Source organism: Cetorhinus maximus, chromosome 15, assembly GCF_964194155.1.
Source record: "Cetorhinus maximus chromosome 15, sCetMax3.hap1.1, whole genome shotgun sequence".
Lineage (NCBI taxonomy): Eukaryota > Metazoa > Chordata > Chondrichthyes > Lamniformes > Cetorhinidae > Cetorhinus > Cetorhinus maximus.
Window position 1 is genome coordinate 71,965,272 of NC_135893.1, and position 288,358 is coordinate 72,253,629.

At 44.2% G+C, this 288,358-nt stretch overlaps 1 protein-coding gene and 2 long non-coding RNA genes across 10 annotated transcripts; 2 read left to right on the top strand and 1 right to left on the bottom strand.

Moving 5' to 3' along the window:
• Positions 1 to 19,169: 19,169 nt before the first annotated feature.
• tnrc18 (trinucleotide repeat containing 18) lies at positions 19,170 to 178,091 on the bottom strand. 8 transcript variants are annotated; one of them, XM_078558626.1, is made up of 29 exons: positions 177,822 to 177,954; positions 175,976 to 176,306; positions 122,750 to 122,926; positions 106,498 to 106,623; positions 100,271 to 102,094; positions 90,409 to 90,499; positions 84,470 to 84,675; positions 83,591 to 83,737; positions 81,350 to 81,528; positions 78,725 to 79,139; positions 76,629 to 77,588; positions 73,457 to 73,653; positions 72,283 to 72,419; positions 71,700 to 71,828; positions 71,086 to 71,260; positions 66,550 to 66,925; positions 64,063 to 64,368; positions 59,667 to 59,870; positions 55,772 to 56,178; positions 50,493 to 50,642; positions 46,933 to 47,074; positions 44,995 to 45,112; positions 41,990 to 42,065; positions 40,269 to 40,377; positions 33,253 to 33,369; positions 32,324 to 32,488; positions 30,432 to 31,633; positions 25,110 to 25,346; positions 19,170 to 22,309 (listed from the first exon to the last, which is right to left on the bottom strand). In XM_078558626.1, the coding sequence occupies exons 2-29, from the start codon at positions 176,175 to 176,177 to the stop codon at positions 22,103 to 22,105; spliced, it is 8,781 nt and encodes a 2,926-aa protein (XP_078414752.1). In that variant the 5' UTR covers positions 176,178 to 176,306; positions 177,822 to 177,954; the 3' UTR covers positions 19,170 to 22,102. The 8 variants fall into 8 exon arrangements, with proteins under 8 accessions (XP_078414752.1, XP_078414749.1, XP_078414751.1 ...); XM_078558623.1 differs by having other exon boundaries at positions 32,324 to 32,521; XM_078558625.1 differs by having other exon boundaries at positions 46,933 to 47,077.
• A 15,003-nt stretch (positions 178,092 to 193,094) lies between these two features.
• On the top strand, positions 193,095 to 198,026 carry LOC144690804 (uncharacterized). The gene is made up of 3 exons (XR_013578969.1): positions 193,095 to 193,478; positions 194,723 to 194,937; positions 197,174 to 198,026. It is a non-coding gene; the product is annotated as an uncharacterized LOC144690804 (long non-coding RNA).
• A 326-nt stretch (positions 198,027 to 198,352) lies between these two features.
• On the top strand, positions 198,353 to 224,373 carry LOC144690805 (uncharacterized). The gene is made up of 3 exons (XR_013578970.1): positions 198,353 to 198,706; positions 210,770 to 210,849; positions 223,668 to 224,373. It is a non-coding gene; the product is annotated as an uncharacterized LOC144690805 (long non-coding RNA).
• The last annotated feature ends 63,985 nt before the right edge of the window (positions 224,374 to 288,358 follow it).

The window sequence follows — 288,358 nt, forward strand, 5'->3', positions numbered from 1 at the left end:
AATTACTTTGAAATACTATTGCTATTTTTGCACAGTAAGGTGCCACAGCTAGCAATGAGATAATCAATCATGTGAACTGCTTTTGTTGTTGTTTGAAGGACACTGGGGAACTCCCCTCCTTTTCTTGAAGAGGTACAAGGGGGATTTTTTATATGCATGTAGCAGTCAGACAAGCCCTTTGGTTTAATATCTCATCCTGAAAGCTCCTTTAATATTGCGGAGCTGCCTCTGTATGGAAATGAAGTGTCAGTGTGCTTTCATGTCCTCAAGTCCTGGACTGGGACTCAAACCAACAATTTTCATGAGTCAGCAGTAGGAGACCCAACTCTGAACCAAGGCTGATATTTTAAAGTGTAAGTTGTCCTTTCTAGAAGGGTTTAGGGATAAGCCGCTGCCCGAAAAGAAAATATTCTTGACATTTTGCTTTCTGTGTTTTCGAATTTACTGCAGCTTCTCTCTGAATCTGTGAAGGATCACACAGACACACATCCACTCCACTCCTCTCAGTCGCTTTCCAGCTGGGCTTCAATTTTGATTGAGTGAGTGTGGGAACCACATGACCTGGCTGTGTGTGTACTTGAAAAGCCAACTGGGTTTTCAATGTAATCCGAATGTAGGAACCGGAGACCATTCAGCCCCTCAAGCATGTTCTGCCATTCAATGAGATTGTAGCTGATCTGCACCTCAGTTCTATTTAACCACCATGGCTCCATATTACTTACTACCCTCACCCAACAAAAAGCTATCAATCTTAGTTTTGAATTTTCCCACTGATCCCACCCCCCCGCCAATCCGCCTCATCAGTTTTTGAGGGGAGGGAGTTACAGATTTCCAGTACCCTTTTGTGAAGAAGTGCTTCCTGACATCACCCCTGAACAGCCAAGCTCTAATTTTAAGGTTATGACCCCTTGTTTGGTTCTTCCCTACCAGATGAAATAGTTTCTTTCTATCTACCCTAGCGACCCCATTCATCACCTCAACCACCTCAATTAAATCATCCTTAATCTCCTCTGCTCAAGGGATTACAAACATTGACTATGCAACCTGTCCTCATAATTTAACACTTTTAGCCCTATGGAAACAGGCACTGGATCCAAATGCCGACTTTTTGCTAGAAATGTGGAAAGGTTACACATGTGGTGCTGAGTCCAGCACACAGGAGCTAATTACCCTGATGGTAGATGCACTTGGGCACCATCATTAAAACAGCAACCAGCTGATATAAGTGGTCATTACAATCAGCACTTGCTGTAATTTGCTCAAGATACAAATGATAGAAAGACCAAGCCTTTGTTCCCCTTCAATAGAGCCTTGAGGTGTCAGCTGTGGCTCAGTTCATAGCACCCTTGCCTTTGAATCAGAGGGTTGTGGGTTCATGTCCCACTCCTGGAAAACCAAGAACTGTGACTGTACTTGAAAGAGTTGCAATCTGTGACTGTTGATAACTCGAAAGAGTTTCAATAGAGCCTTGGAGACTTTAATTTACCCAATGGCTGCACTAGCAAAACAAAGTTTATGTGAATACTTTTGATTTTGATTTAAAATTGCATATTGAAAATCTCACAGTACAGGAGGTGGCCATTCAGTCCATGTCTGTACCGGCTCTTGGCTTGGAACAATATCACCATTCCTTCATTGTCATTGGGTCAAAGTCCTGGAACTCCCTGCCTAACAGCACTGTGGGTGTATCTACATCAAGGGACTGCAGCGGTTCAAGAAGGCAGCTCATCACCACCTTCTCAAGGGCAACTGGGGAGGGGCAATAAATGCTGGCCTAGCCAATGACCCTCGACATCCTATGAAAGAATTTTAAAACTTGTCCAATTCCTCTCTGCTCTTTCCGAACAGTGCTGCAAATTTTTGCTTTTCAAGTGTATCACCGATTTCTTTTTACAAATTACTATCGAATCTGTTTCTGCCGCCTTTTCAGGTAGTGTATTCCAGATCATAACAGCTCTCCATAAAAAAAACTCCTCATTTCCCCCCAGGAATTTTTGCCAATTATTTTAAAGACAATTGTGTGGGTGCTTTTTTTAGTGCGCTAGGGAGCGATGGAGGGACTTACATGAGGTGGATGGCAGAACCCGGTGTTGTGGCGAGACTTCCATCTCTGGAACTACACTTCAATTTTTGTGCAGAAATTCTTGCATTTCTTTTTCCAGACTCTAATGGCAGAAGATTTAAGCAGCCACAGTAACCAAAGTGATAATTGACATCACTCTACAAACCAATGAGTTGGAGATAGACTGGGGTTTAAGGTACGACTTATGGAAGAATTCACAGTAAACAGTTTATTTTACAGCAAGCAAAGTCTAGTTACTGAGTAGATCTTCCGACTAGGCACTTTACAGCCTTCCGGACTGAATATTGAGTTCAACAATTTTAGATCATGAACTCTCTCCTCCATCCCCACCCCCTTTCCAATCCCCCTTTTTTCCAAATATTTATATAGAATTTTCTTTTCCCACCTATTTCCATTATTTTTAAATGTATTTCCATCCATTGTTTTATCTCTGCCTTTTAGCCTATTTCAATCCCTTCCCCCCACCCCACCCCCACTAGGGCTATCTGTACCTTGCTTGTCCTGCTTTCTACCCTTAATGTCACCTATTAGCACATTTCTTAGCTAATATCACCACCGTCAACACCTCTTTGTCCTTTTGTCTATGACATCTTTTGGTTATCTCCACCTATCACTGGCTCTCCATCCAGCTCTACCTGTCCCACTCCCCCTTAAACCTCTTTTCTATTTTTCCTTAGTTCTGTTGAAGAGTCATACGGACTCGAAACGTTAACTGTGTTCCTCTCCACAGATGCTGTCAGACCTGCTGAGTTTTTACAGGTATTTTTGTTTTTGTTTTGGATTTCCAGCATCCGCAGTTTTTTACTTTTATCCTAGTTACTGAGCAGTCTGTTTAAGCAGTGCATTACATCAAACAGTCTACAGAATCATTTAACCAGAGTCTCTATGAACTGCAGCAAACAGAACACATGTCCAAGACTACAGCAACATCTTCTAATAAAAGCAAAATGATTTCTCCAGCAAAATGACTGAGTGGAGCAGAGTTCCAAAAAGGATAACAACAACTTATATTTATATATCACCAAGAACCTGCTTCACAGGAGCATCTTGAAACCAAATATGACCCTGAACCACTTAAGGAGATATTAAGTCAGATGACCAAACTCTTTTAAGGGGTTTCTTAAAGGAGAAAAGCCTGGTAGAGAGGTGGAGAGGTGCAGGGCAGGTATTCCAGAGCTTGGGACCTAGGCAAACGAAGGCCAATGAACTCAACCAATGGTGGAGTTATTAAAATTAGGGATGCTCAAGAGGCCAGAATTAGAGTTGCACAGAGATATCACAAGGAGGAGGAGGGGGTGCAAGACCAATAAGGGATTTTTAAAAATTCATTCATGGGATGTGGATGTCACTGGCCATCCCTAATTGTCCTTGTTCAGAGAGCATATAAGAGCCAATCACATTGCTATGAGTCCAGAACCACATGTAAGCCAGACCAGGTAAGGACAGCAGGTTTCGTGAACCAGATGGGTTTTTACAACAATTGACGATGGTTTCATGGTCATCATTAGACTTTTAATTCCAGATTTGCCATCTGCCACGGTGGGATTCAAACCCTGGTCCCCAGAGGATTACCCTGGGTCTCTGGATTACTAGTCCAGCAACAATACCATTATGCCATCACCTCCCATGAATGAGGATTTTAAAATCAAGGCATTGCTTGACTAAGAGCCAATGTAAATCAGTGAGCACAGAGACAATAGGGAATGGGACTTGGTGTGAGTTAAGATACATACAGCAGAGTTTTGAATGATGTCATGCTGGGGCCAGTAGAATGTGAGAGACCAGCCAGGAGTGCATTGGAATAGTCAAGTCTAGAGGTAACAAAGGCATGAATGAGGATTTCAGCTGCAGATGAGCTGAGACGGGGTGAAGTCGGGCAACGTTACAGAGGTAGAAATAGTGATGACTTGAATATGAGGTCAGTAGCTCATCTCAGGATCACAGGTGACACCAAGGTTACAAACAGACTGGCTTAATCTCGGACTGTTGTCAGGGAGAGGGATGGAGTCAGTAGTTGGGAATGGAGTTACATATAATACATGTGCAGAGAATCAATTCCAATAACTTCCAGCAGAGTGGGCTCCAGACATGTTTGCCAGCAAGTTACACAATCATTCATGCACTATATGCAGCTTACAGTAAACACACCTTAACAAAGTGCGAGCAGCTGGTCGAACAGCTGAGTTTGTCCAAAATAACTGGAATGTTTATATGGTGCAAGTCTTAAGCCTTTGCCATTGTGTTTCTTTGGGGTTTTTCTCCCCCTCCCTCCCTGCATTTTTTGATTCTATGCCTGTTCATCTCTCATTGTTCAGCTCTGAAGGTGGGTGTACCCAATATATTAACTATTCATTTTCTCTACAGGTGCTGACTGGTTTAATGTATGTTTCCAGCTTTGTCCATTTTTGGTGAGAGCAATATAGGCCCACCTCGGCAATGATACCCCATTCCAAACAAAAAGTATTGTATTGTGTAGAATTCCACAGAATTTGCTATTGCACAGGCAATTTTCTCCAACAGATATAGCTGATGTTTATGTTCCCCATGAGTCTCCACTCACCTTACTTCATTTCACCCAATCAGCATATTCTTCCAATCCTTTCGCCACATGTCCCTCTGCAGCTTCACTCTCCATGTAATTTGCCTCAACCACTCCATGTGGTAGCAACTTCCTTGAATATAACGGATGATTTGTGAAGTTTTAACGTGATTTTGGAATTTTTATGCGGCTGAGCTTGTATGGAGTCTTTTCACAGAATCAATTCCCATTGGGAAGTGCACGTTGGTTAATGTTGGTCAATCATTAAAGGCTAGACAGAGAGTTGGTGAGGAGGTGCTAAGATAAGGAGAGGTTGGAAGCTCGGTTTACAAAGCTCATCATGAAATTCTGTTCCTGTAAACTTGATGGTTAATAGAACATTTCTTTTGTTTTCTGGCCTTGTCTGTGGGAATTCTTAAGGTTTATATGTAGATTTGTGGTTGGAGGGAATATCTTGCAGTGGCGCCTGGTTTGAGGATATAGCCCAGGAGAGGAAACAGCTGGAGGTGGTTTAATGTTGATGACGAGCTGCATGAGGTGCTTGGTCTCACGCTGTTGACCATACTCATCTGCCAGATGCCTGTGTAGAAAAACACCATCAGGTGTCGAGCCCTGATTACTGTTTTGTCTGCAACCATTTCTGAAACCAATTTAAATTGGAGATTTGAGTCAACAGAGGAGAATTTTGGAGCCCTGAGACTTTTCTGGGATCCATAACTTTCAGAAAATGAGTTGGGGAGAAGAAAATCTCCCAGATGCCCAGTAGCTCATCCATAAATGGATAAGTACATGTTTCTCCCGGCCTCATTTTCCTGTCCTCACTGTGCCCAGGAAATTCAGGACACCTAGCAACAACGCGCCAAGTAAACCCCTCCCCCTGCCCCCTCGTCCCTCTTCTGTATTTTACATCATAAGCTTTCAAGCGCAGGTTCCTGGAGCCCAGATTGTCCATGAGGAGATCTTATGGCAGCAGAAGATCAAGAAATTTGGCACAAGATTCCTCACTTGGTATTTTGTCTAATTCATTAGAATCATAGATTCTGACAGCATAGAAGGCACCCATTAGGCCTATCATATCTGTGCTAGCTCTTTGAAGGAGCTATCCAATTAGTCGCATCCCACTGTTTCTACCTGTTCAGTGTAAGGAGGAAGGTGGTAACCATGGATGCGATCTTTCAGCAGCTAATTGCACAAATGCTGGGTGAATTGATGCCAACCTAGATTAATCAACTGGGTTCTTGGAGAACTCATGTCGCTTTGCTTTGCCATTGTTATTTCAAGAATCTCAACAGCATTGCTGAGGATGTTTACAATTGCAATCAATTTAAACTTCTTCATAATTCAATCTGGACTCATTTCCCACTGTGTCAGACCAGCTTTCAACATCCCACTTTGGCAGTCAGTCAGATCAGACCTTTTGTAAACAATGGAACCTGAGACATGGACCTGAAGGTTGTCACTAGTGTGCCGATCCCAACGTCAGGCAATTTCCAGGTTGGGAACCCAGATGTGTGCGTGGTGGGACTGCATGCATGATCTTCCCAGGCCAATTAACAATCTGACTGTGGGAGGGTTGTCCAGTTAGGAGGTGGGAGAGCCAATCAGAGTGCCCAAAGTGAATGGTGGACAAGCCCCATTATGCTGCTGCTGAGGTGAATGGAGGAGAGAGTGGCACAAGATGGAGCCATTACATTAATGCTGGAACCAGCAGCCAACCACAAAAAGCTTAGCAGTATCTGGTGTATCTGTCTGCAGGAGAATCACTTCCAATTGAAATAATTTTTCTGTGGAGAAGATTACCAATGTGCTCCTTTAAAGATTAACTCTGCCAATGCAACTCATGGCTCTCTGATCTCCCGCTGTGCTCTCACCTCCACTGAGGAGACAAATTGCAGACACAATTAGGTGGGGTGGGGGTGGTGTTCTCTTGCACCTCCAACAAACAGCCATTGTGCTGGAAGAATATTGATTAATTGCCGCTAATGACTCTAATTTATTTCCTGCTGCTGATGGGCACAGGCTGCATTATGTATTCTTGACTGAGAGCTCAGACATTCATTAGAGTACTGAAACACCTGAGTACCAGGGAAAACATTGCTTGATTGACAGCTCTGGCTCTCTGATCTATGCTGTCAATTGCACAATGCTTATTTAAACAAGGTAACAAGGTTTCAAGTGCTTGCAGTTTCTGCTATTGATACTTTAAAGGGTCTGTATGATTGACACTTTTATTGGCTGTAGTAAAAAGTTTTTTTTTTAAGAAATTGGAAAGTTATAAATGAATGTGTTTTTTAAGCTTGTTTTACACATCCTACTGTCACTTTAGGGTTCCTTGGTTCTATACGGTATAAGGTGGGTAAATGGGCATGGAAGCACCATAGCTTGGCATGAGGGGCATGGGGGGTACAATGGGTATTGTTTGGGGACATACCTTGGCACGTGGGGGGAGTGAGGGTGGCATGAGGAGGACATTTTGAACTTACTTCGCAAAACGTTCCCTTATGCAGACTATGGTTCATGACATCTCTGAGGTGCCATGAAGCATGACTCTTTGAAAAGCTGTACCAACTCCATGAAAATTGTGGAGGACTAGGACATGCCTATCCCTGCATTGGAGCAGGCCAGGTTGGGAATGTAGGGTACAGGCTTGTGACCCAAACCAGCCCACATCCTTAAAATGCGCTCCTGAAAATTGTTAGCCCCGGGAATGGGGTCGGGAATCCTGGAATTGGATCCTGGCCACCATTTTCAATCCTCCATGGAGTCTCCCCAACTCCATGAAAATCCAGCACTATATGTTGTGTAAGAAGGAATGACTCAACAAGGCATTTAGATAATGTCCTCAAATCACACAAACTGGTTATTGGTCTGTCTAAATCTTTGGAACATATGACTGTCACTTAGGTGTTAACTGTGTCTCAGTGGGTAGCACTGTCAGCTAATTCAAGAAAATTGTGGGTTCAAATTTCACTATAGGACTTGAACACAAAATCTAGGCTGGCACTTGCAGTGGAATGCTGCACTGTTGGAGACACAGTTTTTTGGATGATGTATTAAACAGAAACCCTGTCTATCCTCTGAGATGTGAAAGATCCCATGACTCTATTCAAAGATAAAGAGAAGATTATTCTTAATGACGGGTCTAAACTTGTATCCATTGGACCTGCTGCTAAGCATGACCACACAGCCCTGCTCGAAAGCAAGTTACAGGAATGCTTGTTAGACTTGTGTAAGAGTGATGAGCTGCCTTGTGGTGTATATGACAGGATTTGTACTCGCGGCTCATTTCGGCACAGACCAGAAGGGCCGAATGGCCTGTTTTTCTGTGCTGTAGTGTTCTATGGTTCTATGGTTCTATGGGTCCACATGTGTATGGGCTGCCCAACATGCACAAAAGTGATGTTCCTTTACGCCCTATCTTACCTATGACTGGTTTGGCACAACATGAAATGGTCAATTGTGTCACACACCCCTATTTTCTGAATGTGTATTCATTGAACTTATGAACTTAGCAACTCACGCAGTTGAGTTCAGTTTTAACAATGCTATGAAAGCCTTAAAAGATGGTGTTGCCATGAGATTCCCTCTAGGCCCAGGTCTCACTAACATCTTCATTGGTTTGCTTGAGAAACACACCTTCAATGGAATGATCCCTAACCTCCTACCCCTTGCATATTTCCATATTGCATATAGATAATATGTTAGTTATATTTGAATCTGCAACTGCATGTATGAATTTCCTTGCACATGTTAATGGGCTCCATCCTGCGCTCAAATTTACCTTTGAAATGGAACAGTCAAATGAACTCCCTTTCCTTGATGTGCTCATTGAGAAATCTGCCAGTGGGTTCCCCACCATGGTCTACTGCTAGCCTACCTTCACTGGTCAATATATGTGGTGGAATTCCTGCAGCTCCACACGCTATAAGATTGGCCTTATCGGTAATCTCATAAATAGGCCTGAACCATTTACTCACCGTGCAAGCTAATTGCTGAAATAGAGCACATCATAAGAACATGCATCAAAGCCATCCTGTGAGATAATGGTGACTCTGATCAGATCATTGCTTGCTGTATATCGTGCAAACTCATGAATGGGCCTAAGGCCACCACTTGTGGCCCTGAAAAGTGCCCAGTCTACCTCAGATTACCCTGGAAGGGCAAGATGTCTCAAAAATTTGAGCAACAGGTGAAGCTAGCTGTTTCACGCTGCTGCTATGCAGTAGCAACATGAGTGGTATTCGTCACTAACAGGATGCTGCCGTCAAGACAAACAGACATTCTTCCTACCACACAAATGAGTAATGTGGTATATGAGTTTCAGTGCTAGTGTGATGCCAGGTATGTAGGTCATACATCCCAATGACTGGTGGATCATGTCAAATAGCACGTCCCTTTGGCTGTTCACAACAGGCAGAGTACTGACTGTACCCGACTAGCCTGTGCTTGCAGAATTCAGAATATGGTGTCCAACATTAGATGCGATTCCACGATTGGACAACACTTGCTAAACAATTCCAATTGTGCTAAGAATTATATTAACAACCAATTCAAGTTTATCAGTCAGGCTTGCAGTGTTGCTCACTTAAGCATGCTAGAAGCTACAAATAATCACACACATGGCTCTGTCCATTGCAAACAGAAAGAAAATGCCCACGCATTGTGCCTTTTTCAACTAAACAAAAATTAGGGGAACAGCCATTCCATGGTTCATTCCCCATGGTAATGCCTTAACCAATTAGAGTCAACTTGCCTGGTTTAAATTTAAACTGAAGCTTAGCAGTTAACGGTTCCCTGGTGCATTCTGTGTGGCGACGCCTCTACCATTCAGAGTCCACTCGCCAACCAATCAACACCCTCTTCTCATGTAGTATAAATTGGTGATCCCTTTGAGACTTGGTATTCGTGCAAATCTGTCCTGATGAGTGCAAATGAAAAGCTTAGACAGCATGTCTCTTTTTTCAGGAATACTCAAGTTCTGTACTACCAAGCGATTATAAACACAAGAGTTATCCCAGGTGTCCTGGCCAATATTTATCCCTCACTCAACAGATCATCAGATCATTATCACATTGCCGTATGTGGGAGCTTGCTGTGTACAAATTGGCTGCTGCATTTCTTATATTACAACAGTGACTACACTTCAGAAATACTTAATTTGATGAAAAGTGCTTTGGGGCATTCTGAAGTAATGAAAGGTGCTCTGTAAACCCAAGTTCTTTCTTTTTGTTACAGCTATTTAGTCATTATTTTGCTGCTTTAATCTCAATTTGTTAATTTGTTTATGTAGACATCTGTTTCATGTCAAATGAAATTAAGTTCTTCAAGATAAGTGATATACAAGATTCACACTGCAGGGTCAGCTTTTATTTTATGCCATGTTAAAGAAATGTGGCATATTTTGAACACAATATTAAACTAAAACAATCAAGATGTCCACACAATGATGTAACGTGAAGTTTGATAGATTTATGAACAACACCTGTGCCTCGGGTTTATTGTAGAATGTTCATAGCTTGCGGGTAGAGATTATTATATATAACAAAAGTTATTAAGGAGAAAGTATCATGCAGTTTTAATAAAATGTTGATTCACTAGCTCTCCCAATTACTCAAGTTGTAATACGGTTAGGAATTAAGGCCCCGATATTTAAGGGAAGAGAATGCAGTAATGGATGTGGGGAAAGCCTGGAAATCCTGGGCCATTGAAGTCCTGCCAAATTTGACCGCAGAATCTCAAATCATTCTCTGTTTCCAATTCCCACCCAACAGCTGCCACATTGATAGCAGGAAAGCCAGTGACAGGAGCCATAGCCAGGGATTGTGGGAGACAGTCCCCAGCAACTGGGAGGGATTGAATCTTGGAGAGGGGCGGGGAGGGATGGAAAGATCGAGGTTCATGTGCAGTGATTGGTGGGGGTGTGGGGAAGGTTGGAGATTGGGGCTTGGAGGGATGGGGTGTATTGTCGGGACAGCGAGGTCAGGCTGCAACCGGCAGGCTGGAGTCCGATATCTTGCCTGAGGGGTCAGTATTGTGTTGGTGTTGTGGGAAGAGACAGGGAGGGTGGCTAGTGGACACGCCTGTTCCTCCTGGCTCATAAGGGGTGCTATATAAAAAAAACAGTTTATTGGAGCTGGCTGCCCTGCCTCCATTTCACTGCCAAGTTTCCTGAACCCTGGGAAATCTGGTAGCATCTGTCAACTTTAAATCAACTGATTTAAATATGCTAATGAAGTCCCTCTGGAAGGCTGTCACATGCATGCCTCACAACCCAGTACCCAAAAAAATAGCAGCTGTCCCGTATGCAATGGGTCAGATATACATTCCCTGACATTTTAATATTTACCCCCCCTGCTCATCTCCCACCCGTTATTGGACATTAATATTGACTCTAAACACTCCCAAGTCCAGGGTGCATTTCCTGGTCCATTCTGTTACTTCCTGTTGTCCAGCTTGGCAGTAAAATGGACACAATTGGCTTTGCCTTCCCCATTATTACCCAACACTCTTTGTTCAATTCTAAATGTGCCAATACCGGTGAGAGTGGGGGCTCAACTGTGATAGAGAAACCCTGCTGACATTCAGTCTCCCACCACAGTTCAGTGGGAACTGGGCAGGGGCAGGGGAGGAGACAGTTAAAACGAGAGGTACCACTTACCCCCTCATGCTGGTCACGCTGTCTTCCCGATGGTTTTGAATATAAGCTGTTCGTCCAAGCAGGAAGGCAGTGGGATTGGGATTGGAGGGACTCCGTATGTAATTTTAATTGGAGGCCTGAGTGGGAAGAGTGGGGACGGCAGCAAGGATTTCCTGAGACTGTAGGTCAGCTTTAATTCCCCCTCGCCCGGCAGAAACCAGGCCCTGGAAAGTGGTGGACAGTGAAGGGCCCCTCTAATGGAGCACGAGCAGGGGCTGGGCAGTGAGTTGAGGGACCCCTCTAATGGAGCAGGAGTGGAGAGGGAGTGGGAGGGGGTTGGGGTGGGGGGGTGGTGTTGACCACCTTGACCTGACCGACTGCCATCTTAAATTACAGGTGCCAAGGGCACTGTCCTCTAACTCTTTGGGTGTGTATCTGACGTCACCGGTCACATCGGCCATTTTAACCTGAGGCCTTCCCCTAAATCTGGTGATGGAGAAGGCCCTTGGTGTCACATGTTGAGGGGGGAATCCTTTGTGAAAATGCACCAGGGGGTATCAAACCTGGATAAAATACTGAAAGCAAGACAGGGACTTGGTTCTGATCCATTTGATTATATGAACATTGCACAAGGTTTGCTCAAAGTACCCAGTCACCTGAAAGACATTCAACAGAAACACAAGGAAACACTCTGGAATTTAAAGCTGAAAGTAAATTCAAAGTGCGGGTATACTTTCCCAGTGGCTAAGTCATAAACAATCTTTTGTGCCTTATTGTTTTCCCAGTTTGATCCTTGTCGAGCCATCTCCCAGGATCAGTCAGCACCCTCAGGACAGAAAGGAGAAAATAAACAATCGTTGTTTAGATACATCATATCTCGGGGATGGGCTGGGGAATAGGATAATACAATGCAGAAGGTGGGCATTCAGCACATCATGTCTGAGCTGGCCCATTGGTAGAGCTATGCCAATTCGCCCCACTCCCCTGCTTGTTCTCCATAGCCCTTCATATTATTCCCCTTCAAGTATTTATCCAATTCCCTTTTTAAAGTCGTCATTGAATCTGCCTCCACCACCCTTTCAGGCAGTGTAATCCAGATAACTGTTGTGAGGTGATGTGCATGTACCTTTAAGGGTGCGTATCTTAAACTGCTGTCCATCACTGTCCACCAGGGGACAGGATGTGATGTATAATCCCATGATTCTGTAGATAGGATGAAGTAGCAGTTCTATAGGTCAGCCATGTCCACATAGCCTCCCAGTCACCATTATCTGTATACAGTCTTATTGTCAAATAAAGAATCTATGCTATGGTGTTACCAAACCTCATTGTGTGATTGGTACGTTTGCGATAAACAGAAGAACGCAACTGTAACAACTCAGTGCATAAAAATAATTCTCAGCTTGCCGCTGGTTCTTTTGCCAATTGTCTTAAATTGGCGTGCTCTGGTTACTGACCCTCTTGCCGCTAGAGACACTTTCTCCTCTTCACTCTATCAAAACCCCTTACGACTTTGAACACATCTGTTAAATGATACTTGAGCCACCCCTCTTCCCCACAAACCTTGAGGGAATATGTAGTGCCGAGACAGCGAGGGAATGCCTTTGATTGCAGTACACTGAAAGCTGACCAGGAGCCACCAGCATGTACGAAATAAGAAGGCCTTTGAATGCTGGAAATAAATAGAAAATGCCGGGAATGCTTAGCCTGGCAAAGAAGTTCTCTGAAGAGACATCTGTGAGCTGAGTGCTCCCAATGCTGACTCAGTGTACAATTGCAGCAACTGACACCACTTAGTATCTGGCAAGACGATGGCCTTCAAGGCCCAGAGGCTGAAGTTTTGGAGCTGGTGTTGCCTGACATTCTGACGGCTCCTGGTGCATGTTTCATCAGCTCTGAGGCTGATAACCTTGAGGTGATGAGACTTTCCGCCTTGGACAGCTGCCGTTATCTATCACACCCTGAATCTTAATCAGTGCAGCTCATGGAGCAAGGGCAACAGCTGTCAGGAGAAATCTGTCAGTCAGCAGGCCTTCCCAAGAGGGAGGGTGAGTCCAACAGGCGCACATAGGGTTGCTAACCTTCCAGGATTGTCCTGGAGTCTCTAGGAATTAAAGTTCCGGCTGCCAGCGATCTAGGAGAAAAAAAACCAGTGGGAAATCAAAACAAATGTGTGCATTTTTAAAAAATTCTCTTTGAATATTTGCATTTATTGCTTATTGGAAATGAAAAAAAGTTTGCTTGACTAGACGGGGTGGTTAGAGGTGAGAATTCATGTGATGAAAACTCCAGGAGTATGTCCAACCAGAGTTGGCAACTTTAGATGCCCATGACTGAAAAACTTTGTCAGAATTCTATGATCTCCATTTTATTGTCCAATTATTTCTTCCAACAGAGCCCTCTTAAAATGCCACTCCTGGCTGAAAAACATTTGGTCTCAAATCCCCGCTAAGTCCCTGTTCCCCACACTGTTCAGTTTGTAATTTTTGTACTTTATGGCCCTGTTAGTTGGAAAAAGCCTCCATCTTATTGGTGTGAAAGTCTTAATTTTTGACTGATGGATCCTAAAGTGGTAGTAGAGAGCAGAAAGAAAACAAAAAGATGAACAGGTGGCAGGCAGAAGTCAATTGTAAAGTGTGCAAGGATTAATTACAGCAACCTAATTCAGTGGTAAGTGTGCAACATGTTGTCAAGCAATAAAGTATATTTCATTATCTCAGCTCCAGGGCATCACTGCAGGGGTTCCTCAGGATAGTGTCCTTGGCCCAACCATCTTCAGTTGCTTCATTAATGACCTTCCTTCCATCATAAGTTTGGAAGTGGGGATGTTCGCTGATGATTTCACAATGTTCAGCACCATTTGTGACTCCTCAGTTACTGAAGCAGTCCTTGTCCATATACAGCAAGGCCCAGACAACATTCAGGCTTGGGCTGACAAATGGTAAGTAACATTCGCAACACACAAGTGCCAGGCAATGACCATCTCCAACAAGAGAGAATCCAACCATCGCCCCTTGACATTCAATGGCATTACCATCGCTGAATCCCCCACTATCAACATCCTGAGGGTTACCATTGACTAGAAACTGAACTGAATCAGCCATATAAATACTGTGGTTACAAGAGCAGGCCAGAGGCCTAGGAATCCTGTGACATGTAACTCACCCCCTGACTCCCTAAAGCCTGTCCACCATTTTCAAGGCACAAATCAGGAGTGTGATGGAATACTCTCCACATGCCTGGATGATTGCAACAACACTCAAGAAGCTCGACACCATCCAGAACAAAGCAGCCCACTTGATTGGCACCCCATCCGCCACCTTAAACATTCAATTACTCCACCACCAATGAACAGTGGCAGCAGTGTGTACTGTCTACAAGATGCACTGCAGCAACTCGCCAAGGCTCCTTCGACAGCACCTTCCAAAGCCGCGATCTCTACCACCTAGAAGGTCAAGGGCAGCAGACACATGGGAACACCACCATCTGGAAGTTCCCCTCCCAGCCATTCGCCATCCTGACTTGGAAATATATCGCCATTCCTTCCCCGTCGCTGGGTCAAAATCCTGGAACTCCCTTCTTAACAGCACTGTGGGTGTACCTACACCACAGGGACTGCAGCGGTTCAAGAAGGCAGCCGACCACCACCTTCTCAAGGGCAATTAGGGATGGGCAATAAATACTGGCCTAGCCAGCGACGCCCACATCCCATTAGAGAATAAAACAAAATGCTACCACTGTTTCGTTTCCTTCCCTGAACCATTTGTAAAAGGAATATTTATTTCATTTGTATTACAACAACAATGTGCATTTACATATTATTTTGAATGTAGTAAAACCTCCCAAGGCATATCACAGGAACAGTGTCAAACAAAATTAGACACTGGGATATTAAATCAGATGGCAAACGCTAAGCAGCATCTTAAAGGAGGAAAGCAAGGTAGAGAAGTTTAGGGAGAGAATCCCAGAGCTTAAGACTATAGAAGCTGAAGGTATGGCCACCAATAGTGGAACAATGAAAACCAGGGATGCTCAAGAGGCAAGAATTAGAGGATCACAGTTGGGCCTGAGGAGGTTACAGAAGTAGGGAAGGGCAAGACTCTGGAAGGATTTGAAAACAAGGGTGAAAACTTTAAAATATACGCGTTGCTCAACTGGGAGCCAATGTAGATGAGCGAGCACAGGGGCGATGGGTGACTGTTTAACAGTGAGAATGAGGACACAGACATCGGAGCTTTGGATGTGCCACAGTTTATGGAGGATGGAAGCTGTGAGGTTGACCAGAAGCCCATTAGAATACTAAAGTCTGGTCACTATATCTTGCCCAATAATTATGGAAGGTCTGTACAGGCCAGAGTGTGTAAAAATGCCTTCTGAGGCAGCCTACCACTAGCCAAAAAAAGGTTCTGAGGGTACTGGTCTTTGTAGCAATGCCGTAGCAAATTATCTTTCTGGGCAGATCTTCAGTCTCATTAATTTTGGAGCCTTCAAGTCCAAGGTCAAACAGATTTTTGTCAGGTGAGGATATCAAGAGGACTGAAGCAAATGGCTTTTGAGGTGCAGCTCAGCCTTTCAGGGTTGTCGAGGCATCTCCAGGAACTGAGTACTGATGTCCAGGACACTGCTGTGAGCCACCCAGCAGAAAAAAACATTGGGGCATCCAAACTTGGTTTTGAAAAATTTTCTTTGCACACATTTTCACTCTTTTTAACAATATTGGACATGGTGAAAGAAGGCTGTTTTGACTGACCAGTCACGGGACATCCAACTGGGTAACGAAGCGTTACCCAATTGCTTTCCAGTTGGCCGGGGTAGAGGCTGCACCATGGTGACAGATGACGAACGCTGAGGGCAAGGGGATGGGGCAGGGTGGTTGGTGGTCATGTGGTGACACCTCCAGGAATATGTCCAACCAGACTTGGAAATCCTAAGAGGCCATTAAAAAAAAGTCCGAGGTCACTTCTTCCCAGCTATCCTAGAAGAAACCACTTGCAGAGGTGGATTTTCAACGCCTCACTTACTTTCCAAGATGGAGGTTGATAAGATTTTTGGCCTGGGAAGGGTATTGAGGGAAATGAAGCATGGATTAAAAATTTGAGTTGAGCCATGATACCATTGGTGGATGGAGCAGGCTTGAGGGCTGAATGGCCTATCCCTTTATCTACTTTACCTTGCTTGCTGCCTGCCCTGCTACTGAAAATAGTTGGAATTCTAGCATAATAAAGAGCTTAAGGTTCCAGAATAGAGGAGCAGCTCAATTTCCCCTGGTTAGTGCATTCACCTGACATTGCTCCATTTTTAAAACACCTGCTAACCTTGTAAAGTTAACACGGTCAATGGCTGCGTGACAATACCTCACTTCACGGCATTTTATATCATTGCACCAAGAGGAATCACCTGAATCGCAGGGGGACAAATTCCCCTCAGACTTCACCGCATAAACAAAGCACTTCAAAATTCAAACACACACAACCACATCAAATGCGTTTTTTTTTTCATATTCAGTTTATTGATGAATAAAGTATAAAAATCTGAGTTACTAAAATGCTTCAAAAGGAACACTTTGTAAAACTCTGAAGTATCAATAAAAAGTTCCACATAAGTGAGTTTTATACACTATCAGTGTTTCCTCTTAAACACGCAAGATTAAATGTTTATACAAACAGAATCAAAACATGACACCCCCCCCTCGACAGCTCATTTACAAAATGTTTTGATGCTTTTTTTTTTAAATTTCCAAAATAATTTTTTTTAAACCCTTTTTAACTATTGTATTTTTTAAAACTGTTTTACACATAACAGGAACACACTGACTGTTAAAGGAAGTTCACAGAGCAAGGACTCAGGGTGGACCAGCCTCCTGCCTGCTCTTGTTTTTCTATTTTTATGGTAATCAAAATTACAAAAAATCTTTTATCTTCCACTAGCAGCTACTTTAGAGAATCCAGTCAGTCAACAGTATTGCACTTTTACAACTGAGGAGTTTTTTTTTAGGGGGTATGGGGGGGGGGGGGGGTTATTGATTTTTTTTTTGTAAATCATATTGTTACAATGCTCATTTTTAAACAAAACGTTAGTGGCTCTTTACAAGTTGAGTACAATCCTCTGCTTTCTAGCAGGAGCTGGTTGGTTATAGGAGGGATTTAAAGTGTCATCGTTTAGAATTATTTTCCGGCTGAAGCACACATCCTAATACAATGCAGAAATCACTGGTAGTGAAGAGGCTGTAGTTGGATTCCGATAACTCGTTACATTTTACCTCGTAAAAAACGGGTGCCGACATCACAAGCTTTGCATTCAGCTAAGGTCGTTATCTCCCCTTAATGCCCTGCAGGTACCTCTCAGGTTGAATAAGGACTGGGGCCAGATCCAGTGGGGAGGTACCTCCTTATTTTACCCATCCTACAGCATCAGTCTGACATCTCCAACTCCTATACAAAATCTTAGAGACAGAGCGAAAAAAAACTTGGGCCTTCCACCCACCTCAGGGCAGCCCAAAGCGCTTGACGGCCAGTACTTTAGAAAGTGTAGACACTTATCTCAGGAAAAATGCCAATTAACCCAAACTGCAGTTACAAAATTACCGCATAAACCCAGTTTTAAAAGCGTGGAGATTCAGCATTTTCTGTCCAACCTTAGCAGAATGACCTTTGAACTTGTGATGCCATTGTACGAATAGCGGCAGAACAAAACACACATTTTATTCTTAGTATTTCTTTTAAATAGTGTTGATTTTTTTTTTAAACAAGGTGGTGAATTATAAGTTGAGCATTTTTTGGCAATGTGTAGTCAATTTTCCACACGTCAATCTGCACAGTGTTCTTACTGCAGTAAGAATTATTTACCTATGGAATATACACCTTGTGACTCAAATGCTTGCTCATGAAGCAACTTTTGAAATAATGGTGGCTTGAATCGAGATGATCCATTTGATAAGTGTGGGTAGTGTTTAGAATTAAGCTGTGTTCAATGTTAACAGGTGTGACTGCTAGTAACAGTTGCCCCCTCCTGTTTAGCAGCTGGCTACAGCTGTTAAGGTGCTAGCTTCCTGATTGTTCCTTGACACACAAATCTGCCACTCACAAAGGGTGAAGAGTGTTGTCAGTTTTTGGCCTGGTGCCTAAGTGGGATGGGTCTCAGCCTGTGCTGATGTGAGTGAGCAGCCTCGGTATCAGCATCATGGGGTAAACGCTGACATGCTCTCCCTCTTAGTTAAAGGAAACAGCATTTGGACAGGTGCCCAGAAGGAAGGATGCGGAGAGGAGGAAAAGGTAAGGAGAAAGAGCGCAAATGAACAGTCAAAAAAAAGTTATTCGCTAAATTTTTATTCATTAAAGCCTCACTGGTTGCGTGATCTTTTAAAAAATCTTTATTTAGAAAAAAAAAACTTATAAGAGCTTCAAAATCAATGAACTGTTCGTACTGCCTCGATTGTATCCACAGGTTGTGGATCCCTGACTCGGGTGTGAACTTTATTCTGAACTTCCACTCATATCCAACAGGAGTTGTACAAAAAATGTATGCAAGGTTTTTGTGAAAATGGACCCTGGTGATATGTAACTGTTACAATAGACTTAAGAGAGGCAATGCAGGAGTGAAGTGATATCATCACAGCGGCCAATTCTGGAGCTTTCCATTATTTGTAGACTCACTGGAATTTGACACAGTGACAACTTTATAAGTTTAAGTCCATCGTAAGAGTGAGGTGTTGGTTATCAAAAAAACAATGTAATTGGGTGTAAGATGTGTGAAGCAGCTAATGGAAAAGTAGAAAATTAAATCAGCAAATGTTAGAAGTTCAGTCAGCAACTAATGAAGGAATGCATCCTCAAATATGACCTGTGGTTTTGTTCAGACATTGACTCACTGGCTGTGTAACTTCAGCATTTTTCTGGTTTTATTTCAGATTTCTGATATTTGCAGTTCCTTGCACCTCTGCCGAACGTGCACGAATATTTGGTGTAATTCAACCTAACTCGCCAAGTGAGAATCCAGCAGGATTGAGTGCAACACTAGTTTTACACGTCATCCAATATCACTCACTAATGGCTTCAGAGAGTATAAATTGGGGAGGGTATGAACCAGTGTTCCACCTGATCTAGTCAGCTTCCCCTCAGGTGGGATAGGTTAAAATTGACACCCTTGGTGTTTGTAAATGCCAGGGAATAAGATTAGCACTGCTCCCATGTACATGACTAATAGTGTGGGGAGGGGGCACTAGCCCAGTGTCACACAACACTTCTTAGGTAACATATAAAGTAACCTGACGCCAGAGCATAGCAGGAGTTGTCCTCTAAAGTTTAAACAAGGTCATCCCAAAAGGGACTAATGCCTCACTTTCAGAACATTTAATACTTCAAAAGATTTTTGTTAGCTTAGAAAATGTATTATTTTCAGGGTGTTTCTGTCTTGCAACAGGATTTAACTTCGGGACCGAGGAACTCAATGTTAAACCTGGTACTAGTCTATTAAATGAAGCAGATTACAAGCATGGATAACAAATGCATTCTGAACCCCTTCAGTGACCAATATTAACAAGACGCTGGCGTAGCAATTTGACTTGGACGGCAGAACAAAACAGACAGTATCACATCGGTTGCCCAGTTCCATATTAGGTGCCATCGGCTTCGTACCTCTGGCCAAAATGTACTTCTACCCGTCACTTCTTGTCCCACTTTGCAATTATGTCTGAAAATATTTTTGTTCATTATTTCACCAATTTAAAAATAAAACTCCCTTGAAAGTGTGTGTTTGATTTCTACTATTTGACGTGCTTTTCAATTATAAACCCCCGCTTGAGATGCAAAACACTGATAAATTCAAATTAAAAAGAACTGCAGTGAAATACCAATCTAACACCGGCCTCATAAAACTAGTCCGTCCTTCACCATTGTTAATTAAAATTGTATTTGCAACTTCTTGGGAATCTAGAGGTTAATTAAAAGGTGGTGAAACAAGACGATAGTTGTGCTAAAAGAGCCGGTTGCTACGGTTACAAGTGCACACTACATTCTGAGGAAGCTGTTTGCCTGTGACTGAAAACTCCTCTTGTTCTGATAGCTCTGATGCAGTCTGATCTCTTGTAAGAGGTGGAAAGTGCAGAGTCTCAAATAAGTTTTGCCCTTTTACAGACCCATAGTCAGGATTCACTGCTGTTTTGAATACTTTGTGTATATATGAAAAAGGGTTTAACATTAAGCTTTTGGGATAAGATAATAACACGAGAAAAAAATTCAATTTAAAAAGGAATACAGTTTGGGATGAATTATTTCAGAGAATTTAACAGAGAGAGTGAAAAGAATGGTGAAATAGTTTGGTTTGTTTTGAAAAGTAAGGGCTGGTCTGAAGTGGCTGGTGTCAGAAAGACTTCCCACATAGTGTTATTTACTAAAGTGATCTTAGTTGTGGATCCCACTAAAAATCATGGCAATGCCTGGACTTTTTTTAATGGCAAAAGATTAAGTGACTTTTATGAATGATGTTAGGCACCAGTGAATGTTTTATGATGAAATTTGAATGGTTTTTAAAAGCCCAACTTGTTCAACGGGGACACTTTTGGTGCATTATATTTTTGTTGATATTATTCAACGTCAGCTCCTGCAATATTTAGCTTTAGACACATTCTAAATATTAATCGGTTCTGAGCCAAAGACAATCCTCTTGGTGGGGGATTTGATGTAATTTGAATGATTCTGGGCACAAATGTCAACTGTGTCTACTGAGCAGGCTCAGTGTGGGGTGCATCGTGGGAATGTGTCTAGTGAGATGGTCAAGGAAGACACATTCCCACAGTGCACTAGGCTCCAAGACATGAAGAGCGTATACTGTAGTTCCACTGACGTGGATTCAAGTGCAAGTGGTTCGCATTTTCCCTGCAAAAGAGGCCTTATATGAATCTCTGCAGTTAATACCAATATGGAGTGAACTGCGAGTGGCATTCAAAGGTTAGTTGTAATTGTCTGTACAACACATATAAGTATCTATGTACACAAATACAATGTGAAACTCTCTCTCCTCACTCTCGATTGTCGGTGATCACCTCTCCTCGGAAGGCATTCGGCAGTGAAATAAGTGCTCTCCATCAACACTATTGTTTTCTTACTTAGTCGCCACCTAGGCAAAAATACTGTTCGAGTTCACTGTGAATTTGCATCTGTCCATCCCTGGAAGAGTCCATTGATCTCACAAGCTATAAATAGAGCTTAACCCTCTCATATCTCTGATAGGTCATATTTCCCAGTCATTAGAGAAGACTCCATTCAGATATTTGATACAGGACATTAGTAGACCATTCTGACAACTGTACATAAAAGTGCTTCCCCTGCCCCAGCTTGAACCAAGTGAGGCCGAGAAGGAAGTAATCTGTGCTGTAGAAAAATACAATAATATAGTATCTCTTCGAAAACTTATGTTTCTCTTTTATCAACATGCTCCAAACTCAGACGATGCTGTTCAGCCTGAATTGAAACTGAGGCCTTCGACCTTCTCATGTTCAAACATGACGTCAAACAACCACCACCACAGGATCCTAATCAAAGTGACCCAAAAATGTCTGGACTAGACGGTGAAATTACGTCATCCTATTCACTCAAATTAAGTGCATAAACCATTCTTTGTCTGTGCCTGCGGGGAGTCTTGCTAGTTGGGAACACAGGTCAGCTAACTTTCCCCAGACTCGTAGGCACTGCTGAAGATCTGGTTCTGGCAAAAAAAAAGCTATGGACCGGAGGAGGGAAGGCCATCTTTGCCACTTCTTGGGAAGTTCCAACGCTTTGTTCCCTCTTTATTTAGTTTTCCCTGAAAGGCCTCGGATTCTTGATGACACTCCACCTTTGTTTATACCTTAGCAAATGATGGGCACACCATCTGTGTTGAAGATCATGCCTGTGGTTGGCTCGTAGGTACCAGCCAAGTGGTACAAGTCCTCACTGTCTTGGTACTTCTTGGTCTTGGCCATCAGCTCGTACTGGTCAAGGTTGACCACCTGGCACTTGTGGGAGATGGTCTGGACATCATTTTCGTCTATGTGCGAAGACTGGTACAAAGCACGCTGAGGGGGAAAAAGGAGAAACAATATCATGGAATCTTACAGCACAGAAGGTGGCCATTTGGCCCATCGCATGCATGCTGGTTTTGAATACAAAATTCCACAAATGTAGATAACCTATCAGTACTTTGCTTTTAGATAGAAGTATGCGATGACTATAACACTCTAGCTAATCTTTTTTCTACTCTTTCATTCATGGGATGTGGATGTAGCTGCCCAGGCTCATCCCTAGTTGCCCTTGAGAAGGTGGTGGTGAGCTGCCTTCTTGAACTGCTGCGGTGCATGTGGTGTAGGTACATCCACAGTGCTGTTAAGAAGGGAGTTCCAGGATTTTGACCCAGCGACAGTGAAGGAATGGAAATATATTTCCAAGTCAGGATGGTGAGTGGCTTGGAGGGGAACTTCCAAGTGGTGGTGTTCCCATGTGTCTGCTGCCCTTGTCCTTCTAGATGGTAGTGGTTATAGGTTTGGAAGGTGCTGTCGAAGGAGCTTTGATGAATTCCTGCAGTGCACCTTGTAGATGGTACACACTGCTGCTACTGTGTGTCGGTGGTGCAGAGAGTGAATGTTTGTGGATGGGGTGCCAATCAAGTGGGCTGCTTTGTCCTGGATGGTGTCAAGCTTCTTGAGTGTTATAGGAGCTGCACTCATCCAGGCAAGTGCAGAGTATTACATTACATTTCTGACTTGTGCTTTGTAGATGGTGGGGTGGGGAGTCAGGAGGTGAGTTACTCGCTGCAGGATTCCTAGCCTCTGACCTGATCTTGTAGCCACAGTATTTACATGGCTAGTCCAGTTCAGTTTCTGGTTAATGGTAATCCCCAGATGTTGATAGTGGGGGGGTTCAGTGATAGTAATGCCACTGAATGTTGAGAGGCGATGGTTAAATTCTTTCTTGTTGGAGGTGGTCATTGCCTGGCACTTGTGTGGCGTGAATGTTATTTGCCACTTGTCAGCCCAAACCTGGATATTGTCCAGGTCTTATTGCATTTGGACATGGGCTGTTTCAGTACCCGAGAAGTTGCGAATAGTGCTGAATATTGTGCAAATCATCAGCGAACATCCCCACTTCTGACCTTATGAAGGAAGGAGGGTCATTGCTGAAGCAGCTGAAGATGGTTGGGCCAAGGACACTACCCTGAGGAACTCCTGCAGTGATGTCCTGAAACCGAGATGATTGACCTCCAACAACCACAACAATCTCCCTTTGTGCTAGGTGCGGCTCTAACCAGTGGAGAGTTTTCCCCCTGATTCCCATTGACTCCAGTTTTGCTAGAGCTCCTTGATGCCACACTTGGTCAAATGCTGTCTTGATATCAAGGGCAGTCACTCTCACCTCACCTTAGGAGTTTAGCTCATTTGTCCATGTTTGAACCAAGGCTGCAATGAGGTCAGGAGCTGAGTGGCCCTGGCTCTTGCACACATTAAGCACAGTGAACCAGCTGAAAGGAAAACAAATCTTGTCCCATTCACTCATTTTTATCCATCTTCTGACACCATTTAAAACCAGTTGTGCCTCCATTTTTAAAGAAGGTGAAGGATGTGCGCCCTGAATGGAGGCGCTATAATAATTAATCAAATCGGATCTTTCCACTTTCTGAAAAGGGTGTCAAAAATGATTAACATCAAATAGCCCAGAAATTCTGGAATGCTAGTTCAGGGGAGGGGGCAAATGGTAAATGTCTTGTGCTAGAAAGGTAAGGTCAGAAACTCCCAGGCTATCGGGCCTCAGAGCTCATTGTCATAGAGCAGGTGCAGCGGCTCACTGATAAAAAACACACAATGTCTGAGGATAGAATAAGCAAACAGATTGAGCTGCTTCTAGCAATGCATGACAAACCAGTTTTGGTGAAGGGGACCCTCAAACAGTCATTAGGCCCCTTATTAGCACATCTTGTCTCTTCAGGCATTTTGGTGTCCTAGTAGTTACCTGGTTAGTGTCTGAAAAATGAGCACTGTGCATCTTGATTTCTAGGCCCTTAAGTTTCCATGATTTTCTGCTTAGTCAGTCGAATGCAGTAGACATGTGACTTTCCCAGTGGCCTGGGGAGTTAACTCAGTGAGCGACTGAATCATACAAACTAGGATAATCCTTGTGTGAAACCCTGCTGGCGCTCACCCTGGTGGCAGTAAAGATGCAACAATTGGCATCAGCACCGTCAGGTTAGAAAGGGGAAAAATTGCCATCCAGTGCCCCATGCTGGAGATAGATGTCTGGATGTAGGAGGAAGACCTGATAAGGCTTGTCTGTTATGCCTTCCAATGTTGAAAGGGAATACCAACACTCATTGTCATAGCTAATTGATGAATAACTATTAGTGGCCACTTATGCAAGGTGCTGGAAGCCAACTGGGAACTAATTGCACACGTGGAACCATACACTGGCAAAGCGTCCTTGCTTTCAGGAGAGGGAGCAGGCAGAACACTGTAAAGAACGAATCAGTAGCCTATTGTTATTATACTCAGGATTTTATAACTGGTTAAATAGTCTGTATGGTCATCTGATTAAACACTGCAATCAGGAATGCAGCTTGACAGGCCAAACCTAAAGATGAGTGAAAACGGTACTTGTAACAAGTCAGATACCAATCCACGTGCTGCTAATCTGAACTATGGAGTCGTAATATAATCAGTGAAAGAAAATAGATCCCCCATAATTGCATTGTTCATTCAAACTTTGAAGTCTATTCATTATCAGGAAACTACATGGCCAGGAAATACCTGAGCTGAGCTGTGCTCAGGGATGTTAATGGGTTAAAGGTCCAAGTCCAAAATAGGCCAAAGATTTCTTTCCAAAACTCACCTTGCCATCGTTGAGTTTTTTGCCCAGGTTGGTCTCTTCTGGGTGGTAGAACCATTTCACTCGCACCACCATGTTGTTGCCCCAGGACTCCCACATGCTTTGAATCCTACCGATGTATGGCAAGTTGGGGCGTCCAGCAGAGAGGAAGACGGCACAGTCTCCAAGGCGAATGATTTCTTTGCCTCTGACAATAGCTTTGTAGAACAGCTTCTTCGCTTTTCCCTTCATTCCTCTCCTCTGCACAAAGATGAGGCGCGTTAATCATTGCCAACAGATAATTGTTAGTATAGCAATAAACGTGGCATATTGGTGTTCCATTTGTAGATTGATGATGCACAGGTATGAAATGTAAGGATTACTTAAGCAGGACAGCTTCTTGTGTCCATTAAGGTGAGGGTGGGGCCACTAATGACTATATGTGTTACAGCAAGTAGATTTTCAAACACTGCAGTTAAATGCTGCAAATGCAAATATTACAAAGCCTTTCTATCGCCCTCCCTTTCAGACTCTGTTTTTTGACAGAAACTGATGCTTGACACAAACTGGCGCTGTGAATACTGAACTAGGTGAAAAGATTAATAAGTAACTCCATGTACCTACACTACAAGACAAAAACAGGAATTCTATAAAGAGCAGGCTTCTCGATGGAGCCCAGAGCTTTTAGCTGCTGCCACTCCAGTTCAAGTTAAATAAAAAACAATGCAATACTTCTTTTAAAAAATCAATTTGTTCTGCATTGTCGGCTATTTCTTCTCCCCAAAGGGAGGTAAACTTAGTGCTCAGAGGAACTTTAAAGGTCAAATCTCTGTCAATCTATCATCAGATTTCTGTATTTTTCAGTATTGACTGAATCACTGCCATCTGAATTTTGCTGCTATAAATATATTCTAATAAAAAAATGTTCTCTGCCGTATTAGATAGAATTGAAAATTAGAAAAGTGATACTAAACTTGCAGTGAGCCTTGGTTAGGCCACACTTAGGTGTTCAGTTCTAGTTGCCATGTTATAAAAAGAACATAGAGGCACTGGAGAGGGTGCAGAGAACATTTACAAGGATGACTCCAGAAATGTGTAAGTTTACACATCAGGAAAGAATTGACACACTGGGGCTCTTTTCTCTTGAAAAAAGAAGCCTGAGGGTTGACCTAATAAGAGGTCTTCAAAATAATGTAGATGTTTGATAGGCTAGATGTAGAGAAGACATTCCCACTTGTGGGGAAGAGCAAAACTAGAGGCCATTAATGAAAGATGATCATCCAAAAGGTGATACTTCTGACAGTGCAGTACCCCTTCAGTACTGCACTGGAGTGCCAGTCTAGATTTTTGTGCAAGGCTCTGGTGTGGAACCCACAAGCTCCTAATTCAGAGATGAGAGTGCTACCCACTGAACCAGGGCTCACACTAACAGGAGACATGCCTTAACACCACCACAGGTGCCAGTGTTAGTCGGAGGAGGGAAGGACAAAAGTCCCATGATCATTAAGATTTGGTTCAATTTAACAGGAATTTGGTTCTCTCATGAGTCGGCTGCGGCCCCATCATGGGGGAGTTGATGTCACAGTTGATCAGGAGGGGTCACTCGAGAGCAGCCAGAAGTGTGAACCCTGGCAGATATTTCTGTTTGCCTAGCCACACGGTGCTGGGGTTAATTGTTAACCTGGGTGGGAACAGCCTATTTAGCCCAGAGTAAGGGTTGAACCTGGGATTTTCCAAGTATGTGAGAGTCCGTCTGGAATCTGTCAGCTTGGTTACCCAACTGAGCTGTTGCAGCAATTTATACAATAGCTCTCTGAGAAGTATGGGGATGGTGCGCCTGCCAGACAGTGATCCTATTGCAAAAGCATGCATTGTATCCCAATGATCAATATAGTGACACACCAATAGAGCTCTCTGAAGCCTCGCAGGCTCTGGGCTGCTGAAACCTCACACAGGTGATATTATGGAATCTTAAAGTACAGAATGAGGCCATTCAGTCCATCTTGACTGTGTCGACTCTTTGAAAGAGCTATCCAGTGCCCTGTTCAAACCTCATAGCCCTACAAATTGTACCCTTCAAATATTTATCAGATTCCTTTTTGAATGTTACGATGAATTTGCTTCACTATGGGAAAAAAAATTGTCGTCATCTCTGCTCCAGTTCTTTTGCCAATTATCTTAAATCAGTTTTAAAATTTAACTTGCCTCTCAATCAATTACAATTTCTGTGATAAATTGTGCAGATTATATCCAATTTGAACCCAAGGCTGTAAGACTATTCCGCAGGAAACCTGGACTTGTCTCTACAGAGCAGATTTCCTGGGTTTGTGCCCAGGCATACTGCATCCTGGACACTGCAAATGCACCATCATTGGACTGCGTGCTTCTCAACTGCACACACATGCCTGATCTTGTGGCAGCTGCTGTACCCAGGTGATCTGCCTGTAGACAGAGATTCAAGGAAAATTCTCCCTTTGAAGACTTGCCTTCTGCACCTGTCAACATGTAAAGCGTCCATCACACAGGAGAATTCTGCCAGGTTTGAGCACAATGCTGCTACTGAGGCATGGGTCTTCTGGGGCCAGGGTGAAAGCCATGTGATTCCCTTCACATTCTATGTTACATCTGAGTTCCCAACTCCATCAAATCCCCACTGGTCCAAAACCTCTTCTCCTTTATATGTGCACTCCACTCCTATAGCAGCCCCTCCCAAGTCTCCCTTAGTCCACCCAGATCCTCCCATACCCTAACCCAGGGGTCTATAACCAATAGTTGTGGACCCACATAATGTTCTTTAACATCTCATTTGTGGTTCCCAATCTTTTCCATGAAAGGAAGCCTAAAAAAATTAAGTGAGGAAAAATGAGAGCTGTATTTTTATTGTGGGGGTAAAAGGTTAATAATTATGCTGCACTTTACAGTTTCAAATGATTATTCTAACACAAAACATCATTGTGTTCTCAGTAAATCTATTGAGTGGTATAGCTACACCATGGTTATTGATAATGCCTTTGATTCAAGGAGCAGGTTTTATGGTTGTGACTATTAATGTTTCTAATGTAGCTGAGATGGTAAATTATTTTGAATGTGTTATTAGAAGTTACATTTTTAATCGCAAGAACCAATACCTGAAAGAATTGTCTTAATTCTATATACCTTAAGTTAAAGTTTGCTCTGAAGGTGATTTTACTGATAAAATTATAGTTTAAAAAAGTCAAAAAAATGGGGCAGAATTTGAGATCGTTGGGCGGGCTCGGTGGGCGGGGCGGGTAGCAGCCGGGAAATGGCCCGTCGCCTCCGATCGGCCCTCGACCGCGAATTCACACTGGCTGGCCGACTGCATCAAGCGCCATTTTACATTCGGGCATGTCAGGCGTGCGCCCACACACCGAGCAAAAAATCCTGCCCATGATTTTTAAAGGATGTGGACTTTGCTGGCTGGGCCAGCATTTATTGCCCATCCCTAGTTGCCCTTGAGAAGGTGGTGGTGAGCTGCCTTCTTGAACCGCTGCAGTCCATGTGGTGTAGGTACACCCACAGTGCTGTTAGGGAGGGAGTTCCAGGATTTGGAACCAGCAACAGTGAAGAAACGGCGATATATTTCCAAATCAGGATAGTGAGTGACTTGGAGGAGAACTTCCAGCTGGTGGTGTTCCCATGTGTCTGCTGCCCTTGTCCTTCTAGATGGTAGTGGGCGTGGGTTTGGGAGTGCTGTGAAGAAGCCTTGGTGAGTTCCTGCAGTACACCTTGTAGATGGTACACACTGCTGCTACTGTGCGTCTGTGGTGGAGGGAGTGAATGTTTGTGGATGTGGTACCAATCAAGTGGGCTGCTTTGTCCTGGACATTGTCAAGCTTCTTGAGTGTTGAGAGAGCTGCACTCATCCAGGCAAGTGGGGAGTATTCCAACACATTCCTGACTTGTACCTTGCAGATGGTGGACAGGCTTTGGGGAGTCAGGAAGTGAGTTACTAAGCACAGGATTCCTAGCCTCTGACCTGCTCTTGTAGACACGGTATTTATATGGCTAGTCCAGTTCAATTTCTGGTCAATGGTAACCCCCAGGATGTTGATAGTGGGGGATCCAGTGGTGGTAATGCCATTGAACGTCAAGGTGTGATGATTGGATTCTCTCTTGTTGGAGATGGCCATTGCCTGGTGAATTTTACTTGCCATTTGTCAGCCCAAGCCTGGATATTTCCCAGGTCTTGCTGCTTTTGGACATGGACTGTTGCAGTATCTGAGGAGTCGTGAATGGTGCTGGACACTGTGCAATCATCAGCGAACATCCACGCTTCTGACCTTATGATGGAAGGCAGGTCATTGGTGAACCAGATGAAGATGGTTGGGCCTAGGACACTCCTGCAGTGATGCCCTGGAGCTGAGATGACTGACCTCCAACAACCTCAACCATCTTTCTTTGTGCTAGGTATGACTCCAACCAGTGGAGAGTTTTCCCCCTGGTTCCTAATGACTCAAGTTTTGCTCAGGTTCCTTGATGCCACACTCGGTCGAATATGGCCTTGATGTCGAGGGCAGTCACTCTCAACTCACTTCGGGAGTTCAGCTCTTTTGTCCATGTTTGAACCAAGGCTGTAATGAGGTCAGGAGCTGAGTGGCCCTGGCAGAACCCAAACTGGGCGCCAGTGAGCAGGTTATTGCTGAGTAAGTGCCGCTTGGTAGCACTGTTGGTGACCCCTTCCATTACTTTACTGATGATGGAGAGTAGACTGATGGGGCAGTAATTGGCCTGGTTGGATTTGTCCTCATTTTTGTGTACAGGACATACCTGGGCAATTTTCCACATTGCCGGGTAGATGCCAGTGTTGCAGCTGTACTGGAACAGTTAGGGATGCAGCAAGTTCTGGAGCACAAGTCTTCAGTACTATTGCCAGAATATTGTGAGGGCCTGTAGTTAACTCTATTTTGATTTTTTCTATTGATACATAAGTTAAATACATACATTTTATAATGTTATATATGCAAATTATCCATTTGGTTCAGAAATGCCTAATTTTTGTCTTACAGCACCCAATAGTTTTTATTTTAGGTAAATTTGTATTAGAACGTTCTTCCAGTAAATCAGGTTGCCGAGCTCTGCCCTAACCCCTCTCATTACCAAAGCCACCCTCGCCTTCAATGCTCTCTGAGCAACATGGAGCTTCAACCTGGTTCTTGATAAAGAATAAATATAACCTCTTATAAAAACTCGAGTACTGAAAATATTCCCCTTTTTTAATCGCCACAGTTCACTTCCCAGCTTTAAGCTGGAGGTCCATTGATTAAATAGGTTATGGCATTTCAACTGTACTCATCTTTAATATATGCAGTTATGGGTGATATTTACCTGAGTTGGCTTCCCAAACCATTTCCAAAGTTGTCTGGCGGGAAGAAAAGCAGCAATCTTCGGCCGGTTCTCCACCGATGGCAGCCGTTGCCGTTTGGCTAGCTCCTTGGTCGTTGGCAGATGGACGCCTTCTCGTTTCTTAGGCTTACTTTTGCTCTTACTCTGCTGCTGCTTCTGCTTTTGCCTTTGGGCTTGCTGCTGGGGCTGTGGCTCAGTGGGCAGACGGGCCTGTTGCCCTGACGATGTGGTGGGTGCTGGGGTGGACTGATAGCTGGACTCCTCGTCAGAACTGCAAGACGAGTCTTCGTCAGTAGTCGAGGACGAAGAGGACGAGCTGGACGAGGAAGAGGAAGAGGACGAGGAACTAGAGGATGAAGACTGGGACGATGATGACACCGGTGACGAGGCTCTTGAGCTTGTTGTACTGCTGTTTCTCTGCACTTCTCCTGCATTGTTCTGTTGATCATCTTCACCATCAGACTCTGGACTGCTGCTGCTGCTCGCACTACTTTCTCCATCTTCCTTCTCTTTGTTCTTTATTTTGGTTTTAGTGTCAGAGTTGCTGCCAAATGTCCCACCAGAATAAGCAGTTCCCACATTGGGTTCCTTCTTGGCACCCTTACTTTTCGAGGGTTTTTGCTTGACTTCACTGCTCCCAGTTGCTGCTGGATAGGGCAGGTTGAGCATGGCTTTGTTATCCATCTTGCCCGTTAGGTTTTGATCTTCCATCATCATTGCTTTGGTCTTCTTCGTTTTGGGTGACATCACCCCTTCATGGTCTAACTTAATGAGAATCTCTGCCTCCAGTTGTTTCCTTAGTCCTTTACCGACTGTCCCAAATTCTTGAGGTTCTTCTTCCACTTTCTTCCCCTTCTTTGCTTTCACGTTCATTCCAGTCTTCTCGGAGGTGAGGAACGTGTCCAACTGCCCTGGCAGCTCGCCATATGTTTCTGCGCCAAGAACGTTCCCAAAGACAGGAGATGGGAAAGCAGGCGGCTGCTGTGCGTTTTGTTTCGGGACAAGCTTCACTTTAGCCACTTTCTTTTTCTTCTCGTTGGTGACTCTGGGTGGAGCTCCATCGCCGTTCCTTTTTTGGAGGCACTTTCTTGTTGTTTTCACAACGTGTTTGCTTTGGCCATCTGTAACGGCCTGTTCCTCCGCCAGTCCAGGAGCCTGTGTCTGATCTGAGGCTGAGTCAGTTCCTAAACGAATGTAAGAGAGAAGCAAAATAACTCAATTATTTAACAGTTTCTTCCATTATTTTCCTCACCCAAAGCTCTCCCTGCTTTCTCTGATAGTCAGAAAAGTTCTCATGGTTCTAGTCAGAGAAGTTCAGGAAGTTCCCAGTGACATGGCCAATACTTATCCCTCAACCATATAACTATGAAACAGATTATTTGCTATTTATGGGGTCTTGCTATGTATAAATTGGCTGTGATGGTTGCTACATTACAGTGGCTACACTTTGAGCCTGTTCCCTACTAGCGCTCAGAATTTAGTATCACAACATGCAACTCACTACAAGGCTGCCTGGAAACTGCAATAAATATTAAGAAAGGTTAGGTACATAGGAACAGGAGTAGGCCATTTCAGCCCCTCTCACCTACTCCTACATTCAATTAGATCATCGTGGATCTGTATCTCACCTCCCCTTTCATGCCTTGGTTCTGTATACCTTAACAACCTTACCTAACAGAAACCTATCAAACTCAGTTTCGAAATGTTCAATTGACCCTTAGCCTCTACAGCTTTTTGAGGAGAGAGTTGCAGACTTCCACTACCCTGTGTGAGAGGAAGTGCTTCCTGACATCACTTCCTTCACAACGATTTACCTCTACTATCACAGTCAATCTGCACTGTAGGAGAGGTCTAATTAATAATGATCCACTTACCAGCTTTCCCTTTGGTGGATGTTTTTCTCCCACGGCCTTTATTTTTCACTGTACTGTTATCGGCGCCCTGAGCACTCGCCTCCTTGCTCTCCATGGTATCTTTGCTGGATTTTCTGCTCTGCCGTTTAGTGTTAGGCACCAGCAGAGCAGGTGATGGCTCTGCACCTGTGAAGAGGAAGCCAGTCTCTGAATCAGACACTGACAGACATAGCCACTTTTAACTTTTGTGCTACTTGTACCAGCAAAAGATTCAACGAATGGAGGAAATTTTAAAAAAAAACACAAGGGGAGAAGGCGGGGTTCGTGCCTGGAGGTGACATCACTGCACGCTCCACCAGACTATGGTCACAGACTAGGGTCACTGCTTTTGAGTCTCAGGGATGCCTGTTACTCGAATCTAATAGACATGGTTGCAAACTGTTAGCCCAGTTGTCAAAGCCAAGGTTTATCCTATTCCAGAGAGAGCAAAGTGCTTGCAACAGAGGGGAAAAAAATTCACTAATTGGACTCTTCTGCCTCTCAAAGCGTCTTAGTGACCACAGGGCTACATGAGGATTGTAGGAAAGGGAGGAGAAGGGAGATTGGAAAAGTTAAGTGTAGAAAAAAAAGATCTACCAACAAAGTTATATATTATGTTTATTGTCACAGTAGAGAGATCCCCTTCTACTGTTCATTTTGATGCTCTCTATTCAAATCGAGCCAACCTACTTTTGGTTGGTAGAAACAGCCTTTATATCACCACTGACTACAGTTCTCATTTATAATTTAACACAAATCCCCTGCTGATTTATCCCTTTGAGAAAAAGTTAGTGCAAAACCAGTGCAAAATCCCTTTCAAGCCATTTTAAAAGGTTCCTGTCAAATGTCACAAGGTCATCCTTCTAACATGAACAGATGCAGTTTGATGTGAGGCCATCGGTTTTACGTACATTGAATCTTATAATCTGGAGGTAGGAGGCGTATGTGAGAAAGAGGAATGCGTCCAGTGTCACCATCGTCAAATTCCACCGTTATCAGATCTTCATCTTCACCAGGGTCCGGACTCCCTAAAGAAAGGGGAGAAGCAGAAGGGGAAAGAGGGTTAGGAGCAAAGCTAAGGGAAGGACTGGAGTTCTGGGTTGTGGCTGGAAGGGAATACATAGGCAGTTGGATACAGTACAGTTAATGTTAGATAGGATGTCACTGTTGAAAATAAATCAGAAAACATACTATATCAATTGGGAGATGATTCACCCTAAAGTAAAACTAGGACTGCATGAAGAATGCTATCAAATCCTCATAGTGACATATCTGACAAACAGGGACTTGAACACATAATTTAGGATGCCGCTCTGGTGCAGTACTTAGGGACTGCTGCACTGTCGGTGGTACTGTCTTTTTGAACAAGACATCAAATTTAGACCCCCACCTGCTCCCTTAAGTAAATGTATAAGACCCTATAGCTTCAAAGAAGGGGAAGGGAGTTCTGCTTGAAGCCCTGGCCAATATTTATTCCTCATCCAACACCAGAAAATATATTGTCTGGTCATCATCGCATTGTTGTTTGTGGGATCTTGCTGTCCAAAAATTGGCTGCCGTGTGTCCTATGTTATAACAATGGCTACACTTTTAAAGCACTTCATTGCCCACAAAGCTCTTGGGGGCGTCTTGAGGTTATGAAAGGCGTTATATAAATGCAAGGGTTTCTTTCTGGGTCACTAGCTTATTGATGAATAGTTGCTCAATCAGTTTAGTGCAGTGGTTAAGAAAGATGAAAACACACTCATTTTCATTTATTGATTTTTTTCCCCTCCCATTTACTGATTGTTTATTTTAAGAGTGCTCCTGAACTGGCAACTTGTTACTGAGACTCTTTGCTGTGCCCACATATCCACAATTTCCCTGTGTCCATTCCCAGCAGTTTGGCTGGTGCTCCAAGTAGGTCCGCCCAGTAGGTTCAATAAGGAAATGAGTATTTGTGGATCCGTCCTTAACCATAAGCGCCTGGCAATGCATCAATCCAACAGGGCCTGAGTTAGTCTGTCTGTAGGGGGGAGTTTGGAAGCTAGCAGGAGCTGCTCTTATTTGGTAAAATCTGTCAATTGGTGGCATTTACTGTGCTTTAAGAATCTTCCCCACCCTAGCCTTGCAAGGCGGGTATCACTGAAAAAGAACGGACAATGTACACAGTGATAACAACTTGCATTTATATTAGTGAAACAGTCCAAGGCACTTCGCAGGAGCTTTATGAAGTTAATCTGATACTGAACCATGTAAGGAGATATTAGGACAGGAGACCAAAAGCTTGGTCAAAAACATTAAGGGCAGAAATTTCCCCCCGTTGGGGGGGTTGTGCAGGGGCGGGCGCGAACCCAATTGGCGCCCCCGATTGGGGCTGCGCCGTTATTTTACCCAGGAGTGCTGTGCGCTCCCTGTGTGGGCGGGGGGGAGGGAGATTCCCTGAGTCAGGGCCTGCGCATGTGAGCGAAAGAGTGCAGAAATCCCCGGAGCTGCCTCAGGGAGATTAAGTTTGGAATGAAAGTATTTATTAAAGTTCAGAAAAAAATTATTTAGACATGTCCCCTCATGTGACAGCGTCGCATGAGCTGGGACATGTTCATCAAATGTTTGAAAATTCTTTACTTAATTAATAAATCCTTCATGAAACCTCTTCCCGCCCGTGGATGAGGTTTCATGAAAAATGTGAAGGCCGCCTGGGCTCTTCGCCTGTCCCCCAACCTTAAGGTTGGACGGGCAGCTCAGGCTATTGTTTTAATTGATATTTAAATGGCCTTAATAGGCCTTTGACACTTCGGCGGGCGCACAGCCGACTTGGCTGCGTGCCCGCTGAACTGAAAATCTAAATGGCGCGTGGTGACGTCGGGACGCACGCCCGATGTCACTGCTGTCATTTTACGTGCCGGCGAGCAGGCCCCACCCCCGCTCGCCAACCCGAAAATTCTTCCCTAAGTTTTAAAGAGAGAAGGGCCTACGTGGGATAAAGAAAAGAAAGAAAGGAAAAAAAGAGGCCATGGAAGTGATGATCTCAGATCTGGAGCACCAGCCAAACTGCTGGGAATGGACACAGGGAAATTGTGGATATGTGGGCACAGCAAAGAGTCTCAGTAACAAGTTGCCAGTTCAGGGGCAATCTTAAAAATAAACAACCAGTAAATGGGGGGAGAGAAAAAAATCATTAAATGAAAATTTAGAAGTTGATAAACAGAAAGTACTCAACATGATGTGGTGTTCTCTGGCTGTGGGAAGTTGAATCACCTCATTGAAAAGGGGAATTAGAGTGTTATTCGAAAAGGAAGAATGTGTGGGGTTATGGGGAGAAGAAGGGAGAATGGCACTAAGCGAATTACTCATGCGGAGAGCAGGAGCAGACACGATGGGCTGAATGGCCTCCTTCTGTGCTGTAAAGATTCTGTGACTCTGTGATGTGGAGTTAGGCTGGACCTTTAGTGACTACCTTGTTCAAGCCTGGAGTTATAATGAATGCTGAAAACAACTTCAAAATAAGAACCATGTGGACTCAAGATCAGCTGCTGTGAGCAAATAGGAATTTCTAACATAATACAAAACTCAAACCTTCTCTCAGGTAAATCAGGAAAAGGCCTATCAACAAACAATAATTTGAGCACAAAATAAAGTACACGAAAAAAATATTCTTTTGTCAACTTTTTGCTGTCAAGTTCCAAAATTAAATCATTGCTCTCAAAGAATGAAAGATGCATTTTCTGATTCTATGTTTTGACTCTGTTATAATCATACACATGTGACATTTCACGCCAGTGAAAATGAAAATGGATATTATACCTCGAGTGAAAGCATTGCCTGTAGTCTGCTTTCTGGAACCACTTAGAACTGCAGCTTAACACCCAGTGTGTTACGAAGCTGCATAGAACATAAAGGCCCAGGTTCAATCCCAGCTGTGGTGAGCTAGTTGATCTCGGTAGGGGTGTGGGGAAGGGGCAGACGTAGTGGCCACAGTACAACTGGGATTCAGTATCCCCTGCCAGAGAAGGGAACAGTCAGCTGGGGTTCCTGCTCCTGATTGCTAACCATTATCTTCAGTTGGCACTGTACAGGAGGATGGAAAGTAGAGGATGTGACCAGACTCATCTGTGATGCCTCCTGAGGTCAAATAACCTGTCGGCACTCACTGCCTAGGCTTACAGCGAAGAACAGTCCCTTAGAAGAATAGGGCCTAAGCTCCTGAATTACCCCACTAAACCTCTCTGCCTCTCTATCTCCCACTCCTTCTTTGAGATGCTCCTCAAAGCCCACCTCTTTAGCCAAGCTTTTGGCCACCTGTCCTAATATTTTTTTCATGCTTGGTAATGTTCCCATGAGGAGCCTTGGGTGTTTAATGACTCTGAAGGTGCTATATAAATGCAGGTTATTGGATGGCAGCTGGAAACCAGCACTACCCCTGCACTAGGGGGCAGACAGTAAGTTGAGTAGCTGACATAGTACTGCAACCCAACTTTACTGCTTGTGAGGAAAGAAAAGGTCCCAGTCACCCAAACATAAATGTTGGAAATGTCTGCGTTCTGTTCAGGGAAGACCATCATCCTGGGTGAAATATCTCACTGGGATTGGTGATTTTTCTGCAAGATCTCACTCTAGTCCAGGAATTCTATCGTGACTTTGTGCTGCAGAAATTTGGAAACGTTGCAAGGGTTATGAAGGAGTTCTGCAGGTGGAGAGTAAAGTGAGTTTTATACCATATCCCTTATGCATATTGAGGCAGGTGTGGGGGCACAGTAATTCTGTTCAGAAATCAAAGCTTGATTAGAGTTTTATTCTTTATGCCTTTCTAATGGAGATGATTACAACTGTGGCTGGGGCTGAAACGCTCAATGTGTTGTGTTGCCTTGGATGCCTCTCGCTTCTCTCCAGATGTGATTAGCCACCATCTTGAGAATCCCCCAAGCAGGAATGTAGAATGAGATCTGAGGGGTTTTTTTTTTTTGCAGCTCTGAAGCCTACTTTAATCACATTCCTAATCCATTCTGAGAGATTTTTTTTTAAACATAGGAAGATTGCAGTACAGGGGAAAAAAGAGCAGTAGTTTTTCTGGTTCCCTTCTAGGTAGCCAGCTGCAAACGTTGGTGTTCCCACTATAAAGGGAGCTGAGTATAGCAGATTTATGGCAATAATTAGAGGATAGCAGTTATTACAATGTCAGCCCACCATGATAAATTCCTGTACCACATGCAAGAGCGAAGTGATAAATCTGCCCTGAAAGCAAATGGCCCAAACACTTTTTTAAAAAGTTACAAGCTTCGAAGACCTTCCTGTCAGTTTTAAGGATCACTTAACCATATTGGTTATTCCTCTTAAGTGCAAGTTCCTTAATGCTGATTTATTCTAATCAATAGATGGGATCAAAGGGTTATGCAGCAACCAGAAAAAAGTAAAAGGGAAAACTCCTTAAAAGACGACCTTTTCTAATGTGGGATTTATCATAATGCATATAAATGATCTGACAGGTTCAGTAAGTGCTGAACCCAGTGGGATTAAAGTGAATGTTAATTTTTGCATTTTACAGAAATCTCAGTGGATTTTATTTTGTTCTTTCATGGGATGTGGGCATCGCTGACAAGGCCAGCACTTTTTGCCCACCCCTAATCGTACATGAGAAGTCCATGTGGTGTAGGTACACCCACAGTGCTGTTAGGGAGGGAGTTCCAGGATTTTGACCCAGTGACAGTGAAGGAACGGCGATCTATTTCCAGGTCAGGATGATGAGTGACTTGGAGGGGAACTTGCAGGTATCTACTGCCCTTGTCCTTCTAGGTGGTAGTGGTCATGGGTTTGGAAGATGCTGTTGAAGGAGCCTTGGTGAAGTCCTGCAGTGCATCTTGTAGATGGTGCACACTGCTGCTACTGTGCCTGCTTTGTCCTGGATGGTGTCTAACTTCTTGAATGTTGTGGGAGCTTTATCCAGGCAAGGGGAGAGTATTCCTTGAAGATGGTGGGCAGGCTTTGGGGAGTCAGGAGGTGAGTTACATACCACAGGATTCCTAGCATCTGACCTGCTCTTGTAGCCACAGTATTTAAATGGCTAGTCCAGTTGAGTTTCTGGTCTATGGTAATTTCCAGGACGTTGATAGCGGGGATTTTAGTGATGGTAATGCTACTGAATGTCATGGGAAGGTGGTTAAATTCTCTCTTGTTGGAGATGGTCATTGCCTGGCACTTGTGTGGCATGAATATTACTTGCCACTTATCAGTCTAAGGCAGGTTTGTTGCATGCAGGCACAGATTGCTTCATCGAACCAGGTTGATTCAGTATCTCACCCAAGTGACCATTTTTGGAATGAGGGCCTAGGCCAGTGCTTCCCAAACTTCTTCCCAATCTGTCCCCATTTTAATGCTTCAGATTTGGTGTGGCCCCAGAGTGAAAACTTGGTACAAGAGTTGTTGAGTGAGGAGGAGTGGTGCCAGATTAAAACAAAATAGCCAGACAGAAAAAAATTCAGGCGTGCTCGAGGCAGACACTGAGGTGCGAAACTTGCTCACTCCCCTCCCCTTCCAAAGAACTGTGAGCCAGCAAAATAAAATTCAGCTGCTCATATCATGGAGCCAGTGCCAGGACCTCCCTGAAAGTCTCCGCTTGACAACTGCCATTATGACCTTGTCTCCGCCATTACAACTGCCATTATGACCTTGTCTCTGCCATTACAACTGCCATTATGACCTTGTCTCCACCATTACGACCTTATCTCCACCATTACAATCGCCAATACAACCTTGGAGCTTGCAATACCAAAATCTCATCCCATGACCTCCCACTGGGGGCCCTGACCCATGGTTTGGGAACCCCTGGCCAAGAGAGTTAGTGTTGGCTATTCAGACAACATCTGCTCCGTTTTTTGGATGAGATAGTACGGCTGGTTTGCCCTCTCAGGTGGACATACATGCCACTTTCAGAAAGCATGGGAGTTCTCCTTGGTGTCTTGCCCAATATTTATCCCACAAACATTATTACTAAAAAAACTACTTAGTCAGTCAATATTTCATTGCTCTTGTGGGATCTTGCTGTGTGCAAACTGACGGTCACATTCCGATAACAACTACACTTCAGTATTACCTAATTAGCTGTGATCTGCTTTGGGATGTCCTGAGGTCATGGAAGACGTTATTATATAAATGCTAGTTTTCTCTTTGGTCAGATTGTCACAGATTCAGACTTCTCATTGGCTTCTTGTGAGCTGGGTCAGGCTGATAATTTCCCACCCTCCCTGAGTGGTCCAAGAATGCTGGGCCTGATTGCATTGCCCCAGTGGATATCAGTAAACAAAGTGCAGGGAGGGAATGTATCTAGAGCCCAACCTCTATCTGTATGGGTCAAATACTCACTGGATAAACAGCTGACCAAGCCCAGAGCAATTTACTGGATTGACCCAACTGGATGACATTTCCCCATTCTCCAAGTTTTTTTTATGTTCCACAGCAGACCTCCCCTCCCCTCCACTCTCCTTCCCTCATCTCTCCTCCACCTCCTGCCCCCTCCCCTTCACTCTTCTCTCACCCTCTCCTCCTCTAACTCCCCTCCCTTGTATCTCCCCCCTCTCCTCCCTATCCCCCCTCCCCTCTAACTCCCCTCTCCTGCTGCTGAGAAGATCTCATTTCAAACTCTTTCTAAAACCTTTTGGGAGATGAATACATTCTGCTAATTATAAACGCAGAGAGTAACGAGAGTTGTTTTTTTTTGTGCTCAGTGGAGAAATCAGTATGCATGAAAAACTGAGCAGATCCTGCGATCAATGCACTTCAAGGCGAACCCATTAGAGCCGCCATAGCTGAATCAGCATTAAGCTTTCATTCTCATACTTCCCACATGGGAAGTCTGATGTCACTAAGTGGGGCGTTTTTCATTAATGACAGCTTGACAAGAAGGGCCCTCTGTTTGGACATTTATTCTGGGTTACAAATAAACAGCGACAGATACCTCTGACAACGGTTCCTGGGTACAGGCAGCGATACTGTTGGCTCCAGTAGGCAGCAATTCGGGTGCCCTCAGGCAACAGTCTCACAGAGGAGGGCTTAACATCAATGATCTGCTTCAAAAGGATATTGGGAGAAAAACAAGATCTAAAATTAAAGCCGCATTTGAATTTCGGATCAATTCAATTCTGACAAGCTAAGTGCTGATCTCAACAGGAAGGTGGTATCCTTAGGCCGTCCCTGACTGACTGGCAAGTTGAAAAAGTTGTGCTTTCAAAGAACAGCAAATCAATTCATCCAGTAACAGGGGACAGGATTTGCCCAGCCCCCGGGAGGCAGGGAAGGAGGGGTGTGCAGGAGGCTGGGAAAATCACAGGGAAATGGGTTGGATTGACTCCCCAGCTATATCCTGCCGTTGGCGAATTTTACCAAAGGCGGGACTGGGATTGGACAGGCCACCCTTCCCAATGAGGCAAGTAGTCAATTTAAATATATAAAGCGTCCTATCAAAGGGCATTTTACCAGGCCGCCAGCAGTGGATCGACCCCCATCCCCTCCCCCCTGTCACGTGAGGAGGCTGCCAGCTAAATAAAAGCGGCCTCCCGGCAACAGCCCGGTGAGCAGAGGAAAGGTTTTTTTTAAAGCAAAAAGGGGGTCTGAAGGCAAGGCAGGCAGCTCCCGCGGCCTCAACAATGTCACTGGAGGGGTTTCCCCTCCAGCACTCAGCCCTGTATTTTTTTTCCCTCAGCGGTGGCCACCGCTCCTGGTGGCGCTGCTGAGGCTGGTGAGCTGCAGGCCCTCCAATTGGTCCAGCTCCTCTCGGGGATGGGCCAATAAATTTCCACTGGCTGCCCGTGCGTGCTGACGATGCGCTTTTCCTGCCGGTGTTGGGCCGTCTGCCCAATCTGCAAAACGGAGGCCACAGGTTCTACACCAGGTAGTTCCACAAAAGCACTGGGGCGTTCGTGCAGTGAGGTACATCTCGCTTACACTGCCGGCAAATTTCCAAACTTCAATCGAGGAGCAGCTGAGCGTGTGCAGTTTGGCACATGTGTGCATCCGTACAAGGCAGCAATGCTGTTTCTGTGGTGAGGAATATGGTACACAGCGTCGCCATCGCTGACTATTTACATTTCTGCTCTCCACAAGATACCTCAGAAAACTGCCTGGTGAGGAGTTCCTGGTGCCCCTGACAACAGGAGCTTGGCCCCACGATGTTATAATGCTTCAAGCAGTAAACTGGGGGCGTAATTTAAACAGAGCTACAGTGGTGTGGTACACCCCACACAAGACAAATCTCATGGATTTGTGTCAAAACAATAGGCAATAGGGAAAATCCATAAACAAATAATTTAATTGGAAACATGCTTCCAATGGAAAATCACATCAACTCCTGACATTAGTATACTGGGCTGCTATCATAAGCAGCATTCTGCAAAGAGAGGTTCTTGCTATTGTTCTCAGACATTTACAGCACAGAGGAGAATAATTCTTCATTTAAAGTTGGGGCGAAGGTATCAGACACATTGAGGAGTTTTTAACCATTTTAATCTAGCTGGATGTTCCCTGTCTGGGTTCCACAATGAGTGTTTTCACTTTGCTATCTGTACATCCAGGACTGAGGGAAAGTTGACACGAGATTGTAACTAAGTCAGGCAGCGTGTCCAAAACCCAAACCTTTGAGGAGCTTTATCACTAATCAAAAAAGGTTAATGAGCCTCTCACCGCTTCCTGTAGGAGCTGTTCCAAGGAATAGATGTGAGGACGGTTTCCCCTCTCTCCTTCTACAACCACACGATATCTACAACAGAAATTTAAATGTTTTAGGAGGGACAGGGTGTTTACACAATGCAGTCTTCTGCACTTTTCTATATTTTCACTAGGTTTCTTAAAGTCAAACCCTTATGGTATATGCAGAGTTGTAGCAGGAATTTAAACACTTCTTTAAAAAACCAATCACTGTCCATGCAACAACTGGTTGAAGAGGATTTGAAATAAAGGAGACTGGATTCAAATCAAGCCCAGGAGTTTGTCATTTTAATCTCAATGGGATGTCACTTGTTACTCACTGCAAAATAAATGCAATTTTCTGTTTTCCTTTTTTAATCCAATGAAGTCCTGCCTTCTGTGTACAGATAATATGAAGGACATTTTGTAGATCACTACTGATTGTCATCATCTGACTTTAGTGACCCAGTCAAGTGTTCCTTTGGTAAATGCCAGAACAGTGGCATCCATACACAAACACAAATTTCAACTTTGTTGCACGTGACATTGCCCCACTGAATTTTCATCTGCATGTACAAGCAAAAAAAAACCCACACACACAGATAAAGACAAAACTAGGCCCACACATGCTCATCATGTTTGTCTCTCCCCGCCCTCTGTTCCAGAAAGTGTTGACTCAAGTTGCGGTAGTATTGTTGCATGTGGGGACAGAGGGGCCTTGCAGATTTAGTTACATGAAATAAAAAGGCATTTTGACATTCACTCAGTACATCGAAAGTATTCCAAGGCAGCTCTGGCTGGAATGAAATGGTCAGAGCTTTTTTACTGAAGGAACACTCAACAGGTATTTCACTCTTTGGGTCGCTTCAGTTTTACACAAAAAGAAAATGTATCAAAAGGTATATATATCTTTACACATAGTACCTTTAACGTTTTAAGAAAGACTCTCTTTTACATAGCGCCCTTCATAACCTCAGGGCGTCCCAAAGTGCTTTACAGCCTATGGAATACTTATTGAAGTATTACCCTGTTTATTGTAGCAAACTCAACAGCCAATTTGTGTTCAGCCAAGTCCCAGAAACAGCAATGCTTTAATGGTTAGACCACTTGTTTTAGTGATGTTGGTTGAGAGATAAGTATTGGCCAGGACACCAGGCACAACGCCTCTGCTCTTCTACAAATAGCGCCATGGGATCACTAATGCCCATCCAAGATTGCAGACAGGCTTTGTTTCAACATCTCATCTGAAAGCGGACACCTCCGACAGTACAGCACTTCCTTGGTACTGCACTGGAGCATCAGCCTATATTGTGTGCTCAGCACCAACCTTTTGACTCAGAGCTGAGGGTTGCTACCTCCAGAGCCACTGCTGGCACCTTAATCCAGATGTAATGCTGCTATTCTGGCACAGCCTACCTCTGCTCTGATCAGGCCTGTGTTCCTCATGTACACTAAACTTATTTCTGTTTCAAACCCTCTTTGTTCAACTTATCCCTTGAAGTTGGAAGTTAATCATTTGAATTGAAGAGGAAGATGAAATATATTAATTTGTTTTGGAGCTATTACAGGACAGGCATTGTTTCTGCTGAGTTCAGTTCTAGTGCATATCAGGCACATGATTACAGCATGGCTTCATAGTTACTTCAGTATAATGCAGCTATTGAAATCAGACAGATACCACACACAACAAATATGCTCTCCCAACCTTATTAGGTACGTGACTGATTCTTCAATTTTTTGCACTGCTCAGACTTGGATGTCCAATAGTTGAAAACGCGAATGGCTTCCCTCAGCAAAAACAAAAAAAAGGTGTTTATTTGTCAGTCCCAGGCACCAAGAACAGACATGGGCCACGGATTACATCCACAGTCCTGGAGTACAGGACAGTTCAGTCGTGTTGTCAGCCTTGGCTTAGTCAGTCGCACTCTTGAGGCAAAAGGTTGTGGGACCAAGCCCTGCTCTGAGACCTGAACACATAACCTACACTGCTGATGGAGCGCTGCACTGTCACAAGTGCCGTCCTTCGGATGAGATGTTAAAATGAGGCCCCGGGCTGAATTTTCGAGGCAGGAGCCATTGTTTTTGGGTCACCAACCCACCTCCGAGGCTGGGTGGGGGGGAGCTGATTAAAGTTTCAGATTTTCACATGAGCCCTTAACTGGCACAGAGATGGGCTTCCTGTCCAAATAAGGGTGGTGGGCAGACTCTTGAAGCTGGCCAATCAGAGGCCTTCCAACTTCAGAGGAGCACCCTGTTGTAACACAAGGGAACTAACTGTGGGGGCACTTCAACAATAAGGTGCACTCCCAGCCACCTTTTAAAAAACACAATAAGCAACCAGGCCACCACTGTGTGGGCTGGGGGTAGGGGCGAATCCCTCTATGTTGACTATACCGCCACCCAGGCAGGCAGGGAGTGCCTGTAGGCCTGCCTTAAGCGCTGGCCCCTTGGCCTGCCGCTGGGTACCCGCCTCCAAGCAATTGATCTGTCCCGTCACGTTGGAAAACTGGGAAATCCCAGTCAGCCCCTTAAGCTTACCTTTAACAAGGTCTAACTTCCAATGATCCCTGAGCCTCCTGCTTCAGGAAGGTGCTCTCTTCCCCTTGGCAGCACCAAGTCTGTGCTTGAAATGAATGGATTCCGACCCCTAAAATGGTCACAACTTCAGGGATGAGCAACTTTTCTGATTGGAAGCCGGCAGCGTAAACTGTGCACATGTGGGTCATGGAATCACTGGGCTACAGGTTCGTTTAGGACAGGTTTTTGTCGTAGAATTGAAAGCCTGCCAGAAGCACGAGAATTAGACAGATTTGCCTCAGGCAGGCCTTGTGTAATGAAGGGGTGGCCAGGTGCCCTGAGCATTGCTGCCACATCGCTCACCCAACTCCAATTTCCAATTGTCAGCCATCTGGCTTTCAGGCAAGGGCAGCTGAAACATTGCCCTCTTTTAAACAATGCCCATTTCAATCCTTTCCTTTTGCTGACACAGCTCCCAAACTTACATATCAGGAGAGTGGACAGTTTTCACGTATCCGGCATAAAGCAGCTTGTCATCCATTGGAATCAGCACCCGAAGGCCATCCTTCAACTCATCCTTGTCAATCACACACGAGCGAGGAGCTGTGGAAAAAGAAAGAAATCTCTTGGTAATGCCTAAGTGATGAATCTCTGCATTCACCCCCAGTTGAATATAATCCCATCAACAACCATAAAAACAACTTGCAGTTATAGAATACCTTCAATGTATCCAAACATCCCAAAGTAATTCACAGGAGCATTATCCAACAAAACTTGATACCCAGCCATGCAAGGAAATATTAGGAAAGATGACCAAAATCTTGGTCAGAAAAAGAACTTTCAAGGAACATTTTAAAGGGGAGAGGGTTTGCAGAGAGGTGGGGAAGTCCAGAGAAGGAATTCCAAAGCTTAGTGTCTAGACTGCTGAAGGCACAATGGTGAGAGGTAGCACATGAGGCCAGAATTGGAGAAGCACAGAGATTTCAGAGGGATTTAGGGCTGGAGGATGCTACAGAGCTGGGGAGGGCGGAGGCTTTCAGCATGGTTTAGATATCTGCATAAATCCTAAAGGAACCCGACATTTAAGGTGCCTTTTCCTGGGAACAATCAGATTGTGTGGAAAGCGGTGACAGGGTGTCAACTGCTAAGGATTTCATGGACTCAGGCCAGGCTGCAGGCAAAATCCCTGCTGTCTCCAGGCAGTGAGTCAGAGTAAAGCAATTCTTAGATGCAATTAAGAGGAAGCTGGAAAAATAGAGAAGGAAGAAAGGAATAGAAGGATAGGATAAGATGAAGTAAGATGGAAGGAGGAACATAAACATCAGATCAGACCAGTTAATCCAAATGACCAGTTTGGTGCTGTAATATTCTATGTACACTGATTGAAGAAAACATATACTTTTTTTTAAGAACAGTTGTTCCAAGCATTGAGAATTTTAAAGTTAGTCATTTTCCTCTGAGGCCATTTGTAAGTAAAAAAATGAGGCTTCTAATGGATTGGCAATAATTCATCTTGTCAGGTAAAAGAAAAAGGAAAAAAAGATCAGAGGTAACATTTAATATTCTGAGAACGACCAGTCCATTATGTGAAGTAATCATCTCTTGCAAAGGACTTGTTCACAACTGTGACTTTGCCACCTGTCAAAACGCAAGCATCTAGAAAGGACTAAGGAAGGATAACTAACACAGGATAGAATGAAGGATGTACAAAGGGCATAGAGGGGGGTCACTCAGCAGAGGAAAAATCATTCATTTCAATAGCTGAGCCAAGTCATAGGAGTGAACAAAGTCGTTTGTAAAGAAAAGGTAATAATATGTAAAACAACCCAGCTTCATAATTAGTTTTGGCAGAAAAGTTCTGCAATGGTTATTGTACTACCACATGAAGTTATGATATAGGACAGTGGTTTACTTCCATTTTCTCCATTCACTGAATTTGAAGGTTTGTATTATAAGCCTCACTTTCAATTTAAAATGACAGCTACATATAAGCAGTCATCCTGCTATTAGGACTTGTTTATTTCAACAGGGACATCTGTTGAACGGCTAATTTGATAGACATTCATCCATGTTTAAGTATTGGGGGCACTGAAGAGAGTTGTTTTTGCTAGGGTGTGTTTTTAGGATTGTCATCTTTTGTCAAGTCCAAAATCAGACTTGCAGCACAATAGGCAGAGGGTGGAATAATTCGGGTTTTGTTTTGCTGATGACAGAAATTCATCTTTAAGACCTTAATCTTTCTCATAAAGTAAGGAACTGATTGGGAAGAGGGAAAATCATACTGTACAGCCCAATACAACATGACCATCCGTTCCAAAAGCAGCTGCTGGCAATTCCAGCGACTGTCACTCATCTGCTGGTGCCTCGTATAGATGCCTGAATGGAGTTTCAGCAGGGTCCACAACCCACGGGTACCAACTAACCTGGTGTTGAGGGCCTCTCAATGAGCATGCTCAGTGGTAGGTTCTCATCTTCAGAGAAGCTGCTGTCTTGGTTCTGCTCGAAATCTTCATCAGCCGCCATACTTTCCATGAGTTTACTGACAGCACCGCCCTTGGATCGTGCCTGCTGAAGAGACAAAGCAAGCGATTGGCAGTAGAAAAAAACTGCTATAAAAATGCAAGTCTTTCTTTAAGCGTCATTTTTTGGTATTGTAATTTTTTAAACAAATCTCACTGAACTTTTCCCTCCATCCTAAAGACTTCTAACTCAGTGTTCCACATGTTCTGGTTGCAGAATGATACCTAACCCAAGGAACCAGTGCGTATCTGTGTGTCCCACAAGCAAGTTCTAACAAACAGCAATGAAATTAAAAACCAGATTATCAAATTTAGTAATATGGGATAAATATTGGCCAGGAAAACAGGGCTATTGGATATTTTACAACCAAATAAGAGGGCAATGGGATCTGTATTCAACGTCTCATCCAAAAGAAAGCGCCTCCAATAGTGCAGCACCCCCTCAATACTGAACTGAAATGTCAGTATAGATTATGTGCTCAAGTCTCTCAAGTGGAATTTGAACCCACAACCTCTTGGCTCTGAGGTGACAGTTCTTTCCATTAAGCCACAGCTAACACTTTAAATGTAGGTGAATGCACAAATGTTTGGTGGTAAGGAACCAAAGTATAGAAGACAAAGGAGGCCCTGTTGGCCCTCTTGGGTGGATAGTTGTTAGAATTTGCCTGAGTCCTATGGTTAGTGTGATTATCAAAATTTGAATTTATGTTAACATCAGTTATTGCCAGAACAATGGGAGTAGAAACAACAGCAGACATGTTGGCTACATCCCACATCAGGTGTGAGTATCGGCTATTGGTCAGAACATTGGAAATACACAAGCAGTATCACTGAACTATGTGAGATAAGAACATAAGAAATCAGAGCAGGAGTAGACCACATGGTCCATCGAGCTTGCTCTGCCATTCAATGCAATCATGGCTGATCTTGGATTCAACTCTATTTTCCTGCCCGCTCCCCATATCCCGTGATTCCGAGACACCAAAAATCTGTCTACCCCAGCCTTAAATGTCTTCAATAACGGAGCATCCACAACCCTCTGGGGTAGAAAATTCCAACGATTCACAACCCTTTGAGTGAAGAAATTTCTCCTCACCCCAGTCCTAAATGATCAGCCCCTTAGCCGGAAACTGTGCCCCCATGTTTTAGATTCCCCGACCAATGGAAATAATCTCTCAGTGTCCACCCTATCAAGCCCCTTCAGAATTTTGTAAGTTTCAATGAGATTGCCTCTCGTTCTTCTAAACTGCAGAGAATGTCTAGGTCACCCTGCTCCTTTTGTAATATTAACTGCTTCACAGCTAAACCAACAACACGGCCATTAGGTCAAGTTGGGAGATTGGACGAGAAGGAGCTCGCTTCAAAATACATTTTGCGTATCGGGATATTAGTCACAAAAAAAAGGTACACAAGATATCAGGGAACAGCTCCTCTAAGGTCAGAACTCATGGGACAGTTGGCCATCCAACATCTACAGAGGCCAATTTTGATCACCTTGGGTCTGCAAGCGAACCAGGCTGCAGGAATCTATTCTATACCGCTAATAGTCATAATACTTTGGGTGTCTGGGTAATAAACTAACATGTGGACAACACACTTAAGCCTGAATCACGAGGAATTATTTAACAATGTTTAAAAGATTTCCTAACAACAATAAAGACTCTACAGCATTATCCGTAGACAGCAGTTGGGTTTTCCCCAGTGCCCTGGCCAATATTTATCCCTCAGTCAACATCAGCAAGGCAGATTCTCTGGTCATTACGACACTGCTGTTTGTAGGATTTTGCTGTGTGCCATTTAGCTGCCGGATTCCCTACATTCCAACAGCAAACTATACTTCAAAAAACACTTTGTTGGCTGTAAAGGTCTTTGGGATATTCTGAGGTTGTGAAAGAGGCGATGGAAATGCAGGTCTCTCTTTCTTACACAATGAACAGAACATTTATTAAGCATTCGGATCGGGGTTGGGATTTGCGAGGCTAATGTGGAAAAAGAATTGTGTGTATCAGCTTGGTATATGCCTCAGTAAAAGACAGAAACAAGATACTGCTTTGTGTTAGAGGGAAAGGACACCTGTCAAAATAGACTCCAAAAATGTCCTACGCTTAAAAGAAGAGAATAGATTGAGATGCAAGGCATCAGCTGAGCACTTAGTTTGGATGCTGCTTTAAAACTGCAAGAAAATCTGTAAACGTACAGTTATTATCTGGAGGAGGTCCACTATATAAAGCAAGCAGGAAAGCTGCAGTGAAACGGGGTTAGGTGGAAATGTAGGGTTGAGGTTACAATCAGATCAGCAATGATCTTATTGAATGGTGGAGCAGGCTCGAGGGGCTGAGTGGCCTACTCCTGCTCCTAGTTTGTATGAAATTCTTTGTTAGAATGGGGTGTACATTGATTTTCTTCCCATCATCCCTCACACTAAGATGTCAGCCCATGGCTCCGTTGGTAGCACTCTCCCCTCTAGGGTCAGAAGGTTGTGAAGTCAAGTTCCACTCCAGGACTTGAGCACAGAAATCAAGGATGATGCTCCAGTTCATTACCGAGTGCTGTGCTGTTGGAGGTGCCATCTTATGAATGAGACCTTAAAACAAGGTCCTATCTGCCCTTTCAGGGAGCCATAAAAGATCCCATGATACTATTTCAAGGGCACTTATTATCCCCTTTGTTCTGGCCAATATTTATCCCTCAACCAACATCACATAAACAGATTATCTGGTCATTATCATATTACTGTTTGTGGGAGCTTGCTGTGCGTAATTGGTTACCATGTTTCCCATATTGCAGTAGCTGCACCTCAAAACTGTAAATTTGCTGTAAAGTGATTTGGGGCATGCAGTGGTGCTGAAAGGTGCTTTATAAATGCAAGTCTTTTTTAAAAAATACACTTTAACATGCTGAATGTATGCTATAACATGATTGGAACCAGGCAACTGTGTCGATTCTCTGATAGGTAAAGCTCAGGTGACAATTCCTAAACCCCTTGTATCATATTCTTCCCTCCACTAGCTTGATTTTCAGTGGGCTGGGACCTGCCTAAGCATAGAAAATAAGGAGATGCATTTAAGGAGAAGCTAGATAAATACATGAGGGAGCAGGAATAGAAGAATAGAAGATCAAGTGAGGACGGCTGGGAAGGGGGGGGGGGGGTGGTTGTGTGTACAGAATGGACCAGATGGGCTGAAGGCTTTACTTTCAATGTAATGTTCTATGGTGTACGACAGCATTAAGTGTTTCTACATGAAGTTTCACCATCGGAAAATTCACCCAGATATTTTCTTGCTGCCAGAACTTTTAAATGAACTAAAAATTGTAAACTTGCTGATTATTTTTGGGGTAAAAGTGCGATTGCAGTTCTTAAAGGATTCAAGACCGACAGTATATACACAAAAGATGCACAAATCTGTATTAATGTAATAAAATTCCACAATACAATCCACTGTACATTAGTACAAGAGTATTACCTCTTTTTTTCCATCCTTTGCTTTCACTTTGACTTTGTTCTTTTTGCAGGGGCTGGTGCTGCGTAGGAGACTGACCCTGGGTTCAGATGGGTTACTCGCCATCTGGGCTGAGGGCAAGCCAGGGGACAATGGCTCCTTTCCTTTCTTTCTCTGAAAGTGGAAAACACAGCAGCAAATCAGTAAGTTAGCCCCCATCACCAGAGACACTTCAAAATCGCAGCATGTACATACTTCCCAGGTCAGTTTCGCAGTGTAGCTCCACAAAGTGGAATATGTATTCAGGATGCCTGAGTCGGGATGACTCGGGAGTCCTTTAAAAATGGTGGCCAGAACCCGATTCCAGGATTTTCGGCCCCACTCCCGGGTTTCCGATTTTTGGGAGTGCCTTTTAAGGGTGTGGGCTGGTTTGGTCGTGAGCCCACACACCCTGCACTCCCAGCCTGGTCTGCACCATGGCGGGGATAGGCATGTCCTAGTCATCTGCAATTTTCATGGAGTCAGGCCAGGTTTTCAATGAGTGATGGTTCACGGCCCCTCAGAGATGTTGCAAATCATAGTCTGTATGACATGACCTTTTAAAAGGTAAGTTCAAAAGGCCCTCCTCATGTCCCCGATGCCAAGGTATGTCCCCCCAAACAACCCCTTTTCCCTGCTTGCCCCCCATGACAAGGAATGGCTCCCACTCACCCACTCATGCCCCCTCCATGCCGAGCCATGGCACGTACATGGCCATTCACCTAATATACACTGTATAAACCAATAAACCCTATAGTGACATCTCCAAAAAAGTCATTTATTAATAATTTTCCACTTTGTTAAAAAAAAAACTCCTTTCATCCAGACACTTTAATGTTTCAATAGTTGAAGCTGTAGGTGCTTAAAACCTCTTTATCTTGTGTAAATAAGCTTTGTGAAATTGACAGCATAGAGCAGGGAGCCAGAGCGGTCAATTAGGCAATATTTTCCTGAGGCACAGGTGTTTTTGTACTCTAATGGTATTCTGGGCTTTCGGCCAAGCATACATAATGAGGTTTGGCTGACAGCCCAGGAATCCATTAGCTTGTTGAAGCACCTGAGCCTCAGGGAAATCATTGCTTGATTGACAGCTCTGGCTCTGATCTATGCTGTCAATTTCACAATGTTCATTTACACAAGATAAAGAGGTTTTAAGTGCTTGCAGTTTCAGCTATTGAAACTTTAAAGGATTAACACTTCTTATGTAAAAAGGATTTTTTTTTAAGAAAGTGGAAAGTTATCAATGAATGATAAAGTTTTTTAAAAGCTTTTTTTTACAAATCCTATTGTCACTATAGGGTTCATTGGTTTTATACAATGTATAGTGGGTGAATAGGCATGGAAGTGTCATAGCTTGGTATGAGGGGACATAGGAAGCGGGTGGGGGGGCATACTTTTGCATGGGGGCATGAGGGGCCATAGGGAACGTTTGGGGGCACAGTTTGGCAAAAATCTTCAGCCAGAAGTGCCGAGTGTGTGATCCATCTCGGCTCCTCCAGAGGTCTTAAGCATCTTAGATATCAGTCTTCAGCCAATTTGATTCACTCCATATGATATCAAGAAACAGCTGAAGGCATTGGATACTGCAATGGATATGGGGCCTGACAATATTCTGGCAATAATACTAAAGGCTTGTGCCCCAGAACTTGCCATGTCCTTAGCCAAGCTGTTCCAGTACAACTACAATACAGGCATCTATCCAGCAATGTGGAAAATTGCCCAGATGTATCCTGTGCACAAAAAGCAGGACAAATCCAACCCGGCCAATTACAGCCCCATCAGTCTACTCTCCATCATCAGTAAAGTAACGGAAGGGGTCAACAACAATGCTATCAAGCGGCACTTGCTCAGCAATAACCTACTCACTGACGCTCAGTTTGGGTTCCGCCAGGGCCACTCAGCTCCTCACCTCATTACAGCCTTGGTTCAAACATGGACAAAAGAGCTGAACTCCAGAGGTGAGGTGAAAGTGACTGCCCTTGACATCAAGGCAGCATTTGACAGAGTGTGGCATCAAGGAGCCCTAACAAAACTGGAGTCAATGGGAATCAGGGGGAAAACTCTCCACTGGTTGGAGTCATACCTAGCACAAAGGAAGATGGTTGTGGTTGTTGTTGGTCAGTCATCTCAGCTCCAGGACATCACTGCAGGAGTTCCTCAAGGTACTGCCCTCGGCCCAACTATCTTCAGCTGCTTCAACAATGACCATCCTTCCATCATAAGGTCAGAATTGGGGATGTTCGCTGATGATTGCACAATGTTCAGCACCATTCGTGACTCCTCAGAGACTGAAGCAGTCCACATCCAAATGCAGCAAGATCCGGACAATATCCAGCCTTGGGCTGACAAGTGGCAAGTAACATTCGTGCTGCACGTGCCAGGCAATGACCATCTCCAACAAGAGAGAATCTAACCATCGTCCTTGACATTCAATGGCATTAACATTGCTGAATCCCCCACTATCAACCTCCTGGGGGTTACCATTGAACAGAAAGAGCTGGTCTAGCCATATAAATACTATGGCTCCAAGGTCAGGTCAGAGGCTAGGAATTCTGCAGTGAGTAACTCATCTCCTGGCTCCCCAAAGCCTGTCCACCATCTACAAGGCACAAGACAGGAGTGTGATGTAATACCCCCCACGTGGCTGGATGAGTGCAGCTCCAACAACACTCCAGAAGCCTGACACCATCCAGCACAAAGCAGCCTGCTTGATTGGCACCCCATCCACAAAAAATGACTCCCTCCACCATCTGCGCACAGTAGCAGCAGTGTGTACCATCTACAAGATGCACTGCAGAAACTCACCAAGGCTCCTTGGACAGCACCTTTCAAACCCACAACCACTATCATCTAGAAGGACAAGAACAGCAGTTGGATGGGAACACCACCACCTGCAAGTTCCCCTCCAAGCCACTCATCATCCCGACTTGGAAATATGTCACCGTTCCTTCACTGTCGTTGGGTTAAAATCCTGGAACCCCTTCCCTAACAGCACTGTGGGTGTACCTATACCATATGACTGCAGCGGTTCAAGAAGGCAGCTCACCACCACCTTCTCAAGGGCAACTAGGGATGGGCAATAAATGCTGGCCCAGCCAGCGAAGTCCACATCCCATGGATGAATAAAAAGAAAGTAGGATAATGCCCCTTAAATCCTGGGTGGGGAGGAATGTTGAACGTTCCAAAGAGGATGGGCCAATCATTGGCTCCTGCTCCTCCGAGCTGAATAGGAAGGATTTTAAAATATGTTTTTTTTTAAAGTTACTTACCTTTTGCTGGGTGGCAATGAAGAATCATGGAATCTTAACGCCACAGATAGCGGCTATTTGGCCCATCGTGTCTGCACCATTTCTCCAAATGAGCATTATGGCCTAGTGCCACTTTCCTGCCTTTTCCCCGCACCCCTGCACATTGTTTCTATTCAAATAATCATCTAATGCCCTCTTGAATGCCTCGATTGAACCTGCCTCCACCACACTTCCAGGCAGTGCATTCCAGACCCGAACCACTTATTGTGTGAAAAGGTTTGCTTCTTTTGCAAATCACTTTAAATCTGTGCCCTCTCGTTCTTGATCCTTTTACGGGTGGGAACAGCCTAGAAAAGACCCCACAACTTTACCAATATGATCAACATGTACGCAGATCAGGCCATCCCATTGCTTAACTGATATGGTTTGTATCCATTGTACATCCCAGAAACAAGAGTTAAGCACCAAATTTCCACCTCAGAATCTTTGTGAAAATGCTGTGTTATTAATTTGGCTTTTGGGGCTGAATCTTCACCCCAGCTGGGACTGGGCAAGTGGGGCAGGCGGGTGCCAATTCCCTGGCTCCATTTCACCCCCAGGCCATTTCTTTGAAGTTGGGATGGGGTGTTGGGAGAGTGATGGGGTGGGTGGAGGAAGGGTGAAGGCTGCATGCCTGCTTGCAACTGATCAGCCAATTGTTCCAATTAAAAGCCTATTAAGGCTTCTTTCCGGAAGATGCCTGGGATTTTCCAGTCAATCTGTCCCCAGGTTTCTGGAGATGGTGAGGGAAGTTTAGCCTCCTGGGTGGGGACACCTCCCAGCAGCGGGCAAGGGGGCCAGCTCTCCAGGCAGGCTTACAGGGACTCCCCCGCCCAACTGTCTGGATGCAGCAGCAGCTACAGGTTGCCCTGTGGAGGTTCTGACCACTCCCCACCTCCTCCAAACTGCCCTCCCAGAGTGGTGGGCCAAGCTACAAAGGCCAATTTTAACATGCCAACTTTTGCAAAGTGTGAGAAGATACCAACATTTTGGGGCAGCCTCTCTCTCTCTCACTTACCTGCTATGGGCATCGAACTGCTGCTTTCAAGCTGAAGAGCTTCCTATTGGCCCTCCAGCTCAAGTGCCCATCCACCCTCTTGAACTGGACGGCGAGCTGCCCTCTGGTCATTAATTGGCCGCTGAGAGAGACCATTTCCCATCCAGTGTGGGTTCCTGACCCCCATTTCAGCCTGATAGTGGGATTCAGAAGCCCACAGAAAAGACCCTGCCCTTGGAGTTTGACAATCACAGAATTTTAACGGCACAGAAGGAAGCCATTTGGCCCATTGTGTCTGCACCGGCTCTCCAAATGAGCATTATGATCTAGTGCCATTGCCCTGCCTTTTCCCCGTACCCCTGCACATTGTTTCTATTCAAATAGTCATCTAATGCCCACTTGAAAGCCTTGAGTAAACCTGGCTCCACCACACTTCCGGGCAGTGCATTCCAGACTCGTACCACTTGCTGTGTGAAAAAGTTATTTCTCACGTCACATTTGCTTCTTTTGCAAATCACTTTAAATCTGTGCCCTCTCAATCTCGACTCTTTAACCATCAGGAACAGCTTCTCCCTTTCTACTCTGTCCAGCCCCCTCATGATTTTGAACATCTCTATCAAATCTCCTCTTAGCCTTTTTCTCTCCCAGGAGATAAGTCCCAATCTCTCCAATCCATCCTCATAGCTGAAGTTTCTCATCCCTGGAACCAATCTCGTAAACTGTAAAACTTGAGAAAACTGTAGACTAACTGCACCCAGTGATGCTTCATGCTTTTCTTTCTAAAGCTCACAAGAGTTTACCTAGAGAGGGAATGCAGGGTTCTGAATTGCCACTGTTTCTTACCACACGCCAAACCACACCACCATTTTGCACACTGCTTTTTTCACACTTACCAACTTTGATCAAGTGGCATCTGGGAGAGGGACAGTGCTGGAAGGAAAAGTAAGAATTGAAACGTTCTTTAGGAGGGGTCTCACTACCTTGTCCTTTGCTTTGTTCGTCTCTTTCTTCGGGCTGACCGCTGAGTTCTTAATGCATCGACTGGCTTTAATGGTGGGTGCTGCGCTTGGAGGGGCTGCTGGCGACAGCACGGCAGAAGCACTTGCATCATTGAGGAAAATCCTCTCGCTCCTTCGCCGGTTCCACAAGTCGTCATCACTGGCCTCTGGGCCAAAGTCAAAGGTGAACTCCCGGGGAGATTTCTCCTTGGGCTTCTTTCCCTTTTTCCCTTTGTCGACTCCCCTTAGCTTCTCCTGGCTTTGCAGTTCGCTCGCGATACTTACAGTGCTGCCTTGCTCCTGCAGTGATTTTTTTGCTCGTGGCAAAGCAGTTGGTTTCTGTTTGATTTTGATGTCACTCTCCGAGTCTGTGTATTCAAATTCCGTGCCTGAGTATATAGAAGAGAGATGCTAGGATAAAACAGTTTATAGATTTTATGTAGAATATAAACAGGAAATGCTGGAAATACTCAGCAAGTCTGGCAGCATCTGTGATATAGATTTTATACTTTAAAAAAAATCAATATATCAAAAAGTTAAAAAAAAGTTAGGATTATTGAAATCTCATTTAATGTTCACACAACCTTTCACTTTTAAAAGCTTCATTGTTTTATGATACCTCTACTGGGCCTCATTAGAATTTATAAGCTGGGATGATGAAAATAGTCTTCCATTGTAAAAAAAAAAGGCAATTCGTTGATGCCCTTCCTTCTATGAAAGATGATGGACATGCAGCAAACTCATCCATTTCAGATGGGGTATCTTCATATGGTGCACCTTTGCCAATGGCTGAAGAGGCCAATCCTTGTGAGGGAGGTTTTGCCACAAGTGCACGCATGAAGCTACCAGGTGTCATTGTGGGTTGTTGTTTTCAGCATTGGCACCTATTGCCAATCCACTGGTCATCGTGATGGTGCAAGGCAGCCCATAGGAGGTGTCGTCATTTCCCTCTCTCATCAGCCAGTGACTCCCGGGTGCAATAATTGATGTCTAGGGCCCTTCATGGCACGTTGGCGTCCGTCCATAACAAAGGCAAGAGAGGAGATTGCAACAAATACAGGAGCATCTCACTCTTTAGTGTCAAGGGGAAGGCCTTTGCTAGGGTCATACTTAAAAGGCTCCAGCTACTTGCAGGCTGAGTGTACCTGGAAGCACAGTGCAGTTTCTGTGCCGGCAGATCTACTGTGGATGTGATCTTCTCTGTACGTCCAAAATGGGGAATGCAGCATGACTAAAGTACAGGCTCCGGATAAAGGAATATCTGATGTAGTACCGTCTCACTACACTAAATAATTCCTCATTCCGTTCCATTATATTTCATTTACTATCCAGGTATAACACAACATATAATTCTGATCCAAACACATAAAATTTGTCAATAATTCACTGAGCGCTTTCAGACCATTTCCTCATTTTACGTGAAGACTGCAACATGTGTTAAGTCTAATCTTTTGTGCCTTCTTTCATTTCAGCTATTTTCACCGCAGTCAGATGCTTGGTATTATGAAATGCAGTTACACAATGCTAACTTGGGCTAAGATCATGATCTTCCTCACGTGTACTCCACCAAACGGCTGATCCAAGCAGAATTGGTATTACGACAGCTCTGCTGAATTGGTTTGTTTAGCATTCAGTGTACTGCTTCTTTGATTCAAATCAATTTGAATTCCTGGCAGTAAATTACGTACATACCTATATTGAAAGGAGTAATGTCATTACATTAAAGACATGACTAAATATGTCTTTTTGTATGAGGTCATTGAACAGTAAAGGGTCATCATCAAGTGAACTTCCGGATGCATCAGGGTTTGATGTTTACATTTTAAACTAAACTGAGGGCTTTTTAAAAAAAAAGTGCAAACTGTTTAGGAAAAGGCTTGAGTGAGAATTAGACTGCCCCTGGTGTTTGGATGGCGGCTGATGTGGGTCACCTTGTTAATTAAGCTCAGTCTTCAGCCTTAATCTCACTTTAACAATGTGCGTTAATATTTAAACCCAGATTTCAATCTCATTCCAGGAGAATCAGGGCAGCCTCAGATTAGGTGCCTGCTTTACACCTTGTCGGATTTTATGCTCCACTGAAGTGGCTGTTAGACCCAAACCTGTCCTGATCTCATGGGGTGGGTTAGGTTTTTTTTGTTATTCGTTTACACGACGTGGGCGTCGCTGGCTAGGCCGGTATTCATTGCCCATCCCTAAATCAGGACTTTTTTTTATATAGTGTGTTTGGTTTCAACAGACTTCTACTTGGTATACCAATCATAGACATCACACCGGTTAATGAATACACACCATTTGTCCATTGGCTTTGTAGTGATTATTATTCCAGTGAATATGCAATCTGTTTTCCATGGGGTAGATCACTTGCTTAACTAGGTCACAAATGCACGGTAGACCAATTTTGCAAAGACATCCTCAAATAATCTTGTTCGTATATATAAAAAGTCTAATTCCTGTTAGATTGGAAGCACGCCCCAGACATGGCTAGGAACATTTAATCCAATGGAAGATTCCAACAATTAAAAACAGATGGTTTCAGACAGAGTCATGTCCAATGTTCCCTCTATTTTATCTTTGTTGTGTACTGCCTGTTTATTGCACTACATGGTATATTCTGGATCGCTGCACAGCTGTGCACTCATTGCAGCTTAGAGTTCTGACAAAGGGTCTGTCTCTTTCCACAGATGCTGCCTGGCTGGCTGAGTATTTCCAGCATTTCCCGTTTTTGATTTCAGCTTAGAGGGAGCGTTGGTCTTGACAGGAGCCTGTCAGATAAATAGTAGCACTGAAACCACTCCACTTTCTGGCAGGTCTATCAGCATCATGTTTTTGTGGCACTCTATTCCCCATGATGCCAATGGCTTTTCTGAGCAGTTCTTTGGATAATGAAACTCTGCTGTGCCACTTATTGCCAATCTAGCAACAGTAGTTGGTAGGAAATCATTTTCTGCAGAGGACCTTTTGAGAAGTTTATTGTACAGGTCCTGTGGAACATGCCATGACCCATCTGGTCACCAATTTCTGTATGGAGGGGATTTTTGATTATACATCATAATGCAGAACTGAAAAGCGGTCACTTTAGGTTGTCCCTATAACCTAGGTTGAAATTACCTTTGTCATTGGCTGCATTTACCTTCATTAGATTAGTCAGTTGGCTTAGAGAAGCTTGACTTGTGAATGGAGGAAGGCTGAATATAGCTGCCACCTACTGTTAACTCAAGGTGGTGGACATTAACTGGGGATTCACTTGTGCTCCTATATATAGGAGTAACTGAAACTCTAGTTGATGGGTTTGGAGGTACGTGTTTGTAAACTGTAAATAAAAGTTTACAGTTGTGCAAAGATCAGGCTCCAATTCTATCCTTCACAAGTTATTGTGAGTAGAACACCTACAAGCCATTCAGGACATTCACAAATAAGGGTCAAAGTCTGTTAATTAATCAACCACATGGCACAGATGGCAGCAAGATTAGCATGCTGCACTGTTATGCCACCCTACAGTTGTCCCACATGGAATTTCCATGGATAACTGAATATGTTCTGTTAACCCTTCCTTCTCAGAGTTGTTTCAATAAGTCTTGCTAAAACTATACAAAACAAAGCAAGTCCTGCTTAGTTGGGTTTCTGAAAATAGAATCATGTTCCTTGCAAGAGGCTTGGCAAAACAAACCAAGACTTTGCTTTGGATCAGATCGAGCTCTGCCACACTGATTAAAGAACAAACTGGACTTATAACCTGAATCTAAATTGCTTACACCAAATATAGAAAGTAAATTTAACTAGTTGGTCTATGTTAAAACACATCAAAGCTACATTCAACTCTTATGCTCAAGTAACTAGAAGGTTGGTCACTTTGCAATGAATGAGATCTACTTACCCATCAAGTTTTGCCTTTCCTCTTTCTTCTTGGCTTTTTGCTTTGCCTCAAGCTGTACAACTGACAATGGTGGAGTCATGACCGGACTTGGCAGGGCACTGGCTGCAAATCTGGCTAGTAGGCCAAGACCACTCTCATCCAGGACTGGCAAGGAAAGAGCATCACTGCAATCATTCCTATAATCCTCTTCTTCAGAGGTGTAATCTACATCGAAAAAAGTAGCAAGTTACTGACAATAACAACAATCTGTGCCATAGAGTCTGGGTTGAAAGCACTGGAGAATGACACCTGTTCGTGCTCTGATTCCCTTTTTCTTTTATAATTGGTTAGAAATCCTTTAAAGACTGGAGTAGAAACTATTTGGACTAAAACTTTAAGAAATGGATAATAAGATTGAAGCTCTTCAGATTATTTTAGAGCAAAGAATTCTTATTTCCTATCCATTTTGCCCATTAATAGTCTATAACTCATTTGCATTTAAAAATAAATGGGATACTGAAGTTAGATAAAGCTATTAACAAGGATGGTGCGTGTGTGAAAAGATTAACCACTCCTCAGTCACAAGTGATGGAAACTGGTACTCAGAGTGTATGGTAACCTCCTTTCAACCTCAGCACTTCCCATCAATGCAGAAACCATAACCAAATCCATTACTAGCCAACATTCTCCACTCCTCCAACCCATTTTTCTGACAAACACGTTGCACAGTTCATAACTATAAACAAATAAGAGCTCTAAAATAACTGTGTGTGAAGAAGTCTCCATCCTGGGAGTCTTATTTAATCCTTTGACTGTTAGTAGCCAGAAGATGGGCACCTTATAGTCGAAGGGTTAAATTTACAGATGTTTTACATTCAAATGTACCATCAAGCAGATGCACCAACATTAAATTTATTTTCTTCGACTTATGTTTTTAAGCATAGGTTAAAATAATTGTATCAGCTTCGATTAGAATTTACTTAATTGTTAACAGTAATTTTTTTTTGGTGGTTTTGCTTTGAAATGTTACAAAAGGTGTGCACCTCTACTGAACAGTGCAAGATTGGTTAGGGAAAAATAAAGTAAGAAAGCTGATTGTTAGCAGCACCTTTGTTATTTAAGGAGATATTGAGCAGCGTAAGTATGTTAAGCAAAGAAAGATTTCATCTGAGCAATTAGCACTCAGAAGGACAAATCACAGCTTATTGGTAAAAGCAAGCAAGCCTACTGCGCACAAAGCAGGCTGTGTGTAGGCAGACTTTGAACAGTTTTGGGTCCTTTGTTGTCATGGTAACAATTTTACCTATTTTATCACATAACAATATCTTTAATTGCAACAGCATAATGGGATGTTTTTTCTTCTTCAAAACATCTAAATTTAACTATGCTTGGTAAAGGTACAATTTATGAAAACAAGAAAAATGGCAAGGACAGTGGTCAGAGTTCATAGGTTACATGAAGAAAAGTGGTGTTCCTACCTACATAACAATGTGCAAGGTTCTGCTGCCATGGAAAGTGACCCCACTGCGTGGTGTCTGCCCTACTCCCAGCCAATCACTTTGCTTCTTAGTGCAGCATGAGAGCAATGCAAGATACCGATAGACATTCAAGCATCATGGATAGGGGTCAAAGGTGAAGGGGTGTCAAGCAGCTGCAAGGAGAAAGCGAGCATTCTAGAAAAGCCAGGTTATTGTTTTAGTACTGGACATTAGGGGACAGCCATAAAGAACCCTATTACCCAAATATCCCTTAAGGTAATTAGTAACAGATCTTGCCCTTTATCAACAATACCAGGGCAACCCTTTTCTGGCCTTTTATAGGCAACATACCAAAAATTCCAAGAAAAGCAACTTCACTTTCAATGTACCATTGCCAATTATGAAAATCCAGTGGCCCTACTCCTCCATTTCTTGTGCCCTTGGGTTAATGAACACCCTGTCTTATTTGAACAGAGCATGTCCACCAGGCCTCAATGGCCTTGATCTTACAGCCCTGAACATATCCGCATGCTCGTAAAGTGAGCTGTTCTCCTAAGACAGAACCACCAGAAATGATCAGTTCTTTGCCACAGCAAGGACACTGTCTAGCACAGAGTCAATTGATTTTGTTGGCAGTTGCAAAATGTGTTAATACAACCCCCAGGCATTAATGGATTTCGATGCACTGTAGACTGTGAAACAGGATCAGGAATGAAGGCAAGACCACTGGACTATTTACAACTGGCACTGTTTCCCCCATGAAGATCCATGAATAGTTTATATCCCAAAATATATTGTCAAAAAGATAATAAAAAGATTCAGGCTCTGTGAACCTCAGCCATTCTCATAGAACTGGATGAGCAAAAGGTTAGAATTGGCCCTTTAAGGAGCATACTTTCTGTAGCCTTCTTTCATTTCCTGCTAACTTACAATTGAAAATAGTCCCGCCTTTACCTCAGAGTGCTACTCCCAGTATCTTTACGATTATTACTTTGATTACCTAAAGATAACCTGCCATTTTTTCGCTACCGTAAAGAAGCACGGTAAATCTCAACCTTTTGCTCAGCCTTGTTCAAATGTCTAGCCAATACCGTTGACCGTTGCCATTTAAAAATAACAAAACAAAATGGCTTTTGGCAATGAATGCCACCCTTCTGCAGGTTTCATGTGGTTGCTTGCTGTTATGTCTCCACCTAGTCCTAATGCAAGTCCAACTCTGTAAATTTGGGTATTTTCAGCAACTGTGTCGATACCAAAGATGCTAAACCAAATAACTTCCTGTTCCCAATAAACTGGATTTGCCTTGTTACACAGAAGGGATTTGCCTCTTAAAGCAAAAAACGATTCAACAAACTCCCTGGTGTATAAAACAGTTGGAAGGTCTGCACTTTGGAACAGACAAGCGAACAATGCGTCGACACATGTGGGCAATGATTAATTTACACCTAACATTGATTAGAAATGGGAATTCTGCCCCCCAATTTTTATGGTATAATATTATTTAAATAAAAACCATGACAGAGCTTTAAGATGTTAATACAGTTTACATATGTTCATTTCTTTAAATTATGTACAATTTTTTTTGTTTTGACAAAAACAGTAGATAAACTTTCAACCTGCCTGATCGCATCATGGGATAAGGTGACTATCAAGATTTCAAACAGTGACATAGTTTTACAATTAGTGAGATAGTTGCATCATCGCCCCAAGAAAAGGATTTGGACAGTCAAATTTAAAAAATTTGGAAATCCCGAATTACTTTTAAAAGTTACACTGTTTGCAGTTAAGTAATTAGGATTTAATATGATTATGGAACAGGTGTACTGGAATACTGGAAGACCAGTTTGCTATATCAGTAGTTTGAAAATATCTGGGAAACCAGCTCTTGAAAACTTTAGTGTCTCCAGAGACTTAATTAGAATGGATGGTGACAATTTAATGCAGAGACTACAGGGATGTCATATGATTCTTCCAACAACTGGTAAAATTGTACTACACTCAGGCTGTTCAATCCACAAACCAATATCGCTATTGTCTTAAAAATTTTCTATATGTTTCATATTGGCTAAATACATCTTGATGCTAATTTGACATTTTCATAGGATTTCAACCAATGCCAAGCCAATTAATGATCCAGTATATGATTCCTTGCTCACTGTCACTTACGACTCTGCTTTTCATTTGGGAAATTTGCTGAGTGCTTCAGTTAAGTGCAGACGTTGCTTTTTATCAGCCCAAATAGAAAATGCCAATCAACTCCCGAGGACAATGTTCAAGCTGTGATGTTTCCACACACATCTTTTCTTTTGTGACTTTGGAAACATTTTGAACCAATAATACAGAAAATATAGAAGCAAAAAAAAAATAGGATGTTGAAATTATTGGATATTCAAGGACGTATTAGAAACTAGAGGAGGCAATACCAGCAAGCTTCTGAGAAATAAAGACAGAGATAACCAACATTGCTGCACTTCTATAAACATTCTGACATGAAAGGGATATCTGAATAATAGAGTGTTCTATTGCAAGTGGAAATGAAGTGAAATGCCCTTTCATCTATTAGAAGAAGGCTACATATTTAAAAAAAAATTAAAAGCAGATGCAAAGCAAGAGAAACAAAGCACGCTCATTTAGTTAAAAAAGAAATTAACATGTTTAATTAAGCTTCAGCACCACAATGCAGTACAAACATTGGGAAAACACACACACACACACAAAGTATTCAATTTACAATTCCAGTGGTTCATTGCAGCCTCTCAAGAGGCCAATCCCAAGGGAAAAAAAGGACTTAGGAATTAGCCAATTAGACATAGGCTCCAAAAGAGCCAATATTTAATCCATCACAGTTAGAAAAGGGCAGCCTACACCTGCCAAATTCCAGATGGCCACTACTTTGCACCATCATTTTCTCTCAACACCTGAGGTTTACTTCTATTAACCTTGATTGAATGAGTCCTCCGAACTGTCACTGAAGGAAGATCCAGGCTCAGCTTCCTCCAGCAGCAAGGCAAAGTGCTTCAGATTTTTCTTATCTGTCGCCCGTTGTGATCTCATTGTCCCAGTGGCAGACGCTAGTCTTTTGGCCTGCTTTGTGCCCAGTGAAGCCTTGCTTTTCTTTGATATTATGCCATAGAGAGCAGGTGCCTTCTGTTTGGAGCCTGATCGCTCGGACATACTTGAGGTGGACTGCAGTGGCCATTCATCCTTTACCAGCTCCTCCTCATCCTCATCCTCTGTGTCAGTATCTGCAGTGGTAAAGGTAGCACTCAGTGTCACCACTCAAAGCTTCAGCATACCACAGTATTGTGAAAAGAAACATAAAAGTCAAATGACCAGGCTTCCTCAAGATGCCAAATGCCTGAAAATGGAGTTGTAGGTAGTTGAGACGCCAACGTTCTCCAGCTAATGTAACATTATTGGTTATAATTTGTTGGCTCCATTTAAAATTCTCATCTGTTTTCAAATCCCTCTATGGCCTTGCCACTCCCTATCTCTGTAATCTCCTCCATAACCTTGAGATACCTGCGCTCCTCTAATTCTGGTCTCTCGCATGTCACTGATTTTCATCATTCAATCATTGACAGTCGGGCCTTTGGCTGCCTAAGCTCTAAGTTTTGGAGCTCCCTCTGAACGCATACCCGTTCCTCTAACTCTCTCCTCCATTAAGCAATGCCTTGAAACCTACTTCACTGACCAAGTTTTTGACCATTTGTCTTAATATCTCCGTATGCAGATGGGCGTCAACATTTCTGTGAAGCACCTTGGCATCTTTTACTACATTAAAGATGCTATATAAATGCAAGTTATTGTTGTATGATGGGCAGAAGATAGCTTAGTAATTGAATCTGATATTATAGTCATTTTTATATACGTGCAAGGTACATATTATAGCACTCAGTCTGCTTATCTCTGTTAACTTGCTTAAGAAATAGAAATAAGAATGACATATCTACAACCTCTAAAACTGTTTACTACTAGCTAAACCTACCAATTAACTTTGACTAATAAAAAGCATCAGAACTGGTAATTCACATTCTTTTCTCCTGCTTTTACTTTGCTCCTTTCCCAGTGGGGGCAGGGTAAGGTTCCATTAGTGTCAGTTGCCCTCTGACACCTAACCCCAAAAAACATCATCCTTCCTCCGAGGGCCTGGAACAGAGAACCTCACCGGAATATTCCACTGTGAGTTCATTCCCAGCCACTCTCGCTGCTCGCCAGAACATCCACACATGCACTATTCTCCACAGGCATCACTAGAGAACCATCAGAAGTGGTTGATTCTCCAGCACTGGGAAACTAAAGCCAGAAGTTAGCCACTTTTCTACTACCCCACTGAGATCAACACAAGCCAAAGAGTAGGGAATCAAAGCTGCCAGCCTCCCTGGCTCAATCCCACACTGGGCAATGCATTCACTCACTAAAGGCATCAAGTCAATCAAACTGTGCTAACCTGGATAGTGATAATTCACTTTAACTAGTATTGCTAAGCTAAGTTACCATACTTTTCAAGTAATATAGACAATACAATAAGACATGACATAACATTCAAGACATATTAAAGTGCAGAAGCTATACCTTTTTCATAACGTCCACAAGATTTCAGTAAATTATTTGGCAATCTAAATTTTAACATCAGATCATTGAAAGTAAACCTCAAACAAATACTGCAAAACAGCAGAACAAAGAGGCAGCTCACACCAGTGGCACATTCTAAGTATAACACTTAGACAGAGGAATGATACAAAGAGCAGCTGAGATGCTCTCCTGAGGGTTGAGGTGGATTTTTAACCCGTTGATCAGCCATGAAGGAAACCACCTGATTTTCCAATCCCACGGGTTTTCGAGGAAATGAAAGTCAGGTGGTCCCTTTAAGAGCTGGCTGATCCACAACAGCAGCTTCACTGCTGGGGCCACGAGCTGTAAATTGACCACATTGTTAAGTCAGAGTAGGGGTGAGAGGGAACTTTTGTCTGTATCTGACCACAGTTATACCAAACCTTGGAGTGCTGCCATTGGCTGCCAGAAGTGGAAAGTATTTCATTTCCCAACGTTCATCCATCAACTTGACAAATCAAACACAAACAAAAAAACTTTTACCAACAATATAATTATTTAAAGAATTGTCTAAAAGCAGCGGCAGTTGACAGGATACATTTTACACCACAAGCTCCCACCATCTAACCTCATCTGAGAGTCAGTAAACACGGGCTGGTAGGAAGTCAGATTGAGGACGTCAATTAAACATGCAGGCTACTTTACTTTGGATTAGTGAGGCTTTGAATTTTTTGACTTTGTTTCCACATCCAGTAATCAAATCCATTTCAGATAATAACAGACTTAATTTTGAATTGTTTTGATTCAGGGGTAATGCTGGGTACAAAAATGCAAGAAATATACTTCACTTAGCTTGAAAAAGTGGAACTTACTGTAGGAGTAACTGCTGACCTCTGATCTTGCTGGAGAATTGGATGTCTTCAGCCTACCCTTCAACTTTGAACTTGAGTCCAGCTTCCTGCCTTTGGCTGCCATTTTGTTTTTACTTTCTTTGGAAGAGAGCATACCCGGTGAGCTACTGATGCCTTTATGTAGTGCCTTCCTTCCATCCTTCCCCAGAAAGTCTTTATGAGAGCCCAGGTGCCTGCAGTTGTCCGTAATGCTGCATTTCTGTTTCCCTGTCGAGCCATCTGCAAACTTAAAGGGTGACTTTAATTTAGTTAGCGAGAGGGTTTGGTGCAGCTTGGTCGCCAGCTGATCCTGTTCACTGACTTTCCTCTTCTTCTTGAACTTAATCTGGCCGTGGCTCTGTTGGGTTTAAAGTAACAGAAGTTCAGAATTTAGAGTCATTTCAACGCAAACGGCATCCTCAGCAACAGTGGGTGGAGATGTACTTGTGGAAGAAACAGAACATCAGTGAATGGATTCCTAGCCTCCTATGCACATTCAACTGGTCGCTCAGGACTTTGGAGCACCCATGACTGATCTCATGGGGAGGTGGGATATGAGTTTTGTGTTCATGATCCTTAATACAACTGAGTATCAAATTCCAAATGTTCCACTGTGGGGAGACTAGAGAAGCTGGGATTGTTCTCCTTAAAGCAAAGAAGGTTAAGGCGAGATTTAATAGAGGCGTTCAAAAATTATGAAGAGGTTTTGATTGAGTAAGTGAAGAGAAACTTTTGGCATTTGATTTCTTCAAAATGTAAAGGGACACATGAAGAGATTCAAAGCTTACTATGTTTATTGTTTGATGTGAGAGGGGCACGTGTGTGTGCGCTTATGGATGGATTTGCATTACAATGTCGTCCCCTTGCTTTTAGCAGAGGTTTGGGATGATTAATCATCTACACATTGTGCAGCTGCTAAAAGCTTTGCTTTTGATACAATTAAGTTTCAACTAAGATACAGCCAATATTATGCGTCAGCAGATAGCACACTCTAGCCCAAGGCCGTAGGGTGTGGATTCAAATCCTACTCCAGAGACGTAAGCATGTTATTTAGGGAGTGCTGCACTGTTGGAGGTGCAGTCTTTTGGATGAGGTGTCGAGTTGAAGTCTTGTTTGCATTCTCACGTGGACACAAAAGACCCGAATTACTATTTCAGGAAGATCGAGGTAGCTTTCCAAGTGCCCTGGTCAACACTTAAGCCTCAACCAACATCAATAAAACAGATAGCTGGTTATTTATTTTACCATTATATGTGGGAGCTTGCTGTGCACAAACTGACTGCTGAATTTCCTACTTTCGAACAGTGACTACAGATCAAAAGCATTCCATTGGCTGTAAAACACTTTGGAATGTTCTGAAGTCATGAAAGGCACATGCTTCATTTCATCATGTTAGGAAAAACTGCAGAATATGAAAGTTGTTCCCTTTCCTTCGCCATAAGAGCACAAGGTACAGGAGCAGGAGTAGACCACACGGCCCACCGTGCTTGCTCCGCCATTCAATATGATCATGGCTGATCTTGGGCTTCAACTCCATTTTCCTGCCCATTCCCCATATGGCTTAATTTCCTGCGAGACCAAAAATCTGTCTATCCCAGCCTTAAATGTACTTAATGATGGAGCATCCACAACCTTCTGGGGTAGAGAATTCCAAAGGTTCACAACCCTTTGAGTGAAGAAATTAGTCATCACATTCCTAAATGATCATCCCTTTATCCTGAGACTGTGTGCTCTTGGTCTAGATTCCCCAGCCAAGAGAAACAACTTCTCAGTATCCACCCTGTCAAAACCCCTTCATAATCTTGAATGTTTTAATGAGATCACCTCTCATTCTTCTAAACTCCAGAGAGTATAGACCCAATTTACTCAGCCTCTCATCATAGGACATCCCCCTCATCCCAGGGACCAAACTAGCAAACCTTTTTTTAATTCATTCACAGGATATGGGCCAGGATGTAGGCCCATCCCTAGTTTCCATTGAGAAGCTGGTGGTGAGTAGTTTTGTTGTACTGCGGAAGTATATTCTTCCGTAAAAATGGAGACCAAAACTGCACACAGTATTCCAGGTGTGGTCTCACAAATGCCCTGTAAAATTGTAGCAAGACTTTTTTTATTGTTGTACTCCAATCCCCTTACAATAACGGCCATCATGCCATTTGCTTTCCTAATTGCTTGCTATACCTGCAAATTAACTTTTTGTTCCTTGTACAAATATACCCAAGTCTCTTTGAACATCAACCTTTACAAGTTTCACACCTTGTAAAAAATATTCTTCTTTTTTATTCTTATGAGTAACCTCACATTTGTCCACATTATACTCCATCTGCCATCTTGTTGCTCACTCACTTAACCTGTTTATATATCTTTCCAGGCTTTTTGCGTCCTCCTCACAGCTTACCTTTCCATTTAGTTTTGTATTGCCAGCAAATTTAGATATATTACTCTCTCTCTCTTCATCTAAGTCATTAATATAGATTGTAAATAGGTGAGGCCCCAGAATGCCCTTGTGGCACTATTCACTGCCTGACAACTTGAAAATGCTCCATGTATCCCTACTCTCTGCTTCCTGCCTGTTAACCAATCCACTATCCATGCTAATATATCACCCCTAGCTCCGTGAACCCTTATCTTGTATCTTAATCTGTTGTGTGGCACCTTATCGAATATCTTGGAAACCCAGGTATACGACATCTGGTGGTTCCCCTTTCTCTAACCTACTAGTTACATCGTTAAAAACTCTTAATAAATTTGTCAAACAGGATTTCCATTTCATAAAAACGAGTTGACTTGTTCTTGCTTTACAAAGTGCATTGTTAAGATTTCCTTAATACTAGATTCCAGCACTTTCCTGATGACTGATGTAAGGCTAACTGGCTTGTGGTTCATGTTTTCTCTCTCTCTCCTTTCCTGGATAGTGGTATTACATTTGCTAACTTCCAATCTGCTGGAACTGCTCCAGAAACTAGGAAAGTTTGGAAAATCATAGCTAACGCATTTGCAGTTTCTGCAGCTATCTCACTTAGAATCCTAGGGTGTAAGCCATCAGGTCCTGGGGATTTGTTGGATTTTAGTCCCTTAAGTTTCTCCAATACTTTTTGTCTGCTGATATTAATTACTTTAATTTCATCACTCTCAATAGCCCCTAGGTTACCCTCTATTTCTGATTTTAACATATGCGTTTCTTCCTTGGCATTTTGGATTAGCTGCCACAATGGGTTAATGTCCACTTTTACTTGTAAATATGTCCAATCAGAACAATGGAAAATGATCTATGCTGTTTTTTCACCTGCCCATTGACTGTCTATAATTACATAGACTCTCAGACAACCACTACTCTTAAACCTTTTCACATTCCCTGGAAGGAACTGTTGACATGAACGGTTGATTTAGAAAAAAGCATCAACTGACTAACACAAGGCCAGAACATTTCTTTAGTTTGTTATTGCTAACAAAATCATAAATGCATTCTTTATACTCACATTCACCATTTTACTACAAATACCAGAAGGACAAACAGCAATCATTGGAAACACATCACAAGGTACTTTCATACATTGAAGGAACGTCATTCTAAATAACACAGCAAATAGCAACAGAAAACTGGAAGTTTCATTAACTGACATTCTACGGATTCAAGTAATCTCACTTGTGTGACCTCATTGACTGGTACAGGCCTTCTAATCTGAGAAAATCATGTAGGGGAGTGAGGGGCGACAGGAAACAGAAATCACTACTAATCACCTATAATCCCAAATATGATAGAAGAAGTTATCTGAGCAGTTATTTTGGTTGCTTCTTGTTGCTCTTGATGTTAATTTGTTGAAGCTGATGGAGGCAATCTGAGGGCAGACATTTTGAAGATCGTTTTACCATTGGCTGATGGTGCAATGGCCAACATTGAATTAGCTGCCTGTTATACATTGACTTCAAAAGAAAGGAAAATCATGAGGTGAATGGCCAATTTGATTGTGTCTGTTTACATTATCACCACAAGTTAAAATGACCCCCTTTGAGTAGAAATGTATCCTTTGACCTGATGATGTTCAGATTACTAAAATAATGAATAGAAATGATGAATTATTGTGAGATTAATGATGTCAATGGGGACAGCTTAATGCAACAACATCATTTTGAGGAGAGGTTCATGTGTGGATGGACCCCTGATCTGATGTTCTTAAAAAAATATATTTCGGAAAATATATGATTGACAGGAGTCTTCCATTTTCTGTCTGGATCTGCATTCAAAGGGGTCCCACCAAAAACACACACTCCCAACCAGTTCTAATCAGTTGAACCTGAAGGGCGTACAGATAATTTAGTAATTTTAATAACCTTATGAATCCAGCGGCACTGTCAGCCAAGCGACCCACGTTATAAGAATGAGATTTAATGAATTATTGTTGTAATACTTGGCTTGCAAGACTCGGAAAGAGTTCAGTAACAGTTAATCAGACTTAAGGGGAGGTCATCAGGACGACCGAGGGCATTTCTGAAGAAGCCTCGTATCCATTAACTCACCTCATGTGAAAAGCTAGAAGATGCATCTTGCTCGTCCCACATTCGACTTCTCCCTTTCACTTTCAGGCTCATGCTTTCCATCTCATCATCTTCATCCTGGTTCAGTGTCCTCACTTTCTTTCTCGCCCCCTCGCCCATCTCCATCTCGTCTGACAGCAAGAAACCTTTCCCGTGCCTGGTGATCGAAAGGCAGGAGTCAAAAGCCGACTTGAGTGCATGCCATAAAATTGTGGAAAAGAAAGAACCTTCTGGAGCTGGCACGCCATTTAACAGAAGATATAAACAAAACAAACCTGAGTGGAGAGATTTTGAAGACTGGTCCTGAGTTCCCTAAGACTCAAACAGTTAGTTGAGTGTTGGCTTCCAGCTCACTTCCCTACCTTGCTTGGCCCCTCCCCCTATATCAAACTGATAATTCTTTACAGAAAGTGGTTTGATTACTAGAAGTGATCAGTTGCTATGAAAAGGTGTTGGGTGTTGATGTATATGTGGGGGAGGGGGCGATCGGCTGTATCCCTCCCGGTCTACATAGGCTGCCTGGTGCTCACTCAGATAACACTGGCCAAGTTGCAGCTAATCAATAATGAACCATTTCTCTCCACGCATTAACTTACTTCCCACTCTTGCTGTCACTTCGCCCTCTATCAACATGCGGTGACGGAGCGCTTGAGCCATGCTTTCTCTTTCGCGGCCTTCCAGGTCCTCTCCGCGACAAACTCCTACTTTTCTCATCCCGTTTTTCTCTACGGAGATACAATATGGATTATTTTAAATGTGATTTAGCAACTAAACTTGTGAGTAGTAGAGAACTTTTGATAGGCCTAGCCTTAATTAAGTGCATCAATGTGATCCCTATCCCCATTTACATAAAGTACGGTAACTGTCCTAACGGGGCTCTTGGTGGATCCTTGCCCAGAGCAGATTGACTGAGCTAACATGATTTTGACAGTGTTAATTTGCACGTTAATTATTGTTTCAGGAAGGATGGTTTAAGGTTGGGGTATGATCTATATTGCTAAACGTTTGTCAATATGCAGCTGTCTTTATTATGACTGAATTGCAGTAGATAATGGTGGTAAGAGCTCTCAGGGTTCGAGATTTATCTTTTAGCTGTGAGGATTGAACAGAATGGCTGTACCAGCTTGCCTCTGATTTGCAGGCCGTTCAATGGGCTGCCTTTGAAGCTAAGTCACTTACTCTGAGTCTCTCCTCTTCTGGAGCTTGGCCAGTTCCCTTTGTTTCTCCTTGTATCTCCTCTGTAGTTCTGCCAACTTCATCCTGTAATCCAACTCCATGGCATCCATCCCCTCAATGGCAGATTTAATGGAGAACATCTAAGTTTGAAAGCACATTGCTTCAGAGAAAGTCTTGAAAGAAACCAGCAGGACATAACTGTTTGAAGTGGAATTCATTCTCACTGTCTTCATAGATTAAAAATGATATGGCCCCGAAAGATATTTTTAAACTTCTCTCCCCAATCAAAAACTTTATAATGTAATTAGGTCAAAGATTCTTATCCATGTTGACAGTGCATACCTTGTAGTTCAAGAATGCAACAGCCAGTGGTTTAAATTACAGGTGGGCTCCTCAGCCCGTCTCCACCAAATAATGTTAACTTCCAGTAAATATTACAAAGACTAGTAATATAAAATCTGATCTTTTTATGAAAACAGAAGTAAGTTCTGTAGCATACATGCGCATTTTGCTGTTCTATGTGATTTAGACAAATATAAATCCAAAAAGCATCTTCTATTTACCAGTAGAAACTGACTGCCCCTCTTACATTATTAAAGTGCAGTATTTAAATTAAACATTTTAAGTAATGTAAGCCCTGTGCCTTTGCCTGTGGCAAGAGGTGGCAGCCGTGCCTTAGTGCCAAAGACTCTTGTCTTTGAGTTAGAAGTCAACAGGTTCAAGTCCCACTCCAGGCACTTAATCATGAATCCAGATTGATTCTTGGGTGCAGTATTGAGTGAGTGCTGCGCTGTCAGAAATGCCGGCTTTCAAGTGAAATGTTAAATAAAGATCCTATCTGCTTTCTCAGGCTAAGGATCCCACATCACTTATTTCAAAGAGGATTTGTCCTGGCAAATACTGATCCCTCAACCAACAAACAAAATAGATTATTTGGTCATGATCATATTGCTGTTTGTGGGAGCTTGCTGTGTGCAAACTGGCAAATGTGTCCCCGATGTTGTAATGATTTCTACGTTATAACAATTTTGCAGTCTATACTGGCTGTGTCATGAGTTGTGAAACATGCTGTGTAAATGCAACTTTTTTTTCTTTCTATAATCTTGGAAGGACAATTGTATTTTTTTTAATGAACAATAACAATGCAGCTCTTGTCTTTAATTTTAAATCCACTCACAGGCTCATCCTTCTTTTGCATCCAGCTGTATCTCTTGTTTGGATTTAGCTCACGGGGAAGCCTGATGGTCACTGCCTCGCTCTTTGTATCTTCAAGAGCTTCAGTGCTAATCGAAGGCATGGAATCCATCATCAGTGCTTGGGTGCTGGCAACAAGGAGGCTTTCTAAATCCAGGTGGGCCCCTCCTCCTTCCAGCCCTTCAAAAAAAATGGAGTTTTTTTTTAAAGGTTTCTTCTTCCCGAATTACAGTCTCATTATAAATTTAAAAAGAATACACATTTATCTTTTACAATCAGTATGGTGTGTAATGGCTATGTTACTGAACATGTAGTCCAGAGGTCTGGGCTAATAGTCCAGAGATTGTGAGTTGAAATCCTACCATGGCAGTTTGTGAATTTGGCTTCGGTTTAAAAATAATCTTTAAATTAAAAGCTGATACAGTATCAGTATAAAGATACCATGGAGCTGTTGGATCATCGTTAAAAAAAACTACTGGTTCATTGATTAGCCTTAGGGAAGCAATGTGCTGTCCTTACCTGATTGGACTCAAATGACTCTAGACCCACAGCAATGAGGTTGACTCTTAACTGCCCTCTTACGAGGGGACTGTGGCATTGTGGTAATGTCACTGGACTAGTATTCCAGAGGCCCAGGGGACATGGGTTCAAATCCCACCATGGCAGCTGGTGGAATCGGGAAATTGAAAGCTAGTCTCAGTAACTATCAATCGATTGTTGTAAAAACCCACCTGGTTCACTAGTGCCCTTTAGGGAAGGAAATCTGCTGTCCTTACCCAGTCTGGCCCACATGTGATTCCAGACCCATGGCAATGTGGTTGTCCTAGCAAGCCATTCAGTTCAAGGGCAATTAGGGATGGGTAACAAATGCTGGTCTTGCCAGCAATGCCCACATCATGTGAAAGAATAAATTAAGTGGACTAGCAAGCCACTCAGTTGTATCAAACTCATGGCAACCATAAACAGGTTATGGGCAATAAATGTCAACCAAAGCCAGTGATGCTTACAACCCAAAAATAAATTAGATAAACCCTCAGTCAAGTGGAAATGTTAACATCATTAATTTATGGTGGGGATCTAAAATAGCACACGGTTGGTACTGAGTTTATAACTCCGAATGCTGTTCAGTGATATAGGATTTTCTTTCTGGCCTCATTGCTCAAACCAGACCCTCCTCTCATGAACCAGTCACACAAGTGGGCCTTCGGGCCACCCGAAATCCGATAAAGCTAAATTCTATCAAGTGATGGTCATGCCCGAATGCTCATTCTTCCAGTGGCATTTGAGTGTTTCGCAACCTGACACAATTGGTATGCATCCAGCTTTTCAATCTCTCCCTGTCTATTCTAAAGAAACATTAACTGTACACTTGACAACAGTAAACAGGTCCATGACGCCGCAAATACCATTTTATGAGCGTGTGACCATACATCAACTATCAGAGATTTATTTGAAAGAGCTCCTTTGACACTCCAATTTATTCAAAATTCTCCTGGCATCTCATGAGGAATCAAATCAGTGTAAAAGGACACTTAGGTAGAAGACAAAATGTTCATTTGGAATAAGAATTTTTAAGCTTACTAATCATCTGCGAATGATGGTGTTTAGAAAGGGGACAGCGGGAGGAAAAGCAATGGGAAATTTGAAAGAACAAAAGTAATTATCCCTTTCTCACAACCGTTGTGTGATTTTTTTTAGGAGTGGCCCCTCACTTTGGGCAAGGCTCTTTAATCCTGGAATATTAACCCTAGCAATAAGCCTGATGACAATGGCGGAGTCTGTGGGTCCTGCTCCTGTACACCAGTAATACTGTTCTGGATACTGATGAGTTTCCAAAGTGCAATTCACACAATGAGAGGGCATTGCATCAATGAGCCTTAATGAAACAATACAGAAACCTGCTGTGAATACCTGGCAATAAGTATCCATTCATAGGGAGCCACACAGGCCTGCAATCATTTATTTCCTCCGTAAAACTGTCACAAAAATTTCCACAAAGGAACCTGTAGTAAAATGTTTAGTTCTGAAGATCCGCAGAAAGTTCATAATGGGCTTCAAACCTTTGCAACAACAACCTGATGGCCAAACTGTTGTGGTATTGGATGCGTGGATGGAAAAAAAAAAGTTTCTATTTATATTTCTTTTGGCACTTTTTTATGTTAATTAATGCTGGCAATGGATTCTCTTTCCAACTTTTGGCACTCTGTGTCAGAGTCAAGGAGTCCTGGATCAGGTACAGCATTAGCCAGACGCAAAGAACAACTCCCTTATTGGGAATAGTGTGCTTTCATCTCCAACCCAATGGCGCCTCTCCTCAGTGTAACTGCTCTACTTCCTACCATGGCCAACCTTGTGGTTTCTCTCAAACTGCCAATTAAAGCTGAGGATAGAGGACCAAACACAGGACGATTTTAGTTGAGACTGGCCTTTCACATTTGCTTAAGAGGCTTATAGTCAACACAAAGGGAGAAGCTGTTCAACCTAGGATTCAATCTTTCAACTTAGATTTTAACTTACTATTGCTGAGTGCTATTGAAATTAGGTCAAAGGTAAACATTTCTATCACAATTGATTAGATTTTGCTTTGTAGGATGGAAATGGCTCTTGTGTGTAGAATATTTTTGATTGCAAGTGGCTTTTGATCGTACAAAGGTTGACCTTAAATGGGGTCCTTTGTATTCTTGTTGCAAGATTCTGTTTTGTATCATTTTCAGTTGGAATCCTGATTCAAAGCTTTTAACATTTTGACTCTAGAACCTGGCTTCTAGTTCAGCTTACACAGAGGTGACAAAGTCTCCCAAGTTTATTGGCTGGGAGAGGTTGTACGAAATGTGAGTTTATGCAGTTTCCAGTGTGGCATTAGATTGTCTATTGTACTGTAAAAAAAGTACAGTATGGCCAGTGCAAGAAATGGCAATGATCACATTACCACAACGGTGGGAGCGGAGAGAGGTATCTGCTGAGATCAGGGCTAAGGCAATGTTGTTGAGGCAAAGTAGAGGGATGCTTAAACAGCAGTTAGTTGTTCTATGCCTGACCTGAGAGTGCTAATCATGTTCTGTTACCCAACGCTGACATCCCCAGGTACCTGGATGAGTGGAAATTCCCCGTGGACAGGGATGGAAGACGTAAAAAAAAAAGCAAAGCTTACTTACGTTTATTGATCTCACTTGATCTACGCCGTTCCAGTTCAAGTTCAGCGATCTCACTCAGCAACGCAATGCCAATAAGGGAAGAACTGTCAGCCGCAATGAAGTCAGCAGGCATTGTGAGAACACTAGACATGGTTGTCTCAATTGGTAAGGAACATGCTTGGGGAAGCTCAACAGCAGCCACCAGAGCATTCATTCCAGCCATTGGATCATCAAGTTTTATTTCTGGTGCATGATTATCAGGAATCTGAAAACACAACAATTCCCTTTTCAGCTCAAACTGCTCCACAATAGGCTCTGTCGTATTTGAAGGTGCGGTGTGTACTGTATCTTCGACGGTGCTCTCAATGTCCGCTTTCTCGGTTTTAAAATAATGATCATTATGTTCTGGCGATTCCTCCGCTTTTGAACTATCCACTTCCGAATGTGTCAGAGTGCTTTGATAGTCACCAAGAGGAGAGCTGGCCGGCATTTGTTGCAGCTCAGTTTTGGCCTCCACCTCAGGAGTGCAAGCTATTGTCTGGTAAGGTGATTGGCAGCTTTGGTGGTCTTCTTGGCTCTCTAAGTTAGGTGATGCTTTGTGTTCTGTGGTCAGGTCAGTTGGCTCATTGTTCATTTCTCCAACAAATGGTATGGGTTTGCTTTGAACCTCGAGGTGTCGATCACATAGGGTCTTGTTGTCCTCAAGATCAATCAGGTCTTCACATTGAACTTTGATCTCAATTGACTCTGTGCCTAGGCTGGGGCGCAAGTCCTCTTGCACTGCTGGGGGATGCAAGTGTATTGGCTTGACATCAGGTGAGGACGGAGCAATGGAACAGGGCATGGGCTCGGAGGACTCTGGCAGTGGTACATCTGGTGCCAAACCATCAGCATCAGATGCAGCAGTGGGCTGCAGGAGGTAGGGGTAATGGCTGCCAAAAGAGGTCGGGAGGGACCGATAAGAATATCCTTGAGTAATCTCTATAAAATACAGAAAAAAATAAGAGTTATCTTACAAGCGAAACAAATTGCCAAGTGAGATAAATGCTGGTTTCTCTGGTAGAAGTGCCAAAGACGCAGGTGGGCTACATCCCAAACAAAAAGCATATTTTATATATGCAAACATATAAGTGCGCTATATATCCTAAAGCTGATTACAACACATTAATGATCTTATATAGAAAGCTGTGCACTAAAATTCTACAAACACAACTGAATAACCCTATAAGAAAAGGTTGATCTTAAAACACTTTCCCCTATTTTTATTTTAGAACATTTATCATGTCAGACAGGACCAGATGCTAATTGCAATCACATCTGGTTTCCATGATGACCAATTACAAAGCCTAATGCAGCAAAAAGAATTTAGATCCTTAGCAAATTGGAAAGGCAACAACCTTTTTGACCTATGCATTCTAATGGAGGCTCAGAAGTGAAGAACAAGGTCTAAGACATGTATTGGGCAATGTCAACTGAACCAAAGACAATTTAATGCAATATTCGCATTAGCTTCACAAGGAGCTGCTGGCTGCTGTCCAGGCTAGTTGGGCGCCATCTTCTGATGCCAACCTATCCAGACAAAGACATGAGTATCTGTAGGAGGAGGCGGTAGCATAGTGGTATTATCACTGGACTAGAGTCACTGGACTAGTATCCCAGCGAACCAGGGTAATGCTCCGGAGATCCGGAATCAAATCCCACCATGGCAGATGGTGAAATTTGAAAAAGTCTGATGATGACTGTTGCTGATTGTTATAAAGACCCACTAATGCCCTTTAGGGAAGGAAATACATGTTGGCTCTTAAATGCCCTCTGAACAAGGGCAATTAGGGATGGGCAATAAATGCCAGCCTAGCCAGCAATGCCCACATCCCATGGGAATGGGAAGAACATTAGTGAGGAGGAGGTCTCAAGCAGAAGCAAGGTTAGGTATTGTGTGGATGCCAACATGTCCCTGGCCAGAAGTTTAGAAACTTGTAGAGACTACGCAGCTGTAGAGGGTCGGACTGATATCCAAGCTTTGGAGTGGCCTGGTTCATATGGAGATTTCGTCATCTCCATATTTCACTGGTACTGTACATGACGGCAAATCTCAACAATGAAGTGCAACTCCTTACCGGGAAACAAGGCTTGAAAAGGAGCAGAGGCATCTTTCTCCAAGTCTTTCTTCTCAGGCTCTTCGGATACTTCCACTTTCTGGGGCAGAGCTGGGGCCGGAGGTGGTGAACCATGTGGAGGGCTGGGCGGATGGGATGCTGGAGACGGTGAATGATAAGGTCGTGGGGGCAATGGATCCCCCATCTCGGCTCTCACATCAGACTTCAGTTTTAATCTGGGAGATGAGGTATGCGATGAAGGAGGTGGGGTACCTGTCTTGTGATAGGATGTGGATGGCACTGGGGAATGCGATGAGTGCCTCTTTTGTAACATTCCTGAAGATGAGGCCACAAGCCCATGTTTGCTTCCCTCAGAGCTTCTCTTGCACACTTTATCTTCCATCTCATTTCTCTGTTCATTTGCTTTCAGTCTTTCCTGGTGTAAAAATGAAATGGCGGCATGTACAGTGAACACTTTTCCCTTTTGCATACAACTGTTCTTACTGCTAAATAAAGAGCTATTTTTAAAAGGGTGTTAGCTATTTTGGACCAGGGCTGGTAAACGGGTAAAGGTTTACCACACAAAATTCTACAATAACCTCATTTACAAGAGGGCAGCAACATTTAGACCCCATGCTGCAAACGCTATAGGGGAGACTTTCCTGGGCTGGTGCCCAGGGCTGCCTGTGTACAGGAAAAATAGGACAATGGACAGGTCAGAGTTTATGCCTGTAAAGTAACCCTCCTGGTTATATGGCATTTGCCATGTCCAGAAAGTCCAGTGTGCCTGGTTTGGAAGATCCAGGCAAACCTCTCCTAGTAAGGGATGTTTGCCAATTGGCAGTGTATTGGTACCAACACTCAACAAATTCCAATCTGCACTATATTAATGCAACTGCTGAAATGACACAGGGAACGTGGTGTGGATCAAGGATATTATAACAAAAACAGCACCAAATGTAAATTATATCCTAAAGAACTGTTGGCATTGTTGATTTTGCAGCTAAAATTATGGAGGACCCACTAAAACAAGTTTCAAGAGGGTTACACAAAGGTGTGCCTGCACCTATATGTGTCAGCTTTAGCTCAGTGGATAGCACCTTCAATTCAGCACCAGGAAGTTAGAGGTTAAAGTTCTACTCCAGTGACTTGAGCACAAAATTGAGGCTGACAATCCAGTGCAGTACTGAGGGAGTGCTGGGCTGTCAGAGGCACTATCCATCAGATGAGAGGTTAAAACAGGCCTACCTGCCTTCTCAGGTGAATGTAAAAAGATGCCACAGCACTAGCAAAGAAGAATAGAGAAGTGCTCACTGGTGTCATGGTCTATGTTTATCACTTAAACAGATTACGTGGTTATTATCACATTATTGTATGTAGGCCTTTGTTGCGCACACATTGTCTGCTACCTTTCCAACACCACAACAGTGACTACGCTTTAAAAATTGGCTATAATGCATTTGGGACAATCTGAGGTTGTGAAAGGTACTATGCATACATATAAATATTAATAAATACAACACCATTTGTGCCAATGCTGCAATTCTGATGCTGTTTTCATCCTCTTTAGCACACTGCCAGCATTTGGAATGCTGTGTGAAACTATTCCAAACTCACTCAGTGCATGAATTTCACAGGTATCTGAGTGCTGTTGATCAGGGGAGAACCAGTTTTCACAGGAGCCCTTCTCAGAGGCTGCGCTCTTGATCTTCCACAGGCCTTGATGGGTTACTTCAATAAAGTAATGACCAATGAGGTTCTACCATCATGCTTCTGGTGACCTGTTTGCTCTACTGCTCTCCGAATCTTATTAAATGATAGGGAACCTTTGGAAAGAACATTGGATCTGCCAACTTCATCTTCCCTTCTGCTCCAATCCTTCACCCACTTTGTTGTGGACCATCGGCAACGTGACCCTTCTGCTCTTCCGATTGTGCATATGGGGAGTGATGTTGTGTATAGGACCGGGCCAGCAGTGACAAATGCTTTGCTTTCCTGCTAGGACATTTGTGAGACCACGCCTCGAATACTGTGTACAGTTTTGGTCTCCTTATTTAAGGAAGGATGTAAATGCATTGGAGGCGGTTCAAAGGAGGTTTACTAGGTTGATACCTGGAATGAGTGGGTTGTTTTATGAGGAAAGGTTGGACAGGCTGAGCTTGTTTCCACTGGAGTTTAGAAGAGTGAGGGGTGACTTGGTTGAAGTATACAAGATCCTGAATGGCCTTGACAAGGTGAATGCCGAAAGGATGTTTCCTCTTGTGGGTGAGTCCAGAACTAGGGGCCACTGTTTTAAAATTAGGGGTCATCCTTTTAGGGCAGAGATGAGGAGAATTTTTTTCTCTCAGGGGGTTGTGCGACTTTGGAACTCTCTGTCTCAGAAGGTGGTGGAGGCGGGGCCATTAAATATTTTTAAGGTGGAGGTAGATAGATTCTTGTGAGGCAAGGGAATCAAAGGTTACCAGGGTTAGATGGGAATATGGAAATCGAAACACAAGAAGATCAGCCATGATCTTATTGAATGGTGGGGCAGGCTGGAGGGGCCGAATGGTCCACTCCTGCTCCTATTTCTAATGTTCTTATAAACAATCTGTCAGCCCAGCTAATCTGATGGTGAAGGAGCGAGAGGTTACTGAGTGAACTTACCACGAGCTGCGCATTGCGTTGGATTTCCATGGCGTGGGCTGCCTGTTGCTGCAGCATGTATAACTCATGCTGCCGGAGGAGCTGCTGGTGAGACAGTAACTGGAGCTGGTGGGCATGCTGCAGGGAGCTTCCTGTCGGTGGGTACATTGAAGGCCACAGAGGCCGTTCCATTAACTCTGCTGCAAAAAATGCACACAGTAATGTCATGACAATGAAGGAAAAAACACCGAATTGCGATTGGAAATACTGGACTTTAAAAATAAAACCTGAGTTTTTTAAAAAAATGCACACGAGCCACTGGTGACTCCCTAAAAGGTAATGGAACCCCACCCTGTTGCCAGACAAGGTACTTCTAAAGACATCCAGAAACTAGTTGCTCCCTCCAGTAGAGACAATGGGACATAATGGGAGATGAGTATCATCTCGTCAAGAAATCCTGTGAGCAATGCCCAGACAGATTTGTGAATTCACTTCCTACTTGGCATATACAAAGGAGGGGTTAAAAGTGAGCTGAAAAGCTGCCCTGGTGTCTGTCTGTTGGTTGGTGTTCTGAGAGCAAATGCTGGAAGTTTGACTCAGAAGTAACAGCCACACACATACTACCCCTGCAAATCGCCATTTTGCAGGTATCCCGATCTGTCTCCCTCTCTACCGAAGTACACACTGCTAGAACCTCAAAACCGCCTGACTATTCATCTACTGGAGTCAACTCTACTGGAACCTCGAAATCGACTATTCGTCTATTGAAGTCAAGAAAGTCTGATCAAATTGGCTCCTTCAAAACCAGAACGATTGGGTCTGGGAAAAAGGTATCCTCGAAAGGGATCCTTTTTAGGTTAAATCTTGTTGTGACCAACAGGGTTGGGGGGAGGGCTGAATAAACACAGGGAGCCAGTTCATCCCTCCTCACCCGGGACATAACAATATGGGGGCTTCCCAGACAGACGATGACAAATTGAAGGGTCTCGCCTGGATCGACAACATTGGGGAACCTGACCTGGGGTTGGGTCGTAACAATGGTCACCATCAGGATAAGAAACAAAAAGCTGCACAAATTGTATATATTTAAGACTTTCAGGTTCTTGAACTATAAGGGAGTCAAGTCATGGGGAGCAGGCAGGAAAGTGGAATTGAAGCCATGATCAGGTCAGCCATGATCTTACTGAATGGCAGAGCAGGCTCGAGGGGCAGTATGGTCTACTGCTGCTCCTCATTCTTATGTTCTTGACAGCTGCACAAATGACAGCAAAGTGAGAAGCTATTAAATGCTTAAACAGTTCATATATCAGTAGAGTGCATGCTTACCCCAAAAATCTGCTCTCAGGATCAGAACTAGAATATAAACTGAATACATTGCTGGCAAGCTGCCTGTTAATTTTCCAGCTCAGCCCACACTACCCATTTGAGTTTTGCTCAGCTGGGTTACATAGAGTGAGCGGGAGAAGACACATTGAACTCTTCAGGTCTCACTGATGAGTCAAGCCATCAGCAACAGCGCTCTTGAGTTAGAATGGATCTGGTCAGCTGTGCGACTCATCACGCTTTGCACAGAGAGTTGACTTGGTTTTGAACCTCCATCACCAAGCATGCCAACTGAGAGCCACTGCAATCCCAAAGATACCACACCTACCTGCAGTGCCCACTCCCCTGTCCCTCCCAAGTTGGATAGTCCATAGTCGGTCATTAGATAAGTGACAGATGGACACAGCCCGCACAACTAGGCACGCTTCATAAGCATGGGGATCACCAGGTGTGTAAATGCCTCACCACCATCCTCCTGTCCACACCCCAGACTCCACTGAATGGCCCTCACACAAGATGGAGGTGCTAAGCTGCAGCAGCAGATGCTTGTCTCTCTCCAACCTGATCATGGTGAGCACCGAGCCAACAGCTATATTAGTGCATGTTCTTAGCCCTGGCCTTCAAATAGCACATGCCAACAGCTGCATTCCAAGACTCAGAGCTTCCTCACCAACTGTACGAAGGACACCTGCTTTCTGCTTGAGAGTGGGACAGAAGTAGGAGCTGGTGTTGTACTTTAACATTTTAGATATTCAAGTCTAATGCTGCATTACCCACCTTAGGCCTGCAGCAACTTGACATAATCTGTATTGGCCAATATCAACTGTTATTGTGACAATCAGCTGCCATTTTAAGGATGTTTTTGAATATAGAACCTCACCCATCAATATGGAATATATGCGTACATAGGTAGGTATGACCCTTTCTCTTTTGACATACCAAAGTGCGGTAAATGTTCTGTCGGGATTACGACCAGCTGGCCAGACTGTGGGTCTCTTGCAAACTGGTATGTTGATGGGATTGAGCTGGGTATGCTGGGATGAAAGCCTGGTGGTATTCCCTGGTGTAAAGATGGATGAGTCAGACCTGCAGGAAGCAACAGAACAAATTGGATGTGAAGACAGTCTGAAATAATCCTGCTTCATTACATTTCCTAAATATAAATAATAATGAAGTAACACTTATTAAACGTGCAATTAAATGGAATAATTAATAAACATGAAAAAATATTCTGATTCATTCGGAGTTCAATACAGGCTCAGCAGAAATGTGGCCAGTATCCAGGAAGCGTAAACATGATGAAGGTCTGCCTGGTTTCTGTGTCTTGCATTAGCAATTGAATTAACGATAATGACCAGTTAAGCTGGGACTCTTCAATAGAAAATAGAAGGCTGAGGGGTGACCTAGAGTGGAAGCCTTTAAAATTATGAAGAACTTCAATTCTGCTTGTGGGGAGATGAAAACTAGGGGTCATAAATATATGACGGTCACTAATAAATCCAATAAAAAATTGAGGAGAAACTTTTTTACTCAGCAGAGAGTGATGAGAATGTGGAACTTTCTGCCGCATGGACTAGCTGAGGCAACTGGCATAAGATGCGTTAAAGGGAAGCTCAGTAAACGTGTGATGTAGGAAGAATTAGAAAATAATGCTGATGATAAACAAGGGTGGAAGGTCACCCTTGTGGAGCAGAAGCGCTGACACATGCCAGTTGGGCCGAATGGCCTTCTCCTGTGCTGTACATTCTTGGTACGACTGACCCATATGTCAACTTGCAAAAATTAATAAAACAAATCAATTTCCAGAGCTGTACTGACCATACGGGTGTCCTGTCAGCCACATGGAGGGACTCCCGGTCCGAGGAAGCCAAGGGTGAGATGCTAAGTGTGATGTAGGATCGGTAGGCCAGCGGGCAGTTCCAGCCAGAGCTGGGCCTCCCATCACCATCAGGTTAGAGTTCAGACTACTGGTGCTGCAGCCTGGAGGGTGTAACCGGGCAAAATCTGCCAACTCCTTACTCTCTCTGTGGTTGGATGAGAAAATAGCCAATTAGATTTAAACAAAGGTTAATGCAGAAAAGGTTGTTGCATTTAGAAAGTCCAAGTACATTGAAAATTTCCCGCAAAACAATGTGTACAGGTCATAAAATGACAATGATTGTATTATGATTTTAATTACTGAGACAGGCTGATTGAATAATTTACATTTGACAAGACTATGAATGAGTTAGGATCAAAAATCCCAGAGGAAATAAAAAAAATCCAGCCACACCAACTATCATGACGTATGCTGCTTATAACCCTTGCACTTTCATTTGGAAAGTATGTATAAATTTTACCGCTGAGGCGGTTTTATGTAGCCAGAAGAAAGAAAGTAGAGGGAGCTGCTTACCGACATTAATATCATCCAGGAGATCTGTTAACCTCTCACAACTATTGCAAAGCTGACTACAGGGCACATCAGATATTAGTCCAACAATGGCTTGTCCTTTGGTACATATTAGAGGGATTTGAATACCTTTCATTCAAGCACAACCAGACAAAAGCTATAACTGAGCTGTTATCTCAAGGAGAATATTTTCTCAGTGGTCTGAGGAGAGGAGGGGAGATAGGCAAAGAATCTGAAGGACTATATACTGGAACACGCAGGCTGGAATGAATAGGTAGGCCGTCTGATTTTCTTTATCACAGTGCAAAATGTGTCTTAACCTCTTTAAAGAAAACTGATGACAGCCGGCTGGAGGAGTGAGGTAGCTTGTTTAACTGCTGTATGTCCACTTGCATGGACTGCCCCATTTAAAATGAAATGAAGGGTAAAAGTGCTAAAGTGAAGACTAAATCCTGAGATACCGAGAGATAGGCCAATTCCCACAACCAAACACTCATGAGTGTTTTTTACTGTTCAGTTTGAGGAACAGCAGGAAAGTAAAGAGGATGGATGCTAAGGGACAGATTTCTAAAATGTCCTGACCTTTGCAGAAACTCGCAAACTTCTTTGGTCTAAAATGCAAATGGTTGGATTTGCAGGCCTTGCCAAGTTATCTTTTATGTACATGTATCCAAGTTTTTCTAAGTATTGTGAGGGAGCTAGGAAAGTAAAATTCGAAAGCACTTTGTAGAACAAACATCTTTAGCTTTCATCTTCAACTTATCTGTGGAGGCAGAAAGGCAGGAAAGCATAAATCACTTAACAGTATAACAGCTCTGCACCTCAGTGGAAAGCAGTGAATAGGCCCTCTCTCCCTGTACACACAAACACACCAAGCTACACTAACAAAAGACAAACAAACAACTTTAGAGGAAATCAGCCAATACCAGGGTCTCCAGTCAGTTGTTTCAGAAACCTTTCATCCCAGACAAAAAGAGGGCCATAAAAAGATTTTTTTTAAATAAAAAAAAGATTCTTTCCTCTCCAAAGGCAAATCCCCCAACACACATACTTTCATTGTTCTGTGTTTCTAAGTGAAGGCTAAAAGCATTTTTTTCACTTCGCGTAAGATGGAGCAGGCACAGCAGAGAGCGGGTTTTTTAGACTGGAACTGAAGGATTCGGATTCCATCAGCTACAAGGTCAAGTTTGGAACAGCACCAATCAGCCGACAGAATGAGCATGCCCAGTTGCCACATCTGGCACCCTCCCCACTCTCTTGATGCGAAAGCTGGTGCAAGGCACAGTTATGCATGGTGGGGAGAGGCGAGCTAATAGAAGGTAAATATTGGAAGCAAAGACGTACATTGAAGATACCTCTTGTGCCCTCCCAATGTGCAAAAAAAAAAACTCTTTTAAAATGCACAGGAACACTAGAGGTGTAACCATGCACTTGACAAGGCAACAGGTCCCCCTCCCTCACCCCGAAACAGTCATCTTTCCAAGTCCCCCAGCAGTGTGCCTGGCTTGGTCATCACACATGGGAATGAGTTTTGTCAGAACTTGGCTGCCCTGACAGGTGGGGTGTCCCACTGCAGGCACACACACAAACAAACAAACACACACACACACAATTGGTGAGCTGAAGCTGCCCCCCATTGCAAGAAACTTCTGTTTTCATGTGAGCCACATCGGGTACTGGCACTGACAACAGATCAAAGCAAAATACTGCGGATGCTGGAAATCTGAAATATTGAATATCTGAAATGTTGACGTTTCGAGCTGAAAAAGTCATACAGACTCGAAACGTTAACTCTGTTTCTCTCTCCACTGATGCTGTCAGACCTGCTGAGTTTTTCCAGCATTTTCTGTTTTTATTATGGATAAACTCCCTCATGTTACGAGGGAGGTTTGACTGATATCATAAAGCAGTTTCCCACAATTGGTGAATTTAAAAAACTTACACGGAAAATTACCAAAATATAGAAGCAATTTTCCCTTGTGTACTAGCTAAACTTAAAAGCTCTTCCTAAACATTTGTCAGAAAATTTCCAAATGAACAATTACAATTGTGCACAAAATGGGAAGTTGCTAACTGATTAATGAATCATTGTGAAATGAATTCAATGTTAAAAAGTTTTGCTGAACTGCCCTCTATTGTTAAATGACATAGAGGGCGATATCTGTATCATATCAACATTACTCAGGCACCCTATTTTATACTCTCCACCTGCTGGATGGAGCAGATAACTTTATATAACATTCCTCTTCTTGCAAGGTGCCCACAATACACAATCCCCAGCTGTGATGTCCCTGACGTGAAACATGACTTCACAGCAGGAGATCGCCATAAAATGTCCGCTCCCAGGTTAGTTCCAACCAACAATACCACGATCCAAAACTGGGTGACAGGCAGTGACTCAGTCAAAACCACTAAAGGCACAGATTTCCCCTTTAAGTTGTCAGCTGCGGCTCAGTAGGTATCACACTTGCCTCTCAGTCAGACGGTTGTGGGTTCAAGTCCCACTCCAGAGTCTTGTGCATAAAATCTAGAGTGACACTCCAGTGCAGTATGAGAGAGTGCTACCCTGTCTCTCTTTAAGATGAGGCATTAAACTGAGGCCCCATCTGCCCTCTCAGGCAAATGTAACAAACCCCATGGCTCCATTTCAAGGTACAGCAGTTTGTCCTGGCTTATATTTATCCCTTTATTAATATCGCAAAAAACAGATTATCTAGTCACTATCATACTAATGTTTGTGGGAGCTTGCTGTGCACAAATTGGCTGCCGTGTTTCCTACATTACAACAGTGACTACAGTTCAAATTATCTCATTGGCTCGAAAGCACTTATGGATGCCCTGAGGCTGTGAAAGGTGCTATATAAATGCAAGTCCTTTCTTCCTATTTTAATCTTTAAGATTTTGGGACAATTGATGTAACAATACTTCCATTTCCCCAGGCAAAATGCAGCAATGGATGTGAAGTATTCACCATTCATCACACACCCGCTACATTTAGAAAGAACTCCTTTTATATTCCCGTGCAGAATATTTATGAAAATATTGGAGCATTCTGCCACTTTTTTTAACCACATCACAAGCTGTTTTTATTAGAAGGAACTTAAAAGACGAGGTTAATGTAAGAGGATATCTAAAAACATAAGTCCCAAACAGTAATTCAACTGACAGACAGGGGAAAAAATAACAACTGCTGTAATTCAGGATTAAATAACAGAAATCTGATAAAGGGGCTCTTTGTGCTCCTCCAACAGCTCTGCCATCTTGGATCTGTGCCAGCTTCAGATAACACAGCTGTACCCTTACCATCCTCCTCAACCCTTTATCATTGACTGTAGTTGGTGCAGGGTGAGACGTTGTGTCTCGTCGCTGTCTCTCGAGGCATAATGGGAGCAGACATAGAGAGGGTAGACTACAGTCAAAAAAAATTCCCTCCAGGGAACCAGTAGTAAATATAATAAGAATAATTCCTCTAGTGTACATAGTGCAGCTTTTTTTAAAACTGTTTGTCTTGGATCGCTTAAACATAATAACACTTGTAGAACTTGGGGTATTGGAATTAATGAGGCTACTTTTCATTTGAAACAACGTTTTTCCAAGGCAGTGAATGGGCCTGATTGTTACTTCAAAGGAAAAGCCTTCGTTACACTTGTACTTTAGGCTGAGGTCATTGTTGTGCTGGTCACTCTACTATCCCTACAAGACATTACATCAACCCAACCAATTCATGGCATTTTCCTCTTAAAAGTTACTTTCCTGTTTTTTAAATGTTATGAGCTGATATCCTATGGCATTGCTCAAAGTGAATGACAGCTAGACCTGACACTTATATAGCATCAATCAGGGCCTCGGGATGTCCCAAATCACTTCACAGCCAATGAAGTACTTCTGATACATACTCAATTTTCTGGACATTAAGATTCCATGAACAGAAAGGATCCGCCACTTTGCTCACCACCCCCTCACTGCCTCGCTTGCCCCTTGGCTCAACATCCCCGCTCACCGCCCCCCTCGCTGCTATGTTCACCGTCACCCTCGATGCCCCAATTGCCTCCCCCTTGCTGCCCTGTTCACTGCCACCCCCCCAACTGTTCCCATCGCTACCCCACTCACCACCCCACCTCGATGCTGTGCTTGCCGCTTCCCTCACTGCCCCACTCACCACCACACCTCGATGCCATGCTTGCCACTTCCCTCACTGCCCCACTCACCACCCCACCTCGATGCCATGCTTGCCACTTCCCTCACTGCCCCGCTCACTGCTTTGCTCATCCCGCTCGCCACTGTGCCCAAGATCGGAACACTCCAATGAGCAAAATTTGTACTTTAAATGTATATCTAAGCTTCAAACAAACTGCGCTTTCTGCATTACATTTAGTTCCATTTCAGTGTTCTTTGATGCAGGCAGCTAACCTGCGGTGTCACAGGCAGCGATGTCACTGGCACCGTGGCTGCATGTGTGGTCAGAGTGCCCCCTGCATATTTGCAGTGGCGGCAAATGCAGCCATTAATGACTCGGACATCTGCTCTTTGGTGGGATTGGTTGAGAATAAATACTTGGCCCGGGAACCTAATGCTTTTCCCTTGTACAAAAATTCCACCTGTGCAGACATAACGGGACCTGGATTGAACATTTCATTTGAAAGTCAGCATCACCAACAGCGCAAGTATTCCTGGAAATTTCATCACATGGCCTGCCCCAATGCTCCAGCCATTATTCGATCAACACATCCATCCTTGTGACGCACGGCCTTCCTACACCAACTGGAAAGGAGACTTATTACCCAATTTGACTGTCAGCCAAACAGTCTTTTTTTACCCCCATTTCCAATATTTTTATATCTGGTGAAGAGTAATGTTCAAAGAAAATGACACAAGTGTGTCCTGGAGATTGATCTTCAAATTCCTGGAGACTCTGGGCCAATCCTGGAGGGTTGGCAACCCTAATTGTCAGCCAAGATAGTGTGCTCAAGTCCTGAAGAAAGGGGTGATATCACAGAACCAAGCTGAGTTAGGGGCTGTGGAGTTTTATTATCATAGGGGTATTGTCAACAGAATGAGATGGGGAAGTATATGGTGAGGTGTCACATTTACAGGAACTACATGCTATATGATAGACTTTTCATATATTATTGTCAGGGTAAAAGACAGAAAACCTACAGGGCAACATTTGTTGCCCATACTTAGGCACCCTTGAGAAGGTTGTGGTGGGCCTTCTTTTAGAATTTGCCAATGGCCTGGCCTGACCCAGTTATGCCTGTGCTGTGCCAATATGGCTGGTCCAAATGTGCAAAGCCCTATTCTGAGGGAAGGCATTGAGATAGCAAATCGTGGTGCTGGGAGTATGCCTGCCAGGTTCTGGCCCATTTACCTCAAGAGCTTCTCCTGCTCTCGGGCAATGAGGCGTTCCTCACGATGGCGATGCCGATCGTCGCTTCGCTCTTCATCCGTGCGCCCGGGCCCTGGAAGGAAGAAAGAATATCGTACCTCAAAAGAACGCCATAATCTCAGTGACATGCTGCAGACATTTTCAAACATCATCCATACAAGTTTGAAAGGAACTTTAAAAAGTGCTGCCAAAGCTGATTGAGATGTAATTCTTCCAATTAGATTGATGACATGAAAATTTCATGTGCAACTTGTGGTGTTTTTAAAGGGTCAAGAAATGTGGACAACCATACTATCACAAAATATCATTAACTCTACCATTTCCCCATGAAGACATAACCTCTTTTGCTTGATAGGCATACTATAATCTCACAACACACCTAATAGGTCTAAAAGGTTCAGTTAAAATCCCAGATACCATAGGGTCAGCATAACCTTTATGTACAACTCTCATCAAGGGTCAGTGTCTGACAAACAGGTCACTCCTGTGCTGTGCCTCCAGTCCACAATGTGCAAAAGATGGTGGACAAAGTAAACAGATTCCACTCCGAGCTCCCATTGTCACCCGGTTAACCAACTAATTGACGCAGTCTTACTCGTAAGTCCCAGTAACTCAGCAGAACACCATCAAAAGCAGGCCCATCCAAGAATCATTGAGGTCTTCTCATTAAATCAATTTTAATTACATAAACATGCACTGAAGCAGGGTCATTTGTACATTGTCTTAAATGTAGCAAACGAACAATATGGAATCACTGAACGTTTCAGCAATGCAGCTCATTATGAGCCACCTACTCTGTACTAGTCTCTGCCTCACTCCCCAAAGCCCTTCAATATTCCTTTTTTAAATAACAATCTGATCCATTTTTATCACAGAATCATAGAATGGTTACAGAAGGAGACCATTCGGCCCATCATCTCCATGCCAGCTGTCTGCGAGAGCAAATCAGCCATTCCCCCTGCCTTTTCCCCATAGCCCTGCAAATTAATTCTTTTCAGATAATTGTACAATTTGAGCTGAGATAGGCATTCAAAACAATGAGGGGGTCTGACAAGAGTAGCTAAAGAAAAACAGTTCCCATTGGTGGAAGGATCGAGAACCAGAGGGTACAGATGTAAGGTAATTGGCAAAAGAAGCAATGGGGACATGAGGAAAACCTTTTTCATGCAGCAAATAATTGGGATCTGGGATGCACTGCCTGAGAGTGTGATGGAGGCAGGTTCAACTGAGGCATTCAAGAGACAATTGGATTAGTATCTGAAAAGAAAGAAAGTGCAGGGCTATGGGGAGAAGGCGCTAGGTGGCACTAGGTGATTTGCCAGCACAGACATGATGGGCTGAATGGCCTTCTTCTCTGTTGCAACCATTCTGTGAATCTATTAATTCCCTTTTGAAAGCCACAAATAAATCTAACTCCATCACACTCTCAGGCAGCGCATTCCAGATCCTAACCACTCACTGCATAAAAAAGTTCCTCCTGACTTTTCAAATACGTTTAAAAAGTATTTATAGACTCTGCTTCAACAATGGTTTGGACAGGGAATTCCACATTTCTAACACCCGCTGTGTAAAGAGGGTTTCTCTAAGTTCCCCAATGTCCTGGCCTGCAGGCGCGCACCTGATACGTCATCGCGCATTCGCACGATATTTCAGTTGGTGAGCGCCATGAGAGTTGGCAGCGCACCCACCGACAATTAAAAGGCCGATTAAGGCCCTTAAAGTCACAACTGACGGCGGTTTGTCGCTACCCGCCCAATGGGCGAATCGGCCAGGCGTGTCCTTCGCCTTTTTGAGGAAGCCTCATCCAAGGGAGGTTTCCGAGATTAATTTTTAAAAAAAAAACATTAAAATGTTCGGACAGAATTTTCAGCATCCGTATCTTGAGGTGACTCATTCTGAGATGTGGACATGTTTTCAGAATTTTAAATTCTGCTTTTATTGATTTTAAATTTGTCAGCTTCCTGAGGCAGCTCTCTGCCTTCAGGGAGCTTTCATTCCGCGCTCCTCCGCGCCCGCGCTGACTTCAGCACTCACACTCCTCCCCCTCCCCACCCCGGCAGCGCTGAGCCTTTTTGGGCTGGCCGTTAATTGGCCAGCCAGCGTGAAATCGCGGTCGGCGGTCCGTACCCCGGCCGCTCCCGGGCCCGCCAATCCGAAAATTCTACCCCTGGTGTCACAGGCCTGCTGACAATCTGTTGCTATTTACTTTCTGTGATACTATATTATATTTATGGAGACATTCTCTTGTATTTCAGCCCTTTAGCATTCGCGACTAACTACACAAGAGGAGCCTCTGGGTTTCAATGCCTATTGGTGTCTGCCCTTTGAAACACATCCCTCTTCCACTGCTTTTATATTCTCATTCACAATCTACCTACTTTCTAACAAAACCAAAGGGAAGATTTCTCCCCAACTTCTTTATTGCCACAGTTCAATTTAATCTGAATTTGAATCATTAAAATCCATTGTTCATGCCTACACATAATAGAGCAAGTCACAATGTTGGAATGCCAGGCCCTGTGAAGAACATTCAGCCTCAGAGAGAAGTACCCAGGGTGCATTTTGAAGGCTGCATATTCACAGTGTTTCTGTTACAGCGAGTACTTATTCTGGCTCCTTCCTGCCAGTCATGAGGGGGTCAATATCAAAAAGCCTCAATGTCTAAGGCATAAAAAATGTTAAACAGTCACTAATGTGAATTTATTTCTAGTGCCAGCCCCCCACCACCCCTCTCACCCTTCTTTTTAGGATGCATTAATCAGATTTGCGCATGGGTCTCGCTCTGCTACCTTGCCCAGCATGTGTTGGCCTAGACAAGGTGACAAATCAGGGCATTTTTGGACGTGTGTGGTGGAGTGCAATTGTAAAGCTAAACCTGACCCTATCCTCAGCCTGCGCCTGCCTGTGCGTATTGCTGACAGGGGTCAACCAATAACAGCCAGGTTCAGAACTCTGACCATCCCCCCATCTCACCCACAGCTACACTGCAGCTCGAGTGTCGCTCCCATGCTGCTACCAAGTCTCCAATCAACTAACCCATCAAAATTATAGATTGAACCTGACACAATTCCACTCTGAATGGCTCAGTGCTACATTATGCATTTGTCCACTGACCCTTTGGGGAAGGACCAAGATGCTGCCACAAATTAAACCACTTCTCAAATGGTTTTCCTTTGATCTAGTGGCCAGAAGCAAACTCTCCGCATACTTTTGGATTGGTTTTTGGTTCTCCATCTAACTGACACTGTGTCTGCTCCCACCAGATGACCCTCAGTAGATCCACCGAGTAGAAGGAATGCACATTACAGCAACAGAGAAAGACCATCACAGCAGCAACTAACTTATTCCTAAGCTCCCCCAGCTGCCTCCTATCCCTCACTGTCTCCTGCTAACCCATCACGCTTTTATTTGGCAATGGCCACTGGTTTCCCCCCCAGTCCCTAAGTGTGCCACTTTCAAAACCATCGTCCTCATTTTTGAATCCCTCGATGGCATCACTCCCTTCCACGTCTTCAATCTGCTTCAGTCCTGCCACCCTACACACACACTCTGCACTTCCAAGTCTGGTCCACTGTACGCCTTCTCCTTCAGTGTCAGTGGAACAACCTTCACCACCCGCTTCTATGCTCTGCAAATGTCCCCTCCATGCTACATCTCTCCACCTCTTCAATAGCCTCCTTTAAATATACTGCTCTGACATTAAAGGGGCTACATAAATTCAAGTTGTTGTTGAAAGTTTTATTTTTGTATTGTGACATTAAAATTCCTGTGATGACGTAACAATGAATGAACAATAAGAAGCACTTTAACAGAAAAGGGACCAATATTTTAGTCTTCTTGATGATGTTAATTTAAGTTTAAGTAGATAAGTTGATGTTGTGGTGGGACTAATGTTCGAGTACTTCAGGGTTAATCAATAAGCTGCTGTAGTGTTGTTTCGGCAGGTCAGAGGTAATACAAGGTGCAGAAAAGACTTGGAAAGACTCCATGAAAAAGAAAGACCTGGGACCAGGTGGTGAAAGAAAAATATTTCTGGTGCCTAAACTCAAAAGCAGTTCAAATAAACTCCAAGTTAACATTTCAGAGAGTCTTAAAATAATCAAAGTGTCTAAGAGTCTCGCCTCTTTTAAAAAAAAAGCCAATTTTTAAAGCTCTGTGTGGCTTATCTGAACAAGTCCTGTGGAGAGCTCGGCACCAGAACAGCTTTGTTTTCTGATGTATACTTAGAAGAATGCGGTGGACAGGAAAACATGGGTAAAATGTCATGGGGCGAGATTTTCCCTGTGGACTTCTGAACCCCACGGTCAGGGTGAAACGTGGGTCAGAAGCCGGCACCATGTGGGAAACAGTCACTCGCTGTGATTTTCCCCGTGTCGGGGGCACAGGGAGGCCTTGCCATCCAATTAAGCTGGGCGGGCTGGCTCTCAAAGCTGAAAGGCCAATCAGAGCCCATGCTGCCTCCACTAAAATGGCCCAGGGACAGGATGGAGCTGGGGGACTGTCACGCAGGCCGGCAGCACAGTTCTTAGTGCCCTCCTGCCTCAGATTCTGGCTGCACGGAGGCCTAAAAATTAAGCCCCATGTGTTTGTAAGGACACCAAGGACCACAGAACAGCTCACCTGGTTTTCATTGCCTGGGGAGGGCAGGGAGGAGTTTACCAGAGTACTAATGGCCCCAGGGTTGGTTCTCCATTTTTTTTTGCCTCTCTTGAGAGATTACCTAATTGCAGGAGGGAGGAAGTGTTTCGTCATGATGCTCTGACCAAGAATGTGGGGCTGACTTCATTGACCAGGTGATCCCTTCCAGCCCTTCAATGTTGTGGGCTTATATGTACTGTACTCACTGCCATTCTGTTCTGTGCCTCGTGACCATAGCAGTGGGGAGGGACGGTCTACATTTCATTTGCTTTACTCATTCGCCACTCCGTTACATTTAATGCGATCCCTCTTTTCCTAAAGCCTGGCCTATGAAGTGCTGCATTTGAAAATTCAATTTTTGAGGCAGGTGGTGAATTGAGGGGCAAAAAATATATTTTGAGCCTTGTCATAAAGATGCGTTTCTGTGTATAACTCATTCATTCTGTCAACGTGAACGGTTACTGAACTCCAGAGTTCAAAATGGCAAAAATGTGTGCCTAGGCCTTTGGAGAAGTTTGATTTAATGAACAGCATTTTGTGGTAATGAGAGATTTAACCAAAGTTACACAATTAACAGGAGATTTTTTTGCTTTTACAATTAACAGGAGCCCCACTTTTGTCAATTTTACAATTTTGCCTCTCACTAATGGAATAAAAAGATGGTTAATAGTGTGGATATTAAAGCAGTTAAGGCATTTATTAAAATAATCCATTTTAATTTCCCTCTTCCCTCCCCATATATTCCTACAGGTGGTTGTAGAATCTGCAAAAAACTGAAGACTGCTGTTGTTATCCATGAATGAAAGCCTTGTTTTTAAGGAAAGTAAAAGAGTATGTACAGACCTCTCACCTACCATGCTCAGTGGAAAGGCTTAGTGCTGTGTCTAGGCAACCATGGCCTAAATATCAGCATTTTACTCTTACAATACTGCAGATTTGTCATCTAAACTCCGCTGTTACCTTCCTCTAAAGCTCACTAAGTCCAGAACCTTCTCTTATCACTAGCTGGCTAACATTATTACCAGGCTCTCCTTACGCAGGAAAGAAAAAAATTAATACTTCTTCTCCCAAGGCTTGTCTTGTCGCCTAGCAACAGGCTGGCAGGCCGATTAGAATTCAGTTCTTGTTTGCAGCTTTTAGTTCTGCTCAGTAAATTACATTTAATGTTAGCTGCCTGTATCCTAGTCATTGAAATGCTTTACAAACAGCTCCCTGTGTTGCCATTGCCTACTGTGGACTGTTGGGCCTTGGCAACAGCCAGAGAAACTACTTCACAGACAAAGATTTCAGCGGCAGACCACATGATGTCTAGCCTAAAGAATTTCTATACAACGACATGCAAAAGAGAGGGAAGTGTTCTCTTTTATTCTCTCCCACTGTGTCACCAATCAATTTGTACATTAAAAACGCATCATATTGTTGATGATAGACAGGACTGGGTCATGTGACTAGCACACAGACATACTGGGTTGAATGGTGCAGTGTTACTTTATTCTTTGCCCCCCCCCCTGCTCATAAATAAAGGAAAAAGGAGCCTCCTATTATTGCTTGGCACAAACAGAAAGCCACATTCCAGCCGGCTAATGAGTTCAAGGTAAACACCAAAAACACACTCTTGTACATCTGAATAAGCAGTTGTTTTAGAATACTATAGGCATGGGCGCTTTGAATTTTTATATTTACCAATACACAGAGCATTATGGTTTTATTAAATAAGCATCAAGTAAGCAAACAATCTTAAAAAGATGATACATTCCTTCTGCCTCAGGCTCTTGGTGATAACATAACCTAGACTTGGAGCCCAAAGTTTCACTTCATATTTGCTGAAAGATTGAAGTGCCCAATGTTATTTCTAGTTATAAACACACAAAATATATGGCTGATTTGGGCTGGGCTACTTAAACAATTACAAAAGGAAAACCGATGTTTAGTTAGTTTGGTAAACAATTCTGCTGGTTCCAATATCATATTATCTCCCCTCAAAATCCCTTGCTCCAAGGAGAACAGCTGTGGCTTCTCCAGCTTAACCTTGTAGCTAAATTCCCTCAATGCTGGAACTATTCTGGTAAATCTCCTCTGCACTCTCTCGTGGACCCTCACACCTTTCTGAAAACGTAGTGATGAATTGGATGCAAAATTCCAGTTGTGGCCTACCCAGAGCTTTGTAAACGTTCAGCATAACTTCCCTGCTTTTGTACTCAATACCCCTTATTTAGGAAGCCCCAAATCCTATGCTTTGCTACCCGCACTCTCAATGGCCTGGATTTTCATCTGAGGCAGGTAGTCACACCCCTGGCCTTGCCATCTCACGTGGTCTTGTTAGTCCCATCGTATCAATTACAGACAAGGCCATCTCTGATCATCACTCTCCACCTACAACCCCTTCCACATTCCAACCTCTTCTGTATCCATCCCTGGAAAAACTACCCCCTCATTCACTTACAATTGCACTTTCAAAATCCCAACCGTCTAGCCTTTGGCCCTCTGTTTGCAACAATATTTCTGCAATCACTGACTGCCTCAGCTGCACCCTCAGCTCCACTTGGATGCCCAGTCCCCAGTAATGCCATTACTCCCTCTCACCATGTCCATTCCTCCAGTATGGCCTTCATTTCTGCTCCCTTAAATCCAAGGGACGCAGACTTGAAAGGATCTGGCAGATAACCGGTTTAGCCATCCACTGCCAGATCTGGCTGGACCAAATAAAGCGCTATCGGATCCTGCTCTTGTCTGCTAAGACTGCTCACTATTCCAGGACCATCCTGGAATGCAATGGTGACCCCCCCACCCCCAGCTTCTTTTCCCTACTGCAAAACTGTCTTCTTAAACCCTTCTCCCTGTCCCCTCCATCCTCACCTCCAACAATAAGTGTGAGGAACTCATGGACCTTCTTTGTCACAAAGATTGAAACAATCCGATCATCTGCCTCTGCTGTGTCTCTCCCTGCCGTGTTCCACTGGGTTGAATTTCCTGAAACGTTCCCTACTGCATTTGCCCTGAATTTGTATCTTTCTCCAGTTTCCCTCATATCCCCCCCATGCCAGCTCGGAGCTCAATCTGTCAAGACTCACCTCCTGCTGCCTTGAACCTATTCCCACTAAACTGGTGACAACCCAGTTTCCCCTCCTAGTCCCCATGTTAGCCAATATTGTTAACAGTTCTCCCTCTCTTCAGATGTTGTCCCTCTCTCCTTTAAATCTGCCGCCATCGCCCCACTCCTTAAAAATGGCAAACCTTGACTCCCCCACCCCCCCCTCGATCCTTGCAAACTACTGGTCCATCTTCAACCTTACTTTCCTCTCCAAATTCCTCAAACCTTTTGTTGTCTCCTAAATCCATGTCCATCTTTTCTAGAACTCCACGATTAAGTCCCTCCAATCAGGTTTTTGCCCCTATCTCAGTACCGAAACAGCTATTATCGAGGTCACAAATGACATCCTATGTAACTGTGACAAAGGTAAACTTTCCCTCCTTGTCCTTCTCGTCCTGTCTGCTGCCTTTGGCATGGCTGATCACACCATCCTCCTCCAATGCCTCTCCACCGTCATCCAGCTGGGTGGGACTGCATTCACCTTGTTCTATTTTTAGCTACCTACCTATCTGTAGCCAGAGAATCACTTGCAAATGGCTTCCCTTCCTGCTCTTGCATCATTACCTCTGGTGTCCCCCAAGGATCTATCTTTGGCTTCCTCCTATTTCTCCCCTACATCCTGCCCCGCAGCGACATCTTCCATGTTTTCACATGCACACTGACAGCACCCAGCTCCACCTCGCCTCCACCTCGCTCGACTTCTCCACAGTTGCCAAATTATCAGACTGCTTATCCAACACCCAGTACTGGATGGGCAGAAACTTCTTCCAATTAAATATCGGGAAGACAAGGCATTGTTTTCAGCGCCCACTTCAAACTCTGTTCCCTAACCACTGAATCCATCCCCCTCCCTAACAGGCTGAGATTCAGCCTGCCTGTTTGCAATCTTGGTGTCACATTCAACCCCAAGCTGAGCTTCTGATCACCCCTCACCAAGACTGCCGATTTCCACCTTCGTAACATCGCCTGACTTCGCCCCTGCCTCAGCTCTTCTGCTGCTGAAACCCTCATTCATGCATTTGTTGCCTCTTAACTCGACTATTCCAATGCACTCCTGGCTGCACTCCCATATTCTGCCCTTCACAAACTTGAGGTCATCTGAAACTCTGCTGCCCGTGTCTTAACTCGCAGCAAGTCCCATTCCCCCTATCATCCCTGCGCTCGCTGACCTACACTGGCTCCCGGTCAAACAAGGTCTTAAAATTCTCACCCTTGTTTTCCAATCCCTCCATGGCCTCACCCCTCTTTATCTCTATAATCTCCTCCAACCCCACAACCATCCAAGATATTTGTGCTCCTCTAATTCTGGCCCCTTGAGCACCCCCAATTTGGATTGCTCCAACATTGGTGGCCACACCTTCAGTTGCCTAGGCCCTAGGGTCTCGAATAGTCTCCCTGCAACTCGCTGTCCCTCCACCTCATTTTCCTCCTTTAAGACACTCCTTAAATCCTACCTCTTTGACTAAGCTTTTGACCGTCTGACCTAATATCTCCTTATGTGGCTTGCAGTCACATTGTGTTTTATACTGCCTCTTTGAAGTGCCTTGGGGCATTTTACTACATTAAAGGTGCTACATAAATATAAGTTGTTGTTGAATGTAAAGGATTACAAGAAAAATTATGAAGTGAGTGGCACTGGAGCTCACTTATACCTTTCCTAAAATAACCATCAACCAAAACCAAATACAAGTGCCCCTTTTTAAAATTATACTTAATAAAAACCATAAAACAGGAAAATAAACTAATGAATTTAAATAATATTGTTTCCCATGTTGACTACACCTTCCAGTCCCTGTGGTGTCCACTGGATGCAGGAGGCCTCAAATGTACTGCTGGACACCGCGCATTCCTTCCCCAGGGTTACCCAGGCCTGGACAAGACCCGTGAAAGAGAGGAGGGCAGCCAGGGTGCTCACCCTAGACAGGCCACGTCCCACCTGGACCGTGGATAGCTTCCTTGGCCAGGCCCAGGGGCCAAGTCATGAGGTGGCTCCTCCAACCTGCAAGCTCTCCCCCTCCACTCCCACCTCTGCCTATGGAGTTCACAAGCGCCAAGGCATTCAAAGCTCAGTGTCAGGAAATACGGGTTCGTTCTACTGAGGGGCAATGTTCTTACCTTTCATGCTGTTCATGGAGAGTGACCGATCCCTGTCCATCACGCCAGCACCAGGTTTGCTGCTGTTGTCTTTCTGCCGGGCCACTGCCACTGCAATCCCCACAGGTGGATGCCTTACCTCCACCTCGCCCTGTGTTCCGCATCCATCCCTCCCGAATGATTTTGCACTCTCTGGCCTCTCTGGGTCCTTCTTGAGCTGTTTGTTCAGTTGTTGAAGTGGCAGGTGCTGTATCTTTGAAATGCTGTGCTGATTGGAGTCAGTCTTCATGTTCCCGAGTCCACCAAATGGGCTCTTCTTACCGCTCCCAGGCCGCCCTGATGTTTCTTTAGCAAAGCTGCCGCTGTACTTTATTAAACTCTGCATGGCCGAAACCTCGCTGGGATTCCCCACCACAGCCGATCTTTGCAGGCTCGCTGGGTCCAGAAAAGCCTTTTTTTGTTCCTCCTCAGCTCTGCTCCCATGGCCATGCTGCGCAGCCAATGCTGCCATTTGAGTGGTTGCATAGGTCGCCATTTCAAATGGCTTCCATTTTGGCTCGGGAGTACCAGAACGTTTTAGCTGGGATTGTTCCAAATGCAGCCTTGTGACATCTACTCCATTAAAAACTTTCGAGGGATCCTTCAAACTGGATCTTTGGAATCGATCCCGCTCTTGTGTTCTGTGATCGACTTCAAAACCTGATCTCACCAAGTCTTTCGACGTGGCGCTACTTGAGTGTAAGTCTCTAGTTTCGGAGGGACTAAGGCCTGGTTTGTTCAAAAACAGTTCGGAGGTCATGGGCCTCTTTATTGCTAAAGAGTTGGACCTAATGACTGACCCTTCCTCCCTCATATTGTCTACCCTTTTGCTATCTGGATGCACAGGCAAATCCTGTGTAACCATTAACCGGGAGGTATCCACCAGTGTCCTTTCAGAGGGGCATTGCAAAGTGCCTGCTCTGTCACCAGCTGCTCTGTTGATATCTTTGTCTTTATTTTTGTCACTTTTATTGTCTCTCGCCTGAGAAGCTATCTGAATGGGCCCATTTCTGTCCTCATAAAACCCAACCGAAGGCACAAAGGTAGGTGCAATAACTTTATGTTCCTTTCCTGGCTCCCTGGCAGTGGGGTAGATTGTGTAGATACTGGAATGGACAGGAAGAGGAGGGAATGTGCTAGAAGATGGCATCCGGGCTGTTTGAGAAGAGTGGGGTGATGGACAGCCACAGGAAACATGCAAAGTGCCAACTGAAGTCACCACGGTGTCACACTTTCGGGTCTTTTCTGTGTGAACATGCAACAAAGGCCTCATGTTCTCATCATGCTTAACAGAGTCTTTGGAGCATCTGTCCTGTTCAGTGCCGGGAAGTCTTAATGAGGAACTGGAACCACTGTTACAATTACTAAGAGACAAGGTCTGCAAAGGATTTTTAGACTTTGGTTCTCCATTACCATTGCCCCGGTTTGGAGAGTGATTGCTAAGAACTGTAGAGTGATGCTCACTGACCTTGGCGGGTTTGTCAAGAAGATGGATCCTCCTATCATTATCAGTCCGACCATCTTGTGTGAGGTCCACCACACTCCGGGGCCTAGATTCTTCCCGGGGCTTCTCCTTCTCCTTTTTAGCCATGCTTATGTTTACCTCAGTCCTATACATTTTCTCTTTCGAGTCTTTCGCAGGATACCTCTCCGAATCCTTTGAACTTTTGTGAGGGTGGCACATTTCCTTTTCTCGCAGGATAGAACCTGATGTGTGATTGGATGTTGTCCTGGAGATGGTGGCTTGAGGGTGTGCTGTGCCATGAAGAGCTGGCTGTCCCGCATGGCTGTGTAAATAGAATCCATCTGTAATAAAAACAAACAAAAACACGAATGTCAGCTCAATAGAAAATGCAACAATGTCCTTGGTCTTTCGTGGTGTGCAGTAGTCATGGTTTCAGTCTGTTCAACTGGTGCACAAGTGAAACCAAAACACTCAGTAGGTCAATTCACATCAGTGGAGTGCGCAGCAGTGTGTTTCAGGTCGATGACCTTTCGTCACAGACTTCTGATGAGAAGGTCATTAACCTGAAACATTGGGTTGAATTTCATGGAGGCTGCAGCCCCTGGACTCTTCTTATCCACCCACTCCCCCCTAATCAGGCTCGGCCCTCAAAATGGACCGGATCACTCAGGAGGCTCCGAAACTGGGGCGGAGGCATGGACAGACAATCTGCCATGATGTTACAAAATATTAACTCTTGATCGTGTGGACCACTCCATAATGCATTGTACTTTAAGCGTCAGACACGAGCCTTTCATTTTTTAAAACACCGTTGAGTTCCAATATGAGACGGCTTCAAAATGTCTTAGGCTGGGTCACAGAACCAACAAGTCAAATCCGGTCTCCTCTACATTGGAGAGACCAAACGCAAACTGGGCGACCGTTTTGCGGAACACCTGCGGTCTGTCCGCAAGAAAGACCCAAACCTCCCTGTCGCTTGCCATTTTAACACTCCACCCTGTTCTCTTGCCCACATGTCTGTCCTTGGCTTGCTGCATTGTTCCAGTGAAGCCCAACGCAAACTGGAGGAACAGCACCTCATCTTCCGACTAGGCACTTTACAGCCTTCTGGGCTGAATATTGAATTCAACAACTTTAGATCTTAAACTCCCCCTCCCCCCATCCCCACCCCGTTTCTTTTCCCCCCCCACCCGCCTTTTTTTTCAATAATTTATATAGATTCTTCTTTCCCCACCTATTTCCATTATTTTTAAATCTAAAACTAAAACCTTTAGTCTTTCCACCCCACCCCCACTAGAGCTGTACTTTGAGTATCCTGTCTTCCATTCTTAATTAGCACTTTTCTCAGACAAAGACCACCACCTTCAACACCTCTTTGACCCTTTTGTCTCTGACATCTTTTGATTATCTGCTCACACCACACCCTCAATGTGTCTCTTTCCCCCCCACCCACCTTAAACCAATTTATATTTCTCCCTTGTTGAAACTATGCTTCAGTTCTGCCGAAGGGCCATGAGGGCTCGAAACGTTGACTGATTTCTTCTCCGCCGATGCTGCCAGACTTGCTGAGTTTTTCCAGGTAATTCTGTTTTTATTTTGTGTCAAATCCTTGCTCAGCCGACCTTCAGTATGAGCTAATTGGGAGGAATTCTATTCATACTCAGCTGATAGATGGATGTAGCCCCTCCCTGTAAAAAGTTCATTTCTCATCACAGCTTGGCATTGATCAATGAACATGGATAGAGTTTACAGCCCAAATGATTCCATTCTTCTAGCTAAAGGACATAAGGAATACAGGAGGCAGCTCCAATCTTGAGCTTAATGTGGATCTTTCGTTCAACCCGGCTCCTGTGTTTCAGTATAGCAGAACACAAATAACTGGATTCCCATTTTCCTCCTTGTCAGATTTACTGGGAAGGCTCACATTTAGTGTGCTCCTTTATCCGAGGAGGTGCTGTAACAAATGACTAGCCATGGATACCTTGTGTCCTTAAGCTGCTTCACCAACACTAAGTCAGTGATGGATGCGGTACATTTGCTTTCCTACTAGCAGTTAGGTTTCCAATAAATCTCCTGTCAATTTTGAGTCTTTGGAAAAAGTATAGTCAATTCCAGAAAAATTCATACTTGATTGAAGTCCGCAGATCCACTCCAATGTACAGCACTGAGATCCCAATAACTCTTACTACTGTTTGTAGAAATACTGATCAAGGCATGAAGGGTGGAAATTGGTATGTGTTGTGCCCATTTATTGGGCATAAAACTTTATAAAATAAAAATGTATTGGTCGCAGATTATGCCAATTTGGCAGTGGGGTGCCCTGTACAGGAGTTGATCCCACCTAAATTCATGGGGGGGTCCATTTGTTTCAGCATCCCAACAGACACCTAACACAGGTGTTAGGCCCCTTGTATATGTAAATTAGGGGTCCAATATGAAACAATCCCTTTCCAGGATGAGTTAGTGGTGCAACACTCAGGGTCCTTCAGCTAGCAATGAAAAGTAAGTTGACTTTTCTCAAAATAAAATCTTTCCCAGGGAGCCTGGAGCAGCAACATTGCTTCCCCCAAATCTACAGACATTACAATTTAGCTTCCCCTTCTGGGACTTACTCGAGGGCTGCTGCCAGCATAGCAACAGCCCAAAATTGGTATCTGTTTCACTGCCAAACTGCTTGGGGATACACAGCAGGTGTCCTCAGCTTGTTGGTCTAATATAATTGAGGCCCAATTTTGGTCAGGCCTCAGGCCTAGCTGTTCCAGCACAGTGATTGCTCCCTGTGCCCAGTTTGTGCCGGCAGGCATGTTTTATGCATTTCTTAACCTTCTAAGATTCTAGTCTTAATGATTAAAAAAAAAAATACCACTTTGCTCCAATTATCCATCCCTTCAATATTTGGGGAGTGTAAATGATATAATTTTTAAAATATCACCTAAGGAGATCTATGCAACCTAAGACTAATTTTGAGTGGAAACTGAAAAGTGCTGGAAATCCACAGCAGATTTATGAGAAAGATAAATTAATCTCAAGGGTGCCAGTCAAAATATTAACCAATCATTCAGTTTCTGTTGCTGACTCATCTGCTTTGCCTTTAACGTTTAATTTTTTTTTTCCCCCTTGTTCATCCAATTTATTTTTCCTGCTCCTCAGTGTCACCATCTTCAAAATGAGCATTTTGATTCCATGGCAAAATGGGGGAAAAATATATATTTTGTGAGGGCAAACTAACATTGGACGCGTTAGCGTTTTAATTTGGAAAGTTAAATGTGGGTGAGAGAGAATCTCGAACCAAGTATTTCTCAGTAAACCAGCGAATGGTACAATTCTCGTGGGATTTGCACTTCTCGCTACTAAATGATAGCATTTGCAATGAAGTCGAGTTAAAACATTCTGAAGCAAAATATCTTAACAGATCTTGGCATATGCTCCCACTGAGAAACAATGGACACCATTGCCAACAATACGTGTGGCCCTGAGCAATATTATTTGCATAAACACTGATGTTATCATCATTCTTAACAGAACAAAGCACCTATAGTAAGGTGCCTTTACTACCTACAGAGGGATTTCACAACTCACCCATGCAAAACACTGTATAAGTTTCATTATTAAATCGTTCATTTAAAAACATGGGTTTTAGAACGTCAAGCCAGATCATGAAAAGACTTTGCCAAGCTCAATTCTTTTTGGCTTACGGCCTTATCTGAATCCCAAAACTATACATCAAACATAAATATACAATCAGAAAAGGCCTTTTGCCCCACTAGGTTTCCTTCTATTAAACAGACCTTGCATACGCCACGCTAATGTAGTCTCTCCCCAACTTGCTTAATCTCCTGGAGAGATGTCACTAATCAGAGGTTTGGCTTCCAAGATGTCAATGCTCTGTTAATTTTCTCTGACTCCTATTCCCCAAGGTCAGCAAGCAGGATTCCCAGGACATCAATCTAACATTGCAATCCATATCATTCGACCCTGACTGCTTACATTGATGAGATTCCCAAGGTACCAAAAGAACTGGAACTTAGTGATTATTTGTGAAGGTATCAACTGTCTATCTTTACATTTTTCAATTCCATTCTAAACCATATAGACATACAACTCCTATTTTCAGCTTGTTAGCTACATGGTGTTTCTTCATACATCTACTATCCTCTAGGCAGAAAAATACCTTCTGGTCTACCGGACTTGAGCCCTGCCAGTTATTTGCCCCATTTACCTTCCATTTGCACAGCTCCAATTAAATGATCTGCCTACAACGACATAATCTGTGATTTGCAGCATTTCAAGATTTAGACTGTACCCCCTTTCAATATTTCTTTCTTGGATGAAAAAGACTTACATCCTCTGGTCATAAATAGGAATTTTAGATGTTAGTCAATAATTGTTGTTAATCTGCTCCAGGTGGTCTATTGCTACATGGACCAAGGCTTCTTAAAATCCTGACGTCATTTCCACATGACAGTCTGCCAGACTAGAATTATTGCATTGGACTTATTAACCAACCATGAAAGATACTGTTCATCAAGCATTGGTTTACAGATGGAACCAGGTGGGAATGGTAACAAACGACATTGAACAAGAGGCCTGGGTCCATTATTCTTCCATTCTGGAGCAATTCATAAATCAAACCTTATCCAATCAAAGCACCAATGGGTTAGCTTCCCAATTTCAGAATAGCTTGATGGACAAAAAGAGGGAAGTGATGAAGTAAGAGATGCGTGAACAAATAACAGACACTGACCTTTCTGAGATTCGAACAAGCTATGCTGGCTGAGCTGGGCTAGAATCGGACTGCCATTACTCGGGTGCTCCAAGTGACTGAGCGGAATATAAGGAGGATAAAGGCTGCTTGACAGGTGCGAATAACCTGAAAAAGTGAAGAACAAGATTTTACTTATACATCAGGTGGCAAACATCACTCAAATTTGACATTAATGCATTTGAATTTCATATTAGACCTAGTATTGAGTAAGTATCTTTAGAATCAGATTAGATTCCTGTTGTGAGGCTCTGATCCTTCAATAATATTCCTTTAGTAATATATATCGCCTTTCACAGCCTCAGGACATCCCAAAGTGCTTTACAGCCTATGAAGTACTTTTGAAGTGTAGTTACTGTTGTAACAGGAAATGTGGCCGCCAGTTCACACACAGCAAGATCCCACAAGCAGCAATGTGACAATGATGAGATAATCTCTTTTAATGATGCTGGGTGAAAGATAGATATTGGCCAGGAAACTGGGGAGAGGTCCCTTGCTCTGCTTTGAAACACTGCCAGGGATCTTTTCCACCCACCTGAGGGGGCAGACCAGGATCTTGGTTTGAGGACTCATCAAAAAGATGGCACCTCCGACAGTTCAGCACTCCCTCAGTACTGCAGTGGAATGTCAGCCCGGACTTTGTGCTAAAGTCTCGGAAGTGGGACTGTTTGGGAGAGTGAAATGTTTTCATCACCAAAATTTGAGTGTGCAACAAAAACAAAAAATCTCTGGATTGAATACAAAACAAAACAATGCCAAAAATGTTCTTTTTTTGGGGTCACTTTTTTTTAAACCAGGAAGTGATGAAAAGTGACTTCTCCTGGATAAAGCAATCTGAAGCAGAAATTCAAAATGGAGTGAGCTATTTCACAAAAGCACTTCACTCAAACTATAACCCTTCAGGTTGTTCACCATAATATAAAATTAGTTGCAGTTGCTTCCAAAAAGCTACTATGTTAATTGGAGAGGGTATTTTTTGGGGGGGGTTGGGACTTGAATCAATGAAGCAAATAATTTACAAACTGCTCCCTTCCCAGGCACATGGCAATCACATTAACATGAAGCTGTTCAGTAATACAAATTAGGCACTTTGTCAAACCTGCCAATAGACTGTCCTATCTGCAGTGGGGCCCAGATGATGAAAGATGGGGTGGGGTATAAGGAGGCTAAAAGTTCAAAGGTCAGGTCACTCAGTTTAGACAAGTATTAGCGAGGGTCAGAGTAAATGTTTGACATCAACTATTTACAAAGCTATGTGCGAGGAAGACTCAGCAGAGACCTATCTTATGTTCTCAGCGTAGGGGTTGGCAAGATCCACCTCGTCAGTTCACCGCGATGCACCACTTGCTCACAAAGTAGAGCTGGAGCAAGTTGGGCTTTTACTGATGCACCACCTTATTTTGCCCCTCAAAAATAAAGCCTTTGAGTGACAGCTTTATACTGCGCTCATTAATATCTCCGCACTCAGGGAAAGCATCCCAGGGCTCACTCGAAGGATTCCAAATGCCAAACAAAAGTTGACAGCTGAATCCAACTAGCAGGAGTCCTCACAGGTTCTAGTTCACAGAACCAGAAACTACTCAGCAGTTTTTTGTTGCACTGTGAATTTTATAAACCACTGGCTAGAGCTCAGCTGGAGCACTGTGTCCAATTCTTTTTTTTTATTCATTCATGGGGTGTGTGCTTTGCTGGCTGGGTCAGCATGTATTGCCCATCCCTAGTTGCCCTTGAGAATGTGGTGGTGAGCTGCCTTTTTGAACCACTGCAGTCCATGTGGTGTAGGTACACCCACAGTGCTGTTAGGAAGGGAGTTCCAGGATTTTGACCCAGCAACAATGAAGGAACAGTGATATTTTTCCAAGTCAGGTTGATGAGTGGCTTGGAACACCACACTTTAGGAAGGATGTCAAGGCCTTGGAGAGGGTGTGGAAGAGATTTACTAGAATGGTAACAGGGAGGATAGGCTTCAGTTATATGGAGAGGCTGGGGTTGTTTTCCTTAGGATAGAGAAGGTTATGACAGACTTAATAGAGGTGTTCAAAATTATGTAGGGCTTTGAGAAGAATAAATAGGGAGAAACTGTTCCCATTGGCTGGAGGATAGATAAACAGAGGACACAGGTTTAGGCCAATTGGCAAAAAGGCCAGGGGGAGATGAGGAGAAGAGTTTTTACGGAGCAAGTGGTTACGATCTGGAATGCACTGCCTGAAAAGGTGGAGAAAGTAAATTCATTTGTAACTTGCAAAAGGCAATTGGATATATATATATGAAAATGCAGTTCTATGTTCAAAGAGCAGCTAAATTGAATCAATTAGATAACTAATTAGCTATCTAATGGAACTAATTAGATAGCTCTTTCAATACACCAGCTCAGGCACGGTGGGCCAAATGGTATCCTTCTGTGCTGCATCGTACTATGGTTGGGCTTCAGGCTGCTTCATTCGATACTCGGAACAAATAAAAGTGCAGTTCGGTGTATTGCCCCTTGCAAGTAGGATATCACATTCAGCATAAACTAGGCACATTGTCCAGTCAACAACTAAGTTTATCTTTTTTTTAATTCCTTCATGGGATGTGGGTGTCACTGGCAAGGCCAGTATTTGTTGCCCATCCTTAATTGCCCTTAAACTGAGTGGGACTAGTAATCCAGAGGCCCAGGATAATGTTCTGGGGACCTGGGTTCGAATCCTGCCATGGCAGATGGTTGAATTTGAACTCAATAAAAAAAGTCTGGAATTAAAAGGTCTTATGGTGACCATGAAACCATTGCCGATTATTGTTAAAAAAAAAACATCTAATGTCTCTGAGGGAAGGAAATCTGCTGTCCTCACCTGGTCTGACCTACATGTGACTCCAGACCCACGGCAGTGTGGTTTGACTCTTAAATGCCCTCTGAAATAGCTTAGCTTGCTTGGCCATTTCGGAGGGCTGTTAAGAGTCAACCACACTGCTGTGGGTCTGGAGCCACATGTAAGTCAGGCCAGGTAAGGATGGCTGATTTCCTTCCCTGAAAGACATTAGTGAACCAGAAGGGTTTTATGATAATCGATGATAGTTTCATAGTCACCATTACTGAGACTAGCTTTCAATTCCAGACTATTTTATTGATTGAATTTAAATTCCACCAGCTGCTATGGTGGGATTTGAACCTGTGCCCACTAGGCATTACTCTGGGCCTCTGGATTACTAGTCCAGTGACACGGGCTGAGAATTAACAGTCCTGCTTATGGCAGGAAAAGAAAATTTGAAGAGGCAGCCAAATGTCCATTGAATTTCGGTGGGACCAAAAAAGCTCGCCCATCATCACTACGTCACCGCCTCCCCTTGAATCATAGACAAATAATAGTAGAGCAAGCATATAATTAGCTATCCCACTCAGAAAAGGATGGTTTAGTTTATGGGGAGCATGATAGGATTATAGATGCCCCCATGAGGCTCTTTGTCAATAGCACGCTCAAAACCAGGGACTATGGCTGCCAAACGATTTTCTTCCACTTTCCATCTAAACTGCAGCAGAAAGAAATAATCCCATAAACGGAGATTCCAATATGAGGTAGGCTTTTACAAAAAGAAAGTAAGAAAAACAAATATGGAATCATCTAGGAAGTTTATTTGACTTGAGGTTGCTTCAGGATTGTGTGGTCTAACATCATGTAGACAAAACCGACCGAAATCTCCCCATCTCCCCAAAGTGCTCTGCATTGTCAGGTTCATTTAGTCTGCATCTCAGCACTCCAGCTCCAGGCAATGCAAGGCATCAAATATGTAACATCTGCTTACTGAGGCATCCCTCGCAACCACTCTTGGTAGTCTGATTAAACTTTTTTTTTTAGAAAAAAGAAACGCAGGTTGGTCTTATTCACTCTTCTATTAGTAAAGGAAAATATCCTTACAAATTAACATGTGTCTTAATTATCTTTTAAAGGAGGTGGTGTAGCAGTCAGTGGTCACAAAAAACTTCCCTAGAAAAGAAAATCCATTTCTCTCACGATATTAGCTTGATTCCCCAAGTGCAGGTTGTAAATCACTGAGTGCCAGATGTTTCACATTGTGCCATACATTGTCACACAAATCAGCAGCTCAGGAAGGCAACTATGAGGTCTGCAGTTTTACTAATGATTTTAAAGCTCCTCCGATTAAATACTAATTTAAAGAGGGCCGATCATCTGGGAGAGTGCTTTGCAAATACAGGCATTGGCCAGTGTGTCATTTGTCTTTGCCAATTTTTTTCTGCTAATATATCAAATGAGGCTGCAACAGTCCATTGCAGGATATTCTCACAGCTTTTTGTTAGTGAAATGCAGCCTCTCATACGATCACAGAGCACAAAAGGAGACCTTTCAGCCCATTGTGCCTGTGCCAGCTCCTTGAAAGTGCTATCCAAATTAGACCCACTCCCCGCGCTCCATAGAGGTTGAGGTGAATAGCATAGATGCACCAAAGGGGAAGCTAGATAAGTAAATGAGGGAGAAAGATATAGAAGGATATGTTGAGGGAGGATGTCCAGCATAAATCAGTTAGATTCAATGGTCTGTTTCCGTCTTGTAATTTCCATGTGACTCTATGCAAGTAATTACCCAATTCCTTTCTGGAAATTGCTGTTGAATCTGCTTGCATCATCCTTTCAGGCAAAACATTCCAGATCCTAACATCTTTCTATGAAAAGAAAATGCCTTCTCATCTCAACTTTGGTTCTTTTGCCAATTATTTAAATCTGCATTCTCTGGTTACCAACACTTCCGCTGATGGAAAGAGTTTCTGCTTAATTCCATTATCAAAAACCACTGAAAATTTTATCCACCTAAATCTTCCCTTCTCTGCTCTAAGGAGAACAACCTCAGCTTCTCTGGTCTCTGCCTAACCAAAGTTCCTCACCCCTGGTAGCCATTCTAGTCTGGGGGTGCAACACCAGAATGGAGAGTGAGTGACCTTGGGCTGCACTGTACCAGTTCCACTATCGGGCTTTGAAGCAGCCCTTCAGCTCTCCTGTATGGCCTCTGGGCCATAGAACAATGTACAGCACAGGAGACTGAATGGAAAAAAAGAGGAAGGGGTGGGGGAACAGAAATCTGCAGAAATTGTGATAAACGCCCAATAATTCTGGTCAAAACATTATTTGCTTTTTCAAAAACTCCATAGTGCTGAAGTCCAATAAAAGAAATAAGCTGCCCCTATTATTTCAACTATAATGAACTGCTTCCTTTACATAAAAAATTGCCAACGACATGATCAGAATAATTGGTTATTTTTAGTTTTGCACAATTGCCCATGCCACTGTTAGAACAAGATACTATAACACATTGGAGACCACAGGAGAATCAGTGACATTTTTAATCCGATTTAGTTAGAGAAAAATCTAAAGAAAATAAATTACATTAGATTTGTCTAATTGGATTCAGTGTTCATTACTGACGATGAATAAAAGTTCTCTTTGGGAAAAAATATTCTCCCTCCTCACAGGCTTGTGGTGGGCTCAGTTCCTGTGCTCACCGGTGAGCTTCCATATTGAGTAGCAGCAACCATGGGAGCCCTGCATGGCCTGACTAACAAGCCTGCATACCCGCCAGCAGGAATGGCTGGAAAGCCATCAGTACCAGGAACCTCGGATGATTTCCCACTCCTTAATCCTGGGGTAATGAGGTCGCTTGTCACATGCCGCTGGATACCTAGGATCAGATCGAATAACCCAGCACAGTTCTGGGTCAAACTCGAAGCATGCACTTTAATTTGGCTTTTTGCGTCTATTAGATATTAGCATGATCACATTTGCACAAAGTAATTTCCAATTTTAAAAATGTATTTATCTTTCATTCTGGCATCAATGGCATTACTATATAAGATAAGGTGATTTTTTAAAACTGCAGGTCAGTTATTTGTTGGGAACTACACCTCATTGGAAACAAATAATAAAAGTAGGGAACATCTGCATTTTTTTGTAAAAAAAATTGGGATTTACTTTCTCATAATAGATTCAATCGGAAACAAGTGCTTTAATTTTATTTAAACCCTGCATCATGTGGGCCATTATTTACAGTAGAAAAACAGTCAGGTGCCAAGGGTGGGAAAGGGTCAAACTTCATAAACAAACCTTACTGCTGGTAAGGGGTTAAAGCAAAATGTGTTACAACCTGCCTGATTTTCCAAGAGTCAAAGATGGCACTGATTATACATTCTGCATGTCTCAGATTTGTCCTCCGGTTATCTGCTTTGCTGGGCTAAAGAACAATCATTTTGGTCCCAAAGGGGCAATTTTAAACTCAGGATTAAAACCCAATTTCCTACTCCCAGTGTTTACGTTAGCAGGAAGCGCATTTATGTCAACCACTGAGTTTAGGTGTGCCATCCGTGAAACAATCTCTCCCCAGCCCAGAATGGATTAGAGGTTCAATTTAAACTTTAATAGGAAGAATAAACCTTGGAAAATCCAAAGAGGGGAGGTGATAGATGTCTCCACAGCACCTTGTAAACCACCCGCTCCCTCTCTCCCCTCAGGCTGTCTCAATCTGTAGGCCAGAGAGTGTGGGGGGAGGGGAGGGGATTAAGAACAGCTGTCGCTGCAACTCAATCTGAAATCATTCCCCATCGATCTGTAAGGAGAGTGCTTGTTTTGCTAACGGACACAGAATCATATTTTAATTACACACACATTTCTAAGTTTGTCAGCCGTCTTAGAGGTAGCCCTCTTGTAGAACCGGGTATATGTAAATAACTGACAGTCATATTGTGGCATTGCGGGTTAACCTGGTGCCATTTTATTGGTTCAAATTGGTTGGAAACCAGAAGTGCCACTATCTCGGCAATAGGGGGCAGTCTTTCAGAGGTTGATATTCCCAGTAAATCACGACTCTGATTTGCAACATTTGTACAATGTTCAAAAGGTCAAACACTGAATTTTTATCTCAGACACTGGCTAGATTCAAGCCCGCCTCTCTGAATGACATTAGTTTAAGAAGGAACATTGGAAAGAGTAAGGTTGAAGGGCCATTGACAATAATTCATCTGACAACATAGCGGTAAACATTTAAAACAATTCCAACTCGCAGTTCAGTTGAAATACTTTTCACATTCACATTTAAGAAACAAATTTAAAGGATTTTATGGGGTAGATAAAGAGAATCTCTGGTGAAGGAGTCCAGATCAAGGAAAGTTTTCTTAAAATTAGGACCAGGCTGTTCAAGGTATAAAACAGTTCTCCACAAAAAGAAAAATCTAGAATTGTCTCTCCCTAAAAATTGCTAAAGCCGGGGGTCAATTGAATATTTCAAACTGAGATTGATAGATTGCTATAGGGCATGGGTATGGTACCAAGGCGAATAATGGAGTTAAGATATAAATCAACCATGATCTAATTGAATGTGGGACAGGCTAGAAGGGTTGAATAGTCACCTCCTGTAATGTTATATCTCTTTGAAGATTCACGATTATAAGATGGTAACTAAGGGCAAAAGGCCCAGTTATTGGTGCAGTGTTAGGCGGAAGTGTGGGGCAGGGGTGGTTGAAGCTTCTACAGCCTTGCGCTGTTGATATAAGGAGGTTTTCACTTGATGCCATGAAAGGCAGATGACCACTTCTTTCACCATTCGTGGCACTCATCAGTATAAAATGAACCCACCCAACAGCAGATTCAAACTCCCCTGGGCCTTCTGCCTTGATCTGGCAGGACAGAAAGTAAACAGGGACTATCAGGGCACAGAGCTCCCAGGTTCTGTTTGAGGGCCGATGGGTACGTTGTCCTGTTTATGATGTAAAAGTGCTGATAATCCACTTCATAGAGAACTTGAGGAAACTGTCCCCACTACCATATTCTATAAGTAACTCAGTGGAACATTTAAAGATTTATATAAAAGGCTGCCTTTATGTCATTTTATGTCAGTGTAGTAATTGAGGGCACAACACACACTGGATCAGTGGAGGAGTCAAATTACAATGGATGTAAAAGAACGTCACCAGTCGCGTTCTCAAAAAGGACAGCTGGATTTCTGCAGCCCCCTCGGCCTTGACATGTCACGGGTCGTTAGCAGCAGCATTCCCAATGAACAATACCTACTGTGAACGCAAAAAACCCCTCTGGAAATATCTGGAGAAGTTAGCCTATATACTCTATTTTAGACTCTCTCTCCTCTCCTGCACCCGACATTCCTTCATGAAATTTTTATGGCCACCTCGGCTTTACAGTCTGCAGATGGAAACAAATAGGAGACACAATTCAAGCCCCTGCTAAATGAGAAACAGAAACCATTGAGCCATCAACCAGGGTTTGGTGAGTGGGGTGGGGTGGGGTGGGGGGAGGGTGCAGGTAGCAGCTCATCTCTGAGTCCAAGGTTGTAGGTTTAGCCCGCACTCTAAGACAGGAAACACATAATCTAAGCTGACACTCCACTGCAGGACTGAGAGAGAGTGCAGCACTGTTAGAGGTGCAATCTTTCTGAAGAGACTTTAAACCAAGGCCCTGTTTGCCCTTTTGGGTGGATGTAAAAGATTCCACAACACTATTCGAAGAGCAGCAGAGTTTTCCCTGGCGTCCTGGCCAATGTTTATCCCTTAACCAACACTGCTATTTATGGGAGCTTGCTGTGCTCAAATTGGTTGCTGCGTTTCCTTCAGTCCACATCATTGGATTTAAAGCACCTTGGGACATCCTGAGATTTTAAGAAGGTGCTTAATGGGCTGTAAGACAGGGCAAAGAGAATGGGAGATGCACCAGAAGCCAGAGGTGGGGGAACACAGAGTTCTCAAGAGGTTTGAACGGCCGGAGGTCGGAGAGGTGGAGAGGAAAGGGGCCGGGGAGGGATCTGAACATGGGCGCGAGATTTTTAAGTTGGTGCTGTGGGTTGGGAGCCATTGTACAGAGCATAAGGGGGGATGGGTGAATGGGACTTTGGGCACATCATATGGGTAGCAAATTTTTGGGTGAATTGAACTTTATGAATGGGAGGCTGGCCAATGCAGCATTAGAATAGTCAAGTGTGGAATTGGCAAAGGCATGGGTGAGGGTTTTGGTTGACGCAGGAGTGGAGACTAGCAATATTATGGAGGTGGAAGTAGACGATCTTTGTAATGGAGAGGTTATGGGGCCCAAATCACAGCTCAGAGTAAAATAGGACATCAAAGCTCTGCCTGATTGGCTTCAACCAGAGACAATGATCATAGATAGGCATGAAATTAATTGGCGGTGAGGGTACAGAGTCTGCGATGAGGGCCAATGTCAATTGCTTTCATCTTCCAAATATCTGATTTGAGGAATTGCTGCTCATCTAGGACTGGAGGGTGAACAAGCAGGCTGGTTAAACAGAGACAGTGGGGGGAGGTGGTGGGGAAATAGAGCTTGGTGTTATCAGTGCAAAAGTAGAACATGACAGGAAGGGGAGAATTTTCCCAGCCTTGTGGAGATGTTGGGGCAGGGGGGACACTTTATGGTGATAATGGGAATCTCAGCCGTCGGCTGGAGAGCTAATCAGGCAATTAACAGGCAATCGGTGGGCCTTCCATGGGATCAAGAACCCTGGGGGTGGGAAGTCCTGCCTGCCAAGAGCTTCTGGCCAATTACAGGCTGGCAACTCTTTGGCTCAGCAGTGCTGCCGGGAAGGCAGTGGCTGCTGCCAGAACGACATCTACTGGGGGCCCAGGATCGTGGAGCACCCAGACCAGAGGTAATTGATGGTGGGAGCGGTTTTGCAAGGAGGAGGCCGCAGGGGAACGGGTGTAGGGGGTCAACATCAAGGGCAGGGGGTGGCCCTCAGCATGACTCCTCCTGCTCCCCAATGCCGGGTCCCTTGATCAAGCATTGAGTACCTTTGAACGAGGGACTTGCACAGATTTGCTTGTTGTGCTCCCGCATGGCAGCAGGCAACCCTGCCGCTGGTTTAATATCGGCAGCAGTGGGATGGGGCCCTTAAGCGGTCATCAACTGGCCACTTAAAGGCTTCAATTGGCAGCAGGTTGGGAAGGCCATCCATGGTCCTTCTCGCCACGGAACTAACTGGGGCAGGAGTGGGAAGGTGATGACGTCCCCACCAGCCCCCCTCCTGCCTGATTAAATGAACCCCCGCCCCACCCCTCCCCCAGCTACCAAACCCATCATGGGGACAACATTAAATTTGGCGCGTGCAGGTGGTTTTGGAGGCAGTGGGGTGTGGGTGCTGGGAAAATTGCATCAGGATCGGCTTCCTGACAGCTTCCCACATCCTCGTGCTTTTCCTGGAGGTGCGGCAGTAGTGGGAATGCAATCAAGTTCATTAAAGACCACTTAATGCTGATGATCGTAGCAGCAGAACAATTCTGCCAGTGTTGCGTGGGTTCCCCGTTGTGTCTGAAACTCGCCAAGTGACAGGAGGCGGCTACTCAGCGGGAGGTTGAGGCTGAGTCACAGTTGAGGGAGATGGAAATGTTTCCAGCACAAAATGGCCAGGCTGCTGCCTTCCCATGTCATAGCCTTGCCACTGAGTGAGGTGAATGTCTCCAGTCGTCATGGGCCTAATGAGGTTTTAGCCACTCCCCAGATCCAGATGGGGCCTCCAGTGTTTCCCTGTCACTCCCGCTCCCTGACCCTCAGTAGCACTCCCACTGGTCACACAGTGAGGGCTGCTGTCCTGATTTCTGCCTTTGGAAGCTGCCTGCTGTGCCTAAACTGAACAATGAACGTACAGGCGACCTGTAAATTGGGCTGCCCCGATAAAATTCAGCCAGATTAAGGCGTACTGCCGCCTCGAGCAGGTTCCTGGTGCTCGTGGCAAAATTCAGCCCCATGATTTTGGAAGATGGCAGCAAGGGGGCAACATGCTAGTGAAGACGAGCAGGGGGTGTCAAGTTTAGCCTACTCCAGAGGTATTGGTACAGGAGTGGGAAGGAAAGATGGAAGTGGAGGTGTTATAGCTGTGTCTTGACAAGTGAGGCTGGAACCAAGTGAGGGAAATCCCGTCCAATTATTAAATGGAGGAGAGATTTTGGAGGACGATGGTGTAGTCAATTGTGTCAAAGCCTGCAAAGAGGTCAAGATGGATGAGGCGGATGTGTGCGTCAGAGAGGATGTGGTTTCCTGGTAACTATCCAGTGACTCCTGCTAGAATAGCGCTCACAAATGTCAGGTGAAGACAGGGTCGGGCGTGGTTGGGCTGACACCATGGTTGCACAGCTATGCCAACTCACTATCTTTGCTGGCAGCTTGGCTGAGTTATTGAGCAACTGAGCAGTTGATGAAAACGTACTCCAGCATGAGTCAGTGCCTTTGGGAAAGAAGCAATCGGAATGGAAAAAAAAGCTGGTATTCTTATAGCGCCACATCATGTTTTTATAGTAAGGCATTAAATAAAATTCAGGTCTAGAGCCAGAGTAATACTGTGTTCCTCGGATAGTTTCCATTATAAAATGCGACAGGCAGTTTTTAATGTGAACACAGTAATATATTAGTATCACAGTGAGTGAACCCCACTTGGTGTACTCAGCTGCGTACTCAGTCAATACATAAGTTGACTGCCAAGCTAATGAAAAGCAAAGATCCAAGCTCCGTTTCTAGGTTTGTTCACTTGGCACTATCCTGTCCCTGCTACCCCGTAAAACAGGCCCCAGATAGCCAAAGGCAACTGCATGCATCACTGCAACTGCCTTCACAATGGTTCACCGGGAACAAGTTAGAGCTTTGATTTCTGAAAATGCTAATTGCCCAATTGAGGAACTGAGTGCAGCCCTAGAAATTCGGAGCTACAGCCCAACACAAGTCCTTCGAGCAACCCAGTTTGATTCAGTAATCCTGGTCCTTCCAAATAGAGGTCAGAGGTCAGAATCAGAGTTTCAGAATCAATGGAGCCCTACTTACTCATACTTATAATTAAGCAACCACCTACTAAATCTAAAATCAGTGGTATGGACTATAATTTGTTTCATAACGTTATTAATAGTAACTCATCAAAAATCGGCATGTGCAGTGGTAACACTAACAACATCATAAACCAAATCACCACAATTCTCACTCAGTACTTATAAATGCAACATGACTGGTGGAACTGAAAACACCACAGTTCAAATGGAATCCCACAGTCAGCTGTGCGGGAGTGAAGGGGTTAATTCCATTTTTAGATTGCTTCACAGATGGATGGATTGTATTTGAATAGAGAAACGGGGTTCGTTACAATAAGTGCATGAGTCATTGCTAAAGAACAGAAAGCTTGGCCTGAGTTGCCTCTGATTCACCGTTTGCCAACCACACCTATCTTTTTATTATTTTGAATGGCAAAGTAAACTCAACAAAGCAGGGAAAGACCAGGTTTGGCTTGAGCAAATGGCATCTCTACTGCGAAAACAAGACCTTTTTAGTTATTACAGCTGTTTTACTACCCCTTCAGTAACTCATCTCAGCTCTTCTCTCACTCTATTCTACAGCCACCTAATCAGCTGGCTGACCGGATTCACATTCAGATTTCGTAAATCTAAATGACCCAGTGGAACTAAAATTCAGTGCTGACCACAAATGTAGGATTCACTCCCAAAGCAACTCAGGTGTTGGGTATGCACCAACAGGTACGAACAAGGTTCCTTCTGAAATCCCAGCCTAAGCACTGGCTCCTGGTTGAGCCATTGTCAAGGGTCTTCAGGGGTGGGAGTAAAAGAATCTTAGAGAGGTAGTGCAGGGAATGAAAATTATTTTAATTTTTCACTTGTGCAGTGATTTAGAGAAAATTTTCCATTGAACATACTTCACAGGAAGAGGCCATTCGGCCCAATAGGTCAATGCTGGTGTTTATGCTCCATATGAGCCTCCTCTCACCCCTCTTCATTTCACCCTATCTGCATAGTCTTCTACTCCTTTCTCCTTAGTGAATTTAACTAGCTTTCCCTTAAATGTATCCATACCATTTGCCTCAACTATTCCATTGGTAGCAAGTTCCACATTCTAACCACTCCCTGGGTAAAGAAGTTCCTCCTGAATCTCTTACTGGATTTATTAATTATTCTTATAATTATGGCCCCTAGTCTTGGATTCCCCAAAAGTGGAAACATCTTCTCCATGCCTATTATTTTGTTAGACCAGAGGTTGGGATTTCTGCAGAGTGGCTCATCCTCAGTCTCTATGTCGTTGGTTGACAAGACACAAGTCAGGGGTGTGATGGGACACACCTCATTTGCCTGGACGAATGCAGAAACAACAACACACAAGCCGTTCAACACCTCCCAGGGCAAAGCAGTGTTTGATCGCCACCCCATCTGCTGGCTTAAACATCAACTCCCTTCACCAGTGGCATACCCTTAGCTCTAGCGTGTGCAAACTACTGCAGCAACTCGCCAAGGCTTCCATAGGAGCATCTTCCAAACCCACGACCTTCACTACCTAGAAGGACATCGGCTGGTGAGTTTTTAGGATTGAAAACACAGAGCCATTGAACATAAATGTAAATACAAATTTAAAATCCTGATCTTTAGCCATCTGGGGTGGAGGGGTGCAGACAGGTGGGAGGAGGGCCTTCTTCTAGGCCCATTGCTGAACCTGGCAAAGGTGGCCTTACACCTCTCTTCAGTGGTGTCCATGCCAGAGTGGTATTGAAGAGGCAGAAAATGGTGTCAGCTAATATGCTTGGGGCCTTCTGGGTCCAGCTGAAGCTAAAGCACCTGGTAGATTTGGATAATAATACGAAGATTTTGATTTACAATTTTTCCTTCTGTTTAAATTAAACTTTATGTTTAGATTATTAAATTAGGTGTGTGTCCTCCTATATCTGCTTTCCTATTGACACTTGACCCAGTCTTAATTCTTATTGACATCTCAAAAGGGGTAAAGCTTAAAGCAGGGAACCGCTGACATCCTTGAGAGCTTTGAACCAGAGTGAAGGCCTGGATCAGTTAGGGATAAACCAAAGGGACAGACCTGAGGGAAAAGCTTCACTCAGCTATCCAGGTTCTGTTTGTGGCGTTGGGTTCCCACTGTGCTATCAATCTGCTGTAACCCAAACTTCTGAAGTGCACTGGCTAGCAAAATGGCCGGGGTCTGATCCAGATGACTGAACTGATTTGGTATCATTAAACACTTCCCCCAACAAACTTCCAGTTACAACAACAAGTTGCATTTCTGCAGCGCCTTCAACATAAAAAGAACATTGCAAAGCTCTACATGGGAAAGTAATGGGACAAAGAACACTGATGTCGAGCCACAGAAAGCAATGTTGGCACAGGTGTCTAGCATCTTGGTCAAGGAGGTGGTTACAAACCAGATCCCAGGCAATGCCCAGGTACAAGAGAATAATCAACTGGAGGAAATGCAATGTGTTAATCACTGTGACGGGATTTTATGTAAAAGAACATGTCTAGCATGATTTCCAATGGCTTTAGAATTCCCTAGGTACACACAGCTTTTAAAAATGTACAGATATATCATCCGGAGGGTACATAAAATTTGATACATTTTTGAACGCAACAATAATTTAGTGACGCGCGCATGGGTTACATCATGCAATGCAAATCACTGCTCAAAATTGCCAGCCGCCTCTTCTACATGACCAGTTTAGATTGGTTCAACAGTGTAGTGGTGTAATACGGTGACTGTAACAATATTGCCTGGAGGTGGAAGCATGGATGGATCTTTGCTAGGCCCATGGGCTGCTGCCGGCAGCAATGGCAGGTTTGCCAGCTCTGGCTGGAGGTATTCCTGGAGGTGCCATCACCTGACTTTCTATCTCTAACCACCCCACCTGTGTCAACTCCAATATTTTAACTAATAAGCCAAAGTGTCCAAAGGAAATGGAAAAAAAAGGCACACGTTTTTATTTTAATGCCGCTATGAGTTTTCTTTTGGGTTTCTCATAGTGGTGACTAGATTCATCTTGAATTCTTGGAGAGCCTACGACAATCCTAGAGGGGCTGGCAACCATTGGTAATGAGCGCAAAGGTAAAGGCAACATGAGATGACAGGTGAGCTCTGTGTACTGGAGGCTGGCTGGGGTGCAAGTTCCTTCACAATGGTAGCAAAAACTAATACTGAAAAAGGCAGCCAAGCAGGGACACGAGTGACTTATTTCTATTCTCAACTAGTCATCTTTTCCATGGAGATGGGTGAGGGAAGAGCCGCAAACAATGTGCATTCAATTAGAATTCAGTGCCAAAAGTATTTTCTCCAGATTGATTAGGAAAATGCAGAAACTATTCATTTCCCCTTCCACCTCCTTTCTGAAGGTTTATATTCTAATCCATGACAGTTCCTCGGATACAGCCTCTTCCTGTATTCCTGCAGTCTATTGCTTTACCTTCATCATAGAATTTTACAGTACCAAAGGAGGCCATTCGCTCCATCTTACTTGTGCAGACTCTTTGAAAGAGCTTTCTAGTTTGTTCCACAACCCCCCGCCCCCAACATTTTGACCCCATTGCCCATTATTTCCCCCCTTTTCAGTCTTTATGAAAGGTACCATTGAATCTGCTTTCGCCAACTTTCTTCTTCCTTCTTAGGCAGTCCCTCGGGATTGAGGATGACTTGCTTCCACTCTAGTTCATTGGGTTCTGAGAATGGCTAACCAGCATTTCAGGCAGTGCACAAAAATGTGTGTAAATCACATCATCATCTCTGTACCACCCACCACACCCCCCCAAGCCCAACCACCCTCCCCAATGCCCAACTCCTCCCCTGAACGCCCAACTCCACCCCCCCCAATGCCCAAATCCCCCACTCTTTTCCCAATACCCTTAGATTGAATGTCCTCTGATTATTGCCGCCATGTCAATGAACACAGCTCCTCCTTATTTACTCTATCAAGAACCCTTCATAATTTTGAACACTTCTATTAAATCTCCCCTTAACCTTCTCTGCTCTAAGGAGAACAATCCCAGCTTTCCCCAGTCTCGCCACGTGGCATCAACATATAAAAAAAAGCGAGGATCTGATCTTAGACATTTAACAATCTTAAAACAAAGTTACAGTTTAGGAGAATGGAAATCTCACAATTTGCTGTACAATTAGTTACAAACAGTAGAGGAAACAAACACACAAGCTGCTCCCTGTCAGCTGATAGGATTGCTAAACCAATGGCGTCACTTTATTGGCCGGGTGATTGGGTAACAGTAGATGACAGTATGTTATTGAATAAACAAAGTCACATCCAAGTCGCTTTCTGTTTTCTAGTTCATTCCAACAAAAACTTTGCAACACATGTAAGGGCTGATTGCTAAACCTGTTGTTAATCCTCGCTGCCAGCAGACGACGCATTGACTGTAAAACCCAAGAAGTGAGTGCAGTTGAGAATTGTTTTTTTATTACCTTCAGGAGGGTATGCAACCCAGAGCTGTGCCATCTGGATATTTGTGGGGTTGGGTCCACGGAAGGAAGGGTCAGAGGGCAAAGGAGCAGGGGTTCCAGGAGGTGCAGTCGAGGTCCCTAGGCCACTGGCGACGAAACCCCCAAGAAAAGGAGTTGAGCCACCGGGGTAGGCATCACCTGATTTGGGGAAAGGGAGGGGAAGGGGGTGAGAGACAGTACAGTCAGGATCTGCTAGATTATTGTCCACAGTATTAACCACTCTACAATGCAAAAAAAAGAAATCCCTACTCACACTCAATTCAATTCAAAACACAGCAAAAGCAAGCAGTATAACATTTACTCTTACCGTACATTATTGTAGCGTTAAAGCTCCCACCTTTGCAATGCCTTTTCAAAACCACCTCCTGAACTAATGGATTGAAATGGGGCTGGACTTAAAAACAGTGCCAGTTCCCATCCCTGTCCTTAAGTCCAATACCTACGGTGCACACAATCTTGTGCTACACTGTAATTTTGATAGTGTTCATTCCAAGTATACGTTCAGAGGCAATGACACAATTACAATGCTGGGGAGATCAAGGTCTGTCCCAGATACTCTAATCACCAATGCAAGTTCTGAGAATATGACCACATTAGGTACCATATTCATGGTATACACGTATATTTAAAAATCAAGGGGGACTGCAATCTATTTTCTAAACAGAAACGGAAGAGAAAACACATCATGCGTCAGATAAGCAGCACTAATCCACATTTATGAAACTGTAAATTTTTCTTCCTCTCCTCTCTCCTCTAACTTCTGAGCCTAAACGAGGTAAGTGCTTTTCCCTTCTTAACTAGTTTTAATTGCCCAGTAATCAGAGGCACTGGGCAGAATCGTCCCAGATTTGCATCAAGTGCAGTAGAGGGCGGATAAAATAATGTTTTATCCGCCGGCTGCAATGGCAGATTTTCACGCTGTATCGTCCCAAACACGCCACATTAATTATGCGCTCCCAGGAAACGCTCCGTTTCCATGGCGAGCAGGCTCTCGTTCACCCGTCACGCCATCACCTGGTCGCTTCAGCACGCTGGGCACCATAGTTAAACTCCAGCCGCTCGCACACCTCTCAGTGCTTCCAGCCCACGACTGCTGCAAAAAAGACATGGCCCTGAAAAGCAAGAAGACTGCAGACCCCAGGTTCAATGACGCATCCCTTGAGCGCCATTTGGATGCAGTGGAGGCCCACCGTGATATCCTCTACCCCCGCTCTGGCTGCAGGATGGGCAGCGGCATCACCAATCCAGCATGGGAGGCGGTGGCAGTGGTGGTCAGCACCAATGCCCTGCAAAAGAGGACAGCCACCCAGTGCCGCTACAGGATGAATGGCCTCATCCATTCCGCCAGTGTAACTCACTCTTCTCATCACTCTCACACTCACGCACTCACAAACCCATCACACACCCACAGGGATCTCACACCTCAAGGGACAACACCACTAACTCTCACACACACCCTCACATCTCCATCAGACTCATATCCTCTGGGGCTCACGTCCTCATCCCATCCATGGCTCCGCTCACCACACAAACATTCCAGTCAGTGCCATGTGTCCTGCTCACACTCTCTCCATCTGTTCTCATGCAGGAGAAGCTGGCTCACATCAGCAGGGAGAGGTCCTAGACTGGGGGTGGAGTGGCCCACATTAGGCCCCTCACTCACTTTGAGGAGCGAGTCATCGCGCTGACTGGTGAGGGTGTGGACCGTGCCTGCGGTGATGGTGAGGATCCTGCACCACATCAGCCCTCTCTCAACACAAATGTGAGTGCTCTCTCTCCTGCTTTTGACTCTGCTGCCATGCAATACTTGTCTCTACTTTGGGTCACAGGGAGCTCTGCCAAACGACCGACACCCTCAGCCAGCCAGTCCCTCAGCTCCATCCAGGTCCTCACCTCCAGCCAAGAGGACACCTCCTCCATTGAAGAGCTGGAAATAAGCAGCCTGGAAAACCCATCACAGTGCTTACCCACACCCTCTACCAGCTCAGAGACATTTACTTCAGGGGGACCTAGATCTCGAGCAGGCTCGGGTTCACAGTCTGGTGGTCACCACATGGACACATGTCCGCAGCATGAAGAGGCAGGTTCAGCCGAGTTCCCCTGCACTCGGAGGACTGCTGGGGAAGAGGCATCTGTGAGTTCCAAGTCAGACGACAAGTGTCTGGATTTGGCCTTCCAACTCATCCTGGAGAGTCAGCAGAAGGCAGGGGAACATCACCCAGAGTTTTGCAAGCCCTCAACAGAATGGCACGCAAGTCAGAGGAGTGCATCCGCCTGCTCTCTGGTGAAGTGGTACCCACATATGCACACATAGAGATCTCATGGGAAGGATGACAGACGCCATGGAGACCTTGGTCCAACAGAACGTGGAGATGTGCGCAGACCTGCACTCCACCACGGTAGCCATGGGTGAGTTCCTGCAGTAGCAACGTGAGAGGGAAATGGGGCACCTCGATGACCCTCTGGGTGCTCCTTCCCCTCAAGGAGTCAGGCCGGCGCCCCCAGGCACCCAAAGGGAGGAGAGCGGAAGCTGGACACCCCTGGGTCATCCACTGAGGAATCTCAGAGGCTGTCCTCTCCCTCCGAGTGCTTTTGCCTGTGAGCCCCTCAAACATGTCACTGCAGAGGGAACAGTTGGCCCATGAGTGATTCTGGAGGGAGACGTGTGTGTGTGTGTGTGTGTGTGTGTGTGTGTGCGGGGCAGGGCCTTTTGGAGCCTCGTGCAAGCATTCTCCCATATCACACTCACCTCAATGTCCTGAGCATTTTGAGTGCTGCCTGCTGGGGTTCTCTTTCAGTTGTCCATCTGAGCTGACCTGCATCCTGTCCACCCACTGATCACACTCCCATGCAGCACCTGATCTCACCCACAATAACTGTCATTTCACTTTCGATTTGGACAGCATGGTCAGGATCAGTTTCTCGTGCACTCCCCCATCTTCTCCCCTCCCCCAGTCACCTATTTTCTTTCCCCCATCACAGTTCCCCCCCTCCCAACCTCACCCACCCTGACATCTCTTCCTCTCCCAGTCAATCTTAGACCTTCCTCTCCCACCCCCTCAACCATCACCCATTGTGAGCATCAACGGTGACTTTCCAACTTCCGTGAGCTGCTTCTCGGCGGAGCCATGTCCATGAGAATCCACACAGCATGCCATCGATGTTCCTCCAGGATCCCGTTGGTGTTGGTCTTCAGCATCTTCTGCTTCTCGGATGTCCACGGTGTGAGCAAAGCCCTGGTGGGTAAATCCCGACTTCTGCACTTCATACTTCTCAAGACGTGTTCTTCACCGGCGTATTTTCCTGCTGACATGGGCAGATGATCCAGCTGGGGGGATGAGTGTGGCGGGCTGGCCTTGTACTGATATGCTGATGTATTACAATGATGTTCCCGATGTCCGATGGTGGGGAACATGGCCCACCATCGACAGGTGGAGCGGACCATCGCAAACTGGTTTCACGGCATCGTGAAACCGATTTTTGGCCTTCTCGCCATATTATCTGCTCAAGCCAACGAACATGCCCAACGCCAGCGGGCACACAAAATCCCGGTCACTGGTTAACTGTGATAGAATAAGTCACAAACCCCTTCTTTATGAGCTTGGGTTCTGGGGTGTTTAATGGGGGTTTAGGGAATTGAGCTCTCCAATTCTTGTCCTTTTTCCAGTCAAACCAGTGGCATTGCCCAGAACAGATAAGATGCTTGGCATTTAACAAAGACGTAAAGAGAGGCAGACTTGAAGAGGTAAAGAGAGGCCACAGCAGCAACATGGTAAAGCTACATGCTGAAGCATTACAAAGGATAATGCTTTGAGTTCATTACTGCCACTAGAACTGAAATATAAGCTTGTGCAGTAACATACAGGATACATCAATGTACTTCTACTGTGGCTTAAACCCTCACTGATCAGTTGAAACAACAAGATGTACAATGAGCTATCTGATATAGATGGGCCACACACATGTACAACAAGTCTTGGTTCAGTGGTTAGTGCCCTTTCTCCTAAGTCAGAAGGTTGTTGGTTCAAACTCCACTCAATACAGAAGAACAGGCTATTGTGCAAATGTTAGGCCCAAAAAAAAATTGTGCACACAATGTCCTGTGAGATTCGAAGGTCATGACTTCACAGCAAAAACTCAGATACAAAAAGACAATGTTAAAATCAACAGTACAAAATGTTTTACTCGTAGACTAGCTACTTCCTTAAATTCTGCCGCTTTTACTTCCAGGTTCTACATCAATGGAAAGCAAACAAATAGGAAGCAGATCAGCCATGATCTTATCGAATGGCAGAGCAGGCTTAAGAGGCCTAGTGGCTCACTCCTGCTCCTAATTCGTATGTTCACCTGGTTAAATTCTTCATAAGACTCTTAAGACAGGATCAAGATGTGCATGCATCATGGATCCTGAAGAAAACACTGAGGCAACTTGTAACCCTTCTTTTATGGACTCAGATACAGCCATTGCCCCCAAAAAAATCAAACTCCACTACAAATGAATTGCAAGGGATCCTGCACTGTCCTATGGAAAGCAAGATTATATTCTGGACGCATTCGGGGGAAGATTAAATTTACAATGTGTTGGTCATATTGTATTGGATTGAATGGGCAAGTTGGTGGTTTGTTACAAGTATTTTAACTTTGCTACAACCACTCTTATCTTCTTTACAGGCCTTAACAACAACAAACAACAATAATTTGCATTTATTTGGTGCCTTCAACATAATAAGATGTTCCAAGGCATTTCACAGAAGCGATGTAAAGCACAACTTGACACTGAGCCTCAGTACAAGGTATTAGGGCAGATGCACAGAAGCTTGGCCAAAGAGGTAAGTTTTAAGGAGTGTCTTAAAGGAGGAAAGTAGAGAAGCGGAGAGGTTTAGGGAGGGATTCCTCTGCTTAGGGCCGAGGCAGTTGAAGGTGTGGCTACCAATGGTGGAACAATTAAAATTGGGGATGCTCAAGAGGTCAATATTAGAGGAGTGCAGATATCTTGGAGGATTGTGAGGCTGGAGGGATTACAGAGAAAGGGAGGGGCAAGGCCACAAAGGGGTTTGAAAACAATGACAAGAATTTTAAAATCAAGATGTGCTTAGCTGCGTGACTGGTGAAAGGGACTGGGTGTAAGGACCGGCAGCAGAGTTGTGAATGACATGTTTAGGGAGAGTGGAACATGGGAGGCCAGCCAAGAGTGCATTGGAATAGTCAAGTCCAGGGGTAATGATGGCATGGATGAGGGCTTCAGCAGCAGATGGGTTGAGGCAAGGGACAGTGTCGGGCGATATTACAGAATGGGAAATTGGCTCTTTAATATAAAGAGCATTATGTTGCAATTATGGAGAGATTCTTGTACCCTCTCCCTTCCCTTTTAACAGTGATCAGCAAAATCCCTCGTATACCACAAGAACACTGCAATCCTCAAAACTGACAACTGGGCTTGTTTCACACTAATAATTCTCAGAACAGAAATCTCAGCTTCCCCCAGTGGCTCCGTTAGTAAATTCTACAAATGAGCTGTGGAAACTGAATTGAAAAAAACGGAAGACTCCAAGCCCTGTCTGTGCAGTATTAGGGGACCCCAATAGTAATCAGGGCCTTGTCTCAGGAGATACATATAGTGACACCACTATTCCCAGCCAGATTGCAGATGGTTGAGTAATTCCCATCAATCACACTGCTATAAGTGACTGGGATTCATTTTACTCACACAATGTGTATTACGAAAAGTCTCAATGTTCTCAATTTTTTGGGGTTTTTTTTTGCTCATTTGAATGTGCAGCACTGTTACGTTTTTTTGCAAGGCTAATCACGCACGGGGACAACCTGTGAGCGACTTGTATGGTACCTTCCGGATTGCTGCCCTGACGTGTGTGTGCTCAGTTTACGAGGAATACTGGTAACTACCCTCCACTCACTGTGTTCTGCTGGAGAAAATCACTGTTTTTATTGGGAGATGTTGCTATAGTTTTAGTCATGAGCTCTCTTTGCTAGAGTTCACAGATACTGTTTAATTAGACACTGTAGACTGTTTGCTTCAGTGCACCATTTAAGTAGACTCTGTTTACTGATTAGACTCTACTGATTAAATAGACTTTGTTTGCTGTAAAATAGACTTTTTGTTTTGTGAGTTCTGTTATAAGGCCCATCCTGCCTCTAATGCATTTCTTTCTGTGGAAAAACCCAGCTGAGATTCTCACTCCAAATTCCTCTGCAGTGACTGCTACACAATAAAGGGTGTGATTAGGCTTAGCTGTGATGGCTCCTGCAGCTGAGCAGTCCATCTGCACTTACTGTTTAGTCTCATGTTTGCAGAAAGACCATACTTCTTATGAGGTGCTTGTGGGGACCTGTAGAACTCTACTCCAGTGTGAGACGGTAGGATTATTTTAGGGCTGGAGAGTAGCAGAGCAAGAGAGACAGCAAAAAGAGAACGAAAAGTATCTCAAGTACCATATTCGACTTGAGCGGGGGACATATTCACAAATGACAATATAAAATTTACATGTCACAATTAGAACAGGAGAGTTCTAACCGGTGTGTCATGGCCAACATTTATCCCTTAACCAACATCAATAAAAAAGAATAGATTAACTGGTCATTATCACATTGCTGCTTGTGGGATTTGCTGTGTGCAAATTGGCTGCCACATTTCCTACATTACAACAGTCACTACACTTCAAAAAGTATTTTCGTGGCTATGAAACATTTTGGGACATCCTGAAGTTGGGGAAGGTGCTATATAAATGCAAATTCTTCTTTACTTGATTGCAATAGGCAGCCATCAACACAAGAGCGTTTTTCTTTCAACAAGAAAAAATCGCAGCCTTTGCATGCTGAAAGCAAATATTTATCAGTGTTTTAAGTAATAACCACAGTTGTCTAGCATTGTTTAATTAGATCTGATTATTAGAGTTCAATATTAGGTCTGTACAACTGTGCTTGTTTACTAAAGGACCCTGCTAGGTAATGTCCAAAATGCAGCAAGAGATATTCAGAATTCATTTTATGCTAACTAGGTAGCTGCCTGGAACTCAGGAGCAATCTGTTCTAACTACGGCCAAGGTTTACAAAGAAAGTGCTTTGTATTTAAAAAGCATCGACGACAGAACAACAAGAAATGCTGACACTATACAAAGAGAGGTGCCAAATGTAAACCTCATGTTTTCCCCCAAGTGCTGCATTCTATTAAAAAGCCTTGCCTTAAGTGACATAATCTTATACATCTTTGCCTCGGTTCCTAATAAACAATGTGAACTCCATTGTTAACATTTTCTGACTCACTCCAATCTTAGCCAGATCTTCGAGGTTGAAAAATGTTAACATGATTCTTAATATCAAGGAAGCTGGTTAAAAAAAAAAAGTGACCTTTTACTGTTGATTTTGTGGAAAAAAAACCCCAACTGGTTCACTAATGTCCTTTAGGGAAGGAAGCCTACTGTCCTTAGCTGATCTGGCGGAAATGTGATTCCAGCCCCGCTGCAATTGACCCTCACCTGCTCTTTTGAAGTGGCCTGGCGAGTCAAATCTCAGAGAACTAGAAATGGTCATCGAATGCTGTCTTTGTCAGCAATATCAACATCCCAAGAATTAATTTTAAAAAGAAAATTGTGGTCCTGGAAATCTCAACTGAGCGCCACAGTTTACAGTTATGGTATATAAAGGTAATGTCAGCTCTCAATCCATCATCACACCTAATCCCAAAGCAGCAGATGTGATATGTTCCAGGCCCACCTGCTCTTCAGGGTAGCCACTGCTCAGAGCTCTCGTGCTGCATTCCAACTCACAATGTTAGGGGGCAAACAAGGTGGCTTTTTATAAAAGCAAAATACTGCAGCTGCTAGAAATCTGAAACAAAAACAGAAAATGCTGGAAAAACTCAGCAGGTCTACATCTGTGGAGAGAGAAACAAGAGTTAATATCTTGAGTCCCCTGAAGAGTCATATGGACTCGAAACGTTAACTCTGTCTTTCTCTCCACTGATGCTGTTAGACCTGCTGAGTTTTTCCAGCATTTTCTGTTTTTGTTTCAAAAAGGCTTTCTACTTTGTTTGAAGTAGTGATACCTGGTTCGAGAGCTGGCTCATTGCGGGTTTAGCCCAGGATTAAAAGAGCAGTGTCGCAGGTGGAAAGCAGTGAGATTCGCCAGATATGAAACAAGCAGAAACACAAGAGTCACCCAGTCTGTAAAGTGCTTCTTCCACACCTGGCTTAACTCCAAAGGTTTTATACATGTAATTTTCCACTAAAAATGGACTTACAGTAAACCCAAAGGCTTTCCCAACCCTCACGCTCAAATAATATCATTCACCAGCTGCCTCTGACATGTCGAGTCTACCAGTGCCAACTGCTCAGGAGCAAAAATAGCAACTTTAGAAATAAAATGCATTTGTGCAAACATTTCCCTGAGGAGAGAAACCTTTTGGCAAAACTGATAGTTGTCTGCTTGCAGATACCTCACCGATATTCTGCAGAGAGTTCGAAGCATGATAGGATTTGAAAGGAATCCCATTTCCTTTATGGGGACTGAACTTGTTAACATGTTGAAATGGCGGATTGTTTGGGCTGGGTTATAAAATGAGAAAAAGGGGCAGGTCAACAGCTGGCTAAAAACCATCTCATCCTCAATTTATTCTAACAGCCTTGTCGTTTATACATGTCTTCAAAAAGGAACTGCACTGGAATCTGGCTGGGGCAGGGATCGCATCTTATGAAAGGCAAGTAGTTCAACACGAACATGCACGGTTCATGTAGCCTTCTGGACTGGGTTTGATTGCTTTAGAGGGTTAGGGAGGAATTTTCCAGATTACCCGCCATGCCAACGTACCCCTTGCTTCTGGCCCTGGATTTATTCTTCTGTTATTCATCTTAACCACAAAACATGACTATATAGACTGGAGTCATGGGGATGTGGCATATGGAGTAGGAAGTATCTGGTCATGATGTTCCAGGCATCATGAATGTGGGGAAAGCACCGCAGCAACATTTTAGCCATTTCTTCCCTCTCCTATTTTCTTTTCCCTGTCCCCCTTGAAGATGCTATCTTTCTTTGTGGTCCATGGTTACTGACTACCTCTCTCTTGTACAAGTAACCATGCATCACCTGAAGCCTTTCAGTAAGTGTTGGCACTGACATCACAACCAAGTCTGTCTGCACCATTTATTTACACATGTGGCCTTCAGTAGGGGGTCATCGGATAATGGGAACCACGGCTGATTTTGTTTCCCTCTTAGCCCAAGGTACTGCTGCAAAATGTAACACACGAACTGAGGCTTGTCAATTCAGAATAAAGCAAGAATTTAACCTAGGCTCACAGAACAATGGAATCATACAGTATTACTGGAGGTCATTTAGCTCATTATGCCTGTGACAACTCTTTGAAAGAGCTATCCAATTAATCCCACTCCCCATAGCCCTGCAAATATTTCTTTTTCAAGTATCTATCCAATTCTCCTTTGAAAGTTACTTTTAAATCTGCTTCCGCAACCCTTGTAGGCAGTCATTCAGATCATAATAACTTGCCGCATAAAACAACTAATCCCATCTCCAACCTGGCTTTTTTGACAATTATCTTAAATCTACGTCCTCTGGTAACCAATCCTCCTACCAGTAGAAACAGTTTTTCCTTATTTATTCTATTAAAACTTCTCATAATTTTTGAACATCTTGATTAAATCTTCCCTTAATCTTCTCTGTTCTAAGGAGAATAATCCCAATTTCTCTAGTCTTTCCACATAACTGAAGTCCCTCACCTCTGGTACTATTTTGGTAAATCTCCTTAGCAGCCTAATCAAAGCCATGATTCCTCTCTAAACTCTGGTGCACAGATGTGGTCACAATACTTTAGCTCAGGCCTAACCAGTGAGACATAACGGTTTAACATAACTCTGTAGCTTTGGAATTCTATAAAGCCCTGGGGTCCACAGGTTTCTTAGCAATTTAATCACATCTTTGGCTTGATCTAAAGGAGAACTGTTTCCACTCTGCGACATTAGATGCAGAGTGAACAAGTGAGAAAGTATTTAATGATAGGATTCTAACACAGACACACCAAACATCACCACACAGCAGAATGGCCCAGTGGAAGAGCTCAGTGTTTTGTACATAATAACTAGGTGTTCACCTCTTTTAATGAATCCACAAAATATGTTTTTGTAAAGAGCAGCAGTAAAGGCAGTGTTAGCACAGTTACCCTAACATATTCTTTAGCCTGAGGAAACACATGGGTGTTGGGGGAGGAAGTAGAGAAATATTTCCTAATTGCCAATTTTTGCTCAACTTCCCCTGTAGAAGCTGAGTAATGTGCCTTTCTGCAACTTGCAACTTCCTCTGCCCTGTTAAGCAACATGCAGAAACATAATTATGTACAGAAGACCAGTTTGACCAGTGTGTATTATATATAGTATATATATGACATGTCTTAGTTACAATGTTGTAATTCTGTTGTAAATAAAGCCAGCCAGTCTTTCTCAAAAACAAAAAGGGGACGCTCACAACTCAGCAGTTTTCACGTCTGCTGTTTGAGAGTCCCAATGCTCTGTTGTTGTCACTAACTATTTTTCCTGCAGTTTAATGCTTGGAATGAGCCAGCTGCTAAGCAGCCATTGGAATCGTGCTTTTTGGTTGGAGAGGGGAATTTTGTCCAGGCATCCTGCCCCTGACTGCTATCCAGTGATTGGTGCTGTCAAAGCGTGGGTGAGGACAGGGGTGAGCCTGGCTGCGATGTTCCCTCCCCTCCCAAGGGCAAACAGTCTACTGACCATTCATTATGCAGATAATTGTGTAGTCCCGGCACCCTTCCAACTAATTAAATGCACGACCCCCACCCTTTCACCACCTCCAAACTCACATCGGGAAATTAAATTCCACCCGTTAGGTTAGAAGTCCCATCTGCCTGTTTGGGTGGGTGTAATAGAGCCTACAGTGCTGTTTGAAGAAAAGCATGTAATACTCCTCCCTTATCCATCAGCAATAACTGGAGAAACTTGCCGTTTATCTGGCAGCTGTGTGAGAGCTGATTGCACTCACATTGGCTGCTGTGTTTGTCTACAGGCCAACTCTGAAAGCAGGAACGTGCTAAGGCACTATATCAATGCAAGCTCTTCTGTTTCCTCCAAAAAGCCTCCAGAGCGCCATTGAGTTTAAGGTACCTAGATTCTCACAGCTCAGGTTAATGTCAAGAGCATAGGCCTTGTGTTTACAGCTTTTCACACCTGGGTTCCTTGATGAGCAGGAAGGTAGGAGGGCAAAGAGCGCTATTCAGTGGTGCATGCTCATGAACCAAACATGCAATAAAATATTTAATGCCTGAAGATTTTCTTTCACGTGTTGAAGCTGATAGCTGCTGTTCTATTTTACACTCAGACTCCCAGTACAGTAAACCTTTAAGATCTCAAATCCAGACTAATGGAAGCTGCTTCCACATTGAGTTTAATGCCACTCACATACCCAGGGGCAATCTCAATTGTAAGCCTGCCGGGTTTGCTTAAGGCTAGGATCTTTGTTCACTGGGATGCAAGGATCCAGAATGAGCAACATTAACTTGCAATTATGTAGTAACCAAGGGCAGTCAAGAGAAGAAAATAAATGGCATGGGTCTCCTGCAGTGGGAGAGCAGCTACAAGGGACAAAGGTGCTTTATTGCTTACCTGTTCATTATGATGAGGACCAAAAACCAAAAAACCAAACTGGTTGCATGGAAGGGACAGCTAACCTTGGTCCATAGAAGGGGTAAGGTGAACCATGTTATTGAGCTGGTTTCACTAGGGTAAGGAAAGGAGGGTGCAACTTGAAGTGGCCAAACTTGGTCACTAAAAGGCAGGAGAGAGGAGATTCACCCACCAGAATTCAGTCACCTGTGAGGGTGAGGTTCTTGGATATTGTACAGGGATATTCAACATATCAATTTTCAACACTTATTTTGTATCTGATGGTTAAAATGAGTCCAATGCCCATACGGGCAGCAACTATCTACGAAATGCTGTTCAACAATTCTCAACACTTCACTATAAAAAATGTATTGAGAAGCAGTACCTGAATGTTCCTAAGTGCTGTGGTTATATATTAAAAATATGGGGCATACATTCTAAAGTCACTTTCACTTATTTTCAGCAGTACACAATATTCTGCAGCTGTGATTTAAGCAAGTCCCAATGCAGATGTTGGATACTCAATGCTAATCTCATATTAATATGGTTTATAACATTCTATTTAATATCCAAAACTAAAATAACCCCAATCCTTGTACACTTTCCCAACCCTACTTCTTTCGTATTTATCACTGGCTTATGGTTTGAATTAGTATCACAAACGATGCTTTAAAAGAGGCCAGATTGAAATTGCTTTAATTAGTTTAAAATGAGGAACATTGAGAAACAGATGGCCTCTTTCGTGTTCTTTTGCACTCCTTGCCAATGCCAGCAAGGCAGTGGCATTGGGAGGTATGGTGAAAAGGAACTGGTACCCATGACAGGTTATAGGCCTAATACCAGTACATGTGATGCCAATATGAAAAGAAAGAAGAAAGCCTGCATTTATGTCATGCCTTTCACAACCTCAGGCTGTCCCTTCAAACTCTCTGTACAAATCTGGTTAAAATATTTCCTTTCAAAATTAGTACTGCACTATCTATGGCTTGTTGCTAAGACCAGTGGTGTCACTAGGTGGCCCTTCCAAGAACAATGAGGCTTTATTATGAAAAGGCAGATATTCAGAACATGTCACTTTTTGTCCTGCTCTTTACCCACTTCACCCTCACAGTTCAGTTCTAGGCTGCCATATCAGTCACATTATAAAGTTATTAGCTAAAGTATCAACAGTGACCTTTTTTAAGAAGTACGCTCACTCCACAACATTATAAGGCTTTTGGTTGAAACACTATTGGTGTTGTAAATCTTGATGATCTGGGCCTCCCGAAACTTTTTGACGTTCCATTTTATGCTGCGTTAGGAGACAATCCATATACATGGTTAGAAACAATGAACACTGCTTAGCTCCAAGGTGCAGGATAATGGGGAGTGTGAAAGAAACAGAAATGTTTTCTTCATTTTAGCACTGTGGCAAAGAAAAGTAGGTTCACCTGTAAAGCCCAAGGTACTGCGGTTATCATATACAGGAATATGTATATGTACACATACATATACACACACTCCCATATATACTCTTGTATATTTTTTCAGCTGATGGACTGACAAATAGGAATTTAGTAACTCCACACATGGATATATTTCACATACACACACACACACTGTGTGTATATACAGATGGACGATATTGTTTGCGTATGCAAATATACTTTTGTTGGCATCTTTTTAAAAACCTAAACAAATGAAAATGGGGAGCATTTAAATAAAGCACTTCACTGTGCCCTTCAGGAATATCCCAAAGTATTTCTCTTACAACAAGGTACTTTGATATGTTATTATGTGGGTAGATTTTGTTGTCAGCAAGACCCTGCACACAGTGGTTAGTAGAATGACCAATTAAATCCATGGACTGTAAACTAAAGCCTGTTTAATAATGAGCAGCATTGACGACTTTAAGATCAATTTAACGTACACCCTGATATAGAGAGAATCAGCATCATAGCAGGGCTCAAATTCATGCATGGACCCTGACAGGGCTTGATCCTATAAAACAGGCTGCTGTAATTCAAATGATTTCAATTCACTGGAGTCCAATATCCATGGAGAAAGGGGGACCCAGAACGTGTTGGAGTATACCTCTGCTAATAACTCTGCCAAGGAATTCTAGGCTAAGGGTAACTCCCTTGATTAACATAGGAATGGTGAGACACTTGTGCCACTTGGTGCACATCTATGGTGCCCACCAGCTCCACCATGGCGAAACATCCAGCACAGCCAACTGGTTCTGGCATGCTCACCAACTCTCCCTTGGATGAACTCTGATGCATCGCAAGTAGCTCCCTTTTCATTTCAAAAGGCGATTCCACACTCTCTTGTGGACTCCCAGGCTATGATCCCAGTCTAGACACCCCCATGGGTGCAGCACTGCAGGAATTCACCAAACCTCCTTAGACACCTCCTTAGACAGCACCTTCCAAACCCACAGCCACTACCATCTAGAAGGATAAGGGCAGCTTTTTGATGGGTGGGAACACCATCACCTGGAAGTTCCCCTCCAAGTCACTCACCATCCTGACTTGGAAATATATCGCCATTGCTTCACTGTCGCTGGGTCAAAATCCTGGAACTCCCACCCTGACAGCACTGTGGGTATACCTACCCCACATGGACAGCAGCGGTTCAAGAAGGCAGCTCACCGCCACCTTGTCAAGGGCAACTAGGGATGGGCAATAAATGCTGGCCTGGCCAGCGACGTCCACATCCCATAAATGAATTAAAATAAAGCACCCCCTCAGCACCACTGGAGGATCAGCCTACGTTTTGTGCTCAAGTCTCTTGAGTGTGGCTCCAACCCCACAACCTTCTGGCTCAGAGGCGATGGTGCAACTCATCTTGACACCTTTACATAAAAGAGCAGTGTCTTTGAGCTGAAGGTAAATAGCAGAGTTACGGTTTTATATTGTTTTTGCACCTCACAACCCTTGGGTTTTGAATCAAAACAGCTGCATTGTCCGCATCCCGTTCATAAATGCAGCAGCTGTAGTTAAGTCAGGGCTAAGTAGAAGCAGACACACTGTTGTTTAGACATTTTTTTTAAAAGGACGTTTTTTCAATTGGGCCACATGACAATCACAGGAAGCTGTTGGCCTCAAGGCTTGAGAAAGATGTTTTTTTTACCCTTTCCCAAAAAAAGAAGTCCAGATGTTTCTCGTTGGTCTAGCATTGTGCAAGACAGCTGAGGGCTGGTGGGAGAGCTGGACTGTTTCAAACACAGGCGGAAACACAGCAACCAAAGTGGAAAATGCAACACCACATTATTTCCACACGAACGTGGTTTTTAAATAAAATACTTAACTTACATGAATCAGTGCCAGAGCCTCGAAATCTTGGGAGTCGCTCTGAAATACTATTATAAAAGCAATACTTTTGCCCTTATTCATCAAGTCAAGCTAAGCCCTTTGAGAATCAAAAGGGGGCTCCTCTCCTTGGTTAATGAAAACCATATTTGTTCTGGGGTCACTTTTTTTCCCCTCTCTCGCTGACTGAAATTATGGTCTGCAATGACAAGCGTTATAAAGCAGAAGGGTGCAGAAGGCTGTTAATCTATTTGTGTGTACTAAACAGGAAGCGACTCAAAGAACAGTACAGGACTGATTTCCACACATTTAATCTATAGTGCAGCTATTTGACATTGTAAATGGGATAGTTTAAGGAACTTGAGCGTTGTGTTTCACTCATGGCTACATTACTGGAGAGTCACTGATTGTATCCGTGTGGTGACACCTGTGTGTTGCACTCCATAGATTCAGTGTATAGACTCCAGCAACTTGTAAATAGGTGGCATTGAACAGGGCCACTCAGAAGAATAATTAGCATTTTCAAAGGTGGGCTACTCTTGAATGTGGGCATTGTGCACAGACTACTAAAACTAGGTGCCTATTTTAAAATGACACACATGACATAATTCAATAGAGGACGGCTTTCACAGAAATGAAACGCCAACAAATTAAATCTTCCAGATAACTAACTGCAAGCTTAACAGAGGCACAGTCGGGCAAACTCAAAGTCAGGATTCTGGATGCATTTAAGAAACAGCTAGCTGTTGTAATTAGAAGACTGGGGCATTGAGAGGGGAGGGGGAAGGATTGGCGTTCTGGAAAGATTAGATCAATCGGCCTGAAGGGGTTTCTTGGTCTGAATTTTATCTTGTGATCATCTCATCATGAAAGATTAGAGGCCTGAGGGTTAACAACAGTGGCCTAGTAGTATCCAAGACAATGGCAGAGCAATGATCTGCTACAACCTTTGCTACCATGTATGGAAAGTTTTGTGATTTTCAAATGTCTATTATGTTGGCCAATTTGCTTCTAAACAGATGTTTATGGCTTGCAAGCCAGTAAAATGTCTAACATCTCCACTTAAAAGAGGTGTGTGTTGCAAGTGGTGCAAAATACGAGCTCGCACCTTAGATAATTCATCTTGATTCTACAGCTTTGCCTCATTGACATTGTATTTTTCACCAGTGCTTTGATTTAATGTGAGCAGGTGATCACCTTTCAAAGTCATTTCGGGATGAAAGGTATACAACTGCAGAGGCACAGCTGGGCAAGCTGAAGTCAGGACTCTGGACGTATAACTGTGGTAGTAACATTACTCCACTTAAAATAAAGACCTAATTTCAAAGGATTCTTCAGAAATAATTGGCGATTCAGCCACCATTCCCATTGCAAGCTGCAAAGGCCAAAGCAAAAAGTCAAAAATATTGTGGCTCTGTTTATCTTTGCAATTCTCCCAAAATGGGGAATAGGATTACTGTGTGGAGAACCTTCCTTCCCCCTCCTCCACCCCCACTCCAGCCCATACCACCCCACTCCTGGCTCCCCACAGCAATGAAGCACCCTTCTACACCCCTCTGCGACTCGGAGAGAAAACGATTTGCATCATTGCACAGTCATTTCCCTGGATCTCATGCCTGCAGATGTTATGCGATGGAAGATAGGACTGCATTCCTGTGAAACAAAAAGGCCTGGAGACCTTGGCGGAGGTGGCTAGTGGTCAATTGACTATTACATCAAATTACCCAGAGGCAAAGGAGCGGGTGCGGGGTGCGGGGTAGGGGGGGAGGAAAGGAGGGTGTTCAGAGTGGCCATTATACACAACAGGCCTGACTGGAGCCTATCCTAGAGGCCATCCTTTTTATTTGACAGGTTGTTGTCTTTCAGTTGAAATTGGCCACCTGCCTCTCTGCTGGATGATTCCACTCTGCTGGACAATTGCAAAAGGCCTGAAGTGACAGGCAAATTGCTGTGTGAAGGTGACATCATTGGAATTCACCAACACCCTCCTGTGCATTAGTATTCCAGGCAGGGAGGTAGGCGGCTGAAGGACAGTATGTAATCAAATATAATTTTGTAACGCGCCTGACAGAACAGCCACACATTCAATTTCAAACTCACAAGAGATTAATCTGACCTGCTGGGAACAATAAAGTTGAGAGTGAAAACTAAAACAGCCAATGATGGAGTTTGTATATATAAAAGAAGAACAATGGTCTGTAAGCACAAGATTGCTGCTGCTGTGTTTATATGTTGTTTGTATGTTTATGGCGCTTGACAGACTGTGTTTAAATGGCAATGGATGACCCAGAGACCAGGAGGAAAGGAGCAGTGTTTTCTATGCCAGGACTATAATTAAGTGACTGTACCTAATGATTTGTGAGAACATCTGCTAAAAGAAAATATCAGACAGACATTTACAATATTAAATGTCACAAAATACAGCAATTACTAATACTTATTGTTGGATAATCATGGGAGAGCTTCTCACGACATTTCAAGAATGCAGCAAGACAAGGAGCAAAATTGTAGGGTTTGATTTGATACTGGATGGGCAGATATTTCTCAACTGGGATAAATGGACTGAATCCAGTGTCCGAACTTGACAAGAATAGAACACTAAAGCGTCAAATGCCACAATTTAAATATACATATGTGTAAAACCCTCCCCACTACTTTTATGGTGTTAATTCATAGCTGTGGGAGGGTTCCACAGGCATAGCAGCCCACTGGTACTGTCCCAAAGTTGTCCATCTTCAACTGTCCGTGGGCTAGTCAACCAGCCAAGGCATCACGGCCTGGCCCTATCCTCACTCGGCAGCCTCGGACTCGGGGAATGATCAGGGGCGGTAACTAGGGCTGGTTTTGCTCCTCCCGGTTGCCCAATATTGCTTGCAGGTCCCACTGTAGTGCAAGCTCAGCACAGCTCTGACTGGGCTTTTCCTGATCCTTGGTATCATTTCCACATTGAGCAGTTCTCTTGCTTACTGTGCCACTTGCATCTTGTGTGAGAGCAGAGAGAGCGGCCTTAAAAGAGCGGAAGCCCTCTCTCTAAGTTTGACTACTTTCTCAAAAAATAATCTTTTGTGGTAACACAAATGCTCTATTTCACCCCAATGTTTTGTACAGTGAGGCATGCAACCATAATTGTAAAATCATGTGTTTCAACACAGCATTTCTCCTTTTTTTGTTCCTTTTTCCAGATTCTGTTTGGAAAATGAGATCATTCCTTGACAGGAATTAAGAGTCAATTACAAAGCTAAGGACTCTGCACTTATACAATTTATGACTAAGAAAACATCTCTTTTTAAGACTCCCAAAACACATTGCTTTAAGGATGACATGGGGTTGCCTGGTGTCTGATTTTTCTCCCTTTCAATTTAAAGGCAATGGCTGCCCACCTCTTTTTTTTGTTGTTTGCCTTTAACTTGACTCAACATAGCCAAATACGGGCAAACTGAGGCTCAGCTCTACTGTACAACCAGGACGGACAATGACGCTGACAACATTATCGACCAGTCTCTGGCTCTGTGCATCTTATTGCACGGGTTTTCGGAGAGTTTTAAAACTTCTTTGCAACAGCGCTGAACAATCTCTGTACAAATCAGCCCATTAAAGGCTGTTGATTTGGATTAAAAAAATATTTTTTTTTAGGAAAATTCCTACGGTTCATAGCAGTAATGACCTAATGTCAGTGAGCGTTTGATGCTTCTGCTGGCATTCTTATAGCTTGAGACCCATCTGTATTTATTTAATCTGAGCAACTTCATGGTATAGGTTTAAATGTAGTTATTTCACAAGAATACAACGTGAAGTATGGCTATTGCAACAGCAATTCTGATTTTAAAAAACAGTAGAAATGTAATAAATCTACTGTGTATGATTGTTGTAATTTCTAGGTCATTTATTCCAGCTGGAGCCTATGGAAGGGGGAGAAATTTTTCTAGTCATTGGAAAAGGATTTTTACGGACATGGGAGTGCTGCACTGTCAAAGGTGCTGCCTTTGGGATGAGATGTTAAACTCAGGCCCTTCTGCCCTCTGAGGTGGATGTAAAAAACCCCACACCACTATTTTGAAGATGATCAGAGAAAGTTCTCCCCAATGTTCTGGCCAATTTTTATCCCTCAACCAACATGACTAAAACAGATGATCTGGTCATATCACATTGGTGTTTGCGGGAGCTTGCTGTGTGCAAATTGGCAACCGCCTTTCCTATGTACCAAGACTGTCTAAACTTCAAAAGTACTTCACTGGCCGTAAAGTACTCTGGGACATCCTGAATTCATGCAAGGTGCTATATGAATGCAAGCCTTTCTTTCTTAAGGGAACAGAGTTATACTGCTGTCTCTATGTCACTGTATGTTCAGAGAAACAAACGTCATTGCACCCTGTTCCCTTGCTGTCCAAATATTGGTTTTAAGGTTAACGGGCACCAAGGGGATGCATGATAAACAGGAAAGTCTCAAATGTATTGTAAATCTAAAACAAGTCCTAAAACAAATCTGTGAAACAAGCCGTCAGATGTTTTGGACCTGTCTCTCTCCCTCAAACACTCAGTTCCTTTACAGCATTTCCTGGTCAGCATTTTCTAAACAACAAGGATTTATAGAAGCAAAAAAAATCAGATTATTTTCTGATTATGAAGAAGAAAGCTTTTTGTAAAACTACATTCAATAGAGACACAGCTTTGAACAATATGAGAATGAAATGATGAATGCCTTGAGAAAAGGTGGACTGCATATTTTGTCTGATTACATTATTATCCATCAGCTTTTTCTCTTAGATATTAGAACAGAAACTTAACAAGCTTGTCAGAATATAACCTGTGGCATGGAAATGGAGGTGGAAGTGGGCCTTTGAAATGGAATCAAGAAGAAAACCTGCATCAATAATCTATCAAAATGCCCTCCTGCAGAATCCTGGTGTGCCAGTGCAGAAGGCCCACAGCAGAGCCTTTTACATCATATGACAGGCATGGGTTGGGTTGGGTTGGGTTGGGTTGGGTTGGGTTGGGTTGGGTTGGGGGGCATTGGGCAACCCACAAGCACCAACTTTCCTGTACTGATCTTTAAATCACAATGTTGGTCTCCTGTGAGCTGGTAAAGAGGAAGTACACATTTGTGCAGAGCATGCATGTGTCATATTTGACATATGATGACAGTATGCTTGCAAGAGGTCATAATGTAAAGTTATGTCACCACAGATGTTCAGTGCTGAGGTTAATAGCTGTGCCCCCCATACCCCTTCCCCCAACACTCATCGCAGGCAATCACCAAAAGCTGAGTTTTCATCATGTACAAATGCTGCCGATCTGGTTAGAAATGTGCTGGATTCAGAGATAATCCGGTGACATTCACTCTGCACTGAGAAAGGGTTGCATTTGTGTAGCACCTTATAACAACACACCATTCCAAAGTGTTTTACAACCAAAAGTAAGCAAATCATTACAGTTAGATGATTTTACACATCAAACTTGGGACACTATCTCGTAAACTTTGGATAAATTTAATGCAATCGTAGAGAACCAGGGCTCCTCCAATAGATTCACATACATACATTGCCAGCATGGCCCATTGGACAGGATTGCTGATTGATTTTTTTCCTCCGCTTTTCCTTTGGCCCCCATTTCCCCCACCCCATCCTCCACCCCCCCTACCCTCCAAGGAGGACGGATGCTAATTGTAGCATCATAGGCACTACCCCAGGCCACACAGCCACACCCAAGGGCTTGCTGGGGAGCACAGTTTGGTTCCATAATGGAGAGTGTATTTACCCCTTCAGCAATCAGGGAACTTTGAAGAAAAATCCTGTTAATCACAAACAAAATCCCATTACATATATTTGTAACCAGATGCTGGAGTCTCCAAAATGACACACAAAGAATAAAAAGAAAATAAATGGCAGTGATCTCTGAATTTCTAAGTTAGAGATGGTCAGAACATCTAAACTGCACACAGCTGATAAGTTTTTGTTTCTACCCTCAAATATATTTATGTCCTTTCTTGCTAAGTGTCAGATTTTTCCTTGCCCAATGGTACACTTTGGAAACTTTAAAAATCAACTAAAGATATTTTATCATCTGCCCTCAAAGCTTCCTCTCCCTCCCAGAGCCTTGATAGGGTCCCCCTTGTCCTCACTTATCACCCCACCAGCCTCCGCATTCAAAGGATCATCCTCCGCCATTTCCACCAACTCCAGCATGATGCCACCACCAAACACATCTTCCCTTCACACCCCCTGGCGGCATTCCACAGGGATCGTTCCCTCCGGGACACCCTGGTCCACTCCTCCATCACCCCCTACACCTCAACCCCCTCCCACGACACCTTCCCATGCAACCACAGAAGGTGCAACACCTGCCCCTTTACTTCCCCCCTCCACACCGTCCAAGGGCCCAAACACTCCTTTCAAGTGAAGCAGCATTTCACTTGCACTTCCCTCAATTTAGTCTACTGCATTCGTTGCTCCTAATGCGGTTTCCTCTACATTGGAGAGACCAAACGCAGACTGGGTGACCGCTTTGCGGAACACCTTCGGTCTGTCCGCAAGCATTACCCAGACCTCCCTGTCGCTTGCTATTTCAACACCGCACCCTGCTCTCATGCCCACATGTCCATCCTTGGCCTGCTGCAATGTTCCAGTGAAGCTCAACGCAAACTGGAGGAACAGCACCTCATCTTCTGACTAGGCACTTTACAGCCTTCCGGACTGAATGTTGAGTTCAACAACTTTAGATCATGAACTCTCTCCTCCATCTCCACCCCCTTTCCGATCCCCCTTTTTTCCAATAATTTATATAGATTTTTCTTTTCCCACCTATTTCCATTATTTTTAAATGTATTTCCATCCATTGTTTTATCTCTACCTTTTAGCCTATTTCAATCCCTTCCCCCCACCCCACCCCCACTAGGGCTATCTGTACCTTGCTCGTCCTGCTTTCTACCCTTAATGTCACCTATTAGCACATTTCTTAGCTAATATCACCACTGTTAACACCTCTTTGTCCTTTTGTCTGTGACATCTTTTGGCAATCTCCATCTATCACTGGCCCTCTATCCAGCTCTACCTGTCCCACCCCCCTTAAACCAGCTTATATTTCACCTCTCTTCTATTTTTCCTTAGTTCTGTTGAAGAGTCATATGGACTCAAAACGTTAACTGTATTCCTCTCTGCAGATGCTGTCAGACCTGCTGAGTTTTTCCAGGTATTTTTACTTTTGTTTTTGTTAAAACTATTTAATAGGTAGAAGGCTGGAAAACTATAATTAAAAAGCGTTAGGCACCGAATGAGTGATATAAGTGAGTGAGACCCCAGGCAGCCAGACCTCTACAGAAGACCTCCTGCGATGTCCTAGAAAGTACAACATAGAACCTGACCATTTGGAGTTTACCCTCTACACAAGCAATAGTCCTAATTCTACACACCTGCTTGGTTCCCTTCCCACTTTAATCTCCTTTCCTTCCATCATCTATGTCACCAATTCTTAAACATTGACATGGTCTCTGTTCCAATCACTAAATCTGGTAGTGTATTTTACAAGGTCACAACCCTCTGTGTTAAAACATTTCTCCTCTGTTCTGAAGCTCATATTTAATTATATCCATATTCCCTTGTTCCAGACCCGCCGAGCACGGAAAAACAGTCTGCCCTTCTACCTACCCTGTCTTAGTCTTCATTATTTTAAATCCTCTATCAAATCACCCTGTACTATTTATTTTTACTCATCCTTGGGCATCACTGGCAAGGCCAGCATTTATTGCCTATCTGAGTTACCCTTGAAAGGTGCTGCTGGGACTTCTTCCTGAACTGCTGCACTCACAGTGCTGTTAGGAAGGAAGTTCCAGGACTTCGGCCCAGCAACCATGAACAAATGACAATATATTTCCAAGTCAGGCCAGTGTGTGGCTTAAGGGAGAACCTGGAGAGTTGCTGCAGTGCATCTTGTATATGGTACACACTGCAGCCATGGTGCGCATATGGTGGAGGGGTGGATGTTTAAGTTGCTGGATGGGGTGCCAATCATATGGATTGTTTTGTCTTGGATTGTGTCCAGCTTCTTGAGTGTTTTTGGAGCTCCACTCATCCAGGCAAGTGGGGAGTATTCCATCACACTCCTGACTTGTGCCTTGTAGATGGTGGACAGACCTTAGGGAGTCAGGAGGTGAGTTACTCGCCTCAGAATTCCCAGTCTCGGCCTGCTCTTATAGCCACCGTATCTATTTGGTTAGTCCAGTTCAATTTCTGGCCAATGGTCCTCTGCTTTAACAAAACTCCAATAATAGACATTAAGGAAGCTTTGCTACTTGCGGGGTGTCCAAAACTAAGGGCTACAAATAGATCATAGTCACCAATAAATCCAATAGGGAATTCAGGAGAATCTTCTTTACCCAGAGACTGGTTAGAATGTGAAATTACCCTATGGAATAGTTGAAGCGAATAGCATAGATCCATTTAAGAGAAACTAGGTAAATGGACAAGGGAGAAAGGAATAGAAAGATATGTTGATAGGGTGAGAGGAGGCTTGTGTGCAGCATAAACATTGGCATAGATGAATTGGGGCAAATGGCCTGTTTCTGTACCTTAAATACTTTGTAATTGTATTTCTTCCTTTTAGGTTACATGGCACCATCGCAAGACAGATACAAGACAGACCCTGGCTGTCATCTCAGAGTTATCTTAATGCGAAAAGTTTTCGATTAAGGCAGTCTACTCCTGTATATTCGTTTTTGGACAAAAGAAAATTAGAATTATTGAGCTATTCACATTGCACAGAAACACCTTTTGTCATTTCTGTGCTTGTAGTAAACAAATTAATGAATGAGTTAAATGAAGTGACTTTGGATTAAAAGTAGAATTTAAATAAATGGATACGCCCCTGTACACACACATACACACACACGCACACACGTAATGATGTACACAGGATATAAAAAAATCTAAGTCTCACGTTCTCCTTCATTTGTAGAATATCCTGCAATGTGCTGACATTGGGTGTCTTGCACCTAGGCAAGTGTTGCCAGGGCTAAATTACAGCTTGAAAACAACCTTGAAAGCAAGGACGTGTGGTTGTTTATAGCGACAGTTCAGGGGAAATCTAGAGAGGCTGCAGTTTGAAATACATCTATGGTCATTTTCATCACGATTACTCACTGCTGCCACCACCTTTACTTTGAAACTTAAAAAGAAATCAAATGTTTTTTGTTCCTCAATGCCTTCCACCATCTAATGAACTAACCCAAGGTAAGCCTTTGCCAGAAGTAAGGTCTTATTTTGAAGTTAATGCCAACATTCAAACCCAATGGTGCAATTAGAAACAGAATGTATTGCAGGAGCGAGTGTGGACTTGTTTACTTGTTATTAAATTGTGCCATATTTTAATGTGCACGGTAAAACAGAGTTATGGATGTACGTGATAGTTGAGAGAGAGGCTGGTCACCTTTTAACATGCCAGCCTGGGCTAGGCTTCCTTCCAGAACAATCCCAAAAGCAAGACTGTACAATGATTCTTTTTCATTTCTTTCTTGTAAAAGTCAGACAGGAAAGTGCTGTGATTTCGTTCGTATAAGTCGTGTAATTTGTTGCATGTCAATTTAAACAACTCTATAAAAAATTAGCTTTCTGATGTTCATGCCCACTGTTTAGGTGAACGAAAGAACTTGCATTTATTTATCGCTATTCACAACTTCAGGACATCCCAGAGTGCGTTACAGCCAGTGACGGTACTTTTGAACTGCAGTCACTGTTATAATGTAGGGAACACAGCAGCCAAGTTGTGCACAGCAAGCTCCCACAAGCAGCAATGACCAGATAATCAGTTTTAGTGATGTTGATTCAGGGATAAAGATTGGTCAGGACACCAGGGAGAACTCCCTGCTCCTCTTTAGATAGTGCCAGGAGATCTTTTGTGCCCACCTGACAGACAGCCTTGGTTTAACATCTCATCTGAAAGATGGCACCTCTGACAGTGCAGCATTCCCTCAGCACTGCACTGGAGTGCCAGCCTGGATCACTGTGCTCAGGTCTTTGGACTGCGCATCCTTCTGTGTCAGAGGCAAGTGTGCTACCAACTGTACCATGGCAGAAGGATCAGACTCAGCTGTGACAAAACAGCATGCCAGGACTCAGCGCTCTCAGCTTACAGCTTTAGATTGGCCACTCGGCTAACACAGAGCTGAAGCTGGTCTCAGCTTCGATCACCGATCAGAGATAGTGTTAGGTGATCTGTGTCACAGCATGCTACTTGAGACATTAATACCTTGGGCTAGGGACCCTAAAACAGTGCACATTGGAGAGGAGAAAATTTAAAGAGGGGAAAAAACGGCATTGATAACTAAAAGCTGCTATTGATTAAAATGATTCACTGATTAAATTATTTGAGGTGTACTCTAGATTCTGTGGTTCCACTCTAGTGCAATTAAAAACAAATTCTCATTCAATAAGGTGTGACTGAACGTACACTTTAAGATCCCACACTGTAACATGCCGAATCTGCCTGAAACAGTTGCCATTATTGCAAACTATCTCAACAACACAGCCACCAACTAAATTGGTGCTAGTTCTTTATAATGCATATTACAGCAAGGGGCCTGGGTCTGTGTGAAAACCAAACACAAAACAGCCATTAAATCACGACCATTAGCAGAGTCTGGTTTTTTTTGTGTGTACCAGCCGTTTTTCTCCTGGTCAGTTCTTGGTTTATAAAACACACACACATAAATCTGGTTTAATTGGTAAAGCAGCGATTCCCGCAGAACCCACTCCGTAGTTCACTTCATTGCCCTGCCCTTACCCATTCTGCTTCATAACTGTTGATTAATCAGCTTCAGAGCTGCAAATATTGCAATCGCCTCGCCTTAAACAAGACCCTTGTCCATTGCATGCTGAAGATTGGGAGCCAGTCGGTGGTTATTTACCAACGCCGGTGTTCCATCCACTGCACTTTGGGAAAGGACATAAGCCTATAGAGGTTTATGAAAAAATAACGTGCATGTGTGTACATGGGTGAGGAGGGAATGGACTCCCGGCTCCACCTCACCCTCGTCAAGCCTGTAGATGGAATTCAGCTTTTAAATCATTCAGGAGGCACTGGCTCCCATTGATCCCCTTCCTTCCTTTAAGAAGCTTCTTAAAAACTACCTCCTTGACCAACCTTTAGTTTGTCTGCTCTCACTCTCTCTTCGGGTACCACCATGGGCCTCCATGTTAATCTTGCTCTGGAGGCGTGGATCATTTTCATTGGTGGTACATTCATCCAGTTTGTGAGGCTCTTTAGAAAGATCGTTCTTTGTCTACCTCGATCTTTCCCAACAGCATCAGATTTTCTATATCATGATTTCTCATTATGTGCCCAAGAAATTCCAATTTTCTCTTCCTGATCTTGGTCAGCAGAGTCCTTTTGGTCTCAGGTTTTACTAGTACCTCTTCATCTTCTTTTGCAGCGCAGGTGTCAAATTTTGTTTGATAAAAACTCCTATAAAGCACCTTGGGATGTTTTTGCTACGTTAAAGTTGCCATTAAATGCAAGTTATTATTGATGCGGCATTCCCACTTGCAGAGTTTCACCAACAAGGAAGGGTTAAAAAAAAACTGGAGCCACTGCCACCCAGAAAGCTTCTCTGCAAATGGTTTTACAATTTTATTCTCCAATAAACAATATAAAATGGCTTTAAAATCATCCTCATGCTGTGCGCACCTGGGCATTTTTTTAAAAACTATATAATTTCTTTGTCGTATTTTAACCACAACAGAAGATTTGTTAATGTAAAAGCACTTAAGCTGTTTAAAGGAGAAACAGGAGATCTGTAATTTTCTGTCGTGAACTCTACAGTGCAATCCCAGCAGAGTCGACTCTGGTGGGAGCTACACGTCCACTCAGAAATTATCAAACTTGCCAACAATATGGCTCTCATTGTACTTTATTCCAAACGGGTTAAATGTCTGTGAACATTTATTATCACAAATGAGAGCAGAATCGTCCTTATTGCATCAATCCAACTCCCATTTGTTACTGTAAGCAAGGTACCTCAACCTAGAATGCTAGCTCAATTCCTTTGCAGTGCAGTCTGACAGAATTGGGACAGGGGTGGACAAAGGAGAAAGCAAGAATTATAGACAAAAGAAATAAAGGAAAGATATGAGCTGATGTAACATCTTCAAATATGTGTCAAAGGGTATAGGAGCCACATATTTATACTGTATATGAAGGAGAAAAAATGGAACTGATTTTAAAGACAGATGATTTGGATCCATTTTATCCCTAGAGACCTGCAGGAAACAGTGAGGACTATACGTCTAGAATGGAAACAGATTCTGAAAAAAAAACCTTGAGTCCAAAAACTTTATAGATCTTACAATCCCTCGCGTGCCTGACAACATTAGCTGAATCTCCTTCTGGCCTCTCCCCCAACCTTCCTTATTTCAATTTATGTGGCTTGTCTCAAGTTTCTTGGACATTTACAAATTTCAGAAACAATGCACATCCCAAACAATTCACAGCCAAAAATAAAAATTCAACACCACCACAAAAACCTCGCTTAAGGATACAGAGAAAATTCAAATTCTTTTCAACCACTCCAAATATCCATCAGTTAATCTTGGCATCACAGGGCTCATTAAGAGTACATCTCATCCATTACTGTTACTGTATTAATGCTCATGCTGAATTCATGCAGTACAGTGGCACTAAATGAATATATTCTAATGCATAAAACATCTGGGTACCAACTTGTACAACATGCCTGTTTTACTTTGTAATTTTGTTTTCAAAAAGTTTTGATATAATGATTTACAAATTCCCGCTGAGCATCATTACACCGGTAAAAACAATTACTAAAATTTGTTTCATTCGAGACCCTTATTCATTCTTGCTATTTTAGGTTTCATTATGGGGAGATTTAGCAAAACATAGCTAATTTTTTTAAAAGTTTTAATCCCCACATTAAGCAAGGGCACCTGATGTCCATTGCACCTTTAAGCAAGGAACAGAATTCTCCACAAATGTTGCAACTCAGACTATACATTACATTTGCAGTGGAGACAGACATCATTCTTGGCTATCACTCTCCCTTCCCTCCTCCTCCTACTCCATTCCCTCCCTGCACCATCTTGGAGGAGCAATTGACTTCCACAGGGCCTGCCACCTAGTGGCTTGGAGGAACATTGACAAGACTCAACAGCATCAGGCATATTCAAGTCTCAGGTGGCCCTGGGGCTCAAACCCATGTCCATCTGTTTTTCAAGTTGAACATGTTAAAGCTAGTCTGCTCCGCAGTCAACAGGAAATGGATTCAGACACCATAAATAAGTTTTTCTTTCCCCTTTCACACGTGTTTTTTTTAGTGGTTAAGGTGAGAGAAGATCCACTTTTAAAAAGCTGTTCTGCAATATCATGATTAGCAAGTTACAGTGACACCTTTAATAAACACTTATAATTGTACCATGATGGGCTGTAATTACAGAGACATCCTTAGCCTTTACTGTGCATCTGCATTTAACCTTTTGACTTTAATAAACAACAGATCTGCCATTTGTTGTCCAATTAGCAAACTCCAACCCTGTACTTTGCATGCAGCTAGAGAAATGAAAAGGAGTTATGGGTTATTTGAGGAACATTTCAATTCGTAGCGCTTTTTAGTGAAGTGATCCAAAGTCTGCAGAAATCTGCAAGCTGATTCTTTCCAGCTGCTGTGTTCTGGAATGTTCCATGGTAACTGCTCATACATTTTTCACATACACATCAAATATCTGCTCATGACATGGTGTAATTACATGTACAAATGATACTAGCCACTTCAGGTAAATGCTATGCACCTACCCTAACTCTTCGAAGGGTGTGAAGCAGCTCAGTCCTACATTTAACATGTGTGTTTGTGAAGTTGTTCACATGTATACACACAGAAATACTGTGCTGGGGTTTGATGAATCATAGTCTTAAGACATTAACTCACATTTAGCTGGACCAATTTATTTTTTATTGCAGTTTTGGAACCGTAGGCAGGCATAAAATATATATATTTAATATAATCTATGAAGACCTGCAGTGGCAAGGAGACTCGGGCAGTTTGGAGAAAAATGATATATAATGAATAACCTTATTGTTTTGTTCCCTCACTAGGAACAGCCCCAGTCTCCTTGTCATTCAAGGATTTCGCACATGTACCTTTTGATTTTCAACTGAACTCTGTTGCTAAGAGGCATTTGAACAGCAGAACCACAGTGAGGATTGAAAAAGATATGAAATATGGCCACGTAAGCAGGCAATACAGGAATATGCAGCCACAACTAAACTCTGGTCCAGCCTTTAGCCATTGAGGATTACATAAACTGCTCAGGCTGTGATCTTGCTAATGTGACAGGGAAGTCTTATATATTGGCACCATGTACTTCTGTCTACTCTATATTTTCTTAATTAACTTCTTTTCGAAGTTGTGAGAATGTCACCGCACAACTCTTCATCTAATGCTCACATACTTAGTATTTCAAACATGTTTGTAAAATGGTGTTTTTTGGTGGTCTTTTAAGAATCGCCATGAAAACATTAGTTTCACCTGAACAGGTTTGGGTCAGATTCCATAGTTGGTGTCTGTGAATTGGCTCACACTGTTCCATGGCTAAATCCACCTCCTCTGCCTTCCGGAAAACTGTGGAAGTTTGCACCAAGGTGGAGGAGTTGGATTTAGAGGAGTTGGATTTAACTGTCAGGAGCTGGTTCATGGAATTTTCCAGAACCCCACCTTAAACCTTTGTTCCTATTCAACCCGAGCTGAGCTTCCAACCCCCGTATCCCAGAGACTGCCCATTCCCACCTCTGTCAGTCCACCACTGGAACACTCTATGTCTAAACTCAATGCGTTTACCTCCAATCCTTCAATCTGCCAATTCAACTCACACAACATTCTGCTGCCTTTATTCCCCAAGTCCTTCTTGCCCATCACCCCTACCTTCATTGCTTTACAATGGCTCCCTGTCCCCCAATGCCTCACAATTAAAATTTGCGTCCTTGGATTTAAATGCGTCTATGGCAGCACCTCTCCCTATCTCTGTAAACCTCTCTAGCCCCAAACTATATAAACGCCCTACATAACTTTCTCCCTAAACTCTCCCTTCACCTGACTCGATTTCTAGGGCATCAATCCTTCACTTTGCCCCACCACTGATGGCCGCACCTTCAATCACTGAGACCCATGCTCTGGGATTCCCTCTGTAAACCCCTCCACCTGTGTACCACCTTCTCCTTCTTTGAGAGCCTCCTTAAAACTCAATTATTTGACCAAACTATTGCTCAGCCCTCTCAATCTCTCCTTCCGTGGCTCAATAGTTGTTTTCTCCATATCCCTCTGAAGCACCTTAAGATATTTTCTGCCAAGTTCAAGCTGCGATGTCAATGCAAGTTGTCTAACCAGAGCTGGTGAAAAAAGTCTCTTTGCCAGAAAGGTGGATGTAAAGCTTCCAAACATAAGGAAATCCACAGCACCAAATTCCATGGGCAGGATTTTTAGGTCAGTGTGCGGACACAACCGGCAGGCCCAGGAGCAGCCAGGGAAAGGACCACCGCCCATGATTGGCCGCCAACCGTGATTTCACGTCGGCTGGCCAATTAACAGCCAGTCAGCGTGAAGCACGCACTGATATGATCAGCACTGCCTGGGTTGGGGGCAAGAGGAGGGCGAGTGCTGAAGCCAGCACAGGCACAGGGGAGCGCTCACAGAAAGCTTCCTGAAGGCCAAGAGCTGCCTCAGGGAGCTGGAGACTTCAAAAGTATCAAATAAAGACTTTTAAATCCAGAGAAAATGGTCCACGCAGCACAAGCAGTTACCTGAGCGTAGACGTTATTAAAAATCCTGTGCGTAGATTTTTTTTTCATATTTAATAACAGAAACCTCATCCTGCCCTTTGATGAGGTTCACTGAAAAATGCAAAGGCTGCCGAATCGTTCGCCCGCTAACCGTAATGTTGGACAGAGTAAAATCCCAGTTAATTGCGCTGTTAATGGGCTTAATAGCCCTCTAAATTGTCGGCGGGCACGCTTCCAAGTTTAGCGCACGCCACCCAACTGAAATATCACGTGAGTGCGCGATGACATTGGGATGCTCACCCGACGTCATCACGCGCTATTTTACGCTTGAGCGGGTTGGGCGCGCCCACCTGCTCAGCAAAAAATTCTGGCCTATGGCAATTAAACCACAAAAATAAGCCATTCGGCCCAACGGATCCATGCTGGTGTTTATGCTCCTCCCATTTTACTTCAAGTAACCCCATCGGCATAACCTTCTATTTCTTTCTCGCTGATGTATTTATCTCTCTTTGCCTTAAATTTATCAGCAAGACTCTGCCAGACAGGCATACTTCCAGATGTCAATCCCTTTCTCTGGCCTCAGTTTTTAAAGAGTTAATAGTTGTGTCCTGGTGTCGATGTATGTAGTCTCTTCAGGGAATGGTAATTATCTTCAACTCCCTGACGAGTGCAAATTATACACCACACCTTCCTCGGCAACACCACTTTCAAGAAGTGTCTTTCCACAATTAAATATGCTCTGTTGCACCCAGTTTGAGATTTATGGTGTGCGCTCGATGCGAGAAATTCTCCAAAGATGGTCCAAGGTGAAATACTCCCAGGCCACAATCAAATCACCAGGGTGCATCTGCACACAGCCACCAACTGGTTCCATTTTTAGTGTCAAGAAGTCACAGCCACCAAACCACAAGGAGCATTTTACAAACAATCTGCGTGATTCTGTTAAAAACCTGGGGATTATGGACAGACTCAGGTCTCATCAGACAAGTAACATTTGTTTACAAAAATAAAAGTGTTTGGCAGAGAGCATGCTCTGAGCATGTGTCATTACCAGCAAAGCGGTGATTCTTTCAGGCCTGAATGCTTCTGCAGTCTCTGCTGTATCACAAAATATTCTACTGCACCTCTCCATTCAGCTTCCTCCCCGAGTGCAATGCATATTTTAGGAAATCAGATTGTAATTCCTCACCCACTATCCCCAATAACTGCGCAGGCTTCAACAACGAGTGGTTGAAACCTGTAGCCAGGAAATTGGAAGATTTAACCCGTGACCTGCATTGATCTGTGACAGATAATAGAGCGATACAATTCTCCTTAGGATCCTAACTTAGAAAAAGAACAGATTGGTCAGGTTTCCAGCACCTGGTTTTGTTATGCAGTGTGTGTAGTGTTTACGTGTGTGTGCGTATGTGTGTGTGTGTTTACGTGTGTGTGTGTGTGTGTGTATGTGTGTGTGTGTGCCCAAAGAAGTCTTGGCCAGATTTGGCTAGAACGCCTTCCCCTGTGTGGAAGAATAGCGCACCAACACCCACTGTCATTGCTCAGGCATAAGCAATGGCTGGTGCCCAGCATCCATGAAACTCCAGCGCGGGAAGAACTCAATCTCACTGGGAGATGGCAGGGAGTTAAAATAGCAGTTAAAGAAACAGAATTTCAATTGTACATGGCTTGGGGATTGCTCAATGTGGAAATATGCTCCTGGGTGCCCTGGAGCATTACGGGCCAAGAAGATTAAATGGCGGATAAAATGGCAGTGGAGACGCTAGGCAAGGTTTGTTTTGGCTAGGCCAGTCAGGGTTCCCGCTCCTGATTACCGTGCGTTAACTCAGGCTGAAAAGTGAATGTGAGGAAAGGCTCTCTCTGCTGACACTCCAGATTCATGTGTGAAGAATAGTCCTTTTGTAAGGTGCTGGGGGTGCTATTAGCAGCTGTGGCCATGTCACTGCCACCTGGAAAAGAGGGCAGTCAACTTGGAGTGGAGGGGAGAATTTCAAGCCATTTGATACTTGGCTTTTTACAAATAAAATCACATCCTTCACTACTGCATTGTAGGATAACTTGTTTAATTTTCACTTTTGTAACTGTCAGTTCTTCATATGGATGCTTTGTTATTTTCCTCAGTTCCTTTCACACTGGCTCATGACTGGAGCAACTATTAGTTGCAGCACTGTTGGGGGAATGTCTATTCAGAAATGTGCCAACCTGAGACAGATTCTGCTGGACATTGTTAATGAGTTTACCTGTTCTTCAACAGTGCTGTGTGAGGGAGCTGTGTGGACTGTGATCTCACTGAGATCAAATTTCCGTTTTCATTGGCTCCAAGTCACTTTGAAGAAAAATACAGTTGAAATGTAAAAAAAAAAGAGCGTGACATGGAATGCCACAATATCTTCCGTTTGACCAGTATTACTTTAAATCGCCAAGTTTATGGTCGGCATTTGTTTCCTTATAACTTGCTTTTAATGGTTCTAGTGTCTGAATTTGGGACAGTCCCAGGGACATATTTCTTCAATTATGCATCAGTTATATTATCCACGTGGCAATGAAGACATTTTCTGTGGGTGGTGCATGATGTCAGCACAATGATATGCATCATGGTACATCCGATTGGGGAGCAATATGGAATTGGATCTTGCCACTATACCGTTACAAGGATAGCAAACGTGGGCGTAGGGCAGGGTTTTTCGCTGAGCAGGCGGGCGGGCACCTGACCCGCTCAAGCGTAAAATAGCACACGATGACATCAGGCACATGTCCTGACATCATCGCACATTTGGCAATATTTCAGTCGGCGGGTGCGCGCTAAACTTGGAAGCACGCCCGGCAACAATTAAGAGGGAAATTAGGCCCATTAACGGCACAATTAACAGAGGTTTTTCGTTACCCATCCAATGTTACGGTTGGCGGGCGGGCGAATCAACTGGGCGGCCTTTGCATTTTTCAGGAAACCTCATCCACAGGCGGGATACGGTTTCCGTGATAAATTAAAATTAAAATAAATTTCTGTGGACAGCATTTTCATTACCTACATTTTCGGGTGACTGATTATGAAGCTTGGACACTTTTTCCCAGTTTCTGTGACCTTTACTTTAGGTTGTTCGGGTCTTCAGCTCCCCGAGACAGTTCCCTGCCTTCAGGGAGCTTTCATTGCGTGCTCCCCCATGCCCGCGCTGACTTCAGCACTCGCCCCCACCCCGGCAGTGCTGAGCCTTTTGGTGCACGTTTCATGCTGACGGGCCGTTAATTAGCCAGCCAGCGTGAAATCGCGGTCGGGGGCTGATTGTGGTCGGCAGTCTGTTCCTGGACCCGCCGATGATGCCCACCCACCAACCTAAAAATCCTGCCCACAGAAATCATTCTGCACTTTGGAAAACTCGTTTCAGAGGTATTTTGTTAGAATGTCCAATATAACCAATCCATATAGGTAATACTGAGGACACTGCATTATTAGATGTTCATTATCCTGAGATATTTAATGTTACATTGAATTGAGCCTCTAATTTCCTGTTCACTTGCAAATAAAAGATCCTATTCAAAAAAGCACATGCTGGTCTCCAAGCGTCCTGGTCAATACTGGTCCCCCTACTAAGAACACCAAAGCAGATTACCTGGTCTTTTATCTCATTTGCTTATCACAGGTTGTTTAAAACCAACAAACACCAACAGCCTATATATCCTGGCGGGTATCGCTCCCCCTGATATAAGAAGAACGGTAGCCAGCAAGAAAGAGCGACTCCGTCAAACATCAGATGAGAGGCACCCTCTACATGGTCATACACCTACACCCAGCCGCCTAAAGTCAAGGAAGAGCTTCATGAACAGTGTTGTTCCATTGCAATCAACCCCATCTGAAGCCCTCATTGCCTTATGGAAAGACCAGCTCGCCAGTCTCGAGCAACCCCCAGCGATGGAAATTCTACCGGATGAAAGCCTTTCCCCAGGAGCTAATTGTAACTGGGCAACCTGGAAGTGCCTTAACAGACTTAGGACTGGTGTAGGTCGTTCAAAGGTGTCACCAAGCAAATGGGGATATACAACCAGCCCAACAACTTGTGAATGTGGAACTGAGCCACAGACTATGCAACATCTCCTGCAATGCCTATCGCTAGAGGAACCCTGCACTGTTGCAGATCTTGCCAAATTCAACAACAAGGCACAAAAATGTGTCCAGTTCTGGCTGGGCCATGTATAGACTGTCTGTGGACATGATAAAAAAAAAAATTAATTTTTAAAATAAATAAATAAATAAAATCTCATTTGCACACACATTTGCCTTCATAGCAACAGTGACTTCACTTTGAAAGCAACTCATTGGATGTAAAGCACTGTTAGATGTCCTGAGGATGAGGCAAGTGCTATATAAGTGCATGCTCTTTCTTTTCCTCTATGTAAACCAAACTTCAGCAGTTCTTCCCTTACAAGGTGACCTGGGATTTACAGTATACCTCCATCCTTATACATTTCATATCATGTCAGACCGGACCTAACTACAGTGTGTCACATACTCCGTGACGTTACTGAGCATCTCTGATTTTCTTCGCCCTCCCATTGGTACCCATGCCTTCATTAGCCTGGGCTCTGAGCTCTGCAATTCTCTCCCTAAACCTCTCTCCCCTCCATTCAGACACTCCTTACATCCTAGCTCTTTGAATAAGCTCTTGATCGCCTAGTCTAATATCTCCTCATGTGGTTCAGTATCAAATTTAGGTTGATACTGCACCTGTGAAGCCCCCCACCCCCCCCACTGCCCCCAAACCACCACCCCCCACCCCCCCCACCCCCAACGCCCCCTGCCCCCACCCACCCACCACCTCAGAATGTTTTACTAGGTTAAAGGCACAACATGAATGCAAGTTGTTAACACATGTCAGCTGAAGATTCAAACCAAGCACTTTACAATTTTCACTTTTCTCTCTCCTTGCTAGACTCCTTCAGTGAGAGTTCTGGGATCTATTTTACACTGAGGGTTTTGGAGAAAGCTTCATCCAGGATACACACTGAAAATTATATTAGAACTACTGGCTTCTTTGACAGGATATACATATCTCTGCGAGGCAGCAGTTTTAAGGAAAACTAATGAGGAAATTGTCAAAAGAGAAATTGGTATTAAAATGAGAAAATAAATTATTATTTTTTAAACCTAGTTACAAAATGGTTGAACTAATTGATATTTAAAGTGCAAATTTGTAATATGAATTGCATTGGCCTGTCAATGACTTGTTTATACAGGTTATTGAAATCCACAGTATCCTTCTCCTTTGGGAACCATGCCTTCTAAGTATCAAGCTCTGAAATTACCTCCCTAACCCTCTCACCCTCCCTTCCCTTCCTCTATCCCTGTTCTAAGATCTTATGTGGCTTGATGTCAATTTTTTGTCTGATAATGCTCCTGTGAAACACCTTGGGACATCTTACTACATTAAAAGTGATATATAAATGCAAGTTGTTGTTATGTATTTGAGTAATGAGCTTTGAAATAGCTGAATGATCTATTACTAAAGTGTAAACTGCAGGTAATGGTTGTAGCTTCAGTTTATCTGTAGAATTGGTGGATAATGAAACGCAATGCTACTGCTTCACTTGACATGAATGCAATTGCTCCTTATTCTCTGCATGATTATTGAAATCTTAGTGTTGCGGTATCTCAATGCATTGTACTGCTGAAGGGAAATGGTTTAAAACTGACAGCCTGACATGAAGTGGGTTCCACTCTGTGCTGTTTGCATTCTCCAGTGAGACCCTGTTGGAGTGAAGCTGTCCAGAGCACAGTAGCTGACTCTTTAGTCTGGAGACCTGGGACTCCTGGCAGATTGATCCACCAGTCGCGGGTGACTAAATCCTTCAGTTCGCGAGCCTGCATCCCTGTTGTGCCCTGGTGTCAAACCTTCTCTCAATTTAAAGACAGCGGTTTGTTCAACCAGCCTGGACAAACCAGTACTTGAGAGACTATGGTGAATAACACCAAGACAAAATTAAAGCCCAGCACCATATTATTTTTAAAAATTGAATATTGAGGTGCAGTTCAGAAACTACCCATCTTACTGGATTACATGACCGATTCATGGAATAAATATGGTGCAATTGTTTCTCCAAAGTGGTAGTAGGGCAGTGTGGGTAGGTAGGTGAAGGGCGGTGACAGGAACCAGCCTCAACTGTGCCACTCTCCATGGTCGGCCAGCCTGTCGACATTTGCTGTCAAGGTTTTCACATGAGTAATGGCCATTGGACCAAGTAACAGAAGGGAAAATGAGACCAACATAGGTCAGCGAGCACAGGGGTCATGGGTGAAAAGGACTTGGTCCGAGTCCTGGACACTGCCAGCAGGGTTTTGGATCAGCTTAAGTAACAGAGGGTAGAACATGAGAGGCCGGCCAAGAGAGCACTTGAGTAGTTGAGGCAAGAGGTAACAAAGGCATGGAATGAGGGTTTCAGCAGCAGATGAGCTGAGACTATTCCTAGCACCAAAAATCATATTCTTTCTGACTCATGTATTTTGATGTAAGTTTGATAATTGTTCAAATATACTAAAAGTAGAACGAAACTATTCACTAGCGTCAATAGCTCATAGTTTAGATGACCTGTCATTATTATTAAACCTACTCAAACTTTAAGCAGAAAGTCTTTAGGGAGCTTGAAAAATATGCCAAAAACTTCTTAAAATTTTTCTTTGGAAACAATTATTGGAGTAAAGTTGTTGAATATTAAAAGTCAAATCAGCAAACTCCATTGGAACACAGGATATTTCATTTCCAGCCTTTTTTGAATAAACAGCAGCTAGAAACAGTGGGGGAGTGGGGAGGGGGTGGGGCAGTGGAGGTGAAAGGCAGCCATCTTACAAAGTTTAATACTGCTGCGGTTCCCAAAACATTCACCATTTTGCATTGTCGAAATTCCAGTTGAAACATAATTTGGTAATTGATGCCATGTTAAAAAGTTAAAGAATCCTTCACCGAGGGGATAAAGGTCAGAGCTTTCATTAGAATAACAGATACAGATTTATTGGCCACAGCTGAACTGTGCAATAAATCATCGTTACCTCTTGTTAGGCCACCAACACCTTTATTCTTTTGGGGTACCCCATAAATCTTTATTAGGGCCGTGGCAGTCAATTATTTTTGTAATCGAATACTCAATCCATTACTGATTAAATCAAGAATTTGGGCCATACTAAACATATTGGTTTATAAACAATCAAATACAAGTGCCAGCAGGAGAGAGCATGTTCAGAATTTGGGATTACGCTTGTGTCTGTGAGTGTGATGGCATGTGTGTATTTTTTCCATTGTGCGTCAATTGCACAGTTAATAAACTGAAATGTTAAAAATATATTTCACTATTTGCCGTGTTATTGCAATGTAGCTAGCTGACCTCCATATGACAACTTAACCACTGGATAAACTTCATGGGCAATATACTATCATGCCCAGACCACCTCAAGGATAAATTCATTAGCTGAGTATCTATTTCTATAATAATATTGTTTCACAGTTGCCAATATTCTACATGGCCCTTTACAGGTTCGCCAGAACCTTACCAAAAGCTCAAACTGATGACAGTAAATGGTATTATAAATCACAAAATATCACGATTTGCATTCTGTTCAAAGCCTCTGGTATTGTTGTGCAAGAGACTTTTGGTGGTTGTAGGATTTTTAATCTGTTTTCTGCATACAGTACCATTTAAATTCTCTAGTTAGTATTCAAAGTCATCGTATATCACGAGTTTTAAATATTAGACCTTCAAAGCAGAATTAGAGCAAAGCACAATTCCACTGAACAGTATTTTTGTGCATTTAAGCACACTGAAAAATATCAAAAGATGCTATTCTAGGTGAAACAAAACACCAGCCCTTAAAAGACTAAAATCCAACCAAATAGACTTCTTTCCATACAAACCACAACATACACAAAGAAATATACACACACACAGATGCACACAAACACACACACACACATACACACACACACACAAATGTTTAGCATTAAGGCTGACTTGCACAATCTTGTATATGTTTGGTGATGAGAACCAGACTTAGGCTCTGTGAAATGTAAGAAACCATTCAGTGGAGTTAGCACAGCCATTAAAAACATTCTGTATCTAGTGCTGTTGTGTATTATGCAATCTCCCAAGGGTTACAGAAAACTCGAGATGAGGCAATTAAACCTTTGCCAAGAAAGAGATTGCCTTTTAAAGCTATAACATAAGGCAAACACTGTAAAGGAACCGAGTCCCTGTCAGGGCTAATAAGGGACAGAATTCCCAGTTTAACACACAAGCAGATAGTTCTGAAAAAAAAAGTTAATGTGCAAACAGGGCCCCACCACGGACCCAAGCAATTAATACTTCACCAGTTCTCTCAAACGCCCTCCTGTCAAAACATGTCCAAGCAGTCTTCACCCGCAAACAAATAAAAATGCTTCTGACCAAAAGTCTCACTTTTCTATTTGGAGAAATTCTTTTAGCTCACTCAACTTTAAATGCAAACAAATTGGAGGATGTTCCCTACATGTGTATGTACAATGTAGGATATAATGGCCTTTTGCTTGAGTGAAAGAATATCGAGGACACACTGGTACTGTTCAGGGACAGTGAATCCTATAATGTGCACAGCCTCCACTGAAGCAATAATTCTACCTTTTAAGCTGCTTCTGGGACCATCAAAGTGTCATTTCACATATGTGAATCATCATTCCAGATAGTACACAAGTTGAAATTAATCCTGTGAGGAACGGGATTATCACACCCACAAACATAAAACTGCACGGTGCTAACAGGGAAAAAAATAAAATTATGAGATTTAAACAATTCAGAAGAAAATGTTTCACTGTATGCGTGTTTCAGATATAAAAATAAAGTATCCTATTTTGGAATAGTTGGGTATATATAATGGATATTGTATACAAAGGCAGCAGTAAGTTGAAAGATGAACTACTCCGCTGCTGAATTCCCTTGCTATTATCCCTTGGGAGTTCAGCACTGAAGCAGTTTATGCCTTCTGTTCCACAGAATCTGTATTATACAGGCATTCTAACCTGGAAGGGATGGGGCTTTTATCAGTATTCTCCTTCTGCCACATTTGCACGCTGCTTACAGCACAGAAAACCTCATCGCTCAAAGATATAATCAGGCCAATTTCAAAGAATCTTTTTATACTTCTTGGTGAGGGTAAGAATAGTTTGCTTTAGCTATCAAAGGTTAGAAAGTACAAATTTTAAAAGGGGGAGGGGGTAGTTACTGTTACAGATACACTTGAGCAATATCATTGCATACTGGAAACTCAGTGCTCTCAGCATTGGTTTTACATTGATTAACATCCATGATAAAAAAGAGAGATTTGAGTAGATGGAACCCCAAAGTGATTTGTAATATTGCATCTGTCAATACATTTACTTTGAATGATTTGCATACAATTACTAATATGATAGCACTGCTTCTTCAGATATGTTGGTCCGAATGCAGTTATATTACATAAAGAGCAGCCTCTGAATTTCCTGTAATGTTACTATGTTTCCCTAAACCGTTGCCACACTTGATCTCATTTTGGAGATTAATAACCATTTGCTGCTTTATCAGTAAGATGTAAATATAACGTATCTGGTCGCAACATATCACTACAGACAAAGTTAGAAAAAGAAATCATAGAAACCAATTTCACTGTCACCTAAGGCTGAAGAAGGTTTTTTTTTGGAAGCTTCTGATTGCTTTTATGTCAGGGGGTGTTAGAGTCATAGGGTGCCATAGAGATGTCACAGACACTTTGCTGCTGACAGACACACCCCACTAACTGCTAATAAAACACATCAGTCTTCACTTTCAAATTACCACCTTCCAAAGGATGCCCCAAGACTAAAAGCTTTTGCAGGGTCTTTGCCCTAGGTGGCCATTACTCCATTCTCTATTCCCAAGGCCACCTTAAATTTGGGTTAAGAAGGAACTGTTCTGTGCCTCTCAGGCCTGGTGTCTATATTTCACGTTACAAGTTATACCATGATTGTAAAATGTAATACTTCTTCAATAATACTTTTAAATTTCCACTAAGCGTCCACAGCATCACCCAAATCTGTGACCTCAACTAGCTAGAAGGACAAGGAAATTAAGGGCCCTTAAATCACACATCATCCTGATTTGGCTCTATATTGCCATCTCTTCATTGACACCTGGAACCTAACAGCACTGTGGGTGTACAGCCTGTTGCAGTTCAAGGTGGTGGTGCAAAGACAGCTAGGGATGGGTAATGAATGTTGGCCTTGCCTGAGAATTTTTTTTAAGATTCAGTTATAGTCTGTGCTAATTCGGATATCCAAAAGCAATATAATTTTATGTTTAAATACAAAACTTGAATTTCAAACGATGCCAATGAATTAAATTTTAGCATTTCAAAGAAGCTTCATCTAGAATGCAGTTATACTGTCACTTATCTCAACGTCAAGCGGTTTTGGGTGTGTAATGACGTGAAAATGGCAGCAAAGGTCAGGAAGTCTGGGCCCAGCCTAACCTCCAGCCAGCACCTAAACCCAAGTGCTATGAGCACCCCTTTGGGAGTCTATCTCATTCTGCTTTGAGTTCACACCAGATGCAGTATAACTTCAGGTTAATATGGATTTGCATTTAGGGGTACCGACCCACCTCCTGGGCAATTTCTAAGCTCCCTTCTTAATGTTATAATGTTAACATTATAAAGTAGCCAGATGGGGAGCAGAGTTCAATTTATGACTGACTTCAGTGCCACTGCAGTTGACAATGTAACTCCAGTCCACTGCCATATACTTTCTGAGAGCTAACAGTGCTCTGGAACTGAATTGAAACTAACTGGACAGCTGAATAAAGGGCATTGCTCTGACTCTGTCTGCATACAGGAACCAATGAAACATAGTCTTTTGCCAAGTGTACAGAAGTAGAATTAAAGAACGTTCCAGGTTATTGACATTTAGCCATTATCAGTTCAGCTTCAGCAGAATCTCCCCTCTATGAAACCCCAAAGAGGGAAACATGAAGACAAGCTGTGGGTTTTTAGGTTAATCTGGTGTAAATGGTGCATTAAAAGAAAAAGCACATCCAATGTGTCTTCCATCGATTGGTCCTGTGACTTATGTAACGTGAAATCAGGAGGAAGGGTAATACCACAGTTTTCATTAAGTTTGATGTGAAATGGGTTAAATCTCCAGACCAATACTGCACCAGGCTGGGGCGGACAGATAGTGCATTGACTCCTACTTAATCTGGGTTGTTGGTTAAAATGTGAATCTATACTGCTGGGTCTAGTGGCATTAGACCCCCCCTCCCCATTCCAACCCCTCCAATAAAACAAAAAATTCATCCACTTAAAGGGTCCACCATTTTCAAAGTGTCCACACAGATGGCTCCCTCTGCCCTCTCCAAAACAGTGAGATAAGGCAATCTGCTGACTCTGAACAAATTAAAGACCAAAAAAAAGAAGAATCTTCAGCGCTTTTGCCTTTCCAAGTTATGGATTGGCACTCAGTTCAAATAGATTTATACATTATTCATTTTTTTCTCCTTTTTCTATAACTCCGGTCAAAGGAATTGGGTGTGTTTTTGAGGGGGGGGGGGGGGGGGGGGCGCGGTGGTGGGGAGGTGAACAGAGAGGTTTAAAGAAATTGCGACGAGGGATTTAAGCACATGGGGCTGTGGACTGTAATGCAGTGACGGGGCTGTCAGGCTGGAATCTGCCTTGTGTCTCTTTAAAAGCAAGCATGGACCGAGGGGAGAGCCGCCAGCAGTCAGCCTGGCTCAATCATTTGAACTGATAACACAAAAGCTCAGGGAGTGCTGCTGTGGAAGTGTGTGCACCATGGAGACTCCAGGAGAGACTTTAAAGACTGCTTTTACTCTCCCTCACCATTATTATTGTATGTACATAAAATTATAAAATGCTACAGTTCGAAAATGCTCTTAAATATATAACTAGACTTCATAACATCTATATAGGTCTGTTAAGAGAAATTCTTCCATCTCCCGACAGTGCTACAACAGTGTTATCCCATCAACCATTTACTATTAATACTGCATTGCTAGTGTGAGTTTAGAACATTAGTCTTTTTGGCATGAGCTTAACAGAAAGAGACGTTTTCCATCCGTCTCAAGGACAGTTAGAACAGCCAGGTAGGGCACGACCTAGAAAGTGCACCCGGACTAATGTGTGCTATCTGCTCATTGGTTGGTTGGGGGTTTTCCGGGAGCTGTGGTTTCTTTGTTTCTTCCAGAAAGGTTTGATTGATCCCAAAGCGCTTGGTGACAGGGAAGGAGAGAACTCGGGGCAAAGTGAGCCTCAAAATCTCACCTCAACAACAGAGAAGGGTGTGGGGGTGGGATACCCCCAGGGAAATCTGGATTCATCGGGGTCACGTTTGGGGGGCGGGCAGTTCTTGGCTGTTCCACCAGGATTGCTGCAGCCCTGAGCACACCCTCAACGTGTGGAGCAGACCGTACAGCAGCTGAGTGTGTGCTGTCGCTTCTCCTTTCCCGCAGTGAGTTCAAAACAATAAACATTTTCCAGCTGCAATCTGGCCCCTTCTAGTACCTTAAACAAGCTCCTCCCCACATATACACAGACACGCTTATACACCTGTCTTTTTTAAAAAAAAACAATATAAATAAACACCGATCAAACAATCAACACTTCCAAATGGCCTTGTGGAGTTTCTTGGGTTGCTAACCCACAGCCAATCGGGTGTTGCACAAAAGGAAACCTGGGCACCTGGTGGCAGGGCCCTTTATTTACAAGCGATGAGACAAAAGTGGGACTCGCTGTCTCCCGAAGCTGTGGGTTTAATATGTCGAGGCGATTATACAACTTGTTCCCGAGATGTCGTTTCTCTGAATCAAACATTATAACACTTCCGTTTCACCACCAGTGGCCGTTTAAAAAATGCCATGGTGCCCAGAAATGTTAACACATCACCCGCCCGACCTATAGGGGGATGGAAACACCGCAACAAGGACAGTCGATAACATGACAGTCAAAGGACAGTGAACCGTTAAAATAACTTCTGTTGCACAAAACTTCAATGCGTGCGTCCAAGGAGCTAGTTAAGCTAGTTAAGTTCTGCCGAAGGGTCATGAGGACTCGAAACGTCAACTCTTTTCTTCTCCACCGATGCTGCCAGACCTGCTGAGTTTTTCCAGGTAATTCTGTTTTTGTGTTGAGCTAGTTAAAGGACGGGTGCAGGTCTTAAGGGTTCAGCAGGAATAAAGACGCGCAAATGCCTTAAAACGGGGGAAAGGGAATGATGTGGTCCAAGATTAAAAGCCAAATCTCGAGCAGATGGGATTTTTAAGATCAGGATATAAAGTGAGAATCTTGGTAAAAGTCTGTATGGAGTAATTTTCAAACTTCAAGGCGATCGCTGCTTGACATTTCAGATAATTACTTTAATTAATGTTGTGGGTACCCAATGTAAACGGCACCATAACCACGAAAACACTGACAAACATGTCTTTAATACACTTTACCGCCTTCAATACAGGCAGCCACTGTTAACCTACACTCAGTACAGCTTTGCAGGCCACGTTTCAATAAAGCACACGTTACCCTTTTGAGTCAATGAAAGGATTATTAATATCTGATAAGTACAGCAAAGATTGCCTAGTTTGCATGGGAATGTCCAAAAAATACAGAATCTCACGCTACCCACCCACCCCTTTCCCACCAGTGTGTTTTATTCTATATCTCTCTGTATTCGAAGAAAATCTAGTGGAAACTTTAACAGAAAACACTAGCAGAACCTCAAACATCCAAATGTTGACAAGTTCCAATCTCTGGCAAATAACACGGCTCTGGGGCACCCCATTCACCACCAACCCCAAGAGCAAAGGAAATGTCCTGGCGGCTTCACCGTTAAGCCAGGCCACAGTCATCGGTTGACCAGCAACCCCTAAGAAACTGCTCTGAAAAATCAATTGCCTTTTGTGGAGACAGAGGAGTGCTTGGGGCGTTTTTTTCCCCCCAAAAAAAGCAGGTGGTCCTTACTGCAGGTCAGAGTACATAAACAAAGTTTCTGAATTCTATTCAGCAGTGTTTAAAATAGTGCAAAAAAAATGTCGATTCACCACCACTCCAAGCCAAGTTGAACCCCGCTCTCTGTAGATTCTTTTTGTAAGCATTTCCGTTCGCTCCACATCTAAAAGTCTCTTTTAATACTATCTATACGTTTGACCCACCACACACCCCTTCCCATTCGAGGTAACCTCTCTGGCATACAGAAACTGGAGCGAACTGTATCACACCTTCTCTCCTTATTCACTGTCCCTCCATACCACCGCACTTAGTCACTCTCTTTCCCCCGTTACCAATTTGCTGCTATGAGGATGCTTTATAGGAAGTACACGATAATGTGTTTCCATAGAAACTCCGCTTTAAATGTGGATGACTACTTAATAAGACTTGACATACAATTTCTCTGCTACTGGCACTTTGTCAAAACGGGTAAAGGACCACAAAACCCGCCAATCCCATATCCAACTAGTGCCGGAAGAAGGATGAAATGGGCGCCCATCAGTTCCAGGTAGCTCACTGCGGTTGCAAAGGAGGAGGAGGGTGAGGGTCTCTAGCACTGACTGCCCTTGTTTCTGAACCTAAGACCGTCAAGAAATCTACAGGGCAACAAACTGCATTTACATGGCGCCTTTCATATGGCAAAATGGAGCTACAGCGTGTTTTTACAAGAGTGTAACCAGGGGCAATTTGACCCTAGAGGATTCAGTGACCAAAAGCTTGGTCAATGGGGTAGTTGTTGTTTTTGAAAGATGAGAGGGTTAGGGGGAAAATTATCAAAGTTTTGGGCCTGGGGGACTGAAATCAGGGCCTCCGGGCGGGGGAGGAGGGGGGTGGCTGTACAATGAGCTTCACAACACCAGTAAAACCGCCTGGTTCCAATTTCTCGGTTCTTCTATTGCGTTGGTGGCCTCGCCGTCTAGGTGGATGTAACCCCAGCACAAAGAGCAATGGGTGAATGCTTCTGAACACAGTATATGACCTGAACTACGGCATCTATGGAAAGGGGGTAATTCCTGTAAGCTTCAAGACAAAGCGCCCTTGGAACTTCTGACTTGGCCGCTGCTTGTTAGACACATAAAGAGGGTGGTTTTTGCAGTGTTTACTGTAACAATACCCGTGTGTTCTCCGGGACCATTCAATACTTGCTTCGGGACAATATGCCCGAAATACACAAAAAAGGGCTGGGGGGGTAGAGACAAAGTACTTTTTTCAACTCTTATCATTTCTTGTCAATTATTTATCTAGGAACCTTGGGCGCACAATAAGTTGTTCGGCGGGTTCGCTTGAAATAAAGTCTTGCAAAACAACAGCAATTTTGCTAATGTTTCCGAACTAATGGACGAAAAAACATCTGACAGTAACTCCCCACCCACTCACCGCAGTGCAGCTGCTATTGAATGATGTACTGTACACTACACACTAACTTCTTACTAATAGCTCTTAGTCACAATGCCTTGCTTCAGAAATTGCCAGCAATAATTGCCTCAATATTTTGGGGAGTGGTGGGGGAGGGGGGTAGTTAAAGCTAAACATGCCCTTTATTTTTTTGGCGGGCGGTGGCTGGGTTGTGGGGCTAAGTCTGCCTAAGGCTACATTGGAAAATCTACAGCGCATACACAAGAGCCAAAGGGATTTTGCCCTCTGATGTTTCCCAGTCACTCCTGACCCCTTCCTGGGCGGCGTACGGGATATGCCCTGCTTTCACAGAATGGTACGGCACAGAAGGAAGCCGTTCGGCCCATCTGGTGTGTGCCGGCTCTTTGAAAGAGCTATCCCATTAAATCGCCCGGCTCTTTCCCCATTCGCTGCACAATTCCATCCGAAGGACCTATTGAATTCCCTTATTAAACCAGTGTATCCTAGATCGTCACTACTTCCATTTGGAAAATGCACAAGAACGGTCTGCCTGCAGGAAGGGGTTTTAAAAGTGATGGGGGGTGGGACTGTAAATATATTGGACATTGCGATTGTTTTCGCTCCCCGGAACCCCAAGGATCTTAAACTGAGCATCCTTAGTGCCGCCAGTGACACAATCCTACTATCATTCGGCCTCTTAAAACTCCAAACTTGAGAGTAACCCCACGGTTTACTGATGGCTCCTTCATCGATTTACAATCGCGGTGCGATCCTGCGCTGGGCTCTCACTCCCGTCACATCTCTCAATCTTTCACACAGGAGGCCGGTGATAAAATGCACATCCATTTTTTAATTGAAAAGAAACCGAGCGCGGGGCAAGGGTAATTTGCATTATGCCGATTCTTGGATTTTTCTGACACAAACTCTAAGGGCGGTGACCTATTTGCTTAGCCCACCGTATAAATTAGCTCGGTTCACGGACAGGGTGACACTAACGCGAAATTGACAGCGCCATTCCGGTTTAAATAGGGCAAATCCCAGCTGTTTTCGATCGGTTACAAATGGTACATACATATATTTTATTATTTTTAAAAAAAAAGCTCCCTGCGTAAATGTAAAAATACAGTTAAGCTGCTACATGGAACGAAATGAAACTAGGTGTTGCGAGGGGCCAGAGAATACCTTCGGGGATGGAATGGAATTGGATCATTTAGAGTGAGTGAAACCCCAAATACTCGACTCAGCACAAGGAATCTTTTTATAGATTACTGGGGTGGAGGGGGTTAAATTACAATCTGTCAAAGCATTGAATCCAAGGTAAAGGAATGCTTGAGAAAGACTCACATGGCGCGGTCCAGTTATTGTTTTCCAGTCAGCGAGAGAGAGAGCCTGTGGTAGTGAGGAGTACTCACTACACCGGGGAGGGCGGGAGGGGGGAGCGTTCAAAGTTATGATTACATCTACCTATTGAATGTGAATAAACCGGGTGAGTAAAAGTCTAGACTAAACCTCCAGGGGAAGGAAGGAAAATAAATGTAAACATGGAACCATTTTTTTTTTTAAATCCTGATCTTTGTGTGTGTGTGTGTGTGTGTGTGTGGAGACTGACGTGGGGAGCAGACCTCAAGACGGTCGCAAAGCGGATATTGTGGCCCGGGAGATTGTGAGGGAGCGGCGAGGCTGCTGTTTAGTGTCTGGGCTTCTCAGATCGCTCTGGTGCCAGCGTTTCAAACTGGCTTTATTTATTTTATATCTTTTTGCTGAAGATTCCACGATTTCCCCCTCTTGTCCACGACAGGCTGATATAGAATCTGTCCCTGGCTCTTCGGAAATCGGTCTCTCTTTGTCACACTCCTTCCAACTCTGCTGCCCATTTGCACTCGTCCCCCTTTAACCCTTTCGACAGCGGAGCAGAGCACAGAGACAAGCAGGCCATTCGGCCCAGCTACTCCAAACTCTGCCGTTCACACCTTCTGCTATTTTACCTTTATGCCACTACCAGCACCTTCTTTACTCTTTACCACGATCATTAACACTCCCTTTGCCTTGTGTCCATGACATCTTTGTCAATCTCTCCTTAGCCTCCACCTATCACTGGCCTTCTATCCAGCTTCACCTGCTCCACCCCCCCTCCCTAAACAGTATAAATCCCATCACATTTCTATTTCTCTTTAGCTCTGAAGAAGCGTCATACGCTGTTTTTCTCTCCACAGATGCTGCCAGACCCGCTGAGTTTTTCCAGCATTTTCTGTTTTTATTTCAGATTTCCAGCACCTGCAGTATTTTGCTTTTACTCCAAACTAGTGTTCAGGCTTCACACGAACCTCCTGCCTCCCTTCTTCATCCCAATGCCCTCAGCATAACCTTCTATTCATTTCTTCCTCATGAACTGCTCTAGCTTCCTCTTTGGTCCAATATCCTCCGAGGTTCAACACTATGCTTCAGACTCAAACAGTCCACAGCTCTGCAAATGTTCGTCTCAAAAAGCCTGTTCGATGGAAGCTTTGAAGTTTAGATCTCAGAAGCCGCGACAAGACTCTGTTCCCCAGCACAGGTGGGATCAGGGACTGATGCAAATACCTTATTCTATCTATTTATCTATCTATTTATCTGTCTATCTATCTGTCTACCTATGTACTTATCTATCTATTATCTAGGTTCTCTCTGTCTATATATCTGTCTATCTCTATCTATCCGTCTGTTTGTCTATCGCTTTCTCTCTATGTCTACCTATTTATGCGCGCTCTATCTATCGCGCTCTGTCTATCTATGCGCGCTCTCTATCTATATATTTATATATCTATTTCTCTCGTTTTCTCTCTATCTATCTATATATTTATGTCTATTTCTCTCTCTATCGTGCGCTCCCTCCATCTATATATATCTATCTCTGTCTCTCTACCTATCTATCAATCTATCTCTCTATAAATATATATCTATCTATCTCATGTCTTTTCATTTTCATCACTCACATAGACTTTAACCTGCACCAAATAACTTCCATTTTTGGAAGCGGTAATTCCGAGCCATTCTGACTCAGTTTACCAGCCGTGGTCCCGGACGGATTCAACTTCATTTCTCTTTTGGACACCGGATCAGTCAGTGCTCAGTGAAAGTAGCGACCCAAGACTGGACCACGATGTGTAGTGTCCCGGTAAATCACAGACAAAACCGGCTCGATTCAAGCAAGAGGGAGCAAGGAAAGCTAAAGTCAGTCAGCCCAAACTACAGGGTGGCAGTGTTGGTGGTAATGTCATTTCTTAGTGAAGCTATGTGGCGAAGCGACACAGTTTTGAAAAGCCTGCTCTGCTATCTGATTTTTGGTGCCCTTTACCAGTTCACTTTGTAGATGCGAATTCCGACCTGATTCAAGTCTCCAGGACTACACTGATTAAAAAGCGTCCTCGCTCTGGCTAAGGGGGGAATACACAGCCGCTCCTGCCTTTGGCAGTCAGTCCCATGTTGGCATAACTTTAGCTCACTCGAGTTGGCCGAACACTACTCCCCAAAAGGAGGGCGAAAGACGCTGTAATATACCCTCCCTGTCCCTGATTCTACTGAAGCAGGCTTGGGGGTTGAGGCGCGAGGGCGGTTATTATCGCTCCACGTCAGGCGGAACTTTCAACCCCAGAGCTGCGGAGAATTTGAGCCGGTTAAACCAGGGCACGGGTTTAATTTTTAACCTGACTAGAGTCCATTCCGGCGAAATCAAACAGGGAAAGCCAATGCAAGTCCCTTAAGCAACCAGGTTTAAAACGCAGCCCCCTTGCTAGTTCAGTGGATATGGAGAAGGAGATAGTTCGAGGGTGTGTGATACCAGTCAATACTGTACTTTGCAAGGACACTGAGAATATGCAAGAGTTCTGGGCCGGTGAGGTCTTTCAGCCGCTAAGCTGCACTTTCCTTTGAATTATCAATTTTAAAAATAAAATATTAGTCACAATGCTTCCTGATCTCAGATTCAATCTTATCAACATATTTACAAATAGCCAAACTTAGAATAAATGGCCCACTAAAGTTGTCGACATTAAACTCTCTGCCTTACACTTCATGCAGCCTCTTAAACCGAGGCTTACACTTTCCGTTTTACTCTACACAGCTCCGCTCATGCTCAATAATAAGCCTTGATCTAAGTATTCCAGTTTTTCACCTATAACCCCTGCGTATATTTGAAGAGAATCGCCCACACTGCGGTGAGTCGGGGCTAAGCCTACAAGCTGGTGCTATTGAAAAGAAATAGGACCGAGTATTCTTAATTCGAATGCAGCCTCCTTCCAATTGCAAGTCTGCCGGAGTCTTTAATAGAAACTTAAAACCACTGTCCATAATTTAATATTTAAAAAGCCATTAAGGTAATGGGATGGGACATATGGACAGCGAAAGCTGCTATTCACAGTAATTATTAAAGTTAAAACTTAAAAGTCAATCTCACTCAAGTGTATGAATTAAAAAGAACAGCAGAAAGCGCCCTATCGTGTAAGGCAGGCACACTTGGAACAAGAAATCGCACTGAATATTAACACTTTAACTACCAGCTGCTGTACTGGATGAAGATTTACTGAGTAACCTCTTTTAATATTTAACAAGGAAGGAAACCAAGAATCCAAAAGGTTTCAGTTCTGCCCATGAACACACAGGGTTGGAATTAACACTGCCGGCCTCTATGACCACGCATACACCAGGCAACCTCAGCACTCAGCCGGCCCAACCAGAATATGTGGGGGGGGGAAAAACGCTCCTTTTAAGCGGCCGTCATAGGCTTTGATAGCTTGGTAAACGAAGGGACTTGCATTCATATAGCGCCGTTCAGGATCTCGGAACGTCCCAAAAAGCGCTTGAGTGCCAACGAAGCACTTTTGTCGAAATGTTGTAATGTGCGGGGGAAACGCTGAACATTTTTTTTTAAACTAGGGAATTAAAAAGGTTTCCGCTCTGCCTAGAGGGATTAAACTAAAGCCTCAGCCCTCCACTACCAAACATACAACAGTCAAACCTCAGCTGTGCCAGCGAAAATGCAGGAAAGCAACGTAGGGAAACCAAACCTTATACTTTTGTGCAGAATGGTGAAGGGGAGAACAGCACATGAAGTCCTGCAATCGTTAGCAATCTGGCTGCCAGATCACGGGGGGGGGGGGGGGGGGTGCGATAATATAGGGGGAATTGCAACTTTTAAACAGGGTCATCAAGGCTTTCTTCAAAAGACCTCCAGTTTATAAACACAGTCTCAAAATATTAACAGTTCGCCGTCTAAACCGCAGTAAAGGTGCTGAAATGAGTTAAGGATTGAGCTCACAAATATGAACAATCATTCATTTCCAAGGTGCATATGTCATTGCTGCTTGGAATGTCGAACTGCCTACAAATCATCTTGCCATGTTATATATAGAGATAGCTATACAATTAAATCTATGTGGCTCCGTGCTTTTTACGGATACTTCACCCTATTCCTTCTCGATACAAAGGGTGAATCTGCGCAATTCTAATCAACCCTAACAAGCGTGAATGTCAGACAATTTACAACGCTTGGGGGGAAAATAGTCAGCCAGGCGCAACTTCCTCCAGAAACATTTACAATTCATTTAACCAGCTGGCGTGCACCCTTAACTCGCCCCCACCCCCAATGCAGCACCTTTTACCTCGCTTTGTAATGTCAAGATTTCAGTCTTGTGTGTGTTTTTGGGAGTGTTGCGCGGTTTATTACCGTCAATTCCCCGGCACAAACTCTCCAAATTTATATTTTTAAAAAAGGGTTGATTGAGAACATGGATCGTGGAACTCCAAACACACACATTCCCATTCCTACAAAGCCTCACCCAAAACTCTGGATTAGAAGGAATATCGGTCTGCAGAGCGCTACCGCTGCTGTCTGCATTTACTTGTGATTAATGCGTGTACATTTACACATCAAAAGGACATCCGATTAAAACGGCGTTAGTCGCTACGGAATACTTGCTCGAATTTACAAATGAAACTGGTTTTAAATTCCTCCCTCCACTTTAGAGGGCTACCTTGAATCTTGCAGACTAGCTGGGCAATCTCGGGCTTCAACCTAGCAATGCTCTCAAGCTTTTAGCTTCTCTCGCACTGCTTTGAAGGGCTGTGCATTTTAGATATGCGGATTTTTGTGTGTGTGTGTGTGTGTGTATAAAAAAGAGGAACCCACGATCTGGCACGCATTAATCTCCGACCAGAGAGAAAACGCAAATGCCACTTCCGAACGCACCCGAGAATAAACGCCAGTTTAGGTACAGGTACAGGGAAACATATAATGCGCCTGCTAAAAAGTACAATTCGGAAATAAAATCCTATGGGGAAGATCGATTCACAGTCCCCAGCGCTGGTTTTCACCAGCTCCGCACTCTCTGTTTCCTCAAATGTTAAGTTACAGGTCACATTTCAAACTTCTACTTGGGCCTGCAGAGACAGACCAAACTCGGAGGTTTTCAACGGGAATCGCTCTTTTAAGCTGATTCCAACCCTCTGCCGCCGATCTCAATGCTGCTACAAGTAAGCTTCTCGGTTTAAAACTAAACAACACAATGCAGCGAGAAAACGGCCATTCACTTCATTGGATTCAACAGCTCGGTGCCTCTCAGTTCCCTTCGATTCTAAACAACAAACTAACACCGATACACGTTGGGAGGGGGAGGGGGGTGGGGGGGCTAATCTGAATGCTCTTTACAATTGAGAAAAGGGGGAACTAGGTATACACACACAAACATCTGATTACACTCAATGGGATCTCGATAATGGAGACTTGTCTCTGAATATTATTGTTAAGGACTATTTGCATTAAACGTTAACACAATCTACTTACTAAATCGGCTCATTGTATGTAAAAACGTAAGCTCGCAGAACTTCTAAGCAAACTTTTAGAGTCCTTACAATCTCCTTAGCAGCTCGATTCCCCTCAATTATGTGAAAAAAATCTTTAACTGAGCAAACTCTCGTGGTTTTGAAAAATCATTGGTGCAAAACAGATTTCTAACAAGCCTAAGGCGGCCCCATATCGAACACAGGCTGGCCTTTTATTTTTGTCTGTTTGAATCTACCAGAGACCACACCGAGAATTACCCTGGGAAGGACTTAAAAGTCGACTCACCCGAATGCCCGTGCACCGAAACCGGAGACGAGAGGTACTTGCCCGGAGGCAGATGAGAGCCCAGCGCCGAGCTCATGTGGCCGGCCGAGGGAGCGATCCTGCCGGCCGGCGCGCCCACCCTATGTGTCTCCATGCCCAGGCCGGTGAGCAAGGGGGACGGGATGTGAACAGTCCGGTGGTGTCCGAAATCTCTTCCATCCATAATCGGGGCAGCGCGAATCCTTTCAACTTTGTTTCGCAACAAATCCCTCCTGTTTAATTCAGGCTACTAGACAGTCCCGAGATTTATAAAGGTGTCAGGGTTTCTCTGAGGCAGCATTCTTAACGGCATCTGTGCAAGAGGAAAGAGGAACAGCGCCTCAATATACTGGGTGCAATTAAAACATAAAATTAATTCTTCACAGTAGTCAGCCACTCAGTCACATGAACACCAATTCACAACAAAATATCGTTGTTATTAGTTTAAAGTGGACCTTCTGTGCTGCACATTAGACTCAAAGCATTCCCCCCCAACGTAAATGTGTTCCTTCTTGACCAGAAATTGCTATTTAAGATATGTTAGATAAGTCCCTTCTTTCTGTAAACAACTATTTTAGCATCGGATTCGAAGTCTGCCTCCGTTACTCACAGAGATATCCAGGCTGAAAACCTAAATGGTGCTTTTAAAACGATTTTATATGAAATTTATAGAAGCCCTCCCCTCCCCCCAAAAAAACCCTCATTCGCCAGCATAAAAGCAGAAAATAGGGAATATTTCGGTCAGACTAGAACTTCCCGCCTTTACTTTAACTCACAGCCCCCGAGTAAATGCTTCCAGTGTTGGCACCTACTGAAAAACAGCTGCCTGCAAGAGCTGGTCGCTACGAAAAATAAAAGCAGCAAATGGAAATAAGAAGCCCTCTCCACTTAAAATCAGGAATAAGCACATTCAGAAGCTAAACGCTATCTGTAAAACACTGCATAAAATGTTAACCTTTTAAATGTTTTTTTTTAAAAAGCATAATTCAGGCTCAATATGTTCAAATTAAATATATAGTCGCTTATGGACAAGCACTGACAGAGTGAGAGCTTAACTCGGGCGAGAATATTTTGGATCTACTCACTACAGTAACGGCCGTTTTCCGGAGTAATGCTGTAAAAATAACATTATCCCTGGTTACTTCACTAAACCATTTCAGTCCCTACGCTCCGACCACGTACCATCGACCGATTTGTTTTCTCGTTGCTGCTTTCTCAATGCGGATTTTTAACAGCTTCCAAAATCCCAAGTTCATTCACAAATGACTGCTCTCACCCAATATGTGGAGCACAAACATGCCGAAACATGCAAATGTCGAACACACAAATGCCTGAAACCCATCGGTTTAGGCGTGGAAGTTATCCCAAAATGTACTACTAGAAGCACACATTAACAAAAACGTCTTCGGAGATTCATTTTTTTTTTAGTATCCAGAAGGCTCCGTCACATTTGTCAACTGAATCCTTTAGGAACCTTGATTCAGTTCCCTGGCTTTGGCCAGTGTATCATGGAATGGCTTAAATCCCGATTTTAATTAAAAACAGCCATTTGATCAAAGGCTACAATCTACTGCAAACCCCCTCCCCTCTACTTCTGAGTAAAATGCAACTTATTCTGTTTTCAAGATAAATCCAAAAGCGTCCACGTTTGATTATTTTCACTTTTAACAAAAAGTGGGGCTTATTTTCTTTTTAAAAGAAGCAAATTTGCACCGATCTTCTCACTCGGCGTTGCAAAGGCTCCAGTCTAACTTCAGCAGAGAGTAAAACAGTCCCTTCGACAGCAATAGTTTTAAAATATAAACAGATTAAAAACAAACAATCGAACCTCTGTTCCAGTAACGTCTAGTGTTCCAGTGAATCTCACTTCCCAATCAAAACTTGTGCGAATGCGCCCGGAATAATGTTCTTCACGGTTTACGCGCCTTCCCATTACTTCACATCTTTACAAACACGGTTGACTGTGCAATAGTTTGGAGGTGGGGGGGGGGGGGGGTCGTTAGGCGCAAAACTTTACTCACGTTGACGGACGATTCAGGCTGCAAAGTAGAACTTTCCCCCACCCCCCCAGTTTTCTTTTAAAGTCCAAGTTTTGGGTGAACGCAGATTGTGGAATCGCCATACAGAAAACAAAATGTTCCCCCCCCCCCCTCCTCCGCCTCCTCCTCCAAAAAAAAACCCTCTTTCAACTCTGGCCAGTCTTGCAAACTCTCTTTTTGCAATGAAACACACATTGTTGGGCCATCGCCTGCCTCCTGTCGATCAGCCCGTGTCAATAAGCCCCCGATTGGCTGGTCCGGCTGTCAATCAGTCCATGTAAACACGCCTTTGATTGGCCCTGGGCCAGCTCACCCCTCGCGACGTCCCTGAAAAACCAATTAGAGAGTACGGGAGGTTTCAAGGCGATCCTTTGTCCGGCATTGAACGATTACAATAGTACTCAGAATGGCACCGTTTCCAGGCTCCCCCGTTCTCTCGTGAATGATCAAAATAGTAATAAGAACCTTGCCAGGAGTTTCAAGTTTCCCCATCTACTTTGCCTCGCCGTTGTTGTCCCCTGTTTTTTTTTCTCCAAGGCAGTTTCAAGTTTCTCAAGTTCCCTAACACAAGGGAAGAGACTAAAATAGTAATGAGCTCCCCGAGCGCCAGGGGAACAACCGCCTGAATGTTTGGAAGAGCTCATCTGAATATCTCCCAGGCACAATCGCGTCTCGAATGAAAGAAAAGCAACTTCTGGAGGACTCATCAACGTTGTATTTGTCTCAAATTGGCGACAGGATCGTGAAAAAAAAGCGAGAGAGGGAGAGCTTGCACAGAGAGAGAGAGAGAGAGAGAGAGGGGTGGGGGGGGGGAGAATTAATGCGGATTGACTGATGGCAGCAGCAGAATGCAGAAGATTGTGAATGATCAATGGAGCAGTATTGACTGACAGCTTCCTTCCAAACTATGTTCCCCCCTTTCCTTACTCTTCTAACGGGGAAAGAAAATTTAAAATGTAGAAAATCAATGTATCGCATCGTATCAGCTTGTAATTAAATGCAACGCCAGCTCCGTGCATTCTTTGTGTGTGTGTGTGTATCAAGGATCTTAAAGCAATTGGTTACGTTTAGCACGCCGTGTGATTTTTTTTTCTCTTTTCCTGATTTTGTTCACAGTGTGTGACTCATTGTTTTAAACACTTGGATGCAGCAGTAGCTGTAATGTGATTAGGTATGTATAACATTAAATCGTCTGGTTAATAACGCGCAGTAAATGTGCATGTCTCTGTGTTAACGGAGTGCTCGATTGCCTTAAATCGACAAAAGGGGGGATGTTAATGTTTTAAAACTGAAGTGCGTCATCGGTACCGATGACTGATTGAACTGTAGTCGTGTGATTGCATCTTTTTTAATACATGAAGTGAGAATATACTCGATCAGCTGGGAGCCATGTTTGAGGAATGGGGAATGAAGGGCAAAGTACAGTTGCAAGGTTAGCCGGCTATATTTACTGTGTTATATGATTTCCATGCAGTCATTTAGTTGGGAGTTCGTCCTTGAGTTGAAGGCTATTTTATATATATATATATTTATAAAACATGCCACGGTAAATAGCATTGCTTCAGTGACAAGCTCTCGATGGCGAGTTACAGTTTTGCTGGCAAATGCATTCCCTGGCGGACATTAACAACACGTGGCAGGGCGCTGGAGTTAGGAAAATGTACGGAGACTGCATGGGCACAAACTCCATCTCGCACCCTCCTCCGTTTACACAACACATTCCATTTCTCCGCGTTCAACCACAAACAGCTTTCGCTTTTATATATAATGAAAACACCAGTACCAACAGAAAAAAAAACAGCGGAAATTTAAAGTCGTTGCCCGGCAAAGATTTGAACTAACATAAAACTGAGGCAGGAAAGAAATTGAGGGAAAGCTTGGTCGAAACTCCCCACAACCCGACCCTCAATTAAAAGTGGCCGGAGGGTGAGCGCTGCTAGATCAGTGTTTTTTTTTTGGGGGGGTGGGGTGGGGGAGTGAGGAATATCCCAGTCTGCGGGCGCCTTCAGAGCAAATCCATTGGGGAAAGATACAGACAAACCTCCCTGGACGTCTCATCACTGAATGAAGCTCGAGCAGCTGATGGACTGAACATGGGCTCTCTCCCCTCTTACCCCACCCTTTCCCCCCCCCCCCCCCCCCAACACACACAAACGTCTTTATCACGGAGAATCTTTCAAAAGCTACACTCAGCGACCAAAAAGCGAGAGAACTGAGGAAATCGGATGTCGGACAAATAGCTTTCTGTTCCCAAAGGCCTCAAATGGACATTTCTGATCGCGTTTTAAGACGGGACGTTCTGGTCCTAGCATATGAAATGCTTAACTTTCCATTTTTTCGTCTGGGGAGAGGGGAGGGGCTTTGTGGCTGGGCTGTTGTCTGTACATTGTGCACCGCCAACTAATTCCTTTGAATCAAGTGTGTCATGGCCAGGCTTTCGTCAATAGTTGGGTAGCTATATCATTGTGAGCTTTGTGCGTTCCTCTGACAAAATGTGTATTAAAATCCACAAGGATGGTAAGGGTCCCTCTGCTTTGAGTTTGTTATCATTTCATTTGGAAGGTTTTCAGAGCCAGTTAAATAGTATCACAGCAGTGTGGTTACTGACAGCCCGTGTATAGATCATTAGTTAGGTGATTGATTTTTGAATTTATATGAACGACACAAGGCTGCAGATGGAAAAGAGGCGCTGCCGCTTAAACCGGAGATTAAATGTTTGAAGCTGAAAACAAATTGAGGTGCAATTTAAAACTAAATAGGCGGGATGTTTGTCCTTTTTTTAAAAAAAAAGTGACTTCGAAACTTGACTGGAGTCCTCGGCGCCGTTTAGAGCAAATATAAATCAAAGGATGAAATAATATGGAGCCAAAATCTAATATTAAGGTGATATAGCTGTGTCACTTGGAAAAGCCTTGTGTAAACAGAGCCAATGACTCCTAGAATATTACCCATAAGCAGCCGAACTCAAATCCAATATATTGCACTAATGGAATGGTCGCATGATGTAACTGGAGCAGTTGACTAGAAAGCATTGTGAAATACATTTCGTGAGAGTCAGTCGGTCCATTTCATAACAGGCGTCCATTTCATTGATGGGAGCTCGGCCCGTATTTCGAAAAGAATTTGTCCGGGTTTGGCTGATGGGCGGGGCCAGACATTGTATCTTTTTTTTTCTTCTTTCAAGATATTTGTTTTATTCAAAAAGAACGTCTTTTAAAACCTCCCTCCCCTTTCTTCGCAAGAGGTCAGTAAGTTGCAGCAATGTACTGGCTTCAGAGGACAAGATAAAACCTGCACTTTGATTTTTGGGAGGAGGCTGTCGTTTGGCTATAAGAAATTGCCCTCCCTCTATTGAAATTCACAGTATGAGGAAGAAAATCGCATTCCTCTTCTAGTCAGTCCATTCAGTAAGAGTTTATACAATCAGAAATTAATCGCACGCTCATTTAGTTTGCACTTTAATGGTAGTTTCTAAGAAAAATGTCTCCCTGACGGAGCAAGCACGGATTTTGATTCAGAGAATACAATCTGCCACGTTGTGCTAAAATGTTTAAAAATTCGATTGGTTGTGGTGAAACTTTTACAGATGAAAGAATATTTCAAAGACAGCCACGTCCTTGGAGTTCTGCTTAAGGTCTCCTTGTGTCAATCAACATAGCGTTTGACAATGTCCCTGATTGTAATACTAAATCGCTGAGGCTCGAGAAGAGGAATTCGAGTGAAAGGATTATCATGGGGCTCTGCAGCAGGCACACATGCGGCGAAATGTTCCCCAAACACACCCCACTGGACTCTCAACCTCAGCCTCCCCCTTCAGAACTCCCAATAAGACCACTCGGCCCGGCACAAGATAGCGGTCACGTTTTTATCACGAATAAAAATAGCCGTTTATTTCCGGAAATGCCCCGTTCAGTTTTTTGCATTTAGAAGTAAAAGCCCGCGTTCACGAAAACAAAACCCACATGAACTTTGCACTAAGATATGCTGCAATTGTGTGTGTGTGTGAGGCGGGGCGGGTAGAGGTGGTTTATCTGTGGACTTATATTCAGTAACCTTGGGACGCAGTTGATAATAAGTACTTTTCACCGTTGATATTTGCTAAAGTAAATGTAATATTTTCTCTGTGAGTGTGTGTCTGGCCGCTCATTGATTTCGATCAGTTAATTTTCCCGGATATTTGCATTGCAAACAAAACTCGAGATCAGAGCTGCAATGGGGCAATAAATCTCACTGGACTGACCACAGTAAATTATGTCAGGGCGTCGCTGTTTCTTTTTTAACCCATCTATTTGTCACCGTCTAGCTCCGATACAATCGATCTGAATTAAAACACTGACCGCGTTCTTGCATCCTTCAGCATATTAGAGAGAGAGGGACGCGGTTAGGCAAAAAAAAAGCGTATTATAAATAGAATGTGCGTGTTTGGTTGCTAAGATAAATCTAACCCTATGCAATTTAATGTGGCTGCACATTAATCAGCCCACTGCTCGCTCCGTATTACTTGCAATGTGAACATGCGCCGGCATCAGCTCGGAACATACAGCAAAACATGCAGGCGTCCGTGACCATGTCTGTTTTACACTTCTGGTTAACTTGCGGTCGATTCTGCGAACTGATGCCTTGCAATTTATGAGCGCATCGCCGCCTGTGTCACTGCGGAGCAATACCCGCCTCTCTGCAGGCCGCACAGTAACCCGAGAGAGCTGGCCGAGGGTATCTGGAGATAAGGGTGCCATTGTGTTTGTCCTTTCACATTCAACTACGGGGGGGGGGAGGGCTTGGCAAAACGAGGCGTGTTTTCAGCCTTAATAAAAACGAAGCAGCGCACAGAGATAATGAAATAATCTAGCGGTCAACAAATCAGTCTGTGACACAATTCTTTCTGTGTCTTGTTTAGACGTTTTTCTGTAACCTCGGTTACAGTTGAAGAGAAGATAAACTTTCCTCAACTCTCCCAGTGTGGAGCCCGAACTACTCCCATGTATGTGTCTGTATTACAGTAGTGTGCGCGAACATTACAGTAAACTATCCAGGGCCCCGCCACACACACCATCCAATATTTCATAGCGGGCCTTTAAAACTATTTAAGAAAAAAGTGCGAGAGTTAACAGCTCGTCTGGCCGTGAGCGCGTTCTGTTTGTTTTAGTGAGAGATGTGTAAGGAAATTGGACAAAATTACACTTCTTCCCTGAATACGTGCAGAGTTTCCTCTGGCAAATTGTCTTGGCTATGGTGCCACGTCGCGAATTGAATCCCTGTAATATACCTAAGTTGAAATCATGTTCTGGTGTCACAAATACACATTAATGAAAAAAATCACCCGTCCACCGTATAACAACACGCTGGGTTTATGGGAGAGGCGTTTGCTGCCTATTCTGTGCTCACCTTAGCTCCAAGTGGTCTGAACTACGCTAAACGCTACTTAAAAAATATATCTGCAGTAAGGAACTACACTTTGCAATGCAATATTATTTTCCAGGTTTGGGCTTTAAGCCGTTTAACAAAAGGACTTTAGGATTCTGAACGATCCTTGAAGTGAGGGGAGATGTCAAGTGGGGAACATTCCCTCCCGGTACAATTACATACTGCTTTCATATAAAGACAGGTCTCTCTCAAAATCCACCTCCAAGGGAATTCTGTCCAAGAGAGTTTTCGAAGCGAGGAGTGGACATTGATGATGGGGCTAGTGCAGCACCATCCTTAAATCAAAAAGCACGACCGTTCAGGGAATAGAGAGCGCCAAGATCAGAGCGCCCCCGGCCTACAGCAGCATTGAAAAGGGAGTCAGTCATTAAAAGATGTGGTCTCTCGGCTGCTAATCAATCAACTTTGTGTCCTGGGCTGTACTAGTGAAGTCAAATAAACAGTAAGCCAAGCAAAATGCATGTGTGAGAGCCACTGATGTGAATGTCAGAGACTGGGACTAGTACGATGTGATTATTTAGTAAAGATATGACTCACTGATGGCTGCATCTATATAGGCTACTTTCTGCAACGCGTTGTTTTGGCAACGAACATAAAATAGACAATAATTTGAATAATTCCGCTTTAAACCTGGATTTCCAAAACCTTTTTTTTGTGCAAAAAAAATGGAGATGGGGTGTGGAATAAAGCTTAGCGGGGATTTGAGAGCAGGCTTTCAGGAATGAAAACTTTCATTTCCGCCCGGAGATTAAACTGGACTTGCAGGCGCTGGACAACAGCCTCTCATCAATAGATAAATATGATTCAATGCATGCGTGTGCTCGTGTTACTGATATTCCCTGTGTTAAAGTTTGCAAGCTAGCTAAATCGACCTACTAGAGATTACTTGAAGAGTCTGCAGAAATAGCACCTGAATCGCAAAAGGACCCCTTTTCTTTAACTGACATTTTCCAAAGATTACGCTGTTGTTTTTTATAAGAGTCACACTGAGTTTATGCAAAGTTTCTTAAACACCTCAGCACAAATTCTACCGCCACTACCAAATATTATACAGCATGTTTCCCAAAATTGCAGGATAATGATTGTTGGATAATTGGACTGTGTCCCCCATTTAACTAAAAGCATTGCAAGTGTATCGTTAGCTTCCTGCTGTTATAAGCGATCCGTTTCTTTACGAAATGCTTCCCTCCGCCCCCCACCCCCCGCCCCCAACTTTTCCTTACATTTCTTTATCATGATCGGAGAATAAATAGAAACACAATGAACCGGGAACCGTTTAGAAAGCACTCTTCTTTCCTAATACTTTCGACCAGAACCAAATCACAAATTGAGAGCTAGATGCACCTTCGGCGGAGCCTCACCAGTCTGTCCAGAGAGAGACAGGTGCTCATTGCTGAGCAGCTCACCAACACTTCTTAATGTACATCTTGACAAAGATGTACATTAAGAAGCCTAAATGTTAAAATGCAACCGGCCAGCCAGAATCGAGGCAATGGCAGGCGCCTGTCTATAATGGCCCCTGGTCACACTCATGAATTCCAGGTCGGCCTGTGCCTTACTTTGGACCCAGTGCGAACATTTGAGTTTTTAATCATTCTGGCCTATCGTTAGCAGAACTCAACCCCGAAGGACCCCTGTTAGATTTACGTACCAACTCCAGCAATTCTATTTTATCACTATAATGATGAGCACATTAAACGCACCCGAATAAATTTGCTAATAATAGTTAACAGTCTAAATTAGCTACATCAGATGGTTGCAAGTTACCAGTGACCAGTGCCGGGTTCCTTATACATTACTGTAGCCTCCACTTCTCTTCTACACGTTTACTTTCTTCATCTGCATTCTGTGTGTCAGGGTAGCGACGGAGCAGCTGTCGGATACTGAGAACACCCCTTATCCTCAGGACCATAAATCAGCTTGTGCTCCGAACAGCATCCCCCTCGACAACGGGGAAGGAGTGATTCACAAACAATAAAAAAAAAATGAGGTAGTTCGGGGAAGGGGTGGTGGTGATGGGGGGTGGGGGTGGGTGAGCTAATGTTGAATATAAGTGCCCTCGGATCTGTATGCACCCTGATCAAGGCGAGGGAGAGACCTGGCTACGGGCGCATTTTACGCCACATGCTTCGCTCCATCATTGGAAACGCGAGCCGGCCTCTGAAATCGGAAAGCAAACAATCTCTTTTAGAGCCTCTGGCTCCTTATAAAAGAGCTTCTTGTTAATTGACACAGAATGCTGGACAACAGAGCTTCTCCAGAGCCTGCCCCCAGTGCAAATCCTGACTTGAGTTTAGGGCTTGTTAGAACATGCTGGCGAAAACCTTATTACCCACTAAGCATTTTATATTCACAGCACAGGGTCTCTTCTGTGTGTCCCTTTAGAGTTAAAGAGGTTCACTTTGTGTACTTGTTCCTTTAAAAGTCCCCAGTCTTGCACATGGAAGTTGAACAAACAGCATATTGTCCCTTGAGAATTTAAATGTCTGTGATCATTTCACCCCGAGTTAGCATTTATGCTTTTTTGCATGTTCTCGCATCAGCTCTGGAGCCGAGAGCAAATTGTTACGATTCTGTGGGAGCCACTGGTTGATTCGGGAGCTTGAGAAACTGACGCGAAAGTGACAAACTAGATTGTTGGGGGCGGGGGGGGGGGGGGGGGGTCGGTTGGGGGTGGTGAAAGGGTGCATTGGTTTCAGTGTGCGCATTCTGCATAGTTACAACCTCCATAGGTACTCCCCAAGAACCTCACTTAAACGCCATGGTCATGTGTAGACTTGAAGCTATATAAAGAATTGAATGATTCCATAGAATGTTTCCCAAGATAGTGGGAGAGGAACCTAAGACAGTCGTGTACTTCGCTACATGAAATAGCATTAATCCTCAGCAAGTGTGCGGCCGCCGAAAGACCATCTTCTAAAATCCTTCTCTTAAAATAATGATCACCGAACCAACAGGATAAATGTTAGTCCCTTCCCCTAAAAATAACTTAAAACAGTGTTGTAACCTAAGGCACTGTTACACAACTAATAAATAATGTAGAGATTTTGAAATGGCTGAGGCTGGAAAAGTTGCAAAGCGACAGAAAAAAAAAACAAACGCATTTTCTCGTGTATTTATTATTTTCTCCACGCTGTCTCTGTCTGCAAGCATATGATTTATTACAGGGAATAAAAGGAACTTTGCATGCTGGTAGAGAACTGCCTCATCTGTTTATTAATGACTGCCCGATATCAGCTGCTTCCTGGGAATGAATCATGTGGGAGTAGTAAAAACTGAGTGAGGAGAGAATGAAAGAGAAGGACAGATAGATAGAGAGAGAGATAGGACACGGTATCAAGCGGCTCTGGGGAATGGACGGTGCGGGAGAATTAAAATACGAGCAGGGAGACAGAGAGTAATTGAAAATGTAAAAAAAAACGGGATAACGGGAGAATGGGGATGTTCCAAGACAAAGATCAATCCACGTTCAATCATTTAAAGCAACTGGAGCAAGAAAGCCGATGTTAGCTACATTCTTCACTTTTGCTCGCTTTTCTTGCGATGAAAGTAATTTTAACTCTTTACCGACTTTTATAGCGCGAATCACCTCCCCAAGTCCCTTTCTCATTGTTTTAGATATCTGGTAAATATCGCGACTTTCCTGGAGAATAAATTCAGCATCGACCATATCTCTATAGTTTCCCTATAAGCAAAATGCAGCCGAACCTGTGTAGTATTTCCTAAGCGAGCAGAAAGAGGCACATCTATGTCTTGTATTTCTACCCCTCCTCCGTTACTGCTTGGTGTCTGCATAAACGCCTTCTAACATTCAGCATGTCATTCATTGATGTGTACAGTATATAAACTGGAGTGTGTGATTCCTAATGTATAGATTACAGCACACCCTTACAGACAAATGCGGCTAGTCTTTACCACACGATGACATTTGCTCACTCAAACTTTACAATACTGCACTTATTACTTGTCCCCTGCAGCACCAGTGCAGTGTTACCTACATTAGCCCGGTTACCTGGTGATCCATTTAATTGTACTTAATATCCACGCATATACTGAAGGCCAATATGGCGCTGACATCTATGACCCGAGGTGATCCTCGGTCTTTTGATGTCACGGAAATCGATCTATATTTAAATTACTCCCATAAAAGGAAAATTGAATGTGTGGAGAATTCAAGTCACCAGGCAAGTATGTGGAACGTGTATGTTTTTTTTTTCGTGTGGTTTGATTAATTAACTCTTGATATTTTTGTAAATGGTTGCATATTCTACCTCCCCCCCCCCACCCCTCTCCCCACAACCCCCGCGATTTAAAGGAAAAGATAGTTCCAGTAAATATAGACTCATGACTTGCGTTACAGAGCGTATATAGTCACTATTTGGAATGACTTCCAGCTGAACAAATATTCAAGAGAAAAGAGAAACTAATACACATTTAGTAATCAGTGGCTTATTCTCTTTCTCGGAGTGGGGCTGTTCATGTTTATATATTATAGAAAAATGAAAAGCGAGACAATGCTGCCTCATTATCATTAGGCATTGTTTACTCATTGCTGCCTCTGCCGTCCTTTAGATTTTTTGAATTCATTCACTGCATCGCCCTCAGTAGTACATTGCAATCACATTGCAGTTTTGACTATAGTATCTTGTATTGTCGGCATTTAGATGTTTTAAAGTCAATAACGAATGTATTTAGACACCAAAAGCGATCACAGACAGCCAAAGGGAGAAAGGTGAAATGAAAAATAAATGATTTCTGTTAAAGCGACTGTGATACACTTATTCTGCACCCCGATTTTAACCCGTAGTTGGTATAAAGTCTCTGTAATCTAAGCAGCCCCTGTAATCTAAGTGTTGAATTGACAGTTACATTGTAAATAACAGAAATTGATGCTGTTAATGCTTATATGAAACATCTAATCTGATTTTGACCCAAAGGTTCTAACGTAAATCGGCTTATTATTTAAGCACAGTACTTTCATCTGAATAACTTAATGCAAAAATGTGCAAAAATAATTAGGGATTAGTCGTGACCTGAAACCTGGTGACTTCAGATTCCAGGGCAATATATTTAATACCATCGTTACAGCGAATGCAAAGAGTTTTATTTTGTTTTTGAAAATCAGTACTGGAGTGTCGTCATAAAGCTCTCCCCGATAGAAAGTGACAATATGGGAATAAACGAGACGACCTCGTGTTCTATAGCACTGGCGCTAGAATTAAAGGCTTACAATAAATAGTTGAGACTTGGGACCTTATTAAGAGCTACCATTGATGTAATCGGATTGAAAGATATTTGGTGGCTGAGGGTGGGGTTGATCACGGTCTGACTATATAGTATGAAAATGCCACTACTGATTATACGACAAGAAGATACTAATACTGATGACATAGTAACAATGTACTCTGTTCCATTGTTATGCAAAAGCTGAGTCTAGTTGGGAAACAATTTAAGGTTGCACAAAAACGAATACAATGTTTCAGCACAATGCTTTAATCATGCCAACTGCCAGTGAGAAAAGATGCATTTTGAATAATTTAATGATATGAAGTCGTCAGGCAGATAGAAAAGTGATTTTTGAGAGCGTTCTGGGACTTGGTAAATATCTAGATGGTCTACCTTCGCTTCAGCTCTGTGTTAAGAACATTTCTTTTCGACTGTCCCAGAGCGCAAGTCAAACCTAGTGACCCATATTACAGGAGTACAGAGGGAAAGGACGGCAGTGGTAGGTTTTCCATTTGAAATTCCTTGGAGAATATTTGACAAGAGTTGAAGGAGAATTGTGAGTGATCAAAAAATAACTGGACGCGTGTACAGCGTCTGTTCCCGTGAGCTGTGCTGGAGGTGGGGGGAGGGGTGAACAAGGCAAGTCAAATCGCTTAATACGAATTTGTAACAAGTTTCGTCAACTGGTTTCTTGCATTTTTAAAATTAATGATGTTGTCTGCCAGAATTCCTGACCGATTTTCAATAGTTTGTACACGAATAACTAAAGCATACTGTATGTTACTGCTGATCTTCGTCAATCCGGATTTAAATTCATTACAGCCATCTCTGATAGGTTAGTGCCGAGCTCTTAATGGGCATACTGTGACCGGACCACCTTTGTTTCAAATTATCCCACCAAACCCTTTCACGTTCTGCTATTTCAATATAATTCCGAAGCGTTCTAATTACACAGGGTTCGGCCAGTAAATTGGCTGATTTAAACTTTGTGAAACTGACCTGAAATTGATTGGAAACAAGTCTCTCTCTCGCTACATGTAGATATGTGGCACACACACAAACACACACGCACATAAACAGAGATTGTGTACGCTTTGTGCATTTAGACAATGCCAACTGCCGCCTGCTTGGAAGTTTACAAGTTCGGAACACGTTTGGGAATCTTCGTTATTCCTTTCCATGGTTTGAAATTTATTTAAGCATCTGCATCGCCATTAACGGCTTCTCACATACAGTCTAGAACATCTACACAGAAAATAATTAGCATGGGGTCAAACACCACAGGAGACCAACAATCGCATCGCTTTGGGGAGGGGAGGGGGGGGGGGGTGGTGGCTGGTCACTGAAGTTGCCAGTTCGGTTAGCATGCATCGAGTCAGACCGCGTCCCCAGCTAGTTAGTGTGTCTGAGAAAGGTTTTAAGAGGGAAAAACTGCACTGGGATTTCTTCACGTTTCAACGGAGAGGGTCAAGCTTATGTGGTCTGTCTTCTGGCAAAGTACTTTTTAAAAGGAGGAAGATACTATTGAGAATAAACCTCCGCAAAGAAACTACCCTACACACACACACACCCTTTCAGATTCTAGCTCGCCGCTTTGCGTGCTATGTGTGAAATCTTTATTACAGAGCACGGAATCGGGGTAAGCATGGACCTGCAGATACAAGCTGCATCCATTCCCCCCCACCCCCTCCAACCCCCAACTCTCTCTCTCTCTCTCAAAACTATCTGGTTTTAAACATGGTGCCGAGATGAAGGAAGGAACGCCGGAGCCTGGGATGTCATTTTCATTGCAGACTTGCAATGCTCAGTCAAGCTTCAGTGAGCTTTGGCTCAATGCCAACCTCAGCAAAAGCCAGACAAGGGGGGAGGGGGGAGCATAACTATTTGAAACAGGCAAACCAAATCTCACGTCTAACAAAGCGATCTTGCGCCAAGTTTTTTTTAAAGGGTGTTTGTTGGATTTTAAATAGACTATAAACGTTTGCACAACGCGTGTACGTTTCGCGTGAGGAAGTCACACACGAAACTTTATTTAACACACACACACATAACTTTTCAAGAAAAAAACCTTTTGTTTTCCTCTTAGCCCCCCCGAAGCCTGAACTTGCTTGCAAAAAGCCAAAAACCCATTTTGTATTGGGCTGATCGCAGAGGCGAATGCTCACTCGAATCCTGCTGGAGTCACAGCAGAAGTGGCCCTGCCACTCTCTACAGGATTCAGCGGCTGCCGCGACACACAACCATCACTCTTTCGCGCAAAACACACACGGAGTACTTACTGGGACACAAGCGGCTCATAAAACAGAGAGTAAAGTGTAACTGCGAAACACTGGCGATTAAATGGAACAACTGGTGAGGGTTTTTTGTTTTGCTGTTTGGGTTTCCCTACCAAATGCTCTGGGTAGGAGCAGTGATATCTGCGTAGGAATGGAGTTCGGAGCAGGCGGTGAGATGGTGTCTCTCTGTGTCAGGGCTGAGGGTGGTTGCTGGCCGGCTCAATCACCCTCCCCCTTGACAGGAGACCCCGGGCCCTCTGGTGTGACTCGCAGGCGAGTCTGGAGCGCGGCGACACCAAAATCTATGCAAATCGCCGCCCCGTGGTCACATGTCCCCATGGGGAGGGCGGAATCGCAAATCCACTCAAAACAACGATCCCCTTTCCTTCCAGAGACGATTTCTCTTTCTTTCTTTCTTTCTTTCTCTCTCTCTCTCTCAATCCGAGGCCAAACTGATTTGTAATGTGACTTTTAGCCCAATTTAGTTTGATCTTGAACACAAAAAGCAAAAGGGATTCTTTCTAATGACTCGGCACGTCCTCATTTTTAGCTCCATCGTCAACACACGAACACATTTAAACCTCGGACTAAATGCGGCCTTTTACTGTGACCTACTAGTGCCCGACGAGCCACTGGTATGGCTAAGGATGCTAGGGTCAGGATTTGTGAATGACTGCGATATTAAAAAGAATTACGTTGTGAAATGTGCCTGGATTAAAACCGGGTTCATTCGATCCAACTACAAGACGCCTTGTGCTTTTTGAAGGCGAACAGAATGGGCCACATCTTTTTCTTTTCCCACTTTTTATGTGAAATTATTATCTTTTGGACTTTCAACTGCCTTCAAGGAGTGCCCTTGTTTTAAATCGAACAGCCACTGTAAAAACGAAAATCAAACCAAGGCTGGGAACGGCAATATGTCACAGGCTGGGAACTGGGAAATTCTATTGTTTCCTCCAGAAGTTAGAAAATGAAATGAATTGCAAACAGGAAATCGCCGTGGCTGTGGCTGGAGGGCCGCTTGCATTGTAATTTGGAACAATTACAATCATTCCCTTTATCAAGCTGGCTCGAATCACTCGCGGAGAGGCTTGTTGCTAAATCAACTCACAACAAATCAGAGGGGGTGGGGTTGGTGGGAGAGAGTTCCCGAGTGAAGAGGCGCCTTCTTTGTCCTTCGATTATTAAAGTTGTCATGTCACCCGTGCGTAATCCAGAGGAACAAGTCGATTTAAAAATCCTGCATCCCCTTCCCCAGACTGTTAACTAGTCAAACATTGAAACCTGGGGATTGATAGTGCGCGACTCCCTCTCTGAGTATCTCATTTAATCTGGCTCCATTGTTTACACTTATTTAGTTACAATCATCTCCGGGCCCTTACAGTTTCTAAATCCACACCTATTGCTGCTTGGCAGGAATGTGGAATTGACTCCAAACTGGCTTTCTCGTTACATTGTATCAGTTTTCTAACCCCGAAACGCCACTCAAATCCCAAGGGTTCACTGTCATTTCCCCCTCCCCCCCACCCCCCCCAACGCCACAAACCCGAGCAGAAAGAAGCTTTGGCTGCTGAGCACCAACAGCAGCCCCCGAATCTCCACTTTGTGAACTCAGTCGGAGAATTAAAGACTGCGCAGTGGCCTCAGAGCTAACTCGATGTGCCTCGCCACCCTGTTTCAGACGCGACCAGCGCGCAGTCCCGCCGCCAGAAACCAGAGGCGAGCTCAATTTTGGTTGCACAACATTTATTTTTGAAGCGGAAACCGCAGCGCAGGATCAAATCTGCTGGCGAATGGACGCTCATAAAGCGACACAAGGAATAGGGAGAGAAAAAAAACAATAAAGTGAAGCAGGAGGACCCGACTCAGTTTTGTGTGTGTGTGTGTGTGTGTGTGTGTCTGTACCCGCTTTAAGAGTGGGAGGCGATTGACTGGCATACTGGGTGTTGTGTGACTGTGCCTGAAAGCTGTGGAGCTGTTCATCCCGGCTCAAAGCCCTCCCTCCGGAAAGCAGGGATCAGGAGGGTCGAGTACATGATTTGCACCGTCATATATTTCTTCTTTTCATTAACCGATTCGACGATTTATAGATTTCCCGGATTCCTACTTAGCAAAGGCGAGACTATTTTTAAAAAAAACCCAAAATCTCGGTAATCTCATTTATCGCAACAAAGATATGGTCGGCTTTTGTTTTATTGGCAGTGAAAGGGGGGTGGGGGAGGGGGGAAAATGGGGGATTGTCTCTATTGTCTGCAGCCATCAAGCCTGTTCTGGTCAGATTAAATATGACCTTTCCTTTCAATAGCTGGGCTTCTAAGTACTGTATAAGCAAATTCCTTCAATGTTACTAGCTTGTTGTTTTTCAGCTTGAGCGAATCGTTGCAATGGAGAATTTGCCGAGACGTTTCTCAAGGGCATCCTGGAGATTTATTTTTCAATCTCAACATGAACACACGAGCAAGACAGATCAAGCTAATCTCCTCCCAGCCCTCTCGCACCCTGTTATTTATTTGCTAAAGGGTAAGTGGCTTTGCCTCGGAATTGGAAGGGCAGTGGGGAGAAAGATTTTTTTTTTGTTTTTTTTTCAAGAAGGGGTACGTCGAAGGAAATTAAGCAACTTTAATACGATTTGAGCACGCAATCTGTGCATTTTTTTATATATAACCCGTCCTCAAATCGACCGACCTGCCTGTATTCAAAATGCATATGAGACTCGTTGTATGTTTTATCTCGTCACATTCTGCCTTCCACTTTCTGGCCCGGACACATTGATAGATAACATTAGATAGCCTTGTCCCGAAACATTTTTTTCGGTGCTGTTACGAGACGGACGGGGCCCAGGGCTGCTTTAGACAACTGTAGCCAGGACATTGTGTGTGTCTGGAAAGCCTGTATTTCCCCTCCCCCAGCAATGTATAGTGCTGCGGATTTACTGGAGGTAGAAGTCGCCCACAGCTATATATATCTGAAAGCTGATTGACACTGACGTCTGGGGAATTAAGGAATAGAGTTGTGTTTGGCGTTTTGTTAATCAGCTCGATGGAGCGAACAGACAGATGAGATGAGAGAGAGAAAGGCAGAGGCAGGGCTGCCTGTGCTCCGGGAGCCTGCAACGAATGGAGGGGAAGCGGGGATTCAGGATTCGGTGTAAGCACTCTGCACACACACACACACACACACACAAAAAAACCCGAGTCCCATTAACCACCAGCAACTGGGAACTCAAGCACTACCTGAAATGCAACCCCACATTAGGATCCATGCCCATTTCAATCTTGCAAGAATACACGTCGAATAAAATAATTCAGAAGCGGCAGACACGGTCAATGATATAAACAAACGTAAATAAAGATCGGGTTGAGGTTTTAGTAAACAATTATCAGGTTGGAAAGAAATGTTAGGCGCAAAACATTTCTAATTTCTAATAAATTTCACAGCCAGAGTTATTTGAATAAAGGATTATTGCCTCCAAAGCATTCAGCCGCCGAAGACACTAAGATAATTCGCAAAATGTTCAATTGGAAACACGAATGTATCTATTGTGTCGTATGTTTTGTTTGCCAACTTTTTCATGTGGTAGGGTGTGACCCGAATTACATTACATCTGTAATTTATATCTTTATATATATCGCTTTTATACTGTAGTTATATATAGTTGCATGTAAACACTAGAATAATGGTCACAAAATGTAGACGTTTGAATACGGCCTTCAAGCTGCATGATTATTAATAGAGGATTAAAAACATCTTTCTTTCATTTGTAGGTTGCACATTATCGATGAAGGTGCCAATTGACTCTTCGGGACTGAGGAATTTCACGTCGGCCAAAATAACATTGTGAACTTATTTTTTTTTTAAACTCCGAACTAAAAGGCAGCGAGGAGCTGGGTGTTTGAGCGCGGGAGTGGTAGTCTCTGGGGCTCACCACTCCATTACTCCCACTGTCAAGCACAACAAATGGGGCTCGGCTCATTAAAAGGTAGGCGCTATGAAAGAACATAAAATTAAGGTACTGTGTGTATTGGCTTATGTGTGTGTGTGAAAGCGACCGAAAGAGAGGGGGGGGGGGGGGGGGAATTAAATAAATAAATCGAAAATAAAGATACAAAGAGCCAACCAGATCTGCGTCTATATTTTAGATAGAAAAATAGCCTAATTCAAACGTGACTATGAGTTACAAAGTAGAGCGGCACATGAAATATAGATTATAATCCCTTTAGAAATACATAAAGGCACGATCCTGTACCAACCGAAAGAAAAAGAAAGAAAACTAATTGCGGAGCAAGAAGTGGGTGCCGGAGACTCGCTGCACAGGCTGTACATATTACCTAGATATAAAAGTATAATTAATAATGACCGAACATCTTTAGCGCTACAATCATTAGAGCAGGAAATTAGACAGTGAATAGGACAAATGCCTCTCCGATGTTGTTCCGTTGTTGGAGGGTTAGGATTGCTTTCAACCCGGAGCAATGCTTCAGCCTTGTAGAGTTTAATAATGACAGTAACCTTATTTTTTAAAGAGAAAGTACTGAGTGAGTTTATCCCAGATCACTGACAGGAATAAGTTCTCGCAATCATTACGTGCAGGCACGGAACATTCTACTTTTTCAATCATTACCTCCTTTCAAAGGACCACTTTTACATCGTCCTTTAACTGTGACTCCCACCGTTTCCCCCCACCCCCAACCCGGAAAAAAAGTTTCTGGTCCCACTTCAGTATTTAGCTAGCTTCAGTATTTTAACATTGCTACCCCCAGACGCTGGCTGTGAATAGCAGTTCTCCAATTATTTCCATTCCCCCCCTGAAGTGAAGCAGCTATTTGGAATCGGAAATTGCACCTTTAAACTACTCTCAAACCTGGCCCGATTTTTAAAATCAATTTGAAAAGTAGACCCTGCCTAAAATAAGTGCTTTTGAGGAAATGTGTGTTTACTGTACGAGTATTCCTAACTTATCCATTTCACAGTGTCTCTCTGTATGAAGGCACAGAACCCATTCTCGTTCAGTGTATATAGGCGTGCTGTATTAAATGCATATTGTCTACGGTATCTGTCCAGTTATTCATTAGGTTATCTATAAATCTTTATACCTATCCCGGTCTATTTCTGTTTGCTGCTTATATTAATAATATTCAGTTTCTTGTTCCTCAATTTCCGCTTCGCTGTTATTACACTTTATCCTAACCCACACCCCAGAGTGTCCCAATTCGGACATAGAGGCTTTTACCCGGCGCAGCATGCACCATGTTAACATCGGCTGTCCCCCTGTAGTTCGGTAACAAGGTGAACAAAATGACGACCAGCAATCTCGGCTAGGCACATAGCCTTTTATTATCAGAGCTGGTTTTAAAACTCCAAACAAAAGCTGTAGCTTTCGATTGGGTCAACTAAGCATAGAGCCCGGGGAAGTGGGAGCATTCCTAGGGAGGCTGCCGGCGGCAGAACCGGGACATTTATCCCTCGCCTCCTCAGTGAGGAAACCAAATCAAACATGCAAAGGCTTGCCCACTCCCTCCTGAAACGGCTCCTTATAGTGATTTGATAGTAAGATTTGAAAAACAGAAAGCTTATGCATGGCATCATGTAACATCCCTGCCCTCTCCTACACCTACATATGTACATGATATTAAAACTCGCAATAACCCAGCGCCCAACATTATAGGGACTGACAATATATCAATGGATCTCCCCAAGAGCCTGAACGCGAATGTTTTGACCTATGTGTGAACGTAGAGGGACAAGGGGAAATACAAACACTGGCAGAAATATGATGTCGCTGTGATATCAATATTTAAAATCGCCAGGTTATTAATGTTTAGACACCCGCAAATAAAAATGAAAAAGATATACAGTGCGTTAACAGTTGAAATGGAGGCCCCTCGCAATAGACTCAGATGTCAAACTATAGTAATACGTATATATATGGCATAAATGTTAAGGACGGTCCTATACCTAGTGATATCCATAATTATAACCATGTGGATCTACATACAGGGGGAAATTAATATGCAGAGTCAAAGATGCAAACGTGATTAACGGACGACCAAAATTTAGAGTTAAATATTGCACATTGGTGTGTGTGTGTTGGCGAAAGAGTGAGTCAAGCAGGAAGATATAAACAGTAATAACATTGCTGGGAATTTCATCTCGCTGGATTTTCTCCGCGCCAGGATGGGAAGTTCAAGGTAAACTCGGGCCCTTTGTTATTACAGACAGACCATCAGTTCACACAGTCGGCAAGGAGTTGATGCTGAACTGTTGTGTTCCTATCGGGGCTGCACGAAACAGACCTGCGTCCTTAATGAATGCAGCCCTGTATAATTAAATAATTGACTGTTCCCCGGAGGAGCTATTCGCCGCATCTGTTCGCTGACTCCACAGGGGATCCTAGACAATACAGGACAGGCAGAGACTGAAGGAGGCATCCCGGCACATAGTTGGTTGTTTCATCAGATGGTCTTTAGGCAAACGCCTTCTGCTGTCAAACAAGGGGGTGGGGGGGGGGGGGGGGGGGTAAATCAAGAAATATTTAATAAAATACATTTTAATTTAAAAAGTATGTAATAACTCAACGGCATTCAGCCACTTGTCTTCCAAATGTCGCTAATATAATCACATCTTTTAAATCATACAATTCCAACATTATCCATTAAAATTACTCAAACGTTGTAATAATTCTGCATTTACTCGGGAGCTAGGTCTGTCGGTCTATACAGCCCGGGGGTCAGTTGACTGATTCTGAATTAAAACCTGTTTGGAGGAAGAAAGGAATATATGTTTTATTTGTAAATATGAAAGAGCAGCAATAGTGGGCCCAAACGTTTGAAATGTGTGTCGGTAGTTTTCTCTGCATTGTACTGCGGCGGCACCTTGCACAGTGGTAGAAAGGGTTAGAGCTTTTTAATGAATCCATTGGTAAAATCACAAATGATTGAAATTGCCATAAAAATCGTAATACAGAATGAACTTCCAGGGAGAGGGCAGTACAAGTCTGCAGAGTGACGATATACTGTAGGACACTCTGGTGTTAGATTTGTATGTATATTTCTGTATTCCCTCAAGATTTTTTTAAAAATAGCAACAATAAAGAGTTAATTAACTTTTTTTTGCATTTGTGTTATTTCACTTTCCAAGAAATAAACCTCACTCTTTAAACCAGTGCTTTACTGTCATCTATCCGGCTGCAGAATACTCAGTGATTTTCCAGAACAAGTCAATTGGCAACAGAAGCCGGCAGTATTACCTGTTTCATAAATGTCTGTAAACTCTCTGTTACCCTCCCTGATATCCGCACGTACCGCTCTTGTAACACAGCAAAAAGAACCCAATCAAGCAAAGTCAACCGGAAAGTAAATAAAAGGATTTTTTAAAAAACTGGTCCTGTCCAGATTGTTAGGACATCTCCAATCCTTTAATGATTCTGTTAGATGGAGCTCGGTTACCTTGCCAATATTTTGAGTGACATTCACGGGGAATGAAAAGAAAGTTTTTAAGGAACATAAGGAAATTAAAGTGAGCTCTGCAGTCAGGTGACTGGCATCTGCAAGAGGAGGCTTTGGCGAAATTGTGTGTTATATTGCCACATTCAGAGGTAGTTTAATGACCAAAATGTGAGTGTTATACTTTGCATCATTGACTTGACTGTCAGTTTTGAACAGCTAAATTACAATTACACTTCCAAAGTACTTCATCGGCTGGAAAACGCTTTTGAGGCGTCGAGTGGTGGAGAAAAGCGCTATAGAAATGTAAGTCTTTTAAAAATTGTGATAGGATATTTTTCAAGATTTCTGAAAAAATTGTGTACTTGGGAGTGAATTGGACGCCCCCATCTGGAGTTTGCCCTGGTTCTCCCCCCTCCGCCTAGAAGCAACAAGACAGATTGACAGCAAAAATGATAATGTGGCCGCAAAACATCAGGTCACCTTCAACAATCACCTTGGGGTTGAGGTCTTGTTTCTGGAAGCAGTTCCCGCTTAAAAACGGCTGTAGCCACCCATGTTCTAACAGAACTGCAGTCACTTCTCAAAGTAATTTGTCTGCACTCTACAGAGAAAGCCACCACTCACCTCCGCCAGTTAGAAACTGGGATCCTAGTGCCTCATCTCCGCTGCTTTAAAGCCCAGAGTTCTTTTTTTAACTTAAAAATCACATGCATCCAACAAGGCACTTGCAAAAGAAAACATTGTGATTCGATCCCGGAGGGATTTGGCTTGAACCGAATTTCTCCCCTCCCCCATGCTCACCCTCCTGGAAAGGATAAACAGAATCTGCCATCCCAGTTTTTACACAGGATGATCCCACTGAGGTCAACGGGTAGGGAGGGATTGAAACAACAGTTTTAGACATTGGGAATATCAGCGGTGATTGGGAATCTGAAGTGAATGGACACCCTTACATAACCACTTCCTTTTAACACTCGCTATCCAAAGAACATTTCACGGGGTAATTCGGGATGCACTGAATCCCTTACAGTGTCAGGCTTGCGAACGTCAATGCAAATCAACCAAGTTAAAGGAACAGTTTGGCAACGGGGTCTGTTAGTGCTCACTCTGTGACCAGTATAGCAACTGCTTTTGGCCAAAGGTCGAATACCGGGGAAAAAGACATAACCGTTTCTCCATCCATTGCAACTGCCAGGCCTGCTGAGTATTTCCAGCATTTCCCTTTTTATTTCAGGTTTCCAGCATCCGCAGTATTTCGCTGTTGAATCACTGTCAAGGCTAGTGTTGCTTACAAGAGGTTCAACTGTTTGCTTAGCCTGTCTCACAATCACTGTTGTGGGTGGGATATGGTGGGGTGGGTGGGGGGGGGGGGGGGGGGGGCGAGAGGAGAGTTGGTGGGGGGGGTGTCCAAATTGTTTTATTTTAATTGATAATCGATCAGGGGCTTATGCAACAAAAAAAAAAATGCACAGCAGTGTGGAAACCCTACAAAAAGGAACAACAATGCAGAAACTGCATCGGAGTGGAGTTGTTCAGTGAAAATGTTCCTCGTTTAAATGATTCATTTAACCCTAGCGCTCAATGTCAGGGCAAAGAAACCGGGTCAAGGATTGCCCAAGGGCAGAATACAGAGCGCGAAATGGGCCAACACATGGAGCTCGCTGGAACCGGGCAGGTCCACGAAGAAAGACAATCCTTGAAGCCAACTCATGAACGATGAGCTTCCCGTGTTGCCTTACCGTCTCTCTCAGAAACGTCTTTCAGGTTCTTCGTTAGTTTGGAAATATTGGATACCATATTCAAAACGTTCCTACATTTTGTAAAGCTGCTCCTTGAAATAGAATTTTATGTGGAATAAATAGAACCGGATTTTGATATTATTTTGCTTATGATTCAGTAACGAACGGATTATATAAGATGTTAAATCCCTTCTTGACGCAGCCCCTGGGGTTTCTCTGCTATTTTAAGTAAGACATAAAGCAATCACCGGAGACATCTGGCTAGAAAAGGCCCCAAGGTCTTTGATGACCTTGGTCCAGTACTGCAGGCGTGAGCTTCAGGGGCTGGCGCTGATTCAAGGTGAGCGGCCACTCCTGGCTAAGCTGGGTGACTAGGTTATTAAAATGATACCAGAGCACATCTTAGGAGTCGTGAATAAAGACTTGGAATATTGCCCTTCACCCTCTCCTGCCTTTCCAACTCCAGCCCTATTGCCAGTCAACACAGAGATGACCGCAGCCTATAAAGACCCATCCATTAAGAAATAGAGGCAAGTAACTCCAGTACAGGCTTAAAGCAACAGTGGATAAAATGCCTAAATAATTGCATTCACTACCGATCACTGGGTGTTGCACATCATTACCTCACCCCAATTATTTGACTTCCACATGTAAAAAGTGCTAGAGCCCGTGTACATGGGCCAGTCCGGCCCCAGCTTACTTGTCTTATCTGTGCACGAATGAAACTGATCTTAAAACTTTAAAGCGACGAGAGGCAAGATGGGGTTTGGTTGGGGGGTAGGAGGTGGCGGGGTGGGGGAGTGATGGTTATGGTGACAGAGGGAGCCCACACCACAGTTTCATGAAGAAGCAATCTTACTGGAGGAAGAAAACCTGCTGAGTTTTTCCAGGTATTTTTGTTTTTGTTTTGGATTTCCAGCATCCGCAGTTTTTTGCTTTGATCTGAGAAGTGATGGCTTCACTGAGGCACATCCGAGATCACCTGAGTAAGTACACACACACAACACACACACGGATCAGAGGAGGCACCAACAGTTAATAGATAATGGAGTTCCCGACCTTCTCTCAGCTAAAGTGATTGAAGTTCAAGTTAAATCGCCAGTGTGACACTGTCGGTGTGAACACAGCTTAAACAACCGCCCCCCCCCCCCCCCGCCCTCCCCCATCCTATTTAACCTTTTTTGGCAATAACCATCACCGGAATAAGGTTAATACTAATCACAGTAGCTACCGCTCCAACCCAAATGGATTTTTTAAAACACATCAAATCCACGTTAAAAGGTTAGTTTTTTTTTCGCATGCATATTTCAATAAACGCTGCATTCTGCTCGGAAACAGGGCCGAGTGGAAATGATTTAATTGCATTTATGCAAATAGGAGAAGCAGTCAATAAAAGGAGAGGGGAAAACGGGTCCATTCAGCATTTTTTATGCAAGGGCAGTAATGTATAAACAAAATGGTTGTGTTGAACAGGCTGGGGGAGGTGATTGAAGGGGTCCCCTGAGGAATGTGAATGTCATAGGATCTTGCAATATCACTTACGTGAAATTTAATATGAGCAAATACTTCAGCATCCAAATGGGATTTAGCTTATGAAAGCGGAGTCTGTGTACAATACCAGCCAACCCTGTTATGTGCGTGGTTGGTTTGATTGCAGTTCTGTCGTAGCTGGAAGGAGGTTTGAATGCACTGAGGGTTATTTAGAATCAGCCAGACCAAATTAACCCATGGTGCATAGAAAGTCATTTGCAGTTAACAGCAAAAAGAAATCGCGTTTGTAATCATACTACATCAGCAAAATGGATTTTCTATAAAGTTCTCACACTGATTATCTGAAAGTTAAATTGCTAAACTACGAGGAGCCAACGGACACAACTCACAGCCTTCTTTCAAACTCTGATTAAGCAAAATCTCACACAGGGCAGCTCTCTCATTAGAATAATTTAATCACCAAACTCCTATTAAACGACAGGGCAAGGGTAAGGACAACAGGGACTTTGCAAATGTTTCTGAAAAGGAACGGGAAGGAATCAAGGGAAGAGAAGCAAGTGCAACACGGAGAGTGAAAAGATAAAGTTAGAGAGTGAATTGTTAGAACTTTTCAAAAGCTCCTGACAGAGTTAATTTGTTTTTTTTTTCTAAAACTGATTGGCCACGAGAAAGCTGCTGTTTGTTTTATGTAGTGGGTATTGGTGTTTCAGGCTGTTTTATGCAGTTAATTCACGATTGTGACCATAATGTCTAAGGAGCTATTAGATCCCTTTACTTTTTTTAAGTCCTTACTTTTTGCTCCTTGGGCTGATTCAATTGACACGGCCCTGCACACTGTACGTGTTCTGACCATCTCCAACACTGAAATCGCCATGAACTATGAAGCTTAGAGGGCACAAGAGCCTGAATGCCCTGACACTATACATGATGCCTGTGCCAGGGTTTGAAGAGCGTTGCAGCCAGGGTAGTTGAGCCATGCCGAGCAAAGGTTTATGTCAGAGTTGACCCAAAGCCTTGTAATTACACAAGCAAATATAATAGGCAGGGTTGCCTTGACAATGATGCAACTTGCAATGTACAGAGGTTTCTGGACCCCATTTTAGGCTGAAGCTCACTTAGCACTAATCCACTGTAAGACCACCACCTTGTGGAGGCCATATTCCTACCAACACAGTGAAGAATAAAACCGGTAAGTCCACATTCAAGGTTTGCAGTCATATTGAGTGTCACCAGAGAAAAAAAGTCTAATTGCAGTAATATAAATTCAGTTTAAGTGTGACTGACATGCTTTGACCCCATAAACTAAGATAGTAAATAGTTTATGAAACATTAAGAAGGAACTTGCATTTATATAGCACCTTTCAGAACCTCAGAGCACCTCAAAATTCTTTAAATGCAATGAAATACTTTTGAATTGTAGTGACTATTGTCATGTAGGAAATGTGGCAGCCAATTTGCACACAGAAAGTTCCTACAAACAGTAACCAGACAAATGACCAGATTATCTACTGTTGGTAATGTTGGTTGGGGGGTAAGTGTTGGCAAGGGCACTGAGAAAATTCACCTGCTCTTCTTTGATTAGTGCCGTGAGGTACTTAGGGTTTTTTAAAAAAAATCATTGTCAGGATGTGGGTATTGCTAATAATCCAGAGAACATCTTACTTCTTTAGCCACTGCAGTCCACCAGTTTGATCAAACTGAGTGCCACTTCAGAGGGTAGTTAAGAGTCATGTTGGTGTGGGACTGTTGTCACATTCAGGCCAGACTGGATCAGCACAATTGTGAAGAAGTTTGGTTTTTATAATAATCCACCAGCTTTGTGGTCATTTCTACTCATACCAGTTTTTCATTTCCAGATTTTTTAAAAAACTGAATTTAAATTCTAAAACTGCCATGCTGGGATTTGAGCTCCAGGTTATAAATCCAAACTTGTGGACTATTAGTCTAGTAACATAACCACTACACAACTATACCCCTATTTGCTGCAACCTTCATTGAGTGAGAGAGGCCTTGACTTGACATTTTGTCTGAAAGACAGCACTTCTGATATAGAGCAACATTCCCCCATTATTGAACTGGAGTGTCAGCCTAAGTTATGTGGTTAAGTCTCTGGAGTGAGGGTTAAATCCATGACCTTCTGATTCAGTGGCAAGAACACTACCACTGAGCCAAGGCTGACACCTGATAAGATGCATTATTGTATAATCAATGAGTAGGAAATAGATTGGAGTTTTGGAATTCCATGATGTCAAGCCAATTGTCATATAAAATTGCATGGTAATATATCCAGTCAATGATATCTTCCCAAGATTCTGATGATGTCATGAAGTTTGAGAGGAACACTTGAGCAGTTGTTGGAAAACAGATTTGATTACAGGCCCCAAATCAATTGATTAATTATTATGCAGGTTGGATAGTTTTATACACATGTAACATAAAATACAATACTTTGCCAGCTCTATTATTTTCAATCAGGGTCCTTTATATTGAGGCTGAGTTAAATAACCAGTGGGCTGCTTTGCATAGGCAGCTGTCATTTTAAAATGTGTCTTTTGGTGGATAAAGGTACCTCTCTCCTCCTCAACAATTATGAGGAAAAGATCTAGCAGTTCAGCTTAGAAATCCTATACTTTTGCCAGTATTACTCCCTTTTTGACCTTCCTTGCTGAAGACGTTGACTCCTGCTGGGGTGTGATTCTGTGGGTTTGGGGCATCCTACATTACCTAACCAGTACCTGTCCTTCATGCATGAACCTAGACTGTGGTTATGACGGAATATTTAACCGGGAGCTGTATCAGTCATGGCTCAGTGGGGAATGCTCCCACCTGAGTCAGAAGATTGTCGATTCTTGTCCAACTCAAGCATTAACTGAAGGCTGACATTTCAGTGCAGTATTGAGGGAATGCTGCACTGTTGGAGATGCTGTCTTTCAGATAAGACATTAAACTGAGGCAGCGTTTACCCTCTCAAGGGGACATAAAAGATCTCTTGGCACAATTTTGATGAGCAACGCTCCCCAGTGTCATAGCCAATATCTATCCCTCATCCAGCACCTGAAAAGAGATTATCTGGTCATTATCACATTGCTGTTTGCGGGACCTTGATGTGCATAAATTGGCTGCCCTGTTTCCTATGTTACAACAGTGACCACACTTCAAAAGTACCTAATTGGCTGTAAAGCACTTTGTTATGTCCCAAGGGTGTGACAGGTGTTGAATAAATGCAAGTCCTTCTTTTATGGACCAACCCTGATCTGGCTTCATCCGACATCCACAGACGGGCACCTTCTTGGAGAGATCATTAGATAATAATCAGAAGTGGGAACTCTGACTAACTTAAAACAAAAACAAAAATACCTGGAAAAACTCAGCAGGTCTGACAGCATCTGCGGAGAGGAATACAGTTAACGTTTTGAGTCCAAATGACTTTTCATCAGAACTGATGAAGAACTGATCAGGTTCTGATGAAGAGTCATTCAGAATCGAAACATAAGCTGTATTCCTCTCCGCAGATGTTGTCAGACCTGCTGAGTTTTTCCAGGTTTTTTTGTTTTTGTTTTGGATTTCCAACATCCGCAGTTTTTTGCTTTTAATTCTGACTAAGTTGTCTTTTTACGCCTGGAGGAAATGAAAGAAAAACTTCTCTTTAGCTCTGAAGAAGAGTCATATGGACTCGAAACGTTAACTCTGTTTCTCTTTCCACAGATGCTGCCAGACCTGCTGAGTTTTTCCAGCATTTTCTGTTTTTATTTAAAAGCTTGCATACCCTTGTGTGTATAGCACTTTTCATCACCACCTGACTCTCAGAGCACTTTACAGCCAATGAAATACTTTTGAAGAGTAGTCATGGCTGTAATATAGGAAATGCAGTAACCAGATTGTACACAGCAAACTCCCACTAACAGCAATGTGATATTGACCAGATAAGTTTTTATATGCTGATTGAGGGATAATAGCCAGAAATATAGAGTGCCATGGAATCTTTTACATCCACCTGAGAGGGCAAACAGGGCCTGGTTTGAACTTCACGTCTGAAAGGCAGCACCTCCAACAGTGCAGCACTCCCTCAGTACTGCCCTGGAGAGTCAGCCTCCATTTTTGTGCTCAAGCAGAGTGGGACTTGAACCTGGGGACTTGTGACTCAGAGGCAGGAGCACTACCAACTGATCCATGGCTGGCAGGCTCGTTGTAATGCCCCCTACGACCAACCTGGTTTAGATGGGCTAGCTCAATGCAGCCAAATCCAGCTCAGGAATGAAGCCTGGTGGTTATGGATCTTAGCTTTGTATGATAGTGTAAAACAGGAGATAGCAAGTCAGGAGTCCATTTTATACCTCCCCTAATTTTTATCCCTATTGCCTTTGAATCAGTAAAAATCAGGAAGGATGTAAGACAGCCAGCTGCCTCGCTGCCCGTTTTTGCATTGTCACACAAAGTCAAGATGGGATGTGATAATCCGATGATTTTTGAGATTTTGTTTCTCCAAGGCAAACTAGCAGATGGCAGCCTTGCAGCATGACATTCACAGAAGGGTATTAAAGGTGTTTGTGACATATTTACTGCAGCTTTACAGAGAAATAATCTACAGTTGATTACAAGGAAATTCCATGCCTGTGTTTTATTACAAGCAGGTTTCACTCTGTTATGTGCACTAATGGGGAAATGGCACTGCAGTCGATCGGTTAATTTCGAGTTTCCTGGTCTTCAAGGAAAAACAGTCAGCAGGAATCATGACCAGAACACATTCTTTAGAAATTACAGCCTCTGAATTGTCCACATAACAATAAAATATATTACTGGTAATCTTTGCATCTATGCTCCCTGAACCCACAACATTAACACTAAAGAAAAAAATTAGATCTGAAGCACATTATGCATGGGAAGTGGTAATCTCCCCATTCGCTGTTTTTGAAGATTCAATAGCTTGTGGTGGAGGCTTTTAAACAAGGACCAGGGGTCCCACATTGTCTTAACAAAGCAGTCATTTTTCAAAAAAAAACATCCTGTGGATATTTAAATACAACAGGATCTCTTTAAAAATAATGTCAATTTAGGTAAATTGGTTGCAGAGAAATTCAGCCAGAAATATTTCTCCTACTAGAAACAAAAGGCAGTAAACACGTAGAAACATGAAAAATGATTGCGGAATGGCACTTGGCTAGTTTTTAATAGAACATTAACAGATGTGTTATAGAGCTGGATCCTGTTACCGACACTCTTAAAGTTCAATAAATATCAAGATGGTAACACAATTAATTATCTCTGAAAGGCAATGAATTCCATGCATTTTACGTTAACACAGAGTTGACCACATGGCACAGACTTCTTATGAGAAGGAAGGCTACCACAGACGATATGTTTACAAATTCAGGGTTGACCAATTAATCATTTTCTGCTGTAAGGAATAATGCACAAGATAACAAGAGGAAAGGAAAACAAAAAAAAACAAAGTGGAGAATGAGTGAGAGAAAAAGGGGGAAATGCGTCTCTCATTGTTGGGAGTGCTGAGAAGCACACACACTGAATTGGGTTTCTACTTCTGTTTAAAGTGCTGCAAACGGAATTCCATCAAGATGTTTTGACTCCCAGCCTTGAATCTTCTTCAGCTTTTTTTGCTGAGTTTGCAGAAGGTTGAAGACTCCAAGGCAGCGAGTCAAAACATCCTGAAGGAATTTTCACACACAGCACTTAAGACAGGAATAAGGTGGAAACCCAATTCATAATGTTTATATTTGCATTTTTATGTCTCTTTTTGTTTTCCTCCTCGCTTGTCACTGTACTCTGTGTCTTTCTTCAGTCTGGGATGGTGGTGGAGGAGGCTGCTCCACTCTGGCTCCATTCTTTGTTAAACATAAGACCAGGTAAATGACTACTGGATGAGGGGCAAGAAGGGGCCACTTCTGCCTGAAGGGTGAAATAGTTCCTTGAATGGATGGGTGTAATCAAACATGAGGTAGTAACAGGGACAAACCCATTAGCTGCAGAATCATAAAGAATTTGTCTTGGATAAATTTCTGTGCATATCTCGGTGAGATGTGCCAGTGCTAATGAATGGCACGTTTTGTAACTTTTTATACTCACTGTTATCAAGCACGTACAATACAGGAATAGCATGGATTATATATAGGGTAATGCTCCCTCTACACCAATCACTCTTCAAATCAACCTCAGAACAGCACCAATGTAACATTTGCATTTCCCATAGCAGGCAACTTGCGGCATATTGATATGAGATTTAGGTTTCTCGCTGCCAAACAGTGGATAATTTTGTACTGGATTGAGATTGCCCAATGTCACTTTGTTTAAAACATTTTTACAACTAATTATACTGCTAAAGTAGCTTTAAGCAGTTGTTATCTGTACCTGAGTTGGTAGCACTCTTGCCTCTGAGAGAGCTGTATGCAGATTTAGGTCTCACTCCAGTGGCTTGAACATATAATTTAGGCTCAGGTTTCAGTGAAGTGCTGAGGGAGTGCTGCACTGTTGGATGATGCTGTCTTTCAGATGAGATGTTAAACTAAGGCTCCATCTGCCCTCTGAGAAGAATGTAAAAGATCCCACAAATCCACCTGATGGAGCGGGGACTTCTCTTGTCGTCCTGACCAATATTTACCCCTCAGCCAACATCATTAGAACTGGCTGTCTGGCCATACTGTAGTTTGCTGTGTTCAAATTGGCTGCCATGGTTCCTACATTATAACAGTGACTGCACTTCATGAGATTTTAATTGGCTTTAAAGCATTTTGGGACATTCTGAGGAACTTGCCATCTAAATGCAAATGTTTTTTTTTCTTTCTTTATAGTGTGTAAATGAAGTGGCCTTGAAGCTATAACGTCATTCAAGCCTGGTGTGTTACATCTACCTCCGGCTCCAGTTTCCCTTGACACTTAAAGCACCTCCACACTATATGCAGGCATACCTGTGTATGCACAGTGACACTGGAGCTCTCAGTAGGTCCACTTTACTTCATCTAGGCATGGAAGTTGCAATCTAGCTAATAGCACCAGTATACTGTTCAGACGATAGTCTGACATGCACCAATAACTAGGTTGACAGAAGTTCATTTAAATCGTATTAGGTCAAAGAGGTTATTTTTCTTATTTTCACTCTCCTCTGTACCCTAGTGCTGGAACATGGTTCAATGGTAGTGGTCACCCACCAGTATCTTGAGCAAGTAGCTGTTACTCTAGGGTGGGTTGTGACAGACAGTGCCGGCAGTCTGTTTGGGACTATGGAGGCTATCGCAGTCACTGACTAACTGTCACTCAATGTTGATACATAAGCACCTTTAGCAGATGTTGCTGGATAATGGTCAGGAATGGGAATCCTAGCAAACTTTCTCTTTCTATGTCGCTACCAGACGAGATCAAATAACATCACAGAGCCGGGATTGAACCAGGGCCTTGTACTCTGCTTGGCTCACAGCCAATTCCTCGGCAAGATAATGCTGGTGGTGTGGGAGCATCTACGAGGCGTTTAGGAAAGGAGAATCATAGGAATGGGAGCATGCAGGTCCTCAAGCCTGTTCTGCCATTCAATGAGATTGTGGCTGATCTGTATCTTAACTCTATTTACCCCCATTGGCCCCATATACCTAACTACCCTTACACAGCAGAAAGCTATCAATCTTCGCTTCGAAATTTTCCGCTGACAGCCACCCCCCACCCGACCCCCAGCCTCATCAGTTTTTGGGGGGAGAGAGCTGCAGATTTCCCCACCCTCTTGTGAAGAAGTGCTTCCTGACATCATCCCTGAACAGCCAAGCTCTAATTTTAAGGTTGTGTTCTCTTGTTCTGGACTCTCCTACCAGAGGAAATAGTTTCTCTCTATCTACCCTATTATATCCTTTAATCAACTTAAATACCTCAATCAAATCATCCTTTAATCTTGGTACTCAAAGGAATACAAGACCAGTCATGGGCAATTTCAAGGCCAATGACTGTATCTCTGCTGTAATTCAGGAAGAATGTTCATGTTCTGTTCGTATAATAAAGCTGACGTATTATTGATATGCAGCAGTACTCAGGTCTTCCCGTTCCTGGTTTTAGAAGGTCCAATAAACTATCACACAATGCGGATTTCAGTTTTCATATATCCTAGTGTTATGGTACCAGTTGTATTTCAGATTTACACCAACATGGAACTGGTGAAACATCAGTAACACTGGGGCGACTTTGGGGTGAGATGTTAAAATGAGGGATCCTTATATCCTAGTCATAGAACAGAAAACACTGACCATACTCAGAAGGTCTGGCAGCGTCTGTGGAGAGAGGGACAGAGTACTGGATTTACTGGAGGTGATGGGGGTCTCACCCAGGGGCTGGAGAGCGAACAGGAGCCTCACATTGCCTATTTCAGGGAAGGGCCGTCAAATTAAGTGCTTTAGCTGGACAGCTGCGGGCCTTTCCCAGGATCAAAGACCCCAGTAGCAGAAGTCCCATTGGCCAATCAGAAGCCAGCAGCTCCATTGAATGTCAGCACAGGTTTGCGGGCTGTGCTTCCTGCATGGCGAAGCCCCTGACCTGCTGCTGGGTTAATATCAGCCATGGTGAGATGAGGCCTTCAAGTGGGCATTAATTACCCACTTAAGGGCCTCAATTGGTGGTCGGGCTGAAAGGTCACCCACGGGCCTTCTCACAGCGGACTTAATTATGGAGGAGGTGGGAAGATGGTGGGGTCCCCACCCGCCATCCTTGTGCCTGATTAAATGCCCCTTGCCACAGAGTGCCCAGTAACTCTGTTTCTCTCTCTACCTGTCCTGCCACTTTAGTGACTTGTGCACACATATCCCCAGGCCTCTCTGACCTGCTGACTAATGCCGGCATTTTCTGTTTTTATATCAAGCCTCCAGCATCTGCAGTATTTTACTTTTGTCTGCCCTCTCAGGCGACCATAAAAGACCCCATGGTACCCCATTATCAAAGAAGAGCAGGGAAATTTCCCCCTCCACCTCCCACCTCCCACCCCCGGCCACCCGGTGCCCCCATATCCTCCACCCCGCACTGCCGCCCGGTGTTCTGAAGTGTTATTTATCACACAACCAGCATCGTGAAAAGGGATTCTCCGGTCATTATCACACTACTGTGGGATTTTGCTGTGCAAACATTGACTGCTGTGTTTTGTATGTTATAACAGTGACTACACTTCGAAAAGTACATCATTGGCTGCAGAGTACAATTGGAACATGGCAAAGTTGTGAAAGTTGGGACATAAACGCAAGCATTGTTTCTCTTTGATCAGTCTGAGCTGCATTGAAACCCATCTTTGAGAATTAAAAAGATAGTGTGATAATGTGCCACCCCATGCCATCTTTGAAGGAAGTATCGCCGCTACTACGATGCTGAGTTTCCTGTTTAAACCAAAAAGGAAAAAATGAGGCTTTTTAAAGACATTTCCTTCACATCAGGATACAACTATTTTGATTCTAACTCTTTTAGCTGAAGCTCAGGCCCACAGCCAGAATGTGGAGCTCAAGGTTCAGAGGCCCCACGCCCTGGAAACATAGAATGGTTACAGCACAGAAGGAGGCCATTCCACCCAACATGTATGTGCCAGCTCTCTGCCTGAGCAACACAGCAGGTCCCATTCCACTGCACAGTCCCCGTAGACCCACAAATATTTTCTCTCCAGATGCTTATCTAATTTCCTTATGAAAGCTACGACTGTATCTGCATCCACTTACATTCTCTCACACTGCATTCCAGATCCCAACCATTTGCTGCATAACAAAGGTTTTCCTCATGTCTCCATTGGCTCTTTTAACAGTCACCTTAAATCAGGTTCTTGCAGCTTTTCTCTATCCACTCTGTCGACACTCCTCATGTTTTTGAATACCTTTTTTTTTATTCATTCTTGGGATGTGGACTTCACTGGCTAGGCCAGCATTTATTGCCCATCCCTAATTGCCCTTGCGAAGGTTGTGGTGAGCTGCCTTCTTGAACCGCTGCAGTCCATGTGGTGTAGGTACACCCACAGTGTTGTTAGGGATGGAGTTCCAGGATTTTGACCCAGTGACAGTGAAGGAACGGCGATATATTTCCAAGTCAGGGTGGTGAGTGGCTTGGAGGGGAACTTCCAGGTGGTGGTGTTCCCATGTGCCTGCTGCCCTTGCCCTTCTAGATGGTTGTAGTAGTGGGTTCTATCAAATCTTCTCTCCCGATCTCTGAGGACAGCCCCAATTTCTTTAATCTGTTCACGTAACTGAAGTTCCTCACCCCTAGAACCATTCTTGTCAACCTTATCCCCATGCTTTATAGAGCCTTTGCATCTTTCCTAAAGTGTAGTGTCCAGAATTGGACCGAACACTCCAGTTGAGGCCAAGCCAGTGTTTTATAATGGTTCATTATAATTTGCTTACTTTTGTACTCTATGCCTCTATTTATAAAGCCCAGGATCCCATATGCCTTTTAATCACTTTCTCAACCTGTCCTGCCATTTTAGCGATTTGTGCACATATGTCCTCAGGTCACTCTGTTCCTGCATCCCCTTTGCAATTGTATGCTTCAGTTTATATTGTCTCTCTTCATTTCTCCTACCAAAATGTATCACTTCACACTTCTCTGCATTAAATTTCACCTGCCATTCATCTGCCTATTCCACTGTCTATGTCCTCTTGAAGTCTATCACCATTCTCACAGTTCACAATAATTCCAAGTTTCGTGTCAACTGCAAATTTTGAAATTGTGCTCCATACACTCAAACCTACACCATTAATATAGATCAGGAAAAGCCGTGATCCGCGTACTGACCCCTGGGAAAGCCCACTGTATACCTTCCTCCAGTCTGAAAGACAACTGTTCATCACTAATATATTTCTGTCACTCAGTGAACTTTGTATCCATGCTGTCACTTTCCTTTTTATTTCACAAGCTTGAACTTTGCTGATATGTCTATTATATAGCACTTAATCAAACACCTTTGGAAGTCCATGCACACCACATTACCCTCATAATCCTCTCTGTTACCTCATCAAAACATTCAATCACGTTAGTAGAACATGATTTGCCTTCACTTAACACTTGTTCAAGTGACTGTTAATTTTGTCCCAGATTATTTTTTCTAACAGCTTCCCCACCACCAAGGTTAAGTTGACTGCCCTGTAGTTTTTGGATTATTCTTACACTCTTTTTTGAACAAGGGTGTAACATTTGCAATTCTCCATGTTGTCCGGCACCATCCCTGTATCTAAGGAGGTTTGGCAGTTTATGGCCAGTACCTTCGAAATTTCCACCATCGCTTACCTCAGCATCCTTGGATGCATCTGACCCGGTCCTGGTGATTGTCAACTTTAAGTACAGCCAGCCTTTCTATATCTCCTCTTTATCAATTTTAACATTTACCATCCATTATTTCAATTACTTCCTCTTTCACTATGACTTTGGCAGCATCTTTTTCCTTGATAAAGACTCAAATGACTCATTTAGTAGCTGAGCCATACGCCCTGCCTCCATCCCCCTTTTGGTCTTAATCAGCCCTACCCCTCCTCTTTCTATCCTTTGGCTATTTATATGCCTATAGAAGAGTTTTGGGATTCCCTTTTATGTTGGCTGCCAGTCTCTTTTCATACTCTCTCTTTGCTGCTCTTATTTCCTTTTTCACTTCCCCCTGAACTTTCTATATTCAGCCTGGTTCTCACTTGTATAATCAGCTTGACATCTGTCATAGACACCCTTTTTCTGTTTCATCTTACTGTCTATCTCTTTTGATATCTCAGGAGCTCTGAATTTTCTTGTCCTATCATCCCCCCCTGGTGGGAACTTACCTCGGCTACACCTGAACTATCTATACTTTAAAGGCAGCCCATTGTTCCATTACAGTTTTGCCTACCAAATATTGATTCCAATTTACCTGGGCCAGATCCATTCTCACCCGACTGAAGTTGGCTGTCCTGCAATTAAGTATTTTTTACTTTAGATTGCTCCTTGTCCCTTTCCACAGTGAACCTAAACCTTATGATCACTGTTCCCTAAATTTTTCCCTATTGACCCTTGATCCACTTCACCGACCTCATGTTCCCCGAGCCAGATTCAGCAGTGCCTCCTTTCTTATTTGGCCAGAAACATACTGAACAAGAAAAGTCTACTGAACACATTTCAAAATCTTTTCCCCTCTCTGCCCTTTACACTCTAAGCATCCCAATCTATATTAGGATAATTAAAGTCTTCAATATCATTACTCTATGGGGAGAATTTTCCCAATATCGGGTGGGCCAAGTGGGCGGGTGCAGACCCAATCGCCACCTGCAATCGGATCTGCGCCGCCATTTTACACAGGCGGGGCAATTAGCATATTTCTCAACTCCCGAGGATAGCGGGAATGGGCGGTCGGCAACAGGCGTGCACAGGCTGCCAGGTTCAATGGCAACCTGGCGGCCTGTTTAAATGAAGGCCTGGCAGCCTTTGCAAGGCTGCTCACAATGGCTGGCAGAAGAGCTCAGCAGAGGGCAACTGTGCAACATGCAAGTCCGGAGGGTAGGCCAGCGGGGCAGGGCGCCCCTCGTTTCTCAAATGAGTGCCTAGCTGCCCTCCTGTAGGAGATGGCAGCACGGAGGGAGGTCCTGCTTCCAAGAGACGGGAGGTGGAGGCCTCCCCACCTGACCAAACATGCGTGGGAGGAGGTGGCTGAGAGTGTGAGCTCCCATGATGTGGTGCGATGCACATGGGACCAGTGCCATAAAAGATTCAATGACCTCCTCCGCTCGGGAAGGGCGAGCACCACGTTGGCTGAAGCCACTTAATGCAGCCATCACCCTTTCCCTCCAATGTCCCCCCCAGCAACTCTGAGTGCAGTAACGGCATTAAATCCTTCACGGCATGTGTCCCTTGCTGGGTGGGCTAGCAGATATTGCCCATGCCTAGTTCACCCTGAGAGGGTTGAGCTAAGATGGGTTCTGCACCACAGCATGTGTGACACTGACACCCAGGGTATAGAATGGGGGTGAAACTCAAGGATCTGCACCTAGGCATAGTGCTGGAACTGGGAAGCATGTCGATATCAGGGTGCTAACATGCTGGGAGGGGAGCTTCCAGGTGGTGGGGCAGCAATCCATCTGCTGGTGTTTGCGTTCCACATGCTTGTGCCTCCTTGCTTAGCAAAGTTACACCTTGTGCTGCCATATGTGAAGGAGGCAGCATTTGGGCAATGGGGTGGGTGGGTCAGCCCTGGCTTGTTTGGGTGAGTGTGCGGCAGCTGTGGGGTGACAAAGAACTGGAGTCCTGCAATGTCCCACTCTGGCTGGGTTGGCAGGGATGCGATGGGAATTTAGTTGCAGGCTGGACTAAACAATGCTCTTCTCTCCTTTTCTGGAGAAGACTGCGTACAATTCCGCAGAGCGGATGTGGACTGGCGGAGGCCGGGCCCAGTTGGCCATCCTGACACCATTTGAGCAGCAGGCAATGGATCTGGAGAGGCGCCATGCGCCCAGGTTCACCGGTGGCGGTGAGGCTGGGGTGCCACGGGGAGGTATGTTTGGTGAGCACTCAGGTCACCATGTGTTTCCCAAATGCCATGGCACTGCTGAATGCTCCGTGATTGAAGTTTGCAACATGGATTTACCCTTGATTATGGAAGGATGAGTGCATAATGATCTGGTGGAGCGGCATGCAAGTTGACATTGTCTGCACTGCAACTAATCAAATGTCCTTGTTCTTCCTTTCAGCATCCCCGGAGCAGGGCCGGGAGGTGGAGGCAGAGGGCCCACCTCTCACCCCTGAGGGCACAGAGCAAAGCCACTCATGAGCGTCACACCATCTCTGCCAGGCAAGCACCAGTGCAGATACTAGCACCTCGGTGGGAATTAAATCTTCGGCTAGTGTCCCGGGGCACGGCGATGAGGGCACTTCATACTCGCTTGAGGTGCGGGCAGAGAGAGAGAGTGCCTAGGGTGCTGGCAGTTGGAGGACTGCTGAGGACCAGGTATTTGCTCGGTCGGTGGCTGATGATGTGCCTCTGGGGTCATCCGTGAGGTAGCAAACACTGGAGGTGCAGCAGGGTATGCGGGAGGATCTGGTGGAGATACATGAGGTTATGCATGCCATGGTACCCATGCTGGAGGAGTCCACCGGAGCATCACCGATGCAATGAGCCTCATGGCCGAGCGCTATGCTTCCTCCATGGAGAGAGTAGCGACTCTCATGGAGAACCACCTCCAGGAGAACAATCAGGGCCTCCTGGGGTTGTGCTCGGACCCGCAAGCCCTCACAGCGGCATTATCCTCAGATGGTCATTGCCCATGTGGGAGATGGTTTGGGTACCAAGTATCGCAGCTCGGTGCTCATCCACCTACGGTGAGCAGGGAGGTCCACAGTGACCTCACGTCGGTGCAGCAGCTGCCTGTCGTCTCTGTGGGCTCCTCTCAGGGTGCTCCGGATGAGGGCAGCAGCTCCTCTGCTCTTCTGCCAGTGACCGTTGCATTTAATGAGGTTGTGAAGACTGGGGAGAAGCCAGCTGTGGAACTGGCCTCTCCCTCCCAGGCGGGGCCAGCACAGGCTTCACGGGCCAGAGGACAAGGGCCAAGGTCATCGAGGCCAACAGGACAGCAGAGTCAGTAGGCTGTCTCAGGTGCCACTCCCAGTGAGGGAGCAGCACCTAGACGTAGCACCCGTAAGCGTAAATTTAAGGCACCTTAGGCACAGCATGGGTTTCTCACTGGTGCTTTTATGTTGCCCCATATTAGTTCATTTAAGACTTGTTGAGTCATGCAACGCCTTTTTTTGGTTTCTGACGTTACTCTTGTAATCTCAATAAATTTTGATATGTTGCCATGCCTCAGGGTGATTCTTTACTTCTGCAGGTGGATGGGAAGCCATGATGTTATGAGTGAGTTGTTTGACATTGAGCTTTATTGACAAGGGCCTTAGTTAATGTTAGTATCCAGGGTGATTTAGCATTCAGGTATCGAGTGTGGAGCCTGCAGCCCAGGCTTGTCCTGGAGGTCCATCTGTGGTGGGCTAGCTGAAGGTTCATTGGATTAAAGCCTCCCGGGTGTCCCTGCCTCCCTGGAGTAGTCCCGGGTCAGCGTCTACCCCCTCAGCATTTCCCTGTGCCTGCTCATCCTCGGACTCACTGCTGGACTCATCGTGTGCAGCCACAGCCACTGCGTCTGCATCTTCATCGTCCACAGCGTCCCCCCTTTCCAGTGCAAGATTGTGCAGAGCGCAGCATGCAACCACTATCACCGAGACACGATCTTGGGGGTACTGCACTGCGCCCCCTGAGCGGTCCAGGCATCAGAAGCGCATCTTGAGAAGACCGATGGTTCTCTCCACCACGGCCCTTGTGGAGGTGTGGCACCTATTGTATCGCTACTCAGCTTCTGTTCTTGGATGGTGGAGAGGTGAAATGAGCCACCTTCTGAGGTGTTAGCCCTTGTCACCCAGCAGCCATCCATCCAGCCGGGCTGGAGCACTGAAGAGCCTGGGCACCTGGGAGTGTCTAGGATGTAAGCGTCGTGGGAGCTGCCTGGGTACCTTGCACAGACTTGTAAAATCTTCATCCTGTGATCACACACTATCTGCACGTTCATGGACTGGAAGCCCTTCCTGTTGTCGAAGACATTGGGCTCACCTGCTGGCACCTTGAGGGCCACATGTGTGCAGTCGATTACACCCTGGATGTGGGGGAAGCCAGCAATCATTGCAAAGCCTTTGGCTCGCTGTGTCTGGCTGGCCTTGTCCCAGCGGTAGTGGATGAAAGTCAACGCATGCCTGAACAAAGCGTCTGTCACCTGCTTGACACAAGTGTGGACAGCTGATTGGGAAACTCCGCAGAGATCACCCACTGACCCCTGGAAAGAGCCGGAGGCGTAGAAGTTGAGGGCAGCTGTGACCTTTAGCGTCACTGGCATGGGGTGCCCACCCACACAGTTGGAGTAGACCTCAGGGCCTATCGTCTGACAGATGGAGGTGACTGTCTCCCTTGAGAGATGGAGCCTCCTTTGGCACTGCACCTCAGACATATTGAGGTAGCTGCTTCGCCGCATGTAAACCCTGGCAGCAGGATAGTGGCGTCTTCTGAGGCCCCTTCCACCTTGGACTTCCAGTTGGCCCTGCGCACTTTGTGCCTGTGCCTCCCCTCCCAAAGGTGGCTCCCCTGGAGGCTGAATGTGCACTCCTGGCCTCCTCCCCCTTCTGGCCCTCCCTTCCTCCTCAGAGAAGGTGCCTCCAGTGGAGAGCACAACTCCCATTCCCAGGCTAAGGGAAGTCTTCTTGAAACCTGCAGGCCCCAGAAATGATCTTTACTGTAGATCTTGACCAGAAGGCTGTTACTCCTGCCCAAGCAGCTGGTATGAGTTTTGAAGTATTCCTGCTCACACAGGCAAGTTTCAGTAACTTTCACAATTGAATATCTGACAGATAACATTTGCGACCCCACTCACCCCTCTTATCCCGCCCGTGGATGAGGTTTATACAAATGTCTCCCACCCGCCTGCCCGTTGCGCCTGTGCAACGGCCTGAAGATCGCACGAGCCCCAAAAACTGCAGTCAAGGGCCTTAACTACATGATTAATTAACGGCGGGCTCACATTGCCCACCCGCCCACCTAAATATCGCAATGGCGCGTGGTGATGTCGGGACTCTCACCCGATGTCACCTCGTGTCATTTTACGTGTTGGCGTGTGGGGCCCGCTCCCGCATGCCAACAGGAAAATTCAGGCCTATTGGTGTTGCACCTCTCTGCAACTTCCTTGCAAATTTGCTCCTCTACATCTTTCCCACTGGGTGGCCTATAGACTACACCCAGTGTAAAATGGCACCTCTATTGTTTCTTAGCTCTAGCCAAATAGATTCTGTCCATGACCACTCCAGGACATCTTCCTTCTCCCGCAATGTAATATTCTCCCTAATCAATACAGCCACCCCTCTTCCTTTCTTTACTTCCCTCTCTTTCCTGAACACTTTGTATCCAGGAATATTTAATACCCAGTCCTGCCCTTTTGTAAGCCAGGTCTCTGATATCACCACAACATCATATTCCCATGTGGCTACCTGTCAGCAAGCTTATTTATCACACTTATCACATTCACATAGAGGCATTGTAAACCTAACTTAGACCTTATTGCATTCCCTTTTAGTCTGGCCCCATCTGACCCTTACTATTTCTTACTCTAGTGCTATCTGGCTCTCCCTATCCTTTCCAATGCTACATCCTAGTTCTCATCCTCATGCTAAATTAGTTTAAACCCTCTCCCACAGCAGTAGCAAAGCATTGGTCCCGACTCTGTTGAGTGCAACCGCTCAGGCCTGTACAGGTTCCACCTCACCCAGAACTGGTCCCAATGCCCTAGGAATCTAAAGCTCTCCGTCCTGCAACATTTCTCCAGTCATGTACCGGTCTGCTCTGCCCCCCTATTTCTATACTCACTATACACGTGGCACCAAGAATAATACGGAGATTCCTACCTTTGAGGTCCTACTTGCTAGCCTCCTTCCTAACTCCTTAAACTCTGCCTGCAGGACCCCATCCCGCTTCCTACCTATATCTTTGGTATTGATATGGATCAGGTCCACTGGCTGTTCAGCCTCCCCACTCACAGTGCTCTGCAGCCTCTCAGGGACATCCTTGACCCTGACACCAGGCAGGCAGCACACCATTCTGGATTCAGGTCTGTGGCCACAGAAATGCTCGATGGTGAAACTATCCTGTTCATTCTGTTGGGTGGTTTCGCAAGGTGGGATTTGCAGGTGGCAGACAGCAAAGTTTTCTAGCAGTGGCTTAAATAGAGTTTAAATTCAATTTAAAACCAGGCTGAAATGTTGCAAGAAAAAATGTGCCTCGATGCACCTATTAGCAGTAGCGTGCACACTGTGCACACTGTTTCTCATTCTTGTTGCACCTCCCTAAGCAACAGCAGCAACTTACATCTATGGAGCACCTTTATAACGTCCCAAGGCACACCACAGGAGCGTAATCAGACATTTCACACCGAGTTATTAGGGCAAACGACCAAAAGCTTGATCAAAGAGGTCGATTTTAAGGAGCTCCTTAAAGGAAGAGAGAGAGGTGGAGAAGTGGATAGATTAAGGGAGAAAATTCCAGAAATTAGGTTTGGGGCAGCTAAAGGCACGTCCGCCAATGGTGGAGTTAAGGGGAAATGCAAGAGGCAGAATTCGAGGACCGCAGAGATCTCAGTGGCTTATAAGGCTGGAGGAGGTTATAGAGGTAGGGAGGGATAAGACCATGGAGGGATGTGGAAACAAAGATGAGAATTGTAAAATTGTGCCATTGTGGGATTTTACTAATGTCCAGATCTTGTTGAAGTGGTTTGCCTTCACTGAGCACAAGCCATGTGCACCTGAGGCAGAGATCACTGAACTTTGAAGCTTACCTGATGTTTCTTATCTTTAATGCAGGTCACCAAAGCCAATGACAGGTGCCCTACTAGCAACCCAGCTAAGATTAGCTAACCCAATGCAGACCAGGAATTGGACATGAAACCTTGCTATTAAGCCCACCCTCACTACTCAGTATAAACTCATGGATCCATTGAGAGAGTGTATGTTTAGAAGAAAATTAGTTCTGATTTCACAATGAGGGGAGATGAGGAGATTTTCTTTTGCACAGCGAGTTGTAACAATCTGGAATGTACTGCCTGAAAGGGTGGCGGAAGCACATTCAAAAGTAACCTTCAAAAGGAAATTGGATAGAGCAAACATTGCAGGGCTATGGGGAAAATGCAAGTGGATTAGGACAAATAGCTGTTTCAAAGAGCTGGCACAGGTGTGATGCACCGATTGGCTCCTTCTATGCGCTGATTCCATGCTGAGGAGCAAATTCATAAGAATAAAAGCTCTTCTGATTGATGGGTTACTGGGATGGCAGGACAGTTACAGGAAGTTAAGAGGAATGTGAGCCCAGTCATCCCCCAACCATTGCTGATTTAGCACCTCCTATACTGACAGTGGCTTTGTAGCCTGAGTATTTGAAACAAACAGCATCAGTGAAAAATGTCGTGTTTATTCCAACTGGACTAAATTTGTAATCCTACAAACAGGAACTTGAAAGATCTGGTTTATTCAGTTCTTCAGATCCAACTTGTGCCTACAAACAAGGTATAATACAGTGAACATTACTGCGATATGTAATTTATACCACTAATTTTCATTTAATCTAGTCGGGGGAAAAAAGCGAATTCAAAGTGAATGCCTTTCCCTGGTTGAGAGCAGCTGTTGATTGCTGTGGATAGATCATTAGCAGCCTTTTTAAAAGCAGCTCCTAATGTCCCACTGCTTGCTGCTGGCTACTGCTCACAGCATCCTTCCCATATCTGGTTCCCAGAGCTAGTTTCCTTTTCATCATTTCTTGTACTGAGCATTAGTCATCATCATTGGAATATTCATCGGCATTGCGAATTAATCCTAAACAACCTAATGCTGTGACATCATCAAGTGGTAACAAAGGGCTGCTTCTAGTGAAGCCGCTGTGCTGGTTGATTGTTAATCTAAATACAGAGACATACTTTCATTCCAGATGGAGTTTTCAAACTGCATTACTTCTGGCAACTCGATACTGGAGGAATGTTCTGTGCTTCAATCAGAAGAGCTTTTATTCTTATACTTTCACATATTTTTGACTCTTTTCCCCTTAACACCTCCTTGAAAATAACTTTGAGCGGACATTTTTAAAATCTATTCTTTCCTGGGATGTGGGTGTCGCTGGCAAGGCCAGCATTTGTTGCCCATTCCTAATTGCCCTTGAACTGAGTGCTTTGCTAGGCCATTTCAGAGGGCAGTTAAGAATCAACCACATTATTATGGGTCTGGAGTCACATGTAGGCCAGAAGATTTCCTTCCCTAAAGGGCATTAGTGAACTAGATGGGTTTGTATAACAATCAATGATAGTTTCATGGCCACCATTGCTGAGACTAGCTTTCAATTCCAGAGTTATTAATTGAATTCAAATTCTACCAGCTGCCATGGTGGGATTTGAACTCATCTCCCCCAAAGTATTAGTCTGGGCCTCTGGATTACCAGTGGCTTTACCACTACGCCACCGTCTCTCCAATGGGGAATAGTGTTTGAGCCACTTGCTATACAACAACAACTTGCATTTATGCAGTGCCTTTAACATTGTAACATGTGCCCATGTCCCAAACTGCAGTTTACCGATGATGAGAGAGGATAGTTGCCTGCCAACAGGCATGGCTGCCAAGGGGGCAGAGTTGTGGGGCAGTGTGTGATCAAAGGTGAATGCATGAAGGTGGCAGAGGTCTATAGGTATGGACTCAAAGTGTAAGCTCAGGCCTCTGCTCACTGCCTCCCATTTCCAAGGATTAAATGAAATGGTTGGACTCCTTTCAATGAGAGAGGTAGTCAAAGAACCAAGAGCACCACTGAGGTTGAACAAAGTTGAACAAGGGAATACAGAATAAAGGAAGAGGTAAAAGAAAGTAGTTGCCTTTATATAGTGCCTTTCATGACCTCAGGATGCCCCAAGTGCTTTACAGCCAATTAAGTAATTTTGAAGTGTAGTCACTGTATTAATGTAGGAAACATGTCACACAGCAAGATCCCACAAACAGCAACGTGATGATGAGATAACGTTCTTTTTAAAATTGATGTTGGTTGAGGGATTAATATTGGCCAGGGCACCAGGGTGAACTCCCCTGCTCTGCTTCAAAATAGAAAATGAGAAGAAAGCTTGGGCCTCGGTGTATCTTCTCATCTGAAAACCAGCACCTCCAACAATGCAACACTCCCTGAGCTTAGACTGAGAGAGCTAGTTTAGCCCAGCACTGCACTGGAGTGTCAGCATAGATTTTGCGCTCAAGCCATTATTCTTTACAACACAATTCATCTGAAATTGGCCAGTGGTGTGTGAAATTCTCTTTCCCAGAAAGTAGTGGAGGCTGGGTCTTTGAATTTAATCAAGGCTGAGTTGGATAGGTTTTTGTTAGACAAGGGAGTCAAGCGTTATGTGGGGGGTCAGACAGGAAAGTGGAGCTGAGACCACAACCAGATCAGCCATGATCTTATTGAATGATGGAGGGATCCAAAGGGCCAAATGGTCTACTCCTGCTCCTATATTCCTACACCAGTGCAAAGGATTGCAGAATTTTAAACACAAATTATGACCAATGAAAATTGAGTCTCTACAATCTTTTACATTAGTTTCAAAAGCATTGTGCTAAGAAGCAGGACCTGCCCATAAAACTGGGTGTACTCCATTATTCATCATTGTGTATTTTTGCTAATTGTGCCTTTGAGGACATTTTTAAAACAGCTTTTTTTTAGACTGAGGGACATTAATAGGCACCTTTTAAAAGCTTTTATTTTTAACCTACTAAGAAACAGACCACTGTACGCCATTATAACTAAGAAATGGTTCTACATAGTTTTTTAAAGTCATTTTCAGTTACATAAAATTGGGTTGCACATAAATGGTGAACCAGATACTCTGTTTAAAGTACTTTGTTTTTGTGATAAGCCCATTTGTAGTGGCATTAGTAATATTGCAACAGGTTACCATGATTAAATATATCAATGGATATTTTTGTTGGAAACTTTTAATGAAAATGCATGTTCTAAAATGTTGCCTGATTGCTTGGATTCGTGGAAGATTTCACATTCAGTGGTATGCAAGTTAGTTTGATCTTGAGAAAAATAAAATATTTCTTAAAGCGTTAAGCTCAATTTTGAGTGCAGTTTGCTCTTGGAACAGCTATTGTGACAAAAGTGGGTCTCTTGGCCCAAGAAGTTCCACGGTATTAAGTTGCTGGCAATAGATAAGTTGAAATATGAAGCAGTGTCGTTACCTGAAGGTAGGCAGAAGAGTTTGTGACTTAGTGTTACCAACCCTCCAGGACTGGCTTAGAATCTCCAGGAATTGAAGATCAATCTCCAGGACACTGCTGTGTGCAATCCTGGAGAAAAACCATAGGGGCACTAACAAATATTGTTTTTTTCTTCATTTTCTTTGAACATTTCTCTTTACCAGATATCAAAATATTGAAAATGGGATAAAAAAGGCTGTTTGGCTGACAGTCAAGCATCATCCAATTGGATAATGAATCTTTTTGTTTTCCAATTGGTGTAGGAAGGCCGTGCGTCACAGGGATGGATGTGTTGATCGACTAATGGCTGAAGCGAGAGGCAAGTCATGTGATGAAACCTTCAGGAATACATTTAATCACAGTTGGCAACCCTAAAGTGATTCAGTATGCTCAGAGCTCAAGGGCACAAGACAGGGCAGTTCAGACAATCAATGAGCATTACAGCATCAGTAACAGAGAGGTGGAAAGCCAGTTTGATAGATTTGGCAGAGGCTTTCAATCTTAAAGCTTACAAAACCTCAGCGTGCAGCAGCTGCAGTAATTGCAGTGAGCTGCCAGTGACCATTGCTGGCATTGTGGTGCCGCAGGTACCACTGTTCTAAGTAGAGTTGCACAGCAGGTCTTGCATCAGAGCAGTTTGAAGGATCATATCCCTGTAATGTAAGGCCTGCATTATAACCAGGGCTTTACTAAAGTATCTCAAATTTCTAGCCCAGAAAGTCTTATCATTAATACTTGCTTGCTTTGCTTAATGAATACTTGCACTGAAGCCTCATCCTTATATTGCTATGTCCATAGAACTACAGAGTCTATTGCAGGTCATTCGGCCCAACTGGTCTATGCTGGCATTTATACTCCCCATGAACCTCCAGCCTTTTTCACCTAGCCCTATCAGTATTAATAATTCATTGTTATTTGTTCTTGCGATGTTAGTGTCGCTGGCAAGTTAATAAACTACTTATAAGCAAACTCATGATGAATTAGTTCCGTTTCTTAAATTCTCATGGGGGAGTGTTCTTTAAAACTTTTTTTGACCTCAATAAACACTTAGCTCATTCATAAGATAATTAAAAGTTCAGCTGGCCAATGGGGAAGATTTGTACAGCTATTGCGATGTAAGTAGTCTGACTGAGTTCTGAGATAAACTGCACAGGAACATCAATCCACCTGTTAATAGTTTAGCCAAAGATAAATTAGATGAATTGAGATCATTTAGACACAGATTGCTATGTGTTTACAAATGGAAGCTTGTAATTTAACAGGGTGGATCTGCTATTAGTTGAGCAAATGATAAAATGGCTGCCCTGTCATTAAATAGACATCTGAAAGTGAATTTTGCATGACTTTTCATAAGGAAATAGTTCTAATAATTTTTTTAATATAGTATTTTCCAATTTTCTCTTTTTTGCCCACATGTCTGCATTTCAATAGCTGCAAAGCTCTTTGGGATGTACTGAGGTTGTGAAAGGCATTTTAGAAATTTCTTTCTTTCGCTCCTCCCCTAAAGGGACTGACTGATACTTGGATATTTCCACTTGTGCTGACAGTACACTCCAGTAAGGTGACTTGCTTGGCCATTCTTCATGTGTGTGTTTAGGCAGGTCATTGGCAGCAAAGCTATTACATCATTGGGGAAATCACAGCACAGCTTGACCTGTCCATACCTGACCTCCACATGTGTGCACACTCCAGCATGAGTCACTAGACAGTGATCATAAATGCAAACTCTGGATGACTTTCCCCCTCCCTCATCCAGAGGCCATGAGACAATTGGAATAATTGAGACCAATAAATTCAGCATGGATTGGGGAAACAAACCATGGCCTGTGTGGTTCAGTACCGTACAAGGCAACTTATTAACCAATGAGGCACTGGGGAACAGGATATTTGTCTTTAAGAGAAAAGAGAGCAAGGTTTGTAATGTGTGCGAACATGAAATGGGAGGATATATGTTCAAATTCACAAATCCTCGCAGATTGAGTATATAATCTCAGTTATGGTGCCATGAGGAGGTGCTGAGCATGGACAATCATGTCCCATGGTGAAGGATAGTTGACCCTTCCAGTTTCTTTATGCTGCTTTGCAATGGGTTTCAGAGTTGCCTCGGAGTCAAAAAGATAAAACGAAATACCTGGCTCAGCGGGTAGCACTCTTTCTTCTGAGTCAGAAGATTATGGGTTCAAGTCCTCCTCCAGAGCACAAAATCTAGACTGATAATGCAGCACTGAGGGAGTGCTGCACTCTTGGAGGTGCCGTCTTTCAGATGAGATGTTATTGATTATGTTGGCGAGCACTCCCTGCTTTTCTCCTGTGGGGCCATCTCAAAGATAAATTAGATGAATTAAGATCATTTAGACACAGATTGCTATGTGTTTACTAATGGAAGCTTGTAATTTAACAGGGTTCCCCTGCTATTAGCTGAGCAAATGATAAAATGGCTGCCCTGTCATTAAATAGACATCTGAAAGTGAACTTTGCATGACTTATTTCATAAAGAAATAGTTCTAATAACTTTTTTAATATAGTATTTCCAATTTTCTCTTTTTTGCCCACATGTCTGCATTTCAATGACTGCAAAGCTCTTTGGGATGTACTGAGGTTGTTAAAGGCATTTTAGAAATTTCTTTCTTTCGCTCATCGTAGTGTCCTCGGCCCAACCATCTTCAGCTGCTTCATCAATGACCTTCCTTCCATCATAAGGTCAAAAGTGGGGATGTTCACTGATGATTGCACAATGTTCAACACCATTTGCGATTCCTCAGATACTGAAGCAGTCCATGTCCAAATGTAGCAAGGCCTGGACAGTATCCAGGCTTGAGCTGACAAGTGGCAAGTAACATTCACACCACACAAGTGCCAGGCAATGACCATCTCCAACAAGAGAGAATCCAACCATCGCCCCTTGATGTTCAATGGCATTATCATCACTGAATCCCTCACTATCAACATCCTGGGGGTTACCATTGACCAGAAACTGAACTATTTAGCCATATAAATACTGTGTCTACAAGAGCAGATCAGAGGCTAGAAATCATGCGACGAGTAACTCACCTCCTGACTCCCCAAATCCTGTCCACCATCTACAATGCACAAGTCAGGAGTGTGTTGGAATACTCTCCACTTGCCTGGATGAGTGCAGCTCCCACAGTGCTTAAGAAGCTGGACACCGTCCAGGACAAAGCACTTGATTGGCATCACATCCACAAACGTTCACTCCCTCCACCACCGATGCACAGGAGCAGCAGTGTGTACCATCTACAAGATGCATTGCAGGAATTCACCAAGGCTCCTTCGACAGTACCTTCCAAACCCACGACAACTACCATCTAGAAGGACAAGGGCAGCAGATAAATGGTAACACCACCATCTTGGAGTTCCCCTCCAAGTAACTCACCATAGTGACTTGGAAATATATCACCATTCCTTCACTGTCGTTGGATCAAAATCCTGGAACTCCCTCCCTAACAGCACTGTGGGTGTACCTACACCACATGGACTGTAGCGGTTCAAGAAGGCAGCTCACCCCCACCTTCTCAGGGGTAACTAGGGATGGACGATAAATGCTGGCCCAGCCAGTGAAGCCCACATCCCATGAATGAATAAAAAAATGGCAGGTGGAATCTCAGTTTAATGTTGCACATGAGGTATCACACCTCAGATTGTACAGCATTCCTACAACACTGCACTGGACTGCCAGCCTGTATGATACACTTAATTCATGGTGCATAAAGAAGCAGTGTTCTGACCTAAGGGTATGATTGCTACCAACTGAGCAAAGCCAGCATGGGCGAGCAGCTATCTACCTGCTCTTGGTAGCAGGACAGAATAAGGAAGGGGAAGAGGGGACTCTTGAAAACTCCTTGAAAAGGATGGAGCTCATTTATGTGTAAATGCAAAGCATTGAGCATATAGTTCTGGAAGGTCTCACATCTTTGCTGAATTGACTGTTGTCAGCTTTGGTAGGATTGGAGGAACTGCAATTGGCCTCAGTGCCATTGAGTAGGGAGAAAACCCAGGTTAATGATCCTATTACAATCCTACTAGTGTGTGTAGACCTTGAGTTTGGGAACTGGATTCTCTTGGGATGGTCTCCGTGATCATATAACCTATCCATATTCAACATTCAAGCTCATACATGAAGAATGACCAGCTGGATGAGGCACCATTGGGTTGCTAGGATACTGTAATCTTATCTCAGTCATTGTCACTCGATAAGCTGCTTGTAATTCTAGGAACCACATTATCACTTTTGAGAGGGTACAGAGGTGAACACCAGGTATGGTTCTCGGTAGCTGAACTCTATATGATACTGAGCAGGTCGGCAGCCATTTCTGTTTGTAAATGAGGGTGCTTTTCAATTATCTAATGGAAGGCTTCAATATTATAAAACGATTGACAGGATGTGTTCTTTTTGGTTCAATTACCACCAACGCCAGTTAAAAAGTAGGAGGTTTGGAATATGAAGAAAAATCAAGTGAGCATTTTTACATGGAAAGGTTAAATTGTGGAAGTGTGTTATTGATTCGGACTTTAAAGGGGGAGATTTTGAGGCCCCTCACCTGATGTAAATGGGGTTGGAAATACCCCAAAATTGTGAGGACTGACTTCCTGCCTTGATCCCACTGAGTGTTGTGGCTGACAGCATGGAGCTGACTTTCACTTGGGAATAGGTCTAAAAATGGGCTCTGTATCCCGTTCTATTTATCTGGACAATTGGCAGACTGCCAGTTTGAAAGGGGCCTAACCCTTGCTGCTAGACTGAAACAAGCTATAGGCCTCTTTTAAAAATTGGATGCTCCTACGGGTTGTATAAAAACAACCTCGGGTGCTGCTGTTACACCTGGTCCTCTTAACTCTTAACACTAACCAACCATCCCCCACAGGAATGAAGCTCCCACTAACATATCTTTTCCCAGGTCCAAAGGCTGCATGTTTTCTGTCTGTATGACAGAATTGGATTGGGCCTTTCTTCAGGTCTGTTGGGCAGTCAGCCAGCCATTCAGGAGCTGGGTGGGTTGTGGAGGAATAAAAATGGGTTCCAGAGGCAGCCAGATGTGTCTGTGGGGGTGGAAATAATTGAGTGATGCTGTAAGAAGGCAGATCAGTGTGATAAAGTTCAATGAAAATGTGGTGCTCTGCTGTGCTTAGAAGTCTTTTCATGCTCCAATCGGTGCGCATACTCAAAATGGATGAAAGCTGCTTAGCGACATTATAACATTTTTATAATTAAGTAAGAAGCACTCAACTGTTGACTTTGAGACTTTGCAGCCCTTTCACTGAATGTCATTCAGATAATCAGGGCTCAATGTCTTTAAATCTGCATTTAATGTTGTTGAATGGACCTCATGACTGGTCAGGAAGGCTGAAAAGAGGAGAGATACGGAAATAGAAAAGAAGCATGTAAATATTGGTGGAAGCATACACGGAAGCCTCCAGAAGGGTTGCTTTGGCTTGGTGATAGCAGCCCTGCTTCTGGATCAGAAACTTAAGATGAGAACCTAGGCTGACACCTCAGTACCGGATGCTGCCATTTGGCCAAACTGAGCACTGCTGACATATTCAGGTGAGCGTCAATGATCCCATGGCACCCTTATGGGGAAGAGTGTGGAATTCTCCCAGTTCTTGGCCAACATTCGTCCCTCAACCAACACTATCAAATAACATTAACCAGCCATCCATCTTACATAATTCACTGGCTGTGAAGCACTTTCCAAAGCTGTGAAGGGTGTTGTATAAATAAATGCAAGTTCTTTCATTCTTAAAATAGTCGAATCAACCCACATTTCAGTGGTTTGGGTTTATGGGGAGAGAATGTGCATTCCAAACAGGCAAATTAAGGGCAATTAAGGTTGGGCTATAAACGCTGGCCTAGCCTGCGATGCCCACATCCCGTGAATGAATTTTAAAAATGGGGACTACTCGTATGAGTTATTTTCAGCAGTTTAGTTAAGAGGTTTTTAATTCCAGTGATGGGCTTCTGCATGCATCAGATTGCAAAGGGACACACTTACCTACAGTGCAGAATGTACCTTCCAGATGGATGAACACATTGTGTGGCAGCTTGTATGGCACTAGGTATCAGAGGCCATAGATCTGGAAATACAGATGGAAGATAAAGAGTGTACAATTTCTTCCAGTGAACACCTTAAGGACAGATTTACGTTTGGAATAATCCAATGACCCAGACATTATTGCTGTACCAAGTACATGCAAAACTCATAATTTGATATGGGGATTTGTGCTGTTCATTTTGTCGTTTATTTTTAATGATACAGTTTTGCTCCTTGTTGAGTATTTTGTGATTTAAATGTGCCTACATCTGATGGGGATTGCATTAACATTGTTTTTTTTTGTTTATTGTTACAGCATAATCACAGGACTGCTACAATCCAAGAACTGATCGGTTTAATGATGGATATCCTGTGATGCACAGCAACACTTAACACCCAGTCTTGGCTTACTAAGTTGAGTCACAGGACCACACCACATTGCAACCATCATCACCATTAATGTTGAGGCTCCTCAGTGTGCCAAAGCCGCATTAGCAGCACAAACCGTCATGGGAATGAAACAGGTTTTCACTGCTGTTTTCCACGGTAGTCGTAAACATTTTCTGTGAGCATTATGAGACTTTGTGGGGGAGAGGCATTGGTAAGATGGGGAAACTGGCTGCTTTGACTAGTAGCTGCCTGTTTCTCGCTGGCAGCACAAAAGTGTTGTGTGGTTATTGTTTATTCAGATGAGTATTTGAGAAACCCTGTGAATTGTCGAATGGAATAGCTTAACACCACAACAATCGAAGTTGCCTTTATCATCAGCAACAGTTGTCAAAAATAAGTCTCACCCCCTCCCCACACCCCATAGTGCCAAGTAGGCTTTTGGATAGGGACTTGAGGTTTTAATAAATACAATGCTGTTTATTGTCTAGCACATTCCCGACAAAACAGAAGTTATCGCTTAATGAACCATTGCACAATTACTCATCTCTTCTGGGAACATGACATCATAACAGCATGTGCGAGCCCAAACAAATACACTATTGCAGAATGCATGAGTGCTGTATTTTTAATAAGGGAAGGCATGTCCGAGTGTTCCTAGTCGCCGCTGCAATGTCATGGGTTTTAAAAGGGTCAATGAAGGATGAAATGGTTGATTGAACATGTAGTCCTCTCTTCCATGAGTTTTAATCAAGCTTGTAACCAAAATCTAACCAGCAACATGCCAGTTGAGAAAAAGAATAGCTTCTTTGTGACACATGCTTCTAGAGTGCTCATCAGCTCTCAGCCAAATAGGGAATTGTGTTTAATGCTTTGCTATTAGCAGACATCTGCCCACTACAGCATAGTAGGGACACTGGCATCATAAATTCCTTGACCCAAATCACATCTCTGGGCAACCTCTGTATAATGGCATCGCAAGGATGACGCTGAACTTCAAACCTGAAGTGGCATCAATTGGATTATTTTAAGTTATTTTGGAATTGGGCTGTCTTGCCCCTTGTAAAACATTGCAGTATCTATGCACAGAGACAAGGTCCCACATTCCTTGTTTTAAACTATTTGCTGTTCTGGCAATCCAGTTAAAAAACAATCATTCATAGGATAAGGGTGTTGTTAGAAAGGCTGGCATTTAGTGCCCATCCCTAGCTGACATGGAGAAGGTGGTGTTGGGCCTTCTTCATGAACTGATGCAGTCTGCGTGATGGAATGTGCTCCCAACGTGCTGTTAGGTAGGGATCTTCAGGGTTTTGAACCAGTGACAATGAAAAAATGGCAACACAATGCTCAAAATTGGGATGGTGTGTGACTTGGAGGGAAATGTGGAGGTAGAGGCTGATCTCCCCACAGTCCCTGTTGTAAGTAATGCAGATTGCGGGCCTGGGAGATGCTGTAGAAGAAGCCTTGCTTTGGGCATCCTGTGAATAGTAGGAGGATTTGTAATTATGTTACGAGGTAATCATTGACAGGCTGGGTGGGGATATATAGTTCTATAGCTAATTCCTGATAATATGGATGTAAGCGTGTGTCACCATTTCTGTTAGTGAAATGAGGGATATATCCGTGTTTTTCCTGAACCTATGGAGACTTAGCTGTAATCACTAGGAGTGGGTCAATAGAAAAAGCTGGAAAATATCCATACCTTGGAAATGGAATGTTAAAGAATACACAATTTTCCAACCTACTAATCTAGGACCAGAATTGAGAGTCAGGTACATCTAACAACCAAGGTATTTCAAATCCAAGAATAAACATTTGTGAACAGCTCCATGCCATATAATACTTCTCCATATTTTAACTTCCATTGTCTGAAACAATATGGAAAAGATTAGTTAAAAAAACGGGACATCTCGTACACTCAAAAAATAATTCCAGATGGGACGATGCTGTTACTAAATTAACATTTCTCAAGAAATATCAATCAACAGTGCTTCTGGAAGACAAAACATCTTGAGGCTTAGCTGAAACCTTTCAATAAAAGATGACCACGAAAACACAAGAAGGGGAAAGAACGGATGACTTATTTGCTTAGGAGGCTTTTGAATGAAATCCATTGAGAAGCTCCTGCCTAATTACCACTTACCCCTTCCCCCGCCCCCACAAATTAAAAGTGCAAAGGAATCCTTTGCACTGAAGTTGAGCCAGCGAGAACGAGCATGAGCTCTACTTTTTTGAGGATCTACCACTTCAGAATGCGAGGAGCATAATAGAAACCGAAGCGTAGAGGCTTGATCATTACTGAGGGAAAATAAGAAGCAAATCCCAGGTTTTAGGAAGTTCTTTATTTACACCTCAGAATGTGTAGCGTCTGACAAAGACTTGTACTATCCTCTTTCAATGGTTTAAATCTCTCCAGCGTCTTGTTGGGACAGAAGATTCTGTTGAAAAACAACAGAGGTTAAAGAAATAATTACAGCCATTCATTCATCTCATCCTTGAAAGTCGCAGCCATGATGCAGAGTGTTGTATAGAAAATACTCGAATCCTGACCCCATTGTAGCTTCACAGACATATAACACTGCTCTGCAAACTTGATTTCTATTGGGAGCAAGGAAGCTGGCCAATATTGTTGTTAAATCCAAGGCTGACAATTCAATCTTACATATTGTTCAGAATGCCAGATCAAATTGGCTTCACATGGAGGAGGTTTAAAACAGACAGCTTCCTCACTTTGTGAAATCTGTTGATTGGCTATAGGCTGAATGGGGCTCTAACTGCACCACCAGGAATACTGTCAATATTGAAAAGTTGTTGAATTCAATACAATGTTTGTGGATTTGAGCTTGGATGTACCCTTACAAACTGCAAAGCAACTCTATCATAAAAGGTCTCAGCAGCGAGTTAGCTGATTCTGGCAGGAATGGTACTAATGATTTCTTGAAGCTGAATTTTGCAGCCATCTGGGAGCGGAATGGCAAGTGGAGAGGGAAGGGGTTAAAATCGGGTGCTTTGGCAGGGCACTGTACCCATTTCCTGTCTGCCACTACTTGCCTGAGGGCACTTTACCCAAGAAGGGTAGGTGTTGCCATGGTTTGCATTTTTTGTCCACGGTGGGGGAAGCCCACACCGAGGGCAGAATGTTTAGCTCGACAGGTGGGCGCGCGCCTGACCCGCTCGAGCATTAAATAAAGTGTGTTGATGTTGGCCGAGTGTGCTGACATCAACGCGCACTCTCGTGATATTTCGCTAGGCGGGCACGTGATGGAGACGGAGGCATGCCCGCCATTAGTTAAGAGGCCAGTTAAGGCCCTTGAGAGACCAATTGTCTCTGACTTTAAGTAGCCCATGTGATTTTTAGGCTGTCGCACGGGCAAAATGGGCAGGCGGGCAGGTCTCAATTATCCAAAGCTCATCCATGGGTGGGATAAGAGGGGTCAGTGGCCTTGTCAAAGTGGCTAGTGAGGAGTTCAAGATACCACTTGCTGCTGGTTGCTTCTGTAAACAGGACAGCTTCATCTCGCTTCAGAGCTGCATTCAAAGAATTTTGAGGCTTCAGTTCAGGACTCAGTGTTATTTTCCAGGCGCCCAGAGGATTCGCACCGTGTGGGGCCTTCCAGGTATCAGACAGCCTTCCCTTACCCTGGTAATGGGGATTGTGGTCTCCGCTGGAGGCACCTCCTCTGAGGAGGAAGAGACGGCCTGAAGGGCAGGCCAGGTGTCCCTATTCAGCTTCCAGGGCAGCGACCTGTGGGAGGAGAGGCGCAGGCACAAGGGGCGCAGGGCCAGCAGGAAGTCCAAGGCGGAAGGGGCTGCAGAAAATGCCACTATCCTGCTGCCAGGGTTTACATGCGGCGATGCAGCTACCTCAATATGTCCGAGATGCAAAGCCGAAGGAGGTTCCGCCTCTCAAGGGAGACCGTGACCTCCATCTGTCAGAGGATCGGCCCTAAGATCAGCTCCGACTGTGTGGGTGGACACCCCATGCTAGTGATGCTGAAGGTCACAATGGCCCTCAACTTCTACCCTCCTGCTCTTTCCAGGAGTCGGTTGGTGATCTTTGTGGAGTCTCCCAATCACTTGTCCACAGTTGTGTCAAGCAGGTGACAGAAGCATTGTGCGTGCATTGACTTTCATTCATTACCATACGGATGAGGCCAGACACAGTGAGCCAAAGGCTTTGCAGCGATTGCTGGTTTCCCCCATGTCCAGGGTGCTATAGACTGTACACATGTGGCCATCAAGGCGCCAGCAGGTGAGCCGGTGCCTTCGTCAACAGGAAGGGCTTCCACTCCATGAACGTGCAGATAGTGTGTGATCACAGGATCAGATTCTACAAGTCTGTGCAAGGTACCCAGGCAGCTCCCATGACACCTACATCCTCAGACATTCCCAGGTGCCGAGGCTATTCAGCGCTCCAGCCCAGCTGGATGGATGGCTGCTGGGTGACAAGGGCTATCCCATCAAAAGGCAGCTCATGACGCCTCTCCGCCATCCAAGAACAGAAGCTGAGGAACAGTACAACAGGAGCCATGCCTCCACAAGGGCAGTGGTGGAGAGGACCATCAGTTTTCTAAACATACGCTTCTGGTGCCTGGACCATTCAGGGGGTGCACTCCAATACCCCCCAGATCGTGTGTCACTGATAGTGGTTGCATGTTGTGCTCTCCAAAATCTGGTGTTGGAAAGGGGGGACACAGTGGAGGAAGAAAATCTTGATGCAGTTACACAGGCCACAGATGATGAGTCCAGTAGTGAGTCCGAGGACAAGCATGGTCAGGAGAATGCTGAGGGCATAGACGCTGACCTGGGTAACCTTCAGGGAGGCAGGGACACCCGGGAGGCTTTGATCCAACGCTCCTCCAGCTAGCCTACCAAGCAAGAACCACCACCACACGCAAGGGCTGCAGGCTCCATACTCGATCCCCGACAGGACCAGTTCCTTGATCAACAGCATACATTATGAGCCTTTGCAATAAAGTTTCAGGAGACACACGTCCATCATAACATCATGGCCTGCCAGCACATACAGAACAAATGAAGCATACAGAGGCCAGTTGCACAAAATAACATCTCATTTACTTGTGAATGTGAAACATTGCTGAAATTAAGATTAACCGGTCATTTCAATCACACCATTAAAAAATGCAAAGAAAAATGGGGGAACCAAATATTAGCCGTGCTAAGGCCGTGTTGTGCTTAAGGTGCTTTAAGTTTTCACTTGTGGGTGCTACATCTAGGTGCTCCCCCCTCGCTGGCACCAACATTGGAGACAGCCTGCTAACTCTGCTGTCCTGTTGGCCTTGATGACCTTGGTGGGTGTCCTCTGGCCCGTTGAGCCTGTGCTGGCCCCACCTGGGAGCGAGCGGCCAGTGCCATGCCTGGCATCTCCCCAAGTCGCCGCAGCCTCATCAGATGCCAAGATTACTGGCAGAGGAGCTGCTATCATCATCTGGAGCACCCTGAGAGGAGCCCACAGAGACGACAGGCAGCTTGTGTGCCAATGTGGGGTCACATTGGACTCTCCTGCTCACCATTGATGGGTGGGCACCTAGCTGGGATACTAGGTGCCCAATCCATCTCCCACACCTACACTGACCAGCTGAAGTCATTGCCGGTGTGTGGGCTTGCAGGTCCGAGCGCATCCCCAGTAATCCCTGATTGAGTCCCTGGAGGGACTCTCTCCATGGAGGAAGCAGTGCTCTCAGCCATGAGGGTCAATGCTCCGCAGGGACTCCTCCCAAACGGAGACCATGGCACGCATTCCCTCATGTATCTCCGCCAGATCCTCTTGCACACCCTGCTGGACTTCCAGCATCTGCTGCCTAATGGACGACTCCTGAGACCCATCATCAGCTACCGACTGAGCATTGTCCTGGTCTCCAGCAGTCCTCCGACTGCCGGCGCCCTGGGCACTTTCTGCCTCCACCTGCACCTCAAGCGAGTGTGAATTGCCCTCACCAATGTGCACCGATAGACTATACGGCGATGTTATGCCCACTGAGGTGCTGGTATCTGCGCTGGTGCCTGCTTGACAGAGAGAGTATGACACAGGTGTGTGGTGAGCATGGTGGTCTTCAGGAGTCAGGGGTGGGCCTTCAGACTCCTCATGACGACCGGCTGATGGTGAGTCTAAAAGGGAGAAGAAGGACATGTCATTAGTTTAAGTCATGAAACTGTCACCATGCATGCCTGGCACCCTGATGTGACAGAGATCTGCACCATGGTGCCCTCGATTTTCGATTATCAATGGGGATTCCAGCCTTCAGGCTCACATCAATATAGAGACTACACGGGAACGGTTGCAATAACCAACATTCTCACCTCGGTGCTCTGCACTCTTACCTTACTCTGGTACCCCAACTTCACCGCGGCCGCTTGACCGAGGTGCATGGCGCCTCTCTAGCTCCAGGGCCTCCTGCTCATATCGCGTGAAGATGAGGAGGTGTGGGGGTCCTCTGCCAGTCCGCAACCTCTCAATGTTGTTATGGGATGTTTTCTCCTGAAAAGGACAGAGGAGCATTGATTAGTCCACACTGTACCTGCAGCACCATTGCAGTCTGGCCAATCCCGCTTGAGGAACACCTGGCAGGGCTCAGCTGATTCGTGACCCTGGAGCCGCAAGACACTCAGTCCAAGCAGCCAGGGCTCACCCCTTTGGCCAGATCTTGCCTTATTGACATTTGCCACTCACCTCTGAGGTCCATGGGGGATGGGTAGCTCTTAATTGTTCTGCAAAGTGACCCATGCCAACATGGTACTCACCCTTCCCGATCACAGGAGATCATTGAAGCGCTTCTGGCACTGCACCCATGTGTGCCTCACCACGTCATGGCTGCTGACCCTGGATTCCACCTCCTCCCAGGCCTTTTTGATGGGATGGGGAGGGATTCTCCTCCCCCTGTCCCTGGGGATAAGGGTTTCTCTCTGTGCTGCCACCTCCTCCAGGAGGGCTGCGAGGCACTCATCCAAGAAATGCAGGGCCGACTGCCCCACCGACCTGCCCTCCCACCTGCCGTGTCCAGACTTCAGCGTTGTTCCCTGGCAGCCTTTCGGGGCTGCCGAGGCTGCATTTGGATCGGCCACCAGGTCGCCATTGGACCCGGCGGACATCATGCCCCCGGCCCCACCCACCCCTTAGCGCTCAATCCCAAGCTGCATATCACACTGGGCAGGCCTTAATTGGCACACCCGTGCAAAATCGCGGAGAGCTGCCAACCGCCCCCGCCCATTCCCCCACTGGTAGAAATATCTTCTCAACATTTAGCCTATCAAGGCCCCCCAGAATCTTGTACGTTTCAATAAGATCATCCCTCATTCTTCTAAACTCTAATGAATAAAAGCCTAACCTGTTTAGCTGTTCTTGATAAGTCAACCCCTCCATCCCAGGAATTAGGCTAGTGAATCTCTTTTGAACTGCCTCCAATGCCAATATATCCTTCCTTAAATACAGTGACCAAAGCTGTATACAGTATTCTGGGTGCGGCCTCACTAACAGTTGTAACAAGACTTCCCTATTTTTAAACATTGCGCAATCTTCAGTGAACATCCCCATTTCTGACCTTAGGCTGGAAGGAAGGTCATTGATGAAGCAGCTGAAGATGGTTGGGCCGAGGACACTACCCTGAGGAACTCCTGCAGTGATGTCCTGGAGTTGAGGTGACTGACCTCCAACAACCACAACCATCTTCCTTTGTGCTAGGTATGACTCCAACTAGTGGAGAGCTTTCCCCCTGATTCCCATTGAGTCCAGTTTTGCTAGGGGTCCTTGATGCCACACTCAGTCAAATTCTGCCTTGATGTCAAGGGCAGTCACTCTCACCTGATCTCGGGAGTTCAGCTCTTTTGTCCATGTTTGGACCAAGGCTGTAATGAGGTCAGGAGTGGCTCTGGCGGAACCCAAACTGAGCATCAGTGAGCAGGTTATTGCTAAGCAAGCGCCACTTGATAACACCGTTGATGACCCCTTCCATTACTTTACTGATGATCGAGAGTTGGGGCGGTAATTGGCCGGGTTGGATTTGTCCTACTTTTTGTGTACCTGACATACCTGGGCTATTTTCCTCTTAGCCGGGTATATGTCAGTGTTGTAGCTGTACTAGGGGTGCAGCAAGTCCTGGAGCACAAGTCTTCAGTACTATTGCTGGAATATTGTCAGGGCCCATAGCCTTTGCAGTATCCAGTGCCTTCAGCCATTTCTTGATACCACGTGGAGTGAATCGAATTGGCTGAGGACTGACATCTGTGACACTGGGGACCTCTGGAGGAGGCCTATCACTTGCTGTTTATGATGTTTATGATGTCAAGTAGTCCTGTGTTATAGCTTCACCAGGTTGACACCTCATTTTTAGGTATGCCTGGTGCTCCCGGTGACCATTCAGCTGGGTCTGTCCTGCCGGTGGGACAGGACATACCCAGGGATGGTGATGGTGGTGTCTGGGACATTATCTATAAGATATGATTCCCTAGTGCAGATCCTAACACATACCTCATTGATGAGATTCTTGAACCACTTACCAGGAAGAAGTAGCTGAGATAGTTTCCCGTTGCCTTCTTCATGGTTTTTAATCTTTCACATTTGTGTTAATGGGCTGCATCTAAAGCTAAAGAGCTCCATTTATCCTTGACAGTGGTGGTGGGGTGGGGGTGATCCCGCATCCATCAACCATAAGCACTCACACTGGACATTACTCCAGCTTTCAGATCTGCCCTTGTCTTCGCTCGGTGTCTGGAGTGGGGCTCGACCATCTGAAACCTCCCCAAATGTTCAGCCCCCTACCCCACCATGTTTGCCCCTGCCCTGTCCACACCAGCTCCCATGCCCTTGTTGGGGTCTTTCGGTCTGGCCCTGGTGAGGAGTGGCAATCGCCGTCGGATTGCCGCTCCCCTCCTATTTACTTACCTCGAATTGGAGCTCCAGATTCCTCACCCAAACTTCTGAACCAGGCCTTCTGAGAAATGTGGAGTGTACCTCCTGGAGTCCTTCCTTCACAGGATCGTCGGGGGAAACCAAGGCACGCCCCCCTTTTATGGCACTAGCTGCCACATTCCAGTAAATGTAATTGTCCCAAAGCCGCTTTGACAAGCTACAGAGAGAAGGCAAGTGTGTGAGGTCAATGGGTGAAAGGATAATCGGGGGTTGGAGGAGGGTTAGTCAGGTATGGTGGTAGCCGGGGGTGGGGGGTTGTCGGGGCGGTGGGGGTGGGGGGTGGTAATTGGTCCAGGGTGGAAGTCGGTTGGTCGGGAGTGGGGTAGTTGGGGGGTCTAGTGGGGAGTCAGGGGGTTATTAGTATAGTCACCCAGGCGTTAGAACTGATTTTAATCCTCCTAACTTTGTCTGGATAACTATTCTGCTAAATAAGTTGGAACCATCCAAAGTTTCTGACTTTAAATCAGAGTTTCAGAGGGTCCAGACACAGGGGAATTGCCCATCAGAAGTTAAAATATTCTAGGCAATTCCCATGTAGTCAAAGTATGGGAACTTCCAGGGGGTCTCTCAGTACATCTTCCTCCAGAATATGACCATCGGAGACCAAAATATCTGGGCCAGTGTCTGGATCAGTGTGCACCATTGGATGTCAATCCAGTGCTTGGGGGGACAATATTCTAGTCTTCATCAGCTGCCAGGAGTGACCTGCCCAGAATTTGAATTCAGGATTCAGAGGGGACTTGACAGGGTAGATGCTGAAAGGATGTTTTCTCTTGTGGGGGGAGTCAAGAACGAGGAGGCACATTTTCAAAATAAGACATTTAAAGACAGAGATGAGGAGGAATTTCTTCTCTCAGAGGGTCGTTAGTCTTTGGAATTCTTAGGGAGCATGGAGGCTGGGTCATTGAATATAGCCAAGGCTGAGTTAGACTGATTGTTGATCAACAAGGGAGTTAAGAGTTATAGAGGACAGGCAGGAAAGTGGAGTTGAGGCCATAATCAGATCAGCAATGATCTTACTGAATGGCGAAACAGGCACAATGGGCCAAATGGCCTACTCCTGCTCGTATTTCTTATGTTCTTAATTTCCCCAGAGATGCTCCTGTCCTGCAGCTGCAACATGTGTTGGTTGCAAGTAGGTTAGGTTACTGGTAGGTAGTTTAGTCAATCACTAAACTAGGGACATTTCCACCCTTGACATACCAATTAAGAATTGTCTTTGGATACACACAGCTAGGTGCCAAATTTATGACCAACTGCAATGGGCTCTTGGAGGCACAGGTGGAAACTAGAATGAACTAGAATCCCAGTGTTTCATGTGGAATGGTTGAAGCATATTTAGAAACGTTGAGGAGATCCAGTTGCTTAGAATCATGGGAATTACAGCACAAATGGTGACCATTCAGCCCATCGATAGCCCTTTAGTTGGATTTATTTCTGCAGTGGTGGCTCCTTAGCAGAATATACATAGCTCCATTAAGGGGAGGTAGCAAAACATCTTAGTTGGTTTGGAAATGTGGAATGGGGAAGAGAACCTGAAACCATCTTTGTGTAATAAGGAACATACGAACAAGAAGCAGGGGTAGGCCATTCGGCCCCCCGAGCCTGCTCCACCATTCAATAAGATCATGGCTGATCTGATAGTAACCTCAAATCTGCATCCCACCTACCCCAATATCCTACCACCCCCTTGCTTATCAAAAATCTATCCACCTCTGCCTTAAAAATATTTAAAGACTCTGCTTCCACCACCTTTCCAGGAAGAGAGTTCCAAAGACACACAACCCTGGTTCACTGGAAGAAAACATTTTGTCTCATCTCTGTTTTAAATGGGCGTCCCCTTATTTTTAAACAGTGACCCCTAATTCTAGGTTCCCCCACAAGGGGGAACATCCTCTCCACATCCATCCTGTCAAGAATCCTCAGGATCTTGAATATTTCAATCAAGTCACCTCTTATATCTGAAATTGAAAGTAAACTCAGGAAATACACAGCAGGTTGGAAAGCATCTATATCGAGAAAGGGCAAGTTAAGGCTTTTCAGGTGCGGAACCCTTTATCAGTTGGAAGAGTATTAGGAAATCAAAACCAGTCTTTTCTTTTTACATTATTGTCTATTTCTAATAGTTTTCACTTTTATTTCCTCATCCATCAATTGTTCAAAGCCTGACTGATGTGTAAATATTCTTTTGAACAGATAACTTTCAGACACCAATGCCAGTGAACCTGACTCTTTGAATTCTGGGTGACCCTTCCTTTGTACGTGTATCAGATGAAAAACACCAGTCCATTCACCTGGTGCCAATGGATGGTCAAATGATCCTTTATTTCTGCAGCACAATTCAGTCTTATAAAGTGGTTGAGGACATGATACAAATATAATCCCTTGAACATCCACATTAAAAGGTGTTTATCAGAGCAATTACGTTAAAATAAGGCTGACGTCAAAGCATTTGTCCTTCATTTGTCAACTGATTCTTGCGATAAGTATGTTAATGCCTCCCTCTAAATCTACTCAGAATGTACTGGCCAAGCAGGCAATGGCAACCAACATATTTTAATTGAGTATATAACCCAATACATGTAATTCAGTCCTACTCATTTATGCCAACATCATTCAAATTTTGTCCACATAAGTTTTTGGTGAAATAAGGGGACATAATATAAAAATAAAATCACCAACATTTCTGAATGTTGTAGGAAGACACGTTAGCATATGAGGGAGAAAGGAACAGAAGTATAGGTTGATAGGGTGAGATGAAGTAATGTGGGAGGAATCTCATGAGGAACATAAGCACTGACATTAACTGGTTGGGCCAAATGGCCTGCTTCTTTGCTCTAAATTTGATGCCAATCTATTTCCCTGAACCTTGCTTAAAAGAAATTAATCATTTCAAAAGTGCCACTTGTTCTTTCCAAATTAGTATTTGCAGTTTATCAGCTGCTTCTTCCATTTCTTTTGAATATCCCAGTCGAGGAATAAAAGTTTGTAATCTTTCACACATACTGGAGACCTCTCTGCACATCACAAAGCCGAACCATTGTTAGACTCTTCATCATCGTGTCCAAGTCCCTTGGCTTCCTCACTGTCACCTTGACCCTTCTTGACTGAGGCGACGATATCTACGTCTGTCCTGCACTGATCCTTTGCGTCCACATTGACAGCAAGAGTTATGAACTCTACTTTTTTTCAAGTCAAAAGCATCATACAGAATTTAATCATCAGCGCCCTCTTCAGCCCTGCCAGCTGTCAATCCATGGAGATCATCGCTCATGTGGATTGGAGGGAGGAAAAACGTGCTTAGAACAAATTTTCAAATTGTATCTTGCTTTACCAATTACTTCATTAGGTCCAAGGCTGCTAACATTTTATGAGTGAAATGTTTTTGGTAGCGGTGTGTAAGACTTTAAATTACCTCGATCCAGTGGTGGGAATAAGGGCACAGTATTTGGAGGAAGTAGAAAACAGCTTAATGGCTCTGATAACTGTTAATTTAAGGTTTGGTGCAGCATTTATCGATGGTTAACTCTATTCGCTGACCAAGCTTTGTTGCTGTACCGTTGCATTTTTGGATCTGTCTGTTAAAAAACACACCAGATGTCATCCAGGCTTTGACATGGGCCAGGATTTTCTGTGCCTGCTGGCGTGGGCGTGTTGGGTGGCGTGAGTGGACATTATTGCGAGAAGGGCCAAAGATCGGTTTCACGACGTCGTGAAACCTGTTTGCGATCATCCGCTCAGCCTGTCAATGGCGGGCCGTGTTCCCCGCCATCAGACGTTGGGAACCTCATTGTAATACATCAGCATATCATTATAAGGCCAGCCCGCTGGACTCATCCTCCTCCCGCTAGATCCCATGTTGACAGGAAAACACGCCAACATGTTTCACAACAGCATGTATAAGGTGTGCACTTGGTGGCTGCATTTCGCTCGGGACTTCAAGTTTGTTTGCCTACCTTGCTTCGGTTAGCACTTGTGGTCATCAGCGCCAGGCTTTGCAGGCAGCACCACATCACTTTTATGGGGGCTCACAGGCAGGTCTCTACCTACCAGGCAGCCATATATGGATGGCTTTTCAATGGCTGCAGGGCTAGGGCTTGCTTGGGGAAGGGGGAGAAGTGACCTGAGGCAAGGGAAGAGGCTGCAGGATGAGGGCTGGACTGGGGAAGGAGGGTATCCCAGGGTGTGTGTGGGGACACATGTTGATCTGTGCAAGTGAACTCAAGAGAGCTGAGGAGGCAGTCTCCAGAGGAGATGAGGCCGGATGGAGATATGAGGGTATGTGTGTGAGAATGGGTGGTGATGTCTTGTGAGCTGGCAGTGAGTGAGATGCCAGTGAATGTGTGATGGGTTTGAATGTGTGAGTTTAGAGTGAGGAGATAGCTGCCATACCCGGGCAGCACGGATGAGATCATTCATCCCCTATCTGCCTTGGATGGCCAACCTCTTCTGTGCAGCATTGGCACTGACCACCACTGCCACCTCCTGCCAAGCCAGAGTGGTAATGTTGCTGCCCCTCCTGCTGCCAGAGCGGGGGCAGGGGACACCACAGTGGCCTCCATGGATCTCAAAAGACGCTCAAGGGCTGCAGTCTTCTTGCCTTTCGGGGCCATGTCTTCTTTGCTGCAGCCCTGGGCTGGAAGCACCAAGCGCGGCTGGACTTTAAATGTGGTGCCTGGTGTGGTGAAGCGATGAGGTGACAGCATGGCAGGTGAATGGGAGCCCACTCGCCATGGAAACGCTTTGTATCCCGGGAATGCATAAGTAATGTAGCCGGTTTGGGACAATATGGCGTGAAAAGCCGCCATTGAGGCCAGCTGGAAAAACATAATTTTTCCTGCCTGCTACCACATTTGGTGCAAATCCGGGATGATTCCGCCCATTGGCTCATAACATAAGGTAATTGGCAAAAGAACCCAGCAGCAACATGAGGGTAAAAATTCTTACGTGGCAAGTTATCATGATTTGGGATGCACTGCCTGAAAGGTTGGTGGCACCTAAAAATGAGGTGTCAACCTGGTGAAGCTATAAAACAGGACTACTTGCGTGCCAAACAGCATAAGCAGCAAGTGGTAGACAGAGCTAAGCGATTCTACAACCAATGGATCAGATCTAAGCTCTGCAATCCTGCCACATCCAGTCGTGAATGGTGGTGGAAAATTAAACAACTCACTGGAGGAGGAGGCACCACAAATATCCCCATCCTCAATGATGGAGGAGCCCAGCACATCCGTGCAAAAGATAAGGCATTTTCTACAACCTTCAGCCAGAAGTGCCGAGTGGATGATCCATCTCAGCCTCCTCCGGAGGTCCCCAGCATCACAGGTGCCAGTCTTCAGCCAATTCGATTCACTCCACGTGATATCAAGAAATGGCTGAAAGGACTGGATACTGCAAAGGCTATGGGGCCTGGCAATATTCTGGCAATAGCACTGAAGGCATGTGCTCTAGAACTTGCTGTGGCCCTAGCCAAGCTGTTCCAGTACAGCTACAACACTGGCATCTACCCGGCTATGTGGAAAATTACTCAGGTATGTCCTGTGCACAAAAAGCAGGACAAATCCAATCCGGCCAATTACCACCCCATCAGTCTACTCTCGATCATCAGTAAAGTGATGGAAGGGATTATCAACAATGCTATCAAGTGGCACTTGCTTAGCAATAACCTGCTCACTGATGCCCAGTTTGGGTTCCGCAGGGCCACTCAGCTCCTGGCCTCATTACAACCTTGGTTCAAACATGGACAAAAGTGCTGAACTCCCGAGGTGAGGTGAGAGTGACTGTCCTTGACATCAAGGCAGCATTTGACTGAGTGTGGCATCAAGAACCCCTAGCAAAACTGGAGTCAATGGGAATCAGTGGAAAACTCTCTGCTGGTTGGAGTCATACCTAACACAAAGGAGGATGGTTGTGGTTGTTGGAGGTCAGTCATCTCAGCTCCAGGACATCACTGCAGGAATTCCTCAGGGTAGTGTCCTTGGCCCAACCATCTTCAGTTGCTTCATCAATGACCTTCCTTCCATCAGAAGGTTAGAAGTGGGGATGTTTGCTGATGATTGCACAATGTTCAGCACCATTCGTGACTCCTCAGATACTGAAGCAGTCCATGTCCAAATGCAGCAAGATCTGGACAGTATCCAGGCTTGGGCTGACAAGTGACAAGTAACATTCATGCCACACAAGTGCCAGGCAATAACCATCTCCAACAAGAGAGAATCCAGCCATCGCCCCTTGATGTTCAATGGCATTACCATCACATAGCCTCCACATTCAACATCCTGGGGGTTAGCATTGACCAGAAACTGAAGTGGACTAGCCATATAAACACTGTGGCTACAAGAGCAGGTTAGAGGCTAGGAATCATGTGACGAGTAACTCACCTCCTAACTCCCCAAAGCCTGTTCACCATCTACAAGGCAGAAGACAGGAGTGTGATGGAATACTCCCCACTTGCCTGGATGAGTGCAGCACTGTGGGTGTACCTACACCACATGGACTGCAGCGGTTCAAGAAGGCAGCTCACCATCACCTTCTCAAGGGCAACTAGGGATGGGCAATAAATGCTGGCCCAGCCAGCGACGTCCGCATCCCGTGAATGAATTTTTAAAAAGCTGTTTTAATAGCAAGTTGCAAAAGACAATTTGATAAATACTTAAAACGGGAAAATTTGCAGGGCCATGGGGGAAGAACAGGGAATGGGTCTAATTGGAGAGCTCTTTCAAAGAGCTGGCATTGGCACAATGGGCCAAATGGCCTCATTCTATGCTGTATTATTCTATGATACTATATTGGGCAAATGTGCAACATTCTTAATTATGAGAAGTTGTTATTTATCTGTTTCATTCGGCGATTACCCCTCCGAGACAAGCATCGATTCTGACTTACAGACACATCACCATTTCTTCATCATCACTGAATCAATACTCTGGCAGTCCCTTCCTAACAGCATTGTGGGTGTACCTTCACCAGATGGACTGCAGCAGCTGAAGAAGGCGGTTCACTACCACCTTCCAAAGGTGGGCAACAAATGCTGGCCTTGCAGCAGCACTCTAGGTGCTGTGCTTCATGGAGAATGCTTGGCAGACTTGCTTTCTGGATTTCTACTCTCAGATGCGTTCATGGTGCAATATTTATCCTTGAGCATTCTCAAGTCAAGTTTATATTTAATTCCATTCCCAGTATCCGATGATGGGCACTTACAACATGGCTAATTTAAAAGCTGATAAGCAGTGTCACCCTCTCTGATGTATCTCACATGAAGATATGGATCTGTCAACATAAGTGATAATAAAAGAATAATACTGTTAGGGGCTTAAAATGTTGCCAGCTGAAGCGTGCCAGTGTTTCTATTCTCAATGACATACATAGTAAGTATTTGGCACTCAGAAGCATAAAAAAACTTGGACTTCACATTCTTTTCACTATGTTGACCTGAAAAAGTTTGAGATGAATGAGTGGAGCTGAATATCTTTATTATTCTGTATTTTTTAAAATCATTCTCAGGACGTGGACAGCATCCTGACTGGAGTATGTGCGTGTTTGCAGCTTGGGAAGGGAGAGGACTGGTTGTCAATGTATCATGAACATTCTGTCCACATTTACTGTCTTGGCTCACACAGGAAGAATGACCCCTTAAGGAAGGTCCAGAAATGGCCACTCTCACTCATTCCTGCTGTGTCAGCCTTGACTCAGTGTGAACATCCTTGTCTCTGAGTCAGCAGGTCATGGATTCAATGAGAGACTTCAGCACAAATACTAGGCTGACACCCCAGTGCAGTACTGGGGGAGGCTGTCAGAGATTCTATCTTTTGGATAAGATGTTAAATTGAGATTTTCCCTGTGGGCTTCGGGACCCCCGATGTTGGGACCAAATGGAGTCCCAATCCTGCACTCGCCAGCAGTGAGACTGACAGTGCAATCTCCCGGGAGGCACCCTCCTAATTGGCCAACTCCAGGCTGGTAGTCCTATTAAAGATGGTGGGGGAGTTGCTCTTGATGCTTCATGCCCAATCAGAGGGCTGGCAGCTCTGGAGACTCAGTAGATCCACTGGGAGAAGTGGGCACTGCTCAGGCAGGTGGGGGACTGCGAGGGAGCTTCAAGATGGAGGCCTCGCTGGCCAACACTGAAGACTCCGAAACTATTAGGGACATCAGGATGGAGGGGAAACCCTTCTACAGTATCAGATGGGGCTGTTGGTGTGGTCTTTGGGGTATGGAGCCTCCTGCTCTAATGGCCTCCTGACCTGCTGCAGTGAGACCGCTTCCAATCAGCTGGCAGTCTCCGCACAAAGTGATGGTTGGGGGGTTGGAGTGGGGTGGTGAGGGAAAGTTTCAACAATGTCACAAAAGCACCTATAATTGGAGCCTTAGTTACCCTAATTGGCTGGCTGCCTCCATGGAGTGGGCAGCCAGTCCTCTTACCAGCCTGACCCTGGGAAAGTTCCTCAGTGGTGGGAATGCACTGGGGAGCCATCCCGATACAGCCCCCCCACTCCACCACCTTATTTTCCTGGCACCCCCACCCCCTGCCTCCAACTCTGTCTCCACCAGCTTAGGAAAATCGAGTCCCCTGCCTTCCCTTTCAGGTGATGTAAAATATCCCATGCACTATTTGAAAGAGGAGCAGGGGAGTTCTCCCCAGTGTTCTGGCTAATATTTATTTATCAACCAATATAGTTAAGACAGATTATCTGGTTATTATGGGAGCTTGCCGTGCACAAATTGGCTGCTGTGTTTCCTACATTACAACAGTGACTATATTTCAAAAGTCATTGGCTGTAAAGTGCTTTGGAACATCCAGTGATCTTGAATGGTGCCATATAAATGCGACCTCTTTTGAAAGCAGCAGACAAGTTTAACATTTCACCAATAACCATGCAGCACTCCCTCAGTACTGCACTGAAGCATTCACATATAAATACATGTGTGGAAGCAGGTGGGCAACAGATTTAGTACTGAGTTGGAATCTAATTGGTGAGTGTTCCAAATGCTACATATGCATACTTACCAAATTAGCACTATCACTGATACTTTTAGCAGTATGGTCCCTAGTGTTGTGAATGCCATTGCTTGCAAAAGCAATGGATTATTGGGCACTATTAACATTAAATGTGTCCTTGAAGACCAATTTGTTGAACACCTATAAAAAGGCCTTAAAACTCCATCAGCTGTGGCTGCAGTGATCAAATGGACGTTCTGTGGATGAGGTCATCATTTTGAGGATCAAACTGGTGTTGGCAAGACAACAAAGCAAAAGGAAATTCTCATTTAAAATTAAAACTAGCAGAACTATAGAACAAATACATTCATTTCCATATAGTGAAAGAAAGCTTAAGAGAGGGAAAGGGAAAGCAAGGGTGTTACAGCATAATTTTGTCCTAAGTTTCATTATAATCATCCCTAACATTAACAAAGCAATCCACTGTGACATAGCATTTACATTTTAAATTTTGCTTTGCCCTTCAATTGTCTCCAAGTATTTCTTGAAGACAGAGCTGGAGATCATGACTTTGTGTAGCCGCGAGTCAACAATCACTGAAATCGATGGAAATAAAAATCGTGAGAGGTATTACACAGGCTGCTGATTTGCAATTGCCTGTTTGACACTATCGTACAACATTAAGATCTACCCCAATGACATATGCTGTGTCACAGACATTGGAGGCCTTATAATGTCAAATGTAACGGTTGATTCTTTACAAGTGAATCTAGGTAGGGAGTCCAGGAGGCTCTTGAGGGAACTACGCCTGTTCTTGTCTTCACCCAACATCCACACAGAGTCACTGGGAAGTGATCAGCATGGAAACTGTAGCTGGGGAAGCTTCATGTATCGGCTTCAGCCTGTTTGCTGTAACTTGGCTGCAAGTGCAGTTGAGACTGCATCAATGGCCTGAATTCTCCGGTCATTGGGTGCGCGCGACTGGCGGGCCCGGGAGCGGCCGAGAAATAGATCCCGGCGATCGGCCCCCGACCGCGATTTCACCTTGGTTGGCCAATTAACTTCCAGCCAGCGTGAAATGCGCACTGAAAAGCTCAGCGCTGCCGGGGTGGGGGCGGGAAGAGGGTGGGCGACGATGTCACCGTGGGCGCGGGTGAGCGCTGCGAGCAAGCCCCCTGAAGGAGAATGGCTGCCTCAGGGAGCTGCAGGCCTGTGAATAATGAAATGAAGCGCAAAAAAGCTGCAAAAAAATATCCACGCAGCACAATCAAGCACCTGAAAGCACATCTCATAAAAATGCTGTCCCCAGGTATTTATTTTTATTTTATTTCCTAACGGAAATTTCATCCCACCCTTGGATGAGGTTTGATGAAAAATGTAAAGGCCGCCTGGTCAATTCACCCGTCCGCCAACCGTAAGGTTGGACGGGCCACGAAAAATCGCAGACAATTGCGCCGTTAATATACCTGGTGAAGTTACAATGGTGGAGTGGGAAAAAAAACCGAGGAATTTCCCACATCATAACCAGTTTTCCCAGTGGCACTGAAGGCAAGGGTCACATTCCGAAAGCTGCTCGAAGATTAAGGGCAGGATACTGTACCCTTCCCCGTGGTGAGTTTGGTTGCAGGGGCATTTAATCAGCCGAGAGGGTGGCAGCCCAGGGACCCTGGCACCTGGCCTCCTCTACCCTGGAAAAGCCCATCGTGGGAAGGCCATTAATGCCCACTTAAGGGCCTCATCTTGCTGTCACTGTTATGAATCCAGCCATGCTCAACTGCTCAGGGGACTCACCATGGAGGGAGCTTGCCAAGCAAATCCATGTGGGGATGCTTGTGGACCCCTGGGAATGGGGGGGTGGTGAGGGGGAGGGGTTGGTGTGGTGGTTGGTGGCTGATGGGGGGGCCCTTGTTCAAAGGTAGTCAGTGCCTGATTAAGGGACCTGACATCAGGAAGGGGGGCTCGCTGAAAGCCACCCCCTCTGCTCTTGCAGCCGACTCCCATGTTTCTCTCCCCCACAACTCCCGCCCGTGAACCCCCTCACACCATCACTCACCTGTGGCCTGGGATCCCGCCATGATACTAGGCCTTGGGTGAGTGTCATACTGGCAGCAGCCAGTGCCACCCCCCATGACTTTGCCATTCTGATTGGCCAGTAGCTCTCGGTGGGTGGGACTTCTGTCCTTGGGGTCCTTGATCCATTGTGAAATGGCTGTATCAAATTGACAGATCGATCAGGAAATCCATGGCTGGCTAAGACTTTCCACAAGGCCTCTCTATATTTACTGTGTCAAAGGCCTTTGCCAAGTCAGTAAAGTCACAGTAGAATCCCATCTGTTGTTTCTGGTATTTCTCTTGTATTTGCTAAAGGGTGAAGATCATGCCTCAAACGCCTCTTTCTTTCCTTAAGCCGCTTTGACTTTCTGGCAGTACATGTTCTGCTATGTGACTTAGAAGCCCTTTGCTGGAATCTTACCAGCTATCACGAGCAGCGAGATTCCCCTGGGATTGTCACGCAGATTTTTGTCCTTTTCCTTTGTACAAGTGAAGGATCGTGTCATCAGTGAACTCCTGAGGAATGTTTGTTGATTCCATGTTCTGTGAGATTGGTGGCTGGCTGGGGTGCCCCAGATTTGTACATTTCTCATGCGATACTGTCTGAGCCTGAAGCTTTCCTTAAGGTTAGGGATCTGATAGCTTTGTCAACCTCCACAACAGAGGATTTGTTGTCCACGTTTTCACATTTGGGCCAGCCTGGAAGCTTGTCCATAGTTATCCCATTTAAAGTAGATGGGTGGTTAAGCAAACCATTAGAGTGCTCAACAAAATAAAAACAGAATTACCTGGAAAAACTCAGCAAGTCTGGCAGCATCGGCGGAGAAGAAATCAGTCAACGTTTCGAGCCCTCATGGCTCTTCGGCAGAACTGAAGCATAGTTTCAACAAGGGAGAAATATAAATTGGTTTAATATTTCTCCCTTGTTGAAACTATGCTTCAGTTCTGCCGAAGAGCCATGAGGGCTCGAAACGTTGACTGATTTCTTCTCCGCCGATGCTGCCAGACTTGCTGAGTTTTTCCAGGTAATTCTGTTTTTATTTTGTTTTGGATTTCCAGCATCCGCAGTAGCTTTTAGCTTTTTGTTTTTATCTTAGAGTGCTCAGCCCAGCACTCTTTGATAACTGTTCTGATCATCAGGAGAGATTTCCCATCAGTGCTGAGAAAAGGCAAGTAGCCTTGTGAAGGAGGACCACACACAGTCTTCGGGGCTTTATAGAAATTCCTCAGGCCACGCTGATCCACACAGACTTGAAGCTCTCTGGCTTGTTTGGCCCACAAGGCCTCTTACATCCTATGCAGCTTCTGTTGCAGATTCCTTTTACTCTCCTGCAGTGATTTCTTAACAGCGGATGTATCGTTGTTCCCCAGTCATGTGGCATTTGCTGCATTTTTGCACCTGAATGCACGGAGTGTGGTTAATAAGACTGGTAAGTTACAGACACAGATTGACATGTGAAAATATGATGTTGTGGCTTTAACAGAGATCCGGTGGGGAAACTTCTAGAAACAATAATCTGGAACAAAATTAATAGTCACATGGACAAATGCGGGTTAGTTAAGGAAAGCCAGCATGAATTTCTTGAGGGAAAATCATGTTTAACTAACTTACTGGAATTTTTTGAGGAGGTAACAGAGAGGGTTGATGAGGGCAATGCTGTTGATGTCGTGTAAATGGACTTCCAAAAGGTGTTTGATACAGTGCCATACAACAGAGCAAAGTTAGAGTTCATGGAATAGAAGGAATATCAACAACAAGATACAAAATTGGCTGAGTGACAAGAAACAGAGAGTAATGGTTAATGGATGATTTTTGAGTTGTGGTGGAGTTCCCCAAGGGTCAATAGTGGGACCCTTGCTTTTCCTGCTTTATATTAATGACCTAGACCTTGCTGTACAGGGCACAATTTAAAAATTTGAGGATGATATGAAACTCGGATACATTGTGTAATGTGAGGAGGATAGAGTAGAACTTCAAAAGGACATAGGTGGAATGGGTGAACGAGTGGCTGATGTTATGACCGATGCAGTTGGTAAAACGGAGTTATTTAAAAATCCCAGAGGGAAACTTTAAACAACTGTCATAACCTATAATTTTAAGTGTTATGTTTGGGATGTGACTCTAAATTCAGGAATCAGACCACCAGTTCTCGAGGTTTTACATTAAACTAAGTGAAACATTTTATTAATTAACACAGGTTAAATATATATACACATGGCTACAAATTACTACTATCATAACTTTTAACAAATTCCCAAACTAATCTCCATTAAGGCAACAGCAACCCATAGACTTAACCAAACACCAGGCAAAGCATTTTCACCTTACGAATTCAAAATGTTTTTTTTTACTTAATTCCTATGGAGACAGTTGGAGGCTTCAGCTGCTTTGATCTCACATTGTCTCTGCCCTACACACACAAAACTGCTGAAGTTATACCTACCACTGCCTCAATGAATGTAAATTCTCATTGTATCACTAGTCTCTTCTAACAATAAAACTCCTATTATAGTACCAATTTTATTAGTAATATAAACATATGGCTTGGTAGCTGCTAGATTCTTGAATGCTCTATTCAAAAAAAATGCAAATACATGCTAGCTGTCTTACATATCAAAACTAGTACACATCAAAGCACCCAGATTAGCTGGCTTTAATCCAATTAAGGCACACCCACAAACTAAACCTCTATTTTAAAAGAAAAAATATTTTCCCATTATATTATATACAGTAATAACTTCATGACAGCTGGTGAAATTCAGTGTGGAGAAATGTGATTCATTTTGGTAGGAAGAATCGGGAAAAACAAATAAAGGGTACAGCTCTAAAAGGGGTGTAGGAACAGAGGGACTTGGGTGTATATTTACCTAAGACATTGAAGGTGGCAGGACAGGTTGAGAACATGGTTAATAAAGCAAACAGTATCCTGGGCTTTATTAATAGGGGCATAGAGTTCATGAGCAAGGAGGTTATGTTGAATTTGTATAAGGCACTAGTTCATCCTCAGCTGGAGTATTGGGTCCAATCCTGGGAACCACACTTTGGTAAGGATCTGAAGGCATTAGAGAGAATGCAGAAAAGATTCATGAGAATGGTTCCAGGGATGAGGAACTTTAGTTATGATGATAGATTGGAGAAGTTAGGACAGTTTTCTTTGGAGAAGAGGAGGTTTAGAAGAGATTTGATAGAGGTGTTCAAAATCATGAAAGGTTTGGACAGAATAGATAGGGAGAAACTGTTTTCTGAAAGGATTGAGAACAAGAGGGCACAGATTTAAAATAATTAGTTAAAGAAGCAAAAGTGTGGTTAGGATCTGAAATGCACTGACTGACAATGTGGTGGAGGCATGTTCAATTGAGGCATTCAAAAGGGAATTTGACTTATCTGAAAAGGAAGAATGCACAGGGTTACAGTGAGAAGGCAAGAGAATGACACTAAGGGCAGAAATTTTCATCTGTGAGTGGACGGCCGCCTGGCCTGAACGGGGGTGAAACAGTGCTTGATGATGTCGGACGAGCATCTGGCGTCATTGTGCACTTTCGCAAGCTTTTGACCGAAGGGCACACGCGAGAGGCTGCAGCGCGCCCGCTGACAATTAAGAGGCCTATTAAGACCCTGAAGCAATTCATTATATTGTATTTTTCGCTGCCCTCTCAACCGTTCGGTTGGCGGGTGGATAGGCCAGGCGGCCTTTGCATTTTTCACGAAACCTCATCCATGGGCGAGATGAGGTTTCCAACGGTTACTAAAAAAACAATAAAAGTTTTTTAACATCTTTTTTTACATGTGACTGAGTCACATGTGGGGGCATGTTTCTATCATTTGTAAAAAGTTTATTTTTGTATTTAAAATTCTTCAGTTCCATGAGGCAGCTCTGTGCCTTCAGGGAGCTGTCAGTGTGCGCTTCCCTGTGCATGTGCACACCCCAGCGCTCGCGCTCCTCCTGTCCCCACCCCGGCAGTGCTGAGGCTCTCAGCATGCGTTTTGTGCTGGCTGGCTGTTAATTGGTCAGCCAGCATGAAATCACGGTCAGAGCCCTATCGCGGGTGGCAGTCTGACTTGTGGCCATTCCCGGGCCTGCCTGCTGCACCCTCCCGATGAGGAGAAAATCCTGCCCTAAGTAAACTACTAATTCGGAGAGCAACGCAGACACGATGGACCGAATGGCCTCCTCTGCGCTGTAACAATTCTGTGGTTCACCTGTAGCAGTTCCTTAATTTGATCATCATACACTGCTCAATTCACCACCCCCCGTCACTCACCTACAAACAATATCTGTCAGGACTCATACCTGACATTCATGACCTTCATCATAATTTTGGCCCCCAGTGAGTATGAGCAGGACTGTGGAAGGACAATAAAGCCTCACCTAATTATATACTTTTTAAATTCATTTATGAGATGTGAGTCTTGCCCTCTAAGTTAGCATTTATTGCCCATCCCTAATTGCCCTTGAGAAGGTGGTGGTGAGCTGCCTTCTTGAACCGCTGTAGACAATATGGTGTAGGTACACCCATAGTGCTGTTAGGGAGGGAGTTCCAGGATTTTGACCCAGCGACAGTGAAGGAACGGCGATATATTTCCATGCCAGGATGGTGAGTGATTTGGAGGGGAACTTCTGGGTGGTGGTGTTCCCATCTATCTGCTGCCCTTGTTCTTCTAGATGGTAGTGGTCGTGGGTTTGGAAGGTGCTGTCGAAGGAGTCTTGGTGAGTTTCTACAGTGCGTCTTGTTGATGGTACACACTGCTGCTACTGTGTGTCGGTGGTGGAGGGAGTGAATGTTTGTGGATGTGGTGCCAATCAAGCGGGCTGCTTTGTCCTGGACGGTGTCAAGCTTCTTGAGTGTTGTTGGAGCTGCACTCATCCAGGCAAATGGGGAATATTCCATCATACTCCAGACTTGTGCCTTTTAGATGGCGGACAGGCTTTGGAGAGTCAGGAGGTGAGTTACTCACCTAGGATTCCTAGCCTCTGACCTGCTCTTGTACTAATCCACTCTTGAAATCCACTCAGTTTCTGGTCAAAGGTAACCTCCAGGATGTTGATAGATATTCCAGCATTGGTTACTGGATGAAGATCAGAGCACAATCTCTTGGTAATTTTCTCGTTTCTAGTCTGGGTCTTCTAAGTCCAATGTTAGGATTCCCGCCACCAAATTACCTCAATAAGTGGTCTCCACAAGTCAGAGATCAAAGCTAGGACATGCTTCGCCTCTGTGGATGTTCCTGTGGGATGACTCATCTTCAGCTTTTCAAGGGCAAATAGCAAGGGACAATAAATATTGACCTTGTGGGTGAGGCCACATTGTGACAATGAATCTAAAAAAGCCTCTGGATGGTATCTATTATTTATCATACACGTCAATGTTGCTATTCTGAAACAGGCAATAATTTCTGATGTTCTCCTATAAAACATGTTATCATGGCTCCTGTGCGATGCTTCATGTGAAAATATCATAGCTAGACATCTATAGCCAGAGGTTAGTTTACCAGATCTATTCTGATCTCTTCATACCAGTGCCACTTCTAGAACAGTGACCTATATCATCACATAAATAGCTGCGACCTTTGAATTAATCCTCAGCCTTCTCACCTGTTTTGCAACATTTCTATAGCTGTTTTGCACCTTTTCACTGGATATTCTTATAGAATATCTCTCACTCTCATTGTCCCTTTTTACCTTCTTTATATTTTATTTCTGTTTATGAATCTTGTTTGTAATCTTTTCATTTCCTTTTATCTCATCAATTTTTCTCACACCCGCTCTTGAAGTTGCTGACTCTTTAATGAGCTACAGTTCCTTGGGTCCTCGCCACCCTCGCTGCCTCATTATTCACTTGTGGGCCTCAGTGAGTGTCAGCGGGTGATTTAGCTCTGAGGGCATGTCACAGCTGAGTCTGGTCCTGTCCTTGCTAGTCACTCACCTTGGCACCCTTTCAGCGGAGATTACTGGATTCTGATCAGTGGGAGCCTTTGCCTAATTCTCCCCTCCCTCAGTGGGGCTGAAGTTACTGGCAGCATCCCAACAACCACCCAGGCTGTGACCATTCACCGCAACAGAGGCCAGGGGCTCAGTTTTCCCTCTGGGGGTCGGAAACAGGGGTCAGGAGTGTTTCTGAGCGCCGAACCCACCCCCAGGGGGGATCAGTCACTCTTTGGGATTTTTACGGAGACAGGTCACCTGAACAATTTCGGATGGCAGGCGGGCTCCGGAAGCTGGAGGGCCAATCAGAGGCCTTTGAACATGAGAGGAGCAGTAGACTGGAATAAAGGGTAAGTAACTAAGAGGGTGTTTTCAAAATGGAGGTGTTCCATCACTAACTTTTTTAAAACTATAGACAAATATAGAAAAAAGCAGCCAGGCCACTACTGTTGTGGGGGGGTGGTGGTGGTGGGGGGGGCGGGCTGGGCTTGGGGAGGTTGGGGAGGTGGTGCTGGAGAGGGAAATCCCTGAGAAGGGTGGTCTTTGGCTATACCTGCATCCAGGAAGGTAGGGAGGGCCTTAGGCCTGCCTGGACCGCTGCCTCCGTGCCTGCAGCTGGGTGCAAGCCCCAAGGCAGTTAACTTGCCCCTTACCGCATCAGGAAACTGGAGGCCGACTGGAAAATCCCAGTTGGCCTTTAACTCTGGTTAACAAGTCTCTAAATGAGCCTAATTGGTTTCCAGCCATGTGGAGGAGGACCACCCTGCTGACCTTGAACCTGCCTCAGCAAAAATGGCCATGCCAGGGACAGAGTTGGAAAACCAGCACACCAGTAGCACTGGTATTTTCGGCCCTGTCTACCTCTGTTCCCAAACCTCGGCCGGGCCTGAAAATTCAGCCCCAGGAATCTGACCTGGAACCTTTCTGCCCTTAGGTAGGTCAACAAACCAGCGGACGATCTAAAACAGACCCAGCCACAAAATCTTTTCCCAATTTGTTTTCAGGCTAACCCTGTCTCTAATGTATCCAACACATGGGGGAGGATTTTCCCCTCGTCGGGCGGGTGGGCCCGGGAGCGGCCACGAAACAGGCCGCCGCCCACGATCAGGCCCCAACCGTGATTTCACGCTGGCTGGCCAATTAACGGCCAACCAGTGTGAACCGTGCGCTGCAGCACTGAGCGCTGCCAGGGTGGGGGCGGGAGGAGCGCGAGCGCCGAAGTGTGCGCATGTGCGGCAGGTGCGCTCAGTGAAAGCTCCCTGAAGGCACAGAGCTGCCTCAGGGAACTGAAGATTTTTAACATTAAAAATAAAGAATCAAAAAATAAGGAAAACGTGTCCCCACATGTGACTCTGTCACATGAACAGGGTCATGAGGGAAATGAGTTTAAAACATTTTTATTGCTTTTTCAGTCATTTTTGGAAACCTCATCCCGCCCGTGGATGAGGTTTTGCAAAAAAATGCAAAGGCCGCCTGGCCTATTCGCCCGCCTGCCAACCTTAAGGTTGGACAAGCAGCGAAAAATTCAGTTTAATCACTTAATTAATGGGCTTTATAGCCCTCTTAGTTGTTGGCAGGAGCGCTGCCAACTCTTGTGCGCGCCCGCTGACTGAAATATTGCGCGAGTGCGCGATGATGTCGGGATTCTCGCCCGACGTCATCGCACGCTATCTCCCACTCGTGCATGTCGGGCGGGCGCCTGCACACCGAGCTGAAAATCCTGCCCGTACGTAAGGTATATAGTATCATATAGTATCGGCTGTGTTCAATGGTAACGCTCTCACCTCTGAGCAGGTTCACAGTTCCATTACAGGGACTTGAGCATAAAATGTAGCCTGATGCTTCAGCACAGCATTGAGGGACTGCTGCACAGTTGGAGGTGCCGTCTTTAGATTGAGAAGTTAATCTGAGGCCCCACCTGCCCTCATGGTCATGGTGGACATAAAAGATCCCATGGCATTATTGAAGCAGATATGGGGTGTTCTCCCCAGTGTCCGGGCCTATGTTTATCCCTCGAAGAACATGACAGAAAAAAATCAGATTATCTGGTCACTATCACATTGCTATTTGTGGGATCTTACTATGCCCAAATTTCCGACATTACAACCAGAAATTACACTTCAAATATACTTCATTGATTTTAAAATGCTCTGGGACATCCCAAGGTTGCGAAAGGCACTATATAATTGCAAGTCTTTCTGTTCCCTTTTAAAAAATTTAGCTCCATTGCTTTTGGGAAAAACAGCTTGGATTTAGCTGCACAGTTCTGCTTGTTTGACACTCCACAATTACCCGTGGTCAGCAGAAAAGATATGTAAACGACTCGACAAAGTGTTATGAAGATTGCTGGTGTAATATATATTCCTTATGCTAATAAAGATTCATCTAAATTGATCTCTGTCGAGCTTTGTGTCTTGTAATTCAAATACAATGAGCTTCCAGATCTTTGCAGAGCTAAGCAAACTGCAGCCTTTAAAGAGGGCCCATAGTACCTCTGAGAGTAATTACTGGAAGCAGCATGCTGTTTTAAATGGCTTAGTCACTCCTTATTTTCTACCACAAACGCTGCTTTTATCCAGCAACAAATATTACCTCATTTCAGAACAGACAGTCAGACCAGTTTATATTAATTCCTAGTTTTTGAGGTTCTTCACAAATGATACTTAAAAACATATATTTGTTACAAGCGCTTTAGGGGCGAGATTGGACTTCAATCGTGCCTGGGGTAGAGAGGTCCCATGGGGCTATGCTCCATGCCACTTGAGTGCCTGAATTATGGCCATCGTCATAATGGGTTAGGCATTCCTGGTAGCCACCTTAAATAGTCACTAGGCTGATTTATAGGCTAATGAGGGGCCTTGTGCCTTTTGAAGGATCCTTGTCCGAGATTGGTCAGAAACTTGGTGCAGCATGGTGAGTTTTACCGGTTATTTCTACCGTCTGACCAGTGATTCTCCCCTCACATTCAGCTTCCCACTCCCAACCCCACACAACACCCCCTACCCCCACAGTGGGACATAATGACCAGCATTGAAGCTGGCCTAAATTGGTCAAAAGAAAACCAGGAGACCTGACAGGGTGTCGGCAGCTCAGTGGAATGACCCAGATGAGGCCAAAGGCCCAATTTCAGGTCAGTCACTGATTTCTGATGGTCGCCAACTTTAGCCCAAAATCGAGCTTGAATGGATATTTCCTCCTTTCTCTGTAACACATTCACTGTTGTCTCCCTTTACAAAGAAGCTGGTGGCTAACACTCCATTAAAGCACTTCCATTGACACAATCTGTCTTTTTCAATCTAACAGGAACTACTCATCCACCTTTTAATGTGCTGGGAATCTGCTGTACTGAAGCCACTGAGCCTTCATTTTAATCCATTTTCCTCCCACTCTGTTGGCTGCCGGTAAAGCAGCACATTGGTCATCCTAGCCACCTGATCAAATTAAAGCTTTTATTACTGCACTCAATGTGTTTCATTTGAACTGATGATTATTCTAATTACATTTGACTCCCAATGTGCCTGGAAGAGTGAACTTATGCATTCCATGCTGCACACTCTATCAATAGTTCGGAAAGATCCTCCTCCTTTAGGCACCATGCTCCTAAGAGGGTGTTGGCGACCATGGACTTCCATGAGATTGGTCCACGATTATGCTTGGCAAATTATTGCAGTAGTTTGCTGTTGCCTTCTGAAGTATGGCTGACCAGGAAACTCTCCTGCACTTACCACCTGCCATCAGACATACTGGAAGGATTTACAGGCTGATCAACCTGTTTGGCCATGTTATGAACTTTTCTTCCATGGCCATCAAGCCCTGAAGGGGGACTGAACCTGGAGCTTCTGGCCACTGTGTCACAAGGCCTCTTCCAACAAAATATAGATTGTTATAACAAAGTTCCCTTCCTTGGTAAGGTGAGCTTACAGCTCCAAACTGGCACTCAAAGCACGCTCACACTATTAGGGTGAATCACGCAAGATGCCATATCGATGAGGGTAGTAGCAGGGGCACAATGAATGGTCATTGGAAGTCTGCAGAGCAGGAAGGTCATGACGTCAATCAGTGTGCAACATTGATTTGATGGCCGTTCTGCCATTTTAAAGGGAGGCAGTGGCGCAGTGGTAATGTCACTGTACTATTAATCCTAGAGGCCCACATTAATGCTCTGGGGACATGGGTTCAAATTCCCCCCACGGCAGATGGTGGAATTTAAATTAATAAATGTGAAATTAAAAACTAGTCTCAGTAAAGGTCACTATTGTTGATTGTCATAAAACCTCACCTGGTTCTCTAATGTCCTTTAGGGAAAGAAATCTGCTGTCCTTATCTGGTCTGGCCTACATGTGACTCCAGACCCACAGCAATGTGGTTGACTCTGAAATGGCCTAGCAAGCCATTCAGTTATGTCAAACTGCTACAGAAAAGTCAATAAGGAATGAAACCAGATGGGTCACCCAGCATCAACCCTAGGCACCGGGAATGACAACGGTAAACCCAACGCTGTTGACCCTGCAAAGTCCGCCTTACTAGCATCTGGGGGCATGTGCCAACATTGGGAGAGCTGTCCCACAGGCCAGTCAAGCAACAGCCTGATATAGTTATACTCACAAAATCATATCTAACAGATAATTTCCCAAACACCACCATCACCATCCCTGGGGATGTCCTGTCCCACCGGCAAGACAGACCCAGCAGAGGTGGCGGCACAGTGGTATACAGTCAGGAGGGAGTTGCCCTGAGAGTTCTCAACATTGACTCTGTACTGCATGAAGTCTCATGGCATCAGGTCAAACGTGGGGAAGGAAACCTCCTGCTGATTACCATGTACTGCCCATCACCCTCCCCCCAGCTGATGAACCAGTGCTCTGCCAGATTGAGCATCACTTTGAGGAAGCAAAAAGGGTGGCAAGGGCACAAAGTGTACTCTGGATGGGGGACTTCAATGTCCATCACCAAGAATGGCTCAGTAGCACCACTGGTTGGAGTCATACCTCACACAAAGGATTGAAATATATAAGATCCTGAGGAGTCTTGACAGGGTGGGTGTGGAGAGGGTGTTTCCTCTTGTGGGTGAATTTAGAACTAGGGTTCACTGTTTAAAGATAAGGGGTTGCACATTTAACATAGGGATGAGGCAAACTTTTTTCACTCAGGTGGTCGTGAGTCTTTGGAATTCTCTCCTGAAAAGGTGGTGGAAACAGAGTCTTTGAATATTTTTAAGGCAGAGGTGGATAGATTCTTGGTAAGCAAGGGGGTGATAGGTTATTGGGGGTAGGCGGGATGCAGGTTTCAGGTTACTATCAGATCAGCCATGATATTATTAAATGGCGGAGCAGGCTCGAGGGGCTGAATGGCCTACTCCTGCTCCTTGTTCGTATGTTCATAAGAAGGCTGTGACTGTTGCACGTCAACCATCTCAGCTCCAGGGCATCACTGCAGGAGTTCCTCAGGGTAGTGTCCTAGACCCAACCATCTTCAGCTGCTTCATCAATGACTTTCCTTCCATCATACGGTCAGAAGTGGGGATGTTTGCTGATGATTGCACAATGTTCAGCACCATTCGCGACTCCTCAGATATTGAAGCAGTCCATGTCCAAATGCAGCAAGACCTGGACAACATTAAGGTTTAGGCTGATAAGCGGCAAGTAATACTTGCGCCACACAAGTGCCAAGCAATGACCGTCTCCAACAAGAGAGAAAACAACCATCTCCCCTTCCCTTGACATTTGATGGCATTACCATCACTGAATCCCCCTCTATAATCATGGGGGTTACCATTGACCAGAAACTGCGCCAGCTATATAAATACAGTGGCTACAAGAGCTGGTCAGAGACACAGTGGCAGCAGTGTGTACTATCTACAAGATATACTGCAGCAACTCATCAAGGCTCCTTAGACAGCACCTTCCAAACCCATGACCTCTACCACCTAGAAGGATAAAGGCAACAGATGCATGGGAACACCGCCACCTGCAAGTTCCCTTCCAAGCCACACCCAATAGCGGTATTGTCACTAGACTAATAATCCAAAGGGTAATGCTCTGGGGACCTGGGTTCAAATCCCACCATTCAATTCTGTAATAAATAGTCTAATGGTGAACATGAAACAATTGTTGTAAAAACCCATCTGATTCACTAATCTTCACTGGGGAAGGAAACCTGCTATCCTTACCTGGCCTGACCCACACCAGCAATATGGTTGACTCTTCAAGTTTATGGAGAGTAGAACGTGGGAGACCAGCCAGGAGTGCATTGGAATAATTGAGTCTAGGCATGAATAAGGAGCAGATGAGCTGAGAAGGGGCAAAGTTGAGTGATCTTACAGAGGTGGAAATAGATGGTCTTAGTGATGAAACCAATGTGTGGTCAGAAGCATATCTCAAGGGCAAATATAACACCAAGGTTGCAAACAATCTAGTTCAGCCTCAGACAGCTGCCAGGTTGAGAGATGTAATCAATTGTTAGGGATCAATGTTTGGAGCAGAATCAAAGACATTGGCTTCAGTCTTTTCCAATATTTAATTGGAGAAAATTTCTGGATAAATTAGGGGTAAAAAATAGAAAACAGAATGATTTCAGTGGTGTGTGGGACCTTCCCTAATTTAGCAACAATGCAGAAGTTGAGAGAAGTGAAGGTGGGGTAGAAATGCGTGTCGTCAGTGTACGTGTGAAAACTAATGCTGTGCTCTTGGATGATGGTGCTGAGTGAAGCATGAGATGAGAAATAGAAGAGAACCAAGGATAGATACATGGGGGGAATAGCCGAGGTAAAGTGTGGGAGAGGGAAAGAGAAACCATTGCAGTTGTAAACCCTATAATGGACAGATAAGAATGAAGCCAAGTGAGAGTGGTCCCACTGAGCTGGCCAACCATGTCAAAGTGCAGACAAGTTGAGAAAGGTAAGGAGAGATAGTTTACCTTTGTCACAGTCACACAGGATGTAATTTTTGACAGAAATGGAAGCACTGGCTTCTTCCCCCTCTCTTTCCTAGCCCTGAGGGCACTGAGACCAACTGCAGCACTTCAAGTTGAACAACCTTGTACAAACTTGGATCTCCTTGGCCTGTACAGTGCAGTCCACACTGGGGGATAGCCTCCTAAGTGCAACATCCTTAAAACCCATTGCTTTTCATTCAGTGCCGTCAGTAAGATTTGAAGTTGAAATGTGACTAACTTAATATATTGTAGCACTGTTAGTTTTGTCAGTCATCACAAATGGTAGCCATATTGAATTTGCAGAAGGATTGGACAATTTTGACATGGTCACCTCAGGATCAGGGATCATGTCATCAGGCACTGGCTGAATAATGGGGGCTACACCATCTATCTATCTTATGTATTTCAGGTATCATATTTTGGTCATGTAACTTTTTGCCTGATATTTCAAAGAACAAAATAGAGACGGAAAGGTAATCATTTCCTGATGGTTACTTCTGGCCTTGGGGCACAAATGAAGATATGTAGGAGTGGCCAATCTACAAAGAAAGTTCCCAACAACAGTGATTACCCACCAGTTAACCTCTAGACATGTCTAATTGCAGCAATTACACCGCCACACCCTTGCCAAAGACTTCTTTCATCTATCGTAAGTAGTTAGTAAGATGTGATTATTAAAATAAGAAGGATAATCCAGTATTAACTGGCTGAGTCCAATAAAGGTAAGAACATTTCATGTACAGTTGGCTATTGAGAGATTGCCTTGACCTATATAACACCCAGCTTGGTTTCACCACTGGGCCCAGTCCCACACACTACTGAAATCATCTATTTGCCATTTTTTATTGGCTTTCCATGGATCATCTATTTAGTGACTTTTATTGGTTGAACATCCTTTCTAATTTCCTTGTATTGAATAATCAAGGGAATGGTGCGGCCCATAATACAGAACACTTACTTTTTACTGGGACATAGGGCCAACTGGACTGAGACCGATATAGATCTCTCAGTCTTATAGGGGGCTGTGGGATGTAGGTGGACCCAAGGCCATTCTCCTGGGAGGTACTTTTCCACATACATATGGGAGGCAGGGAACGTGGCCCGCCCACAATACACATCCGAAAGTTACAAGCAAGGCACTGATGATTTTCCCAATATGCACACTGTTAGCAGGCAAGGTTCCTCCATTGCCTGAGAGCTTCCACATACTCTCATCACCCTCCGCTTAACTCAGGAATACTGAGGCCAATCATAGCTCTCAGGAAGGATATATTGGCCTTGGAGGGGGCGCAGAACTGGTTCTCTAGAATGATACTGGACTAAAAGGGTTAATCATGAGAACAGGTCACATAAGCTAGCCTTGTTTTTCCTTGAGTGTCAAATACTATAGAATGGTCTTATTTAGGCATTAAAGATGATTAAGGGTAGATAGAGAGAGATACTTTGCTAGTGGAGGCCAGAACAAAGGGGCATAATGTTCAAATTAGAGCTAGGCTGTTCAGGGATGATGTCAAGAAGCACTTTGTTGCAAAAAGGGTAATGGAAAGTTAAAAATCTCTCCCACAAAATGTTGCTGCACCTGAGGGTCTACTGAAGATTTCAAAACTGAAAGTGATAAATTTTGTTAGGCAAGAGTTGTTAAGCATCCTGGATAGATGAAGTTAAGATACAGATTAGGAATGGGCTCGAGGGGCTGAATGGCCTACTCCTGTTCCTATCCTCCTCTTTTAAGATCAGGGGGATCTTCCTGGGTCCTTGCATATATTCATCCCTCAACAGCAAACGCAGATTATCTGGCAGCTCATTTGCTGTTGGTGGGCTGGAGCTTGTTGCGTCTAAACTAGCTGTTGTTCACCTAGAAAACAAATGACTGCACTTCACCATCAATCCTTTGGTTGTAAAGCACTTTGCGATGACCTGAAGACCTGCCACATAAATGCAAATTCTTTCTTCACTATTTTCTTTTAATAAGAGAGGTTTTTAACTGGTGGGGTTTTTTTTCTATTCGATGTGTACAAAAGGAGCTCAAGAATGTGAGGTCTCAATACTACCTTTCTCCTGTGGGGCAACTTAAGGGATAAACTCATTCAAACATGGGAACTTGATCCACATTGGACCACCTAGCCAGCCTCTGCTCGAAATTTCAAACTCAAAGTCAGAAGATTTCATTTTCAGTCACACCCAAAGGTGGGAATCAGCATTAAAAACATCAAATTCTTTAACTCCTTTTCAACCAGCAGCAATAAGGTGCGTTACTCTAATGTAGAGAAAGTCCTGCAAGTCCTACCCAGAGGTAGAATCAGGCAAAAAATGAATATGGAACAAAAACCAGAAGATATCATAAGGACGGGTGACCAAAAACTTAGTCAAAAAGATGGATTTTAGGGAGGGTCTTAACAGAGGAGAGAGAGTTTGAGCGGTGGAGGAGTTTGGCGGTATGGTGTGGCTAGGCATTCAAGTGCCTACATTTTCAGTGCTAGGTAGCTGAAGACAGATACCAGAGGTGGGGAGAAGGGAGTGAGGGATTCACCAGAGGCCTGAGTCAGCAGAGTGAAGCAGGGTATTTGTAGGGCTGGGGTTACTGAAGGGATAGGGAGTGGTGAGGCCATAAAGGAATTCAAACATGGTGATAAATTTTAAATTTGAAGCGTTGGGGGACTTAAGAGCCAATGTAGGTGAGCATGGGCAACAGTGATGGGTCAGTGGGACTTAGAGCAGGATGAGATTATGGGCAGCAGAATTTCAGGTGAGTGATCATTCATGGAGGGTGAAGGATGGGTGGCTGCATGGCCGGGAGAACATTGGAACCGTTAAGTCTGGAGGTGGCAAAGGCATGGATGTAGGTTCCAGCAGTCAATCTACTGAGGGTACCGATGTTAATGGGTTGGAAGCTCAGCTCAGGGTCAAATAGGATACAAACAGTCTGCTTCCACCTGAGGCTGTGAAGGGGCATAAAATTGATGCCAAGGGCATGGAATTGGCAGCGCTGCATCAAGATAATGACTTTGTCCTTTCTAAAGTTTCAATGGAGGGGATTGCAGCTCACACAAGATGTCAGAGAAGTACTCTGACAGCACAGCAGAGGCTATGTGGAGGGAAAGGTTTAGGAAGAACAGCGTTGGGGGTGGGGAGGTGGCGACAAGGGAATCAGAGGACTGGGGGCAAGGTGACACCATCAGGACCCGATCTCCAATTCTAGTCAGAGACCTGGGTGGAGGAGCAGTGGCGACTTCCCTGTCAGCCCAGACCTGCTGGGAGGGGGACTGTGGACCAGAAGACCCCAGGCAGCTAGGTTAATTTTTATTTAAGATCTTCCAGTGGTCAAGGGCCCCACAAGGAAACCTTGGACCTCCTCATAGCCTTGACCTTCCCCCACTCACCTCTGACCCTTGAACCCAACCTTCTTATCACTTATTTGAATGGTGGGGATCGATCTTGCAGGTCTCAGCTCAGCTGCATGCCTACAATCTCCCACTGCCGCCAGTCAAGTAGGTCTGGTTTGCGTAGGGACTGCAATGAGGCCCAGCCATTTAGATCCTCATCCCTGGTTCTCAGGATGTATTGCTCTCTTCAGGACTGGTGTGGATCAGAGGCCACGACCACCCTCACCCACATTCCCTCGAGTTTAAAAACAGTGTGGACTCAACAATGAGGAGTAGGCAGTTTTTTGAGTTTCTGTTGCCTACAGAGCCTCTTTAAGACCATATGGGAAACAGAAAGACAATCAGCTTGTTTGGTACTGAACGTCTGGTATAGTCAACGTCAGACTGAACACAGGGAGTGCTTTTCATTCTCCTAAAGGACAGCAGTAACATAGATTGTCAGTCCGTCAAAGTGAATCAGCTGTTCCTCAAACAGTGGGACTTGGCTTGAGGTCACAGATGATCTATTGCTGGAAGGAGTGGCGAGAGATCTCCAGGCAAGTGTCAGCTTGGTTTTAAAGGGCATTTAGAGATCGTCACAGAATTGATATGGAAATAAAATTGCGGGTCTTTTCCTTTATCAGAATTTTCAGACCAATTGCCACAAAGTTGCAAAATTTGGGAAGAAGAAAGAAAAGTCATATTAATCAATCAAAATGCAAACCTGCTTTAGTGTCGCAAAAAACTTTGATTCCCTCGGCAGGTAGGACTGATTCCTGCACCGATACACCTCAGGGAAATGAAAACTGAGCAGTGATATGGACAATGACAGTGACATGGGTCTTGGCACTTAGGGCACTGAAGGAATATTGTTGTTAGAAGGCAACAGGGTTCTTCCTGTGGACTATTCCCCGTGGTATAAACGCCCTGGCCCTCAGAGAACTGATGCATGGTATCTGCATAAACTTGAGATCATCCAAAACTCTGCTGCCCAGACCTAACCTGCACCAAGTCCCATTCACTGGGCTACATTGGCTCCAGGTTAAGAACGTCTGAATTTAAAAATTCTCATCCTCGTTTTCAGATCCCTCCGTGGCCTTGTCTCTCCCTATCTCTGTAATTTTCTCCGGCCCTGCAACCCTCCAGGACATCTGCTCTCAACTCTGGCTTCTATAATCACTCCACCAATGATGGCTGTGCCTTCACTTGCCAAGGCCTCAAGTGCTGAAATTCCCTCCCCTCCCCTCCCCTCACCTCTCCGCCTCTCTACCTCACTTTCCCCCTTTAAGATGCTCCTTAAAACCTAATTCGTTGAAGCTTCTGGTCATCTGACCTAATATTTCCTTGCTGTCATATTTTGCTGTAGTGTTCCTGTGATCTGTCTTGGGATGTTTTATTACATTAAAGACACTATATAAATATAAATCATTGCTGTTATTGATCCTTGAAAATATGAGTTGGATAAAATATGTAGGATAATGCAAATAATGTATTGAATGGAGTCAGAGACCTTGGGGGGAGATGTAGTGCAAAGGGTTAATGTTAAATATGTAAATAGACAGTCTACATCATCAGTGATGTAAGATCACATGACAACAGAGCATCCTGAGGGATGGTTCTGTGTGAAGCCTTGACCTGTATATAGTTCGAAGAATGTTTAATAAAAGGTAAAGTTTATCAACAGCCTTGTCTCCAGCAGTCTCTATCGCTCCTAAGGACAGCCTAAGCTAAGGCCCACAACGATGATAACAGCTTTACTAATGGGTTGGTGGACTAAAGGGACTTGTTGATAGGATAGATAGGAACAGTTAGAATCCAGCAGCTCCTATTGTAACACTCTAGTAATCTGTTCATATCAGTCATTTTACAAACAGGCTAGGAGAAAACAAAATGGCTGTCCCAGCCAACCTGCTTCCCAGAACAGCTGTGTTCCCTCACTTAACAGTTTAAATCTTTCCTACTTTAAGGTAATCTTCTTTCTGCTCCACCTATGGTGTGGTTGTTAAGTGCAGCACCCAGTGCAGAACTAAGTTAAGATGCAGGTTTGATTCCTGAACAGACCCATCACAGCCAAGGCTGCGAGAATGCTGCACATGTCGTCTTCTGGATGATGCATTAAACCAAGACCCCAACTGACTTCTAAGACGAATGTATAAGATCCGTGATATTATTTCAAAGAAGGGTAGGGGAGTTTTCCCCGGTGTTCTGGCCAGTATTGGTCCCTCAACTAAAACCTAAGTTAACCCCTCAGATTGTCTGATCATTACCACATTGCTGTTTGTGGGAGCTTGCTGTGAGTATAAACTGGCTACTGCATTTCCTATGTTACAACAGGGACTTCATGCCAAAGGTACTTCATTGGCTGTAAACCGCTTTGTGACGTCTGAAGGTCGTGAAAAACACTATAGAAATGCAAGTACTTTCTTTCACCTATAAACATACCACTCTGTTCATGGCTGTGCCTGCCACTGTGATCTGGGTTTGAAGCTTCGTCTACACCAATAGTTTGGCAATCTGTGCACATCTCTAGGAGATTTGTAAGTCAAATAATGTGGCTGTGTTGCTGCAGTTATCGTTCTAACATCTGTAAACACCATGTTTTCTGCTTGAAGCGTGAAGAGACAACATTTCAAGAGGAAGACAAAATGGGAGGAGAGGAGGAAGTGGCAAGACTTGGGTTTCCATACACCCAACGGTCTCAGATCAGGAGAAAATAGAAAGGAAACAGCCCAACCACATTTATACAGCACTCAGAGGGAAGTGGAATGAGGTAAGGAATGGGTGGGCATTTTCAAGTGGGAAAGTGGCCTCTTGTAGTATGAACCATGAACAGAAACATAAGGCAGAACTTTCCCCTCATCGGGGGTGGGGGGGGTGGTGGGGGGGACGTTCAAGAGCAGGCACATGGAGGCGCGCCGCCATTTTACGTGGGTGGGCCAATTAAGGATGTAGAGATCGGCTGCACATTAAAAAATATTGAAAACAAATAATAAATTTCCCTGACATGTCCCCTCATGTGACACTGTCACATGAGTTGGGACATGTCCATCACTTTCAGTTTCACTTTTATTAAAAATTTATAAACAAACATGAAACCTCATCCCACCCATGGATGAGGTTTCATGCTTTTTCCAATGCCCACCAAGGCTCCCGGCCTGCCCGCCAACCTTAAGGTTGGACGGGCAGGTCCACCAATCACATTAATTACTTTGTCAATGGCCTCAATAGGCTGTTGACAGGTCGGCGGACGCACAGCTGATTTTGCTGAGCCCCTGCCAACCTGAAAATTGAAATGGGGCGCGGTGACGTCAGGAGTTCCGCCCAATGTCATCCCGCATCATTTTACACATCGGTGAATGGACCCCGCCCCCCGCTCGCCGACCGGGAAATCCTGGCCATAAGACAATTCCCAAAGTCTCCACATAAAGATCCTGAAATTAGATCCTGTTCACAGATTCTGCTTCTGGAATGTTCTACTGGAGCAAAGGAACCTTCACCATAGTGGAGTGTATAACAACAGCAACAACTTGCATTTATATGATTACTTTAAGTCAATAAAACATTTTAAGTTGCTTCGCAAGAGTAATATCAAACAAAATTTGACACCGAGCTGCATAAGGAAGTAACCAAAAGCTTAATCAATGAGGTAGGTTTTAAGGAATGTCTAAATGGAGGAGAGAGAACTAGAGAGGTGGAGAGGTTTAGGGGAGGAATTCCAGAGCCTGGGGCCTAGATGATGGAAGGCCTGGCCTCCAATGGTGAGACTGGAAATCACAAGTGTGATAGAGGGCAGAATTCGAGGAGCATAGAAATCTCAGAGGTTGAGAATTTTACATGAAAGGACTGTTTTCTGTTGCAACCTGTCAGACTCACTGAATTCATATCCCTGCTTTGACTTTATTTTGGATCCAAAGCTAACAAAAGAAAATATGGTGTCAGGACAGTTGAGTGGTTTAAATGCACTACTACCTGGCATGGTGCAGTCACTTGTTGCTCTGGAATCTCAGGTACAAAAATGAAAGATGTTGAGCTAGTTAACTAGGGCACTGTTGTGGCGCTACAATTCACCTCAGTGTATCAATGGTGGGAAGGAAGTGGGTGAGTTCCAGTTCTAAATCCAATTATCCCTGCTGGAAACTGCAAGCGTGTGGATGACATGTGAACAGCAGATCATGTTTGACTGCATGAAGAACAGACACATTAGTGAGGTTGCTGCAGTTACCATTAACGCATTGTCCCCTTACTGCCAAGCAACACTCCACCTCTCCTTTAAGCAGTGACAGGACTGTTGAGTTTCCTGCCCTCCACCAGCCACCCATAAACAGTGCGATTAGCTCTGAATGGTTGCCTCCTATATTTAAATGAAGCCCAATCAGGAAAAGCAGTAGAGCCTCCTGGTGAAATGATCGGGTTGGTGGAGTGGATACTAAGTCCTTCCCGCTGCCCCCTGCTTCCTCCCCAATTGCCTACCACCCCATTCATGCAGACACACACTCTCTCACTCAGAACCAGTCCTTGGTGCCCAGCTGCTGTTCTCCACTGACCCATGGAGATTTTCAGTTGGAATTCCAAGAACCACTGCAATGGCTTGTTATTATAAATCATCTGAGCAACTCAGCCACCTGCTTTGTGACAGAAGTGTGGAGTTTCAAAGCTCATTCGGCATCAGCACAAACCAACAGATAACACAGAAAGATTAAGCAGCTATTTCAGTCTTACAGCTCGCTGTGTAGAATAAAGGTTGTAACTTTGATAATTACATCAGTCACGTAAACACCTGATAAGTGAATGACTCATTTGCCACAAAGGAAAACTTTTATTGCTGCACTGCTCTTTACTTAACAGAAATGCACCATGATATATTAAGTCCTGTGTGATGTACACAGCAACCTTTCTGATTCACAGCAGGCCAGCCTGCTTATTATCATGCCAGTTTATGTCACAATGGGTTTATCATTCATTTCAATCATTTGCAGGTTCCAAAGGATGAGGTCAGAGCAACTGTCTAAAAGCACAGGAACCATAAATCATCAGCCCTGCCTCCTCCCTCAGTTGATTAAAGGAGTGGACCCAGTTAAGGAAACAATGTGCTAACTCTGTGAGAATGATATGGGAAAGTACCAAGCCACAGGCAACAATTTACGATCAAAAGGGATGGAGATGCCGCACAGTGTTGGAGATTACAGGACAATTAACCTCACCTGCTATTCCACTTTGGCAAAAAACTGAAGAACGTCTCTAAAGAGAGACCTTAAGGCTATGTAGAGTAAGCTTACAGCCTGTGCCAATGTGTGGGGAAGACTTCCAGAGAAAAAACAGCCTGGGCTTTTTTTGATCAACCAATCAGGATGACACTGGCTGCCCAAGGTCACCAAACAAAAAGCAACACAACAAACAACCCTTTCAGAGTACCACGTTTATATAGAGTTGCCAACCCTCCAGGATTGGCCTGGAGCCTCCAGGGATTGAAGATCAATCTCCAGGACACTGCTGTGTGCAAACCTGGAGGAAAAAATCATCGGGACATTGAAAAAGGTAGTTTTTTTTTGTCATTTTCTTTGAACATTTCTCTTTATCAGGTGTAAAAATGTTGGAAATGGAAATAAAAGGCTGTTTGGCTGACAGTCAAGCATCATCTAATTTGGAATGAGTCTTTTTGCTTTCCAATTGGTGTAGGAAGGCAGTACATCATAAGGATGGACGTGTTGGCTGACTCATGGCTGGAGCGTGGGAGCAAGTCATGTGATGAAACCTCCAGGGATACATTTAATCACAGTTGCCAACCTGACTTACAGAGGAAGCTCTTTGATGGAGTCGCATGCGCTATGGATAAACCGGTGTATGTACTGTACTTGGATTTCCAGTAGGCATTTGATAAAATGCCACATCAATGGTTTTTGTGGAAAATAAAAGCTCATGGTGTAGGGGGTAACATATTGGCATGGATAGAAGATTGGCTAGCTAACAGGAAACAGAGTAGGCATAAATGGATCTTTTTCTAGTTGGCAAGATATAATGAGTGGTGTGCCACAGGGATCAGTGCTGGAGCCTCAACTTTTTACAATTTGTATAAATGACTTGGATGAAGGGAACGAAGGTATGGTTGCTAAATTTGCTGATGATACAAAGATAGGTAGGAAAGTAAATTGTGAAGAGAACATGAGGAAGCTACAAAGGGACATAAATAGGTTAAATGCATGGGCAAATGGAGTATAATGTGGGAAAATGTGAAATTGTCCATTTTGGCAGGAGGACTAAAAAAGAAGCATATTATCTAAATGGGGAGAGATTACAGAGCTCTGAGATTCAGAGGGATCTGGGTGTCCTAGTGCATGAATCGCAAAAGGTTAGTATGCAGGTATAGCGAGTAATTAGGAAAGCTAATAGAATGTTATTGTTTATTGTGAGGGGAATTGAATACAAAAGTAAGAAGGATATGCTTCAGTTTACAGGACACTGGTGAGACCACATCTGGAGTATTGTGTACAGTATTGGTCTCCTTATTTAAGGAAGGATGCAAATGCATTAGAAGCAGTTCAGAGAAGGTTTACTAGGCTAATACCAGAAATGGGCCGGTTGTCTTATGAGGAAAAGTTGGACAGGCTATACTTGTATGCTGGAGTTTAGAAGAGTAAGAGGTGACTTGATTGAAACCTTTAAGATCCTGAGGAGTCTTGACAGGGTGGATGTGGAGCGGACGTTTCCTCTTGTGGGAGAATCTAGAACTAGGGGTCACTGTTTAAAAAGAATGGGTCACCCATTTAAGACAGAGATGAGGAGAATTTTTTCCCTCAGAGGGTCATAGGTCTTTGGAACTCTCTTCCTCAAAAGGTAATAAAGCCGAGTCTGAATATCTTTAAGGCAGAGGTAGATAGATTCTTGATAAACAAGAGGGTGAAAGGTTATCGGGAGTAGGCAGGAATGTGGGGTTGAGGTTACATTCAGATCAGCCATGATCTTATTGAATGGCGGAGCAGGCTCGAGGGGCCAAGTGGCCTACTCTTGCTCCTAATTCGAATGTTCGTATGTTTTTATGGAAAGAAGCATATGGTCCAATCAAATTAAAAGCCAAAGTCGAATCATAGAATGATATAACACAGAAGGAGCCCATTCAGCACACTGTGCCTCTTTTGCATTGATTAATGGGACATGAGCATCATTGGCAAGGCCAACATTTATTGTCCATCCCTAACTGCCAATGAGAGGGAGGCGTTGAGGCATCTTCTTGAACTGCTGAAATCATGGTGTAGGTACACCCACAGTACTGTTAGGAAGGGAGTTCCAAGATTTTGACCTTGCGATTGTGTGCCCTTTTATTGGATTGAAGAAAGCCTTCGACAGAGGTTGGACCTGAGGGTTGTTTGTGATTCTGTGATATCCAAACTTGCCTGCTGAAAGCACTCAAACCGTCCGAATGATTAAAGTCAATAAGAATCCACAAAGATTTTGCCTCAGGCTACTTTTCTTTCATTGTGTGTGAAGTTTCTGTTGGTCGATTGAGGAACATTGCTGCGGGGAAGTGAAATAGGCTTGTGTCAGTCCCTAGCATTGCCATGTCAGCTGGAGTACAGTTCAGACAGAAACAACATCCTCCACTCTCAAACTCCAAAGGACACTCCAATCCCCCAACACCGTCCTTTCCATTTTTGCACACCAGCTGTTCTGTGGCCTCTCCGAGGTCCTAACTTAAGGGTAGTTTTGTGAGTTAAGGCCTGGTGTGGCACTAAGTTATATAGATGTCCAATCACAGACTTTGGTCTGTGTCGTCTTGCTTTTTAATGTGTGCAATAAATTTTCCAGCTCGTTACTAACATGCTGCAGCACCCAACAGCCCTGCTTGGAAGTTTGAACTCTGAATATTATGAAATGTTTCCATTCACTGTCCCAATCATGGATTAAACAGTGAAGCAGGTCCTGCTGTGTTTTATGTCCAATAGCAGCCACCAGTTATAAAACACACTGAGGGTGGAGGTGGGATTTTAACCCCCACCTCTCCCCATACTTGGCTTAAGACCAGAGGAAGTGAGGCGATGGTTAAAAATAACAATTACGAAACCCAACTCAAATCCTCCTTCAACGGCTGGTTTCAGCATGAAAGTTGAGCGGTGGGTGACTCAACTACTTTCCAGAGGCAGGCCTATTATTTAACTCTGTTAATGAGGCTGCGTGTCTCAGGCTTTAGGCCAGTTTTACGTTTAACAGCTGTGGGCTGGGTTTCTCAGGGCTTGGGAAACCTAGTAGCTGAAGGGAGGTGAGAAGGGTCAGATCCAACAGGTAATCACCTTCCTTGTACAGCTTCTGGGCCATTCAGATCAGCAAGACTCCCTCTCTGGCCCCTGGAACTAACTTGCATCCCTGCCTGTGATTGAACACCTCTTCCTACACCCCTGGTTCTTCTCAATATCCCTCTGACCCACAATCTCACCTTCCTCTCCATTCCCTGGCTGTGGCCTGTTGCCGCAGGCCATCCTACCCCATCGGATGCTGGGAACCTCATTGTAATACATCTGCATATCATTGTAAGGCCAGCCCGCTGGAATCATTCCCCCCCCTCCACTGCTAGATCATCCGCCCACATCAACGTGAACAGCACATAAGCGACATGTACCTGGGGAGCTGCACTTCGCTCGGGACTTTGAGGTTTGTTTGCCTACCTTGCTTCGGGCAGCACTCACGGTCATCAGCGCCAGGCTTCGCAGACAGCACCACATCACTTTTAGGGGGACTCACGGCAGGTCCCTACCTACCAGGGGAGGCTTTGTATGGCTGCAGAGCTAGGGCTTGCTTGAGGAAGGGGGAGAAGTGGCCTCAGACAAGGGAAGAGGCTGCAGGGCAAGGGCTGTACTGGGGAAAGGGGTGTGTGTGGGGCACATGTTGATATGTGCAAGTGGCCTCAAGATGGTGAGGGCTGAGGAGGCAGTCTGCAGAAGAGATGAGGCCAGATGGAGGCGTGAGGGCATGTGTGAGAGAGTGAGTGGTGAGGTCCCTTGAGCGAGTGAGTGAGAATGAGTGAGATGCCAGAGAATGTGTGATGGCCTCGTGAGTGTGTGAGTTTAGAGTGACGAGATGGTTGCCTTATCCTGGCGGCACAGAAGAGATCATTCATCCTCTATCTGCATTGGGTGGCCAACCTCTTCTGTGCAGCATTGGCACTGACCACCACTGTCATCACCTATCCAGCTGAAGTGGTAATGTTGCTGCCCTTCCTGTGGCCAGAGCGAGGGGTAGAGGACATCACGGCGGGCTTCCAAAGCATCCAAAAGGCACTCGAGGGACACGTCACTAAACTGTGGCGGGCTGCAGACTTTTTGCCTATCGGGGCCATGTCTTCTTTGCAGCAGCCCTGGGCTGGAAACACTGAGAGGTGCGCCAGCGGCTGTACTTTAAATGTAGCGCCCGGCATGATGAAGTGGTGAGGTGATGGCGTAGCGGGCGAATCAGAGCCCGCCTATCATCGGAACGGCATGTTTCCCGGGAATGCATAATTAATACGGCGGGATTGGGACGATAAAGTGTGAGAAGCCACCATTGCGGCCGTCATTTCTCCGGCCCGCTACCGCACTTGGTGTAAATCTGGGATGATTCTGCCCCCTGAGACCCATTGAGCTTGCTCCATCCGGAGTCCAAATTAGATTATTTCCTCAAGGTTTCCTCTCTCGTTTGGCTTGTTAATTCCCCACTTTAGATAAAACCATTTTCTTTTTCTCACATCTCCGTAAAAAAAGAAATAAGGTGTGCTGGTTATACCTTGAATAATCCTGAAAAGCTCAGCTCACCCACTGTTAACCTGACTTCCTTTTAAATGGTGCCACTTGACCCCAAATCAGCAACTTCTCTGGGCGTCTGTTCCAAATGTTGACCATCCCTGTGGGGAAATTTTTATGTTTTCTGATTTTGAAGCTTGTATGAGATTCATTGCCTTGGTCTGATCTCACTCTTCAAGTTAAGTCAATTGTCTACTTCAGCGACCCTGGCTGGGAACACTGCCTGTGTGAATATCAGGGTCAGGTTAGACTCTGACGCCCATCATGGTATATGACAGGTTACCAATACTCAAGTGTTCAGCCCAGCACATGAAGGATCAGCACTGGTGTCAGATCCCGAGCAAACTGATGCCTGCGGGTCCACACGTCATCAGTGTCTTCAGAAGAGGAGGCAAGATGAGGATGGAGGAAAATGGGGAAAGTGGAACGTGCATTTCTATAGCGCCATTCACAACCTCAGGATGTCCCAAGGCGCTTTTCAATCAATGAAAGTGCTTTTGAAGCGTAGTCACTTATATATGCAGAAAATGAGGCAGCCAATTTTCGCAGAACAATGTCCCGCAACCAGCAATGTGATAATGACCAAATCATCTGTTTTACTGATGTTGGCTGAAGGAAAAATATTGGCTGGGAAACATGGGAGAACTTTCCTGACCTTCTGCAAAAACAATGCAATGGAATGTTTTTATGTCCACCTGAAAAGGTAGGCAGGGTTGTGATTAAGTGCGGCATCCAGAAGACAGCACCTCCAGCAGTGCAGCGCTCCCTCAGTACTGCTCTGGGAGTGTCAGCCTAGATTTTGTGCTCAAGTTCCTGGGATGGAATTCGAACCCATAATGCCCTAAAACTGAGATAGGAGTGCTACCATTGCTACCAGGAAGTGGATAGGTGAATATTTTTGGTATATTCTTGTCCTTGTCACTGTTAGCTTATGAGGCAAGAATAATCTTAATGGGCTTTAACTCTGTTAGGAAGCAAGTGCCTCAGGCAAACATAAAGTACAAAGAATTTCGCAATAAAATGACTATTGAATAAATCTGCCCACTTTTGCTGTGATTGCTGCTGTGTAGGTTTTGATTACATTGCCCATTTCGAAGCAGCCGCAAACACTTGTGTCTGACGAGTGTGACAAGAAAATTATAATACATACAGCAACATCTAGAGGGAAGGAGTCAAAATATCTGGGACTGGGCATTAAAAAGTGGCATTATTAGATAAAAGAGAATGATTGAGGATGTAATGCACAAAACTGAGGTGGCAGGCAGTGAGTGGGAAGCAACAATCAGTGGCACCAACTGTACCTTGAATATGCTCTGATCATATCTGCATTTATGTGGGGCTGACGGGTAGATCAGGAAATCAAATTAAAAATATATATTCATAATTTTAGTAAACTTGTTCAAATTTCTAGGCTTCCTTACCCTTGCCACTTGTTTTGCTATTCTCTCTCTCTCCCTTTCTCCCACTTTCATTCTTCCTTCCTCTCTCCCTCTCTCTCCTTTCTTCTTTCCCTCCTTCCCTCTTCCCCCTTCCATCTCTCGCTCCTTCCCTTACTCTCTCTCCTTTGCTCTCCCTCTCTTGCCTTCCCATCCTCCTTTCATCTCCCTCCCTCCCTTCCCTGTGTGGAAGCATGCCTTTGAATCTCCTGATGAAGTTGGGCTTAGGATCAGCAACTATGCGGAGTCTTGTAACGAACTACAGGACATATTCCCATACTCAGCGACTGCAAAGGATGGAGGGGGCTGAGGTTACTTAGGTTAGCCTGCCTACTTGATAGCTTAGCAAGCGGCTGAGCCATTCAGATCAGAGAGGTCCCAGGCCTGAGTCTTTGGCAGTGCTGCGTTTTTTGATCTCAGCCAGAGGCAGGAGGTGCTTTTATTGAGTCTGCTGTGATTTCTGCAACCTCTGCTGGAAGTGTCTATTCATGGATATTGGACCTTGGTGCCCCTATATCTCAATAGCCTGTCCAGTCTCATATAGACAGGGCTAGTTAGCTCAGTTGGGTAATGGTGGTTTGCTTAATAATGCCAATGGTGTGACTTCAACCCCTGTACCAGCTGAGGTAGTTCTTTAGGGGACTGTCTCTTTTATTTTCCCCAGAGTGATATCATGGAATAATTAGCAACCCTTGGATAATGGGGATGCAACATGAAGAGAGAGAGTCTCACATATTAGGTGTACTTGCTTGTCATGGAGTCATTTACAGAAGGAGGCTGTTGAGCCCATTAAGTCCATGCCGGCTCTCTGTAGAGTAATTCCGTCAGTCCCATTCTCACAAACCTTCAAGTGCCCATCCAACTTCCTTGTGGAATCATTGATCACCTCCGCTTCCTTGTGGGCAGTGAGTTCCAGGTCATTACTACTTGCTGCTTAAAAAAGTTCTTCCTCACATTCCCTGTGAATCTCTTGCTCAAAGATCTGTGTCCCCTAGCCTTTTTGCGAGGTACCAGAGCATAACTGGTGCTTATGGAACTGTAGCCAAGGAGTCAACACCTTCAGGAGACGGAGGAGGAGGTGAAAAATTGGCAACAACAGAAGAGTGTTGTTATGTAAGCTGCCTGATGCCCCACCTGCTGGCATCAGTGTCTAACTGAGTCACATTATGGGATGGATTTTCCTGTTACTGCACCTGAGTTCGAAAAATACAGGAAAATCACAAGAAGGAATCACAGGCCCCCCCAGTGGAACCTGTATAATTTTGTCTGTTAATTTAAATGGATTGGAATTGAGGGAGGGGAGGTAGAAGGGGAGAGGATTCAGTTCAGTGCGAGGGAGCCCTTACTGGTATTCATTCTTCTTTTTCCTTTCTGCCACATGCTAGGCATCCAATAGTCGCAGGTACAGGAAACGTTCCCATAAGTCTGCCTAATATAGCAATGAGCCTCACATTAGGAAGATCTGACACTCAGCCCTTAGTCTGCATTGCACCTGATCTCAACCAAGGCTCTAAAAAGTTTCCATAGTAACCCCCAATCCAGGCAGAGGGAAATTGTACAATCACAGGATTGTTACGGGGAAGAAGGAGGCCATTCGGCCCTTCATGTCTGCACCAGCTTTCCGAATGAGCAATTCAGTTAGTGCCATCCCCCCACCTTCTCCCCATAACACTGCGCATTCTCCCCTTTCAGATCTTATTCCCCTTTGAATGTCTCAATTGAACCTCACACTCTCAGGCACTGCATTCCAAACCCTAACTACTAGCTGGTGAAAAAGCTTTTCCCCATGTTGCTTTTGCAAACAGTTACCTACAGTTTAGCTGCAATTCCTACTCCAGTGGCCTGCTGGGAAGCTGGACTGTTCAGGCACTGGGTGGACATTATTTGACCTAGCTGTGATGGCCCTTCATGGCCATCTCTCAACACTCACACAGGAAGAATGGCTACTGGACAAGGTAGTAGAGAAAGGCCAGTACCCATAAAACTATAGGCCAGCAAGAGTCAGTGCCTTCAGGAGAGGATTGAAGAAAATTGGATTTTTTTTTTTAACATGGACCTACAACAATCACTTGCATTTACATAGCACCTTTAATGCAATAAAATATCCCAAGGCACTTCATAGAAGAATCATTAGGACAAAAATGAACACCAAGCCAAGGAAAGACATAATAGGACAGTTAACCAAACACTTGTCAATGAGGTAAGTTTTAAGCAGCAACTTAAAGGAGGGGGAAGTGGAGAGGTGATGAGGTTTAGGAACAGAATTTCAGAGAGAGCTTAGACAGCTGAAGGCACGGCCACCAATGGTGGAGCCTAGGAACTGGGAAATGTCAGTATTGGATAAATGCAAAGTTCTCAGTTGGCTGGAGGAGATTATAAAAAGCAGGGAAGTGAGGCAGGGGGACGAGGGCTTGGAGCGATATGAAAACAGGGGAGCCGGTACAGACACGATGAGCCGAATGGCATTCTTCTGTGATGTAATGATTCTGTGAATTGAGGTGCTTTTGGACCAGTAGGTTGGTGGGAACAGGGGTGATGGGTGAATGGGACTTTATATTTTCAAAAGTTTATCGAAATCACATTCCAATCTGCTTCACTTTAGTCACATGCCAGATAGGCAAATACTACCAATATCACTGTAATCTGTCCAATACTCAATCCCAGCCCACAATCCTAACATCATTCCCTTTATTTGCTGATTAGTCAGATACAGAGTTAATTTTTAAAAAAATCTATTAATTCTTGGCACATATGTATCAAATTATTGTTCCCTTTGCAGTTTATAACTCTGTATTTTCTAACACAGTACCACTTGCTACCCTCATCTCCCTATTCCTTGGAAGGAGAGCTGGAGGCCATGACAGAAGCTGAGGCTAGTAGCCAGTCACGTTCTGCACGTACAGTCAGCTGATTTCCTGTGAGCCTATGACTGATCTGCTTCTGTAGGCTGTAGCAGTGGCCTACAAGTCAGCACCCCCTACAGGTCACACTTGGAATACCTTCCCTTTCAGCCAAACAAGGTTCGCCCTTTAAATTTGAAAATAGTCTGGTTTGTTTTGTACCGCCCGAAATGTCTGCATTTAGTTCCTGTCACATAAACAATGGAAAAGAAATAATATCTGCAGGTTCACGTAAAGTTTAAGGAAGTCAATGTTGACATGTTTATACATTTTGGAAATACGCATATTAACTCTTGGCCTGCTGCATACCATTGCACGAAAGCGGAGTCTGCCACTATAAGCATTAACACTCTACAAATAAACATTTGATTTTGGACGTGTAAGGATAAATATTTGGACCTGTTTTATCTTGGTTCTTACTCTGCCATCTGTAGCTGTTCTTTTACCCATGTTCCCCCTTTCTCCGGAACTCCTTTGTTAAAACCCTTGACCTCGCCAACTTCCTTCCCTGTTTTCAAAACCCCTTCTCTCTTTAACTGTGCTTTCACAGTCCTTCACCCATTTCTGGTCCCCTTTGCTTTTCTGCCCAATGTTCACCATTTTCCTCAGCCTTGTACAGCAGGCTGAAACGTTTTTCTCTTTATATGAAAGGCTCGATAGGCATATAAGCGGCTGTTGTATTGGTGAAGTACGAAAGGTGATAATTGATTCTGACACGGTTCATGATAAACTTTTCTCCAGGTCGCAAGATAGATACAGGCCACCCAGCCACATTAACTCACCCGCCTAAAAGGACTCAATCGTCGGCCCATCATGGCATGTGAATCCACTGGTGCAAAGCTGAAACCCCTTCGTACCAATGCTAAACCTGGAACATAAATCAGATGCTTTCAATTCAAGTGAAGTGAGACTAGCCCTGACAGGGGGTTTCACTCAGCTAGCTCCCAGTGGCTGGCTAGGCACACATAACCAGATTCACACTGTATTCACACTGTGACCACAGTACTGGAATGAAGTTAAACTGTTTTACATCTTTAAATGATTCCAAGGTTTTTAATCTGTACTTTTTTGCCCAGATTTCATCCCATGTGTTGACTATGCTTTGCCTGGAGGTCTTGTGCCTCAATAGGCAGTGCCTCTACCTCTTGAACCAGAAGCAAGTCCCACTCCAGGGCTTGTTGGTCACAGAAGGAGTGTTCATGATGTGGTTCAACTGGGTCGATAATCAGCCTGTTAACTAACTTCTCTCCAAAGGGAAGAAAGTGTGTATGAAGATACAAAACAAACTATGCTTTGCCTGAACTAGAAACTTCTGTATTAGCTATAAATTGTCCTTTATTAGTTTCAACCTGTGTTCTCTTTCTGAAAAAAAAATCACTTCAGGGTGGAATTTGCTGATTAAAGCCAACGTTTATTGTCCATTCCTGGTTGATGTGAAAAGTTGGTGGGGGCCTTTGTCCTGAACTGCTGCAGTCCATATGGAGTTATTCTTCACAGCAGTTTGACACTGAACTGAGTAGCTGTAGAGACCACTTCAGAGTTTCAGTAAGTGTCGACCACGTTGGTGTGGGACTGGAGTCACAAAAAGGCCAGACCAGGTGAGGACAGCCTTCATTAGTGGACCAACTGATTTTTTAACATCAGTCCAACAGCTTTATTTCCACTTTTGCTTATACAAGTTTTTTATTCCTCAAGATTACTAAAAACTTGAATTCACATTTTCAAGCTAGCATGGTAGGATTTGAATTCAGGGCTGCTGGATCACAGTAAATACTACTATACGTCATTAAATATTCACTTTAGTTTGAAGTGGTGTTCTGGATTTACCTACCTTTTACCATTTACCGCCTTATATAAGATCAGCCCCTGAAACACCTTTCAGGGTTGAAAGATGGAAGTTTTTGCAGCCCTTAGCTCACTCTTCTGGGGCTCACTCATGTGCCATTTTTCTCCACCACCTCCAGGGTTTGGCTACAACTGTGCCTCCACTTCAAAAGTAAAGAGCTTTGACCATCTGGAGGTGGTACAATTCTTTCATTCTATTCTCTTCCATCCTAGCGACCTGAACTGGTCACGGTACTTGAATTGTGGTCCGATCAAAGCACAGCTAAGTTCCTATGTTAGAATTCACTAAAGGAGGCTAGAATGTGGGATCTATTTAGTTTGGAATCTCTGCTTTCTCTAGTTTTTGAAATATCGTAGATCACAACATTTTGGTGATTGAATCAGGCTGAGTGTACTTCTTAATTTCTGACAACAGTGACAATGTTTTAGAAATACTTCATTGGCTGTAAAGCGCTTTGGGATGTTCTGGGGAGGTGAAAGGCATTATAAAGATGCAAACTCTTCCTTATTCTTTGTATTACTGAAACAATGCCAGCTCCATGGCATGTCTTGAGAGTGCAAGATGCCACCTGGAGCCCTCCCCTACCTCCTTGACATTGGCCCTGGTTGGGAAAGGCCTTTTAAGTGGCCATGTGCATATAATCGCTTCTCCTGTGTATACTGCTGCTCCTTTTTGGTATCAAAGCACAGCAGTGGTCCTTGGGTAAAATGATTCTGCTGTCTGCTCCCCCACTGGCTCTATGGGTCACTGCATGAGAAACAGAACCACAGTGGCCTGCATGGCCCAAGTTTGCAACCTTGCTCCATGTGGAATTTGCTATTCCTCAGGGAAGAAAGAGCTTGCATTTATAAAATGCCTTATTAAGTCCTCAAGACATCCCAAAGGACTTTACAACCAGTCCTTGTTAAGCCAGTCAATACAGTAGCCAGTTTGTACACAGCAGAGGTTGGCACCGTGCATCAATGACCCAGCTTGGCTTAGTTGAGGACACTCTTGTCTCTATACCAGAAGGTCATGGCTTTAAGCCTCAGTTCAAACATTGAGCATATACTTTAGGCTGACACTTCAGTATAGTGCTGAGGGAATGCTGCTTTGTCAGGGGTGCTGTCTTTTGAATGTAATTTTTAATCAAGGCCCTGGTGGGTGTAAAATATCCATGGCACTGATCAAAGAAGAACAGTGGTGACCTGGTCAAAATCTAGCCATTACCCAACACCACTGATTATCTGTTTTTGTTATTCTTTCATGGGATGTGGGCATTGCTGGCTAGCCCAGCATTGTTATTGCCCATCCCTAATTGCCCTTGAGAAGGTGGTGGTGGTTGTGAGCTGCCTTCTTGAACCGCTGCAGTCCATGTGGTGTAGGTACACCCATAGTGCCGTTAGGAAGGGAGTTCCAGGATTTTGACCCAGCGACAGTGAAGGAATGGCGATATAGTTCCAATTCAGGATGGTGAGTGAATTGGAAAGGAACTTGCAGTTGGTGGTGTTCCCATGGGTCTGCTGCACTTGTCCTCCTAGATGATCATGGGTTTGGAAGGTGCTGTTGAAGGAGCTTTGGTGAATTCCTGCAGTGCATCTTGTAGATGGTACACACTGCTGCAACTATGCATTGGTGGAGGGATTGAATGTTTGTGGATGGGGTGCCAGTCAAGCGGGCTGCTTTGTCCTGGATGTTGTCGAGCTTCTTGAGTGTTGTGGGAGCTGCACTCATCCAGGCAAGCGGGGAGTATTCCATCACACTCCTGACTTGTGCCTTGTAGATGGTGGACAGGCTTTGGGGAGTCAGGAGGTGAGTTACTCTCTGCAGAATTCCCAGTCTCTGACCTGCTCTTGTAGCTACAGTATTTATATGGCTGGTCCAGTTCAGTTTCCGATCAATGGTAACCCCCAGGATGATGGTGGGAGATTCAGTAATGGTAATGCCATTGAATGCCAAGGGATGATGGTTGGATTCCCTCTTGTTCGAGATGGTCATTGCCTGACACTTGAGTGGCGCGAATGTCACTTATCAGCCCAAGCCTGGATATTGTCCAGGTCTTGCTGCATATGAGCACAGACCACTTCTGTAGCTGAGAAGTCACAAATGGTGCTGAACATTGTGCAATCATCAGCGAATATCCCCACTTCTGACCTTATGATGGAAGGAAGGTCATTGATGATGCAGCTGAAGATGGCTAGGCTGAAGACACTACCCTGAGGAACTCCTGCAGTGAAGTCCTGGAGCTGAGATGACTGGCCACCACCAATCACAACCACCTTCCTTTGTGTTAGGTATGATTCCAACCAGTGGAGAGATTTCCCCCTGATTCCCATTGACTCCAGTTTTGCTAGGGCTCCTTGATGCCACATTCAGTCAAATGCAGCTTTGATATCAAGGGCAGCCACTCTCACCCAACCTCTGGAGTTCAGGTTTTTTGTCCATGTTTGAACCAAGGCTGTCATGAGGTCAGGAGCTGAGTGGCCCTGGCAGAACCCAAACTGGGTGCCAGTGAGCAGGTCATTGCTGAGTAAGTGCTGCTTGATAGCACTGTTGATGACCCCTTCCAACACTTTACTGATGGTCAAGAGTAGACTGATGGGGTGGTAATGGCCAGTTGGATTTGTCCTACTTTTTGTGTACAGGACATACCTGGGCAATTTTCCAAAATGCAGGGTAGACGTAAATATTGTAGCTGTACTAGAACAGCTTGGCTAGGGGCACAGCTAGTTCTGGAGCACGTCTTCAGTACTATTGCCGGAATGTTGTCAGGGTCCATAGCCTTTGCAGTATCCAGTGCCTTCAGCCGTTTCTTGATATCATGTGGAATGAATCAAATTGGCTGAAGACTGGCATGTGTGATGCTGGGGACCTCCGGAGGAGACAGAGATGGATCAACCACTAGGCACTTCTGGTTGAAGATTGTTGCGAATGCTTCAGCCTTATCTGTTGCGCTGATGTGCTGGGCTCCCCCATCATTGAGGATGGGGATATTTGCGAAGCCTCCTCCTCCAGTGAGTTGTTTAATTGTCCACCACCATTCACGACTTGGTGTGGCAGGATTGCAGAGCTTAGATCTGATCCATTGGCTGTGGGATCGCTTAGCTTTGTCTATCGCATCCAAAGCAGAGCATCAGGCTGGGCCCCTGGATTATAAATTCAGTGACATTACCACTGCACCATTGCACCCCCCAAATTAATCTCATTGGTATTGTGGAATCTTGTAATGGCTGTGTACACACCAATAGTGACTGCACTTCACAGGTGTTTTTTGGATGTTAACCTATTTCGGATGTCCTCTGTTTCTTTCCACTCCTCTTAGGCTGGCTCATATTGGGATATGGTTCTTCCTTTGTCTATAGCTCCCAGTTATGTCACCAAAGTAGCTGCTCGTTATGTGTCAGCCTAGGCAGTGAATGTCTAATTGGCTTTGCAAGGGGAAGAGCATCGTGGCCACCACCCATAGTATTCATAACCGGCAGCCAGCCCATGGACTGATCCAGAACAGGAGGCGTCACACAATGTTGTAGAGGTGCTGCTGCCGATTCCCCCTGCCACCCCAGAGAACTCAGCACACAACAGGGCCTGATATTCGCGGGGAGACAGGTAGGATAGTGGGGAGTCTGGCAGAGGGTGAGGAGCCCAGCAAGGCCAAGGACGCAGAGGCTCTATGGCTGCTGACTTTAACTGCAGGGCTTCAAATGATTCATGTTGGACAGACTCCTGTCTGACAGCTGGTCAGATTGACTGCCTGGCTGGCAAGTGCGGAGGAAGGTTAAGCACTGGCTAAAGGTCGTGGCCGGGAATGAGTGGGGACGGTGACTGGGAATCAGAGGAAGGATCAGCAATCGAAGCTGGTGAAGGTGATGGGGGAGGTGGAGTGGTGAGGATTTCCTTGTGAGGCCTTTGAGGAATGGTTCTGCTCTTCCTGGCCCATAAGGAGGGCTAAAAGGAGCTAACCCCAGGCAGTCTATGCCTCCCAACTCAGGCGAACTGCTGGGGAGCCGACAACACAGACCTCGATCCCCCTGACCTACTGCTAAATTGGAGTCACTGTATTGATGATCTTATCCTACAGTGACTTTTGAATGGTTATTGGGCCACCCCCCCACCACCTTGCCTTTTGCTGGAGCCTGGTTAAAGGACTTACTTGTGTTTGTAAACATTTAAAGGGATGGGATTGGTGTCAGATTTGGGGCTGGTTGCTCAAAACCCAATATTTTAACACACTCCTGACTCTCTTCAGCCCTTTGCAGGGGGTTTTGGGAGAGGAGTTAAAATTGGGGCCCAGGTAATGCACGAGTAACCAAAGGGCCAAGAGCACAAACACACATCACATCTCCCGCCAGATAATGCCTCAGGTACAGCCGCCGTGGTGGAAGGGATGGATATTTCTTGGCATTCACAAACTAGCTGGTGCTGTTTCTATCATAAGCTACATTAATTGTGGGGGATTGTGTGGGTGTTCAGAAGGGAACCTCAGACAACAAATTTCAAAACTGCACAGCAGCACACTGCTGAGCTGACATTACACTGTCGCAGGCTGTAGAGGAGGCAGTGTGCAGGAAATTAAAACTGCTGCATTGAAAAGTGGTGGTGAGAGGAGGGCATGAATTGCAGGGAAGGGGGAGGTTGTGGAGCGCGCTTTCATTGTTTAATTAGGATGGCTTTGCAATAAATCACAATGATTTGGTACCCCGAGACACCAAAACCTTTCCAGAACTTTCACTACAGTGCAGAAAAATGATTCTACCTATTGAATAGATAAATAATACAATACTTAACACCCCATTTTTGATATTGAAATTCCTTGGCACTGTGCAGCAGCCAACATACTGAATTTATTTGTTTGTCTACATTATATCTCCCCAGGGTGACTACATCAACCAACCAGTACCAATTCAACAGAATAAGAGATATGCACAAAATATCCAATTACGCAGTATGCAAATATCAATTTGACTTCCCAATGCTTTACCACATCATCCTGCCCACAGATTTGAGAATACAGAGTGTACTTGATAATTGAGTTGTTAAATAAACAGATATTGGAAGAAGGTTTGCTGCATACATTACTGTTAATGGAATTACTTTTGCCTTTAAGTTTGTGTAAAATGGATATTTTTCTGCCTGGATTAACATGTGACCTAATTTGTTATCCAAACTCCAGCCACCTACTCACAACACAATCCACACACTCACAACACAATCTACACACTCACAACACAACCTACACACTCACAACACAATCCAAACACTCACAACACAATCCACATACACACTCACAACACAATTCAAACACACTCACAACACAATCCACACACACACTCACAACACAATCCACATACACACTCACAACACAATTCAAACACACTCACAACACAATCCACACACACACTCACAACACAATCCACATACACACTCACAACACAATTCAAACACACTCACAACACAATCCACACACACACTCACAACACAATTCAAACACACTAACAACACAATCCACACTCACAACACAATTCAAACACACTAACAACACAATCCACACACACACTCACAACACAATTCAAACACACTAACAACACAATCCACACTCACAACACAATCCACACACACACTCACAACACAATTCAAACACACTCACAACACAATCCACACACACACTCACAACACAATTCAAACACACTAACAACACAATCCACACACACACTCACAACACAATTCAAACACACTAACAACACAATCCACACTCACAACACAATTCGAACACACTAACAACACAATCCACACACACACTCACAACACAATTCAAACACACTCACAACACAATCCACACACTCACAACACAATTCAAACACACTCACAACACAATCCACACACACACTCACAACACAATTCAAACACACTCACAACACAATCCACACTCACAACACAATTCAAACACACTAACAACACAATCCACACACACACTCACAACACAATCCACACACACACTCACAACACAATTCAAACACACTCACAACACAATCCACACACACACTCACAACACAATTCAAACACACTCACAACACAATCCACACACACACTCACAACACAATTCAAACACACTAACAACACAATCCACACACACACTCACAACACAATCCACACACACACTCACAACACAATTCAAACACACTCACAACACAATCCACACACACACTCACAACACAATTCAAACACACTAACAACACAATCCACACTCACAACACAATTCGAACACACTAACAACACAATCCACACACACACTCACAACACAATTCAAACACACTCACAACACAATCCACACACTCACAACACAATTCAAACACACTCACAACACAATCCACACACACACTCACAACACAATTCAAACACACTCACAACACAATCCACACTCACAACACAATTCAAACACACTAACAACACAATCCACACA

What these genes read in the sequence shown, in the direction of transcription:
- tnrc18 (XM_078558622.1), bottom strand. Translation starts at nt 176,177, where the DNA reads ATGGATGGAAGAGATTTCGGACACCACCGGACTGTTCACATCCCGTCC. An exon ending in CGAACAAAGCAAAGGACAAG is followed by an intron (nt 50,643 to 55,771) that starts GTAGTGAGACCC and finishes TTCCACTTTCAG; the next exon opens with AGAAAGAAAGGAAAGGAGCC. An exon ending in AACAGCTCCTACAGGAAGCG is followed by an intron (nt 40,378 to 41,989) that starts GTGAGAGGCTCA and finishes CTTTTGAAGCAG; the next exon opens with ATCATTGATGTTAAGCCCTC.